The 274,880-nt window shown below is 40.4% G+C and overlaps 2 protein-coding genes across 5 annotated transcripts; one reads left to right on the top strand and one right to left on the bottom strand.

Moving 5' to 3' along the window:
* Nucleotides 1-51,791: 51,791 nt before the first annotated feature.
* LOC126336805 (mediator of RNA polymerase II transcription subunit 13) lies at nucleotides 51,792-253,979 on the bottom strand. 4 transcript variants are annotated; one of them, XM_050000847.1, is made up of 23 exons: nucleotides 253,896-253,979; nucleotides 177,639-178,050; nucleotides 136,533-136,617; nucleotides 134,805-134,888; nucleotides 132,693-132,838; nucleotides 132,029-132,557; nucleotides 131,129-131,332; nucleotides 127,115-127,472; nucleotides 125,231-125,472; nucleotides 120,294-120,489; nucleotides 118,016-118,129; nucleotides 117,660-117,830; nucleotides 111,305-113,219; nucleotides 93,793-94,016; nucleotides 91,416-91,577; nucleotides 90,823-91,021; nucleotides 82,522-82,769; nucleotides 74,177-74,368; nucleotides 73,693-74,065; nucleotides 61,494-61,771; nucleotides 59,160-59,435; nucleotides 55,726-56,006; nucleotides 51,792-55,359 (listed from the first exon to the last, which is right to left on the bottom strand). In XM_050000847.1, the coding sequence occupies exons 1-23, from the start codon at nucleotides 253,962-253,964 to the stop codon at nucleotides 55,227-55,229; spliced, it is 6,891 nt and encodes a 2,296-aa protein (XP_049856804.1). In that variant the 5' UTR covers nucleotides 253,965-253,979; the 3' UTR covers nucleotides 51,792-55,226. The 4 variants fall into 4 exon arrangements, with proteins under 4 accessions (XP_049856804.1, XP_049856813.1, XP_049856823.1 ...); XM_050000856.1 differs by having other exon boundaries at nucleotides 111,305-113,213; XM_050000866.1 differs by lacking the exon at nucleotides 118,016-118,129.
* Nucleotides 253,980-254,092: 113 nt separating this feature from the next.
* LOC126336822 (39S ribosomal protein L50, mitochondrial) lies at nucleotides 254,093-266,190 on the top strand. Its single transcript, XM_050000886.1, has 5 exons — nucleotides 254,093-254,251; nucleotides 254,393-254,493; nucleotides 254,579-254,793; nucleotides 255,032-255,151; nucleotides 265,615-266,190. Exons 1-5 carry the CDS (start codon nucleotides 254,093-254,095, stop codon nucleotides 265,728-265,730), a joined length of 711 nt encoding a protein of 236 aa, XP_049856843.1. The 3' UTR covers nucleotides 265,731-266,190.
* The last annotated feature ends 8,690 nt before the right edge of the window (nucleotides 266,191-274,880 follow it).

The raw sequence follows: 274,880 nt of genomic DNA, 5'->3' as shown, positions 1-274,880 counted from the left end.
GTGCTAGATCACTCAACAAAAGAATATTTTCTGATTGACACCAGATTGGAACTGAGCATTATTCCTAGGAGAACCCACCAATGGAGCTTACTACACTGGTCATCCAGCTATGAGCTACAAACATTTTTCCTGCCATACTTGACTGAATTGTCACACACTTCGTAGATATCTGCACACATGAAAAATATCTTTGACATTTTTTGATCGCTCATGTTCCAGAACCAGACCAAGTACCCGATTTCCTCTGTAGCTTTTATCTCTCCCCAGATTTGATGTGAGGAATCCATATGCAAACCAGTAGTGGAGAATATGTAACCAGTATCACTGATAGTTTGCCATTTCATACACAACCACCTTCACAGGACCTTCCAGTATGACTCATGCAAATGAGCCAGCAAACATCACAGCATCAGCAGTAGACACACATGTACAGCCAAGACAGGGTGCAATGTCTGTTCCACCACAGACACATGTCAGTGAGATAGTTTCTCTAACAATGTGCATGTGTTCTTCATGTGTGACCCCCTGCACTCAGGACTTGTGTATGACATTTCAACTGAGAGGTATTCAGTATAGATCTGTGCATAAAATGAATACCACATCAGGTTACATGGTCAAAAGACAGAACAAGCAATGACAAGTTGACAACAGTTTTATTTTGAGACAGTTCATTCACAACTACAAACTGCCCAGCGCCATCAAACCAAATGTGATTAAGTAAAAACTATCGGCTAAGTGGTTTCTAAGCATTTAATTGCAAGGTCACAAAACTTGCCCCTAAGCATGAAAGGAGAGCCTAGTATCACCACACCCACTTATCTATCACATCCACATCCTTGTATTCCCCCACCGCTACTTGGTGATCTCAACACAGACCAGCAATTGCTGACCCCACCAATCTCGACCCTAGCTGTCAATATCACCTGTATCTAGACAGGTGAAGGATCACAATCTCACATTCTTTTTTCTTCTCTCTCAATGAATATGGCCCAGCCATGCCCTGCATGGCAGCCAGCTGTGGCACAGTTCATCATGTGCACTAGCTCAAAGATGACATCAGCAGCTGTGATCTCCAGTGCCCTTCTCCCCCAGTGCTCTGCACTCCCTGGAGTGAAAGAGGATGGATGGCTCTGTGGGTACCTCACCAACAATAACATAAGTGCAAGAGAATAAGACTCTTTGGCAGTGCTTGAGCCTCTCATGAGAAGCCTATCATTGACGTTGAAAGTCTGCTGTATGCCATTCAATCATATATGCATATCTTCATGTATCTCCTATTGAACACTGAAGTGTGAGTGAACTGGATTCATCTACAGTCTTTATTTCTCTCTGAGCCTTCCGACCAGGAATTTCTACATATCTAACTGATTTCCTAATGATTTTCCATATGATAAGTTTAGTCTAAGATCAAAATGGTTTGCATTCAATAACCTGTTATTTTCAAATTTGCACAATACAGCTTTCTGCAATTTTTTGTATAATTGAGTTTGGTCTGTAGTTACTAGGAGGTGTCTTATCCCCTTCTTAAACACTGCCTGTGTTTTTAAGAGCTCCAGGAAAAATATTATGTGCTGTAATTCTGTTGGCAAGATAAAGCAATGCCATCTTAATTTAATTTCCTATGCTCTTAATGATGAAGTAAATAATCCCATAATAGTCCTCTTTTTTTTCTAATTTCTAAGCTTATTAGCAGCTATACTAAACTGTGGGGAGTAATTCTGGATCAAGAGAATGTACTATGTTTTATGGACTATAAGACACATTTCTTTCTTCAAAAAATTGCCTCCAAAATTTGGGTGCATCCTATGCTCAAAATTAATGTAAAAATGTGCTGTGTTTGATTTAAAATTCCTGCCAGTCTTAAAAATGGCCACATATCTGGTGGTTAAGGAAACCTATCTGTATCTGGCAACATTGGATTCAACTGGCAGCAGCAGTGCACCAATGTGACAAATGTGAGTTGTGGGGATTCACAAGCTTGCTAGCATTGTCTCCCTCTCACCCAATCTTCACAAACCCAGAACATTGTCTAACCTCTGATGTGTCATTGCAGTCTGGGATACCAGTGAACTTGAAATAAAAGCTGTGTATGTCCATCATTTCAGAGAGTCGTGGGTCTCAGCTGTTCGATACAGGATGTCAAATGAAACACCTTTCAGCCATCTAGTATACACACTTATTTCATTTGGCTACCAGTTTTGGCAATTTACTACACCATCTTCAGGCTCCTGAGTGATGTGTAAGAAGATTCCACCTCAACCTTTGGTTGAAGTGAGTGCTATAGCAAGCAGAAGCCCATAACTGAGCTAGAATCTTCCTACACATCAGTCAGGGGCCTGTAGACAATGCAGTAAATCGCCAAAACCAGTAGCCAAATAAAATATGTTTGGAAACTACACGGCTGAAAGGTGTTTCATTTTACATCCTGAAATGAAAGTGATTTGTGTTATTGGTAACAGTACAATATTTTTGTTACAAGCTAGTTCCATAATGCAAGGAAAAAATAAAAGTAATTCATATAATTTCAAAAAACGAGGAAACAGAGCAGCTGAGCAGCAATTTGGCCCTCCACCAACAGAAAAAAAACATTTGTGGCTGGCAGGCTAGTACAGAATAACTGATGCAAAATGGCCAAAAATAGAAGATGCTGTATTGAAATGGATTGAAGGACACCATCAAAATAGCACTGGAATTAAAACAAAAATGATTCAGACACACACTTGTAAGCTAACACTACGGTGGAACTTAATAGACTTCAATGGAGGAGGTGGTTGGTGCTACAGGTTTATGAAGCGTCATGGACTTAGTATGTGAACCAAAACCAAAATATCTCAGAAAATGCCACAAGTATATGAAGAGAAAATCTTTCTATTACTTTACTATTAAGATCAAAGAAAACCAGTGTGGAACTAAGCCAAACAGCGAATGTGGATGAAACTCCACTGACATTTGGTGTGCTGTTTAAAAGAACTGTTGCCATGAAAGGTGCTAAAAATGTAACTATAAAAACAAGTGGACATGAAAAAAATGCACTACACTGTTACTGTAAACTGGGATGAATAGAAACAGCAGGGTGAATAGAAACAAAACTATACAATTACTGTGAATACTATAACGTTGTACTGGACAATAATTTTAACTGTTGTGTCAGACTAACAGGGAAATTATGTTCTGTAGGGTTGGCAGGATTGTAGTTTGATGTTTATCCTTGTGTCTGTGTTGATAGTTTTTAAGCTGTTTTCTTACCAATTTTGAACTTCTCTGGTAAGTAAACATGAGTTCTACATATGACAGTTAATGGCATTGTAAGTACTAGGTATAACAGCTATATAAAACAGTAAGGGCTGGTTTTTGTTTCACTTTCAGTGAAATCAGGTCTGTGAATTTTCATATTTTTTAGGTTATGTTTATAAACTTTGTGGAGTGAATAGAGGCATATGAAGTCTGGTGTTTCTATTCACTCCACAATAACAAAATCTAAAAAAAAATCTATTAGTGTGCCGCATTAATACTACATAATTCTCTAGTTATGTTACATGCTCACCTAACATATCTTCCTTGTTTCAGAGTTGCTGTTCAAATATGCCACGGAAATACAAACCCATCATATGCAATGGTTACAAAAAACACAGATGTAATCGTATAAACAATGCCCTCTCTGACATCAAATCAAGGTTTAGCTTCCGGAAAGAAGCTGAAAAACATGGGATTCATTTTAGTCTACTATACAGACACCTGAAAAGAGGCGCCAACATTGAACCTCAGGGTGGACAAACTGCCCTGTCTTTTAAAGAAGCTATTTGTAGACAGATTGAAAATATGCAGCTAATGGGGCTATACTATTGAGTTTACAACCTTAAGACTTCTAGTAAAGGATTCTCTGGACAAAAGGGGGAAGGAAGTGAGAAGGTTTATGAATAATTTCCCTGGTTGTGATTTTGTGGATCGTTTACGAGGCAACGCAAAGATCAATTGGCAGCGCGAATGTGCCAAAACATAAAACGCTCCAGAGCTGGTGTTACACCAGAAGATATCAACAGTAACTTTGACGAACTGTCAAAGGAACTGGAGAATGTTCCGCCATCTAATATAATAAATTATAATGAGACAAACCTTACAGATGATCCAGCAAAATGAAAGGTAGTCACATGGAGGGGAACTAAATATCCCAAAAGGCATCAATCTCAGTAATGTTTGGAGCTGTTTCAGTTGGCACTATACTACCCCCTTATGACAAAATGTTTGATATGCTCCACTTCGGTTATTGTGACATTACAGTTGCATATACTTGTGGCATTTTCCGAGATTTTTGGTTTTGGTTCACATACTAAGTCCATGACACTTTATAAACCTGTAGCACCAACCACCTCCTCCCTTGAAGTCTATTAAGTTCCATCGTAGCACTAGCTTACAAGTGTGTGTCTGAATCATTTTTGTTTTAATTCCAGTGCTATACCTGAAAAAGCTGGAAGGTAAGAAATTTCTCATTGGAGACAATTTATCTTTGCCTCTGTCCATAGAATAACCAGTTGAGCTGTGTCACGACAATGACATAACATTTATAATCCTACCAGCAAAATTCAACACACGTGACACAACCACTGGATGTGTCCCCCCCCCCCCCCCCCCTCTTAAAACTACTTGGCACCAATGGAAGAAGGGCCCAGGAAGAAATGAGGCACCAGTTCCTAGGGATAAATTTCCTCTACTTTTGAAAAAGTTGTGTGACTCCTTGAAGGAAAAAAATGTTATTGCAGTTTTTAGGAAATGTGTGATTGTGCCTCTAGACTGCAATAAAGCATTGTCAAATGCTCCCAGGTACTGGTACCGATATACTAGTAAACAAAAACCAGGATAAGAACAATCTTGAAGAATCCACTAATGTTGCTGAAAACAGTTTTAAAGAACTCTTCCAGAGTCTTAGACAAGACTAGATTCCTAAACAAAGGAGAAAAACGACAAAAGTTAATGTCCAACCTGGCCGAAGTGTTAGTGTTGATGAGTTTTGACTTTGAGGACACGGACGAGGAGGATGTACCCCCCAGTTATTCACTTTACAATGATCCAAGCCCTTGTACGTCTAAACAAACCAAGAAAAAAAAAGGGTAAAGGGTCTTGATTCATCATCAGAGGATGAAGATGCATACTCAGTGCAGGAGAGTGATGAAGACCAGATTTTGTCCTCTTCAGATCAAGATGAAAATACTGGTATCTCCATAAGCCAAGGTGACTATATGGTGGTCAAAGTGTATAGTAAAACATCATTTTTTTGATGTTATGTTTGCAAAGTTAATTACCTTATTGACAATGGTTTTGTTGGAACATTTTTTTAAAAGAGTTCTTCAAACCAAAAAGTTCACAATGACTGAAGAAGAATCTTTTGTCTCAAGAAACAATGTCATCGTAAAATTGTCATCGCTAGTTCTCAGTTCAAGTGCTTGTTTCAAAGACACGCTATGTTTTGAGGATGATGTGACCCAGTTAACAATTTATTAATAATACAGTACCAGGCACATGGTAAACAGCTATGTTCTGTTTGTTCACGTTAAGTTTGAATAGATTATCCATGTGACAAAAATATATTTGTATATTTTACTTACTTTTAAAATTAATAAATCTTTTAAAATAAAGTTTATCTCTTTATTTTATGATAGAAAAAATATATTTCATAGCTTTTATCATCCTCTATTTCATAGCTTTTATCACCCTCTCATTGCTTTTAAAAGAAACATTGACAGTTTTATAACACTGTTTTTATTCACTCCTTTCTGCGGGGTGATTAGAAACACCATGTTTAAACTTTTTTTTAATCTATTGATAGAAAATAATTTGATAATAACATCATAATCTGATAAGAGCCATACAGAACTGAGTTGCGCGTAGTTTTAGCGGCGAAGGCTTCTTTAGGAGTCTGTTTTGACCACTGGAAAATCGCTGAGGCAATAGCAGCACGGCTGGTGAATGTGCGGCCACGGAGAGTGTCTTTCATTGTTGGAAAAAGCCAAAAGTCACTAGGAGCCAGGTCAGGTGAATAGAGAGCATGAGGAATCACTTCAAAGTTGTTATCACGAAGAAACTGTTGCGTAATGTTAGCTCGATGTGTGCGGGTGCGTTGTCTTGGTGAAACAGCACACACGCAGCCCTTCCCGGACGTTTTTGTTGCAGTGCAGGAAGGAATTTGTTCTTCAAAACATTTTCGTAGGATGCACCTGTACTGTAGTGCCCTTTGGAATGCAATGGGTAAGGATTACACCCTCGCTGTCCAAGAATATGGTCATCATCATTTTTTCAGCACTGGTGGTTACCCGAAATTTTTTTGGTGGTTGTGAATCTGTATGCTTCCATTGAGCTGACTGGTGCTTTGTTTCTGGATTGAAAAATGGCATCCACGTCTCATCCATTGTCACAACCGACAAAAAGAAAGTCCCATTCATGCTGTCGTTGCGCATCAACATTGCTTGGCAACATGCCACATGGGCAGCCATGTGGTCGTCCGTCAGCATTCGTGGCACCCACCTGGATGACACTTTTCGCATTTTCAGGTTGTCATGCAGGATTGTGTGCACAGAACCCACAGAAATGCCAACTCTGGAGGCGATCTGTTCAACAGTCATTCGGCGATCCCCCAAAACAATTCTCTCCACTTTCTCGATCATGTTGTCAGACCGGCTTGTGCGAGCCCGAGGTTGTTTCGGTTTGTTGTCACACGATGTTCTGTCTTCATTAAACTGTCGCACCCACGAACGCACTTTCGACACATCCATAACTCCGTCACCTTCAACTGTCAATGAAATTCAATTGGTTTCACACCACTCAAATTCAGAAAACAAATGATTGCACGCTGTACAAGTAAGGAAAACGTCGCTGGTGGTAAAATTCCATCTGCCGTACGGTGCTGCCATCTCTGGGTCGTATTGACAATGAACGCGGCCTCATTTTAAAACAATGCACATGTTTCTATCTCTTTCCAGTCTGGAGAAAAAAAATTGGAGGCCTTAGAACTTGAATGCACCTCGTACTTCACCGTTGCAACTTCTTGATATCTTAATAAATAAACCATTTTAAGAGTTTATGAGACAGGGAAGGAACAAATGGACAATGGATGAAACCTAACATGAGTTTATGCCAAAGGAAGTTTTAAAATAATTGTGTCAGTGGATAACAAGGTCATGGGCTAGAGTGAGAATTGCACTAATGCTCTCGATGGCAGTGAAGACCATCTTATATATGAAAGATGATGATAATAATGATGATGAAGAACATGAAAAATAAGAAGGAAGTTCAGATGACAATTTTCATGAATTGTAAAGGTCAGTTTGGTTTTATAAACTAAGATTTCTTTTAATGTCCGACTTTGCAGTCTAATAATAAAAATGGCCAAAACATTATTTAAACAAAATGCTTAGACATTAAAGTGCATCTTATAAGCCATAAAATACAGCAGTTATATTTTTTGCCTCAGGTTGCAATTTTCTAATCTGTATCATTCAGGCTATAATCTAGACAAGGTTGATAACAACAGTATAAATATTTCATGTAGAAACAAATAATGGAAAGTCCAGTTTGGAATATCAACAGTATTATAAAAAGGATAGATTGATACTTACCATAAAGATAACACGTTGCAGAAAGGCACAATGAAAAGACTGTTACACACTGAGCCTTTGGCCAAAACCTTATTCAAAAAAGAAAAGAAACCACATTTGCACAAGCAAGCACTCCTCATTCATACATGGCTGCTTTCTCCGGCCAGAATTTGGCCACAGCGGTCAGAGAGAGCAGTAGTATATGCACAAGAAGCATTTGCTTGTGTGAATGTGTGTATGTTTTCTTTTCTTTTCTGAAGGAGGATTTGGCCGAAAGCTCAGTGTGAAACAGTCTTTGTCGTACCTGTTTGCAGCTCATGTAGAAACATTTTCTTTAATGAAATATTTGTTACTGAAGACTCATGAAAATTACATCTACAAAAAATGGTCCCAATTCCACTGATAAGTATTTATTTTAGGATTGCCCTATGCCATTTGACAGGCCTGTTTTTATACCATATAAAGGGCATATGGTCTTTCCCTAAATTTTGTAATACTACTCTTAGCATTGTTGCATAATTATTCAAATTTCCAAACTTTCAATTAGCCAGAATTACTCTCTTGTAGCCCTAATATTTTTGTTTTCTTAAATGTATACTTTTAATACAAAAATATGTTGGTTAATGAATCATTTCAAATATAAAATTTGAGTTACTAGAAAAATCTTGGTGGGCTTTGCTAGAACATTGGGAGAAAACAGCATGCCTAAAATGCACTCACAAAAATGTGATGCAGTGTAAATGTCAATTTAAAATATATAGTCTATAGTTGAATGAAATAACATCATTGCCAGATGTGTAAAAGTGTTGTTTAATAGTCATGTCTCTTACATTTTCATTAAAAATGTAATAACTCACTATTCTAACATTTTATAGAAACCTTCCTATGCTAATTTTTAAATAGGTACCATAAACAATGGCACTATCATCTCAACCTGAGCATTCCTTGAATAAGGTTCCTGTAGTTGGTCTGTGTTGAGTAGTTGATGAATAAATTTCATTAAGTCAGTCACTGCTGAGCTACAGTAAAATCAAATTTATAAATTTTTGGTTGTTTCCTTGCTGAGTATTGCTCACACAATCAGCAGTATATTTGGAAATGGTCACTCATGAACTCCTTGAAGTGTATGTAGAGTGAAACCTGTTGTGTATAAATAATAATGACTGGCACTTCTTACTACAAAGCTAATCATCATTAAAGTGTTCTATAACAATATATGTGCTATAACTGAAATTTCTCCGCCCCCGGTAGCTGAATGGTCAGCATGATGGATTGTCAATCCTCTGGGCCCAGGTTCAATTCCCGGCTGGGTCGGGGAATTTTCTCTGCCCAGGGACTGGATGTTGTGCTGTCATCATCATCATCCTCATCGACTGCAGGTCGCCGAGGTGGCGTCAAATTGAAAGACTGGCCCCCAGCGAACGGTCTGCCTGATGGGGGGCCTAGCCATATGATTAAATAAACAAACTGAAATTTAACTTCAGCGGTGTTGACCTGATTGCTTATGGCTCAGTTCATCTGACTTATGGCTCAGTTCATCTGATGGACGGGCAATAAAAATAATTATTGAGACAAATAAAGTCAGTAATTATAAATGTCTTCAAGAACTTTTAGAACAATCTTTTCATTACATCCCACCAACAGAGAGTACATTAGAAACAAAGTTACAATACGAAACTGTCACACCAATTAACAGAAGTGGTTTAAGAAAATGCTGTAAGGATAAAATGATAATGGGAACAATGATTTGATAGAAATTTTTCACAACTATCAAGTCCATTCTTCAGTTTTGGCATAATAGGTACATAAGTGAAATTAAGAATAGAATAAACAAGGGCAGGTGGTTTGCATTGACAGCAAGGTATCTAATATTGTGACACGCAACATAAAAGGTTGATTCCAAAAGTCTTTAACTGAGTAAAAGATAATTAAATTATTGAACAGTTTGACACAGGTTTCTAAAATTATCCCAATGTATGTTTATGTAACTTTTCAATATTTTGTAATCGCCTGCAACTTATGTTAGACAGCACTCCTAGAGGAATGTAATTCAAAACACTGATGTAGGATGCAGCAGTATCTTCATCCACGAAATAAATTCCCTTGCATCTGTTCTATTGGGATAAAGCCACCAATTTTGATGGTATGTGGTATGGCACACTTCTGATTGATATATATTTTAGGTTTCCGCCAAAAGACCTTCATCTGACACAGAAAACACACACACATTCACACCAACTCAACTCACAGACAGATGACCACTGTCTCTGGCCACTGCAGCCAGTTGTAACTATGTCTGATGGGAGCAGCAACCTGCTGGTGGAGTTAAGGCAGAAGCATGGCCAAGGAGGAGGGGGATACAAAGGTGGGGGTGTGGGAAGCATTCAAAAATTGTTCAAATGGCTCTGAGCACTATGGGACTTAATATCTGAGGTCATCAGTCCCCTAGAACTTAGAACTACTTAAACCTAAGGAGAACACACACATCCATGCCTGAGGCAGGATTCAAACCTGTGACCATAGCAGTCGCACATTTCTAGACTGAAGCACCTAGAACTGCTCAGCCACACTGGCCAGCGTGGGAAATGTAGTATTGCGTGTAGGAGTGTGCTGGGTTGTGGTGAGTATGAAGTAGAGCTGCTAGGAGCAGTCAGGAGGTTGTTGGGGAAGGGGTGGAAAGGGGACAGAACAGGAGAGAAGCAAAGAAGGGGGAAAATACTAGTGAGTGTGTTTGCAGAATAGAAGGCTGCATAGTGCCGGAGTGGAAGTAGGGAAGAGTATAAGTAGGTGGAGGACAGGGACTAATGAAGGTTGAAGCTAGGGGGTTACAGGAATGTAGGATATGTTACATGGAGAGTTTCAACCTGTGAAATATAGAAAAGTTAATGTTGCAAGAAGGATCCATTGCTCCAGTCTGTGAAGTAGTCATTGCATTGGGCCTCATGTTCAGCAACTGGGTGTTTCAGCTGTCTCTTGCCCACAGTTTGTTGATGGCCATTCATGTGGACTGACAGCATGTCACTGACAAGCCCATGTAGAAATCAGCACAGCAGTTGCAATTTAAGTTTGCAGATCACACTGGGATAGGTGATGCTTGTGACTGGACTGGAGTAGGAGTGTGGGAGGATGTATGGGGCAGACCGTGCATCTTGGTCTATTGCAGGGATATGAGTCATGAGACAAGGGGTTGAGGGCAGGTGTGGAGTAGAGATAGACAAGGATACTGTGTAGGTTTGGAGGGCAACAGAATACCACTGCAGGAGGGTTGGGAAGGATAGTGGGTAAAAAATTCATAATTTCAGTGCATAATGAAAGATAGTCTAATCTATGTCAGATAATGTGATTCAGTTTTGTCTTTCAAACCCTCTGCACACAATACATGGCTGTGTGACTGTGCAGATTGTTGGTGCAGCATATCACGCCCCATATTCATCCCACCAATATAATTAATTATATACCTTCAAACTGATCACACTTCCTGCCTCACCTGCCCATCAATCTGCATTCCACTATTAATGTCTTTTTATTTATTTTTGTCTTTGATCTTATTGTGTTTTCACAATGTTTTTAGTTCATTTTCTCCTTGTACTATTGGACCTACTTCCTCAGGTATCACCTTTTCCCCCCATAGTTCATCTTTTCTTTGATGGTTTTTGCCATGTATTTTACACATTTTTACCCTTTTTTTTATTCTCTACAACAGATCCTTACTCCTTCTGTCAGCACAAATAAGTTTCATAATCCCTAGCCATAATGCAGTCCCACATAATGTTTCTGCATTGTAGCCTAGCTCATGGAATCTCCCCAAATGGCCTTATCAAATTATCTATCTTCAGCTGCAACCCCTCTTTCCATAATGAGCGCTACATTTTCCAATTCTTTCAGTCCACAGTTCTCACCAACTCAGTCCTGCAAAACCATGTAAATCAGGCCTGAACCCCATCCATCTGCAAAATTCACCTGTTATGCCATTCCTAATTCTTGCACTCAATCTTTCACACTGAAACTCTTGCCTTCTAGGAACTGGAGCACTATGCACAACACCACCTCAAGAAACTCCCCAACCTGTTGACATCCTACTCCTAACTTGGACTACCACTATACATCACAAGAGCCTCCAAACTTCCCCTGCATCCCCTCATAGCTGAAAAACCTTGCCTTGCATACCTACTACATTTGCCACACCCTCAGAAACTCTCTTCCACCACCAAATAGAACCCAGAGTGCATTCAGACCTGGAACCCATTAGACCCACAGAGGTATCAGTCCTTTACAAAGGTCTTATGCCCCAATCCCAAATTCAATCACACTGAAGCTGTTAAAGATCTTCTATCCTTTGCCCAGTTCCTTCAACGGAAACACTTTTTCACCACCAACCCTACCAACCAGACCCAATCCAAAATCAATATTGAACCCTGCCTGACTCGTTCCATTCCTCCATCCAATTGTGATCCACACTCACTATCCCCTAATGACCCACTGTTAACATTCCAGAATTTCTTAACCTTAAACCTTGTCTCATCATTATCCCCAAAACCCTTCATCATGGAAACCAACCTAACATCCACGGAAAGAATTGTAATCCACCATCTGTGATGAAGCAAGCTGTGATCTTCCTCATGTTTTGCTATCTACCTCCTTAAATTAATTTTGCCTAGTTACCTTTAACATACAAGGGTATGTCTACATTTCCATAAAAGAGAAAGGTTGGCCTTCAGTCTTAAGAAATATAGCACCAGATATATTTTTGTGATCAGTTTTGTGTACGTAATCAACTTCCTAACTTATTTTGACTATTCCTAGTTAATGTCTTTCGTTATAGGGTGAAATCAGCTATTCTTTTGTGACTTAAATTCTATTGTTGACTTATAAACAAATATAAATTCTTTACTAATTATGAAAATTTGGAAGAAGAACTATGAAGATTCTTCATGTATGTATTTGGCTCTATTCAAAAACATATTAGCAAAGCCAGCCCTTAATTAATTCCAAAATAATTACCAGATTTGTCAAAAGCATTGTTTGCATAACTATATCTGTTAATTTCATTATTTAAACAAATAATTTGGCATAACCTTGGTGGTAGAAGAAACTGGTAAAAAGAAGGAATTGTTCAATGTATTCAGTTAATAGAATGAGTTAGGTTTCAATTGCAATTTCTGTAAATTAAAAATTGAACAATGTATAGTTTCAGTTCCTATTATTGTGAGGATGTATAAAGACCTGATTTTTGGTCCCAAGACAGTCAGTTCACAACCGATTTTCACACAGATCAGTTATAGTAATGCATCAACTGAACAGTGGAATTAGTGTAACATAAATAGACCATTTGTTAAAATAGTGACCGTGTCTGTCCAATTTATTTGAGAAATAGTGAACTGTATGGTTCGATATTTACTGCTCATAGATGTTAAACAGTAGACTATTGTAGCAGTATGCTGATGTTTTCCTGCAAACTATTAATGAGGTTTATTAAAAGTTAACCAATAGTGAAATCGCCATATAACTGTGTAATACTGGTGGTTGTGAACTGAAAGTAAAGAACTGTGAAACGCTACTGTGCAACTGTTGACTACATCATTTACAGTAATCAGTGTTAAACTTCCACCCCCCCCCCCCCCCCCCCCCCCCCCATATTTCAGCCAGTATAACAACGCAGTACGACAACACCGAGGACTATCAACAAAGAAATAAATAAAGCAGGTGAACATCACACATCTAATAACTGGTGCTGACCTTATTATCTTACCTGTAATAAAGGCTCCACGCTGTGATTTTGAACTGCAGGGGATTACTGGGCAGAGAAACTCCACCAGCTGTTGGGTTTGTCCATCTACAAAACCTGCCACAGTAATCCATCCAAGAAATCCAACAGGATTTCCAGTCCCCCTCAGATCCTTAGGCCCATCCCAGAAACTCTCCCAGTCTACTGCACTTCTCACCCGTACCACTCCTGGCTCTCCTCACTCCTACATGCTTCCTAAAGTCCATAAACTGAACTACCCAGCACTCCCCATTGCAGCCAGTTACTGTGCTCCCACTGAGAGAATCTTGGCTGTCATGGACTTATAACTTCATACCCACAAACTACAAACCTATATAAGAGACACCAACCATTTCCTCCATCAACTCCTTACAGTTCCCATTCCTTTACCACACAGTGTCCTCCTCATCACTGTTGATGCCATCTCCCTCTATACTGACATCCCCAATGACCATGGCCTTGCCACTATTGAACACTATGTTTCCAAGTGCCCTAATGACTTCAAACATACAACTTCCTTCATGGTCACCATGACCAACCATGTGCTCAGCCACAATTACTTCTCCTTTGAAGGCATTATCTAAACGCAAATGTGTGGTGCAGCAATCGGTACCCACACGGCACTATTCTATTCTAACGTGGTCATAGGCCTTCTAGAGGAGTCCTTCCTAAGCACCCAGAATCCTAAATCCCTCACCTGTTTCAGATCCATTGATGAAATATTCGTGATCTGGACTGTGGGTGATGACAGCGTATCCACATTCCTCTAGAACCACACCACCTTCTCCTCCATTTGCTGCAACTGATCCTCCTCAACCCAACAAGCCTCCCAGCTTCCTTGATTTTAACATCCATGTCAAGAATGGCTACATCAGTATCTTAATCCACATTAAACCTAGCAGTTACCAGCTGTACCTCTACTTTTGACAGCTGCCACCCATTCCATACCAACAAATCTCTCACATACTGCCTATCCACCCACTGTCATTGCATCTGCAGTGACAAGCAGCCTCTCTCCAAGTACTGTATATCATGGATCTCACTCAGGCCCACACAGACCAAAATTACCCACCCAGCCTTGTACAAAAACAGATCTCCCATGCCTTGTCTCCAAGTCGCACATACCCACTTTCCAGCCAGAAAGGGACACTCCCCTCATGAGTTCAATACCACCCAAGAAAGGACCAACTGAGCCACTGTGCTGCTTTCTAAATGGGCACAACAATTAACAAACTGTTTATCCACATGAATGGCCAACAATAAACAGGCCGAAAGATAACAGGACCATCTAGTTGTACAACATGCTGCCCAATACAGTGTGCTTCACTTCAACAGCTGCTTCACAGTCTGTACCATCTGATTCCTTCCTACTACCCACCCATCCCCAACGTTCTTGACTGCACCTAGCAGCCCTATCCTGCCCCACTTTGTCACTGCATGCTCCCCCTCTCTCCCGTGCCTCGTCTTAACCTCCACCACTGGTTTGCAACTCCCATCAGGTGCAGTTACAACTCAGTTTGCTCATAGCACTCAGAGACAGTGGTCATGTGCATGAGTTGTGCTTGTGTGTATGTTTTCTGCATCAGGAGAAGGTCTTTTGGCCAAAAGCTAAAATGTAAACCAGTCTTTTTGTTCTGCCTGTCTCCTCCATATAGTGAGTATCAATCTATCCTTTTCATAATATGGTTGTTATTCCATCATGAATTATCCATTGTATTACATACTTCAAAAGTCTAAAACAGCAATATCTTCGGAAAAGCAGAATGATACTTAGTATTCTCGAGTAACAACATATTTGGTACTGAGAAGAATGGTAGTCAGGTTTTGGTCTTTATGATAAATGAAATGATGATTTTTTTTTTCTTTTTGCTGCCAAAGTTGGGATGAGTGCATTTTACTGTGGAATTTTTTTCTAGTGGGTCTATGCTATTTGATCAATCTTGCTTTCTGTTGATTTGTCAGTGAACCATGAAACCAATTGTCAGGACACTTAGTGTCACCTAAGTATTCATGAAGTGCTGTAATTTCTCAAATATTCAGGATGCTATTGAATTTTGAAAAAGAAAATGCAAGTCTCATGCAATATTTTTTTTTCATATTATAATTTCTGTTGCAAAATATTCGAACAGGAATAATTGCGGATTTCGCTGAAAGGGAAACTCTGCCCAAAGACTATGTCATACTTCTAAATTCAAGTTGACTTCCTCCCCAACCCCCAATCTCACACACACACACACACACACACACACACACACACGCACGCACACACAACTTCAGACACATCACTGTCCGAGGTGCATCTTGAAATTTGGACTTTTTTCTCTCACTTTTTATTATTGACTATGGAACACAGAAAATCTCATTAGCTCAATATTTGTGCTGACAATGAATACTCTTCCATATTCTAATAATCTTTTCATTATTGAGATTTCTGTTGTTGTGTATTTAAAATCCTTTGCCATATTTATGAGGTATTGTTTAAGCAAGGAATAGTTTTTAAAAGGCTCAAGTATGTAGTTGTAAAATCATAGCAGAAAGGAGATGAGGCAGACATCGTTTAGCAGCCTCTAACTATTTCATTATTTTCTGTAAAACTATAATTACTTCAACTATCCTACACATTATGGAAAGAAAGGGAAAAAATAATGGACTGTGTTTTATTTATCCCATCTTCTTTCTTCTATGTACAGTTTTGTTTTCTGAGTATACCTTTTATTATCATAGTGTATGTTAATCTACAGTGACAACTTCAACACCGTAAATGAACAGTTGGAATCTCAAGACAATTTTGTTCTAATATAAGTTCAGTACGCAAGGGAAAGACACTATAAAACAATTACCTCTGGCGTGCGGATTACAGAAGCAATAGTAGTAGTAGTAGTAGTAGTAGTAGTAGAGGGGTTTTGGGCGCATGACAGCAAGGTCTTCAGCACCCGTTCAGTAACGTAGTGAGACGGGTGTCAAGAAAAATCCCAGAACAGGAATATAAAACGAAACAGAAAACATGGGTAACAATCGTTGAAAAACATGTGCTCACCCACACCAAAGCGTGGAATGAAGCAGAGCGTCAGCAGTAAAACATGGACAACACAGGAAAAAATGATAGAGGGAGCTAAAACAATGTAGCAGATGGAAATGGCTGGCTGACCGCAAGGAAAAAAGGGGAGGTGTCAGCCACTCTGCAATACACTAAAACCTCCAGCCTAAAAGTTTAGGCCAGAGTCCAGACACATCACAAAACTTAAAAACCCTAGATACACATGTCTCATCATTAGCTAAAACAGAAGGCAGATCCCCATCAACTTGTGCTTCCGCCCGTGCATCACGGTATAAAATGCAGTCTATTAAAATGTGCCGGACAGAGATGTGCACACCACAAGCATCACAAAACGGAGGATCCTCCCGCCATAATAACAAGCTACGTGTGAGAGGACAGTGCCCAATCCGAAGACTTGTGGGGGCCACCTCCTCCCGCCTGAGCAACCGGCAGGAGGAACGCCACGGCCGAGTGGTTGACTTTATCAATCGCAGTTTATTGGCCGTCACTGCCAGCCATTCGTCCTCCCACAACTCCATGCACATCCTGTGAAGTGCAGCGATGACTGACTGCAAGGGAATAGGACACTGGACCACATCCTGCTCTCTGCGGGCCTCCTTGGCAGCCTGATCGGCCTGTTCATTGCCCCCATATGCCGACATGACCAGGAACCCAGCAAAAGGATACTTCTGTACCCTGCAGTTGGAGCAAGTACAGTTGGTTATGTATCAGCTGGACCATCTCCTCAGTCGTGTACAGCTTCTGCAGTAATTGTAAGGCATTAAGAGAATCGGAGCACAGAAGAAATCGATCGCCCCGAACACGATTAATCTGTTCCAGTGCCTTCAGGATCACGTGGAGCTCCGCTGCGAAAACGGTATATTCAGCAGGGAGGCGAATCCGGGTAACTTGATCAGGGGACACTACAGAACATCCAAGGAAATTCTCCTGTTTGGAGCCATCAGTGTAAACCACAGTGAAACCGTTATGCACATTTAAAATGTTAAAAAACAGAGATTGGAGTGTAAAATCTGGTGTGCGATCTTTCTTAAAATTAGTCAAATCTAAAATAAGTTTGGGTCTCCGGAGGAGCCAAGGTGGAGATCTGCTCCAACCGCGATGCAAAACACGAAGACCAGCCATAGACATCGCAGCGAGGCAATCCTGTGCGCGAATCCCATAGGGCTGCGTCGCATGTTGCTGGTTATGTAATAACTGTGCCAGAGAAGGCTGAGCAATGGTATGGTATGCAGGGGTGTATGGTGTGGACCAAGTTTTATACGCCTGGCGCACTGTAAGTAGCCGTCGCCGCATATGAAGTGGCGGCTCACCAACCTCTGCACAGAGGCTCAGTTTGGGGCTAGTTTGGAATGCCCCAGTGGCCAACTGAAGCCCTTCATGGTGCACAACGTCCAACATCTTTAAGTAAGAAGGCCTCGCAGACCCATACACCGTGCACCCATAATCGAGCCGACAAGTCCTGTCAGCTCCCCATGTACTGTGGCTAAGACATTTTAAAATACTTAAAGCCTTAAGTGACCGCCGTTTCAAGTCTTTAAGATGAGGTAACCACGTGAGCTTCAGGTAAAAAATGAGCCCCAGAAACCTTACCGTGTCTTTGAGAGTAAGAATAGTGTCCCTCATCCGCAACTCAGGAAAGGTTAAAATCGAACAAGAACGGTTAAAAAGAACACATGCAGACTTCTCGGTGGAAAACTTAAAACCACTCTTCCGTGCCCAGTCATCCAAACGCCTAATCGTAAGTTGCAACTGACGAGTTGTCGTTGCAAGGCTTGAAGAAGAGCAAAACAAAGAGAAATCATCCACAAACAAAGAACACTGGACAGGACTTTTCACTATGGACATAATGCTATTAATAGCGATGGCAAAGAGAGTCACACTTAAAACGCTACCCTGAGGGACACCGTTCTCCTGCTCAAAGCGTTCAGACAGAACGTCACCAAGTCGGTATTGAAAATACCGTGGCGAGAGGAAATACTGAATAAAAAGAGGAAGACAACCACGAAAACCCCATTCGTGGAGCTGCTCCAGGATGAGACGCCTCCAAGTAGTATCGTAGACCTTCTCAATGTCGAAAAATACACCTAGAAGGTGATGACAGCGTAGGAAAGCTTGTTGTATAGCCGCCTCCAGGAGGGCAAGGTTATCGAAGGTGGAACGAAACCTCCTGAACCCACACTGAAAGCGACTAAGGAGTTGCCGGGATTCTAACATCCAGACAAGGCGCCGGTTGACCATCCGCTCCAAGGTCTTCCCTATGCAACTAGTGAGGGCAACACTACGGTAGCTACTTGGGCTTGTGCGGTCTTTCCCAGGTTTTAAAAAAGGGATTAAAACTGCCTCACGCCACGCGTCAGGAAAGTGACCCGACGCCCAAATGGCATTAAAAAGTGCAAGGAGGACTTCTTTGTTGGGCATTGTGAGGTGCCAAAGCATACTGTAGTGGATCCTGTCGTGACCAGGGGATGTGTCACGAGCTCCAGACAATGCAGAATCCAGCTCCCACATAGAAAATGTGGCAGTTGTAAACTTCATGACAGGTGGACTGGAAGTCCAGACTACATCTCTCAGCAACGGCTCTATGGCGCTGGAAACCTGGATCCTGACTGGTTGTTGCAGTAACTGTGGCAAAATACGCTGCCATAGTCTGGGCAATGTCTCGCAGATCCGTGTGGAGAGTGCCGTTATTCATTACAGCAGCTAAGGGGCAATAGCATGCATACGTAATAATATATGCCAAGTATACAAATAAATAAATTTCAGTTCAATAATGACTCATGAAGAGAATTAATATATTATTACATACAGTTAAGCTACACAAGAAAAGAAGACAGATGTTCACCATTGAAACAGACAGATTACCAATGTGAACACTCCCTCAGAGGTGAATTGCATGAGCAAATATAAAAATAAAATGTTGACTTTGACCTAAACAGAAAATAACCCACAAGAGTAACAAGTTTTAAGCAGAGAATTTGCTTATTATTATTTCAGTTATCCTTAAATCCATTATACAGGAATTTTATTGTAAATAGATGTTAGCGTTAGGCAAAATCAAACAGTAGAAAATCGGGGATGGAATGTAACAATATTATGAGAAGGAAAGTTGCCACTCACCATATAGCAGAGATGCTGAGTCGCAGATAGGCACAACAAAAGACTCTCATAATTGTGAGAATCTTTTGTTGTGCCTATCTGTGACTCAGCATCTCCACTATATGGTGAGTGACAACTTTCCTTCTCATAATATTGTTAGATGTTAGCATGATCACATTTGACAAAAAAGAAATGGGTAGACACACATACAGATATGAAAGATGACATGCTAACTTCCAGTCTAGATCTTGTGCTGAAAGAGCTAAGATGATTTGCCAGAACAGCCATGTTAGTAAACTGGTACTAAAAATCCAGTACAGAGGAGTACAGTTCGGAAGAGGTCTCTTACAAAGCTTGGTATTCAGGTAGGATTTTAATCATTATACAGGTTAAACCACCTCAAAAATAGGTATTTTGAAGGAGAAGATAGAAAGATGCTTTTTATTGACCAGGATACTGTACTCATAATACAGATTGGTGAAATGATTGGGTGTATGGGTGTACCAAAGAAAAGAATGACGCAAGCCAAAAAATAGGGATGAAGCAGTGGGATACTATTGCAGCAAAAATGAGATATTATTTGGAAGGTATTTGGTGCAAGGTATAAAGGACGGTTCCTTGTTACATCCTCGCACAGCCCCGTTTCACCAATATAGGATTGGTATGGCCTATGTGGCACAATCAGGATATTAACAATACTGTGGATCTGTGATTACCTTAATTGACATCTATAATGGAGATGAGAGCGAGTAGGATCTGCTTGGCTCCTTAAAACTACATAGGTACAACTGACAATAACTTTTGTCAGGCAATGGGAACAAGTGGTGAATTTGGCAGGAATGGTCTCCCAGAGTCGTTAGTGCAGATTCTTCCTTTAAAATAGTTTTATTTATCTATTAATACAAAAGACGAGGGAGGTGTTTGACCTTCTGCCCCTTACTATGCCCACTGTTTCACACGATTGCCTCCAATTCAGCCGGCATCTGATTTTACAACTCCAATCCTCTCTGTTGGAGACAAGTGAATTTCTACCACTTATTCTGTTCACTTCAGACTCACTAATGCACACATCAAAAAAGTTTTGCTACACCCAGTTCCCAGAACTCCTGAAGATACAAGTTGACAGTCCCTTTGACTGTTCAGAGATGTCACTAAACCCCCCCCCCCCCCCCCCCCCCCAAGATATAAACAACTATGCATGAGTCACACCTATTAGATGGAGGGGTTCGGCAGCTGATCAGTTCCAGCCATTCCACCATGAAGGAGGTACATGACTCATGTTGTCTGTAGTTCAACCATGCCTAGACGGTCAATACCGCTGTTCGGTCGCATCCGCATTGTTACTTTGTGCCAGGAAGGGTTCTCAACATGGGGAACTGTCCAGGCATCTCGGAGTGAACCAAAGCGATATTGTTCTTGTTCGGACATGGAGGAGATACAGAGAGACAGGAACTGTCGATGACATACCTCACTCAGGCCGTCCAAGGTCTACTACTGCAGTGGATTACCACTACCTATGGATTATGGCTCGGAGGAACCCTGACAGCAATGCCACCATGTTGAATAATGCTTTTCATGCAGCCACAGGACGTTGTGTTACGACTCAAACTGTGCACAATAGTTTGCATGATGCGCAACTTCACTCCCAATGTCCATGGCGAGGTTGAGCTTTGCAACCACAACACCATGCAGCACGGTACAGATGAGCTCAACAACATGTCGAATGGACCGCTCAGGATTGGCATCACGGTCTCTTCACCTGTGAGTGTCACCTATGCCTTCAACCAGACGATTGCCGGAGACATGTTTGGAGAAAACCCGGTCAGGCTGAACTCCTTAGACACACTGTCCAGCGAGTGCAGCAAGGTGGACATTCCCTGATGTTTTGGGGTGGCATTATGTGAGGCCAATGAACGCCACTGGTGGTCACAGAAGGTGCTGTAACGGCTGTACAATATGTGAATCCCATCCTCCAACCAATAGTGCAACCATATCGACAGCATATTGGCAAGGCATTCATCCTCATGCACGACAATTCGTGTCCCCATCATGCACATCTTGTGAATTACTTCCTTCAGGATAACAATATCACTCAACTAGAGTGTCGAGCAGGTTCTCCAGACATGAACTCTATCGAACATGCCTGGGATAGATTGAAAAGGGCTGTTGATGGACTATGTGACCCAGTAGCCACTCTGAGGGATCTGCACCAAATCACTGTTGAGGAGTGGGACAATCTGGACCAAAAGTGCCTCGATGAGCTTGTAGATAGTATGCCACGATGAATACAGGCATGCATCAATGCAAGAAGATGTGCTACTAGATAATAGTGGTGTGTACAGCAATCTGGATCGCCACTTCTGAAGGTCTCGCTGTATGGTGGTACAACATGCAATGTGTGGTTTTCATGAGTAATAAAAAGGGCGGAAGTGATGTTTATGTTGATCTCTATTCCAATTTTCTGTACAGGTTTCAGAGCTCTTGGAACCGAAGTGATGCAAAACTTTTTTTTGATGTGTGTACATTGGCTTAACTCACAATTTAATCAATGGACCCTTGACCATCTTCCAGGAGACAAGCACCAGTCTGTAACTTGTTTCTACTGCCAACTGAAATTTCACACAATACTTGTTTGAGAAAAGGACAGGCTGTCTCTGTTCAATGCTATTCCAATGAGGAGGTGCAGTTTCCACTCAATCGACAGTTGCAGCTGTTTCCATCAGAGTACCACTATCCTCCCATAATGGACGTCTTTATTATCCCATTACTAGCAGCTACTAGCCTCTCAATGTTGCTGGCTGCTGTGCTTACTTACGCACTTTTCAACTTTTGCACCGACTTTGCCTTTCGCTGTTCGTGGATGCTCTTGTATACTCATTTTGAAGGCCTTCCCAGCTCGGACACAGCACCTTGTATCTGCTTCCCATAGGTTATTTTTCCATCTTCCAGATTATTCCACTACTATGGAACTACATTGGTTTCCTCCTGTGCTAAAGAGATCCGGAGTGGAATATTCCTACTCACTCTCCGAGGTCTGGAAGATCCACTACTTTTGTCCTCCACAGTGTTTACCTACTTGTCACTCTTTCCTTTCCCTGTGCTCACTTAGCTTTTGGTTAAGCATAAGGCATTGCCCAAGATGTATTGGCTGAACCTTGACAATATGCTTTATTGGTCAAAACCATCTCCTTTTGATATCCTACAGCAGAAGGCCACTATTGAATTTTGAGGATTACTCCAAAGTTGTAAGGCAGATAAACTTACTTGAATTTATGGTTCAAATTGCATATAATTTTGATGATTGGATAATAAGGACAAATGTCTGAGAGTTTTAAGTAAATTATGGTGCAAGATATGCTAAGTAAATAATGGTAGTCTCACAGCGGCAAAAGGCTGCAAGTTGTTCTGAGCATTTGACCCCTCTAATTAATGGCTGAACCATACTATATAAAGGATACAGCAAACTTACCTTTATGCATTGTCATGTATCCTGGAAATTACCTGAAAATTTTGGGTTCTACAATGAAAGAGTAACCAGGTCTCTGAGCATAGCTGGAAGATTCCTTTGCAATTTTGGAGTATTTTGCATGCTTTCGATGCATGCTTTCGGAATGTTTATATATTTTATGGATATATACAAAACTGCATGGTTAGGTTTATAAGTGTTTTAGTGGATGGTTGGTTAATTGAATCTGTTGGTTTAGTTTACTGACCATAATGTAGCACAATTGCCTTAATTACCAGAGGAGAGTGACTCAACATGAAAGTTCATGATCAATTTATGAAGCTAGAAAAGCAAATGGTTTGCATATTTTCTTTATAGTTAGTTACAACACATCTCAAAACAGAGGAATGGTATACAGTAGATGCAAGGTGAAATCTTGTGACAACTGCAATTTAAGTATGAAACTGAGACAATGACACAAATTTAAACATGGCTACTGATTGTAACCAAAGTATTTGATGATGATGATCATATTTCATGCCTGAATGAATATGGTATATAAGCTACATAATAAGTCAGCTAACATGAAGTGTTGGCATTCGTAATCAGAAATATAAGGAAAAGAATCAGAATGAACATACCTGAATGAACACTAAGTTTAAGCATTATGCTCATGATTCAAAGTTATTTATTTGAAGTTGAAAGAAAGAAATATCTGATAAAAATCATAGATTAATGTTTAAAGTGTAATTATACAAAGAGTTTGCTGGAAAATAGTATTTTTTTTTTTAAATTCAATTATGTATGTTACTTATTTAGGGCATCATCATTCATCTAACGACAGGGATACGAGATGTAACATACCGCTTCTGTGAAGTAAAAAGTTGCACAATGTTTATAGTACTGACAAATGATGATTACCAAACATTTTTAGGGTTAAATTGACTGATGTGCCTTTTCAGCTAACAATCCAATCCAAACTAACCATCAAAACACAGGCTTAACATCTTTTTGACAGTTAGCATAAGGATGCACCCTCCAAAAATATGCATTAAAACTGCCCCCCCCCCCCCCCACTTTGTTAAATTGGAGACTTAGTAAAAACACTCCATTTTGGATGGAGAATCAGGAGTGGTAGGAAGTATCTAAATCTCAGCAGCTGTAGTGTATGATGTATTCGTAACGCAGTGGTATGGTCAGTGGTCTAGTAGCCAACTGCCTGGTGACAAGGTCTGGTTTGTATCTGACTTGGTGCGGTAGTTGTTTTCTTTGCGTTACTCCATTAATTTGTTTAATTAGTATACATTTTGAAATTAATAGAACAAACTGTTCATTGTTCTTATAAAAATATTTTTAACTCTCAAAAGGGAAGGGCACGTGGCTTCTTTACCACTTAATATCCTGTCCAGTGGCCAGCAGATTCAAAGACTAGCTGCTATCAGTGAGGAAGAGTGTCTATTAGGTGGGTTATAAACTTTTCATTTTCTGCCACCTACTCCCAGGCTGCTAGGCGATGTTCTGAAGGTCATGAGAGGTTCCTGGTGCTGGGCTACGTCAATTTTCTTGCGTGGTCTATTTTGTCTTTGCCCATAAGTTTTTAATAGTGTTTAAGTTTAGTGCGGGATGAGGCCAACTGGGAAGCGAAATCTCATTTTATTCTTCAATTGCTCATGCGCTATCAGTGATATGCATATAGGACACTGATATAACTCATAATATGAGTATACTGGACAGCATCAAGATGGTGTGAAGCATTCCAAGTCCATGATAACACATCTAGTCACAAACTGCCACAGCCACTACGAGATGACTCATGGACATACTTGGGGTTGAAATGGGCACCTTGCACCATATGCACTCACAATGGGCTATCGTTCACTGGAGACAATACTGATTTGTCTGAAAATATCATGTCCCGCCAGTCAAAATTGGCATTACCCTCCGAAAATGCTAATCAGTAGATTTAATGCCATCATGTAGCTTCTTGATGGTCACACATTGGCTAAATACAACTCATCCAGAAAAGGATTTTGCCATGATGTGTTCTTACATTCACTATCTTGGACAGGTGTTATTACATGCCACAGTCCAGTTCCCACACAGGCCTACCTAGTGGATTCTCCAGATTTTGAAAACATTTCATCCATCACTGAGCAGTGGACTCAGCACTGCCATACCGTGTCCTGGTCCTTGATGCCCTCAAATTCCCTCCCTCCACAAGAGCAATTGATGTGGATGATGATGAATGGTTTATGAATAATATGACTCAACTGAAAGTGATGCAGTAGACGTTTTGATCTTACTCCTGTACTGTCATTGGCTTTTATGCGATGACTGGTGCACTTGTAGACCTAACTCATGACAATGGTCTGTCATTTGACTACTATGTAATATCTGTGACACTGTGTGGCTAATTCTCATATATTATGTCAAACAGAAGTAGTTAATTTATTTTTCCATCACCAGGGAGATCATACTTCACAAAGTAACTCTCACTGATTTATGCCCAAAATTCTGTCATGTCTTGTGTGAGAAATTAACCACATAACCACAATGTGTCTTAGATAATATAGACAAATTTTTGAACCAAAATGCTGCCTATAGTGGAAAAAACACATGGACTGAATATAAGACACTTTACATATAAAGTGTTCAAGTTGTTAATTCGGCTACAGGGGCCATTCAAAAACTTATATCTGTTCAGTTAACATGTACTACATCTACATATATACTCCGCAATCCACCATACGGTGCGAGGCAGATGGTGCCACGTACCACAACTAGCATCTTCTCTTCCTGTTCCAATTCCACGAAATATAAGTTGGCGGCAGTAAAATTGTACTGCAGTCAGCCTCAAATGCTGGTTCTCTAAATTTCCTCAGTAGCGATTCACGAAAAGAAGGCCTCCTTTCCTCCAGAGACTCCCACCCAAGTTCCTGAAGCATTTCCGTAGCACTCGCGTGATGATAAAACCTACCAGTAACAAATCTAGCAGCCCGCCTCTGAATTGCTTCGATGTCCTCCCTCAATCCGACCTGATAGGAATACCAAAAGCTCGAGCAGTACTCAAGAATAGGTCATATTAGTGTTTTATAAGCAGTCTCCTTTACAGATGAACCACATCCTCCCAAAATTCTACCAATGAACCAAAAACGACTATCCCCCTTCCCCACAACTGCCATTACATGCTTGTCCCACTTCATATCGTTCTGCAGCAATGTTATGCCCAAATATTTAACCGACGTGACTGTGTCAAGCGCTACACTACTAATGGAATATTCAAACATTACGGGAGTATTCAAACAGCTGCCATTCTTTACACCAACCACAAATCCTGTCCAAGTCATCTTGTATCCTCCTACAGTCACTCAATGACGACACTTTCTCGTACACCACAGCATCATCAGCAAACAGTCACACATTGACCTACCACACTTCCCTGGGGCACTCCAGATGATACCCTCACCTCTGATGAACACTCACCACCGAGGTCAACATACTGGGTTCTATTACTTAAGAAGTCTTCGGGCCACTCACATATTTGGGAACCAATCCTATATGCTCGTACCTTAGTTACGAGTCTGCAGTGGGGCACAGAGTCAAATGCTTTCCGGAAGTCAAGGAATATGGCATCCGTTGTTTCGCAGGAGCAATGCTTTCTAAAGCCGTGCTGATGCATGGACATCAACTTCTCTGTCTCAAGGAAATTCATTATATTCGAACTGAGAATGTGTTCGAGAATTCTGCAACAAACCGATGTTAATGATATTGGTCTGTAATTTTGAGGGTCCGTTGTTCTACCCTTCTTATCTACAGGCATCACCTGCACTTTTTTCCAGTCACTCGGGACTATACGTTGAGCAACAGATTCGCGATAAATGCAAGCTAAGTAAGGAGCCAATGCAGTAGAGTACTCTCTGTAAAACCGAATTGGAATCCCATCAGGACCTGGCGATTTATTTATTTTCAACCCATTCAGCTGCTTCACAACCCTAGGGATGTCTACCACTATGTCCTCCATATGGGAATCTGTACAAGACTCAAACTGCAGTATGTTTGTACACTCCTCCTGCATGAAAGATTTCTCAAATGTTAAATTTAAAATGTCAGCTTTCGTTTTGCTGTCTTCCGTTGCCAGGCCAGACTGATCAGTGAGTGACTGGATGGACTTAGACCCGCTTACCGATTTTACCTAAGACCAGAATTTCCTTGGGTTTTCAGCAAGATCTTTTGCTAAGGTATGACGGTGGCAGTGGTTGTATGCTTCGTGTATCGCTCTTTTTACAGCAGCACGCATCTCTAGTAACTTTTACCTGTCCTCATTCTCCCGATCTTCCTTGTATCGCGAGTGCAACTGTCTTTGCTTCCTGAGCATTCTCTGAATTGCGCTGTTAAACCACAGTGGGTCTTTTCTATCCATAACCCACTTTTTTGGCACATACTTCTCCATTGCATGATTTACAATGTGTTTAAGATTTGCCCATAATCCTTCCACGTCCATCGTACCGGAAGTAAATGAAGTTGATTCATTTACTAAGTGGTATGCTAACAACTGCTTATCTGCTCTTTCTAGTAAGAATAATCTGCTAGGCTTCTTGACCAACTTTTTTACTATCGTAACCATAGTCGTAATGACAACATCATGATCACTAATACCTGTCTCAACACTGACACCATCGATGAGGACTGGTCTGTTCATGACTACCAGATCTAAAATATTTCCATTACACATTAGCTGTCGATTTAGCTGCTCAAGACAGTTTTCGGATAATGTAATTCACACGACGGCTTGTATGCACCACCTGTAATGGATCCATAGACACCCCAGTCTATGCTAGGTAGGTTGAAGTCGCCTCCAACTAATATAGCATGCTCCGGGTACTTCTGTGATACAGAGTATAGACTTCCTTTGAATGATTCTAGAACTGTTATGGTGGAACCTGGTGGCTGGTAATAACACCCAACAATTAACTTTATTTATCCCAGCCCTGTTAAACATGTCCAGATAACTTCACAATCACACTCTACTTCGTCCTCAGTAGACACAATATTTTTGTCAACTACAATGAAGACACCACTTCCTTCGGTGTCTAATCTGTCTTTCCGAAAAACGTTCCATCCCTCACTAAGTATTTCAGAACTTCCTATCTCAGGGTTCAGCCCAGTCTCAGTCCCGAGAACAATTTGTGTTCCACACGCTTCCTGGATGGCACTAAATTAAGGAACTTCATTCTGAACAATCTGAAAATTTACAGCTAATATCTTGATAGCTGAAGTGTCTTTACACTGAGCATGTCCTGATTTCCCTGCCTGCACATCGACTGGTGAGTGTTCACAGGACACCTCGCACTACTGCCTAGCCTAAAAAAAAACCATGTGCATTACATCTACAGATAATATCGACATACTCTGTTTGGAGAAAAGATTTTTTGCCTTCTTGGAATAGATCTGGAATACTGACATAGATCTGAAATACTGACATGCTCAGTTTCCTGTAATTTTTGAATACCTCTCTGTCTGCATGTTATCGAGATAAACAAGAAAATGTGGCATGTTCAGACAATGGAAATTCAGCTTCAGAGATGTGATGTATGTAGTAGGGATTCCACATTAGCAGAATCATGCGAAGGGAGCAGAGGTTCTGGGATGACTGTGCCACGCAGATGTGTTTTTGCAGTACCAGGTTTGCGAGGAACGGGGACGGAATCTGATAAAATCAAGGCCATTGTGAAAGGAGGGGTGGAGTACAGAGAAAGAAATTTTTATGGTTAAACTGATGGAGGTGGGGATGGGTCATGGGGGATGTCACTCCAAGGCTTAGACAGCTTTTAAGGAACATATGTGGGACTATGTCTTAGGCATGGAAAGAGATACTTCCCTGAAATGGTGCAGAGACCTGGACCACCCACCCACCCACACACACACACACACACGAGTAAGAAATGTACAAAAATATGGTAAAAAAGAGATTGGTTAGGTTGAGATCCACAAGTTCACGTGACACAGGCAGGTGTGGAAAATACACTGATGTGACAAAAGTCATGAGGTAATGCATGTATACAGATGGCAATAATATTTCACACACAAGGTATAAAAGGACAATGCATAAGCAGGGCTGTCATTTGCACTCAGGCGATTCATGTGAAAAGTTTCCAATGTGATTACGGCCACATGACGAGAATTAACAGATTTTGAACACGGAATTCTAGTTGAAGCTAGACGGATGGGGCATTCCATTTCAGAATTAGTTAGGAATTCAGTACTCCAAGATCCACAAAGTAAAGAGTGTGCTGAGAATACCAAATTTCAGCCATTACCTCTCACTCTCACCTTGGACAATGCAATGGCTTATGGCCTCCAATTAACGACCATGAGCAGCGGCATCTGCTTACAGCTGTCAGTGCTAACAGGCAAGCAACACTGTGTGAATACTTGCAGAAATCAATTTGGAGTTACAACAAACATATCCGTTACAAGAGTGCATCAAAATTTGGTGTTAATGGGCTATGGCACCAGATGACCGATGTGAGTCCTTCGCTGAGAGCACATCACCTACAGCACATATCCTGCGCTTGTGACCATTTGGTTTGGATACTAAATGACTGGAAGACTGAGGCCTGGTCAGATGAGTTCCAATTTCAGTTAGTGAAAGCTGACAGTAGGGTTCAAGTGTGGCATGTCTCCATGAACAACAATTGTCAACATGGCACTGTGCGAGCTGGTGGTGACTCCATAATGGTGGAGGCTGTGTTTACATGGAATGGACTGGGTCCTCTTTTCCAACTGAAATGATCATTGATTGGAAATGTTTATGTCTGGCTACATAGAGACCATTTGCAGCCATTCATAGACTTCATATTTATGGATGACAATGCCTCATGTCACTGGTATACAGTTTTTCGTGACTCGTTTGACGAAAATTCTGGGCAATTCGAAATAACGATTTGGTCATCCAGAGTGCCCAATACGAATCCCATCAAACATATGTGGGATATAATCGAGACGTCAGTTTGTGCACAAAATCCTGCACCAGCAACACTTCCACAATTATGACTTCCAGTGACTTGTTGACTCCATGCTACATCGAGTTGCTGCACTATGCCAGGCAAAAGGAGATCCGACACAACATTAGGAGGTACCCCATGACTTTTGTCGCCTCAGTGTATATAAATGACATAGGGGATAATGTTAGATGCTTTCTGAGGCTGTTCAACAGTGATTATGTTGTATGGAAGTCGCAATGCTATAAAATTTTAGTGAAGTGTAGAAAGACCTGCAGAGGATCAGTGCTTAGCTCAGAAATTAACAATTGACTCTCAACATTAACAAATGTATCACATTACTCATAAACAGACAAAAAGAGCCATTACTGTATGACCACACAATTGTTGAACAGTCGCCAAAAGCATTCTCGTCTCCAAATATCTGAGAGTATACATATTCTATGATTTAAAGTAGAATGACCACAAACAACTAACTGTAGTAAAGGCAGGTGCCAGGCAGATTCAATGCAAGAATCCTCATGAAGTGTCACCTATACACAAAAGAGTTAGCTTATATAACCCTTGTTGAACCAACATTTCGGTATTGTCTGTCTGTCTGGGACCTTTATCAAACAGGATTGATACATGAAATAAAGAAGGTCCAACTGTGAGTAATGCATTACATCATAGGTTCATTTAGTAAGTGTGAAAGGGTCACCGAGATGTTCACTTGATTCGAATTGTGGTCACAAGAACAGAGGCATTGTGTATTGTGGTGTTTGGGCAATGCTCAGTATCAATGACACGAATAACCTATTATTGGATCTTTCTATCAACTGCCAGACTCATTTCCAGAAGTAACCAAAAATATTAGAGAAAACCCCAGTTCGCTTCTCTAATAAATACTGTCATTATTGATGAAACTTTAATCATGCAGTAATCAATCTGAATAATTGCAGTAATTGGTAGGTACATCCTATGAAACATCACTAAATGCCTTCTCTGAAAACTTCCTAGAACATATAGCTCGAAATCCATTCATGATGGAAATATATTGGATCTAATGGCAACAAACAGACCCGGAAATATATTGGACCTAATGGCAACAAACAGACCCAACATATGTTCACAATGAATCTGGTATAAGTAACCATGAGGCAGTTGTAGCAACAATGACTACCAAAGTACAAAGGGTGATTACAAGAAGCACAAAGAGTAAAACAGTTTATGATATGAAGGACCCTCCATGGCATACAGCAACTATAAAGAAACTACTAAAGAGATTGCTGCACAGTAGGAGTAAAACAAAGTACAGGAATATAGATGGAGAGACGCTGAATGAAATACTTTTGTTTGCTAAGAGGGCAATGCATGAAGCCTTGTATGACTACCATAGCAAATTATTACTCTGACAGATCTCTCTCTCTCTCTCTCTTTTTTTAATGTAAAGGAGATAAATTTTGGTCATATTTGATGGTTCTCTCTCCCCCCCCCCCCACCCCCTCCTCTGCGCACCACTTCACCAACCAGTTTTCTGGCTGGTTTGATGTGGCTCATCAGGAATTTCTATTCTTGCCAACCTCTTGTAAAATATCAGAATGAATGACTATTAGCAAAACCAATGATTCTGACTATAAAGAAATATCTGATACTATCTTGCGATGTTTATTCGAAGTAGTATTTACAAACGAACACGTGCATTTTAGTGCTAGAAATTCAATATGTTGATGTGATTAGAATACCTGGAATGTAATTATAATGAAATATAATAAAATGGAGTGAAATATACCTAGTATCTGAAAATATGTGCAGAAAATGTTAAAACTTTTACATATAAAATTGGTACACAGAAACACAATTGTAATTATTGTTCAGCTAAGTTTAAAGATGCAGGATTCGTGTTCATATCAAAATCATATCTCTGTTTAAAAAGTTATTATTTCTAAATGAAATATTACTGTGGGAAGGTATTTCATGAAACTTAGTGATGATCCCTGTAATAGTTTGGCTTATTAATTATTCTGGAAATATTGTAACAAATTGCAAATCTAAATTATGTATCTTTTTTTAGAAATCCAATCAATACTTAACTGTAAACTTCAAAATTACTGTTTGAAACAATGTATGATTTCAAATTTCGATTGTTAAAACATATACAAGCAATGACAGCAAGAGCCTGTCAGAGTTAGTTTTGAATCAGTATTGTCTAAATTCAGTATGCTGTCAGTGTCACCTATGTGGTGCAAAAAGAGTAAGTTATTAAGTACATGTTTGTTTCAGCCACATCACTTATTAGAATTGATTAACCTGGTGAATCACTTCTGACATACAAAGAGCCCAAACTTTCTTTCAGATGGAAATAAATTGCAGCAAAGAAACACACACCTCAATTTCAAACATGAGCAAACATTAAATTGAATATCCAGTTCTGATAGTATAAAAGAGTGGTTGAGTTTTAATTTGCGGACTGAGCTGAAATATGTTGAAAATTGTTAGGACAGTCTTATTAATCATCTCTAGCTTTCATGTACCATCGCATCACCAACACAAAATTAAAAATTACTCTAAATTACATATATGGATGTCACTGATAACAATAAGGACCAAAAGTGAAACAAAATGTCAGACAAAAGTGCTTTGCATTTCTGTCTGTGCAGTAGCGTAAGACAGTGTTTTTGGTAATGCAACCTGTAAATAAATATATTTTTGATGTGTTACCCAATACACTCCAGTCATTTTCACCTCTGCAAAAGAACAACTCATTGAGTGTGACATCTAGTGGCAGCCCTAAATATTTTGTGTCATGACTTAAGGAGACATGGCCCCAGAAAGCTCAGGATTTAATGCCAGGTAACCAAAAATTTCCTCCATACCAGTCAACACGGATTCCACAAACTGCAATCTTATGAAACTCAGCTCAATCTATTTGCCCATGAGATCTAGAAGACAGTAAATAGCAGCACCAAGACTGATGAAGTTTCCCTTGAATGTGGACAGTGCTCATAGATCTGTGCTGTCAGCTAGTGAACAAAATGAGTTCCCAATAAAAAAGTAATCCACTAAATAAGACTGGCTGCAACCCACCTGTACCACACCCATATTTCCATATGAATATAACATTTTTAACTGAAAATAAATTCATATAAATTAAGTTCACATCATAAAATAATATTGCTATATAAATTTTTAACAATGGAAAATCCAGAATGGAATGTAACAATATTATCAGAAAGAAAGTTGCTACTCACCATAGGGTGGAGATGCTGAGTTGCAGACACACACCACAAAAAAACTAATAATAATAGCTTTCCGGCCTTCTTCGACAATAAACACACACACACACTCACGCAAGTGCGACTCACACACATGACTGCAGTCTCAGGAAACTGTTGTGCCTATCTGCGACTCAGCATCTCTACTATATGATGAGCAGCAATATTCCTTCTCACAATATTGTTATATAAATTCCTTAAACACACTATTCTCTAAGGCAGCAATTTCTTTTTCTGATATGGGCATGTTACAATATCCTATCTATCACAGTACCAATTGATTGTGGGTTGAACCAGCTACATCCATATCAATATTTTAATTCACTTTCAATGCACTTTATTATTAAAGGCCACATTTAAACAATGTAATGGCAATGCTCAGGAAAGTCCCAGAGTCTTTACAATAATGTACCTAAAGTAAATAAATTTTTTATTCATCAGAATCAAGCAGTGGGAATATTGTGTACAATGGAAAAGTGTGCACCTTGCAGGGGCCTTTTTAAAGGTCTCAGAATTTTTACACTCACTTTCCAATACATTTTCCCTTAAGAGTTTTTGTTGCAATAACAAAAATCATTTTAAGGTGAAATGACAGTCAAAAGCAAGACAAAAACAATTTTCATTGTTCAGATTCAGAGTGAAGAAACTTATTCTGGTGCGAAAATATTCAAGCTCCCATCTAACACAAAGCAAAAACCGAGAATCCCTAAGCAACTCGAAAGGAAATTAAAAACATACTTCATCAGCAACTTTTTCTACAAATTATTTGTATATCTAGATTCCGAATGTACAAATCACAGTGTATGTGCGTCTTTATGAAGCTACTGACAGTATATGAACAACGGTTATAATAAAACTGAGGCACCTGCAGCATATTTCAATGTAGGAGCTTCCTTAATAATTCACATGATGAAATTTAGATGGCCTAAGTGTGAATAGCACCAAGAAGTTTAGTGATAATGCAGTATAAAGTTAAGTTTCTGCTTGCATTTTATTTCATCAATGCGTACCTTGACTTGTTCTAAGTCTCTGAAAGTAGTTCTTGATGGGAGTTAGGGAACATGATGAATCCCAAATACTCAACAACTATATTATTACATCCATGATCAAAGACAAGTAAACCACAGACAACAACACAGCCATTATTGGACAAAACTAGTGTATCAGAGAACCATGAATGGATATTTCACCATGCCTGCACCAGAGACTATTTACTTATTCAACATGGTATATTTCGATTCAGGACACACACACACACACACACACACACACACACAAAGTGTGAAAAGTCAATTTAAAATCAAAGCTATAGAAATTATCCAAATGAAAAGAGGCAAGAGAAACCTTGTGAAATAAAAATGTATTATCTATAGTTTCATAAATCTTAAGATTTTGAACTTTGCATTTTATGATAAGTGACCATTTAATATCCTCCTATGAAAATATGTTTTGTCTAGTCATTTGAAGTAATTATGTAGAAAATCAGCACTTTATCATTATTAAATTTTACTTGTTTTATTATTAAGCAATGCTCAATATACTACTGAACTCCACTTCATTTGCAGCTGACCTGCAGTCTAGAGAGAGTCCCAGTTGTGGAACCTTACTCACGTACCAAAATTTTAAAGCCAAATATGTTCATGAACATGCTCTGTGTAATACAAAGCTACACATGTACAGTAATTTTTCCCTTGCTCAGTACATAAATAGAATAAAAGGAAAATTGGTAATATTGGGCATGCATTGTACAATGGCTTACAGATTATATAGGTAGATGTAGCAGCTAAGAGGGTAGAAGTACATCAAAACGAGTACGTTTTCTCTCAGAATGAGCCAATAAAGAGGCCTGCGTGGCTACAAATGGTAGAAACTCTTAACTTCAAAATTCTATTGTTGAAGGGAGCAAGTTCTGAATGTTTCTTCACTTTCAGAAATGTTATTGGAAAGTGAAGCCACAGAAGCAATAAACTTGGTCATGACTCTGGTAGACATACTAAATTAAACGAAAAGGGCCACTGAGGTCAGAAGCACACTGAAATACTGTTTTGAAAATATCCCTTATCTGCTGGTGAAAGTGAGTTCCCTTGAGCTCACGGACATGTGTAAAGACAATGTATCAATAAACAGCAGAACTCTATTTTTCAATCTTTCTGCTATTTAGAAGCCAATGGTTACACACAGAAATGTCGGCTGCATAGGTGAATTGCATTATCATCATTCCCATTGTCTGAAGTTCCAACGTGTGTGAATTTCTTGAGGATCAAACTGCTGATGTCATTAGTCCCTAGACTTACACATCACTTAAACTAACTTACACTGGGAACCAAACAAACACACACTCACACACGAAGGAGGACTTGAACTTCCGGGGGGAGGGGGCCATGCAATCAGTGACGTGGCAGCTCTAACAGTGCAGCCCTATTGTCTGCGACCCCAGTGGAAGTGTAGATCACGGAGCAAAAAGCTTATACTGATATGAACCTTAACTGGAAGTCACTGTATAGATAAATTTAAATGTCTAAGCACTGCAACTTGGCAGCCCTTGGGTATCAAAGATATGAAAGTTTACTTACCTTTCACGTTTTCATTCACTAATCTCTACATCACTTGGCTATAGCTATAAAGTCGCGGAAAGGAGAGATAGCCATGAAACTCTGACTACTTATCCAGTTATGTCAAGAATCTTTATAGATAGTGAAATGAACTTGAAACACAGACTGAAATCATATCTGCTTCACAGTTCTTCCTAACATATAAGCAAAGTTTTGAATATATAATACTACTGTCTGTGTGTGTGATTGAACCAGAAAGCTTAAGATGAATGTAAAAGACAACAGTGGTAAAAGGTCATTAGGTTGCCACATTTTTCACTTAGAATGTGTATTGTAAATGTAAACTTGAATGGTTCCACACCACATTGAAAGATTGCAGTTATGGTCCCTGGAACCTACAGATAACTAATATTTGATGTTGAGTCCACGACGAAAATTGCCTGTCACCATTTATCATTATAATGGTTGAATCATAACGACGACATTTGCTTTACAGTGACTAGAAACCCTAGAACAGTTCATCTGATACTGGTAACTAAATAAATCAACATAGTCAACCACCTCAAATATTTAGGCAGCTTTGTTTCTTTAGGTAATACAATACATTGGGAAATTGCAACAGAAAGCAACTACTTTACAAATTCTGCCACCGTGTTCCTTAGCTACTGTACGACAGATATTTCCCATTACCTCCAGATCACACTTTACAAAAACACACCTGGTTCTATTTCAGATATGTGGTTTGGTAACAGTAACACTGATCATGATAATGACTGCACTAGCTAGTTAGCAGTTTATTCACAAAGAATGATCTAATTCTTCTTTCTCCTTTTTTAAAGACAAAATAAAAAATGAGGACATATGGCAGCAACTCCCATAGGAAAAGAAGCCTGACAGATGTAACATAGATGACAAATCTTAAATTACTGTCCCCAAGACAATATCTAGAAACAAATGGAGTTGTTTGTACTAGTTTGGATTCAACTCAACATTTTTGGCTGTAGCAAAATTGATACAAACACATTTTTGTCAGTGCTATATTGCAACAAAAGTAGAAAAAGGTTAATGTATCAATACAATAATAATATACTGAAAGTAAGAACTATGAAATCACAGTCACAGAATAAGTGCATCTGCTGACCTAGTCTATTCAAAGTACTTAAAACTATCAGACACCTTTACCCAACCTGGAGAACCTGTAGCAAACCTGGCTACATATTTACAAACCTTAAAGTAGGATCGGGGAGGGAGGGAGGGAGCGGCAGAAATTCAGCCATTAATGTACAAGGTTAGAAATAAACACTTTCCATGAGTGTAATTATATGTTTATGGCCTCTTTGAAATGAACACCGAGTGTTTGGGCCAATGTGGTCACATAGTGTAAGATTGCACATTTCAGTAAATCACACAGCCATTAGAGCAGTACTTTCCCTCTTTTACAACTTCTACGCTGTTTCAGATTTGTTTTCAGGTGTCTTTCACTTTATGCTATGTTTGTGCTATAATGATTAATGTGTGTGTGTGTGTGTGTGTTTGTGTATGGAGGGGGAGGGGAGAGGGAGGGAGAGGGGGGGGAGGGAGGGAGGGAGGGAGGGAGAGTCAACCAAATACACCCCAAATTTTTCAGCAACATTTACACATGTAACTAAGTAGTAATAATAATTCTTCATCCCAGAACAAACAAAACTCCCCACATCTTTCAATTACCATCAGTTGCAAAGAATTAACTTTTGGGTTTTGACTTCATGTGTCTCACATTTTTGAAATGGCACAACTTCTGTTTATTGCAAGCTCTTGTTCCTTAAGATTGGTGGACACTAAATGATTTTCAACTGCTCTATACTTGAAACTTAGTGATATTTTGGTGCTTAGAAAAATTACACCCTTGCCATGGTGATGTCATCACATTAGATAGGTGTTGGGGTTATATTATTCAGACTGTACAGCCAGGTAGTTTATTATGATAATCATTTCATAAAGTTATAGAAGGATTGCAGGAAGTCATGGCAGTTGGATACTTAATGTCCTTTGGCATTAACACCACAAATAGCAAAGACTGCTGGGAACAGGTCTGTTGATTTCACTAGTTATAACATTAATTTCAAGGCTAGATGTATGCTTGTGCTAATCGTCATTTATATGAGACTATAGATACATTGCCCTACCCCCATGAACCATGGACCTTGCCGTTGGTGGGGAGGATTGCGTGCCTCAGAGATACAGATGGCCGTACCCTAGGAGCAACCACAATGGAGGGGATCTGTTGAGAGGCCAGACAAACGTGTGGTTCCTGAAGAGGGGCAGCGGCCTTTTCAGTAGTTGCAGGGGCAACAGTCTGGATGATTGACTGATCTGGCCTTGCAACACTAACCAAAACAGCCTTGCTGTGCTGGTACTGGGAACGGCTGAAAGCAAGGGGAAACTACAGCCGTAATTTTTCCCGAGGGCATGCAGCTTTACTGTCTGATTAAATGATGATGGTGTCCTCTTGGGTAAAATATTCCCCCATTCGGATCTCTGGGCGAGGACTACTCACGAGGACGTCGTTATCAGGAGAAAGAAAACTGGCGTTCTACAGATCGGAGCGTGGAATGTCAGATCCCTTAATCGGGCAGGTAGGTTAGAAAATTTAAAGAGGGAAACGGATAGGTTAAAGTTAGATATAGTAGGAATTAGTGAAGTTCAGTGGCAGGAGGAACAAGACTTGTGGTCAGGTGAATACAGAGATTTAGGAACCAGGTTTTAAATTGTAAGACATTTCCAGGGGCAGATGTGGACTCTGACCCCAATCTATTGGTTATGAACTGTAGATTAAAACTGAAGAAACTGCAAAAAGGTGAGAATTTAAGGAGATGGAACCTGGATAAACTGACTAAACCAGAGGTTGTACAGAGTTTCAGAAAGAGCATAAGGGAACAATTGACAGGAATGGAGGAAAGAAATACAGTAGAAGAAGAATGGGTAGCTTTGAGGGATGAAATAGTGAAGGCAGCAGAAGATCAAATAGGTAAAAAGACGAGGGCTAGTAGAAATCCTTGGGTAACGGAAGAGATATTGAATATAATTGATAAAAGGAGAAAATATAAAAATGCAGTAAATGAAGCAGGCAAAAAGGAATACAAATGTCTCAAAAATGAGATTGACAGGAAGAGCAAAATGGCTAAGCAGGGAGGGCTAGAGGACAAATGTAAGGATGTAGAAGCTTATCTCACTTGGGGTAAGATAGGTACTGCCTACAGGAAAATTAAAGAGACCTTTGGAGAAAAGAGAGCTGCTTGTATGCATATCAAGAGCTAAGCAAAGAAGGGAAAGCAGAAAGGTGGAAGGAGTATATAGAGGGTCTATAGAAGGGCGATGTACTTGAGGACAATATTATGGAAATGGAAAAGGAAGTAGAAAAATATGAAATGGGAGATACGTACTGCATGAAGAGTTTGACAGAACACTGAAAGACCTGAGTCGAAACAAGGCCCCAGGAGTAGACAACATTCCATTGGAACTACTGACGGACTTGGGAGAGCTAGTCCTGACAAAACTCTACCATCTGGTGAGCAAGATGTATGAGACAGGCGAAATGCCCTCAGACTTCAAAAAGAATATAATAATTCCAATCCCAAAGAAAGCACGTGTTGACAGATGTGAAAATTACCGAACTATCAGTTTAATAAGTCATAGCTGCAAAATACTAACGCATGTTCTTTACAGACGAATGGAAAAACTGGTAGAAGTCGACCTCAGCGAAGATCAGTTTGGATTCTGCAGAAATGTTGGAACACGTGAGACAATACTGACCCTTCGACTTATCTTAGAAAATAGATTAAGGAAAGGCAAACCTACATTTCTAGCATTTGTAGACTTAGAGAAGGCTTTTGACAATGTTGACTGGAATACTCTCTTTCAAATTCTGATGGTGACAGGGGTAAAATACAGGGAGCGAAAGGCTATTTACAATTTGTACAGAAACCAGATGGCAGTTATAAGAGTCGAGGTACATGAAAGGGAAGCAGCGGTTGGGAAGGGAGTGAGACAGGGTTGTAGCCTGTCCCCGATGTTATTCAATCTGTATATTGAGCAAGCAGTAAAGGAAACAAAAGAAAAATTCGGAGTGGGTATTAAAGCCCATGGAGAAGAAATAAAAACTTTGAGGTTCGCCGATGACATTGTAATTCCGTCAGAGACAGAAAAGGACTTGGAAGAGCAGTTGAACGGAATGGACAGTGTCTTCAAAGGAGGATATAAGCTGAACATCAACAAAAGCAAAACTAGGATAATGGAATGTAGTCAAATTAAGTTGGGTGATGCTGAGGGAATTAGATTCGGAAATGAGACGATTAAAGTAGTAAAGGAGCTTTGCTATTTGGGAAGCAAAATAACTGATGTTGGTCGAAGTCGAGAGGATATAAAATGTAGACTGGCAATGGCAAGGAAAGCGTTTCTGATGAAGAGAAATTTGTTAACATCGAGTATAGATTTAAGTGTCAAGAAGTCATTTCTGAAAGTATTTGTATGGAGTGTAGCCATATATGGAAGTGAAACATGGACAATAAATAGTTTGGACAAGAAGAGAATGGAAGCTTTCGAAATGTGGTACAAGGGATCCTAAATTTAGCATTGGAGGGCAGTGTGGAGGGTAAAAATCGTAGAGGAAGACGAGATGAATACACTAAGCAGATTCAGAAGGATGTAGGTTGCAGTAAGTACTGGGAGATGAGGAAGCTTACACAGGATAGAGTAGCATGGAGAGTTGCATCAAACCAGTCACAGGACTGAAGACAACAACAACAACAACAACAGATACAATGCACACTGGTGCTCACAGTGTAGGCTGTTCCATGGTGTAGAACAGGTTTAAATTGCAAGAACAGGCATTGCACATCTCGTAACATTTTCATTTTTCACAAATTACAATACTAACAATCAAGGTAAGTCTTTGACTAGCAAATTATGCAGCAATAGTTTGAAGGTCAGTGCACGGGCTTTCCCTTATATTGAGTCCCCTCCCAACTCACTAGATCTCAATTGGAGTGAGTGCAATGTTTCAAGATTGATGCTGTTGCACATATTTAGCTATACACATAGCTAAAATAAGAGAAACTTGAGTTGAACATTCACTCAGTTTATTTTTAGCCACCACTTATTTCCTCTCCTAAGGTCAAGCTTTCACTCAACTGACATGGGGTGAATCTACCAAACAACTGTCATAAGTAATATCTACCTTCCTGTTGCTGTGAAAGTGAGGAACTGTTAATACTAATTTCACATAAATTTCTTATACTGAAGCGATCATATGTAGCTGACCAAAAGACGAGACATTTTCCCCTCCAAATTTGTTGATTAGAAAAAAATGAACGGTCATCTTATACTCGCAGATAAAGCTTAGGCGGCTGAGGTCAATGTTTTTACATTGTGCAATAGCTTAATTGGGAGGGAGGGGGGGGGGGGTGTACCTTTCATTCCTAGATGAAGCTTTGCTACCCGAGGTCATATGCAGATTCAACATGATGATAGAGTGGGGGGATGGTGTGCAGTGGCACCACCATTGCCAAATGTGGGGAGGGTAACGGCAAGTAGGCAGTAAATTTCATCATACTGCCACTGCATCCCACATACCTTGCTTTCTATAAACACATACCATGTTTAAACTGCAATTCACCTGTATCTACAAGGTGTACAACTTTGCTTCCACCATTTACCGATAGGTGGCGACAATGGTAAGTAGCGGTTGAAAGAAACAGATTGCAGATGTCAGGCAGTTAGCTTGGTCCTCGATCAACATAACCTCATTTAAACATTAGTCGATTTGGGTCTGCATCATAAAGCTGTTCTTAATTGAAAATGTCAGTTTACGAGCCTAATTCTCGTCATTTGCGGGAGGTGTTACTGTTTTGTTTCAATATGAAGAGAACAGCGGCTAAGTCTCATCGAATGCTCTCAAGTAGGTATGGAAAGAATGCTGTTAGTGGAAGAACATGTCATGAGTGGTTTCAACACTTCAGGAACGATGATTTTAACGTCGTAGACCAGCATAGTGGTGGAAGAGAGAATGTTTTCACAGTGCAGAATTGGAGACACTTCTGAGTCAAGACTCGTGTCAAACTCAAGAAAAATTGGCATGATTAGTGGTAGTGACACAGCAAGCCATTTCAAAATGTCTGAAGGCTATGGGCATGATTCAGAAAGAAGGAACTTGGATCCCCTGTGAGCTGAAACTAAGAGACGTTGATCGGCATTTGTGAACAGTTGCTTCAGAGGCAAAATCGGAAACGATTTCTGCATCGCACTGTGGCCAGGGACAAAAAATGGGTTCATTACAATAGCCCTAAACACACACAATCATGGGGATATCCTGGCCATGGTTCCACGTCAACGGCCAAACCAAATATTCACTGCTCCCAGATCATGCTCTGGATTTGGTGGGACCAGCTTGGCGTCGTGTACTATGAGGTGTTAAAACCAAGTGAAACAATCACGGGTGCTCGTTATCAAACATAATTAATGTGTTTGAGGAGAGCATTAAAAGACACACGGCCATAATACAGCGAGAGGCATGATAGAATGATTTTGCACCACGACAACGCTCGACCACATGTTGCAAAAAGAGGTCAAAAAATACTTGGTAATGTTAAAATGGGAAGTCCTATCCAACCTGCCATATTCTCCAGGCATTGCTCACTCTGACTATCACCTGTTTAGATCAACAAATGCAGTGCCTGGCTGAGCAACACTTCCGATCTCATGAAGAAATCACAAATTGACTTGATTCGTGGATCACTTCGAAAGACGAACAATTTTTTCAATGTAGGATTCGTGCACTGCCCGAAAGGCGGGAGTAAGTAGTAGCCAGCGATGGAAAATACTTTGAATGATACGTGTGCAACCGACGTGTTTCATTAAAGACTCAAATGTTGGGGAAAAATGGCGGAGGCAAAGTGGTACACCTGGTAAATGTAGTGAGAACCAAACTGGATCTCCAAATGGGGAAATTCTAACAATCAAACAATAGGTTCAACAATGGCGCTAAAGCAACTACTGCTCGACAATGGTGTTAGTCTGAAAAGGATTACAGCTGATTTAGCACTAATGAGCAAAGAAGATGACATAGTACTGATTATTGGTATTCAGCTTGCTTAATGCTGTAAAAAAAAGAACAGTACATTGTAAAAACTAATAACATTAGTTATGACGTAAAATGTCAATTATCAAGTATTTGCATCTGCCAAATTCAAAAATGAAGTCAGAAATGTTCCATGACCCACCAATCTTTTGCAACATAAAAATAACTTTTCGTGTTTTATTAGCGTAGGGTGCTAAAGTCAGTGATTAATACAATACAGTTTTATTTAATTGGGTCAACAATTGACATATTTGTTTAAGGGATTGTTTTTCTATGAATTCAGGAATGACAACACTGAAATTTCCCTCTCAATTAGGGTTTTCCTGTCCAGGCTCAGGTTTGCTCCAACAACACTCACAGAAGAATGTCTGTTACAGAGGAACATCTCGCAGACGCATAAATGATAAAAACAATTTTTGTTTTATGTCCACAGCAAACTGACTCTTCAAATTAAGAGAGTTTATCAGTGTTATTTCAACAATCAAATAGTCAGAATAAGTTTTGGGCTCCAGAAACTAGTTCCAAAGTGTAAGATCGTTAACTGGCTGGTTACAAGGGTCCTTGTATGCCTTTTGCAATTCCCATGATATGATGGGAACCTAACAGTTTGTTGCATGTAACAGACTACTACGTCTGCATAACAAATATATGTGGAAGCAGTTTGGAGTCCATACACACTCCTAAATACCTTTCTCTCTGCTCAGCAATTCCACCTGAGCCGCATGTACCAGGCCTTCCCATAACAACCCCAGCAGAAAACAAAAATGTGACTGAAGGGTTTGAAAGTGTTGATGACATTAGTGAATTTGAATAACACAGTGACCCAGATTTTGTGAAAGGAGTTATGTCAAATTAACTTGTTTCTAACAGAGAATGTAATTACTTGGTTCATGATCTCAGGTTACCTAAGAGTAAAGCAGAGTAACTTTCATCAAGATTGAAAGATTGGGTCCAACATCAGTTCTTTCTGTAAATGCCAATAAGAATTTGAGCATTTATTTTCTAAACAGAAGGACTTAAGTTTTCTTTAATAATGCTGAGTGGGTGTTGAACGTAAACCTGAAGATTGGCATTTGTTCACCAACTCCTCGGATATCAGCTTAGAAAGGGTCTTGTTCCATTATGGAAATAAGTTTCCAATCATTCTTGTAGCTCACACAGTTGGTCTGAAAGAAAGTTGCATGAACATACATTTCTTGCCATCCGGTACCCGATATGATGATTGTTTATGGCAGATTTTAAAATGATAGATATTCTACTTGGATTACAAACTGAGTAGACAAAATTTTGCTACTTGTTGTGCATGTGTGGTAACAGATGGAAGCAAGCATTATATTATTATATAATGCACAAGTACCAGGGTGGATCAAATATAAATGGGATTTGATATTTTATTTAAATTCCTTTATTGAGAAACTCAAGGCAATTATAATTTATTTTTTCACATAGTCTTCTACTTTGGAAAAGCATTTTTCCCAGTGTATGGGAGGGTTTTTGATGCCCTCATCACAAAAAGGACTGGGCCGTGTCACCAGCCAGTTGCGCATGTCCAGGCTGTAAGGATGATCAAGTGTAGTTCAGTACATTTCCTGTAGCTTGGAGACAGTTAGAGCTACAGTATGGGGTCACGCATTGTTGTGGAGGATGATGGATGACCTGTCAAATCGATTTGTCTCGTCTTTTGTGGTGATATGCCACTTTCACCTTGTTCAACAGTTTGCAGTAGTAAGCAGCATTGATTGTGTGTCAATCCTGCAAAAAACGCATCAGCAAAATGCCTCACCGGAGAAAAAAAAAAAAAAACTGTTGAAAGAACCTTGCCAGCTGATAGTCGAGTCTTGGCTTTCACTGGTGCTACCTGCCCTTTCCTCCACCACTCCTTACTGGCATGTTTTGATTCTAGAGTGTAGTGGTGAACCCATGTTTCGTTGCAGGTGACGATCAGACTCCAAACTGCTTCACCTTTTTCCGCAAACCTTGCTATAAGCCTCTGACAAGACCTCCAAATGTCTCAACTTCAGATTTTTGGTCAAAAGTTTAGGGACTCATCTGGAACACACTTTATGGAACTGTAGGTCGTTTGTGATGATTGCTTAACAGCTCCCATAACTGAGTCCGACTTTTCGGAAATTTCTGATACTCTAGCCCATCGATAGTATCAATAAAGTCTTTAATCGCACAAATGTTTTTGTCTGTAATGCTTGTCTGAGGACGGTGATCGTGTTACTGATTTTCCACATGTTCCTGTCCTTCCTTGAACTTTTTGTGCCAGGCAAACACACGCATCATTGATAATGTTTTATCACCAAACTGCAGTCATGCTTTGGCAAATTTCCCCTGCTGTAACTCCTTCACAAACAAGAAATTTGATACTTATGTGTTGTGCAATGGAGGGGTGCACCTGTTGCTCAGACATCATCAGTGTTATTGACGAAATGGCGGGAAATATCTAACAGCATGCTCTCCTCACTTCTAATGTTCCTGCCTAAGCATAGCAGAAGTGCAGGGCCAGTCCTACCAATCGTTTATGTTCAGGAACCAAAATCCCATTTATATTTGATGCCCACTCATAGTAAGGTGCACTACACTGGCAATTCCGAGAAAATCACAAGAGACGTTTTACACGTCTATTATGTAAGTGATGTATCTGTGCGAAGATGCTGCAAGTGAGAATTCATTGTGGTCAAGCAGTTAGCATTCGTGCTAAGCAAGTGTGTCGTGGATGAGGTGGCGGTCTGAATTCCACCACCACTTACTTTCTAATATATATATTTTTTTCAACACTAGTCACAGTATTTAATTTATATGACATTTGAGAGGTAACATTTAAAAAAAAAAAGTGCTTTTTTCATGAAGCTGTAATGAATTTCATGTTACCTGACTATTTACTATATGTAATTAAATTTTCAAGGGCACGGGACAGGCTTGGAAAAATAATAACGCGAATGACGTTATTCACAGTCAATAAAACAGTAAGTCACAATGTGCCAGACCGTAAGAGTAATGTACAATTACTCATCGGTTGTGCTCTTGACATCACATTTTGCAGGATGGTATTTTTTATACAGACATGGAAAACAAACTGAAACTTCATGCAACTACACACTTTTTTCCGTTATACACTCCTGGAAATGGAAAAAAGAACACATTGACACCAGTGTGTCAGACCCACCATACTTGCTCCGGACACTGCGAGAGGTCTGTACAATCAATGATCACATGCACGGCACAGCGGACACACCAGGAACCGCGGTGTTGGCCGTCGAATGGCGCTAGCTGCGCAGCATTTGTGCACCGCCGCCGTCAGTGTCAGCCAGTTTGCCGTGGCATACGGAGCTCCATAGCAGTCTTTAACACTGGTAGCATGCCGCGACAGCGTGGACGTGAACCGTATGTGCAGTGGACGTACCGCCGAATTGCTCAACATGTGGGGCGTGAGGTCTCCACAGTACATCGATGTTGTCGCCAGTGATCGGCGGAAGGTGCACGTGCCCGTCGACCTGGGACCGGACCGCAGCGCAGCGACGCACGCCAAGACCATAGGATCCTACGCAGTGCCGTAGGGGACCGCACCGCCACTTCCCAGCAAATTAGGGACACTGTTGCTCCTGGGGTATCGGCGAGGACCATTCGCAACCGTCTCCATGAAGCTGGGCTATGGTCCCGCACACCGTAAGGCCGTCTTCCGCTCATGCCCCAACATCGTGCAGCCCGCCTCCAGTGGTGTCGCGACAGGCGTGAATGGAGGGACGAATGGAGACGTGTTGTCTTCAGCAACGAGAGTCACTTCTGCCTTGGTGCCAATGATGGTCGTATGCGTGTTTGGCGCCGTGCAGGTGAGCGTCACAATCAGGACTGCATACGACCGAGGCACACAGGGCCAACACCCGGCATCATGGTGTGGGGAGCGATCTCCTACACTGGCCGTACACCTCTGGTGATTGTCGAGGGGACACTGAATAGTGCACGGTACATCCAAACCGTCATCGAACCCATTGTTCTACCATTCCTAGACCGGCAAGGGAACTTGCTGTTCCAACAGGACAATGCACGTCCGCATGTATCCCGTGCCACCCAACGTGCTCTAGAAGGTGTAAGTCAACTACCCTGGCCAGCAAGATCTCCGGATCTGTCCCCCATTGAGCATGTTTGGGACTGGATGAAGCATCGTCTCACGCGGTCTGCACGTCCAGCACGAACGCTGGTCCAACTGAGGCACCAGGTGGAAATGGCATGGCAAGCCGTTCCACAGGACTACATCCAGCATCTCTACGATTGTCTCCATGGGAGAATAGCAGCCTGCATTGCTGTGAAAGGTGGATATACACTGTACTAGTGCCGACATTGTGCATGCTCTGTTGCCTGTGTCTATGTGCCTGTGGTTCTGTCAGTGTGATCATGTGATGTATCTGACCCCAGGAATGTGTCAATAAAGTTTCCCCTTCCTGGGACAATGAATTCACGGTGTTCTTATTTCAATTTCCAGAAGTGTATTATCTCTCAAATGTCACAAATTAAATAATATGGAAAAATACACTAATAATTAAGTCTGAGGGGCGAGTTGAGCTGTTGCCTTGTACACATTTGTCTCACGAAGCTCTAACACTAATCACTTGGCCACAGTAAACTCTAACGTACGGCACCTACACACAAACACATAAAGCCACGTAATACGCATATAAAACTTCTCTTCAGGTTACCCTCCATTCAGAGGATGTTGCATGCAGCAACCGATATTTTGATTCATAAATAATAGATTTCAGCTATAAGTCATCCTTTGGAATTTTTATTGGCAGATCTAGATTTCAGCTAGAAACTAACCATTCTTAATTGCACTATCATTTTTGGTCAATGTGCGTAGCGCCTATTGGCTGGGCTTTGTCCACAGTTCATTGAATACTCAGTACTTAATGAACTGTGGACAAAGTCCGACCAACAGGCATTACATGCATTGACCAAAAATGATACTGCATTGAGAATGGCTAGTTTCTAGCTGAAATCTAGATCTGCCGATAAAAATTCCAAAGGAGGGCTGATAGCTGAAATCTATTATTTACAAATAAAACTTCTCTTGCGATTTTCTCGGAACTGCCAGAACAGTGCACCTTATTATATGCACATTATATTGTTTTAGTGGCCTACTAAAGGTGTACAAGGTTCATCTGTGACCCACAAACTTCTTGGCCTCCCCTTAGAGGAATCTGCTGCATGATTCTCTTTCAAAAATGTTGTCATAAACTTTCTAGTAAACTGGAGATCTCATAATTACAAAGAACTAGTCAATGAGCTGATTGAAAACTTAAAGATCACAGGGTACAATATATCACTGATCGTCATCTTAATTCTTCCATGACAACCTCAGCACAGTCAGCCATGAACATGCAGAGCATTTCCACGAGGGCATCACTGAAATGGGAAAAATCCTACCAGGAACAATTGACTCCAAATATCTTGGCAGACTACCGTTGGACATTCAAGATAGATGTTCCTCAAGCAAAGTATAGGTGGAAATCTACTTCACATCCATTTTAGGCAAGTAAAATGTATTCTAACCAAATTTACTCAAAAGTATAATTACCAGAAATGTTGTTAATGTGATAACTCATTAACTCTGGGTGATGGAAAAGTTCTGTTAAGAGATTTGAAATTAGCAGCAGAATGTAATAAGAATCACCCATTAAGAAACTTTAATTTTGTTGATCAGTGTAATCGATGCAAACCACAGCCATGACTTTGTTGATAAATGTGTATCTACGAGTTTGCAGTTCACAACTGGTTCATACAGATAATGTGAAACTAACTGGAAGTCATTATTTTATAATGCACAGGCCACAAACAACTGTGTAGCAAGAAGAAAATTTTATGTCGCAGAAGGGAATCTTCATCAGTGGCATCAGATGAAGAATAAATTAAAAACGACGTAGCTCTACATGCCAAACTTTTGGGCACCAATCAAGTGAGGTGTGAGAAAATTTAAAGCTATCTGATTACTCACGAAATTATCCTAAGAAAGCTGCTAGGAAAAGAGAAACTTTACACTACACTGTTCACAGAATCCAAAGCAACTACAAGCTGGTGTGGGACGAGAATGAAGAGGATGAGGCTTATATTTAAAGCAGAACATTAACTAAGTGACTTCCCATGGCTTTTGATGATAAACTATTTGATTATCAGAATCACATAATCTAAGAAAACATCAAGATTGTTTACAATAGACAGTGCTAACTTTCTTATGGGGGACCTAGTGATAATTTAAATCATTAAAACTGTATCAAATAAAAATTTCTCAAGGGACCTCATAAAAAAGGGAGGTCGTTTTATTGCTGGGTAATACGAATTCCACTAAATTCAGCACGATAGTTTCCTGAAGCACTGAAATTGAGATTGCAATGTGCTTTTGTCAGCCAGTCACAGCACTGGTTATGCTATCTCGCCAGCAAATGACAGCTGATATTCAGAGTGAGGTAGTCAGCCAACAGCAACATCACTGTTAAGTAGCAAAAACACATAAATAGGAAACATTCACAGCTTATATATATATATATATATTACAACATAAATGCTGGTCTTCTGGGCCAAAAATTTTTCTATGTAGGTGGCCCTCAATGGGTTCAATTATGAATGAAAATTCATTGCATGTTCTCACAAGTAACATAATTCATCCTGCATAAAAGGAAATTTACTTTGAAAATAACTTTTCTCAAACCACCATTTGCAATATTTCCCCACAACTTATCAGAAACACGGTAATTTGAGCAGTTGCCAGAGAGCGCCAGAAGACAGGCTTTACTGCACATGCACGGCTACGGTGACTTAGGAAGCCTGTGCCTGACGATATACGTCTTGCGGCATTTCTGTTTGGAGTTTCATGAGTAGTGAGGCATCAAGTGAGCATGTACATAAGTGTGACATGTTGTCCGTATGAGACATACAGAGTTATTGTATTAAGGAAAAACGTTTTATCATACCCTACACAGATAAGGAAACCAAAATTATAAAGAAGTTCTTGGCACAACTTTCATTTCAAAACTATACAATGCAACTCAAAATACAATAATATTTTGCCATATTCTAACTTTTACACATATTTTCATTTTTTAACATACTCTGCCATACTGTTATGTAGCATTTCCAATAATGTTTACATTCAGACAACACTGCAAAAAGCTAATAAGAAAGAATGGAAATTTCTCGGGGAAAAAGTTGTTTGTATACACCAGAACTAAGAATAATGAGCTTTTCATGATCTTTTCAAGCTGTGTAAAAATTAACAAGGTTTCTTATGAAGTCAAGAAACTGTGTAACTGGCAGTTTACATACAACTCCAGGAGTAAATATAAAGTCTTATGGTCGGTTACAATGATAAAACACCCTATGCTGCCAGTCTATATCCTACTTACAAACAAGTTCTGTAAACTTCCAACATAAACAAAACAAATTAAGAAATAACATCAAGCCTAGAAGGAACTTGTGGCCGAAGAACAATGCATTTCACAGAAGGCATATATGTAAAATTCTGCTAAAGCTTTTCAGTGAGGTTTTCAGGAAGCTAAATTTCTTGGAGTACCATTACTGTATTATCTCCTGTTTAGTTTGTTATGGTATACAGCTATAAGTGCCAGAAGATGAAAGTGTGCATTTGAAATTCAGTGACCAGTTGAAACTGGATAATAATGTGGAATGAAACACTTTTCATTTCAAATAAATTGACTGCCTCTGGGGAAAAGATATATAAAAACTAAATTTCTTCAGCAAAATGACCAAATTAACTTCATTGTTGCCACAGTGCGATTAATGTTTGATTGGCAATAAAGTGGAAATAAAATAAAACCAGGAAACTGAAATTAATAACATATTTGTCTTCTATAATGATGTAAATATATTTTAATGTAGTTGATAAATCCCAGCCAAACAATCCCTTTTGTTTTCATTTGGTGCAAGAGCTGAAAACAGAGAGAGAACACCATAATCACAAAATGTAAACACAGGCGATATGGAGACTACTCCCCACTACAACTCTGCACACGAGCGAATCTGGAAGCTTGAACAAATCAGAAAAAATTTTCCAGAGAGCAACTCGCTGCTTGCAGCTATACATCTAATAGCCACGCTTCCGAGCATCGAGAAGTGGGACAAAACACTGCTCATTTGCGACATCAGCTCTGCATATGTGCATGAGCCCACTGGCAACTGTTCAGACAAACCTAGTTTTAAACTCTCATGATGCCACACTAATTGAAAGCAGTCTGATTTTATTAAGAACTGCATAGTCTTCATCCAAAAGCCTCTAACACATTTTGTTGTCGTCCAACATTTGCGTGTACACCATGTTTTTTTTTGTTGTAAATGGTGCATTTTCTTTGCAACTTACATTTCATTTTTTTTTCTCCCTCTCGTTTGTGTTTTATTGCTGCAGTGCCAGGCTAAAGTATAATTCTTTGTTCGTACATCAGTTCTTACCAGTCAAAATTACAAATTTTTAACTCAAAACTAAAATGATGAAAAATTCCTCAGGTTTTTCCGTTTTCCTGAGTGGAATAAAATAATGGAAGGAGTAAAGAGAACCACAGGTGACCACTCACCATATAGTGGAGGGATTTTGTGGTTGACAGGCACATACAAGAGGGTGAAAACTTTCTTAAGCTTTTGAACAATGCCCTCCCCTTCAGTGCCGACTTAACATGGAAAATACACACACTGTGCTAAGCAAAGTTTTTAAGTTACCACTAAAACTCTCGACCATATGGTGAGTCATTACCTTTATTTCTTCCATTATTAGTATTTCAATTAACACATGTGCCATACAGCAAACCTACAATGTATATCTCTGTTGTCATTGTTTTAATACCAACTAGACTGCTGTCCAACGACATGAGAATGAAGCTCCTTAAAATAAGTGGTTGGATACTAAAATTAGTTACTTGAACAACATTTTAGTTTTATTCCAACCACATTACCACACATGAAGTGTGTATCAATAACATTTCTAACATCAAGCAAATAAAAGTAATTATATTTGCAACTGTTTAAGTGTGCATGTGAGGAGATAATAATTTTCAATTCAAGCACAGGCTGGAACATTTTAAAGCAGAGATCTGTAGATCACCTTTCCAGTACCTACCTTTTCCATCAACAATGTATACTTTCCCTTTAACTGAGAGTGTACAGTATCATATATAATGCTAAATATGTAAACGTTCATAAACACAGCTGCAGCTCATCAAGAAAGCCACAAACAATGAACATCTCATACAGGACTATGAGATGCATTTATTCTAAACACAATTATTGTTTTGCCTAATTTTGCATTGTTGTTGACAATTAGGACCGCTGATTAACACCTAAAAAGGAATATATTTGGATTCACAAGACTCGACAGATTTTAGTCGTCAACTTTATGAATAATGGGAAAGAAGAGACTGAAATCATCTGGTACATTTCCTATGCATGAAAGTCTTCTGTGTATATGTGCTCATAATATTGTTACATTCCATCCTGGATTTTCCACTGTCAATAATGTTACTAATATAGCATTCCCACATTTAGCTACCCAGGTAATAAACATCACAACAGCATTTTTAGAAATTCATATGATGAAATGCAAATGCAGAACAATGCAAGACTTTGGTATCAAAGTAGTATCTGTATTCCTGTTGAAAAAAATAAAGACATAACAGGGGAATTGAAGCTTCAATTATTTACTATGTGATCTGAGCATAAAATCCATTTAACTTTGGTAGAGAAATATTATTGAAAATGTTTAACAGCTATCAATATTTTTTAACTGTCACACTAGTGTAACAAAAATATTCAAATATTCATAAAAACCTCCCAGATCACACAAGTAAATAAATGTGACTTCAGAGTTGGTCCAGGGTACATATATCTGTGCTTCCAAAGACTAATGATGCTTGTACCAAAATCTGTCTTTAGTATGAACTGAATCTCAGTTTTTTTCTTTCAATAACATGTATAAAATTTTGATGTTTTGGATTCTGAAATATTTTAGAATGTTTTAGGCATGTATCAATTCAATATGAAAAACTCAACAAGAACCTTAAGCCTTTACAGCAATTTTGTAACAGTTTCTGCACGGTACACATTTGCACGAGACTTCAGAAAATATTCAACAAGACTGAAATTCAGGGCTACACAAAAGTTCCTAATACCTGTTACATCCCTGCAATGACTTCTTTACACAAAAGACATGACAAATACAGCTGAGACGGCTGTCAACTTTTAAAACATGCCAATTGGTAAAAAAAAAGACTATATACATTTTTCACCACAAAGGGTCAACTGTAAAAGAATCCATATATATTCATTTATAACAAAAGGAGTATTATCACCTTAGGTGACATATGCTCCTCATAAAATGTATACATAACAAATCCAATTATTCCCGTTTTTGTATTATAATGATACAATGATTCCTGGTCACTGTTACCTCAAAGTTACACTAAACGGGAATGAAGAGACCAACTATTTGATCTTGCATTTGTATGCCTATATACAAAATAAATAATTTACTGCAAATCACAATAGCTGGCCTTTTCACAAAACTTATTACAATTCATCTGAAATTTATGATGAAATAGTGCAATAAATCTGTAGTTGTACTTGGGAAGAAGAAAAAGACAAAAAGACAGAGAGGAGAGAGAGAGAGAGAGAGAGAGAGAGAGAGAGAGAGAGAGAGAGAGAGAGAGAGAGAGAGAGAGAGGGGGGGGGGGGGGGGGAGGGGGGGGGGGAATAACAGAAAGAGACAGATAACATGACAGTGTCAACAGCAGCACAAGTAAACTTAGCCTGTGCTCAATTACAGTCTTTTTCTTTAAAAACGTTAAAATACACAAATGTGACTTAAAAAATGCCCGATGACTTAAAAATTTAATTGTTCTACAGCCAACCTCATATGATATTAACAATATTACACGGTTTCAGAACTAGAAGACATTACCTGTACAAAATGTACACTCTTTCAAATCAAAACAAATATATATATGTATATATATTCACACAATTACACTGTCCTTTGTACACAGGCACACCCCGAGAGGTCAACTACGTGATGCCCTTTCTAGAGCAATAGTTTGTACTATTTCAATTTTCATATATATATATATAAGTATATATATATATAATCAATTTATATTTATATAAAGATATAGATATATTTATATAGCATTTATGATACATGTCCCTTTACCTTAAATTATAAAAAACTTAAGCCTGCTCTCCCTGTTTATTATGGTCCTACTATCAGTAGGCTTATTTTTTTCTTTTTTAACACAATTTTTTGATAACAGCTACAAATGCTAATGAGTATCACTGATGAGTCTAGTTGATGTTGGAGCCAGAAAGAACACAAGGATCACGAATCATCATCTGTTTTCCGATTTCTTCACACATTTGATTCCACATAAATAGTCTACAAATAAATGTCGTTTCATTTATCTTCAAGTTTCATCACAATATACTTCTTTATAAATCACAACAGTCAATGAAAATGTTTTAAAATAATCTTACAACGCATCTTAAAATTGGCAGCCTGGTAGCACTTTGGAGTAGAATTGTTAAGTCCACAGAAAATTGACTTGGCCCCCTGCTTCAGATATCAAGAGTTATTAATTCTATTAACTGCACATATGTACTTTTATGAATAAATAATAAAAATGAGCAAAGAAACTATTTTATGCTGTGGTTAATTTTCCGAACAATATTTATATAGTACACAATAATTATCACTTTGTAAATATATAAAAAATGAATCTTGACGTATGTATAACGTGACTTTGGTAGCTTTCACAGCATGTGGATTGTTTTAATCATCCTCTTGTTTTTCAATTTTTTCATTACAAATTATAAAAGTGGCATAGAAAGCTATAGCTGAATCTTTGGCTACTTCACCGATATCATTCTTGCGGTAACAATAAACTTTTCACTCGGGTTCACATGCTTAACTGATTGTCATTTTTCCACAAGCAGCATGTAAGTTAAATGACAAAAACGCAAGTCTTTAAACCATGAACCTAAAACTTCTGATCACTGTAGTGAAGTAGGTTATTGCTGATACACTATTCAAATCCAACATTCTGTTACCTACATAATCTCCTTAAGTAATAAAACACAACCACATGAACCACTGTTGCCAACAAATAACAAAATGCTAATAAGGTGCAACCGTTTACCATCGGAACCACAATTGTCGCTGTGGCAACATAATAAGGACTCTAGAGTCCACTGATTTACGAACACACTATACAACACTATTGCATTAAATTCTTGATCCGTAGAACTTTTTTTCAGAGTCGATACTAAATTAATATTGCCTAAGATTATCATTGCCGCCACGTAGGTCAGACAAGGGCCGATGTCGTGTGATACAGTTGCATCAAAGCTTGAATATGCACTGGTAAACAGGAAAGACGGTCACGTGTATTTGAATCCAAGGCAAGCCAGGAGAGAGCATTGTATCCTTCCAAGACGTACCTGAAAGGAAAACCAGGAAGCTATATATTAAATATAGTTGGAAGAAGATACACAGCTTAAGGTGAAAACAGTAAGAATACTATGCAACACCGCATTCAGCTCAGTAACTGATGCACTTATTTAACACAATAACAGACACTGCTTACAATGTGGTATATTTTCCTACACACACACACACACACACACACACACACACACACACACACACACACACACACACGAGAGAGAGAGAGAGAGAGAGAGAGAGAGAGAGAGAGAGAGAGAGAGGAAGGAAGGATTGTTCATTGCTGTACACTACAAAATGAGATGATATACATGAACACTACACAAACAAGAGTGCATGCAAAACAGAAATATTTAAAATACCTAAGCACATCTGTTGTATATTGGGAATCCAGTGGATGCACTGTTACAGCTGATTGCTGCTGCAAGATATCATCAGAATTCTGTTGAATGGCAGGACTGTGCAAATGAAGAGCATTCTTTAGGAATGCAGGACAAACATTTTCTAAATGAGGACAAGATGCCCAAAACCACCGAGGCATCCTACCAGTTGGAGCTGTTGATACAAAGTATCCCAATGCGAGAGGCTGTTGGTGTAATGTACCCACTTCTTCTTGAGTATCTATTCCCATATTCGCTCCACCCTGAAACACAATACATTAATGTAAAGTTGTCCACTGTTATATAGAAAGCAGAAGTTGGAGACTTTTATTTTAACCAAAATAGTGTTAGACAGAGGATTGAGAAATGAGACACGACAGCTAGCAATAATGATATATACAATTAGTTTAATTTATATGAGAGGTAATCATTATGTATGTAAACTTAATTATGCACATTTAATCCTGCTACACAGGACCTATTCAAATTAAAATATCGTAATCTCATACTCTTATTCCTATTAACTAAATTATCAAGTTTTAATAACTTGTAGAATTGGTACTACAACCAAAGCACATTTTCTCATTCTTCTATGCTTGTAAAAGCATTTAAAAGCAACAATACTGACACTGAACAGCAATTACAAAGGCTTTACTTGTCTGAATTCCTTCTCTAATTGCAGAAAAACACTTTCCAATTTACAATGTCTTCAATACCACCTATAACCCTATCAATTCTTAGAGTTCACTTGAAGTAAGTTTGTTGACAATACCAGTTACACTAATGAGAATACTGTCGTGACAGCTGTCCACTGGAGTGTTGACACACACACACACACACACACACACACACACACACACACACACACACAGAGAGAGAGAGAGAGAGAGAGAGAGAGAGAGAGAGAGAGAGAGAGAGTGTTTTGGGAGGTGAGAATTGAGGCAGCAACATTACAAATGTTTTTACCTGTGTGTCATACTAAGCAATTTTAGGAATGAATTGTTCTCTCTCTATGTGAAAATTATTAGAATAATTTATTATTAAATATTTTTTGTTTTTTTTTGTTTAACAAGCAATGAAGAGGTTGGATCCAACAACTGTAGCAGCAACAGTAACGTAAACAACAATAACAAATGAGATACATCATTTCTAAAAATATTAGGTCTATTAGGAATCCAACATGATGAAAAAAGTAAAACTGAAATATTTTTCCTTGAAACTAAGTTTTTAATCCCATTTTGAAAGTTTTATTTGTTATTTCAACCATTTCACTTTATACAAGGGGTGGTCGAAAAGTTTCAAGCCCGAGATAGTTACCATAATGTCTCGCACAAACACCACCACCAACTTTTATGGTGACCCTTTGTCAGTATGCAAATTGAATTTCGCAGCTCAAGCTTCATTGGTTTTGCCACTAGGATAAGTTGTACACCGTGGTGTAAGCAAAATGGCTAATACTGTGTGAATCAAAAGCCGTGTTGTAATAGAATATCTACGTTTGATGGGAATGATACCTAAGGAAATTGCGTACAACATGCGGAATTCACTCAAGGATAGTGCTCCGTCTCGTGCAACAGTGAAAAACTGGGTGTCCGACTTTAAGCATGGAAAACTTTAAAGTGTGGAAAATGCACCAAGGAGTGGAAGGCCTGTCTCCGTTGCCACTAACAAAACTGACTACAATTCACAATAGGATTTGGCAGAATAGTCTAACAACATCGCAGAACACTGAAACCACTTTTGGACTCCCCCATGGCTGAGCTCATGACATTGTTGTGGATATTTTGGGAACGCAGAAAGTTTCATCTTGGTGGGTCGCGAAAGACTTAATTGCAGATCAGAGATGGGAGCGTGTGCATTGTTGTGAAGAAATGGTCTGCCAATTTGAAGTGGATGAAGACAGCTTTCTTGCAAGGTATGTGACAAAGGATGAAACGTGGGTTCACCACTTTGATCCTGAGACAAAACAACAGTCACAACAATGGAAAAATCCTTCATCCCCTACCACAAAAAATTTCCGTGTACAAAAATCATCCAGTAAGGTTATGGCATCAGTCTTCTGGGATGCAGAAAGGGGTAATTATGGTGGATTACTTGCAAAAGGGCATAAATATCAATACAACATACTATTGCACCCTCTTGCGCTGTTTAGAAACAGAGATAAAGGGAATAGGCACAGAAAATTGGTACATGGAGTTCTTTAGAATCATCACAATGCACCAGCACACAAAGCCCTCAACACTGGAAACTGTGTGTGACTGCGGATTCGAATTATTATATCATCCATCATATCCTCCATATTTGGCTCCATCAGACTTTTTTATTTTCCCAAACCTAAAAAAAGACCTCAAAGGATGACGATTTGACAATGATGATGCAGCGATTGATGCTGTGAACACTTGGTTGTACTCAAAATTGAAAACCTTTGATCTGAATGGTCTGCAGAAGTTATAAGAGCGTTCCCACAAGTGTATTAGTGTACACGGGTATTATATTGAAAAATAAATTGGTATTATGGAATTTCTGTCATTCTTTATTTGTCAGACTAGATACTTTTTGACCCCCCTTCATAAAGCTTAAGTTTTCACTTTAGCATTTGTTATTCTCAAGTTAGGTCATGAACTTTTTTTTATTGGGAACTGAGATTTATTAACTTGCCTCATGAATTTAAACTAGTTTAATATTTAAAGAAATGCAGTATAACCCCTAATTAATGAACCTGCTTTTAAGTGAAATTTCTGTTGGTCACGTGAAAATCCTATAAGAACAATCTCATTTCTCCGCACATTAAGAAAAAGCCTGCTCTTAAGGCATAAGTGGAGGAAGTGAGGCTCTGATCATAGAAAGTGTAAACCACTGGAAGAATAAAGACTATTACATCACCACCATTAGATGGGCTCATAACCAGGGTAGCCGGCAGTCAATAATAGTAGTAGTAGTTTTGCTGCTGCTCTGCAAAGAATTGACACTGTCCGGATTTTCTTTTTCTCTTTTAATGTAGATGAATCAATTCTAACTTACATCAACGAGTTGAAACGACAACTTCTGTCACTAGAATAAGCTGGAAGGACAAAACAAACAAGACTTTTGCATTTTTTTTAAAAGACGTGTTTTATGAAGAGTGTAATAATTATATATTTACTGTATTTAAATTAGTAGCATAGAATATTGTTAATTTAGTAATGAAATAGCACTTATGAACCTAAACAACTAGGTCACTTCTTCCATGTACTCTGGCAAAACCCTCAATTTTTAGGAAAACCCCTATTACAGGAAATAAATATTTGGGTTACCAGACATTAATTAAAAAGGGGTTTTACTGTAACAAACACAGAAAAAGTAACTTCAGTCTTTCAATAAACATCCATAAGAAACTTTTATAAACATTATTCTCCTGGTATAACTGATATGCTCACCCTTGATGATGCATTGCACGGGAAGGGACTGTGCTGGTCTGATGTTCCTCCCATACCACAGGATGGGCTGCCAGGCTGTGATGGAGAATCTCTGTGGGGGCTACCTGTGGGAGACTGAACACCACCAGGACCTGTCTCTGGCCATGTGAATATGTCGTTAAAATCTTGCATTTCCTCTATACCCTCTGGCATGTCATCGTTAAGGGCAGAGAAGAGCTCATCGTCTCCTAGATCGGGACCATTGATGTGCTGCTCTTGGAATGCTGTCTGCGATGACTGAAAGGAAATTACAAAATATCTTGATATTATGGAAACACACTAATGAGCTTGACTACTGGAATGGCAACGAATATTGCTGGATGCATATTTTATAGAAATTATAAAATGCACAAAATTACACCTTGTGCCACGGCCTACGACTTACAACACAAATAGCAGCAATACCACACAGAAATTGTTCAGCAAATAAGTATTACATACAATGTTCCATCATTGGAACAAATATCACAAAAATTTTGTTTTATGAATTCTGAATGCTGTATTAGTACTTTACCTGTAAATTTACAATCCCTTCCTGAAACAGCATATATCACACTGATGAAGGAATCAAACATATTGAGCAGTACCCAACAAGAGTGCTAGACCTGGTAAATTGCAAACTTTGCTGCCTTCAGAATAACTGCACACCGCACTTCAGTGATTTTTGTTAAGTGCAGCTTGACAGTGTGTAATAAACTACTCTCTGTGGAATTCTGTATGCTACTTGTTCCTCTCATTTTTTCATATGGGAACATACAGCTAGGAAGGATAAAGATGGTCCCCCCCCCCCCCTCACACACACACACACACACACACACACACACACACACACACATTTTCCTCTAGTTGTATAACTGCCTGAAATAGAAAAATGAAAACTAGTGCAAATGGCTCTAAATTTCAGAACCGTACTGTGTACACTTCACGAACTTAAGACATCTATTAACTGATTAGATTTTAAATATCATTACAACAATATAAGCAGAGTAAATTCTGTCTCTCACTTGGTCACACCATTGTTTCTAGCCAGCCTCGACAGCCAGAGATGGTGATCATGTGTGCGAGTTGTGCTTGTGTGTGTGTGTGTGTGTGTGTGTGTGTGTGTGTGTGTGTGTGTGTGTGAGGGGGGGGGGTGTCTACATCAGAAGCTTATTTGTTTAGGATCTTTCTTTCGCGCCTGTCTACGGCTCAACGTCTTCACTATATGGTGAGTAGAAATCTAAGCTTTTGATAATACTGTTGTTATTCCACTGTTTGAACTATATACACATATTTCCTTAAAATTTTGTGTGTGTACATGTTTTTCAAAATGTTGAACTTTTTGTAATTACTAGTGTATTTCAGCAATTTCATATGAACAAAAATGAGTACACATGTGGATGGATCCAATGCTAGACACACAGTTTTGAGACACAAATTATATATATATATATATATATATATATATATATATATATATATATATATATATATATATATTAAAAACAACGATTCCAAGACTTGCCAAGCGGGAAAGCGCCGGCAGACAGGCACATGAACAAAACACACAAACACACACACAGAATTACGAGCTTTCGCAACTGGCAGTTGCTTCGTCAGGAAAGAGGGAAGGAGAGGGAAAAATGAAAGGATGTGGGTTTTAAGGGAGAGGGTAAGGAGTCATTCCAATCCCGGGAGCGGAAAGATTTCCCTTAGGGGAAAAAAAGGACAGGTGTACACTCGCACACACACACACACACACACACACACACACACACACACACACACACACACATATGTAAGGAGTCATTCCAATCCCGGGAGCGGAAAGACTTCCCTTAGGGGAAAAAAAGGACAGGTGTACACTCGCACACACACACACACACACACACACACACATATGTGTGTGTGTGTGTGTGTGTGTGTGTGTGCGCGCGCGAGTGTACACCTGTCCTTTTTTTCCCCTAAGGGAAGTCTTTCCGCTCCCGGGATTGGAATGACTCCTTACCCTCTCCCTTAAAACCCACATCCTTTCATTTTTCCCTCTCCTTCCCTCTTTCCTGACGAAGCAACTGCCAGTTGCGAAAGCTCGTAATTCTGTGTGTGTGTTTGTGTGTTTTGTTCATGTGCCTGTCTGCCGGCGCTTTCCCGCTTGGTAAGTCTTGGAATCTTTGTTTTTAATATATTTTTCCCATGTGGAAGTTTCTTTCTATATATATATATATATATATATATATAAAAGGAATAACTGTTCTACACTGGCAGAAAAAAGAATATCTACAGATGTAATTTCCATTTTTTTAATGAAACAATTACCTGGGTGGTGGCTGATGTGGGAAAAACGAGAATATGAGTGCACGAAACATCCTGTGGAGTAGAAAGCTGGCAATTGACTGATGCTTGGCTGAAGCGTTCATCAGGAGTGAATTGGTCTGGCATAAGCCTAAGAGCAGAGTCAGGCTCTAAAGAGACCAGACAAGCACTTAACACACAAGGAACATTGTTTGGATACATTAAACTACACTGATTGCATATCTCTTTGAGATGTTTCGATGCTTTCAGCAGCGATTTCCGACTAAGCAACCAGCTCCAACCTGTAATGAGAAAGCTTTATTATAGAACAATGACAGCAATTTTCACAGTCTTAATGATGCAAAGTTTACACAGAAATAAATTAACAAGGAAATTTTCAAAGGTGTCACACAATTGTCTCTCTTTCTGCATTAGAACAAGTACATCAGATATTTATGGCAAATTTCTAGAATGAATGAAGTATCATTATTGTGATTTTAACTTACCAATTATTTACTGGATTCTACAAAAGTAGTTGTGTAATATTTCATAATCACACCCATATACACTTTGCCAATGACAATCTTTGAAATTACATTTAAAGGTAAGAAAGCTATCCAACAGTAATCTCCAGTAAGCTATAAATAACATACAAAGGTAATTAAAGTAAATTTATTACAAAATTATAAAAAACTATACCTTCTCTGTATAATCGCTATTCAGATTTAAGCATTTTACATATTTCTTATCACACATTTATAAAACCTCTGCATAAATTTCTGCCACCTGAGATCTCAGCCGGCCCATGATAGTATCTTGAAAGTTTGTTATAGGACTGCTGGGAACCAAACCATGTCTTTGCGTGTTTGAAAAGTTAAAAATCACTGTGCCAAGTCATGAAATCCTATTTAACACAAAGTTTTTGTCATTTACTATGCCAGTGTTTGACTATAGAAGGATAGGCAGGCACTTCAGTCATGAACATACTTCTTCCATTCTTAAACAAATGACACCACTGATGCACATTATACCTGGTCTGGGTAAAAAACAGATTTTTTCAATGAATGAGATTTCTGACACTAAATCCGAATTAGAGAACGAATTTCACATTCGGTACGATTTTTAACTGCAATGTTCATTCTGAATGGCTACTGTAGGGAAACATGAAGCAATACGGCTTTTTCGCTACAACAGCTCTAAGCGAACTGACCTGCTGTGGCAGTAAGTGAAAAAATTGATCCTTTTCCCACCCACTTTCCCATGCTATGTGGAAACTAAGCTTCCATTTCAGGTAGTAGATAATGTTTTGGATTGTAACAGATGTCTGAACACACTTTCCATGTTACAAAGAAGAGAAAACAAACTTGCATACCAATATTCGTTACATAATTTTCCTGTATGGTTAGGTACCAATACTGAGTGCTTAATGGGTATTATTACTTTTTCTCTGCTTACAAGCTCCATCACCTATTCTACCATCACTTTCCATTCAGTTACTGATGTAGGTTGTTCAGTATCACATTTAGTATGCCCAAATACAATATCAAAATACTGTTAATTTACAGTTAAGTATAATGTAATTGGAGAGAAACACAGTACCCACATTGACAGTTTTGAACCTCTTGGCCTGCAAGGTCTGGGTATTCTAAAAGGGTGAGATTGTTGACGGTTGGAAGCTCCAAAGTTAGGCATGTAATGGGAGGCCCCATGAAGAAGGGGAAGGAATCCAGCATTTGCTCTGTGTGCATACTAGGAGAAGTAATTCCAGATGCCTTGAATGGCACCCGGTGTAGCCAACAGCATGTGGAAGTCCACGTCGATACTAACAATATGTGTCACTTTGGATCGGAAGTTGTTATCTCTGATTTTGGGCAGCTAGTTGAAGTAATGAATACAGCTGGTCTTGCTTGTGAGATGATAGCAGAGCTCACTGTCTGTAGTATCATCATCAACAGATAAAGAGTGAGGTCCTTGGGTACAGAGCCCAGTGGAGGTTCTGAATCTAAGGCTCAGAGGGTTCTGCAATTGTACAGGCTGCAGATTCCTTGACTTGCGCCGTAGGATGATAGGTTTTCAGGTTCCACTATATAGGTCAGGGGGCCCGAACACACAGGAAGTGACTGTACAGGTAGTGGGGGCAGTGTGGAGGGGATTGGGTGGCTTTTTTACATTAGAGGATCTCAGGAAAGTGCAGAATAGTCTTCAGTTTCAAAGGATGCAGGATGAACACAGGAAGGGGGTAGATATGGCAATAATCAAAATTGTAGTTGTAAAGCGTCATAGCTGTGTTGGGAAAGAACTAGAGCTCCAAGCACTAAAAGGAGGCACTGGATCTCAAATTGTTATAAGACAGAAAGCTGGCTAAATCTGGAAATAAGTTCAGCCGAAATTTTTACAGAGGATTTAACCCTATCCACAAAGGATAGATTAAATAAGTTGGTGATGGAGTGCTTCTTGCTGTCAGAAGTAGTTTACCTTATACTGAAATTTAAGCAGATAGGTCCTGTGAGTATGGGTAGAGGCTATACTCAATAACTGGAATAAATTAATAATCGGTTCCTTTTGCTAACCACCCAACTCAGATGATAACAGTTGCTGAATAGTTCAAAGGAAACATGAGTATCATTTCCAATAGGTACACCCCCCCCCCCCCCCCCCTCATACAATTATTGTTGGCAATGATTTCAATCTACCCTCAACATGTTGACAAAAAGGTGTGTATAAAGTTTTACTGAATACTTTCTCAGAAAATTATTTTGAACAATTATTTCAGGAGCCCACTCGAAGTGTTAATGGTTGTGAAAACATACATGACCTCTTAACAATAAATAATCCTGAACAAATAGGGAGTATCATGGCAGATATTTGTATTAGTGACCACAAGGATGTGGTAGCTTGAATGAATATCAATATCCAAACCCAAAAATAAATACAAACTACATTTATTTTGAAAAAGCAAATGAATAAGCACTCTACCTAAAAGACAATCTCCACTCCTTCCAATTTGAATAGTTAAGTATAGATCAGATGTGGTTTAAATTGAAAGAACTAGTGTCTACAGCAATTGGGAAATATATACCGAATAAATTAATAGGACGCTGTACTGAACAAGTAACTGTTGCAGAAGCAATGAAAAAAGCACACCAAATTTAAAAGAACGCAAAATCCCTAAGATTTGTGTAGTTTTATAGAAGCTCGAAATTTAGCACAAACTTCAATGTGATATGCTATTAATACTTTCCACAATGAAACACCCATGAAATGTGGCAGAAAACCTAGAAAGGCTCTCGTTGTATGTAAAGTATACCAGTGGCAAGGTGCAATCAATACCTTCACTGTGCAGTAATGATAGTGGTGATACTGAAGACAGTGTCATTAAAGCACAGCAACTAAACACAGTTTTCTGAAATACTTTCACAAAAGAGAACTAAGTAAATATTCCATAATTAGAATCAAGAACATACACCAATATGAGTAACTTAGAAGTAAATATTCTTGGTGTATTGAAGGAGCTTAAAACACTTAATAAAGCCAACACCTCCGGTCTAGATTGTATACCAATCAGATTACTTTCAGAGTATGCTGATACAATAGCTCAATACTTAGCAAGCATATACAACCACTCGCTCACATACAGATCCATACACAGAGAGTGGAAAGTTGCAAAAATCACAACAGTACTAAAGAAAGGAAATTACAGACCCTTATCACTAATGTTGATTTGCAGTAGGATTTTGGAACATATACTGTGTTCTAAAAATAGAAGTCATATCTGGCATTTGCCAAGGAAGTACTATAGGCCATCTGCTGTCCCTAATTTACATAAATCGTTTAGTGGACACTATGAGCAGCCCCCTGAAACTGTATGCAGATGATGCTGCAATTTATCATCTTGTAAAGTCATCATATGACGAAAATGAATTGCAAAATGATTTACACAAGATATCTGTATGGTGCAAAAAGTGGTAATTGATTTTAAATAACAAAAAGTGTAAGTCCTCGACATGACTATTAAAAATAATCCACTACATTCTGGTTACATGATAAACCACACAAACCTAATGTCTGTCAGTTTAACTAAATGACTTGGAATTACAATTATGAACATCTTAAGCTGGAACAATCACATAGATAATGTTGTGGGGAAGGCAAACAAATGAATGCATTTTACTGGCTCAATGCTATGCTTGTGCGTCCCCGGCTAGAGTATTGCTGTGCGGTATGGGATCCTTGTGGCAATTATTAAAACAAAGGCATTTCTCACTGTGGTTGAACCTTCAAGAAATTTCAATCACCAACTTTCCCTCAGGGTATAAATATATTTTATTGGTGCCCACCTACACATGGATACATGATCAATAAATTAAGAGAAATCAGAGCTTGCACAGAAATATTTAAGAGTTTATTTTTCCCAAGAGGTGTTAGAGCTGTCAGAATGGTGGAGAGGTGGCTTGAAGGTGATTGAGATCCTTCTGGCAGGCACTTAATTGTGAATCATTCAGAAATTTTAGAGATGTAGATCACAAGACGCTTTCTTGTGCAATTTTTGCCAGAGGAGAAATGGATATTCCAATATTGGCTGGTGTGCTCTGCGTAGACAGCAACACCAATCTTACCACCACCAAAAGATTATGTGAGCCCACCAGTTTTTGAGCCATATGCCAGCATGTGTACTTGGTTCCTACATCAGTTAGATTCCTGATTTTTACAGTCTAATTACTTGTACTGAAAGCACATTTCACCAAGGACACTATTTTCAACATTCAAAACAGCCACATGTGGATGATGTTACCTCCCGTGCCACACATTTCTATGGCAATTCTTCTATATCACATAATGAGTCTATACCCGGGCCGCTGAAACATTGCACTTGACGTTTGCGTATGAAGTTGGCAGCGTAACAGAGTAACAAGTGAAGAACGATAGGCGCTAGGCGTTCAGCGTGGGGCGCCAGCCAATCACAGCGCAGTGAGCACTGCTGTTACTCACGTGCTGTGACGTCAAAGTTCCCGCGTTGCCGGCTTTGTTTAGTGCATGTGTATACAACGTGAGTTGTGTGTTGTTTACCGCGTGTTTTCGTTGTACTGTGTGCTATATCGTTGTGACTTTTGTTACGTTGTGAGTTTACGTACTTGGAAAATGCCACCGAAAAGACTTCGTTCACCTAGTGACAATCCTTTGCGTCGAGGGGTGCCACTAAACAGCCAGGCACTGGAGTTGCTACACAGAACTCGTGAGTTTTACGAGCAGGAGAAAAACTACGTAAGCATTCGTGGACAGCCATCAATTTCTGCCGACAAAGTGGTGGAACGTACGTCGAAAACTCTTGGTATTAGTGTAAGAACGGTAGTAAGTAAGGGAGTATTACTACAAAAATTTTGGAAGATACTGAAGTGAGCCGTAATGATTCCAAGCTGTCTGGATCTAACAACACATTTTTATCAACCCCGGGAAAGAAGAAAAAGCGAAGTCTTATCACAGATTTAGATTCTTTCCAGACTGATGCAGTTCGTAGGCACGTTTATGCTTACTACAGCAGAAAAGAGTATCCGACTGTAGCTAAGTTATTAATCTCTTTAAAAGAAAGTGAACTCTTCAGGTGTGGTAAAACATCACTAAAATTGTGCTAAAAAATATGGGTTTCCGTTACAAAACGCTAGACGGACGCAAAGTACTGTTAGAGAGGGCACATATTGTTACCGCTCGTAGCATTTTCTTGCACAAAATTGTGGGCAGAGACATTCATTCCATAATTTGGCTAGACGAAACGTGGGTTAATGCCAGGGAAGCTGTCAGTAAATGTTGGACGGATAACACACCCAGCAGTAGCGGCCATCAGCCGACGGGAAGAGGAGCTAGATTAATTGTGGTCCATGCAGGCTCCTCCAGTGGTTTTGTCCCTGACGCACTTTTAGTTTTTAGATAAAAAAAGACTGGTGATTGCCATGAAGATATGGATCACGCACGATTTGTTGAGTGGTTCAGGAACCTTTTAAAACAATTTCCTGTCCCTACAACAATTGTAATGGACAATGCTCCATATCATTCGGTGATACAGAACAAAGCCCCAACTACAAATGATCGGAAAGAAGTTATGGTGCAGTGGTTACAGGCTCGAAATATTGAGCGGATATGGGTATGACAAAGGTTCTGTTATATTCTCTTGTTAAAGAAAATAAGCCTACGACACCTACATACGTAGTAGACTAAATTGCCAAGGAGCAGGGTCATACTGTAATAAGGCTGCCACCATATCACTGCCATTTCAACCCTATTGAGTTAGTATGGAGTGACGTAAAAATGTATGTAAGGAACAACAACAAGTCCTTTACAATAACAGAGGTGGAAAAGCTGTTGCGTGAAGCTCTTGTGACTGTGGATGCAGCCTCATGGAGAAAGAAAGTAGAGCACGTCGAGAAGCTTATACGAGCAGCACAGACAATAGAAGGCATTATCAGTGGCCATGAACAATTAATGATTTGTCTTGCCGATGACGACGATGAAGACGGTTTTAGCGATGAATTGGACAACAGTGACGATGGCGAGCTGGATGGAATTGCGCCATTATCGCTGTAAATTGGTGAGTGAAAAAATTCTAATATTGGTTATTTATTGCAATTTCGGTTATTATTTATTTTGTAAACTACGTACATTATTGATTTTAAAGTACCAGTCGTCAGATGCTTGTTTTTTGTATTTCTTTGCTCCGTTATCGAAAGGGTGCGCATTGTTATGCTTTTACGTGCATTATTATACGGTTGTTTACTTCCTGTCATTGTAGTACAACTAAAAACGAGTTTTTATATACATTGTAATTGCTCAATTGCTTGCATTTACGAGACGGGACGGAAAACTGTATCGTCTGCTGTGTGTATAGAGGCTGCTGTTGCAACATCGCTATTACAGTATAGCCAACCTAACTAGACAAAAAGCGAACTGTCAAGTGCAATGTTTCGCCGGCGGGGGTATAGTTACACTGAAGCATTGTGCAACTTTTATAGGTTTTGTTATTCGAAGTTGTGCCAATGAAAATTCATGAAGAAAGGTGATGTCAGCACAGTGGCAAATCAACCCATTTAGTCAATTCCATTTGAGATTTCCCCACCAACATTTAACCCTTTCATTACGAGCGCCATACTTAGCTGGCATCCATGTGTTGCTCTGTGTGTGAGCGCTGCAGTTTGCCAGCATCTACACACTGATGTGCATGTACGAGCAACATATACAGAAGGCGTCAACATAAATCATTCTTCAAGCATTACAGGACACTGGAAAACAGTTATTAATTCTTTCAGGGTTCATAACATTAATTTGAAAATTGTATTTGTGGCTAAGTTTAGTTAGTTTTATAAAATATTTTACCTCCCTTTTAGAATGCTACAGAGGAGTTCAAAAACAATTTTATTCACTAACAGACTCACTGATTTAGAAAATAAAAATCAACATATTGTTGCATCACGTACAAAAAATAAGAAGAGAAAAGCTGTATGTAGTACTTCAGAATGAGAAGCAGAGAATATTTAACTCATTAAAAGTGACGGTGAACTAAGGACATCAGAAATATTCGTGTCTAAAGTACACAATTTTGCATCAGAAAATTCAGGGATTAAAGTAAACATAACTAGATCAGCAAAACTCTTAGATCACTTTCAGCTTTTCTTATCTGAAGATCTCATAGAATTAATTTTAAATGAAACAAATCACTATTGGTTTCGGAAATATAATAGTAACATAGACAATTCAGAAAGAACTGGAGTAGCCGAACTATACTGTCTGCTAAATCATTTTTAACAATGCACAGCAAGAAACTATCTTTGGTTCAGTATTGCAGTAAAGGCAAACTTCCGTGTAGCAATATTTTTGGAGAAGACCGTTATTTCAAATGATTACAAATGCTACATTTCAATCATGATGTCGGTTCTACCAATGATCGTTTGTACAAAATACAGAACGTCACTGATTTATTACAAAAAAAATCAGCCCATCATTTCAATCATTATAAAAGCCATGGACAGACAAAAGTTAACTGTTATATAAAGGGCAGCTGTCTTTCAAAACAATACATCCCGTCCAAAAGAAACAGATTTGGAATAAAACCTTTTGTTCTTTGTGACAGAGAGACAGGATTTGTACAAGATTTAATTGTTTATGTCTTACCATATACCCTGGTGGATACCAAAAATATGGATATTGGAAAGTCAGGAGCAATAGTTGAAGCACTTATGAAGCCCTGTTTTCTTAGGGCCATACCATTTACGTAAATAATTGGTATACTAGTCGAGCTTTATTTAGAATGCTACATAATAATTGCACAAATGCATGCGGGACCATAAGAAAGAGAAGGAAAGGAATGCACAACATTGATGAACGATTAAAAAGAGGACAGGTAATGTCTCGATCATACCAAAATTTATTACTCATAAAGTGGCTGGATAAAAAATAAGTCTATATGCTTTCTACCATGTACTCGGGTGACTTTGATATAATAATCAAGAACGGTGGGGGGAAAGTAGTTATCCAAAAACCTGTACGCCTATTCAATAGGTGCCGTATATAAATCTGACATTGTTATAAGCACTGTGGAACCAACAGAGAAATCTTTGAAATGGTATCTCAAATATTTCTTTCATATGTTGGACATTTGTATGTGGAGTGCCTCTTGCCTTTATAAACACAAGACGAAAGAACCAGTATCCATTCCCAAATATCAACTGCAGTTAATTTCGGAAGTACTGGAAAAGTATCATCGAAGTATAAAATGTCAACATCCAACAGGCAATAATCATACACTGAGATTAACAGGAAGACATTTTCCTTAGGTTTACAAATTGGTAGAAGGAAACAGAAATAGAAAGTGTGTTGTTTGCAGCGCAAATGACAGAAGATAAGAATCTAAGTACAGGTGTAAAAACTGTAATGTGGGTTTGTGTGTTGACCCTTGTTTTCAAATAATACAGAATTACATTATTAAGTATAGACTGGCTAGTGAGATAGTTTTTTAACGTTAAACAAAGATGAATAACATGAAAATAGAAAGAGCAGATGGTACTCTAGCAGAAGAACCACAGGAGGTTTTGAACAGTTGGCAGGAATATATTGAACGTCTGTATAAGGGGGATGAAATGCAAAGCGAAATTAAGGTTGAAGCGGAGCAATATGTGCCAGAAGATGGAAAGGGATTCGCCATCTTGGGAGCAGAAGTAGAAAAGGTGCTGAAGGAGATGAAGAATAGGAAGGCATGTGGAATAGATGATTTGCCAGCAGAACTGTTGAAGAGTCTGGGAAACAAGGCAAGAAAAGAAATAGTCTGCCTCTGTAACGAGATATATGACAAAGGGGAATGGCCCGAGGAATTCGCTGCAACAGTTATTATACCAATAGAGAAAGAGAGAAATAATAAAAAATGTGAAGACCACCAGACCATCAGTCTAATTTCTCATACAGCTAAAGTCTTGCTGAGAGTGTTGAATAGAAGGTTATATGGCAAGCTGGATAGAGGTATTGCAGAGGAGCAGTTCGGATTTAGAAGAGGAAAAGGAACAAGAGATGCTATTGGCCTGCTAAGAACTATAGGGGAAAGACATATGGAAAAGGGTAGAGAAATCTTTTCTGTTTTTATAGAGTTAGAAAAGGCGTTTGACAGAGTTCAGTGGAACAAGCTGATGGATATCTTGAAGAGGAAAGGAGTAGATTGGAAAGAGAGACGACTGATACAGAATCTATATTTACACCAGAAAGTAAGGATAAGGATTGGAAATGAAATGTCAGAAGGAAGCAGCATTGGACGAGGTGTTAGACAAGGTTGTTGCCTTTCCCCACTGTTGTTTAACGTATACCTTGAAGAGATTATTGCGAAAAGTTTAGATGGGAAAAGAGGAATATGTATTGGTGGAAAGAGAATAGAATGTATAAGATTTGCTGATGACATGGTATTAGTGGCAGAAAGTGAGCAGAGAGGAATAACATGCTCAAAGATCTGAATGAAGCTTGTGTGGAATATGGGATGCAAATAAACACAGCAAAAACAAAAGAGTATGGTCATCAGCACAAGACACAGACTGTCCAATATGAAAATAGGACAATTTACCATTAGCCAAGTAAGTGAATTTAAATATCTCGGAAGCACAATAACTGAAGACTTGAGATGTCACCAGGAGGTGAAAACTTGAATTGCCATAGCAAAGGAGGCATTCGACAGAAAGAGGAGACTCATGTGGAAAATTAGATAAAGGACTAAGGAAAAGATTTGGCAAATGTTTTGTCTGGAGTGTGGCACTATACGGGGCAGAAACATGGACACTGAGACAAGAGGATGAAAAAAGGTTAGAAGCATTTGAGATGTGAATGTGGAGGAGAATGAAGAGAATAAGCTGGATGGAAAGAGTGAGTAATGAAAGGGTATTAGAAAGGGTTGGTGAGAGAAGATGTCTGCTGAAGGTTATAAGAGAAAGGAAAAAGAACTGGTTGGGACATTCATTGAGAAGGGAGTGCTTGCTAGTAGATGCTTTGGAAGGATTGGTTTGTGGAAGAAGACTGAGAGGAAGAAGGAGATACGAGGTGATAGGCGACATAAAGGGAAGAGGAAATTATGCAGACCTGAAGAGGACAGCAGAAGACTGGACAGGGTGGAGATCTACCATGTGAAAACCTGCCTTTAGGCAGAACACTGATGATGATGATGATGATGATGATAACATTATTAAGAATCTTTTGAATGATCCCAAATTGCATTGTTGTTTATAATACTTGTAAAATCTTGGAATATATTGTTATGTAACGCTTACATAAGGTAACCTGCACATCAGCGTACTGACGTGCAACGTGCACAGTTCGCAGCACACTGCACCGGAGCAGACTGCCGTAACTAAGGCCGGTATTACACTGTCAAATTTCTTTGTCAAAGATTTGACCAAATATTCATCAAAAATATTTGACAAAGATCTTTGATGTGGCGCTAAAAAGGGGTATTACACTGTCGTCATATTTTTTTGTCAATGTTCAAGATGGCTGACAACAACAATTTGTTATTAACCGCAACAGTTGCCTGTACCACAATTGCACTGTGTGCACATGCGGAAGAGAAGCAAGGGGAAAAAAAAGGAAACGTACCTTGGTGAAGTCATGGGGTTTGACGACACGATAAAAGCATTCAACAAAACTTGGTACGTGAGCTTATAGTGGAGGACGTCAAGTCGTACATCAATTACTTAAGAATGGATGAGTATACATTTCAGTATGTGCTCAGTGAAGTGTATCCTCAAATCACAAAGCACAATACTCACTCAATAACTGCTATATCTGCAGGAGACAGGCTCACCTAACACTCCGATTCCTTGCTACAGGAGAGAGTTAGGTTAGGTTAGTTCCGGTCAGGTCTCCAATCTTCTTAATCTATTTTTGTATTCAGGCAGCCTCACACTGTAAATCGCCTCATCAGCTTCGTACATCTCTATTAATTTTGTGGTTGTCAGTACACACAAATTGTATTTACTGACAATGTTTATAAAAATACAATGACAAAACGCTGCAGCAATGCTAGCGCTCCACGTGGTAACATGTCACATTGCAGTGAATAGGACACAACCGACTTCTTTGATCAAATCTACAGCGAGGCCCTAAATCTGATCAAATTTGTTTGACAACAGATGATATTTGACAAAGTTCCCTATTATACCATCAATTTCTTTGACATAGGTGCAACTCCTTCAGACTACTACTAGGTGATGCATTTAATTTATGAAGCTGCTATAGTCAGACGTGTACATGTTATTGAAATGTTACAATTGATTCACTACACATCTGGTATTTTTAACTTAGTGGTCAGAACATATTGGGAAATTTGTGCAACCTATACTGTAGTCATTTCATTGAGCAGCTTGCTATGTACCTATCTAAGAATTATATCATTAGTCTCAATTTTAAAAAAGTTTTGTCCTAATTGTAATACATAAAATGAGCAATTTTTAGACATGTATTTGTGTAGAATTTTTTATATCTATTCCTGTCAACAGCATCTAGAAATGTAATACAAATTGCGAACAGCTCATGTATTTGATGCCAGACTAATCATTAACAATTTGAAACCATTGTTAATTTGAGACACTGTGATTTATGTAACTACAGAACAATGAGAGGAGTAATTTTAGTAACACTGGATCATTGTTCTTTGCTTACAGTATTTCCATTTATTATGAATTAAAAATAAATCTTAAAAAGATGTTACCTTTAAGTTCTCCATGTCCTATTCGGCCAATGCGACCCACCACTAACCGCCACGACTGTACACTTTGTGACATTACACTCAAAATGAAGTCCATAAGTTTCTGAAGCCCTACACGCCTTGCAGATGCCTTTCTTCTTCGACTTCTATTTGGAATATCAATGTTTATTACTGACGTTTCATAAATTTCACCACGCTCATCTGTGGCTGCAGTAAGCAACCAGCGTTGGTCTTCAGACAGACAATAACTCACATACAACACAGAACACTGTTCTCCACTAGACTGGCCAAATGATTCATTTGATTCTGCTTTCTCCTTAACTGGTGCAAGAACATAGGGTGGTGTGTAGAGACGATACGGAGCTCTGTTCTTTTCCTGCAAAACAAATGCTTTCGGTTACTGTTTACTAAACAGTTGTTCAAATTCAACTACAGCTTCTAAGTATACCACAAAGTTCTATGAAAATAAATAAAAACAAAAACTCACATCTTTTTTCTTCAAGAATAGATCAGCCATAGCTGCTGTGCCAAAACCAGTTAATGACTTTATATTTGATGTATGTGTAAGCAGACGTCGGCATTGAGAAAATACTGAGAACGCCTGCGCTCTCATTTGATCATTGTGTTTGATGTGATCACCCATCTTCCCAAGTTCCACTATGCTTTCTAGAGATATTATCTGTAACAAAACCAATGGCAAGTACACACTTAAAACAAGTAATATATGTGATCTTGTCTTAATAAGCATAAAAAAGCAGCTAAAGATTCTAGGCATCAACTGAGCAATGAAGTGATAGTATGGGTACACAAATTCAGAATCAGTCACTTCTTGCACTACTCACAGCCTAATAACAACTGTAAAAAAATAAAAACAGAATGCAATTAAATGAATGTTAATGTTGTTGTTGTTGTTGTTGTTGTGGTCTTCAGTCCTGAGACTGGTTTGATGCATCTCTCCATGCTACTCTATCCTGTGTAAGCTTCTTCATCTCCCAGTACTTAGTGCAACATACATCCTTCTGAATCTGCTTAGTGTATTCATCTCTTGGTCTCCCTCTACAATTTTTACCCTCCACGCTGCCCTCCAATGCTAAATTTGTGATCCCTTGATGCCTCAGAACATGTCCTACCAACCGGTCCCTTCTTCTTGTCAAGTTGTGCCACAAACTCCTCTTCTCCCCAATTCTATTCAATACCTCCTCAATAGTTATGTGATCTACCCATCTAATCTTCAGCATTCTTCTGTAGCACCACATTTCGAAAGCTTCAATTCTCTTCTTGTCCCAACTATTTATCGTCAATGTTTCACTTCCATACATGGCTACACTCCATACAAATACATTCAGAAACGACTTCCTGACACTTAAAGCTATACATCTACATCTACATTTATACTCTGCTAGCCACCCAACGGTGGGTGGCAGAGGGCACTTTAAGTGCCACTGTCATTACCTCCCTTTTCTGTTCCAGTCGCGTATGGTTCGCGGGAAGAACGACTGTCTGAAAGCCACTGTGCGCGCTCGAATCTCTCTAATTTTACATTCGTGATCTCCTTGGGAGGTATAAGTTGGGGTGAAGCAATATATTCGATACCTCATCCAGAAACGCACCCTCTCGAAACCTGGCAAGCAAGCTACACCGTGATGCAGAGCGCCTCTCTTGCAGAATCTGCCACTTAAGTTTGTTAAACATCTCCGTAACGCTATCATGCTTACCAAATAACTCTATGACGAAACGCGCTGCTCTTCTTTGGATCTTCTCTATCTCCTCCATCAACCCGATCTGGTACGGATCCCACACTGATGAGCAATACTCAAGTATAGCTCGAACGAGTGTTTTGTAAGCCACCTCCTTTGATGATGGACTACATTTTCTAAGGACTCTCCCAATGAATCTCAACCTGGTACCCATCTTACCAACAATTAATTTTATATGATCATTCCACTTCAAATCGTTCTGCAAGCATACTCCCAGATATTTTACAGAAGTAACTGCTACCAGTGTTTATTCTGCTATCATATAATCATACAATATAGGATCCTTCTTTCTATGTATTCGCAATACATTACATTTGTCTACGTTAACGGTCAGTTGCCACCCCTGCACTAAGTGCCTATCTGCTGCAGATCTTCCTGCATTTCGCTACAATTTTCTAATGCTGCAACTTCTCTGTATACAACAGCATCATCCGCGGAAAGCCGCATGGAACTTCTGACACAATCTACTAGGTCATTTATATATATTGTGAAAAGCAATGGTCCGATAACACTCCCCTGTGGCACGCCAGAGGTTACTTTAACATCTGTAGACGTCTCTCCATTGATAACAACATGCTGTGTTCTGTTTGCTAAAAACTCTTCAATCCAGCCACACAGCTGGTCTGATATTCCGTAGGCTCTTACTTTATTTATTAGGTGACAGTGCGGAACTGTATTGAACACCTTCCGGAAGTCAAGGAAAATAGCATCTACCTGGGAGCCTGTATCTAATATTTTCTGGGTCTCATGAACAAATAAAGAGAGTTGGGTCTCACACGATCGCTGTTTCCAAAATCCATGTTGATTCCTACAGAGTAGATTCTGGGTTTCCATAAACGACACGATACTCGAGCAATAAACATGTTCTAAAATTCTACAACAGATCGACGTCAGAGATATAGGTCTATAGTTTTGCGCATCTGCTCGACGACTCTTCTTGAAGACTGGGGCCACCTGTGCTCTTTTCCAATCATTTGGAACCTTCTGTTCCTATAGAGACTTGCGGTATACGGCTGTTAGAAGGGGGCAAGTTCTTTCGCGTACTCTATGTAGAATCGAATTGGTATTCCGTCAGGTCCAGTGGACTTTCCTCTGTTGAGTGATTCCAGCTGCTTTTCTATTCCTTGGACACTTATTTTGATGTCAGCCATTTTTTTGTCTGTGCGAGGATTTAGAAAAGGAACTGCAGTGGGGTCTTCCTCTGTGAAACAGCTTTGGAAGAAGGTGTTTAGTATTTCAGCTTTACACGTGTCATCCTCTGTTTCAACGCCTTCGTCATCCCGGAGTGTTTAGATATGCTGTTTCGAGCCGCTTACTGATTTAACGTAAGACCAGAACTTCCTAGGATTTTCTGTCAAGTCGGTACATAGAATTTTACTTTCGAATTCACTGAACGCTTCACGCATAGCTCTCCTTACGCTAACTTTGACATAGTTTATGTTCTGTTTGTCTGAGAGGTTTTGGCTGAGTTTAAACTTGGAGTGAAGCTCTCTCAGCTTTCGCAGTAGTTTCCTAACTTTGTTGTTGAACCACGGTGGGTTTTTCCCATCCCTCACAGTTTTACTCGGCATGTACCTGTCTAAAACGCATTTTACAATTGCCTTAAACTTTTTCCATAAACACTCAAAATTGTCAGTGTTGGAACAGAAATTTTCGTTTTGATCTGTTAGGTAGTCTGAAATCTGCCTTCTATTGCTAAACAGATAAACCTTCCTCTTTTTTTAATATTCCTATTTACTTCCATTTTCAGGGATGTTGCAACAGCCTTACAATCACTGATTCCCTGTTCTGCACTTACAGAGTCGAAAAGTTCGGGTCTGTTTGTTATCAGTAGGTCCAAGATGTTATCTCCACGAGTCGGTTCTCTGTTTAATTGCTCGAGGTAATTTTCGGATAGTACACTCAGTACAATGTCACTCGATGCTCTGTCCCTACCACCCGTCCCAAACATCTGAGTGTCCCAGTCTATATCTGGTAAATTGAAATCTCCACGTAAGACTATAATTTGTGTGAAATGTATTCCAAATTTTTTCTCAGTTGTTCTGCCACTAATGCTGCTGTGTCAGGAGGTCGGTCAAAGGAGACAATTATTAACTTAGCTTGGTTGTTGAGTGTAGCCTCCACCCATAATATTTCACAGGAACTATCCACTTCTACTTCACTCCAGAATAAACTACTACTAACAGCGATAAACACTCCACCACCGGTTGCATGCAATCTATCCTTTCTAAACACCATCTGTGGCTTTGCAAAAATTTTCGCTGAATTTATCTCTGGCTTCAGCTAGCTTTCTGTACCTATAACAATTCCAGCTTCAGTGCTTTCTATCAGCGCTTGAAGTTACAATACCAATTGCTGCTTGGTCCCCGCATGTCCTGACTTTGCCCCGCACCCTTTGAGGCTGTTGCCCTTTCTGTACTTGCCCGAGGCCACCTAACCTAAAAACCGGCCCAGTGCACGCCACACAACCCCTGCTACCCGTGTAGCCGCTTGCTGCGTGTAGTGGACTCCTGACCTATCCAGCGGAACCCGAAACCCCACCACCCTATGGCACAAGTCGAGGAATCTGGAGCCCACACGGTCGCAGAACCGTCTCAGCCTCCGATTCAGACCCTCCACTCGGCTCTGTACCAAAGGTCCGCAGTCAGTCCTGTCGACTATGCTGCAGATGGTGAGCTCTGCTTTCATCCCGCTAGTGAGACTGGCACTCTTCATCAAATCAGATAGCCGCCGGAAGTCAGAGAGGATTTCCTCCGATCCATAGCGACACACATCACTGGTGCCGACATGAGTGACCACCCGCAGATGGGTGCACCCTGTACCCTTCATGGCGTCCGGAAGGACCCTTTCCACATCTGGAATGGACTCCCCCCGGTATGTACACGGAGTGCACATTGGTTTTCTTCCCCACTCTTGCTGCCATATCCCTAAGGGGCCCCATTACGCGCCTGACGTTGGAGCTCCCAACTACCAGTAAACCCACCCTCTGCGAATGCCCAGATCTTGCAGACTGAGGGGCAACCTCTGGAACAGGACAAGCAGCCATCTCCGGCCGAAGATCAGTATCAGCCTGATACAGAGCCTGAAACCGGTTTGTCAGACACACTGGAGAGGCCTTCCGTTCAGCCCTCAGGAATGTCTTTCGCCCCCTGCCACACCTCGAGACGACCTCCCACTCTACCACAGGTGAGGGATCAGCCTCAATGTGGACAGTATCCCAGGCAGCCACAGTCTTAGTCCGATCGGGGGATGCGTGGGACAAGGTGGCCGTCCCCGACGAACCCCCATCCGGACCACCACAGTGATGCCCATTGGCAACAGCCTCAAGCTGTGTGACCAAAGCCAACACTGCCTGAAGCTGGGAGCAAAGGGACGCCAACTCAGCCTGCATCCAAACACAGCAGTTGCAGTTAACAAATTTCTCTTCTTCAGAAATGCTTTCCTTGCCATTGCCAGTCTACATTTTATATCCTCTCTACTTCGACCATCATCAGTTATTTTGCTCCCCAAATAGCAAAACTCCTTTATTACTTTAAGTGTCTCATTTCCTAACCTAATCCCTCAGCATCAACCGACTTAATTCGACTACATTCCATTATCCTCGTTTTGCTTTTGTTGATGTTCATCTTATATCCGCCTTTCAAGACACTGTCCATTCTGTTCAACTGCTCTTCCAAATCCTTTGCTGTCTCTGACAGAATTACAATGTCATCGGTGAACGTTTTTATTTCTTCTCCATGGATTTTAATACCTACTCAGAATTTTTCTTTTGTTTCCTTTACTGCTTGCTCATTATACAGATTTAATAACATGGGGGAGAGGCTACAACCCTGTCTCACTCCCTTCCCAACCACTGCTTCCCTTTCATGTCCCTCGACTCTTTCTGTACAAATTGTAAATAGCCTTTCATGCCCTGTATTTTACCCCTGCCACCTTCAGAATTTGAAAGAGAGTATTCCAGCCAACATTGTCAAAAGCTTTCTCTAAGTCTACAAATGCTGGAAACATAGGTTTGCCCTTCCTTAATTTAGCTTCTAAGATGAGTTGTAAGGTCAGTACTGCCTCACGTGTTCCAACATTTCTACAGAATCCAAACTGATCTTCCCCAAGGTCAGCTTCTACCAGTTTTTCCATTCATCTTGAAAGAATTCGTGTTAGTATTTTGTAGCTATGACTTATTAAACTTTTCACATCTGTCAACATGTGCTTTCTTTGGGATTGGAATTATTATATTATTCTTAAAGTCTGAGGGTATTTCGCCTGTCTCGTACATCTTGCTCACCAGATGGTAGAGTTTTGTCAGGACTACCTCTCCCAAGGCCGTCAGTAGTTCCAATGGAATGTTGTCTACTCCTGGGTCCTTGTTTCGACTCAGGTCTTTCAGTGCTCTGTCAAACTCTTCACGCAATTTCGTATCTCCCATTTCATCTTCAACTACATCCTCTTCCATTTCCATAATATTGTCCTCAAGTACATTGTCCTTGTATGGACCCTCTATATACTCCTTCCACCTTTCTGCTTTCCCTTCTTTGCTTAGAACTGGGTTTCAATCTGAGCTCTTGATATGCATACAAGCGGCTCTCTTTTCTCCAAAGGTCTCTTTAATTTTCCTGTAGGCAGTACCTATCTTACCCCAAGTGAGATAAGCCTCTATATCCTTACATTTGTCTTCTAGCCATCCCTGTTTAGCCATTTTGCACTTCCTGTCTATCTCATTTTTAAGACATTTGTATTCCTTTTTGCCTGCTTCATTTACTGCATTTTTATATTTTCTCCTTTCATCAATTAAATTCAATATTTCTTCTGTTACCCAAGGATTTCTACTAGCCCTCGTCTTTTTACCTACTTGATCCTCTGCTGCCTTCACCACTTCATCCCTCAGAGCTACCCATTCTTCTTCTACTGTATTTCTTTCCTCCATTCCTGTCAATTGTTCCCTTATGCTCTCCCTGAAACTCTGTACAACCTCTGAATAGTCAGTTCATTCAGGTCCCATCTCCTTAAATTCTCACCTTTTTGCAGTTTCTTCAGTTTTAATCCTCAGTTCATAACCAATAGATTGTGGTCAGAGTCCCCATCTGCCCCTGGAAATGTCTTACAATTTAAAGCCTGGTTCCTAAATCTCTGTATTCACCTGACCAAAAGTCTTGTTCCTCCTGCCACTGAACTTCACTAATTCCCACTATATCTAACTTTAACCTATCCGTTTCCCTCTTTAAATTTTCTAACCTACCTGCCTGATTAAGGGATCTGACATTCCACGCTCCGATCCGTAGAACGCCAGTTTTCTTTCTCCTGATAACCACGTCCTCTTGAGTAGTCCCCACATGAAGGTCCGAATGGGGGACTATTTTACCTTCGGAATATTTTACCCAAGAGGACGCCATCATCATTTAACCATACAGTAAAGCTGCATGCCCTCGGGAAAATTATGGCTGTAGTTTCCCCTTGCTTTCAGCCGTTTGCAGTACCAGCACAGAAAGGCTGTTTTGGTTAGTGTTGCAAGGCCAGATCAGTCTATCATCCACACTGTCTCCTGCAACTACTGAAAATGCTGCTGCCCCTCTTCAGATACCAGATACCCCTCCGTTGTGTTGCACCTACAGTACAGCCATCTGTATCACTGAGGCACGCAAGCCTCCCCACCAACAGCAAGGATTTTGCATTTTTGGCCACACTGTTATAAAACTTCATGGAACTCAGCAGTTCACAGGTATTGCAGTCACACTGATTTCATTGAACAACAATATTTTTTTAAGAAAGTGCTATAATTTTTAGAGGAAGATATTTAAGTCTGTGGTCATAACATGTGAGTTCCACATTTCTGTGGATAAAAATACTGCAAAAAAGAACAATGAAATTATACAGTAAGTTAACGATAAGCAAAGTGGTTTCTTAAAAGGTGAAAATGTTGTGTGTGCATGAGAGGGTTGGGGAAAAGAAGAGGGCAGAGAAGATACATACGTAGACATACAGAGTAAGAAGGGGAGGAGGTGGGGTGGGGTGGGGTGGAGGGGAGTATAGGGCAGAAGATAGAGTGAGGGAGGAGAGATATATCCGTGGGAACAACACATTCTCCTCTACAAATTCCATTTGTGTGTGAGAGATATGTGTGGATTGAGGTCCATTTGTAAGGCAAGAGAACAATTTAGTTAGCTACAGGTATCTCAAATAAGTGAAACTCATCTCCAGGCCCATCTGCACCGTCAAAGATGAAAAATGTCGGAACAGTAAAGCTATATCCTCTGTCAGGTCTTAGGAACAAACAGCAATGTTTTATATATTTTATACAATATATTCTCAGAAGTTAATGATGATGTGATCCAGTGCATGTGATAAATTTGTTTTTTAGCAGCATTATTTAGTGGCTGATGATAATTGGTAAGGAAATACATGATCGCCTGCCCACTGATGATCATAATCTGTCACATGGATTGGTCAATGAATGAAGAAATGAACACAACACTAAATGATGAGTAGCAATATATGGCATTTGCGAATAGTATTGATGTAATTCTATGGAGGGGAGTGATCCAAATATAGTGTCTCACCTCTGACGTTGCATATATCTATGCACATAATAGTTATTGTTTACTCATCCAGGAAGTAGAAACTCTAACTAGACCATTTATTATGAAGCTACAAGCAATTTCACCCCCTCAATGATTAAAACAATTTCTATGGATATAAACAAAGAGAATACCTCAACATGTTACGATCTGATTGTGTCATCACATCAATATTTTTATATGGAGATGGCAGCGAGTGGTTAATGGTTGAAACTGCTTACAGCGAATAACCATTTTTCCAGAAATTTTATTAAGAACTGCCAAAAAGGCACATAATAGAAGTACAAGTCAAATCTGCGACCCAAGAGTACACTGACTGTGGAAATAATACTTCAAGAACAAAGGATCTCTAATACACAAAAGAAGTAAGCATCTACATACTACCAAAAAACATTTATTGTTGTACCCTCTCACAGAAAGTGTCACTCTTTGATTGCACCTATAAGCCTTGTAAGATTTTTCTACTCATATTTAATAAAAATAGGTTTTCTTTTTACACAATTTACCTGCACAGTTATATTATTGCGCATATTCTCTGGCACATTGCTTTGCACAGCAATGAAGCATCTCAATAAGCCCAAGCAGGAGAGGCGCTGAAGGTCTGGACTGTCTCTTCCAATGGTGAAAGGATCGACAATGTACACAACTATTGCTGGGGGATCTGAATCATCATCATCATGACTGCAATCACCAGAACCACCCACTGAACCACCAGATAACAATGGATCACGAGCACCAGATCCTGTGTCACTATCTGCCAAAGCAATCAGAAGATAAACAATAATTACAAGACCATTTAATACTAACAAGTGCAAATAGAAAATTATGCCTTTTAAGAATATGTTGAAAGAGTGAGACAAGTAAGTACTAACATGAGGTAAATTTAGAATTTTTGGATCTGTACAATTTGTAATGTATGCTATATAATCAAATTCTGTTATTCAATTATTATCCAAGAAATCAAATTACATGCAGGGGACTACTACAAAAATATTATGTGAAATAGCATTCCATGTATTACACAATAAATTCAGCGAATCTTTTTGCCATTACATATGTAACAATATCACATTAACCAAGTAAATTTGCCTCAAATGCCTGTCGACTTACTATAAAAATTCAAAATGAGCATGTGCAGTTGCCTTTATAGAAAGTTTTGCAAGCAGTATTTTTGCCACTATTTTCTTTTTATGATCTATGTATCATATCATGTGCAGTCATATTTTTCTGTTTCATTCACAGGTAGTGATAAATCTTACATGTTTGCAGTCTCCAACAGTACCTAATTTCAGTTTCATCCTTCAAAAAACTAAGTCCGGAAGCTACACAGCTCTGAAATGGATGTGTTACATGGATAGTGATCATAAATTTAACTGTTTGCAATATTCAAAGTAAGATACTCTGGGTCATAAAACAAATTGTACATATAAGCAAGGATAAAATTAATTATTTATTTGGTTACTGCCTTAAATTCTTCTATCATACTGTAAAACACAAACAACTGAATGGCCACAATGAACTGAAGTTTATTCTTCTTCCATATACAAGCAAACTACAACTACAAACAGACACAAACACAGAAACAATTCAGGCACTGATAATATGCAGCTGCTGAGAATCAGTAACAACAAAATAGAGGGAGAGTGCCTGCTGCACTGCACTTAATAAAGACGAGGGCTCTGGTAGATAGCACGGAGAATGACATCCTGTGTGCAAAAGTCATCTGGCCCATTGCAGGTGGTCTCTGATGGCCGGCCCACATGGATGCTGTTGGCTGAATATTCGAAGCGTAGCACACCAGCTGCTTGGTGCCACGATTTGTATTCAAGTTCTACGCACAGATTTATAGCACGTCCTTCTCCCCTCCCCTACTCCCAGTCCCCCCTCTAAAAATATTTATTAAATTACTATAAAGAATAAGTGTTATGCTGATGGGGCATCAGGGAGACTGTGTAAAAGCAATGGTGGCAGCATCTCGACATCCAGCTTCTCCAAGTGGTGGAACTGTGCCAAGGTGAAGGCACTGGCTACACTGGCAGCGAAATTGCTGGTGGCAGTAAAGCTTTGTGGGAAGGCCCAGCAACAGGTGTTGGAGGGGGCGAGGCGTGAGGAGCTGGACCCCAGAGGAGAGAAGAGAGGCAGGAGGCGGCGACATCAACAAGGAGGGTAGTTCTGTCCGTTCAGAAGGGACATCCTACAAGGCCAGGTGCAGAGGAAGGAGGCAGCAACGGCTTATCTGCATAAGCAGATGCAGGAGAAAGCGTGGCTGGCAATCATAGATCATCTCGAATGGACTCTCCTGTAGCAAATTCATTTAGGGGCGCAAAAATCCTAGAATACCCGAGAGACAAATTGTGGATCATTATCTGCCATAAATATATCACGCAATCCTTCAATAGAAAAAAACAAAATTGGAGTAGGCCTGAATCATAGCTGTGACATATAAGGAGAGCGGATAACATGTGAAGCAGTGACAACCAATGGCGAGGAAGAATTTAGGAAGGGTCTCAGGAAATCAACATGGATATGTTTTCAAAGACACTGCATTGCAGACCATGGAGAGACTGAGCCTGTGGTGCCTCCTTTTGTGTACGAAATTGAGAGCAGGCCGCAACAAGATGTACACAGTCACCATCAATGACAAGCCAATGTGAGTGAGACAGGCCAATAACTTGGTACGCGATACCCTCCAATGTCCCTGATGTAGGAGCTGAAGCACATATCGCCAGAGGGTGGCCAGTATCAGAACCCTAGGCGAGAGCACATCCTTAGATAAGAGGACATCATCATCAAATAGCAACCAGCAATGAATGGCAGCAAAATAGTTGTGCAAAAAGGTGCTTGAACGAGAACAACTTGACACAAAATCGGATCAGCAGCAATACCAGCAATAACAGCTGCAATCCAGAAGCTCATAACCCTTCCATTGTGTATTGTGCCTCAACGCCTAAGTGAAAGCGCAGGAGTTCATCCCGATCAATAGTATGATCCGGCCCCGTCAGAAGCTGGTGCAGCACATCGGCACCGGCACTGTGTGGCAGGCCAAAAATGTATTTCATAGTTGTAGTGAGACAGAAACAAGGCCCAATCCCAGAGGCAATGTGCTGCTTTGTCGGACAACAAAGCAGAAGGATTAAAGAAGAAACCAAGGGCTTGTGATCAGTAATGAGGTCGAACTGGGACCCACACAAGAACACATGAAACTTTTTGAGTACATAGACAAAAGCAAGCGCTTTATTTTCAAATTGGAGTAGCACTACTGAATGGAGTTGAGCATTTTTAATGCATAATGTGTCAGACTTTAAGAACCATCCTCATATCAATGTGCGAGAATGGCACTGAATCCACAATGAGAGGCATCTGTAGCACAACCAGGTTACGGAATAAATTTGTGCTAGTAAGTGATTTTAATCAAAAATTGCTACTGTTCTTTGACATTTGTAGGGTAATGCAGAACTGTAACTGCAACAACATGACAATGTAAAGGCATAACACCATACTGATAAACCTCAAACCCCAAATACACAAGGTATGGCTGAAAAAAGTGTAACATGTCCAAGTCACGCTTCAACCCTGCAGTATATAAGACTATGAACAAGGAGGGTTATGTAAACATTCTTCCATGGATGCACCCATCATGACAATGTCGTCAAAATAGTTTATGCGCTCCCTTGGACATTGTCAGTTGTAAAAAGTACTGAAAGATCAGTGGGATACTAGCCACACCAAACTGGAGTTGCTGATATTGCTGTAACCCATAGGGCATGTTAACCACAAGGAGCTGTTTAGAATCCACATTTAATGAAAGTGATAAATAGGCTTAAGACAAACCAATTTTGTAGAAAAGCTGGCCTCCAGCGAGTTTAGCAAACAACTTGTCTGGGACAGATTGAGTGTTAACTAAAATTGTTGGAGGGGTGAATCTGTATAGTCAGTTTTTTAACAATCATGAGCGGGGTAGACCACTACGATGTAATAGGCTGTACGACACACAATGAAGTCAGCCTTTCCATGTTTTATTTCACTTGATAACACAAAGAGTCTGGAATAGGGCACACATGGAAAAAGGGTGGCTGTGCTGTAGGCTTCAGGATAATGTGATACACAAAATTGGTGACATATCCTAACATATCTGATAAGAGAGACGAGAACTCTGAACACAGAGAATGTAACTACTGGCAGGGAACATGGTCAGAAACCATGTGCATTGTATTCAAAATGGAAAACCCAAAAAAATGGAAGAATCCAGATGAACAAATCTTTGGTACCAGCATCAATCACTACAAAAACAACATTGTTCCAGGAATAAACCACAGATTTATACATAGTGGGTGCTGTAAATTTCCCCAAAATTGGAGTAGCTGCTTCTTGTAATTTACCATAGGTTAAGCAACAAGAGACAACACCAGTCATCCCAAATCCACACTAGTTTGCAAGTCCAGTCAAGTCATGGCTGCACCCAGATCCATTTATAGTCTGAGCAATCTGTCCATCACTCACACTCGATAAACAGTTTGTTGTTGTGACCCGTAAGCACTGGAGACACACAATTAACACCCATGCCCGTGACTGCAGGAAGGGGTTGGGAATGACACACAGATCCTGTATGTCTTTTTTCCTACAGTTGTTGCAAGTCACCCAGTACTTCGGGCACATGGCCCTGTCATTTTGCACGAAATACTATGGACAATATGGGAGCACAAAGCACTGCTGTTGCTGTGGCGGTTGTTTAGCACATGGCTGTCCAGTGCAGCACAGAGATCATGTTTATATGGCTGTCCGCTTGAACTTACCGACACCTGACTACCAGGAACAGGAGCCACTGTGGGGGTGTCACATCAAGCCTCATTCTGATCACCAGCAGATGAGATTACTAAGGAGATTGAGCAATATTTCACACTTCAGCCAAAGACAGATCCTCGAACTGCAGTGCCTGTTGATGCACGTCCTACTCAGGAGCCATCCAAATGATGGCATCACGGACCATAGAATCAGCACAAGAATCGTGTAGAGCGTCAATAACAAACTGAATTGCGGCTAAGTCTGGTAGACTGGTGGAGCTGTTTATGACAAAGATAGAACTCTACATGTACTGCAATGATGTGTGTGCTTATGATAATAATTGGACAACTACTTACACATTTTGTTGAATGGAAGTGGTACACATTCTTGGTGCAGTGGTAACTAGTACAACAGCTGGTAGACCCGAAGATAAATCCAAGAAAGGATCAATGCCTTACACATGTTTGTGTTAGTGACACCAAAAGTGAGGAAGTGTTGTCAAAGTCGCTTCTTGTAAGCCTCCCAGTCTTTGGCTGCATCATTGTAAGGGGAAAAAGGTGGCAGGTATGCTGATGGCATGGAAGTCTGCTTAGTCAATGTGGCTGACTAAGTTCCTGGTAGCAATCCTAAGAGCCTGCTGTTGTGCTGCTGCTTGAGGAGAGATTGAAACACTGCCTCCATGGACAGATGAACCGATAGACGGAACACCACAATCGTTTCCAATTTTATCGTACTGGAGGATACAAACAAAAGCATTGTCATAATTAACCAAAATTTATTCTTCATCCATATACAAGTGAACAGCAGTTCAGAGCACAAGCACAAACTTGGAAACAAAACAGGTACGGACACAAGCAGTTGCTGACTGTAGATCTGACCACAATATAAGGGCGAGTGCCTGCAGCACAGGGCTTACAAAATGGAGAGCTCTGGTAGACAGTGTGGCTGGTGCTGTGCTGTGTGAACAAGCCATGAGGTCAATCAGAGGTGGCCTCTCTAGTGGCCAGCACACGCAGATGAATATTTAAAATGTAACGCACCTGCAGTCTGGTGCCGTGGCGCTTATCTGCATATTATAGGGTTATAGCAGTGTGTGTTTTCTTGGCTCTCTTGGCTCATAAATTCAGATAACTTTCAGGAGGTAAGGACTGAATTTCACACTTTACTGATTTAGTCTTCCAATTTCTTTTGTACGCTGTCCTCCATTCCTTTTAACCACCTGTCTCTTAGCCTTTTTCCCCTGCCCTTTCATCTTGTGTACCTTCCTGGGTAATCTCTTCTCCTTTATGTGCCTGACATATCTAGTATCATCTAAGCCCTGAGTCCTATTTTGTCTCTGTAATACTATTTCTCAAGGTTTCATCCCACTATATTGTATTTTGCATCTCCCCCCCCCCCCCTTTCATTACCCATTTTCCATGGCATGTGTCAGGATTGTAAAATTACAATTATTACAATTTTACCAACCACATCCTGCTTCTACTTTGCCACTTGTCTTTTACTGTACTTCAAAAAAGAACTTACAAAAGAATTTCTTAATTATAATTTACTATCATCAAAAACTAGGTCATCTCTGTAATTTCCAAAGGACTGCTATTTTCTGGCACTGGTCATAGTATTAAATAAACAATTACCTCGTAAGACAGTTAAGCAAATCATCAATAAGCTCCTTTCTACTTCCATATCTCCTCTAGAGTAAATACTCATGTTTTATTTACATCTACACACATACTCTTGAGATCCACTTGCAGCGCATGGCAGAGAGCATATTCTACCAAAATTATCAATTTCCTGTCCTATTCCACTAGCATATTGAGCCAGGGAAAAATGATGGTTAATATTTGACTGCAACCACACTACTCTGTCTTGTCTTTATTCTCATTCCCTTCACATGAGATATATGGTGGTGGCAGCGAAATGGTCAAGTCTTCCTGGAAGACAGGTTCTCAAAACTCTCACTCAACAGAGTTTTGTGAAAATTATATTATCTTTCCATCAAGGATTCACATTTAAGTTTCCCAAGAATTTCTGCTGCACTTAGGTATGGACTACAAGAAGCCATTCTGGTTTTAGTAGTGTGTAAGGGTTCACTCTATGTCTATTGTCATGCATATGTCATCAGTACTCCATACACTGAACAATATTCTAGAACTGATTACAGTAGCATCTTGAATGTGTTTTATTTTACATATGCATTGCATTTCTTTCTTGATCCATTCTAACAAACTTAAGTCCTTCAGTCACCTAACCTAACACTGGTTTATGAGATCTTTCCAATTCACGTCACTTTTTAATTTGTACATAATGTGACATGCTCATGATGTTTACCGTTCCTCTGGTAATCAGAAACAACCAGGTTCTCTCCCTGTTATAAGCATTATCCTCGATTTATCCACATTTGAGGATAGTTGTCTTTCGCTAAATCAAGTAAGCATTTCCTTACAATCATTCAATGACAGTACCTTCTTATAGACAACAGTGTTGTCAGCGAACAATCTTACAGTGCTGCTGATCATTTCTGATAAATCTTTTACATATACTGACAACATCTGATGTCCTATTGTACTTGGGCACATTCACTGTCCAGTGTAACATATGAGTTCTCTTGATCAAGTATTCATTGATCCACTCACATATGTGTAAAAAAAAAAAAAAAACAACCTCTGTATTGGCATATTTACCATAATGCAATACCCTTGCCTACATAATTCACACTTCTTGGTGCACATTCTGTTGCATAAGTAGTCTATCTTTCTTTGGTCTGGCGATCAAGAAACTTAATGTTAGCAGCTAACAGTATAACAAACTGTCTTAGCTCAGGAACTGTTACTTTTTTTCTTCACGGAAGAAAGGGCAAAATATAATTAAGGCTGGGCAGGTCATACAGACCACAGGGTGAGAGGGATGCCACCTGATGTGAGGATGAGGTTTCCTCTCACTCATCCAACATGTGGATCCTTCTCATCCTGTAGTCTGAGTGACATGCCCCTCCTTTATAACCTTCTGAACATACCCTCTTTTCTCCCTGAGAAATGAACTAACAGTTCCTAAAGCTAGGATGATTTCCTGTACTTTTATTTGTGTCTAGTATTTCATTCTCCATATTTTTTTCCAGTGAATTTTCTTTTGGTATAAGTAATGGCAAGATGCCCTGACAAATGTTCAAAGCGCCATTTGCTGTAATCAAATTCTGTACGTCTCTTTCTGAACACCACTTTATACGAGAGTGAGTCAATAAATAAGTCTCACAAGCCAGAGTAGCATATATTGTTTTAAATTATGCACTAGAACGCATCTAGAAAATGAAAGCACATTTCATGTAGAAGGTAGGTGATAATCAGTATTTGTGGCTAACACACAGTGATCTGCAGCCAGATGGCAAGTGTGCCATGTGTACCTGACTAGAACAGCACGATTTTCGTATGCCAAGGGACATCAGCAGTGGATGTTCACAGTTAAATTCATCGCTTATACGTTTAGAACTGCATTGCATCGAAAGTTGTGTTCAGTTGGATAAAGGAATTCAAAGAAGAACAAGGAAAAGAAATCATAAAAAAGAAAAGTCATGGTTATCCGGTGACTCCACGTTGTTTCCACATTTAGAGGTGTTTCATTAACCCTGGACGCATCAATCTTTAAGATTGCATGGAATGAAATAAATTTGTTATAGCTTTAATGGTCATTGTTGGATGCAAATGTTGCCACAACAATTCCATGCACGCTTTAATGCCTTATCGATAAATGGTGTACGGGTTTTAAATTTACAGGAGGAATAAACTAAAGAATAAAATAAATTTCAGACTGGAACATATGGCGCTGATGTCACTACGCCAGTTTGCAAACTTTTTTCTGACTCACCTCTGTAAAAACACAGATGTACTTTGATGTCATCAAACCAAGTTTTCTACAGCCAGTACCAAAGTTTACATTTTGTAAAGTAATAACAGGAAGGATTTAGAATCATTCAGCTAAGTACAATGCATTAATGTGAAACAATAACTAACTGTATGCTGTTTATTTCTTACCATGGTCAGATTTTGGAGTGGATGGTGCTTTATCTGGAATTTGCCCTTGATTGTTCTCTGGAGTTGATGGAGGTGGCATAGGGGAAGGCATAGGCCTCTCCACACAAGAGCGAGACAACTGAGCGTTTTCTGGTGGATCCAGCAATGTCTTATCAAGAGGTACTTGCGTGAAAAGGTTAACTAAATGATGACGGCACACCTGTACAAAGATGCCAAAAATCAGAAAAAGGTTACAGAATTTTCATAAAACATTGGCAAAATTTCTGACTGTAAGAATACACATGACAGTGATTTAAGAAAACATTTATGAAGAGGAGGAAATGAAAAGGAAAATGTTATGTCAATGTTAGAGTGGTGTGGGGGAACACACACACACACACACACACACACACACACACACACACACGCGCACGCACGCACGCACGTGGGGGTGGAGCATTATGGCAAAGGAGGTGGATGAAGGACAGACTGTAGGCAAAGAAGCAACAGTATATGGATGTTTTCTTTATGAAGCGAATAATATGTCTATTGGCTTTTATGAACAATTACCAAATGACAATGCAACAATGACAGCATAGAAATGAAATGCTTACCTGAGCATACAGTTTGAGCATGTTGGTTGTGGAAGTATCACCAAGTAAAGAAAACCACTCATCAACTGGTTCCTTCATAGTATGAGCTGTATTCTTCCCAACACGGAGGATACCATCCTTCCAGTGTTTTGTAATTGGGCAGTGTCTACCAAGTCTGCATACCTGAAAGAACATTGACACATGCCTAAAATCTGGAGAACAGTGTGACAATACGAATCCCAGCCCCTATCAAAATTTAACAAGCAATTAAATGTGTGTTCAGACATTGTTAAAATTGAAGTAGGGTACCGAACAAAAGCTCTGTAATAAGCAGATGTAACATCATGGAGAGGCTGCAGGAAGGGCTAAGCATAGCAATGAGCACATTATTTGGCTGTTGTTGGCAACATGTTTGTATAGTGTAGTGATGTAGAATCAATTTTAATTAATGTGGAACTTCCTTTAATATGTCACAAGATATTAAAGTCCTTATAATATTTATCAGTTGTTAAAGTTTATAGCTGTGAACACTGTACCAGAATATTTGTCCCTAATATATCAGAGAGAGAGAGAGAATTTCCTGCATATTCCATTTAACAGAAGTGCGACAACTCTTCTTTTCTGTGTGAAATTACAATACTTCATAGGTCTGTAACATACCTGTATTACCAAACAGCTAACATGTTGCACGATATGGTCCCAGGCTTCCAGGAGCAACAAAAATTAGATTTTCGTATTTAAAATTTAAAAGGTTGTCGTAATACGCTCATTACGACGTATAATCTTATTTAAAGACTTATCACAGTAAGATAATTAATATTGTTAGGAACAATGAACGTCTTGAAGCAGTGCAACACACAATACGCAAATTATCCAGACAACAGCCATCCAATACATGAGAATGAGAGCACTTAACAGCTTCCACCAAACTTTCACATAATTTCAAACCACCTCTTTCTCACTAACATTAATGTCAAATATTTAACATATTAATTCTTTCATAAAATAATCAGATGTTTTAAGTTCATTTATACATGGGAGTTTGATTCTTTAAAGCATTATTACCACTCTTCTTGGATTTAACATTTTGTTCCAATGACTCAGTTCAATGTTTCATTTAACAAGCCAAAGTTTTTGTCCTTCACATCAAACCTCTTCCCCCCCTCCCCCCTCCCTGTAAATACTTTCTTCAATTGCAACATAATTCAATATAAGGGGTCGACACATTTAAAGCCTTTTTAAATGTTACTCCTGCTATCTCATCAAGTGTGGATTATGGACATGTCCCAACACCCAGCAGTGTGATACCTCTCTACCCTCATTTTGGAAGGAGGCAATGGTATCATCCATGCCCTGAAAAACCTTTCGGGGCAGGTTCTTTTGTTGGACAGTCTAAAGAGCACCTGATGAATCACATGGGGAATTCAGTGCACTGTCACATTTCACCAGTCTGTGATCCACAAGGGCCACATATCACTTCGCATAAGAAAATAAATAAAATTTAACTTGAAATGTGTATATGGAATCGTTTTTCTTCGAAAATAACACAGAAAACTATAAACTGGCCTTGCTCGGAGCTACCAGTGTACGCCATTGAATCGGCATGGGATATATTTAATATACAGTGGAACAAATGCTGGTAAACGAAAAGCTGTTGTACGTGCCTTGAAAATACCTTAAGAACTGTATAGGCCACTAATCAAGCAGAGTAGCTGCTTACACTAATAATGCAGGAGAATCTTTTTGTCTACTACAATACGACCATCGACAAGGTGTTTCATTCACTTCTCTAACGATTTTAATACTTTTGGCTGAATATTTATCAGTCATTCTGTTGGTGGGTGAGTGAAGCTATTGAATGTTGAAGAGCCACTGTTTAATTACTAAAGATGGCTAACCAGATGCAGTACAGGTGCTACAAATGAGGCTTGTCATAGAAACATAAGATGCATGTCTAACAGTCTCAGACTTTACACCTTTGCAATAGTGTACCTTGGGCAAATTAAACATTTATACAACATATTTTCTCGGTGGAAAGTGAAGTCCCATTTTTCACCCCAATCCTTCAGTCTAAAAAGCATCAGCAGTAATGGACAGACTGTTGTAAGGCATTTGAGCTACACTAAATGACAATTAGCAATAACCCATACTCAAAAACTGCTGTACAGGAAAATAAAACAAAGTAACAGCAAATGGGGAGTCCAAAAATTGTTCTATAAGCCACCTTTCCCAAAACTTGCAGAAAAATAACAGTGACTGAGTGCAATCACTGCAATTTTCTGAGCTGTTAATGTTTCTATATATGATGAAAGAGCTGCAGTTTCCTCATTTTTGTTAGTAGTTTCTGTCCTGAACTTTCTATGGACATAATATATGAAATTTAATAAATTATGTTTACCTCATAAGTTGCACTGAGCTCCTTAAAGAATGTTCGGACTTTCTGCAGGACGAAGTCATTGTCTGGTGCAACAACAACAAATGCTATATCTCTAGCATATGAATATGGTTCCAGTAATAATTTCTCCCAGTACTGGATGGCATAAGGTGACAGCGAAAGCCAATCTTTGTCATAACCAACCATGAGCGATGGAATAGGTTGTGGTTCACAACGGTCATTTGTACCTAAAACACATCAATAAATACATTAAATAGAGCATTCATTCACATTTAACACAGAAATTTGCAATGATGGATTGTTAATAATGTTTCTACATAACAACACATATGATCAAAATTTCTGATAATTCATTTCCGAAAATCAGCAAAGAGCAAAATGTCAGTCATGTAAGAAAAGTAAATGTTGTTACAGGAATCATCGATTTGATTCAGTAGTTAACTGACTCAGGTTGCCGGCAAGCAACAGGGTTTTCAAAAAAACACTGCTCCCTCCATCTGCAAAGTGTAAGCGCTATTTGATTTTTGGGTGCAAAAGGATCTATACCAGCTCAGATTCATCACAAGTGCCATCTGGTACAGTGGCCATAAAATGTACATATTGATAAGTAGGTTTTTTAAAAAATGTTACAGTTTCCCCATAACGGAGAAGCTGGAGCTCCTATGCGGGTCATTTCATGTCAATTCAAACAATTTGAGAAAATGTTCCAGCTGATAGTCTCAGATTTGGCTGAAATTTAGCACACCAATACTACCAAGTGTGGAACACTCATGTACAAAATTTTAAGTTCCCCTGCCAATTAGTTCCAGAATTATGGCTTGTGAAAGAAGGTGGTGTGACCCGGAAATTGCAACCCGCACCTGGCAATCTATCTTCAGACCCAACTTCAGGTCTTAATAATTTTGGAACTATTTTTACAACCCAGTAACATCCACTTAGAGAACACACTCTACGAACCAAAACACCAACAACATATTTCTGAGGGAAAATAAAAAATTCCAAAATGTGATTAAAAATGTAATATGTTAAATGGTACATACTGTAGACGCCCTCTATGCCAAATATAATTCATTCAAAAAGGGTATAAATTTTTTTGTGGTAAGCTTAATGTGCCCTAAACACACGCATAACTTATTATGCCCATATCAGTCACACAAACAGAGTTACATGCACATGAAAATACAAAAATCTGAAAAATTACCTGAAAAACATGGATTTTCGAAGTGTGGTAGCACAAAAGGGACAAGTGATATCCAAGCCAAATTTCAAACACTGCATAAGTAGACCATAATATTATATGTAGCAAAATTTCAACTTGATATTGCAAGGCATTTGTGTACAATAAAAGTTGACAGAGATGTATTTGGTTACGTTTCTTTTAACACGATTTAGCAAGTAATAGTAATGATGCGGACAGCTTGTTTCAGATAAAGCTGCAGCAATTGTTGGGAACCACTAGGCAACAGAAAGTTAAACAATGGTAGTTTTCAGGGACAGAATGAGTCACTGTTAGGCAGGAACAACAAAGGAAACAAACAACAATTACAGGTTACTCAAGTTTATACTGGTCAGTACTGTTGTGGGAAGTCAGTATGGAGGCAGAAGAGTATAATAGTGGTGCTTTTGTTCAAACAGGTTGCAGTATTGGTAGAGCACAAGCATCTGAATGTCATAAAACAACCTATGGAACAAAATATGGCATTCACTTTTTACTGTATGATCTGGATGAATTGGACCAAGATTTGTTGCTATGGAGATCCGGGATACTTCCTGTGGGCACAAGAAGTACAGTTCCAGGAAACTTTAGTGTTTGTTATTATCATATGAAAGTGTTTCTGGATAAGTATTCTTTCCTACAAAGAAGTTGTTTTGATCCATTTCGGATTCATAAGAAGACAGTGAAGTGTAGCCTCAGAGAAATTGGTATAAAAAGTGAATCAGTGCATGTGACTTAACATGAAACCAGGACAAAAGTTATGTTCCAGGTGTGTTACACTGCTAAAAAAAATGAAGAATATTCTGATAATTTACATGACAGTGACGAAGCGTATCAGCCACCTACAACCACAGCGGATGAGCAATTAAATACTTCAGTGACTGCTCTTGGTTTATCTCCCACAAAGACACACAAAGTTTGGAAAAAGAGACACGCCCAGCTATAGTAGAATAAAACACAAAATAGCTGACACACTAATGGTGGAAGAGCAAGAACTATCTGATCCAAAGGAACAGAAATCATGCCAAAAATGCTCTGATTTGGACAAAATTGCGCACAATTTGAAAGAAAAAGAAAAATGTGCCATATCCACACACCAGAAAAAAGTAGCTATTCTTACCCTTGCACCTTCCAGCTGGTCTATTGACTACACTGCAAAGGAATTTAATGTTTCTACATAGATGGTAAAGCAAGCCAGGAAAATAAAAACAACCCACGGAGTGCTTCCACAACATCAGCAAGCTCAGGGTAAGCAATTAGGTTCAGAAATAAAGGTGCTAGTGTCGGAGTTTAATGAAAATAATGACTACAGCCAAATAATGCCTGGAAAAAAAAAGGACTATGTAATGGTGAAAATGGGAAATGTACGTGTACAGATGTAAAAAAGACTGTTGCTATGCAACATATCAGAACTATATGTAGAATTCAAGGAAAAGTACCCAGATACCAAAGTAGGTTTATCATCTTTTTTCAATCTTCAGCCAAAATGGGTTGTGGTAAGTGCAAGAGGCACACACAATGTTTGTGTATGTGAGACCCATCAAAATGCTAAGCTGATGTTTGCTGCTATAAAGGATTCTGGTCTGGATTACAAAGATGCAATGAAGCTGCTAATGTGTGACATCAGTTCCTACCACTGCATGATACACAGGTGTGAAAAGTGTCCTGGTAAGGCAAATCTTGCAGAACACATGAATAACAAACTGTATGGTGAACTCCTTATGAATGACAATGAACTTGTTTCTTATAAACAATGGACACACATGGATCGCACAAGTCTTGAAACAAAGAAAGTACAGTGGAAGATTTTGCTGAAATGTGTTGTCAAAAAACGGACAAACTGACCACACACAGCTTCACAGCAACACCACAATCGGCTTATCTCCAGTTTTGTAAGGATAACTTGAAACAAGATGAAATTATAGTAATACTAGATGTTTTTGAAAATTATGAATTTATAGTTCAAGATGCCACCCAATGATATCATTGGGACAACAGTCATTTGAGATTTATTATCAAGGTGAATCAGGTGATGTGTCTGTCATCAACCTGTGTGTTTTTAGTTACTGCTTAATTCATGATACCACTGCAGTTCATGCCCACATTCGCACTGTCACAGCATATGTGAAAAACAAGCTGCCTTACATAGATTTTGCAAAATACTTCAGTGAGGAGGAAGCTAGTCAGTACAAAAACAGTAAATATCTCAAATTTATGCATGCATTACCATGATTTCCAGATTCACACAGAATGGAATTTTTTCACAACAAGTCACGGTAAAAATGTACGTGATGGTATTGGTGCTACCATTAAGCACATGGCATCACAAGCTAGTCTGCAGCACCCTACAGAAGGTCACATTCTAACACCTCTTCAATTATTTACCTGGGTACAGGAAAATATCTCTGGCATAAAATCATTCTACGTTTTGGAAGATGAGATGAAATCAGTCGAAGAGTTGCTAAAAAGCAGACTAGAACACATTAAAACTGTTGCAGGCACAAGGAGCTATCATCACTTCTCTCCAGCGGACTATGAAGCAGAAGGTGATGTATTTGTGAACTTCATGGCACCAGCAGGACCAGCAAGATCATTTCGTTGGCCACGTTTGGCAGACAGGTGTTTGATTCCTTTTGAACATATTCTAATGACAGTTCCAGTTCCTACCACAGTGTCAGGATGACAGTACAATTTGCCACTTAATGTACAGAGTACCGTAGCTAAGGTGTGGGAGAACTTCTGTTCGAAGCACAACAGACTGTTTTTTAGCAGTTAAGGTGTAGTAAATATTAAGGATAGGTTGTGTTAATCTGCCTATATGTTGTTCCTTAGTGATTAAACAGTTGTGGGAGAGGATAAGAAGAGGCAGAACAGTTTACGATATGTTTTTACAAAATTGTGTTGTGGAACAATGGCCACATCACCAAATACATCTGTCAACTTCCAATAGCAAGCTGAAATTTTGAGATATATATCATTATGGTCTACTTATGCAGTGTGTGAAATTTGGTTTGGATACCACTTGTCCCTTTTGTGCTACCACACTTCGAATACCATGGTTTTCAGGTAATTTTTAAAATTTTTGTATTTTCATGTGCATGTAACTCAGTTTTTGTGACTGATATGGACATGATGAGTTCTATGTCTGTTTAGGCCACATTAAGCTTACTACAAAAAATTATACCCTTTTTGAGTGAATTATATTTAGCATAGAGGGCACCTACAATATGTACCTTTTAACGTACTACATTTTTAATCACATTTTGGAATTTTTTATTTTCCCTCAGAAATATGTTGTTCGTGTTTTGATTCATGGAGTGTGATCTCTAAATGGACGTTACTGGGTTGTAAAAAAATTCACTGGACTGTGTGGAATAGTTCCAAAGTTATTAAGACCTGAAATTGGGTCTGAAAATACATTGCCAGATGCAGGTTGCAATTTCCGGGTCACGCCACCTTCTTGCACAAGTCGTAATTCTGGAACTAATTGGAAGGGGAAACTAACACTTTGTACACGAGTGTTCCAGACATGACAGAATTCAAAATTTCAAAATATTTAATGATTGTGACGCTTATTTAAATAAGGAAACTGAAAACAATGAAGATGTCATAGCTTATGACGATGGAGAAGCATACTAGTTCTGTAAGTACAGATGTCTTCTATGGAGAAAATAGCAGCCACTAGCTAACTAAGAACAAAGCAACACTACATCATCTTGAAATAACTTTTTTTTAAGAAAAGAAAAGAAACCATGTGCCTTTTGTGCTCTTCATTTGAAAAGTAAATAAAAGATATCTGTGTCAATAGTAGAAGCCGACCTCGGGGAAGATCAGTTTGGATTCCGTAGAAATACTGAAACACGTGAGGCAATACTGACCTTACGACTTATCTTAGAAGAAAGATTAAGGAAAGGCAAACCTACGTTTCTAGCATTTGTAGACTTAGAGAAAGCTTTTGACAATGTTGACTGGAATACTCTCTTTCAAATTCTGAAGGTGGCAGGGGTAAAATACAGGGGTGAAAGGCTATTTGCAATTTGTACAGAAACCAGATGGCAGTTATAAGAGTCGAGGGACATGAAAGGGAAGCAGTGGTTGTGAAGGGAGTGAGACAGGGGTGTAGCCTCTCACCGATATTATTCAATCTGTATATTGAGCAAGCAGTAAAGGAAACACAAGAAAAATTCGGAGCAGGTATTAAAATCCGTGGAGAAGAAATTAAAACTTTGAGGTTTGCCGATGATATTGTAATTCTGTCAGAGACGGCAAAGGACTCGGAAGAGCAGTTGAATGGAATGGACAGTGTCTTCAGAGGAGTATATAAGATGAACATCAACAAAAGCAAAACGAGGATAATGGAATGTAGTCGAATTAAGTCAGGTGATGCTGTGGGAATTAGATTAGGAAATGAGACACTTATAGTAGTAAAGGAGTTTTACTATTTGGGGAGCAAAATAACTGATGATAGTCGAAGTAGAGAGGATATAAAATGTAGACTGGCAATGGCAAGGAAGGCGTTTCTGAAGAAGAGAAATTTGTTAACATCGAGTATAGATTTAAGTGTCAGGAAGTCTTTTCTGAAAGTATTTGTATGGAGTGTAGCCATGTATGGAAGTGAAACATGGACAATAAATAGTTAGGACAAGAAGAGAATAGAAGCTTTCGAAATGTGGTGCTACAGAAGAATGCCGAAGATTAGATGGGTAGATCACATAACTAATGAGGAAGTATTGAGTAGGATTGGGGAGTAGAGAAGTTTGTGGCACAACTTGACCAGAAGAAGGGATCGGTTGGTAGGACATGTTCTGAGGCATCAAGGGATCACCAATTTAGTATTGGAGGGCAGCGTGGAGGGTAAAAATCGTAGAGGGAGACCAAGAGATGAATACACCAAGCAGATTCAGAAGGATGTAGGTTGCAGTAGGTACTGGGAGATGAAAAAGCTTGCACAGGATAGAGTAGCATGGAGAGCTGCATCAAACCAGTCTCAGGACTGAAGACCACAACAATAACAACAACAACAACAGTGTGGTGTTCCAATTTCCTTGGAATGGTCCATAGTCTCTCTGAAATGCTTGGATGCTGAAAGTGATTAAAACATGACTTAAAATTGATTTAACACACAATTTCTCATAAATGATGTGTGTTTTTCCATACAGCTTTGTTGTGAATCTATATTATTAGCTCCCTGATGATGAACAGTGAGTAATTAGAGAGCTTGCTATCTACGGTTATTTTGGTAATACTTAAAATAAAAATGTTGCAAATTTTGCTAAGTTTTAACTGTCTGTTTTAAATCATGTATTCTTTTCAAAAAAATCAAATTTTCCGTTAAGTCTACTTCCAGGAAGTGTAATGAACAACCTGAAGTCATGAAGATATATACTAACCAATATAGTAGTTTCACATTCAAAACATAAAATAGCAGTTTGAGAGATGTCTCTGTAGTATCTGTGTTTTGTCAAAGTCGGTAGTAGTTAATTAAGTGTTGCAGCCAACAAAATTTATATTTATCAAATACAATGAATGCGTTCCTGACAGATCAAAATTGTGTGCCGTACCAGAACTCAAACCTGGGATCTCTACCTCTCACTGACAAGTGTCCTACTGATTGAGTTATTAAGCAGAACTCATGATCTGCTCTCATGGCTTAACTTTCAGCAACACCTCATCTCCTAACTTCCAAACTTGACAGAAGTTTTCTTGCATACCATGTGGGACTAGCAATACAACAGTAGGTACAGACTGAGAGTCATGCTTGGATAACTCAGCCATTAGAGGACTTGCTCTTCAAAGGCATATGTCCCTGGTTTGAGTACAAGTCTGGTTTTGTTTTGATCTGGCAGCAAGTGTCAAATTAGTGCATATTCCACAGCAGAGTGAAGATTCAGATTGGATGATGGCGAAATCACTACATGAAACCAAAATTCAGTTGAAAATAGGACAAGTTGAGCAAGTGAGAGAACAGGAAATTACCAACAGCAGATGCTCACAGTTAAGTAAATACTGTCCCTCTACATGGAGCATGGCACACAAAATAGGACACCATTTTGTTTTTGAATAAACACTTTACTGTCAAGACAAACTCAAAGGAGCACATACTAAATTGTAAAATACTTTACACACGTTTAGTATGTCCACTATTAGGATTCTGAGCTTCTTTCACATGAGCACTAATGTTAGCAATAAAATACTGGGAACACTACTCTCCTAGCAATGGTATCGAGAATTACACACAATTTCTTAACTCATTCGTTTCTCCAAGTTCTATTTCAACTGCTTTTGAGATGCTGAATAGGATATCAAGTGCAACTCATAAATTATCTATAATATAAATGGTGACACATTTTGTACACCACACATTTCGTTGGAAGTGTCTATGTGCCCAAGGCAATAGCTCATTACTGGCTAAAAAGGCATTTACTTCAATCGTAGAATGCTACATTGGATAACTACTGCAAAGTATTTGAATGAAAGCATTTCCATATGACACTACTAACTAGTCTGTTCTTTTGACTCAGGTTCAGTCTACAGCAGGAACAGTGGTGGTTATGGTCGTGTTTCTCTAATGCTCATAGATTGGTGATCCATCAGTCCCACACAGCCAACAGGGTGATCCTATCATGTAATCAATGAGAAGTGAGAAAAGAGACAATGAATTTCTAGCAGCTAAATAGAAACTATTCTTTCTGCTTTTGTGGCAATTATTTAACCCCCTCTCTCCTCCACTAACTGGGAGTATGTCACGAACTACAAGGTTGAGGGATGTGGTCAGTTTGGAATCAGATTGGTTGCAAGTTGGCAAAGCCAACAATGTAAAGCTAAGAAACCTGTTGTGGTTCCAGACTGATCTGCAGCTTAGCCCAGGGTTTAGGATAGACTGGAAAGTGAAAGTTTTACTCGTAAAAATTAATTTAATGACCTGTGTTGTCACATATATTTCTTTCGTCAAAATATTGCATGAACTATAAGGTTGTGATTGGGTTGGGATCTAACACAGCTTAAATTACAATAATAACCAGTGTTGTCTGAACCTTTGCCTCTTTCTTTTGACTGTGTTACCATTTCGGATGTTGTGATATATTGGCATTAGAATGTGACAATATTGTATCAAAACATTGGCTGTGTAGGTCCATCAGCTGACACACTCTCTTTCCATCCCACCATACATCATGGTGAGCACTAACAATGTCGCTGCACGGAACACATAACAATGTCAATGATTGCTGCTTTGTGCATTCACTTGTGTGCCAGACAGGAATATGTACAGCTATGTAAATGTGAGAGTCAAAACAGTTATATTATTTTGACAGTTAAGATTTATTTTAAATTGTGCTCATCAAGAGAGAAAATGACCAATTTTTCTATTTCCTGATGCAGCAACCAAAGAACGCCAAGGTGAAATGGAACATGAAAGCGCAATTCTAGAGTGTAATTTCTGTGAAAAGAGCAGTGTACAGCACGAATAAAATAGCTTTGTGACTGACACATTGCAGTGGCAGGGGACAGCAATGCTGGCATGCAGCCAGCCACACTTTACACGGTTCTTACTGTGCCTGGAAAACACACAATACCTGAAGCATGTGGCACTAGAGCAAGCTGTTCCAGATAAGTGCACATGGGCAAATTGCTGACGAACAGGTGATTTTGCAGCCAGGCTGCAGTATACACAAGTGTACTCCAATGGTCAAGTGTACGTGGACAGGGGGTGGCCAAGCAACACAGACATGAGCAACAGGGCCAAGTGGCAGCCAGCCTACACTACCTATGTCTATCCATAAGTGTGATGAGGGGTGGGCAGGGCTAGCTAGCCCCATGGGCCAGCACTGAAACAGCCTACACCAGAGAAAGAACTAAAACTGGCTAGCCCCCTACCACTAAGCTTGCTTAAAGATACATCCCGAAGTTAATTTAAGCAAACTATTCCGAGACCAACAAACCTGAGCCAAGAGAGAAAACCATCTTCAAACTGATTGAATGTATTTTGTTCTCACATTATGTTCGTTTTCCGCAAGGTATTTCTCTACAGCCCACATAATGAGCAAATCACCTAAGAACACCTGATTTTACAAAACAAAATTAACTGTTTGAGTGTACCTATTGAGAAACTAGTTGTTTACTGACCAACCACTTTCAGGGAGCTAGTAAAATTATGAATAAAGTGCCTAATTGTTACATTCCATCCAGGATATTCCATTGTTTGAAGTACTTAATAATATTGATGGCAGGCAATGAAAATTTCGTAACTTCATTTTGTTTAAATTTGCAGGTGAATGAAAAACGGTTTCTTAAAAAATAATGAGGTGATACAGAAAGTAGCTATATGTGTAACTGTGTAGTAAAGCCTTGTTATTGGCAGATTAGGGAAATACATGTGCTTTCAAATCTCTCTGATTACAGAGTTTCTTGTTAGCAGTATTATGAGTTTTCACAGACAGAGTTATGAAGTTTTCATTGCCTACCATCGATTTATGTTTAGCTTATTTCTCTCAACTTTATTTCCCATAAAGATGAAGCTTTGGCTATTGGGGTCATGTGCAGATTTATTTTGATGAACATGGAATGACAGGGCTGGGCAAACAATACTGACATTCAAATAGGCTTGAAATATCCTGATAAATTGAAGCACTTGATACAGCATCAATGTTACTCAAATGATCAAGTGACATCTGACTCTTGCAGCACTTTTGCAAGGGCTACATGAGAAACTATGAACTAGCCACAACAACAATCTACTGTTTGGCTTAATGTATGACAAATTTGTGAAACAGTGGACGAAACATAATTAAATTCTATCATTTAACATATTCCTGTTATATTTGAACACGTTTGCAATAATGGTTCTCATATACCTATGGATACCACATACAATCATTGACACTTCTTTTTACCTAAAGACAACATTCAAAAGTCAAAACGTTTTAATTCAGGATACATTACTTGATTCTCAGCCCAGATCAACATTTCATTTGATTATGAGAGGGGGCAATGATTTACTAAGTGCGTTATTAATTAGAAATTCAGTCTATGTTCATATATTACAACACCAGTTGGAAATGTTGCCAACTTTAGATCATCATGGCAACATTCAGATGAAACAAAGAATGAAATGCCTAACAAATGAAATGTATTACTTCAGTGGCAAGACCGTTCATGGATAAAGTACCAACAGACGCCAACGAAAGTTCGAGAACTGGACTCAATCGTGATTGTGATATTTCATTTATGTATTAACTGCTATTGTTACATATAACTTGCACTCTAGAAGACATTGCGGTCTGTGTTTCACAGCTGCACAGCACATCACAATGGAGGGGAACAGTGTTACCAGTTTGTCTGAGAACTAGATGAGTGTGGGGGGAGGGAGAGTACTAGTGACCAGGTAGCAAATTACATCACATTGCCAACCATGGGAATCTATACTGTGTACTTTGGCTAAACTGCAGTTTGCCTGAAACCATTTGTAGTTGGAATTGAACTTACTTTAAAATTGGACAAGTACTCAAAAATAGTGTTCATTTTTGCACGAGATGGTAAATGTCTAGACAGGGGCCAGTGGCGTATTTATGTGTTTCATGCTTCAATATTGTTGGCACTCATCAAAATGTATGACAGGAACATAAGGGATGTTTCAGCTGCTGGTTCTACGCAGCCAATATATTTGGAAGCAAGAGAAATTGTAAAGTCGCCTGTAAGAGAGCGAACAGTCAAATTTGCCCTTGTCTAGCTGCAGATTTATCAAACAGGTCCTTAGGCATTTGTCAATTTAACCTCACATTCAAAGCAGATGCTGTTTGTGTATGTTGTATTTTGACACTAGTTGGAATGGCTACAAATGTAGATAAGGCATTTCTGACACAGACACAGGCACTGAGTTTTAAATAGTGGTAAACAAGATACTGGTCCAGGAAATAAGAGAGAAATTTACACACAAAAACCTGTTAAAAAATGTTACACTCAGAGTCTGATAACAACATCAACTTTCTGCAGATGGACTGTGATGCTTTTGATAATTTGTTTAGAGCTATTTCACACACACACTGAAAAAGAAGACCCAAGTATGCAAAATTTTACTCTTTTCTACTTGCTCCACAACATGGGAAGAAAAGCACCCATTGTCCCTGGAAGAACTCGAGAATTTTGATTTTCTAAATTTCATTCCAATCATACTTTAATGTGCAGGATGTTGATTTTCTTCTTGACCTCTCCCTTTGTAATATTTGGCTGGAGAGATGTGACATTGGTTCTGTTTTGGTAATTGCCAGTGATATTCCATTTTTATCCTGGATCAAAGTTTCCACAGTTGTGGGAAGTCATGATGCAGTGAGACAAATTGTAATACAACATTAAACTTTCCATCAGAGTTTCTTGCAAACACTTCAAATATGGTCCATGCTGACAAACATGTCAAATAGCACTGTATACAGTCAAATGTTTGGCAAACATAGAGAAGTTTGGCCAACTGACAAATCATGTGCGGAGGTCTTTACATTCTCATCAGTAGAGAAGTGAAGTACGACGTATGTTCGGCAGAGTTGGTGTGTGTGTGTGTGTGGGGGAGGGGGGGGGGGGTGAGAGAGAGAGAGAGAGAGAGAGAGAGAGAGAGAGAGAGAGAGAGAGAGAGAGAGAGAGAGAGAGAGAAGGGGGGGGGGGGCATGTTCTCAGGTATCATAATAAAATCACAACCTCGGAAACTGCAACATATTTGGAAGAAACAGTCAAATATTTGTGATAAGCAAACGTATAAATTTCACATCAGTGCTATTAGGGAAGTGATACCAGTAACAACAGGATCCTTAAGCAAAAGAGATAGAAAAGGAAATGGTCTGCGAAATAATGTAAGCTCTCTCTTTTTGTGTATTTTGTTTCTCTTCGTATTATCAAAAGCAGACAACCAGTAAATGGCATAAATTTAGAATAAATATTATGCTAACTTTATAAACAGATATTGTATGTCAATAAAACAGTTGGTAATTTTGATTAGTTAGAATTTAGGCAGATACTTTATGCCAATAAAAAAGTTTGTAATTTTAATTAGTCAGAATATGTTAAAAAAAATTTTTTCAAGGTGGCTCTTTGAACAAAAGAAGGGATGCTGTTGTCTTCTATTCAGTGTCATCCTCTGGTAACTATGGCATTTAAGATCTTTCTGTTCACAGTGTGCTGCTGATTTTGGAGTTATAGGATGCACAAGGAAACATCATCAACTTGACCTCATATTTTAGGAAGAAAAAGGCACACTAGCAATATATCAGCCCTGCAATCGATCCTGAGAGAAAATTTGGACCATAATTCTTTTAGTAAGCAGTCATGACCTTCTGAACATACAGCTTTTAAACTTTAGCATGCACAGGTTGTAGGTCACTTGCTCTGACCCACTGCAACTGTCTTAATGCCCGAGTGTGAAGTATTTATATCGAAGTGACAACCAGCACCCTTCTATTTTTCGCAAATTGATGACAAAATAAGATTAGGAGGGAGGGAAACACGTCTGCTGAACATGTTTTACAATCTTATTCAATAACATGTTCTGCATTAAAAAGATATAAGCAATATGAGTACATAATATGTCAATCTCATGCACATATTTGTTCAACAATGCATGTTTCAAAACAAATATCGAGGTTTTAAGGCTTTGTAACATTTGTTACATTCAACCTACAATTACAAATAATACATGAAATGAAAGAGCAACTCAAACAGTTTTGTTCTACCTATCTGCATGTCTTGTTACCTGTGTCTTCCATTAGAACACATTAGTAGGCAAGATGGAGAATAGTGAACACAAAGTTTTGCGTTTTACAGTTTGCAAGGACTGAATGTGTTATTGTGTGAACTATGTTAAGTGCCACTGTAATCCTATAAGTGATGACAAAATCTGTAGAGGGCACCATCAAATGTTTGAAAATACTAGCTGTATTTGCAAAGGGAAGAGTACGGGATGACAGAGAGTGGGTGGAGAATGTGTGGACTGAATTAGGATGTCTATTTCTCTTTGCTGTGGTGTATTATTTCTAATTGTAAGTTGAATATAACAAATGCCACAAAGCCTTAAAACCCCAACAATAATTTTGAAACACACACACACACACACACACACACAGGGAGTGGCAACTATCAGGTAACAAAACAAAACAACCAAGTGGCGATTGCAGGAAAAAAAAAAAACTAATTGAACTACCACAAATGTGAAGTTTCCATCAATTAATTTGAAAGTTTTAGACATTTACACAGTGTATATATATTTTTGGATCACTATGTATACATACCTCAAAATCAAAATTAAGAAAATCAATTTATCTACATCAATCGTGTTGAAGAATAGTGCAACTCCTGCAAATGTATTTTTTAACAGTGGCAGCTCTCAACTCCGATGAACGTAATGCACAATGCCGATATTAATTATTAAGCATTTAGTGCCAAATATGATCTAATCAGATCGCGCGAAAAGTGCCACGTACGATCTAATCGTACTGCCGTTTTCGCGCACTTTTCTTTCAAACTATAGCACATATCGTAGTATATTGATGTCGTGAAGACAAACCAAGATCGAAAGACAGTCGTAAAGTACTTCGTTTCGACTGTCGATGCCAATAATATATATTTTCGAGTTCCAAACACAAGGTTGTTTTTCGTTCACTTCGAAGGTACTACGGCGCAGCCAAGGAAGAAGTCTCGTTTGAGTGCAGTGTATACTGTGGAAAGTAGTGAAGGTGACAACAATTTTGCAGGTTTTTAGGACAGTGGATCGATCTATGAGTGGTCTAGTGGTGATATCTCATCATGTGAGTCATCAATAACTGAATCTGCACCAAACACCGACAAAGACGATTTTGAAGAATTGACTGCAGCCAGTGACACGTTTGCTGAAATTGGAACTGATGAGTTGGACAATCCTGCTCTTCACCACTTCACGTTTTTGGAATTACCAGGCCCCAAAAATGTACCAATAAATGCTATGACAATTGATTTTAACAACTTGTTTTTTACAGTGCAACTGTTTACAATAATGGCAACAGAAATAAACAGATATGCTCGGCAATTTCTCGAAGCAAACGTAAACTTATCAGTGAACTCTCATGTGAGAAAGTGGTATCCTACCTCAGTGCCAGAAATGAGGGCTTTTGTGGCAGTAATACTAAATATGGGACTCGTAAAGAAATCAACAATTTTTAGTTACTGGTCCACAGATGAAAATATGGCGACACCATGGTTTTCCCACATGTTTTCATGAAATTGATTTCAGTTGCTCCTAAAATTTTTCTGCTTGCCAGAAAATGCAAAATTGCACTCTCCTGGGCATCCAGTGTATGACCCCACTGCAAAGTTTGATATTATGCTGAACATTGCAAATAATGTGCTTTGTCACCATTATATGCCTCATCAACAGCTGAATGTTGACAAAATTCTTGTTAGCTCTAAAACTCATTTAAACTCAACCAGTATCTCCCTAATAAATACCACCACAGATGGGGTGTAAAGTTCTGGATACCATGTGATTCTGTGGTGAACTACTGCCTTGGATTTTATGTGTACTGTCGAGCAAGAACTGAAGCTGACAGAGTGGAGGTAAAAGAGCACGGATTAGGCTGTGTAGTTATTACAAAATTACCTGCTCTTGGAAATTACATGAACAAGGGGTACCACATTTTCTGTGACAATTTTTTCATATCAATTCCAGTAGTGGAGAAACTGTATTCCATGGGAACCTTCCTCACTGGCAGAATAGGGAGGAACAGAAAATTTCTCCCACCTAATCTTTTTTCAAATTTGAAATTGGGCAGGTCAAATTCTTTAGAAAGGCCTTTGTACTTCTCTTGGCTTCAGGGAAGAGAAGTCACAGAAAAATCCAGTTCTGTTGATGAGTTCCTCCTCTACTGCAACAGTGTCAGAGAGAGGCACTCACAACCTTTGAAGAAACCTGATGTCATATTTCAATATAATAAATACATGGGAGTGAGTTATTCCTCAGATTTGATGATGTACTGTTATCTGGATGAGAGGAAGACTGTGAAATTATGGAAGAAACTGGTTTTCAGCATAATTGGCAGAATGTTTCTGAATGCTTACATTCTTTATAAAGAAAATCTATCTTCGTCCGAGAAACCACTCACACATCTGAAATTCAACACCTAAATCATCTGCACGTTGTTCCAGGAGTTGTTCAAGAAACAAAACTTAGCACCCCTTACATCAAGTGCAAATGCAGCACCCCCTACAGTGTATGGTGTAGAAATACTACCAGGAAAGAAGGAGTGAGCCTGTGTTGTGTGCTCTACAAAAGATACGAGGTGACGATCAAGAACAATGTGTGTACTCTGTAAGAAGGTATTATATCCCAAATGTGTTGGTCAACATTTGTGTGTCAATAAACATTTGTGTGTCAATAAATGATCCTACAACTTAATTGGTATTATGTTATTTTCTGTTGAAACTAGTGACAAAATTATAGATGTTTTGCCTATTTTTCGCATCAGTTATTTCAGGGTGCATTATTTTCCAAAATATGTGACAGAAAGACACAAACAAATATTACATCATTCAGAATACTATGTAGGTTGATAATCTGAACATAAATTTTAAGTTCAATTATATCACATGTGGCTAAATATGACTTAAAATCAAAGTTTTAATTTTCTCCGTAAAAAACCTCTAATACAAATATTGTTTTCTTTAGAAGTATGAGGCCTAAAGGTGTACTCTGCTTATATTTCTCTAGCTGAAAGAAAAAAAATTAAGGTCCTATGATAAACAGTTCAGATTTTATGGTAAGTTTAACAAACTTCTGCAATTCACTAGAAAATCGCCTGGCACTTTTCAACCGATACCATGAAAATTGCATGGCACCAAAAGGGTTAAGTAGGGTTACACTACTACTTTAATGACACATTCAATCATGTCATTAATTTACACTGTGTTTGTGAATCATAACATAGAAGAGTTCATAGCAAAAAGATCTCTGGCACCTGTTACAGGTTAAAAACCTTGCACTCTGACAATGAACAAAGATGCACTATCACTTTTTGGTTCACAGACGCTATGAACACAAACCTCTTACTCACTCTGCTGTATATGGGTATTAGGTGACTTCAGGAGAGTAGAGCAAGTGCTAACTGGTGTACAGGAATGTTTACAAGCTGTACATTCAGAAGATCATAACAGCATAGTAGCAGAATAATGTCCTAAATTTTTGCATAGGGCTGTTTCCTTGGGCTGATATCTTGCAAGTGTACACCCCTCCCCTCCTTAAAATATGAGGTCATGTTGGTGGTGATTCCTTGTCAGTTCACAGACATTCATGTGGCTGTCCAAACAAATTTACCATCAAAAACACTCAAAAAGCGTACACACATAGGGTGCACGCCAAATTTAGTAGAGTATGATTTACGAAGACAACAACAATGATTATAGGTACATCAAGAGATATGGGACTGTAACAGAAACTAAACATATTCGATAAAGCAGCAGAGTACTATGATATAAATCTGTATACAGGTGTTTATCAAACACCTTCAGCTTTTGTTAGTTGTACCTGTCTAAATGATTAATTGTTGTTAGTGTCTTCTCCAATCATCTGTGTCAGAAGTTGGTTTGATATTAGATGATCTGTCCACATGCTATTTGAATTGCTCAATGTTTTCTCTAGTTCGTTGATTTGGACTGTCATAGTGGCATTTGAGGATGGTATTACACAACTCCAAAATTGATTACATTATGTACATATAATGACCACAAATAAGTGAAGTTGAACACTATGCGGAAACATGATTACAAAAAACAATGGTGTGTTTATTATAAATGATACGAGAAGTGTAACATGGTAATATAGGTTAATTTTCAGAAGAATAAATTAATTACAGTTACAGTCACAGCCCTAGTGTAATCTCAGCACGTATTTATCTGCAAACTACAGTTCGGCAAATTGGTTAACAATCAAGATAGATTCTTTAAGAACCCCCCCCCCCCTCCCGCCCGGCGCGCGCACGCGCCCACACACACACACACACACACACACACACACACACACAGAGAGAGAGAGAGAGAGAGAGAGAGAGAGAGAGAGAGAGAGAGAGAGAGAGAGAATACAGCATGCTAACTGTATCAAACATAACCCAATTTCAATGAGACACAATGAATCACATAACAGAACTTAGCACAAAAGGTATACAAGCAAGTGAAAGTTTTTAACTAAACATGAAATGGAACATCAAATTGAAAGATAGTTCTACTACAAACACTAGTTTCAATATCAGAATGACAGAACAATATAAAGCCTACAGGTACGAAAATATACTGCACCTCTTCCTGCTAGGCGATGAAATTTTCTCCATGTGAGTGGCCCAGACACTGTGTATGGTGCTTCCCACAATCTTGTTGTGCATTTCTTCTGGATAGCTTCTTGAAGCAGAGGTTGCAGAGTTTTCATCACCCTCACTATGTCCTGATTACACTGTGGTCCCATTGCACGCAAATATGGCCACCGATGTACACAAGGTACATTAGTCCCTTTTCCACTGTTCTGCATCATCTGCTGCCTTTGCTGCATTTCCTCAACCTTACACATTGCTACAGTTGTACTTTCCAATAGCGCTTGCCTCCCTTGTTCTAGTGCCATGCAAGTCACTTCATTGCTGTCCGTAAATTCCAGCACATTCACTGTCGTACCATATGGGACGGCAGGGCCTGAACTTCCACGGAACTGCTTCGACGCACGATAAAGTGAGTTACTGGAACTCTGGACGATAACACACTGTTCCCTTACGAGTTCTATAACATTCTGCGGTACCTGGTCCACTAAATCACTAGCACCACCATTTTCTGTACTTGATTTTTCACTACTAGAAAGCAAGTAGGCCATAATTGACCCCTTCCGACGTTCACTCGGGTCTTCAGCAATTCCTGTAATTTCCTGTTCGTCTTCATAGAACAGACCAGAACGGTGAGAAAGCCTTCTGTTCACAACGGCACTAAAACCACAACTACAGCGAATAGGATCCTCTTCAGCAGCTCCATTCATGACAGACGTTCCACCGTGATGTCCTGGAGATGAACCCATCATTCCATAAGGTGGAGGTGGTCCACCCATTCCTATACTTCCCATTGACAAGAAGGGAGATGTAGGAGGATATGGTAAAGAAGTAGCTGGTGGCTGAGAAGGTGGATCTGGCAGATAGATCCCCGCATCAGCACCACGGATGTTCCCAACTACTTTGAGACCAGCATTACACACACAAAGTGTACAACTGTCAAAGTTGTGATCTCTAAATATATTGAGTGCAGTATCACTGAGTAGTATATTGACAACAAGCGAATTGGCTTCAGGGGCACGGGCCATAATGGGTGTGGGAACTGGCTCAACAGAATTCAAATTTTTATTGAGGTAGGAAGATGCAGTGGAAGTAGCTGGACTGGGAAGTTCATAAGGTGGTGGAGGAGGGCAAGGAGTCCTAACACCACCTCCACGGAACTGTGACTGCATATGAACAGGAAGCCCTCCACTGCTCATGGCAACAAGAGTCATTGGGCTCGGAGGGAAGGGGCCAGCTGGAGATATCGCTCTCGGGTGCGGAAGCTGGGTGTGGTGAGGATGTGGATGATGGGGGTGGGATACCTGAGTTGTATGTGGATTGCTAGAAACTGAGTTAGGTCTAGAATTTGTACCAGCATTTGAGGAAACCGGGATGTTATTTGAATGACTCGATGATGCTGACTTCTCACTGACCTGCTGTACAGGAGGATATTGCCATGACGGTTTGTAGACACAGTTCGTTGGTAAATTCACAGGGGGTAAACTCTGGCTTGGTAAGTTTGTCAGAGGTGCATATTTTGATGAGCCAACAAATCTATAAATTGTTGGAGGCCGAAAAACGTAAGACCAGTCCTCAATATTTTCCTCTTGTGGACTGCCCATATTAGGATAAATTTCTTGTTTGAACCTGGTACTACACGTAACTGAAAGGCTTTCAGTTAATTCACCAAGAGCACCATCTGATAAATGACCACAAGGTGAAGCAATAGGATTGTGCTCCATTGATGGAGGTGTGGGAAACATTTTAGACAGTTCTTCAGGACGAAGAATTCCAGATCCTCCACAGCTGTTCAATGATGTATTGCCTCCGCTTCCTCTTGGGGGTTTAACCAGCAAACTGGTAGATGCTGTATCATCTGACAGACCTGCAGGCTTGTTTGATCCTGGAGGAGTCTGCACCTGCAACTGTCAACAAATTTTCATTGTTTAATTTATGGAGAGCTATGAATATGTTCACTGATAACTCTAAGCAAATATGCAAAACTATTATTAGATTATGCATAAGTTTTAGCATTTTTTTTTTTGTTAATGTTGGTCATCATCTGCTATCATTTGTTATTTGGAGTGCACAATTTGTAAATATATCTCAAATCATAGCAGAAAAATATATTAAAAACAAAGATTCCAAGACTTACCAAGCGGGAAAGCGCCGGTAGATAGGCACAATGAATAAAACACACAAACACACACACAGAATTTCGAGCTTTCGCAACCGGCGGCTGCTTTGTCAGGAAAGAGGGAAGGAAAAGGAAAGATGAAAGGATGTGGGTTTTAAGGGGGGTAAGGAGTCATTCCAATCCCGGGAGCGGAAAGGCTTACCTTCGGGGGAAAAAACGACAGGTATACACACACACACACACACACACACACACACACACACACACACACACACACACACACACACACACACATCCATCCATACATACATACACAGACACAAGCAGACATATATTTACATTATCAAATCATAGCAGTTTAAATAAGGATTATCCTATTTGTGGGCTACAGCTCCAAGCAGAACAAAAGTAATATTATCGACAGGTTTCTGAATGCATTGACACTTATGCAGAGAATATCAAAGAAGAAGGCAGCTGAAGATTTAAAACTTTTCCTCTACAGAACTCCATGCTCTATGCTCCCTAAAAGCTGACGATTCCATCATTATCCTCCCAGCAGATGAAGGATCTACCACTGTGGTACTTGACCAAAAGGAGTGTTAGTGAAAGTCTGACATCTCTACATACATCATCTGCCATCAAGATACCATCCCTGTGATTCGAACTGAGCCGCAATCCCTCCCTAAAACATCAGGCCCCTTGCAAGGACTAACAGCTCAATCCATAGAACCTCTCACCCGACCTAAACCACGCACCCCCATTTCTTCTTAAGGTCCACAACCCCAATCATCCTCGCTGTCCTATAGCTGCTGGCTTCAAAGCACCCACCAAACGTATATCTGCCTTAGTTGGTCAGCACCTGCAACCTATAGTACAAAGACCTCCCTCCTATATCAAAGATACCAACCATTTTGTGGCTCATTTGAAATTCGTGCCTGTCCCACTACCACCACACACCTTGCTTGCCACCTTCCTCTATACTAACATCCCCTATGTAGATGGTCTGTCTGTTGTTGAACATTTCCTCAGTTAGCACCCACCTTATACTCAAACTGTGACATCCTTCCTACTCACGTTAATCAACTTTATACTTACCAACTACTACTTCACCTTTGAGGGACAGACATACAAACATATCAGGGGTACAGCCATGGGAACCAGGATGGCTCATTCCTATGCCAACCTTTTCATGGGATGCTTGGAAGGGGCTTTCCTGCGAACCACAGGTCTTCAGCCCCTGGTTTGGTTTAGATACACTGATAACATTTTTACCATGTCGACTTATGGTGAGGCTCATCTGTTAAAGTTCCTGGAACCTCTGACTATCATCTCCCAGTTAAATTTAATATGATCCTATTCCAAATCCCATGCCACTTTCCTTGATGTTGATCTCATCTTCACTGAAGACCAGCTATACACTTCTGTCCACATTAAACTTACTAACAAACGATATTACTTATATCGTGACAGTTACCATCCTTTTCATGTCAAACATTCCCATCCATACAGCCTTGGCATTTGAGGCAAACATATTTATTCTGATGCAGACTCTTTACAGCAATATACCTTCATTCTCACCTCAGCTTTCACTGGATGTAACTATTCCACTAGTCTAATTCAAAAGTAGATTTCCCGGGTATCATATCCAATTGTGGTAATGCTGACCACTCCAAAAAACAACTTTGCAGCACACCACTACTTACCCTGTGACCATCCGCACTGCAAGACTTGCCCTATGCACCCTCCTACCACCGCCTATACCAGCCCTGTACCTGCCAAAATATATACTATCAAAGGGAGAGCCACCTGTGAAATGACACTTTATATACCAGCTGTTACGTAAACACTGTTCCGCTTTTTACGTTCGCATACATGTAATATCCAGTTGCAGCACATACCCTAGAAGATCACCATTGTGAGCTCGGTGCTTGTTTCACCACACACGCCAGACCCCAGAGCTCCACAGGTGAAAACCAGCGCTACAACATATCCTTCATTCTCACCAACCATCTGGTCTTAATTTATGTCAATTCCTTTCATCTCAGCATTTATTCACAGTAACTAGTCTTTTCTTCTCTCCTTTTTAGTTTTACACATTTTTCATTGCCTTACCCATCTATTTTTCACCCCTCCCCTCGCACATCCGTTACATATAATGCACTTAGCTTTTACTCTTATTAACTCATGCACTCATATTTTCAAATTTGTTTGATGCATTCCCCAACAAACAGTCTTTCCTTCTCATCCCATCTGGTTAAGTCTACTCTTACCTGCAGTTCTGGGTGACATTCCTGAAATCTACATCTTTTCCTAGACCTTTACAGTCCTTTTCCTTCGCCCCTCTTTCTTCCCCTTCGACTTTTCTGCCTGGAGAAGAAGCCACTGGCTCCAAAAGCTTGCCTAATTATAACTTTTTTTAGTGTGTGTGTGTGTTCTGCCACCGCTTGGTGTACAGATTTATTTATCTATCCAATTAAATTATTAAGACAACAACTGTGACATTCTACAGAGTAGTACTTTTGAGACGAGTAATTTGATCACTGACGGACCTGCTGAACTGCCACCAGTTAGTTCACGACCACCACCGACTACTCCTCCCCCCAAAACTGTTAATTATGATAAAACAACCATGTCAACAACAGGAAATAGTAATATGTTGCTTGAGGCTTTCCCCGACAGACTAGTTGTAAGTATGTTTCTCGGGCGAGACGTTAGATGTCATCAGGAAATTTCAACACATTTTGTCGATGCAACTGACAGACATTTTTAGGTGCGGTGAACAACGTGTTTGCCACAACTGAAGACGTCAGTCAGCTTGGCTGTCAAAATATTGTGAAAATTTCACAACGACATCAGACATGTCGCCCATGAACCATATTTACAAAAAGCAGTAGTTTTAAGCTCTGCTTCATAAAAAAAAAATTATTCATCAGCAGGTGACAATGATGTGAACTATTGCATAAAAAGAAGAATCCTTTACTATGAATTACTATGCAAGAATTTAAATGTAGCAATTACAGCCAAAATTCCAATGCTTCGCAACTGATCAGACAGACTGTCTCAAAGGCTGATGCAACACGATAATGCATGCCTGTGTCTTGCTAACATTAAGAAAATAGCTGTACAGGGGTCTTGAGTTGGAGGCTGCTCTACTTCCGCCATGGACACCTAATATTGTGCCCCCTAGCATCCAATTTTCCCATTCAGTCTAGGAAGGAACTGCTTCATTATTGAAGATGCTTTTCAAACACACCTTCTTAATCTCCGAATGATGTTTAAATACAGTCAATTTGTGAGCAAAAGGGCCCTTAGGAGGAAAGTTGTGGGTTAGTTTTGATTTCTTCCATTTCAAGTGGTTTTTTTTTTTTAAAATCTGAATCCAAATCTAAGGTTTGCCAACAAAATTTTGTGATGCACAATATTTTTCGATTGTAACTCAGAAACTATCCTATACCAAGACTTGCCGTCTACTAAGAAAAACAGCCGGGACCCTCTAAATAACGATGCACATATAATTTTTGCTCATAATAACAATGTAACATATAATAATATATAATAATTTTTCAGTATTTTCCATTGGAACTTCAACTTTATTGTAAATGAATTTGTAAAATTTCAAGCTTCATTAAATAACTAACATCATGCAATTTTTTGGAAAAAAAATTGACTCTTACCTTTACACAAAATACCTAAATAAGGGACATGCAGGGAACTGGGAGGTATTACTGAGAGCCTTTAACAATAAATTAGAGTTTTGGAGTTGAAGTTAAGTGTTTCTGAGGTATAAGCAACAAACTGATAGAAAAAATTATGTTTTACTCCTTTTTTTTTGATTTTTCCAACATCACACAATATTGTTTGCAAACCAAAGATTCGCCTAAAAAAAAAAGTATAGAATGGAAGAAATCAAACTACCCCCCAACTTTCCTGATAAAAATACAATTTGACTGGAATATTTATTAATGGATTACTATATGCACACTAATCATCTAAAAAAATGTTGGAATGCTTTGCATCAACTTAAAGTAGCACAGAATGCTTTTCAAATTCATGAATTAGTGCTAAGTTTTGAGATACATTAACTGCTGACAGGGTTTTGATAAAGGATATTTTGAATTTGTCATTTAGAGCTACAACAAATAACATGTAGCATTAGGACACAAAAGGTTAATGACCAATAGTAAAGTCAGTAACTGAATTTTTTAAAATGTGAAAAACAATTTTTTACCGCTTCATCACAGGAGGCTTCATCATCATTGTCAAATATCTGGTCCAGGTCCCTGTATGAGGGTTGAAGACCTTCATTTGTAAACAGGCTATTAGGGACTTTATTTGTAGGCCCATTGGCATTGACAGGATCGAAAGGACCAATGGAGTTGCCACTTTTCCTGTCTTCTTCCTGTGAACAAATGGAAAAATTATTAAATGGCAAAACTGAGAGTTCTAAATGAAATTGCACCATTATGCAGAGGAAAGGCAGAGTCTTTCAATTTCAGTGGTTTGGAATGCTATACTTCAGTAATGCTTTACTCTGAAGGAAGTAAAAAGATGAAAACAGTGTATCACTGTTTCTGTTTCACTTACTTTTAATGAATTAGTTCGTTTAAACCCTTCCATACTGACAGAAGGGGCAGCCATATCATCATCAAATTCGTACGGATCAGACCTTTTACTTAACTGAACACTCTCAACCTCCATCTGTAATAAAAACCATGACTAATACATTTCTCTCTACATAATGATTTAGTTAGAACAGTGAAGTTTTGGACAACTAGTATCTAAGTTTATTAAACCCCCACAGAGAATTTACCCATGTGTTTTATCATACAGTTTCCGCCATAGTTTTACAAAGTTAAAACAAAGAAACAGTGTGAGACTGAAAAAGAAGTACTCTAAGCATGAAGAATTCGAAAAACAGACATTCAGAGGAACTGCGGGGCTAAAATGAAAAACAGTATAACATGCAGGGAAAATGCATTCCTTTCAACATCAAGTTTCAAATGAGAACACAACATGTAAACTTTGAGATAACAGAACTAAAAATCTCGATGAGATACAAATACTACTGAAAAGCGTCAATCATATCTTTCCTCCCCCCCCCCCCCCCCATCTCACAAAAAAAAAAGAAGCACCCATGCAAATTTCCACAGAATGCATCATTCACATTCAAGGTTTCATCCTTTACACAACTTAAATACTCCAATGCTTCTCTAAACTACTGACTTTACCACTTCTAAGGAAAAAAAAAATTGCTCTCATCTCACCATGAATTCATTGCATGAAACTCTTACTGCATTTCGACAATTAATTATTAATATAATTTAGGAACTAACCAGCAAGCTCATAAATGTACAAGTAGTACATACTACTATAACTACATTGGCATAACAGACAATAAGAAGTTTACTGGGAGGACAGAGAGAGAGAGAGAGAGAGAGAGAGAGAGAGAGAGAGAGAGAGAGAGAGAGAGAGAGAGAACTGAATCAGGTCAAAAGTGACTGAACGGAATCTGGATGGTGAGGTACAAAAGAATGCCTACTTGAAAATAGAGGGTCTCGTGATCATAATGCTCTCAAGAAAATAAATGGATAGATAAAACAATAATAATAAAATACAATAGTGCCATGCAATACTGAATAATTTTAACAAATTTTCATGCAATGAATTATAATTACTAACCAAAGATTTTCTTATTTTCATATTTAAAGTTATCTGCTTGTATGTTATATCCATATTTCTTGCCACTTCTCCATTTTAGAGAAGAGACTGAAATGAACAGCGTGATGATCTATCACACTTTAATGTGCAGAGGGAAATGACTTTTCAAGACAAATCCATAAACACATTACAGATGGAAGGCAGTAACTCTTGTTAAGAGTTCTCTTTACCTTACCTGTGTGTGCCTCATGTGAGCACCACAGTAAACCAGCCAAAGATGATGCCCATGTATTTACAATCTGTTTGATAGGTCACTGATATGGGATCATACTTCCATAGCACAGTTTCCAATTATCAAATAATTGGTGGCAAAATATTTGAAAGCACATTTGAGAGTAATCTGTGGGCTCTATTACGCAGATCGAGTTTCAATTTTTCCCCGTTATGTACATCGTACACTCTTCAGGTAACTCCTCCAACTGATGCCAGCAGTAGTCAACTGTTCACGTACTTACACTGCTATCCAAGGAAGATCTAAATATTCAACAACACACTACATACCCACTAGAATTTTGTAATAGGGGGTTTGTGTGTGTTGCTCTGTTATGCATCTACCATAATACCTTATAATGGATCGACAGAAAGCAAAAAATTAATGGTCTGCTGACACATAAGGGAATCCACTATTTAAACCTCGAAATTTCAATCTCAAAATGTTGCAGCAGGACTCTTACAAACTCAACTGGTATTCCATACTTAAAATATGGCAGAACAACCTTGCAGCACTACAATTTTGATGGTGCACAATGACTAATTCTCAGAAAGGTAATGAACGTATCTTCTTCGTTTCCAAAATCTTTGTATAATTAATGTTGTTTCCAAATAATAATTAACAGCTCTTATCGGACTAAATGAAAGAGAATTAGGTTTTAAAATCCCTCTGATGTCAAGCTCATTAGAGATTGAGCACAAGTTTAGAATTGGGAAGGATAAGGTCTCTTATCCATGTCCTTTTTATATTAATCATTTACCTCCAGTGATTAGAACAGGGAGAAGCTAAGTCTGGATGGCCTACAGAGATTTGACCTGCCGTCGTCCTGACAAAAAACCCAGTGCATTATCACTGCGCCATCTCACTTGCTGAATAAATTAAAATTTTACCATAGGAGAAAGAAGAATACAGTGAGCATGATACAGTACAAACCATCATGCCACAGCCAGGTTCCTGCTTAATCTCTTGTCTCATAAATGGCTGGGACATGCCATTAGGTGGTGACGCTGCATGCTGATGCGAGGAGTAGAGGTCACTGGGACTCATCCGGCGAGCATAAGCTGAATGCCTGCTGGGATCACCTGACTTCGATTCACATGGCTTAAATCGCTTCACAGGATGGTTCAACCTGCAAAAAGTAGAAGAAAATAATTTATAAACTCTGAATGCATAGTGATTTAAAGAAACTTAATAATTATGAGAGACATGCTATCTCTTGTAAAGTACGCTGATTGAAGATGAACACCAACAACAGTAAAACAATGGTAAAGGAGTGCAGGCAAGTTAAACTTTGTGATGCTGTGGGGTTTAGCTTACAAAATCAGACACTAAAAGCAGTGAACTAGTTTCACTCTTTGTTTAGCAACATAACCATGACAGAAGAAAATACAAAGAAAATGCAGATTTGCAATAGCAAAATAAAATCTCTCTCTCTCTCTCTCTCTCTCTCTCTCTCTCTCTCTCTCTCTCTTTCTTTCTTTCTTTCTTTGATGGAGTGAGGGGAGGGAGTGGTGCATGAGGGAAGAAAACATGTAATATAAATGTCTTCCAAAAGTAACTGTTTGGGGTGTAGGCTTCCACAGAAATGAAATGTGAATAATAAAGATGACAGTCATGAAGAGAAGAGAAGAGAAGCTTTTGAAATATGGTACCGCAGAAGAATGCTCAAGATTTGTTAGGCAGCTCAGTAGGTCAAATATATAATGAAGAGGTATATAATCAAAATGGAGAGGGAAAACATGTATTGCATTATGTGGCTAGAAGAAAACAGAGGTTAACAGGACATATCTTGCGGCACAAAGGATGGACTAGCATGGCGAGCTACATTAAACGAAACTTCAGATTGGAGAACACATCATTATAAATACTACTGTTATGGAGTAATTCCCTACACACAAATAATATACCCCTTATTCAATCCCATTAAATTGTTAATAGGGTAGGATTCATCAACAAAAAAAGTATGCAGTTTTTATTAGAAAGGTTTACTTTTTTGTTGTTTTAATTTTCATAACGTAAGAGAAATCAATAGCACTCAGGTCATCACTCTGATAGACAGCCTCAAAGCTGCAAAATGCAGAAATTTCACATATATGGAATGATAAATATGTACGTAGTATATTAAGAAAGCAGTTTTTTCAGGTTGGTTGGTTTGTGGGATTAAAGGGACCAGAGTGTTTTCAGTTTCAAAATCTAATGAGAAAAGAACTCAAGGTCTAATCTGCAAGTAAGATAAATGTATTAGTAAATAAGGAAATAACTTTCGAGTCAACACCTGTTTATCATCTTAAGTGTGTAATATTCTTCACATCAATGCTGCTATAATAATTCATGATTAGTAATTATGGTTTAACCCTACCACTGCTGGGGACATGTATACACATCCTGCTATGACATTACCCAGGTGCTGTGGATGTGTGTGCATATGCCGTTTGGGTTTACCTACATCTGTAGCGTCCTGAGCCGCCGAACCCTCACTGCTGTGGACGAGTTACACATTAAAAAGTAAGTTTCAAGTTTTTATCATGCAACATGTGTGCCTCATTGCTTGCTACCATTTGCAAAGAAACTCGTGTCAAAATATTGAATCATTATTCAATATGACGACTGTTACAAGCATGTGATTTGCGTTGCACAAGGAGGTGAATGGGCACATTGCGTGCGACTATCCGTCAGATATAAAACACTCTGACTCGAGAATGAAACATCTTTCTGCCTTCAATTTTAAATAAAATTTCGATACCTGACCTACATTTCATTTCATACATGGCAATGTATAAGGTACAATCAATAATTGCATAGTTTATGCAAGGTGTTTCTCTCTCAGAAAGATCTTTAAAATTTCATGCAATGTTTTACTTAATTTCATGAAGCAAACTAACTAAAGCATATAATGAAAAGAAATTCAGTACCTTATTGAGGAAAGATATCACACTGTAAGACGTAAAAAATTAAATTTTCTTCCACTAATAGTTTTAAAAAAATTGGATAAGTATTTTTTTTCTCAGAACAGGCACCAACATTTGACGAGGAATGCAGCCATAACAAAAGCTGCCCTCAGCCGGGAATGCAGAGAGCACATCTCTAGCAGCAAAAGGCTTAAAGAGAGATCTCCAACAATGTTCCATCATAGCTTGCAGGTAATTTTGGGCACCCGCCTGTGCTCACTTGATGGACACATGATGTTGCAAGGAAAAGATATCAGCCATTATGTAGCTTATAATGGCTGGGCCTTAAAGCCTTGCTGTGCATGCCCGTCGGTTACTTATAAACAAGAATATATTAAAAGCCAATCATCATCTGCTGCTCAATTTATAATCAAATTATGTGAGGCCACTAAAAACGCTGACGAAACTTCAAAATATGTTACAGGCTCAATGTACCTGGCAAATTATAAATACATACAGTTTGGCAACATTGCTCATTAAGTCTCATGTTCACAATATCCTCACATATGCGGAAATGTCTTTTTAGTAGCAACACAGCAGTGGAATGATACATAAAGAGACATGATAATAGCTTAATTGCGTCAAGAGAACAAGTTTCTTTACGAAGAACCAATACGTAGAGAAAGTAAAGCACAATGTCAGATATTTTCTACTGCTTAGCTGCATTATTATTAACAAGAATCTTAAAATAAGAAACACTGATAAATCCTGAGAATGTGATAGCTGTGTTTGGAAGAACTTCTGATATCTTATATGGCCTTGCACTTAAAAGCTTCATTGTATGTAATATACAATGCTTCTTGATACGAAGTCAAAACTGTTACTGTATGAAAATAGCTTCAAAGAAGGAGAATAAAATGGATCAGGAACGTACATGGATCTCAACTGATGCACTGACACTGACTGATGCATGGAAACTGTTGACATTGCAACATTATGGACTGTAGTGTTGTCCCTGGGAAAAAGCACTGTCCCATGTGCCAGCCTTGGTCCTTGTGTAATCAAGTCTTTGTCTCAAATGACTCAATAAAGAAAATAATAAGTCCTTTTTATGGTTTTACCCTGTACCTGATGTCTGTAGCTTACAGAGTAAATCTCATCACATTTTTCATTCTTTCCCCTTGTATTTTTTACCCTTCTTTGGTGCACTTTCGCCACACAGTCTGCGAAAACCGGTTGCTTGAATTTTTCAATCTGATAATGCAACGAAATCATGAAGCTGAACGAAATAGTCTGTGGTTTGTAACTAACCATTCGCATACAATGGCATAAGCTTCCGCGACCAGTGTCGGTTAACATCAAAGTTTTCCAAGTATTGCATTGTACTGGTTTCTCCAGTGGTGGTCTCCCCTCCCTCTCCTTCTCCCACTAAGACGCAGCACAATACACACAAAACTTTTGACTAAATGCTCCCAGTTTGAGCTTGGACATCTTCTTCTTCTTCTTCTTCTTCTTCTTCTTCTTCATCATCTTTCTTTCTTTCCGGCAAAATTCAGAAATCATGACATTAAGTTCTAATGACTTTTCCATAATCAGTTGAGGTCACTGCCATTTCACTGAATTACAATGTTTAAAGAAAGAAAACACAACTACCAGGGCACTTACCACACTGAAGCACAACTGTTGAAAACATAGATATTATTCAAATATTAAAATAGTACAGTGAAATCCCCTTTTACACTATTCACATGGTTTGGGTGTATGTGAAATACCACCAAAATATTTATATAAATAAAATACTTAACTGGTGAACACTTTAATTACTGATCCAGAAATGCTTTCACTATTGAAACCAGAAACATTTGAACAACACAAAGGTGTCAACTTGTGCTAAAAGTCGCCAAACAATGAAATGCGAAATGTGCTTCTGAGCTGCCATGACGAGAGCTGCCATGACGAGAGCAACAATCATGAAGTTTCGTACGCACAGTACAAACGGAAATCTGCTGTGATCGGTCATTATTCAAATGAAACTAGTTACTCCCATCAGCCACCACACCAAGTAGAAGTTGGCAGCAGAAGAGAATAAAGCACAAATTGATCCGATTTTTCCCGATTCAGATCTTTTGAGTAGTGTTTTTTGGTTTCAAGAAACTTGAAATGAATAACCTTTGCACACAGTGCTTAAAGGCCAATGCCATACCTGTGTCACATTACGTCACGTATATCTGTTTTTTTCTCCAAGAACTTTGCTTTTATAAAGCTTAAATTGAGGGAAAATCATAAATACATCAATGTAAAACTGTGTGTGAATTAACATTGTGAACATAGGAAAGTTGAAAGGAACAATAAAAGAATGTTGTAAACGGCAGGAAAACGTTAATTCTGGGAACTTAAAAGTGGGGTTATACTGTATCTAATTTGCTATTCTAAAGAACATATAGTTTTATAGCAGTACTAATCTTCTGATGCAAGAAAACAATATGTGAATAGTAAACATAAAGTGATCTACAGATTTACGAAAAATATATTCTCACTATGGCCAACAGGCTGATTGCAAGAGATTCAGGAACCATTCTGACATTAAAATTTTATAATTTATTTTGTGATCTTAGTGCACATTTGTTTTTCTCATATGATTAGTTTCATTCAAAGTTTCCCATCTCCAGATCTATTTGGCTGCAAAAGCAATTCATAATGCCAAGAAGGAAATACACAGAAGAATACCGCCATAAAGTCATACTGTATTATTATATGCAGTTCCATATGGTCATGCCAAGTTGCTTATACAGCTATAATGATCCGAACATGATCAATTTTTACCAAAACTAGTCAGACCAAAAAAATAAATGTGCAACTGAGACAATAAAATAAATGATAAAATTTTAAATATATTCTCGACATCATCATATAAAAAACTTTAAAAAATTAACACGGAACGTCAGAATAAAACCTAATACTAATTTTTTACTGCACACTCACCAAGCATCAATAGCAGAGTAATCATACAACAACTTCAGAGGCTGTTCTTCTTCCATAAGTATATTTTCATATTCCTTTGAAGTAAGGATGGGTCGCTTGAGAAGTGGAACTTCCTGAATTGTAGTTGTTGGATGTGAGGGTGCTGTGGAGTGGGCACTTGCAGGGCCCTGCGAGCCTCCCACACTATCAACAGCTTTTGTTGCAGGTTCAACACTTGATGTAGTGGGATATGGTGAAAACACCTGTGGACAAAGCATACTACATAAAAAAGAGAAACTTCACTATCAAAAATATTAGAACACATTTAAAACAGTTTTCTTTTTAGAAGCTACAGCGAAAGAATATATCTCTGAAGTCCCCTTAACCATAATGATCTGCTACTGTTGCAGAATAAATAGGAAACACATCAAGATTGTTGATGATTTGCAACAAACTATATGAAGCCAATGCTGACAATAACATGAAATTATGTCTTGATAACAAAATGTGTTAAAGATTGATAGGCAGAAAGACAGATATTGCCTGATAAAACTGATATAAGCAAATGGGACTTTACAAAGTAGAATAAATAGTGTCACAGTCTCAATCCCTTTGCCTCAGAATTATTCTCCAATTTTTCAAGTTTATCGATGTAACATGTTTGGTCATACCGTGGATTAGGAAGCATTTAGTTTTGTCTTGATCTTGTTTTTTGCACAGAAGAAGCCAGTTATTTGACAAGTCATCGGATATGTTTACCCTTGCACTGTTCGTACAATTCTTTTATAAGGCATGTTTTCACAGGCTTGTATTACAGTGTGCTCACTTCCTTCATATTCCACAGAAAGTGAACACTATTTAAAGTTCTGTACAAGGAAATAGGTCATTTTACAGGAAAGTTGGGGAAAGGCACAAGAAAGAAGTTCAAACTTCCTGGATGGGCATCAGAATAAGAACTTGGATGTCCACTAGAGTGTCTAGAATTTATCTTAAATGGTAAAGTTTAGTAACTTTTTCTTTTAATATAACTGCTAATTTTAGCTTACTCTGCACACTTTCATTCATCAGAACCAGAATAATTTTCAGTCTGGGCAGAAAGTATTCATTTCACAAAAATGGCAACAAGAATAATGGTTGCCATATGACCACAAAGATCCTCCAAACTAAGCTTAGGCAACTAGCAGTGCTATCAATTCATTATCTCCCAAATAAACTTATCACTGAACATTTAAAACAAAACACAAGTGAATAAAAATTACCATCATTGATCACACTTTTAATATTAAAAAAGGTAGGGCGGTAGAGCAAAATCTAACTTTTTTAAAAAAGCTGATTACATTTCATTATTTACAAACTGGTTCACAACTTTTTAGCCAATATTGAAATTTGCACACTGACTTGGATGTTCATGCTGTTTTCAGGTAATAAAGAGCAACAGCTGTGAAAAATGTGAAAATACTGACTGACAATTTGGTAACTAATGTGGTTTTCTAATGGCCACAGACTGTCTTTCACTTTAAACAATGTAAACCTGCTTATGTATTTAATGCTGTCTTTTAAGGAATTCAGTGTGTTGAAGTTAGCACACTACTAATTAACATCAACAAACAAAGTTTGGCCTAGCTTTTACAAGTTGTTCTCATTTCCTTTTTGCATGATACTTTTGCAGCTACGGTAGAAGAACATGGTGTGTGGCATACAATTTACGAAGTCTGAGCACTTCTACACAATTTTTCTTTTGGGAACTGCAAGTAACACAGCAACAGTCGCATCTTACAGCTTCAAATATGATGATATTAGTTGACAATGAATATAATTATTATAATTTTAAACTGTACACTAATATTATCAATCATTAAGTTTATCAATTCTTGAAGAAAGATGTGCTTTAGAAATATATATTACCTGATTAGAAACAGAAGAAACAGATTTTGGACCATTGAGGTCCGAAGGTGTGGCTGCCGGTGTTATCTTGTCCTGAGATTCGAGAGGTGTTGCTGGCTGAGGCTGACCGCCAGTTGATGTTGGTGGATGTGGACTCAGTGTAGGCATTGTGGGATCAGCAGGGGGCACAGAAGCTGGCTGAGAATGCGGATTTGGAAGAGGGGACGGAGCAGCTGATGCAGGAGATCCAACTGACGGCACAGGCAGAGAATCGTTAAGACCTCCACCACTGTGCAAGTTGGGCAGCGGGTTTGGAGTCATCGACTGGCCCCGTGGATAGGAAGGTGGGCCACCTGAAGGAGTTCCGGAACCAGCCAGCCTGAAAGAAGTATACAAATTGTGTAACAGGTAAACAAAGAAAAGCAATCGTGTGAGCTAAGAATGAAAAATAATTAATAAATCACTCTTTTGTCTTGTGCTAGTATCCAATACTTCAGTAGTATTTCAAAGTCTATCTGCTGGTATGAGATGTGAATTACAAACAAAAGGCCAAAATCAAGGGATACATTTCAATATGAACTGAGAAACTGGTGTATTATTAACACTGTTTATTTCAAGGTGCAAATTTTTTCTTGCTACTTAAATGGGTGATGAAGTTGACCCTGTCCATTAAATTGAGAGAGAGAGAGAGAGAGAGAGAGAGAGAGAGAGAGAGAGAGAGAGAGAGAGCGCACTCATGCACTTGTAGATCAAAAGTCCATTAATAATATGGTGTTATACCTACTGAATCAATGACAGACTTTTAATCTGTCCACTGCTCAAAATAAATTCCAAAAGAGAAGGATGGGCTGGCAAGTACTTACCTTCAGCACTGCAACACCCAGAATAGGAGATCAACATGCACGACATTAAATAAAGCCAGTGCGCCTAGCTTTCTGGAACCATAGGTTCTTTCTTCTGGACAAAGAAGGAGAAATATACAGTCAGCATTGAAGTGGGAAAGGAATGGGTGAGGCACTCTGAACCCACACTAAAGGAACCATCCCTTTCTAAGGTGGAAAGAAAGCCAGCTCATCTGTCTCTTAGGGAAGTAAATAAAAAGCCAGCTCATCTGTCTCTTATGAAAGTAAATAAAGTTGTTAATGGACTCTGCTTTTTATACAAAATTAAACTTCTCCAGCAACACTTACTTTTCCCTACTGATATCACAAGCAAATGAGACTAGTATAGTTACTGAATATATTCAATGTGTGTCTTTACCAGGCTCCCTTAAAGGCAGCAAGAGTGTTTTATCATGGATTATTACTTGCTTCATAGCAGACATCTACAGTTTGTTTGTATTATGTAGATCTACTTAAAAATGTGAATAATAAAGCAGAAAGACAAGTCCTGACAGGTGTAGTACAATATTATTACTTCTGGAACTCTTCAGGTTTTTTGAAAATACAGTTTAACCCCGCTTTTACATTCCAGGAATTAGCATTTCCTGCTGTTTACGACCCCGTTTTTTCCCGGTCCCATCAAATTTCCTATGCCCACAATGTTAATTTGCACCCAATTTTGCGCCAACATATTCATCATTTTCCCGTGATTTACGCATTACGAAAAAATGTTTGTGAAGAAAAAATGGCACGATTCTGGCCATCCAGTAGTGTTTATAAATATTATGTGTTTTAGTTTCTTGAGACCACAACACTCCACTCTGTGCATCTGAGCCAGTAAACGTGTAAAAGTTTGAACAGTTTGTGCTGTATCTCTCGCCGCTGCCAAGGTCTACTTGGTGTGGTAGCTGATGGGAATAACTAAGTTCTTTCGAATGAAGATGTCATGACCAATCACAATCAATTCCAAACTGTCTCTATTGCACAAATGCAGTTTCATGATAATTGTGATCATTGTAACACCTTTGTCAAACAATATTTAGCATGTTTCGGCCTATGGACACTTGGAGCGCTGTTTGACACCGTCATTCACTTTGCGATGCTCAAATGATGTTTTTAGTTTAAACACAGAGCAGATTACGTATTTTATTCATGCTGAGCAAAATAGGTTTCAAAAATTTATTCTCATTGTCAAGTGCAGTATTTACATTTTTTTTGTGATGTTACACAAACAATGTGAGTGATAGTTTGCACGAGTGTGTGGTTTTCTACATAACTGATGAGGCACAGTACCTGATAACCTCAAAAGGATGACTACAGTGCAAGAGATGCAGAATAACGCACATTCAAACACCGTACAAAATACTTATGTACATATTTGCACTTAACGAGAAAAATTTATAGAAATGTGTTGTGCTAAGCATAAAAAAAAATTGTAACTAGTGCAGCATTTCATTCTTTAAATAATGAGTGAAAGTTGCTGGCTTTCAAAAACATCGATTATGACACATGAAATTGAGTCAAACGTTCCTACTTCCCAGACAGTTATAAGTTCCAGTTATATCAGCGGTTTTCATTAGATGATAAACCTTCATTAGATAATAAACAAATCCCTGACAAGTATTCTGATGCCTGTTATGTACATATATCATACATAATGTGCAAGGGGGTATCCCATACTTTTAAACCATAAAACGTTATTTCCCAAGTTTTGCATTTTCTCACCGTCTACACTTTTTTTTATTTCAAAAAGTGTAAAAGCGAGGTTCCACTGTAACAGTAGTAAAATAGCACCAAAACAAAGGAACTCCACAGTTTACTAAAACTACAGTATTATTAAGCAACATTTGTGTGTAGGCAAATTCTCTCTCATAAATATGAAGCTATGGAAACAAAAGGAGGAAAAAAAAAAAAAAAATGAAATACGATCCCATTCACACTGTCATGTCCTGCATAGCAATGTTTAGTAGCACACATTAATATCTACAATTTTATGACATGTTCAAATGAATAACTATACCAAAACGCCAAGAGTATCAACATATTGCCAAGAACAATATATCAAAGCAACAAAGCATGCACTATTCCAGAATATTACTACTTCTGAGAACCAGTAATAGGATGCATTGTTCCATGCACAAGTACTAATAACGCACATCCAAGTAACAATTTTAAGCCTAGCATAGAGGTAAAAGCACAAAAATGAAACTTCTAATAAAACACAACATACTGGAAACACAAATCAGTATTGTGATCTGAAGTTCTATGCCAAACAAGTAAATAGTTATTTTAACTTAAATACATACCCTGCCAACTGAGGAACTTAAAAAAAAAAAAATTCTGTGATTAGTGTGTGTCTGCCTTCATTAAAAGGCACCCATTGGCAAATAAGTAATAAGAAGGCAGATCAGAGTTTCATTACCCAAAAGGCTACAGACTAAAGCAGATTCTAGAAGTCCTGCTACCAAGCCGCCAGTGTTCTCTCATTCCAGATTTTGCATGTTTGATGCATTGAATAAAAAATTAATTCCAGTTTGAGGCAAGAATCTTTAAAATTCCACCCAAGAATGTTCTCTCTTGCACATAAGTAAACAGCTTAAAGCACTCTTAACATGAATATGCAACAGTGGTCTTTAAAAATTAAAACAAATCCAGTGAAAACATATGCACACACCTGGAAACACAACACGTGAAGCACAAATTAAAGCACTGACTAGATTTCCTGTTACACGCCTTGTTACAGTGAAGGTAATTGATAAAATTACTTTAATTCGTGTTAGGATTACAAACAGAAGCAAATACATACAACTTTCAAATGCAAACAATCGTATTTTAGCCAGTCATCCATTTAATAGTGACTGAACAAATACTTGCATACATTTGACAAGCATCAATCACAGTCATTGATACGCCCTGCACAGAAGTTACATTAAACACCCACTCAGTGCATGAAATAATATTCATCCCATTTAAAAACACGGAATGTGCAATCCATAAGCAATGGCCCAATTTACATGACTGCATTTAAAAGTGATTCTGAAAAACACTCCAAAACGTACCTCCAGAAGAGATCACTCACAACAGTCTTAGAGTAACTTTTGGATGTTACGGTAAATTTAAAGTAAGATAATGCCTGTAGTGTTCGTCTACGAACCTCGAAAGGGGCACAGCTACTTCAAGAGGACAAGGCGCCTCCTCGCCGAGGGGTGGGCGTCGATGGAAAGGTGTCACACCACCCCGCCCGCACCCACGGACACCCTTCTCATTTTTTTCACCCTTCAGAGTTTTCATACCCCCGCTAGAATTAGCTCCACCCTTGATCAGGGCTATTTGTTTAGCACCAGAAGCTTTCTTATACCTGCAAGTTCGGAAGCATTACATTTGTGTGACATGATAGCTTTTACTTACTTACAACATAACATTAACTTTCCTGGTCCTGTGAACTTGGTAAAAAGGAAGCTACAACTTTCACAGCAAGCTCTATTGAAATGCAAATAGAAAACTAAGATTACATGAAAGAGAAATGAAGATAAAATCTACAGTACAACAAATGAGCAATAACAACCCAGTCAAAGTATCTCTGACAACTTAGGATACAAAAGCTAAAAGAAGGAAATCTCGAAGTTTTAAACATGCTACCTGCAATGAATGCAATAATAGATCAAAATAATGTCATGCAATCACCAGATCAACATGTTCTATTTCTACATACACCGAATAAAAGGAAAACTGTATCACGTCGCATATGTTTAGCGTAATGAATAGAGAAACTGTTCACTCTAAACACAAAAATAGTGCGAGCAAGAAACAGCAGTATTCCCATGTCACGAGACACTTATTAACTGAAGTATCACATGTAGGAATCTTTATTGTACACAATAACATCTATGGTAACATTAAGAATGCAGATTAAGTTTAGACATGCTTACAGGGGTGTCTAGACAACCGTTACTTTATGCCTGGTGAGATTTTTACTACCATATAAATCATAAAACAGGCAGAGATTGAAGTAGAAACAATGAATGTAAAATGTTGCTCTGCAACCTTGACTCACTTAGAACAATTGCAGGGAGCTTTCCTGGTAGGGTCTGCAAACTCCCAGAGGCCTGTTGCGGGCGACGCCTGCTCATGTTGTTCATGCTGTGTGGGATTCAAAGCATTGTCCTGCCACACATTCTCAGTCAGGCATGCTGCTGGACCAGGACTCTGATGTGAAGGTGGCGGAGGTGGGGTGGAAGTGTCTGCAGGTGCAGTGGTCGCTGGAAGGCTGACGGAGCGGAGAACTGCATCTGCTGCTGCCGCAGGAGACAATCCCAACGTTGCTCGATTTGGAGCGGCAGATGGATCATCCATGTCCGTGACAAGCACATAGCACCTGGGATAGCGCATTTTTGTGCCACCCACCAGTACCTCTACTGCAGGGGGAAGTGCAGACTCTTCACCACCTCCGTCACGACTTGAGCACTTTGGCCCAAGGGGAAAAAACTGCCGCCAGTCTTCCAAGTGTCGCTGGACTTGCACGTCGGTGCTCTTGTAAATCTGGCCAGTTAGGGTACCAGCCATACCATACGGAGCAAGAATCACTGTAAAATTGATCCTCTTTAGTCAAGTATTGTCATAATTATGTATCTTAAGGACAATAATAATTAAATATGCAATCAATTCTGTGTAGATACTAGTGATATGTAGTGGAACATGGGACAGGTCAATCTCATTACCTGGAATACCTGATGAAGAAGCCTGTGCCTGCTGAAGATGTTGCCAAGTTAAACTGCGAACTAACGGATGAGTGCGAACGTCGATACTTGCACACACGGTGCTCTCACCATGGACAAAAAATGCGAAGGAGAAAGAGAAGTGTGTGCTGAAAATAGAACAATGCAAGTCAGTACACACCACATTTAATGAAACCCAATAAAATTGCAATCTTATGAGAAGGAAAGTTGTTACACATCATATAGCGAAGATGCTGAGTCGCAGATAGTCCTTGCTGTGACTCACCATCTTTGCTATGTGATGAGTAGCAACTTTCCTTCTCATAATATTGTTACATCCCATCCTAGATTTTTCATTGGATGAATTGCAATATCTTTTTTCACTGAATAATACCAGTCTTAAAAACATTTGGTATGTATACAGCAGATTCAATAAGAATATATTGGTGTCTGTTCCTACAATATTTACAATACATGATCCTCTTCTACCTGCTTCAATGTGGACTCACGGAGCAAGGCCAACCAATAACCAAATCCAAAAACAATTGACTCCTAGCTTTCAGAAATGTCTAGAGAGGCATCAATGCACAACAAACACTAAAGACTAGGTGCACATGTCATGAAGCAAGCGATGTGTCATGGACTTGAGATAGAAGCTTATCATACCTTATGAAGAACAAAAAACATGCAACAGGCCTGTGTCAATCAGTTCTTATTTATTTTCCCTTAAGTTACAAGTTTCAGCATTCCACGGGTGCCACACTCAGGCCCCTGACCATTAGAACATCAACAAATAAACAATGTAGTGTGTGTCTGGTGTATAGCACAAGATACAATACAGGTACACGACACACACACACACACACACACACACACACACACACACACACACAAGATATACATAAAACAAGATATAATACAGGTACAGCATTACCTGATGCTCTAATCCTCAGGAGCTTGAGGATGGCACCACAGAAGTGTCAAAACTGTTAGATTTCATCTTGGTGATGAATTTCAGAGAGTTTAGATAAATATGTTCATAAATATTTGTTCTAACAGGCTTGTCTAACTGATTTGTATTTGAGCAAACAGAAATTAAGGTGCTTCTTCTACATAATAATACCTTGGATTTCATTTTTTACTTCCTTTATTCCTTATACCAATTTATTCACACCAATTATGCATCTAAATTCTGACTTCATACCACAAAATTTGTATTTGTGATGAACCTGAAATTCTAAACTTTGAAGCATTTGGGCATTGAAATAAATTTGATGGCATCAAGCGAAAATTTTTGCCGGACCAGGACTCAAGCTGTGAGATTGTCATGGACATAGTGAAGGAGCTGAACTGGAAAGCTCTTGAAGATAGGCGTAAACTATCCCAAGAAAGTCTACAAAGTTTCAAGAACTGGGTTTAAATGATTACTCTAGGAATATACTACAACCCCGTACATATCGTTCACATAGCATCATGAAGATAGGACTAGAATAATTACTGCACACATACAGACATTCAAATAATTATTCTTCTCGTGCTCCATATGTAAATAGAATAGGAAGAAACCCTAGGAACTGGTACAATGGGGCATATCCTCTGCCATGCACCTCACGATGATTTGCAGAGTACAGATGAAGAAATATATGCAGGAACCCAGATTTCTCACTTCATGTAAGAGATCATCTTAACTACTTTAGCTATTTGAGCACACTTCATGTCCAACCCAAATTTCATGTAAGAGATCACCTTAACTACTTTGGCTATTTGAGCACACTTCATGTCCAACCAAAATTCCTAACTTGTTGCACACTATGTACATAGCATTCCCTGTCCATTATCCTTATTGCTCGCAGCCTCATGCTGATTACTCCAGAGGTCAGATGAAGAGCGCATCTGCACTGAAGGATCATTAACTGCTGTCAAGGCACATACATTTGTGTGTCTGGTGCCTGTTCTTTCAGACATGTCTAAAAGAAAACACACACTATAATTCATAGGAATTTTAAGTTTAGTAAATTCAACCGTACATAATACAATCAACAAATGAGCAATTATTTCTGTTCACTCAAATATCGGAGGTACTATTTCTGGAGTAAAGGAAGGTTTATTACGCACCTGGCACCTATCATCTTTTCTGAGCCTTCATAAGGCTGTATAAACCACTTGCCAAGACGAACAAAATCGCGTGATAACAGGCACCTGTAACAGAAAATATTAAGAAACATGTAAACACTCTCGGAATTAAATATTTGTATCCCATCTAACAGCATATCTGTGTGTAATTATTTGTTACATTTCAGAAAAATTATGTTTACTGAGTAATGAATAAAATGGTACAGATATAGCATCTACAGATATTCCTATATCTACACATAACTGAGCTTGAACCAATAACATGTAAGCAGGATACTTCTGCCTACAAATAGACTAAATCCATCATGTGCAACACTCGTCACCTTGACTGAGTAATTGCCAGTTTCTAAAAATAGACATTTTCTTGAAAAGGGTATTTAAAACCATTTCAGCATTGTCCATTCCTCAGTAAATACCTCTTTTCCTGTTGTTAAGGTCACATTGTGCATCTATTCCACCTGCAACTGGACCAGTGTTTCACCATCTACAACTTCAGCGTCTTATTGCTGTGTCTCCTATTGTACTACTGCAGTTCTACATTGTTTGATTGTGTTTTGACTAAAATGTGACAATATTCAAATGCAGATTTACAATTTATCATATTTTATGGCAATAATATTTTAGTAAATAATTAAAATGTATTTTCTGTTGTTTAACCCTTTCAAAATAACGTGTTGCTATTCTCATATTTCAAATACAAAACAGCTAGGCCTCTTCAAATGAGAATACTGGTTTGAACATTAATTTGGCTCCATCAAAGATTACAGCTGAATACATACTCAGGAAACATGGTTACAGACTCATGCCTGGTCCTTCGTTTTACCTTCTTCATAGCTGTGCCAGTTCATATCACTGCTAACCAGGAGAAAGTTTCATGGTTTGTCAAACTTCAGCATCAACCCTCATTTACTCATGTTACTGTCTTCATCCATTAGGTAGATAAAGGCTATTACAGAAATGATGCAGAAGAAACTGAACACAGGATAGTTTTGTATTTTTTTTTAAAAAGGTCTCTTCAGATACATGGAGATATCAAAAATCCTAAAATATAAAGAAAAATATGTTTCGTGTTACTGAAATCATGACTCACATATTCAATTTCACCCAATCGAATTTTACTTGCTTTTGAAATCCACAACTACATTCAATTTTAGTCATTTGCTTTTTGTTGCATGTACAGTTACTAGTTTGGGAAACAGTGCCATTCTGATGATAAAATGAGCTTTCTAAAATGTGTCTTGCAAAATAATTACACTACCTGCACTGAAGTAGGCAAAAACTCTATCATTTTTCAACTACATAGGTTTTATTCATTATGGGAAATAAAGCTTCTCATTTTATGACAAAAACTAGAAATATTTTTGCCTTCCGAGTTATCTCAATTGAAAGGTCAATTATTTTATAAATTTCAACTGCACATTCTAGTACAGCCAAGAAAATTTCTAAAAAACAACAGCAAATTCAGGATCAGTGCTACATATATAAGTTTTAAGCTACTGGTGTGACTTTTTCTCACGCTGTACAACTGACAGATTCAAATGACTAATACAAAAATAATTAACTTTGATGCATTTTTAACGCATCCATGAAAATAAACTTCTGAGAATCACTCTAAAGAGCCTCTGTAGTTTATTTACACAATCATTGGGCACAGTCTTGAGAACACTAGAGTAGTTGGGATCAAAACTTAGTTTTCATATCACTACTTACCTCTCTATTAGATTATGTAGTGCCTTGAAGAGTAGTGAGCGACACTCATAGGACAGACCACTCTCCCACGAGCCCTGCTCCCCTTCTGCAGCACAGAAGAAAGAGTGAATGTTTAACACAGAATGCAAATAACAGTCATACCATTAAATGTACAAACAGAAGCCAAGTGTTATATACGTGGGCAAATGAGAAATTTCTAGGTACACGAGTTTTTTTTATGTCAATTACATAAAAAATTTAATAGTTACACATTACATCTACATATTAACTCCATAAGCCACTTACAGTGCCCAGTGAATGGCGAATTTTACCAATATTATAGACTTTCTCTTTCATTCCATTTAAGTGTTGAGTAAGGAAGGAATCACTGTCTACAAAGCACTGTACACTCCCTAATTTCTCTTTATCATATTCTCACGGCCTCAACACAACATATACTACGCCGAGAGCATAATGATTGCACACGTTCTCTGAACTGACACAATGGGGTCCTGCGAGAATGAAGATGGTTTTTGTCCAAGGATTCTCATTCGGGGAAGTTCCACGAGTATTTCTGCTACAGTTTCATAGGCGCTATTTGTCCTGTTATGACACTAGCTGCAATTACCCGAATTCATTTAATATCTTTCCAATTTGCTGTATTAGTATATCGTTCACAGTTTCTTCCACAGACGCACGGCATTTTCACAATGCACGCCTTCCGACGAACCTAAGTCCTCCATTTGCCATTAGTACTACCGATTTCACGTGAACGTCCCAATTCTTAGTATTTCACCTAAATAACTGTGCGACGAGACCTGCTCAGTACGCTCGGCAAATCGGCCGCTATTTGGTTCTTTTTTCCTCTTTATAGGCAGTATCGTACATTCATCCAAATTTAAAGAGAGCAGCCATTACATCGAGTGGAAATTTAGTCCAAGTCGGAGAACAGTCCAAAGACGGTAATTTCCTGAGTTCCTACTGCATTTCTTTGGGCCATACCTGTTCTTACTTTTGTTTCTGTTGAACATTCTCCGTCCAATACAAGGCAGTGTGTTCTACTAGTCAAACATTCCTCGAGACTTTCACGTACCTGTGAAGATAGTCCGTACGATCGATTTCGGTTAGTAGTTGACGATGCGGTACTGCATTGCGGAAATCTAGGAAGACTGAATCTACCCATTCACCTGTCCTATTGCTTTATGGGCATAACACTAGACGTTTTCTAGTCATCGACTCCAAAATGAACAAAAGTACAATTTGTTGGGGATATGTGGGAAGCTCGCAGAAGACGGGTCCACGAGCGGCGCTGAATGGGCGGCGCGGCGGCGGGCTGGACAATGACCCGCTGCTGGAAGGTCAGCGCGCCTTGCCGCGCCGCGGCCGGGCTAGCGGATTCCAGAGCAGCGCAGCGGCGCTCATCGCTCCCGCGCCCCGACGTTGCCACGCTACGCCGCGCCACGCCGCGTCGCGAACGCCCGCCCGGCACACTTTCGCGAGCTCTGGCACCGTGCCTCTTCCCTGAGCAGGCACCTGCTTACCGGCTACCGTGACGCCCCAGCCTCCTGCGGCTGCTACAGGACGTTCTCTAAGGCGCTACAGAGCGCCCGAGTCCATAAACACCGAACCCAGGAAGCTCAAATGGTCCGTTGACGTTGCTGTCATCTACCCTCCACCTACATTCTGAAAGACACCTTCCGGTGTGTGGCTAGCGTACTTCTCCGTACCAATATAATTTGAAGGGGTCGGCGGAAGAAAGTACTAAACAATAAAAATGTGTTACTGCAAATTATATGATTGATTAAATTCATATACAATAACATAAATTCAATAATAGAAACTATTTACATACTACACACCGCTTTCTACCGGTACATATGAAACCAAATGCTAACATCACACTATTCGAAAAAACAACTGATAAAACATGACCAGACTTACACCTGTCTAATTGAAGTATTTTTAACACTTTCTTCCTTTCCTCTTACACTTGCGCACTGCTGTAGCCTCGGAATGAAGTCTAACTTCTCTATTTTCTCGTCGTGGCCATGTAACGAGATCTACGAGTATGGAAGAAGAAATTTGTTTCTCGACTCATTTAGGAATTTCTCTGTAATGCACAGCGCCAGCAACGTTATTTGGTGAACTGCTCCACAATGCTCTCGCGCTTACTAAACGAACCTGTAACGAAATGCAGCCATCTTCTTCGAATCTCTCTCTTCCCCCGTCATGCTACATGGTGAAGTACTGAAGAATTTGTCGAACGTGTGTTTCTTAAGCCACTTTTCTTCGTGAATTAACGTCTACCTTAAGATTCTGCAATTACATGTCAGCTTGAGGATTTGTTTTCCTGCAACTAGTTTTAAGTTTGGGAATCTGTGGTAAGGTGGTCTGGGACCAAACTGCGGAGGTCATCGGTCCCTAAACTTAAACTAACTTGCGCGAAGGGTAACACACACACCCATGCCCGAGGGAGGAATCGAACCTCCGTCGGGGAGAGCCGCGCGGAACGTGACAAGACGCCTTAGACCACGCGGCCAGTTCTGAAGTGTCCACGCAACTTTAGGCTGCTCTGGACGTTTACCCCGAGGTATTTTAAAGCGGTTATTGTTTCCAGTGATACATCGCTGTCAGTGTAAATTGAATGGTAATGGCGCTCTCTGCCTATTTGTGTGTGATTCGTTACATTTAGAACCAAACCTCGGTCTTCATTCGCTATAGTCTTCCGGTGTTGTAATCTTCCCACAGACATCCTCCTCTTCCGCAAACAGCATCATAGAGCTTCCATCGTTATATCCCCCCCCCCCCCCCCCGATTCACTAGGTTTCTTTAGGGCATTTTTCCTCGTAATGGTCTGTTACAAGAGTGCAAAGCTGAGACGTGGACTAATTTACTGGCTGAAAAATGTTTAGACTGCGTTTTACTCACTTCCATCGTCGGATATAATTACACTGTCTGTGACAACGAATTACTTATGAGATTTTTTGCACGGACGATTTAAAACTTTAAGGTGGAATTATTGCATTATTCTTTCTATGCAATTGAGTACACGCCACAATGGCACGCATTGCAGGAACTTTAAGCATACTTTTGAACGTTCTGTTCAAGTTGACCGCAGTTAGGGTGCCTGACGCATAAGGCACCCCCCCCCCCCCCCTCCCCCAGAAATGGTCTTTTCACAGGCCGTGGACACCTACTTGTCAACAGGGGTCGTCAATGACTGTAGTCCGTTCATCATAAGAATAAACCTGATGTGAACAAACATAAACGCGCTGTTTGGTCAGATGCCAGTAGGTCCTACTTATGTATTAGATATCTTATTACTAAGTAACGTTAACCTTATGATATTCAAACGTATTAACAGTCATCAACGTTTTTCTTAATCACGCTTTAGCTACGTAGTTTTTATTTCAAAAATCGTGTACAGTTACAGCCTCTGCAGCGTTGTGCTCTGATTGTCGCGCAATGCGCAGTATAAAAATGGCTGAGGCTCCTTTCTGTTCTGTAGTGGAACACGGTTAAAAAGTGGCGAGAAATAGGCTATTCTTAATGTTTTTCATAAATTTACGGAGCTAATCGGCTTTGAAGTTTTCCTAGCACTGTATATGCTGCAGATGTCAAATTTACATGGAACTTGTAGCGCAGTTTTTTTCCTCGTTCAACTTTAAATACCTACATCTCGTAATTATAAAAATCATCATTTTTCATGTATAATGCACGTCTTCTTGTTTCTAATTACATATTCGACGCGAAATTCCTATTTCCATTTCAAATACAAATTCTTAATCATCGATGTTTCATGAAAAACTGTTCATAAAAGTTGTTTACCTAATTTAAACATAATTTAATTTTTAGGGCAAAAATGAAAAACCAAATTCTCTTTATTTGGACTATGTCCATCGTTTTATGCCACAGAGATAGGTAAGTATCTCAGAAACATGAAAAACAATCATTTTCACAACATCGAGCACAAAATACAAATGTCGCATATTTACATTTGCTACTGTACCATTACACTATGAACCCAACGGAACTGCTCTGGAGCCAAGCTGCGGGATTTGGCCCGAGAAGTAGCAAGACTGTTAAGCCTCAGACGTACTGGAACTAACGCATGCAGCTATTTCACACGTCACTGCCGAACGCTGGCGGGATTTAGAACGACTCGTCATAACAGAAGAGAAAACGCTGCGGCTGGTTGGCTTCGTGAATTCTGTTGTAGATGGGCCCGTTATCAACGTAGCGGGTGACACCTCCAGAACTTAAATGCATTTCTCGGTACCGGATACGGAAGGAGCTAAGATATAAGCAGACGAGTGACTAAGTAATATCTTCAGTGGCTTCAATATTTAACTATACGGTGAAATCCTTCAATATTCTCTTACTTTACACACAGCTTATGCAGAAAAATTATCCTGTGGTTAACTCAGGAATTTTCATCATTCTTATTTTTAATTACAATAGTACGTTAGCCAATAACGATAACGTGTTACGGTTTTCGTGTAAGGAGCGTATTGTGAGAGATTTGCAGTGTATTATTTCATTCTACTTAAAAATTAAATTACATTCGAAGCTGTATTGATCCTCTGCTCTCTTTTTACGTGTGAAACTGCAGCTGGTCACGTCACTGCAGGCTCGCTGTACCAGCTGACCGGCCAGTGCTGTGCTAGTTAAATGCGCTGATAAAGCTGTTGTCCCGTATTATCGCTTAGTCGATGTGCACATAAGGCACAGCACAAAATGTATCCTTATTATCGTACTTGACAGTCTCGGGACAGCTTGGCTGCAGTCCCACGTCAAACGGAAATTCAATGAGGTTCCAGCAAACACGGAAGAATACATAGTGCAATGTATACATCGGGGTTGTTCTTATGATGAACGGATTATAGCACAGATTGCGCAGGCTAACATACGCCACAGCGCAGCAAATGACTCAGTAGTCAGTATGCGCTTATGCCGGGTACAATATTGAACTATTTCATATAGTACGATGTCTTGATTCTTAAAGTTTTTGATCTGATGAACGCACGTTGCCGAAACACATTATCCATTTGAGGAAATGTGCAGTCCACACAGACAATTTTGACTTACCGCATCACAGTCACAGACCTCTATGAAGACTTCCGGTCTTCTGTTAATAGAATGTGTTACCAAGTCGTCTGCTGTAAATTCACCAAGACCGTACAGCTGCTTTTCTCAATTTTTTTTAATAAAAAGCAGGCAGTATATATACCTCTTATTCTCTTAGAATGATACAAGCAATTGTGTTTAAATGCTTTCCAACCATGAACCGACATTACAGATACATTAACTACTGAACGTGACCAACAAACGCTCTCAACACGTTATTTACGAACAGTTATCAAGATTTTCGTGAATTATGTATCCTTTGCACAAAGTGTAAACGAATGCCTTTCAATTTTTATCTCGTTTACCTATGCTGGACAACTGCTTCAAATATGAAATCAGCAAAAACTGCTTTAACTGGGACAGTGGCAATACCCTTAGGGAACGTGGACACGAACGCTCGATGCTGTAAGGATACAGAGAAATAAGCTATCTACCACCTAATGGCATCAGCTTAGCTACTGTTTTCCGCCCAGAATTGACATCGGCGTAATTTCTGGTAGTATATCAAAGTTCCATGACTTCAAGACGTCTCTCCGACATAAACTCAGTCAACTACTTGCGAAAATACACACATCAAAAGTAGTTTTGCATCACCCCGGTTCCCAGAACTCGGGAAGTAGACGTTGACTGTGGATATTGTATCACAGACACAGTCCTTTTGACTGCTCTCAGAGATGTCAGTACACCCGCCCAAAGATGTAAACAACCATGCACGAACAGCGCCTATTAGACGGAGAGGGTCCGACAGCCGATTAGATCAAGTCACCCCACCAGGAAGGAGGTACGTGGCTCGTGTTGTCTGTAGAAAACCATGCCTAGAAGATCAATACCGCGGTTCGATCGCGTCCGCATTGTTACTTTGTACCAGGAAGAGCTCTCAACAAGGGAATCGTCCAAGCCTCTCGGTGTGAACCAAAGCGATGTTGTTCGGACATGGAGAAGATACAGAGAGACAAAACTGTTGATGACACACCTCGCTCAGGGCGCCCAAGGGCTAATACTGCAGTGGACGACCGCTAACCTACGGATTATATCTAGGGGCAACCCTGACAGCAACGCCACCATGTTGAATAATGCTTTTCGTGAAGCCAGAGGGCGTCATGTTACGACTCAAACTGTGCGCAATAGGCTGCATGACGCACAACTTCACTATCGTCCATGGCGAAATCCATCTTTGCAACCACGACACCATGCACCGCGGTACAGATTGGCCCATTAACATGCCGAATGGACCGCTCAGAAGTGGCATCACGTTCTCTTCAACGGTGAGTGTCGCATATGCCTTCAACCAGACAGTCGTCGGATACGTGTTTGGAGGCAACCCGGCCAGGCTGAACGCATTAGACACACTGTCCAGAGAGTGCAGCAATGTGGACGTTCCCTGTTGTTTTGGGATGGCATTATGTGGGGCCGATGTACGCCGCTGGTGGTCATGTAAGGCCGCCGTAAAGGCTGTACGAAACGTGAATCGCATCCTCCGACCGATAGTGCAACCATATCGGCAGCATATTTGCGAGGCATTCGCCTTCATGGACGACAATTTGCTCCCCCTTCGTGCACAAATTGCGAATGACTTCCTTCTGGTTAACGACAACGATCCACTACAGTCGCTAGCATGTCCTCCAGACATGAACCCTATCGAACATGCCTGGGATAGATTGAAAAGGGCTGTTTACGGACGACTTGACACACCAACCACTCAGAGATCTACGCCGAATAGCCGTTGAAGAATGGGGCAATTTGAACAAACAGTGCCCTGGTGAACTTTTGGATAGTATGCCACAACGAATACCTGTACAGGCATGCACAATGCAAGAGGATGTGCTATTGGGTAATAGAGGTACCGGTGTGTTCAGCAATCTGGAGCACCACCTCTGAAGGTCTGGCTGTATGAGGGTACAACATGCAATGTACTGTTTTCATGAGCAATAAAAAGGGCGGAAATTATGTTTACGTTGATCTCTATTCCAATCTTCTGTACAGGTTCCGGAACTCTCGGAACCAAGGTGATACAAAACTTTTTTTTAATAGTGTTTCCGTGTTTCGAGTCTTTGCGACTATCTGAGACAACAGACATCGAACGAATTTAGAGGCGCGCTAGCAGATCGTAACAGTTTTTATCAGTACTTACTGAAGTGTAATAGAAATATCAGGGAAACTTAAACAGGAAATCTTGGAGGGAATACCACAAAGTACTGTTCAAACCCGCATTCGAAGAAGAAGAAGAACAGCATGGCCGGCCGGAGTGGCCGTTCGGTTCTGGGCACTACAGTCTGGAGCCGAGCGACCGCTACGGTCGCAGGTTCGAATCTTGCCTCGGGCGTGGATGTGAGTGATGTCCTTAGGTTAGTTAGGTTTAATTAGTTCTAAGTTCTAGGCGACTGATGACCTCAGAAGTTAAGTCGCATAGTGCTCAGAGCCAGAACAGCATGCGATCACTGTGCTCTCACCATCATGTATCATCTCGCGTAGTGATATTGGGAACAACAAATTAGGTTGCATACAGAAAATTGCTAAAGTCGGAGGTGTACCTCTCGCCACACAGTGTATAGTGGGTTATGGGGCATATACACGAGTGCCTTTCAAGAGCTTTCCAGAAACTAATGTAAAATTAAATTAGGATGGTCGAACGGGAATTTGAGCACGCGTCCATCCCAATATCAAGACAGCACCTTGGCCATCCGGCTATATCGATAATCGAACAGTGACAATGGGATCACTTACAAGGAGGGGGGAAAATAAAATTGTGTGCCGCACGCCAATGGACAGAGATCGCCGTAGATTAGAGATGGGCAAGTCAAGGCCAAACTAACGACACACGGGAGTAGTTTCCTGGAAGAAATAACATGCGCGGTGAGCCAGTTGCATTCCAGCGACTAGGTCCCGCACGCGCCAGCCGGACCGGTTCTGCCGCGCTCGAGCCACCCAGGCCTACCCTCTCCCCCTGCTAACAGTGTGAACTCACCGTCTAGTGGTAATCTGTTATCAAGGTTCGCCAGCGTTATTTATTCTGTCAAAATGGTCTTTCTTCGTCAATGCCTTTATCCGGCGAGTAAGGTACCCCAACACGAGACAAGACAGTTATACTTGCGGAGTCCATCGGGTCAGCGAATGACAAAGTATTAGATAAAGAAGAAAGAAAGGCTCAGGATTAACATACCGTCGACAACGCAGTCACTGGAGACAGAGCACAAGCTCTGATTATTTCAAGGATTGGGAAGGAAATCGGCTATGTCATTTCAAAGAAACCATCCTAGCATTCGTCTGGAGCGATTTAGGGGGATCGAGGAAAACCTAAATCGGGATGGAAGTCCATCCGAATGAGACTCCAGTGTGCTAACAACTGCGCCATCTCACTCAGAGACAAAATATCAGCAGAAACTTTTGGTTTAAGCCAAGTTTAATAGCAGATATTTAAAAAAATGCTGTATCTTTTTATCAACTCTCTCACGGAAAATTCTCATGGCAAGTATTTTATTTACCGCATTATGGGCGCGGACTCCGACTGTTTATGCGAACTACAAACACTATCTTAACTTACAATTCTCTATTTAGTTACAGGAAGGATATAGTTTCAAGCAATGTTCAAGTTGCTTGTCGGACACTAAAAACGCCAACACCGTATTCGTGCGTCGTGTAAGCCTTTTGGAGTGAAGCGTTGCAAGACAACTCCGTTGGAGAAGCGGGGCACACTAGAAATCTGCGTGCGTACCGAGATAAGATAACAACTTGGCCGACCTTGCCGCAGCGAGAGAAAACGACAGTCTCCGTTCACTAATTACGGAAAACTCCCAGCATGCCAGTCTCAATAAACCAAGGACACTTAGTGACGGAAGGTCGGTGGTTAGCATGTGCATGAAAATAAAAACAGCACTCACTCAAAGTTAAAAGTGCAACATTCGCTACTCTGAATTCAGCACACACAAAAATTAGACGTGATAGTGCTTGGTTGAGAGGAAGCGGCGGGGACTGATTTACGTCATGTTAGCATTCAGTAAAAATCGTTGCTTTTAATGTTACATGAAGCTGGAGTATTTCGAACTCAAGTAGACAACCATAAATAATATTATCTCTCATAGCACCGTTATACTTTCCAACCTTCTACCACGTACGTAGTTACCAGCGTCCATCGAAGACACACTAAAAAAAACTCAGCACTTGCTACGCTATCTTGGTCTTTATACACGCTTACATTACGTCAAATCGCATAAGAAATAGGGAGAATGTTAAATAAATACACTGCTCAATTTCGGACAACGGTGCAGAAAGAATAAATGAAACCTCAGTTCTTGTATGTTTACAGCTTAACGAATAAACGCTACCACACAAAGTTACAGTGATTCCCAAGAAAAGAGTGCACACTGCGCAGCACGCAAGTTTCATTCAGGAGTAACGTATATAACAACAAATAGTAGGGACCAACAAACCTAATAATGTTCATTGGGTCTGTACACTAGAATGAACCTATCAGCGGAGATTGCCCAAAAGAGGAAAGGCCGCTGGTCCTGATGGGATACCAGTTCGATTTTACACAGAGTACGCGAAGGAACTTGCCCCCCTTCTTGCAGCGGTGTATCGTAGGTCTCTAGAAGAGTGAAGCGTTCCAAAGGATTGGAAAAGGGCACAGGTCATCCCCGTTTTCAAGAAGGGACGTCGAACAGATGTGCAGAACTATAGACCTATATCTCTAACGTCGATCAGTTGTAGAATTTTGGAACACGTATTATGTTCGAGTATAATGTCTTTTCTGGAGACTAGAAATCTACTCTGTAGGAATCAGCATGGGTTTCGAAAAAGACGGTCGTGTGAAACCCAGCTCGCGCTATTCGTCCACGAGACTCGGAGGGCCATAGACACGGGTTCACAGGTAGATGCCGTGTTTCTTGACTTCTGCAAGGCGTTTGACACAGTTCCCCACAGTCGTTTAATGAACAAAGTAAGAGCATACGGACTATCAGATCAATTGTGTGATTGGATTGAGGAGTTCCTAGATAACAGAACGCAGCATGTCATTCTCAATGGAGAGAAGTCTTCTGAAGTAAGAGTGATTTCAGGTGTGCCGCAGGGGAGTGTCATAGGACCGTTCCTATTCACAATATACATAAATGACCTGGTGGATGACATCGGAAGTTCACTGAGGCTTTTTGCAGATGATGCTGTGGTGTATCGAGAGGTTGCAACAATGGAAAATTGTACTGAAATGCAGAAGGATCTGCAGCGAATTGACGCATGGTGCACGGAATGGCAATTGAATCTCAATGTAGACAAGTGTAATGTGATGCGAATACATAGAAAGATAGGTCCCTTATCATTTAGCTACAAAATAGCAGGTCAGCAACTGGAAGCAGTTAATTCCATAAATTATCTGGGAGTACGCATTCGGAGTGATTTAAAATGGAATGATCATATAAAGTTGATCGTCGGAAAAGCAGATGCCAGACTGAGATTCATTGGAAGAATCCTAAGGAAATGCAATCCGACAACAAAGGAAGTAGGTTACAGTACGCTTGTTCGCCCACTGCTTGAATACTGCTCAGCAGTGTGGGATCCGCACCAGACAAGGTTGATAGAAGAGAGAGAGAAGATCCAACGGAGAGCAGCACGCTTCGTTACAGGATCATTTAGTAATCGCAAAAGCGTTACGGAGATGATAGATAAACTCCAGTAGAAGACTCTGCAGGAGAGACGCTCAGTAGCGCTGTACGGGCTTTTGTTAAAGTTTCGAGAACATACCTTCACTGAAGAGTCAATCAGTATATTGCTCCCTCCTAAGTATATCTCGCGAAGAGACCATGAGGATAAAATCAGAGAGATTAGAGCCCACACAGAAGCATACCGACAACCCTTCTTTCCACGTACAATACGAGACTGGAATAGAAGGGTGAACCGATAAAAGAGGTACTCAGGGTACCCTCCGCCACACACCGTCGGGTGGCTTGCGGAGTATGGATGTAGATGTAGTTGCCTAAAGTATCTAAGAAAGCACCGCGCCGGCCGGTGTGGCCGTGCGGTTCTAGGCGCTCCAGTCTGGAACCGCGTGACCGCTACGGTCGCAGGTTCGAATCCTGCCTCGGGCATGGATGTGTGTGATGTCCTTAGGTTAGTTAGGTTTAAGTAGTTTTAAGTTCTAGGGGACTGATGACCTCAGAAGTTAAGTCCCATAGTGCTCAGAGCCATATGAACCATTTTTGAAAGCATCGCGTATTTACTACTTACAACAACCAATATAGTTGGGTACCACAGATGGGAGGTTGGGTAACTGTCATTTCCCACTCTTAAGAGAGAAACTTTTGCTAAAAGACCAATAATTTAAAAAATATAAATAAAAATAAAAGCTGGTTGTCAACAGTAACGAAGCGAAACTGCTACAGTTTGATTTGAGCCTGACATCCTGAGAACCATTGCATCCAAATAACTCTAAACCCGCAGCGCAGCGTGCGCTGTTTTGAAACTTGCTGGCAGATCAAGCCCGTGTCACACCGGGACTCGGACCAGTCATTGCCCGCAGCAGACGGTAGTCTTATCGACTGAGCTATCAAAGCGCAACTCACGACCTGCCCTTACAGTTTCACTTCAGCTAGTGCTTCTCTTCCACCGCTCAAACTTTACAGGGGCTCTCCCGCATACCATGCAGGCCTAGCAGCCTAGAAACAAACATCGCGGAAGAATAGCTCACGCACAGCCTAGAAGTTGTTACCCGAATGAATCTTTTACTCTGAAGCAAACTGTACGCAGTTTCGAAACCTCCTAGGCTGTGAGTACATTGAGCCCAAACTCTGAGAATCTTGAACTTAACATGTCTTGAGCTGTGTGGAAAGAAGCGAATCATTCCCGGTCTATAGGAGGTTTTAATCTGTCAGGAAGGTCTACAGCTGGTGAATGGGGGTTAGAGACGGGTTACTGTGTAAAGATGGGATTTCTAACCAGAGAGATGGGCCATAGTGGGCACCCACATGCAGCCGCAGATGAGGAGTACGAATCTTTAGGGAAGCGGTGGAGGGGGAAGATCATAGCTTGTTCCCCTAATATAAATGTCACTCCCACTATTAACGAGCTACAGCTTCCGAGAATTCAACTTTTTGTTCCTATTATTATATGTTTAATACAATATGAACCTGTTTACATCATTACATATTACATCGCTTGGATATAACTTCCAAGAAATTTCAGGTCAGAGAAGTACATCATATGAAAAGCATTTTTGAGAAGAGCGCGCGTCTTGCAACTGATTTAAGAACAATAGCAACACGTAATCTCCAGCAACGCCATAATGGATACGACTTAAAATCGAAGTGTACATTAATCATCACTAGCACGACACTAAGCACTGAAATTGTGAAAACAGGTCTGCACACTATTGCTGGGAAAGCGTGTAAATGAGGTGATTACTGTTACTTTCAATCGCTTCTAGCTACGTTAGGTAAATGCAGTCTATGCTTATTCAAAGGTGGATCTAAAAAGTTCCGTGAACGGTCTTAGACAATAAAGAAAACCAAGAAAGACCTTTACTGGCGTTCAAAGTAATCGCACTTCAGACATCGGTTGAAAGCTGTTGAGCACGGTCAGCAGACGCTTCTCGAGGAAAAGCTTCAAGCACGGTGGTCACGTGGTGTTGGATACCCGTATCGTTACAGGAGATGAGGCCTGGTACTGCCAATACTATGCGGAGAACAAGCGACAGTCAATGGCGTGGTGTTCATCATCCATTTCCCTCGGGTACAAATTCACGATGAATAAAGCGCGTGTTGTCGATAAAGACGATCTACTTCGTCTTAACCCTTTCTGACCCTCTGGCTACAATTATCTACATTAATGTTTTCTGTGTATTATCTGCGACAGAAACTCCTGGGCATATTTGTGAATGTCAATCTTTTCACAATACACAACTGCTGTCATTTGTTGGACATAACAATGAAAATATCAACAAGCGAATGTAGCAATATGCAGCAGCTTGTGGCCGCCAGAATAAACTGAAGTGGTATTATTATATGATCAGTTTATTTATTACAACAGTGAATACTGCAAAATTAATTATTTTAGTCCATAAAGTGAAGCCAAGTGTACAAATTATATTCTGAAAACGGGTACATACATGCGTATAAATATTACATCTAAAACCATTTTTTAAAAAATCACGTAAGTGCATTAAGGGCATAAAGAAAAATTTCCCTGCCTCCAAAAAAAAAATTAAGGTCTGAAAGGGTCAGTCTTGCATTTGGTAAGCGGGGAAGACGATGAACAGCATGATACTGACTGTCGCCTGGTCTCCGGGTCGTATTACCAGAACTAGGTCACATCTCCTATAATGACGCGGATATCCAAAAGCGCGGAACCACCGCGCTTCAAGTTATTCCACAAGAAGCGTCTGCTGAACGTTCTAACAACTTTCCAACTGATGCTAGAAGCGCGTTGTTGCGGACTGAACACCTTTGACGGCTAGTAAAGGTATTTTGTTTGTAACTCTTCTTTCAAAAGGTAGCTGAAAACTTTCAAAACTGAAACGCTTTAAGAAAAACGCCGTTTGCGTGTTGCGCGCCGTGACTGCCACGTCAGCCCCCATCCACGCGCATCACATTTCTCTCGCTCGCTCTAGGGACTCGTAAGCGGTACACGTGTTGTTTTAATCAGCGCCGGGGCCAGACGGTACCTGTGTCAGTCCAGATGCAGAGCGGCTATCGACCCGCGGGCACGCGCCGCCGCTGCCGCCGCCTGTAATCGGGCAATTAGCCGCGGGCCGGGCAGGCAGCGGCGTGGCGTGGCCCGGCCCGGCTGGTCCGCTTTAAGGCAGCCGTATCGAACGGCCGCGGCCGGCTGCGCGTGCCGCACTCTCACGCTACTGCCTGCGATTATCCGTGGACAGGCTGCGCGCCGCCACTGCCGTATGCAAACACTTCTTAGCGTCGCTGCGTACAACCAGTCTGCTACCCACCCGCGCGCCTCTTCTCCGTAGCGCCAACGCTTCCGAGAACGCAACACCACCACAACGAAGACAGATCGCTTGGCGGTGGCATTCGACAGATCGTCACACTTCTGTTGTAACACATGATTTCATGTGTATCATCGCGTCGACTTTAGTATCTGTGTAGTTACCATTCAAACATGCTTTGTTTACCCTGGAATAAAAGTACGCCAGTGACACGTAGTCTAATACGGAATAATAATTAATGAACGTTATTACATATCTCAAACGTATTTGAACAACTGTATGAAGCCTCCCGGTTGTATTTGATTCCAGTTTCATGCAGAGTACACAAAACAAGGCTGAAATTGCTCAAAGCTAAGTTTTACACTGTCACACCTTCCTATCACCACCTTCTACCCAACGCCTTACACTGGCAGTGGTGTGATCTGAAACTGTGGTTTGTAGCACACCCCACCTTTTTTTAAAAATATATATCTTGAGTATCTTAACACTGAAATTAGTGGTTTAATCAAGTGTAAGTTATTACTATATATTACTGTATGTTATTAATATATAGTGACAATAATAAAACCGAATAATATTTATTAATTATTAGTCACATATCAATTACAAATATTGAGTCATACACTCCAATTTCTCATAGAATGTAACATTCACTGACAGAGAGAAGTTTCTTCCACTTAATCACAAACTGGTCAAGAGCGTCTCTAATTGATGTCAATGTTTCTACTTCTTTCCTGGCTCCTCGAGTATCCGTCATTAAAACGAAGGAAGTTTCATATCAGCGCACACTTCGCTGCAGAGTGAAAATCTAATTCTGGAAACACCTCCCTAGGCTGTGGCTAAGCCATGTCTCCGCAATATCCTTTCTTCCAGGAGTGCTAGTTCTGCAAAGTTCGCAGAAGAGATTCTGTGAAGTTTGGAAGGTAGGAGACGAGGTACTGGCAGAACTGAAGCTGTGAGGACGGGTCGTTGAGTCGTTCTTGGGTAGCTCTGGTGATAGGGCATTTGCCCGGAAAAGGCAAAGGTCCCGAGTTCAAGTCTCGGTCGAGCACACGGTTTTAATCTGCCAGGAAGTTTCATATCAGCGCACACTCCGCTGTAGAGTGAAAATCTCATTCTATACAATACATGTTGTTATATATAGATTGTTATGGAGCCAGAAGGGGACAAAGTGCGAGGATTGATTGATCACGTACTTGATGATGTCTAAATTCCGTGAGGTCTAAAACCGTGAGGCTGTGAGGACGGGTCGTCAGTCGTGCTTGGGTAGCTCATGAACGCCCATGAAAGGCAAAGGTCCTGAGTTCGAGTTTAGGTCGGGCACACAGTTTTAATCTGCCTGTAAGTAACATATCTTATGTAAATTATGCAAAAAAATTCGATAAACGGCTATCTGACTTTTTCTTCTGAAGGGACGCGAGTGGTTTCTTAAGGCTTCACAAACTCTAGCATGCCCGGGCATGGCTGCAAATGAAAGAATTGATCATTTGATCACCTAATTTATCGCCAAACGACTGTTTCTCGTGATCTCAAGATGCTGCCGCATCCTTCCAAAATCATATTTTATTTTCAGCGATTGTGGAACCCTCATATTGTACTGAATGGCAACTCCGACCGCCTTACAAATTTAAGAAATACCTAAGTGGTAGGATCTCTTCGCATAGTAACCATATATTCCATTTTCTCCCTCATCAATGTGCACGAATCATCATGTCTGCACTGTGGCCATTTCGTTGTGCTAAAACTGCGCTCTCAAATGTCGCGTAAACGGAGCAGAGCTGCTGTACACTAAAGGCACAAGGCCCGGTCAGTTCGCCACGGAGGTTCCGTCCATTACAACTGTCCGCAACGCTCATCCGAAATGTTAGCATTTGTATGGATCGGCGTCAGTGGCTTAAGCGAGTCTTTAAACTCGTGACCATTGGGACTAGTGGCAACTAAGCCCGAAATGATTCTAAAGGAGTTTTGTAATTACAATTTTGCCTGTCTTCAGATCTGTTGTTGGCGGATACTAATGCAAAGTGGTATGCCAGAGTGTACACGTGCCATGCAGCTGTAAAAACTATCGCTCAGGTGCAGTTTCTTCTAATTGTAGATTTGGCATACAGTAAGGGCTATCTCCATATGTGTTTCTTTTTCCCCATTTGCTCCAATATGACTCTTGGGTTCACGCATTTATCATATATAACTAATCGGAACATGGAGACGAAGGAGCTTGCACAGGATAGAGTAGCATGGAGAGCTGCATCAAACCAGTCTCTGGACTGAAGACCACAACAACTATATAGCCACTTCGTGAAGGTGCAAGATATCGGCAGGAATTAAAGTTAGAATGTTCATCATCATGTCAACTCCAGAACCATTAAAGATGGATTATTAAAAAACTGACTACCATTGAATCGTACCCTACCTAATTTTTATGCAATCAAATTACTGTGCCTAGAAGTACAGCGCTTTATTGCGTCTGAGCCTAATATAAAGGTGTCATAACCGTACAGGTTATACTAAACTAAGCCCAGTAATGCATGACTACACGAACAGAATAGATTAATATAACCACTGCTATTTAATATGGCCATACATGATAAATTAGTCAGTCATAAAGTTTAGTGCGATCGACTTCTAGGTAAATTTGTCACCACTGGGCCAATGTAGTCCAAGGTGTTGCAAGTAATATTTAATACTTTTTAAAAATCTTCTGTTCTCAATTGCAACGTAAGAAGAACCAAACATTCCAATTACCTAAGACATGGGGAAGAGCAAGGTTTTCACTCTGTACAGAAGCGAAGTGTAATTTCCAGTGTTAGTTTATAAATATATCTAAAAAAAGAATATCAACATTAGACGGGGGAAGAGTTTTAATTTATCACGTTCTGTTATCTTTTATCTATATATACAGCCATTGTTCACGTCAGAACCGTATGCTATTTGTCAAACAATATCTGGCAAACACCTGTTGAATACACATCAAACAGAGCAAAATAACACCTGTCGCGTCTCTCTCACTTGCGCCTCCATGCACGCACAGCCACGAATGCAGTTACAGATGCACTGTATCTGTAACTGGACAGTTTGAGTCGCCTACGGTGAACGTCTTCCGTTGATGATACTTTGTTAGCTGCACACCTGCCATACCACTACACTACACGACTAAGAGAGATTCGAAGGGAAACTCTTAACACGCTTGTGTGTTCTTAAAACTTCACGAGGTGAGTGGGCTGAAAATATCGACAAGTTGCCTTCAATATAACAAGACCCGAAACAATGTTTTTCGGTTAAGCCCACTACTTTCTTCTCGGGCGTGAATTTTTCTACAAACATCCAAAGACACCAACCAGTGAGTGGCTGCACTTGTCGCACGGTATGACAATGACAGCTTTGCTTCATTACTTTTCTTCTCTGCTTTCCGAGAAATCTTTGCATGTCATTGCTCACTAGATACACTTGTTTACTTTCGTTTCAAGTCATAATATTATGTCTTCTCTCAGAAACGTAACCTGCGCTAAAGCAGCAGTTCATCCTAAGCGCGAGGTTTAGGGAGTCTGATGAAAATCATACAACCCCTTACTAATGATGCAATCCTTCCCTGTCTACGGTAGTTGTGGAAAAAGCTTAACAGCAGGTTAAGTTCAAAAGTATGAATCAGAGAGCAAGAAAACTGCGCTGGCTTTTTTCAAGGGCATCCATCTAACGAGTAGGGGGGAAAATCACTGAAATCCTACTCAGTAGCTGTAGTTTTATGCTGACTTGTGTAGGTACATAACGCTATGTCTGCCCCAGAAATAATTGTGGAATTAATGCACACGAATTGTGAAATTTAAAAGATAATGGTTGTTAGCACCATCAATTTTACATACGCAATACCCATTGTTTATTTCCTCTTGTGCGACAATAAGCAGGGACAACAATTTGCAATCTTGAATTTATATCTCTGACTGAAACTGCATGCGTCATTACAGTCGATCCAACACAGAAGCAACATTTTATATACACTATCGGAAGTAAGAAACGGAATGCATTTCGCTTTTAACAACCGTTCACGCAAAATGTTATGGATTGAAACAGAAAATCGGTGAGAAAATTAAAGGAAATATTACGAGGCATATTCTCTCATGTAAATATTCACGACGCTGACATCAAATGGCTGTCTTGTAAGTAGGGCATGGTTGTGACCGTGCGTAGTACGCGCAGCTACCGCAGAGTGGCGCGACCTGCTTCGTCGCGGACAGACGCTTACGTCACGACGCGGACCGTTGCGTCAAAACATCGGGTTACAGCGGGAGCATCGCACGGCAACCCGTTGAGGGCCTGTCCGTGTAGGGGCGCCTGTGTTGCCTTCGCCTGCACGTCAAACAGCTGCGCATTCTGTAAACTGTGATTAGCTGGAGACACAGATATGTACCTTACGCGATGTCTTCTCCATTGTTAATAATACCCCATTCTCAAAAGCAATGACTCACGAATTACGACTTTCCAAAACGGCGGAAGGAGGGCATTGCGCAGCACTACAGACCTGTCTTCTTGCATTTATCATTAAGAAATTTGCGCTCTGAGCCTTCCTTCCCAACGAAATACATAGTATAATCTGTTACTGTACGTTGCCGTCGTGAGCCGACTGCAGTCTAACTAAAATGAATAAAACTGTTTCTCTTGAGAAACAGTTTAAGAAAGTGAATTGTACATAGTGCAGCGCAGGAAATACTGCAGAATACCAAAAACTGCCAAGCGCAGATGTGAAATAAAGCTGCTAGCAAGGAGGGAAGAAGCAGAATATATGAAGAAACACCAATAATCATGGAAGGTGCTTCATAAATAAAAACCGAAACGCGTCTGGTATAAATGTTCAAATGTGTGTGAAATCTTATGGGACTTAACTGCTAAGGTTGTCAGTCCCTACGCTTACACACTACTTAACTAAATTATCCTAAGGACAGACACACACCCATGCCCGAGGGAGGACTCGAACCTCCGCCGGGACCAGCCGCACAGTCTATGACTGGAGCGCTTCAGACCGCTCGGCTAATCCCGCGTTCGTGTAATTCTTTTTAATTTGAATAAAGTCAACTCAAGACAGATAACCTACAGTAACACGTGTTAACAGCTGCTGCGGAAGATGGCCAAGCAAACAAATACGTGTATAAATATACTACTTGGAATGAGTATTAAAAAGGGAAAACATTTCTTTTCCTGTCTTCAACAAGAAACAAACACTATCACACAAAAGAGAAATATGTTCCTCCCATTGTACGTGAGACGGTTCCACGAAACTACAGTAAAAAGAAAATTAACTTAGCTTCTCACCAGCTACGAAGATATAATTTTAGTTACTACGTCAGACATATTTTCCCCAACACTTCAAGAAACACCAACAGTGTAAGGCAAGTTGGAAATGTCACAAAATTGGTGGTATGCTTGTCAAGCTTTAGCTTTTGTTGCATCAATCAAGTTGAATGTAAACTGATTCTTTTAACAATAACAATTTGTCCATTTTATTTGGACTGTTGAGCTCCGTAGCCGTGGATAATGATATTTCACTGAAAAAATACGGCAACCAGCCACTTTTTAATGCGTTTTTTATTTACGCCAATATGCATTTCGGGTTTGCACCCAAGATCCATGTAATTTGCCAGCTGAAGATGGGTGCAAACCCGAAATGCATATTGGCGTAAATAAAAAACGCATTAAAAAGTGGCTGGTTGCCGTATTTTTTCAGTGAAATATTATTTTTAACAATAAATCTTAACATCGTTTGTGCGTCTCATGTCTTGGTGGATTGTGTTGTATTCGCCAATAAAGCCAAATCATTGTAGTATAAGAACATTATTCTCCTTTAAGAGTTTCTGAAGGTCAATGTATTCTTTCTAACATTTTCACCAGAAACACAGGAGGGAAACTGGCCTGTTAGTTTGGGATAAAAGGTGGTCCTTGTTGGGCTTTGCCGAAGTGATTATTCTTGTTGTTTCCATGTCTGGCGGAATTAGTGCTGGGCTAAGCAAGCATTAATTACTGCTGTAATGAATCCCAGTGCGTTTGGGGACAGGTGCTTTAAATACAAAGGGTACATCCCACCAGGCGTCTTTTCGTTTCCGATGCACTAGATTAAGGTATAAATTGTTTCTAACTCAACTTGTTCGAATGATGTTTCACATGAAGCTCTGAGAATTCTGCTGATTTGTCGTAGGAAGTGTTACTCATGACCTTCACTTTCTTGATCTTCAGTCGCTGGTGCTGCGATCTTAAGTTCAAGAGTGTGGCTACTGCTCTGCCTTGTGTGTCACAAGCAACTTCGTTACGGCCATGCAGTAGTTTGATGATTAGCTAATTTTATGGTTTTTGATTAGTCTCCAAAACTTGTAAGAGTTTGATACCCTTCTACTAGAAAGATCCCCAGCTGTTGCTTCGGTGGTCCACAGTTCTTTTCTGACTTTCCTAGAAAGCTTGTCTGTTACAGCTCTGTCTGCCAGGCCATTGTAGTTTTGCCATCGGCGCCTATAGTACTTCTTTTCTAGGAGCAACTCCTGTTATGTGTTGCCTTGAAGTTGCGTGGGTGATGATTGAGGTGGCCTTCCTCCACTCCCCTCCCCGCCCCCTTTCAACTATCACCTTACTGACATTTTCCACATATTTGTTTATGTTTTGTCTTGTGGTTAGTGGTGTGATGGACGGAAAACGTAACCCTTCCCCATATGTGGTTGGTTGGTTGACTGATTGATTTATTTGGGGGAGGGTACAAAACAGCGATGTCATCGGTCCCATCAGTTTCGGGTTGGACGGGGAAGGAAATCGGAAGATCCCTTTCAAAGGAACTATGCCGGCATTTGCCTGAAGAGATTACGGGAAATCACGGAAAACCAAAGTCAGGATGGCCGGACGCGGTTTCGAACCGTCGTCCTCACGAATGCGAGCCACGTGCTAACCACTGCGTCATCTCGCTCGGTTTCCTCGTAGTCGGCTTGTTTGAGTCACCTCCAAGGAGAGCTATTTATGGCACTAGGGCAGCTCAGGACACGTTATAAAAATGTTTAAATTGCCCGCTATTAAAAATTATAACAGCTATTGGAGTTTCGTGATTCCACATATTTGAAAAAAAAAACCGAATAGACTATACAATGTCACAGAATTATACTGCAGGAATGCAGGAGCTGGAATCTGACGTCTGTGACAGTTAACTGGTTGGCGGCACAGGGAAAGTGTAGTGGTCACACTGCATTAGCTTTGGCAACGCCGTGGGCGAGCGCGCGCGCAGTAGCTCCCACCGCGCTCTATCCCCACCACTTGCTTCGACAGCCCCCTCCCAACGCTTGCCCGCAGACGCTACCACGGAGATGACACGACCGTACGTCACCACTGACGTATAGGCCGTGACGTCACACTACGTAACGGCGGCTCGCTCGAGGCGGGCGCGATGCCGCTACGCACTTTAAGGGGACATTAACTGAGGATCCTTACGCTGACCTTCAGAAAAGGCAGTTCACACGCGCTTCTGGTATCAACAGGTAGATATCGAACACATGTACAGATGTACTGTGATCTTACGATTCCGCACAAAACTCAAGACACGCCGAGTTATCACTTTCATTTCAATGTAGATTGTGAGTCCTATGCACTCAAACTTAACAGATACTAACACAACACTGGCTCTCTCATTTAGTTATTGGGAAACCTACAGTTTAACGTGGACTAAGAATCACGGTGCATCTTGGGATTTCTCACATAACATTTCATTGTAAAAACTGGAAAGTTCTACAAACCACGAACCTATCAATTTGCAAGCTCTAACACTGACCCACTAAGTAACAATGCCGTACTTATACGTTCTAAAAGTAAATGTAAATAAATAGGACACTGCCCCTCAGGTAGGCTACTTCTCAAATGTCACAGCATGCGGCGTACACAAGTTCTCTCTCTCTCTCTCTCTCTCTCTCTCTCTCACGGGAAACAACAGGGGCTTACCATTCTCAACAGTAAGAAAAATGTATAATATTCTGAAAAACAGGATCTTCTTTCTGTAAGCTCATCACAGACTCAAGTACAGCAAGGAAAAATGGCAAAATTATCAGGAACCTCTGACTAAGTAAATGTAACGTGATGACGGGATCAAACTGGAATCCTTTATACAGTTTAACTGACCTTCAAACGATGAGCGACACGAGGGTTTTTTATATATTATTAAATCTTTCTCCATTTTTGCCAACGATGACGAAGACGACGAGGGTACCGTGATATTATGTTCACGATTTACAAATGCATTTCAGCGTATTACGTGAGAAGCAGACAACGCAGCAATATTAGATGTTGCTTTTCTGTAAACTCCTTTGTGGCTGTTCTTTGTTACTCTATAGTTAACAATATTCAAAACAGTTGACAATGACCGAGGTCCCTGTATATAACCTAAAATTTACGTACAGGTTTCATTGTAAAGTTACCGTCACTAACAGCCAATATCGGGCCAGAGTTGCAACATAAAGGAACTACGAATTTAGGTTAGGCTTTTCAACGACTACACTGCCACGAACAAAGTGGGGATCGAATTAGATACACAGTAAAATGTCAAATTATTTTTCATTATAATTTCCGTCCGCGTCGATGAAGGCTGAATCCTTTCTCGTGTGAAAACTGAAAATCACTTCAGAATAAAATAACGTAAACTCGTCCTCAAGTCTTATGTTGGCTCAACATTCTTTCGTCCGACTTCTGAACTTACACACAACCAGTTGCAGGGGAACCCATAGTTCAACGCTGACTCCGGAGCATCTTGCTCTTGACATTAGGAGTGCTGTGGTATGGACATCGGATCTCCGGAATATTAGTCTGACACCCACTTAGGATACGATGTCCACTAAACATGCTGCGGATATTATGGCCATTGGATGGGCTATTTCGCCAACTGACCTCTGATAGGTAATGAATAATTCCTCACCAATGTTTGCTAAATTGTTTCTGTTATTATCATTATATTTCCTTGGGAAGAACAGTTTTTCCTTCTTGTCAGTAAAGTACAGGATTACTCTCCCATAACACACGAAGATCTAAGTAACGAACAAAGTTTTCAATCCCGCAACAGCTTTCAAAATCTTCTAGCGATATGCGATACATCTCGTGAAACACACAAACAGCAAGGTGGCGTAAATTTTTGAATGAACAAAGTGAGAAACGTTATGTTTTTAGAGTAATAAAAACAGACCAACTAACGTGAGTACACGACATAATTACGTTACAACCTGGCCCGCACCAATACTTTACTCTCAGCACTACCGAAAATAACACGAAACGATCGTAAGCGCAGATTCTCATATTTGTTAATAACAGCCGCGTATGCCCTGCTGATGGTCTTTTACATGCCAAGAAGTCGCGAAAATACTCAAAGCTACAAAGGTATTCTAAAACTGTTCTTACAATACAGGTCTGGAACCAAACAGTACACATGCAATAACATTTTTCGTAATGTTGTGTAACGAAGTTAACTTTTGCGCGTTTACAGATACAGAAACCTACTGATGAAGGTGGTATTTCACTGGAACCACTTTGGGGAAGTAAATAAACAAAAGTGTTTTACTTCAAGACAGGTAGACTTCAGTCGCATACTGAAGCTATGGAGGCAAATGGTAATGATATAAAGCGCATGTTACAAATATTTCCCAACCATTCTTAGACAATTATCCCTGTATGAGAGCAGATGTGAGCCAACACTCTAATAAAGTTTGTTAGCTAATATTTAGATTGGTATTTTTTAAAAGAAATATTATTTAGTCAACGATTAAAAAATATTCACTTTTTTTGGAACCATGATAATGAATCAATAGGGCAGTTGCTACTGGCTGTAAGTCACAATTCTTTTAATATTCGGTAGCGTCTAAGCCAACGTCCTAGTTATTCTCAAGTTCTTTGGTTCCTCGCTTCTATTTTCTTTGCAACCATAGACGACAACAAACTTACACATTTGTAAATTGCGGCAATGGGATTATTATTCGTGAGACTTTTACTGATGTTAAATATACAGCCAAAATATTGCCAGTTATATGAAAGCCTATTTTCAAAACGTTCTCTTCGCGGCGAACATGTAAATTTACTTTGTCTAAAAGTTTGAATATATTCCTTCATTTACTGAAAAGCGTCTTACAAGCCAAATGTTTACATGTCTGTTTTCCAAAATCAGGAAGACAGTTGCTAATAGAATTTATAACCTACGACAACTGCGGATTTATTTTGCCATTGAATACTTGTTTTTCACTCTTGCTTCGATGATCATTGTCAGTTCTGGAAACATCCAAATGTTCGTAACTCCAATCTTGCATTGGTAAAGCTCCAGTTTGCAACGAAACTTACAACCTTATTTTGTGTTGCCAAAATATTAACCAATTTCCTTTCAAGCCGATTTAATTCCCATTTAATTCTCCAACTGCACCCGTAGGGCATGTCAGGTTGGAAATAAGCTAACTGTTATAATGAGTCAGTTGGCGAGCGAACAACCAATGAGCGAACCAATGAGCAACAAGCGCAGCGAAGACTAGGTCGAACGATCGGAGACGCCGCACCAAGCAATTGGCCGTCTGGTTGCAATGAATTTCTTGTGAGCACCACTAACTGCGCGCGAAGCACAAATAGTGTTGCGCGCAAGTTGTCTTTCGCTACACTGCGTCACGAGCAAATGTTCGAATTTGAAAATGTTAAACAATTACTGGATACTTAGAGGGTGAAGTTGTCATTAATTCGGATGTTGGTTTGAAAAATGGTGTTTTATCACGCATGCCCCAATTGGAATTGTATGCCTTTGCCTTCATCCAATCCTTTAACTGCCTTGTGCTGTTATGAAGGGGCGGGGGGGGGGGGGGGGGGGGGGACGAGAGTGCAGCTTAACGTCGTCTCCGAAGCGCTTTTCATATTAACAAACATTGCTAGAGAAGCAAAGGGTGAAGAAAGAAGTAATACGTGATAGATGAAATTCCTAGGGTTGATCAACGCTCAATATCTTTTGGATCTGAATTCTGGCCATCGCGTTACACTATTAATCACTCAGCTAATAAAAAACTATACTCTAATGAAACGGCGGTAATGTATGTGAAACTTTTGGAATTAATTAGCTCCACGACAAAACAAAATTCGGATCTATTTCGTTTTTACTTTAACAATTTAATTTTAACCTCCCGGAGAGGGGGCGGGGTGAAAATTATCCTCGTGTTGGGAACTACTGCTTTACATGTTTTCATTTGTTGAAAGTGGCAGACCTGTGGCAATTCTATTCGCAGTCTCTTTTACCTGCCAAATCTTCAGCTCTCAGAAATGAAATGCCAGCAAAGACGATGCAAACTTTACAATTACACAGGGCAAACTGCTAGGATTTCACGAGTAGGAGAAATTATTTGTTACACGTACTTCACAGAAAACGGATGAGTGCCAGTGATGAAAAGCTGCCGGTGTTTATTGCGTGGTGACCGCATGGGGCGCAGAGGGAAGCCACGGCCGGTGTGAATCAATATGCGTCGGCGTGGAGGAGTGCGGACAGTGGAGCAGCCAGCCGATCGTTATCATGTCTGCAGCACGTGTCTACACACGCCAAGCCACGCCGCTCAGCGCACCGTCCGTTTAAAAACCGGCTAATAGACCGCACAGCGGCCAAAACGCTGCTTCCGCTATAAAAGGCTCCGCCACTACGAGAGACGAATGGCAAAACGCTGCAGCCTAGCGAGTCTCCACAAAACTCACCCCGTAACTGCTAGAGGGGAAAACTACTGGCGTTTAATGACCAACGATTATCCTGACACATCGGATCTCTGGGCAGTACTGGACGGAAACAGCACATGTTGCCGGCTGGTACGTGTACTAAGATTAGTTGGTTTGGGGTATAAAGGGATCAAACTACAGGGTGATCAGTCCCTTTTTCCTGGCGCAAGCAAGGCTCAATGTACAAAAACAACCAAAGTAAGTTTGAGAAAGTAAAAGGGGGAAAGAAATGGGGAACCACACCTAAAAACCCGCGGAAAATATACACCACAAGGAAAAGTAGAAGGTATTAAAGCCATAGAGCAGATGGTCTGAGCTGGCTGATCACAATAATAACAGAGAATGAGGCAGCCACGCTGCAACACATTAAAATGTCCACTCCAAAAAGACAATGTGAGATAACACATGTAGGGAAAAGACGACCATCAAGACAAACAAATGCAAAGAAGGTACAACAGAGTTAAAGTGGAGGGAGGGTGGCGGCATCAGCAGTGCAATCCCTGTGTTGTCAGGGGGCTACTACCAAATGGGTACATGACGGTCCCATCACAACGGACTGGATACCATGATGGATATTGGGCGCAAAAAAAATCCAATATTGTCATGGGGACGAAAGAGACCAGGAGACAACGGAAGAAGAAGATGACATACCCCGGAAAGTGTCGTCACCCAAATAGGTGAACTGCAGGTGAAGATGCAAAATTCTCTGCTTCCTCGGCAACTTCCCAATATGTCTGTTGTACCAAGGTCAATTCTTTCCCTCCCCGATATTTTTGCTACGTACATACTACTCTAGCGCGTGGTGGACAATACCTTTAAATTGCAACCATAGTTGCTCTGGCATACAAGCCACAACGACATTATGGTCGCTAATCCCTTTTTCTACAGTAACTTCCTCAAAAAGATCAGGTCTGCTTGTCGCTAAGATATCTAATATGTTCCCATATCGAATTGGTTTTCTAACCAATTGCTCAAGGTTGTATGTTGAGAGTGCTCCTAGAACAACTTCACAGGAGTCTTTGCTTCTACCCCTTGTGATAAACGTATAATTTTCCCAGTCAATGGATGCCAGATTAAAATCTCCACCTATAACTAATGGATAATTTGAATATTGATTTCCTATGTACTTAAGACTCCCTGAAACGTTTTGCGACGTTTGTTGCGGATGCTGCTGGTCTATAAAAACACCCTACATGCAGACCACTCAAATCTAGTACGGTATGTACACTTTGTATTAATCACCCGTTAACAGGAACATACACGTTGAGAAGGTATTACATGCCTGTCAGTGCCTCAGGTCATTGTTGTGATACACATACCACGGGCAAAAATACATTAAAAATGTGAAAAATCATTGCAATATCACCGGCGCCAACGGAGGCAGCCGCCTTCCCACCTAGTTTCGCGGTTAATATGATTTTTAGGGTTCCGTACTGTTATCCGTCCCTCCATCTGCCTGCCTGCCTGCCTGCCTGCCTGTCTCTCAGACTGTTAAAAGTTCTTCCTATCGGTAAAGCGTGGACGTATCAATTTGAAATTTACGTCTCATACTAAGACCTACGTTCCTCTGGTGGTGTAAAAAAATTGAAATTTCTAAGTCAAAGCAATCAAAAGATACGGCCATTTATCTCTCATATTTTGATACACGCAAAATCACTCACCAAACCTTGTAGAAATATTCCCGTTGGCCTAGAATCACGAAATTTGGCAGGAAACAAGGATTCATAGTACGAGTAAAGGAAAAATCCAAAATTGTTAATTTGTCATTACATTTCTTTTGTCATTTGTTATCCAATTTCAAACTTACAATTAAATCATTCTCAATGTTTTGGAACTCCCAGTACCAACGTCTTCAATAGGCAAAGAGAGTCGAAATTCTTGATTCCCGGGATGGACATAATTAAATTCGTATGGAAGCCTCAGAGCACGAGTCCCGTTCGTACCTGACCAATTTTTAAATCATGTACCTATCTTACGCGATACCCGACGAAAGACGAGTCGTCAAAATACAACCCAGAATAGTGCACCACCTGGACATGCCGAAATATATTTTCTGCAATAACGAGTTTGGTATGGGACTAGGCAAAAATTTTGCCGTTAGAACTATATTCTAAGAGCGGTACTAACGACAGGTCGTTATGAGAAACTACTACTGTCGATTAACCCTTCGCTATTTACATACCACTTCTGTTTTATGTCGAAGATATATATGAATGCAGGAATTCGAAGAACTTTAGGCAGGGAATACTACCTGGAAAAAGAGAGTAAAGTTTGGATTAGAGTTCAAAGAGAAGTGCAGCCAGCTGACTGCACTGCAATCGAAGGAAAAAAACTGAATATTTGGTAAGCTCGATGTGGACAAGAGGTTATCTAGCACACCTCAACATCATACTCCATGCCTGATGAAGACTCTGTAATCTAGTTTTGTGAAACATCTTATGTAGAACAGAAAGATACCACTGAAGTGGAAATGAGGCACTCATCGTACCTCTCATATCACAACTATGACCTAGAAGTCCGAAACAGTAATCTTTTTGAGGAGAGAAACTAAGCAGCTGAGGAACTTTGCTAGAAGCACTAGTGATGGGAGGGACACTGTTCCAGTCACCGACATAATTCAACATCACCCCATAGAATAATACGGCTTTGATTCATGAACAGCAAAAATTCGACCAAATTTCCTTAAAATCTACAATATCAGTTATATTTTCTGGCCATTTTCAACGGATTTTTAAATAATGAATATAATCTTAGCGGAGATTCATTTACTCATTTCTGAAAAACAAAAATCTTTGGACGCGCTCCCGCGGAAACAAATGCCGAGGTATTGATTACACAGTAGTCTAACACATGCCGAACATGACCTACAAAAGCTCGATAGACAAATGTAAATGACTTGGGTACTTACATTATATTCTGAAGGGTTAAAATTACACTTCATAAGAAAGGGAGAGTCAATAGAGCTGAAAATTACCGTACAATCTAGTCTCTAGGGTCACCACCACAAAGAAAGCTGACGAAAGTACTTTACTGAAATATGCAAGTGAAAATTGAAAGTAAGTTATGCCCTTTTTGGTTTCAAAAGAAGTAAGAAAGAGAATTCGTGAAGCAGTTCCAGCACTTCAGTTACTAATGGAAGGCAGATTTACGACACTCAAGGAAGAATAGCTTTCGTAAATTCTGAGAAGGCATTTGATAATGTGGAATGGAATAAAATCTTTTCCATTCTTAGCCAGTGTGGTGTCAGTTAAGGTATCAATTAAAAGGTACAACGGTAATCCATTCCATTCTCTTTATGCGAGCGGACTGCAGTGGCCAGAACTGATGTAATGATAGAAGTGGTCGATTTTAGAAAGATCGAAAGCACGGTTGATTCGTTTGCACCACTGTATACTGAAGACGCAGTGAATGAAATAAAGAAATATATTAGTATGGGAATTAATGTCTCAGAAAATTAGTCTGATACGGTTCACAGATGACACAGCGATTGTAGCCGAAAGTAAACAGAAATTGCGTTTGGTGTTCAATGAAATGGAGCGTGTGCTAGTTGATGGATAAAATATACAAATAAACAGAAAGAAGAGTAGCAGGCGACTGTGCTGGATGGCTAAATATTAAACTTTGACTATCTCGGAAACAGAATAAAGAAGTAAATGCAAGGAAGAAATCGTACCAAGGATTGCACATGGCAGAAAGAATTTTTATTTTTAAGAATCGGCTACTAACAGCCAAACCTGTGAAAAACGAGAAAAAAATTGCCTTGAAGCGCTATGTATTGAACATAAATAGGTTCTAGTCCGAAACACCGACAATAGAGAAGACAGAAATTTAACGATTAGAAACCTTGTAAATGTGATGTTACAAGACACTAAGATCAAACTGATTACCCAAGTAAAAATGATGTTCTGCAACACGACAACTAGAAAAAATATGAAGTGCATAACGAATGGAAAAGAGAGAATCACTGGGAACATAATGACACTGTCTCTACTTCAATACTCTGCGCGCCACCTGACAGAGTGCGGCGGATGGTACTTCTGGTACCACCAACTGATTCTTCCCCCTCCCCAAAAATATCGGTTCCACTAATGAAAGGCGTGTGGGAAGAATGACTGTTGGTAAGCCTCTGCATTAGCTCTAATTTTCATGCGGGAGGAAGTAATATGTTGCTCAAATCTTCCCGGGAAGCGCTCTCTCGAAATTTCAAAAGCAAACGTCTCCGTCATGCACAACGCCTCTCTTGCAGTGTCTGCCACAGGAATTTGCTGAGCATCTTCGTAACGCCCTCGGGCAGACTAAAGAATCCCGTGATGAAACGCGCAGCTCTTCGTTGTTGCGCTCTCTCTCTCTCTCTCTCTCTCTCTCTCTCTCTCTCTCTCTCTCTCTCCCTATCAGTCCTACATCGGAAAGGTCCCAGACTGATGAACAATATTCAAGAATCGGTCGACCAACCACTTCCTTAGTGGATGGTTTGTATTTTCTTACGATTTTTCATATGAATCAAAATCCTCTTGTATGTCATTACGCAAATAGAATGTGTCTTCTGGCGTTGCTACTTTCTTATAGACAGCCGCATCATTTGCGAACAGTCTTAAAGAACTTTCGGCGCTTTCCACTGGGTGATTTACAGGACGTTTCAAAAATGACCGGTATATTTGAAACGGCAATACAAACTAAACGAGCAGCGATAGAAATACACAGTTTGTTGCAATATGCTTGGGACAACAGTACATTTTCAGGCAGACAAACTTTCGAAATTACAGTATTTACAAATGTCAACAACAGACGGCGCTGCGGTCTGGGAAACTCTATAGTACGATATTTTCCACATGTCCACCATGCGTAGCAATAATATGGCGTAGTCTCTGAATGAAATTACACGAAACCTTTGACAACGTGTCTGGTGGAATGGCTTCACATGCAGATGAGATGTACTGCTTCAGCTGTTCAATTGTATCTGGATTCTGGCGGTACACCTGGTCTTTCACGTGTCCCCACAGAAAGAAGTCACAGGGGTTCATGTCTGGCGAATAGGGAGGCCAATCCACGCCGCCTCCTGTATGTTTCGGATAGCCCAAAGCAATCACACGATCATCGAAATATTCATTCAGGAAATTAAAGACGTCGGCCGTGCGATGTGGCCGGGCACCATCTTGCATAAACCACGAGGTGTTCGCAGTGTCGTCTAAGGCAGTTTGTACCGCCACAAACTCACGAAGAATGTCCAGATAGCGTGATGCAGTAATCGTTTCGGATCTGAAAAATGGGCCCATGATTCCTTTGGAAGAAATGGCGGCACAGACCAGTACTTTTTGAGGATGCAGGGACGATGGGACTGCAACATGGGGCTTTTCGGTTCCCCATATGCGCCAGTTCTGTTTATTGACGAAGCCGTCCAGGTAAAAATAAGCTTCGTCAGTAAACCAAATGCTGCCCACATGCATATCGCCGTCATCAATCCTGTGCACTACATCGTTAGCGAATGTCTCTCGTGCAGCAATGGTAGCGGTGCTGAGGGGTTGCCGCGTTTGAATTTTGTATGGATAGATGTGTAAACTCTGGCGCATGAGACGATACATGGACGTTGGCGTCATTTGGACCGCAGCTGCAACACGGCGAACGGAAATCCGAGGCCGCTGTTGGATCACCTGCTGCACTAGCTGCGCGTTGCCCTCTGTGGTTGCCATACGCGGTCGCCCTACCTTTCCAGCGCGTTCATCCGTCACGTTCCCAGTCTGTTGAAATTTTTCAAACAGATCCTTTATTGTATCGCTTTTCGGTCCTTTGGTTACATTAAACCTCCGTTGAAAACTTCGTCTTGTTGCAACAACACTGTGTTCTAGGCGGTGGAATTCCAACACCAGAAAAATCCTCTGTTCTAAGGAATAAACCATGTTGTCCACAGCACACTTGCACGTTGTGAACAGCACACGCTTACAGCAGAAAGACGACGTACAGAATGGCGCACCCACCGACTGCGTTGTCTTCTGTATCTTTCACATCACTTGCAGCGCCATCTGTTGTTGAAAATTGTAACTACTGTAATTTCGAAAGTTTGTCCGCCTGAAAATGTACTGTTGTCCCAAGCATATTGCAACAAACGGTGTATTTCTATCGCTGCTCGTTTAGTTTTTATTGCCGTTTCAAATATACCGGTCATTTTTGAAACACCCTGTATATACACTGTAAACATTAACGGTCCTATCACATCCTCTTGAAGTAATCTAGAGATTATATTTGTAACTGTGGATTTTGTTCCGTTATGAGCGAACTCCCAAATACAGTCGCAAATCTGGTCAGAGACTTGATAAGCTCGTATTTTTTCGCTTAGGCGGTAGTGATGGACGCTGCCAAATGCTTTCCTGAAGTCAAGGAACACAGCATCAACCTGAGGACCTACAACTGTATGGAGCTCGTAGAGGAATAGAGCGAGCTGAGTTTCGCAAGATGTTAGTGGAGTTCACGCTGATTTTTAGGTACAAGATTTTCGTTCTCCAAAAACGGCACAATTCTTTAGCATAAAACATGTTCCATAATTCTACAACGGACTGACGTCAACTATATTAGTTGTAACAGAGAACTCTAGCTAAAGGCATGGCGGAAGAAGAGAACAGAAGCGGCAAGACAGAGAGGAACACATCAAACAGATGGTCGATGATGTAGGATGCAGAAATTACGCAATGTTGTAATGATGCGACATGTTAGTATCACCACTAACAGAGCTAGGAGAAGGAGCAAAATGTCGTATAGCTGGGGAGCAGGTGGCGGAGGGCGCGCAGGTCGCTTGCTGTAAATATGCGGGAGACAAGGTGCCGTTGGAGGGGCGAGGGTCCCGCTCCGCGCTCTTGATGCCTGCCGCTGTTGCTGCTGCTGCTGCTTGTATCGGTCGATAGCGCGACCGGCATCGTCCCCACCACCGCATTCACAGGGCTGCCACACGCCTTACACTGTTGTTCTCGTGTGGCTACAGCCATTCTATCCACCTTCTCACCTCCCTTGAGGTAATCTGGAGACTATATTCCGCGGCCTCACGCAATGCGCTCTGCAAATAAGGAGCAATGTGATGCATACAAGGTCTAGTGAACACAAGGTTGTTATAACGAGACTGAATACCGTAACATCCAAACACACCAAAAAATAAATGCAAAATATATCTATTTAAAAAATCAGATAAAAATCTACTTGACGCATTCCTAGGAATTATTCCTTCACAATTAGCTATGAAAGTGCAGACCAGATGTCTTACATTTAAGAAAATAGCATCGACAGTAGTAGAGAGAGTTACACCAAAAAAATGAACAATAGATGGAACTGACGCCCCTCCCTCGTGGTACACAAAACAAGTAAGAACATTGTCGCACAAGTAACGAAAAAACACACACAAAATTTAAAATAATGCAAAATCTGCAAGAGTGGAAGAAATTCGAAACTGAGCGCGAACTTCAATGCGAGATGCTTGCACCAGTGCCAAGAAACAATCAGTACCTTCACTGCACGATAGCAATGGTAATGTTACCGAGTTAGAATCAAGAACTGCTACCAATATGAGTAACTTTAGAAGTATATACCCTCTGAACTTGGAAGTATATACCCTCTGAACTTGGAAGTAGATATCCTCGCGTAGCGAAGCAGCTTAAAACAATAAAGGCAACTCCGGCACAGAGTGTTTACCAGTTAAGTTACTTTCAGAGTATGCTGATACAATAGCTCCATACTTCGTAATTATAGACAACCGTTCGCTCGTAGAAAAATCCATACCCAAAGACCGCAAAGTCACACCAATACTCAAGAAAGGAAGGAGTGATGAATCCGATGAATTACAGAGCAGTATCACTAACATCTATTTGCAGTAGGTTTTTGTAACATATACTGTGTTCGAAAATCATGAATTACCTCGAGGAAAATTATATATCGACATATGTTAAGCACTGATTCAGGAAATATTCTTGTGAAGCACGACTGGCGCTTTCTTCTCTCACTAAGTAGTGACAGCTATCGGGAAGCGGTCTCAAATTGGTCCCAATTTCTGAATTTCCGAAGGCTTGCTTATCACAATGCGGGCCTATGGAGTATCATATCAAATGTGAAACTAAATTCGTTATGGATTTGTTTAATGAATCTTCTGCAACCAGCCATGATTCCCATTTTCAAGTGCGTTTTTTTGTGTGTATTATGCCATTTCTATTGGTGTTGTCGATATGTGAGAGTCAGCTTCATTTCCTGGACTTTACTGCTACATATAAGAAACGTGATTTTTTAGTTGGTTACCGATTCTTTTGTGAACTTACAGTTTTCTAATGCTCCATTTGTGCAGAGTCTCACACACACTAAAAATCATACACAATTTGTTGTATACTTTAAACATCGAAAATATCTTACATTATATAGATGTTATTTATATTAACAATTTGGATCATAGTTTACTTATATCGACTTTACAATTGTGATTATTTCTGCGCGTTACTATTTTTATGTAAGTATATTATCGAAACATCTGAAGAAATTCACTGATCCACTTTCAAGTTTTTCACTTAATATTTTATCTTCATGTTTTTTGTAATGTGAGTATATCTCCAGTTCTGCTAGGAAGTCCATTTGATGTCCTTTATTTAGTCAGTGGAGTAATTTGACATTTTACACTATTTTTCCAAATGGCTGTCCTGTATTATGTATGTGTATTGGTATGGCTGATGTGTGTTTGTGGTGTGTGTAGGCTTTACGTGCGGTTCTAGGCGCTACAGTCTGGAACCGCGAGACCACTACGGACGCAGGTCAGAATCCTGCCTCGGTCATGGATGTGTTTGATGTCCTTAGGTTAGTTAGGTTTAAGTAGTTCTAAGCTCAGAGCCATTTGAACCATTTTGTAGGCTTTAATGCGTTCTGCGTACCTGGTGTTGAAATTTCGGTCTGTTTGTCCTAGGTAGTATATGGATCATTTCGGTCATGCGACCTTGTGTATTCCAGAGACTGAACATGGATCAACAAAAAATAATGCGTAATATAAAGTGTGATGATGATCCATGTTGTTGTCCGTCTCCTTCTGAAAAGTGGTGTCCCGAAATTTCAATAGTAAATCTCTCCGTGATGCACACGCCTTTCTTGTAACCTCTGCCAGTGGAGGTTGTTTCGCATTACCGTAACGCTATCTCGCCAGCTAAACGATCCCGAGACGAAACGCGCTGCTCTTCGTTGGTTTTTCTCTGTCTCCTCTATCAGTCCTGCCTGACAGGGATCTCCGATAGATGAGCAATATTCTATTTAGTTGACGCCGCTTCGGCGACTTGCGCGTCGATGAGGATGAGATGATGAAGACAACACAACATCCAGTCACTGAACGGAGAAAATTTCCGACCCAGCCGGGAATCGGACACGGACCCCTTAGCATGGCGACCACTCAGCTCGCGAGGGGAACACCAGAAGACTATGAAAGCCCCATACAGAAGTGGGTCGGATGCCAGCGGTGTCCAACCACTCTCACCCATGCCTGGCGTTCAAAGTGCCGCGTGTGCAATTTTACGGAGAGCACACTTGCTGTGTCCTTCCAGGTCGTTCATAAGATGAATGATTCTTGTACGTTGGGCAATATAATTGTATCATAATTGTCGAGGTCATGCTACCTCAAAATGCGTCAGTTGCAATCGTCCGTTCGTAATAATTAAAGCCTATTACACACTAGATTATTTTCTTTCCAGCTACATTTATTTACATTCGGAATGTTGACTTAATGTGCACAGCAGAGCGTCTACGGTAAAAGTATGATTTGTCTTCCCATTCAACTGACAGATTTTGCGTTCCCATGGCGTAATGTTATCTGATTACTGATAACTCCTGAAAACAAGCTACGTGGAAAAATAAGATTTTAGAGTCCTTTGCCTCGGTCAAACATTTTCGTAATTTTGAAACCAGCATTTATATTTCTTTTAGTCTGCTATTACATCTCTTGCGAATCTGCGGAAAGCACTCGCAGAAACAAAACACATCATCTCTTTGGGATCTTTTGATTCCTTCCATTTTTCGCTTTTCTATGGGTCCCACTCGGGTGCTTTTTAACACACGAGTCGTTCTGGAAAGTTTGACTGAAGACAAGCTGGTAGCACAGTATCGTTAGAACACGAGTATTTAACACAGATCGTCGATGGTGTGAGACATTATTTCTGCTGAAATGAAGAGGTTAGAGGATACCTGTCAACCATTAAATAAACGTCAGTTTTGACGACAAATAACTACAATACGCTCGAACACTCTCATAATATTCCATTTTCCTTTCTCATTCACTTGCCTTTCTCATTCACTTCATATCGCTTTGAAACGCTATGATAATTTACTTGGCCGATATCACTGGATCTAATGGTTTGTTACTGATGTCGCTTTCACTAGTTTTCACTAAGGACTATCAACAGAATAGCGACGAAATAATACACAGCAAACTAACAACAGCTCTCAATGACCACGAAAAAGACGTATCTTAAAACGCACCTTACTGCTGATTTACGTTTCGATTGACATATTAAGTCACGGTTAGGTTCGAAGTAAAATGTTTGCTCTTAAATTCAAAGATCTGTGTGAAGGACTTAAATAGTATTTACGTTTCTATCGTAGATGGCATACCCATTTAGCAATTTATATGCCCGTTAAATCAATTATTTCTTCCACAAAGCAGTCTGCAGATGATATTTTCACGCACATTGGTGGCCGCTGTAGCTGCCCGTCAAATTCTTCAAGCACCGGTGCTGGGCTAACTCAATGCAAGCGTACACAACTAATACCGCTTCGGTCTCATAACTGTAATCCATGATTGTCAGTTAAGGTTTATGCGAAAACTCTTAAAGGCATGAAAACATTATTTGTATGTCTTTGCTGTAACCGCCCAAAGTACGTTGAATTACATGAAAAAATTGTGAACTGCAGATTGAAACTTAGCTATCTGGATCGCTATCCTGGCAATGAACCAAACGAGCAAACAAGCCGCACGTTTTATGTTTACAACCGGTCAAATGGAAACTGCTCGAAAATTATTGGTGAAACTATATTTTTTTATTTGTTTAGCTTTTGCGTATGGCCCAAATATCGCCACTTGTTTCCTGCGTGAAAAGACGGCATTTTTTCCTAAAACGACCAACCTGTGACACCAGATTTAACTACGCGCGCCTTCTATTTTATGCATTTTGAGTTATCTTGACACGTGAAATACAAAAGTAAGGAGTTTCAGCAAGTTCAAGGACAAGAAATGAAAACTGTGGTTTGCCGAGGATATTCTGACGATGAGGGCAGAAAACAGATAAGAGTCTTGAAATAAGTTACAAAATGAACAACAACAAAAATAAAAGATGGTTAATGAAATGGGGTCGAATTAATTTATGCAATGCCGGGGGAATTACATTAGGAAATGAAGCAGTCAAAGTGTAAATGAGTTTCGCTATTTGAGCTGCAAAACAGCTGATGATGGTCGAAGTAGCAGTACATAAAACTGAGATGGCCAATAGCAATAATGAATGCTTATCTGAAAAAATAAATTAATTTCTGAAGGTATTTGGCTGGAAAGGACACTTTTACCGAAGACACTAAGAGAATAGAAGCTTTTGAATTATGGAGCTACAGAAGAATGTTTAAGATTAGATGGCTCATCTAACTAATGTGGAGGCATTGAAAAATCGAATCGGAGAGAAAATAAATTTCTGTCAAAAGAAGGGATGGATTGATGGAATACATCATGGGGCATCAAGATTTCGTCGGATACGGAAATAAATGTAAGGGATAAAAACATTAGAGGGAGACCAAGGTTTGAATACTTTTAGCAGGTTCAAATGGATGTAGATTGCAGCAGATATGCTCGGAAGATGGGGCGTGCACAGGACTTATTAGTCTGAAGAGCTACACTGGTTTGTCTTCTGACTGAATACCACCACCACCACCACCACCACCACCAACAACAACAACAACCACCTCCAGCAAAGAACAAAACGCTGTTGCTTTCTCCGCAGTGGGAGTATTAACCTGAACACAAAAACAGAAATTAGGAGGCGCGAAGCCGCGAACAAAGGAGGGCGGCAGCACTAGCCTTGCGATTTCGCGGCCGCGATAATCGATAGCGCGAAGGCCGCGAGACAGCCACAGCGCGTCCAAGACGGCTAGCGCTCAGCTCCGCCGCCGGCCGCCGCCTGCTCCGCTCCGGGCAATCGATTCGTCTGCTCGCCTGACGTATGCTCCTGTCCGTGCCCCACACGGAGCAGCCACCGACACGTCGACAGTCATTTCATAACCAGTTCTGTCTCCTCCCCTAGCTAACGATGACTTTCTTAGTGCTCGATATAGTCGCGGGCAGAAGCAAGACTTTCAAAGTATCGAGAATTAAACGGAAGTCCGAGGCGGAGAATGTTTACGAATACAGCCTAACTGCTAGGGGCTCCGTCCGTCTGACCACGCAGCAAGCTCCGGTCTCTGATGTATGTATAACTGCTATTTTGTCGAAAACTGACATGGTGAGACCACGGCCGTACATAAGAACTAACCTGTATATCTAGCTAGCGTGCCTGCGTCGATGTGTGAGTTTAATGTCTTTTTATGTTGCGTCTGTAAAGAAATTAGTTTATGTATACAAACCATAGGTAATTCGCTTCTGAAGTAAGTTTTTTTTTTAAATTCTTAGTATAATTCTCTGGGGGTTTTGTTAATACAAATATAGTATAAACAATACAGTATTTTAATAAATTTTTCAAAGCAAATTTATTTTTCATAACAGAAGTTAACAATCTGTTTTCATGTTGCATTCTGATTTGGGAACTGCGACAGTTTATGCCAATTGAAGCCGTTTGTCTGTCAGTGGCTTCCTTCTTATCCGCGACGCATTTCGAGAGCTTACACCCCCATTTTGGGTGGTTTAAATTTAGCCAATTATTTTGTCTTCATTTCGATGATGTTTCAGCAAAAGAATATTTAGGGACGTTATAAACACACATTTATACCACTGAATATCACGCAAACATCTTACTGCTAATATAAATAGTGAGAGATTCGATAACGGATTGTACCGCGTAATTAATTATACACTAACCATTGCGTTCAATGCAGGCAAGCGTTGTCAGAATTTTATGGCAATTGAGTAAGCCAGACGTAATCATCTGGGGAGATGATGGGGAAATAGAGAACAGATTATACCAATTGGCTCTCTTCTGGCACGCAGAGAACTCTCAGTAAACATACTTGGACACATCGGCATAATAGTAAATGCTATAATCGACTGTGGACGTGTGGTGTAGGACGAGGCGGTGATCGAAGATCAAGAACAGTGATACATTCCGACCAGAAGGGACCTCAATAATAAGGAGCAGATTAGTGTAGTCAGCTCTGATGAAATGTTACAACAGACCAAAATCAACAATAATCACCACAACTACCACCACTGATATTTAATTTGAAGAGGCTCTGAGTTCTGATGGACTATCTCCATGTGGACGTTGTTTGTCATGAGCAGAAAATCAGCCTGATACGGTTCACAGATGACACTGCAGTAGTCCTAAGTAAACAGAAATTATGGCTGTTAATGAAATGGAATGTCTTGTTAACTGATCATTATAATACGCATATGAAAGGACATTAAGGTAATAGGCTACGTAGATGATTAGATATTAAAACTAGGTCAAGGGCCACAAATTTCCTTTGGAGAAGCTGCAGCACCTAGACCTGTTAACGTGGCGACGACAATACAGCCTAAACTGCAGTGGGCAGTGATTGCCCAGTTCCTGCATTGACATTAATGCACCGCATTTTTCCTTCAACTATTCTTTATGGAACGTAATGAGAATTACACGATAGAATGGTGCTTTATCTGCACACCCTATTTTCTACCCGTTCTATGGCCTTCCTCCAGCACGAAACAACGGCGTTTATGCCTTGTCGGCACCAATCCTTGTCCTAGTGGCGGAACCAGTGCTTCACTGGGTGAACTTCCTTTGCTGATTGACAGATGCAACGCAAATTGCCGAGTCATAATGCGCCTGTCCTTGCGAATGACATCAGCTCGCTGCAACACGTCAGGTGGGTGACAGCCGTGGATGCTCTCCCCGACCGCTGCAAATCGTGGAGCTCCGCCGAACCGCCTTCTCATGACCTCACCCTCCGTGCCCAGCGACTAACTCTACTTTTGTCGACAGCAGATGTGCCATAGACTTTGCTGAAACGTTTGTAAATATTCCCCACAGTTTCTTTCTGTGCAGTGAGAAATTCAATGATGGCAGGTTCTTGTAACGTACATTTTTGAAACAGTCCCACAGCTACGCTATTTGTCGGAAGTGACAGAAACTTGGCGCATTCACTCAGAAGACTTAAAATAATACGTACGTAACGTTTCGCATTCGTAACATTGTTTTCCGCAGTTTGTTTTCGGCCATCAGTACTTACTTTGGTGCCCAAATGACAATGTCTTCACTGTCTCAAGTCCTAAGCTATTTCCTTAAGCATCACCTGATTCAGTTCTAATCTACTCCTTTACCCTATTTTTACTTTTGTTGATACTTATAAATTTCTTTCCAGACACTGTTCCGTTCAACCGACCTTCCATGTCTTCAAAATGAATGTTTCATTCTGCAACACAGGATGCGATGATATGAAATTCCTGGCAGATTAAAACTGTGTACCGGTCCGACACTCGAACTCGGGATCTTTGCCTTTCGCGAGCAAGTGCTCCACCAAATGGGCTACCGACTCACGACCCGTTCTCACGGCTTTACTTCCGACAGTACTTCGCCTCATATCTTCCAAACATCACAGAAGCTCTTCTGCGAAACTTGCAAGACCAGCACCCCTGCATGAAAGGACACTTGGTAGATATGGCTTAGGCACAGACTGTGGGTTTCCAGAATGAAATTTTCACTCTGCAGATGAGAACGCACCGATATGAAACTTCCTGGCGGATCACAACTGTATGCAGGATAGAAGTTTGGAAAGTAGGAGACGAGGTACTGGCGGAAGCAAATCTGTGAGAACGGGTCGTGAGCTCAGCTGGTACAGCACTTGCCCGGGAAAGGTAAAGGTCCGAGTTCGACTTTCGGTCCGGCACATATTTTTAATCCGACAGGAAGTTTCAGATCTTCCAATTATTTTGTCATGTGACAGAAATAATGTCATCGGCACATCTCTTAATTCCATCTCTCTTTGGTTTCCCTCAGTGCTTGTTTATTCTACAGAACGGACAACACGTGGCATAGGCTACAATCCAGTCGCATTCCCTTCTGAACTACTGCTTCTCTTGCATGTCCTCCGCCTCTCACAACAGCAGCCTTGTTTCTGTACAATTTGCAAAAAACCTGCTGCATTCCGACGATTGCCTGTACGATGGGTGTGAGAAAGGTACTCACCGGCGGCGATGAGCTCGGGCGCTACCAGATTGGAGAGGTCGGGCTCCTCGCCGTACCAGAAGATCCAGAGCTCCTTGGCGGCGTGCAGCGAAAGCGGCGGGTGCGTGGAGGGCGGGGCATGGGCATGCGGCGGCAGTCCCAGACCGTCGAAGTGCTGGTGGTGCGGCCCGCCCTGGGCCGCGTGGTGGCCGTGGTGCTGATGGGTCGCGCCGCCCCCGCCTCCGCCGCCGCCTCCGCCTCCGCCGCCGCCCTGGCCGCCGGCCGGCGCCACCACGCGCCGCCACACGCACAGGATGTCGTGAGACAGGCAGCGCGCGTAGCTCGCCAGCACCGGGTCCTCCAGCGGCTCCGCGCTGCTGAAGCCGCACTCGCCCCATGTCAGCTTACGCCATTTTATGCCGCATAGCTCCGTCTGCGGACGAACAGGTGCATCCGTCATGATAACGCTCATAGCTCAACTGTCTGCTGCTCGGTAAACAAGGACATATATCTGGATTAAAATATCAAAGGGATTGATATGACGTCGGTTCGCCGACACGTCCAAGCGCTGTAAGGTTCATGTAGCAGTAGCTGTGCGGTTTCGTGCCTAGTATTTTCATAGGTTCCCAGCTAGAGTGCAGTGTTTAGTTCCCTTTGCAGAATGTTAATCTTTATGAAATTCCTTAGCTGCTTAACAATCAGTGCCACACATTCCGCGAAAGAAACGTGCCGCACAGCGAAACAAAGCGTATAAGAATAAATCACAATTATGTAACAGACTGCAATTGTCTGTAGGTGCCTAGTAACCGGCAGCTTATGGACGTGATAATTCTGCTCAGGACTGAAGGTGTAACCGAATTCTAGACATGCTTCTTTGCTGCTAAGATAACTGTCCTTTAAACAACTGGCTATCACTAACTTTGTTATTTTGACCCAGGTATATAAACAGTATAATTATTTGAAGCCAACCAGGTGGTTATTCGGCGTTGCCCGGTTATATATTTTTATGTCATCCCATTTCCACCAGTGGCTTGAAACTACTACATGCGTTAAATAACTTACAGAACACGTCACCATATCACCACCCTGAACTACACAAGTGTTTTACCACCATCTATCTTTTGCTAAAGAGTAGGCCTGACATTTCTTCCAGCGTTACGGAGTTGTTCGCATGACAACCACTTCTTACCATCACCTCGTTAAATATCCCCGTGTAAAAGTATCGCGCCTCCCTCGGATGCATCATAACTTTTACTCTTTAGTTGCTTGGTTTTACATAACGTTTCCAACTTTAGTTTTCTCGATGGGTATCTATTACTATAGACTAGGCGCTCACTTGAGCGTAATATCTAAGCTGCCGTCTTGTTTTCAGTTGTCTTAAAATATATGAACAATGCAAATGCAGGTGTAATTTGTCTTCTAGTGGTTGGGGAACTAAATTACGCAAAGGGAGATGCGCCCATGTTTTTGTACAAATTTGCTTGAATAAAATGTCATTCTCAAATACTCTGATTTACACTATGTTAATTAACAACCCATTCAATGATGTTATGTTTATATTACTTGAAGGACACAGAGAGTTAGCCAATTGAGTACAGAAAGGCCAGCTTCTGAAGTTTATATGGGAACAGCGACCCGAAAACTGCAGATTCTGTATATTGAGGGAAATGGAAAGTGTTACATCATGAACACCTTGAGCGAACACTATCAAACGGTACTAAATTTCATTCTTATGCGAGCTTATCTTCGGTACAGATATAAGAGACTCCTAGAGATAGAACATTGGTGTGAGTGGCTGGAACTTTATAGGTGGAGATCGCAACATAAAATGCCCGGAGGACGTGCACGTGCAACATACCGACATCTTTCTAGCTTTGAGAAGGGACGTGGGAGCATCATACAGACTGATCGCACAGGCAGTTTGGCTGTAGTGCAATGAATGCAGAATGAGTGTTGACGAGGTGAACTCAGAGCAACAGGTGACAAAGAATGGAAGGCACGAGTAATTCCTGGACTTCAACACGATGAAGTCATAACGTTGTTCGATTGGTCTGCCGGGCAGACGGATGACAATAGCTGAAATCCGGACAGTGGTTATAGGCAGAGTATTAAGTGAGGCGTCTGTAACAGATTAATGGAAGCTGGACAGAGATATCGAGCTGCCATGAATTTTTCCGCTGACACCACACACCACTCCATAGACCACAGGCACTTTGTAGAACAAGACAACGACGAGTTTCACTTCAGTTTGAGACGCTCAGATCGACGTCAACACGCCAGTAGACAGCGTGGTACAATTCACGCGAAACATCATTCTCTAACTTGAAAATCATGTTGCGGGGGGCTACTGAATACGAAACAGGACTTATCTGGCAAGTGTGCAATGGACATTGAAGGGGCCAGTTTGTGGCAAGAGTGGTTAAGCCCTGTTGTCATACCCATCGGTACCAAACACCTTGAGGATTCGTGACCCGAAGAACATGTCTGGGATGCGATAGGAAGCCAACTTCTTCAACAGACACACCAACTGTTAAAGGTATGGCGAGAAATCCGAGTTGATGTTCGAAGGTTGTTTGCTCCAATGCCAGAATAAATACAACACTGTATCCGCACCAGTGTGGGTCACAGCTCGCACTGACGTTGGTGGTGGACGCCAGTTCCGAAAGTAATGAAGTCCAGTAATTTAATATGCGTTATCTGCTGAACATAGCAACCAAGTTTGACAAATATCGAGTGGTGCATTATGGTATAAGACTTTCCATTACCATTATGATCACTACAGTTCGTTTTCAAATATTTTTACATGTTCACACACACACACACACACACACACATTTACCCACACGCTACACGAACAGACGTGATGTTTCTCTTTTCTCTGTTTCTGCAAATGGCGAATATTCTTTGAATGTGTTTTACCGGTGTCGTTTGACATTGACACAACAACACAGGTCCCAAATAACACCCTCGGCAAAAAGTTTCGAACAGGTGTGTAACTACCCACAGAGGTCCCGCGTGGGCTTAAACTATCGTATGGCAGCGAAACATGGTAGTTATGCTGATGCAGGGAATCGATTTATGCTGGAACAAAATTAGTTCCAACTTTGGCCACAAGGTGCAAATCTGGCGCCGTGCAGCCAAGAAAGACTTGTAGAAATGTGTCCACGTGTAATGGATTAGAAACAGGACGTGGGCAGGAAAGGTCAAATAAACGAGAAAGGCACAATGCTGGTTTTATTATTAACTGCCACATCCATAATTTGTCCAATATGAGCACCGGAGACGTCGAAAAGATTCTGCATCCGTAAAACGACGTGATCAACTGTTTTCACAGCAGTTTCGGTGGAATCTAAGCAAATGTTCCTGTGTATTGGCTTTCACAGCAGGTACAGATTCAATGTGTCCATGGTAAACATGTTCTTTCAGATTTCCCCAGAGGCAAAAGTTACATGCATTCAGATCACGTTACCTTGCAAATCATGCCTCTGGAAAACCTCTGAAGATAATTCGTTTATGGGAGGCTGCATTAAGCAGATCTCTCACGAGAAGAGCGACATGAGCTATTGGCTCTTCTTGCATGAAAACAGTTGTTTCCACACAGTTCCGCTCTTCCAAAGCAGGAACCAAATGTTGTCTCGATAAAGTGCAGACGTCACGGTACACGTGACATGTCCTTAGGATTTGTTCTCTTCACAAAACGGGCCGAGAATAAAGGAGCTTGTGAACACACACTACACATTCTCATACGGCGAGCGCAATGGCTCATCGTGCACAACACACGGTTTAATAGTACCCCAACATCTGCAGTTCTGTGTATTCACTGCACCCAGTAGTGAAATATGTGCATCAGTCCCTAGAATATTGCCCAGCCACATGTCATCAACTTTGTCGCTGCGGATCATGATAGGTTTCAGTTGCTGCACCGCCTGGATCTTATTCGGGTACCAGTGTCTAATACAACACAAAACTTCCTATACTGTTGGCCACGCGATGGACTAACCCTACACGGGGGCACGTGGTGCATAGCCAGTTAAAGCAACTAACTTCCACCGTGATAGGACACCTTCCTCTTTCAGATGGCACACCAAGCTCATCCCTGTTTTCGAATTTCATTATCATCTTCTAAAATCATTTAATGTATCGGGGCTCTTCTCAGGCCTTTCAGTCGGCGATACAATCTAAATGCCGCATTGTAATTGCTGCCGTTCACATAAAAGAAACAACGCACGTTCTCTCTTCTAGATAGCGATACCGTTTACCCAAGTTGTGGCTTGTCAAATCACAGCGTCAAATAGTGTACAGTGTTAGATTTGCACCTGGTGGCCACAGCTGGAACTAATAGCTGTTCCAGCGTAAATCGGTTCCACATTAACGTATTAGCATATCTACTAAGTTTCGCTGTCATACGATAATTACAGCCCAGAATGCACCTTCGTGAGTTGCTGCACTTTAATTTTAACCGCCCGGTACCATCTTGCTGCTGTGTTTACGGGCGTGTGGACACCTCAGCCGTTACGCTTATCAGCCGTTGTGAGTAGTTAGTCACGGTGTGTGTGTGTGTGTGTGTGTGTGTGTGTGTGTGTGTGTGTGTGTGTGTGTGTGTGACGTTTTCAATAACCGCACGACCTGACTGGTGGGCAATATTGTGAATTAAAGAAAGTACAGCAGGTGGGTAGGCGGACTTTTTTAACCATGCATTTGACGAACTTTAGTGGAGACAGTTACTGAGTTTCCTTGTTCCGCAAAATAATATTCATGTTCGTGGTGAAAGTATGCTCGAGTGCTGTTTTATCTAGGTATACTCCAAACTAACGTTTGCGTAAAAGCGATGTCTCGACCGTACCGTCGTACAAGGCTAGTCTAGCAAAGTAGTTTCGTTACGTTGGAGTTACACGGAGGAGTGGAAACCATTGAGCTACTAACGTCGAGAAAAAAAAAAAGACCCACTACCACTTGGAGACGAAAAACTAATTTTAAGTAAATATTTCACTGTCTTACTTCAACAATGCGAGTAAATATAGCATCAGCAACACAAGACTGCTGTTATAGTGATTATTTCCGTAACCGAGATAGAAGATAAAGTCGAGTACTCTACACTATCACGAGAATGACAAGCGTTTTCCGTTCCTGCCTTTCGTTCTGTTCAAGGACAAAAGAAGTTTGAATTCTTGTATAAGGTTTGGTCCTTTAAAAGTCACAGCCCGATTCCCTACTCCTCGTATTATAAATGATCTACGTGTCGACGATGCAGCTAATTCTCGATAACACGTACTAATTTCATATAGTATGGAAATTCATTTAGCTCTTGTATCTCACCTTTCGCATTATCTTTAAAAATGACTAGTTTTCGTACCCTTCTCTCGCATCGAGGACCTGGTACTCGTTTCAGGTTGTTAAAGTGCCTCTTGCTAACGCGAATTTTGCAAGTTTTGTCTGTCTAAAACTTTTTAAGTTAAAGCCTTGCCATTGTTCTGCAGACTGGTCACATAGAGTTATCTACATCAATAAATAGTATATGTGAAGGAATCATCGAGAACAATTACGTTGTTACAAGGAAATGGGGCAGACAAGACTATCATTTCTGGATCATCTCATTACGACGGGTCAGCAATGCCTTAAGAACTTATTTATAGTTGGTCGTGTTAATGCGAATCAGATTTTCATGTTTAACTATCTTATTCACCGTAAGAGTATTATCAAAAGCTTCTTGGGACATGGAAAATAGCACTAGTCGTGCATAATGTCTCAAAATAACCGATTTAATCCCGGTAAAAAGTTACTTTATCGAAGCTAGCAAACGGTAAGCAATTAGAAAATGAGATAAACATGGGATAGCTCATACCTACATTTGACGCCTGCCAGAAATTGCTACAGATAGCGGTCTGCCAACGACCAATGAAACACCGTAATATCTGCGGTGCAGCGCCCCGCGACATCTGGCGAGCCATCTACGAAGCTTACAAGGTCGAGACCAGCTGGTACGGCGGGGAAACGCCTGCGTCGGCGAGCCGCTTCCGCTACTCGCCCGTCTGCCTACCGCCAACTTCCAGCGCCCAACTGCTGCCGAATCAAAGTTAACACGTAACATTCCGCAGAGAGAACTACATAACTGACAGTTATTGCAGTCGCCGTTGAAACGCTAGTCAGTTTTATTTCGTATGACTTCTTTACATTTGGGAATATTCATTTATGTCGCCCACGAATTTTCCTTACGTTTTGGTGATTATGGTATTTAGTCTCAATTGTACGCTGTATCCACCCGTGCTGTTATCACATCTGCCACTTAATTACTGCGGAATCAAAAACTAGATGATAAATTAATTCCTCGACTTTTTATTTTTTCGTTGTCAACCTGTTCTGCATTTCAAAAAATAATATTATAATTAAAAAGCCTTTACCGTTTTTGGGATTCGTAGATGACATGCCACAACGCTCGTAACATTCTTAGATATGGTTAGACAATATAAAACAGCTGTTACGAAAATCCATATTTTTAGATGATACAAATACGTCGACATATCCAATATGAGAGCGTTTTCTAACAGGTTACCTTCAAGTTTGGAATAACTAGCTCCTACGTATTAAACAATAGAGTAAGAGCTGAGTTCTCTCTACAATTACTGGAAAATATGTTAGGTTGATGCATACGTTCGTAGCGTTTTTGTTTGAATGCTAATATTCCGGTTACTATACGTTTATTTGTCGAGTATCATTTTTATTTGTAGTTCACTGTTGCCATTTCAGTTTACATATTGCCATTTTGTCATTTGGACTTGGTGGGTGGAGCTGTGGACGCTAGAAAATGGAGTGCCAAGGGAGCAATCTGAGCATTTCCGGCATATTTTTTTGTTTTAGTTCAACAGAAGGGTGACACCAGCGGAAGCAGCCAGAAACATTTGCGCCGTGTATGAGGACACACCGTTGGACAGAGTATAGCAAGAAAATGGTTTTCTCGTCTTGAAGAGGGTCTTTTTGACGTAAATCACTCTCCACGCTCAGAAAGACCCACGGGGTTTGATGAAGATCGTTTAAAGGCAATAATCCACAAGGATCCACGCTAGTGTACTCGAGAACTGGCAAATTTGATTAACTGTGATCATTCCAACATTGTGCGAAATTACATGCAATGTGAAAGGTTGAAAAATCGGGTGTATGGGTACCACATGCTCCAAGCCAAAATCACAAAAAGCGGGTTGCGATACGTGCATCTCACCTTGCTCGTCATCAACTGGCTGGTGAACAACACCGACCTTTCCTATCCTATCCTGTACCGTTATCGGTCACGAGAAATGTCTTTATGCTAACGCAAGGAGAAGAATGGAATGGTTCAGTCTACACAAAGCAGCAACTCCCCGTATGAAGACCTGTGGGCATATACAAAAACTATTGTTATGCATCTGGTTGGTTGGTTGGTTAGGAGTATAAAGGGATCAAATTAGAGGGTCATCAGTCCCTTTTCCCTGACGCAAGCAAGGCTCAAGGTACAAAAACACTCAACACCACACCTAAAAAGAAAACGAATGGCACGAACAAAAAACGGGGAAAACATATACCACAAGAAAAAGCAGAAGAAGGTATTAAAATCATAGAGCATATGGTCTGGGCTGGCTGATCACAATAAAAAAAAAAAGAGGATGAGCAAGACACTCTGCAACACAATAAAATGTCTACCCCAAAAAGACAAGGCGAGATGATGAAATGTAGGGAAAAGACGACCACCAAGACAAACAAATGCAAAGAAAGTGCGACCAAAGTTAAAATGGAAAGAGGGTGGCGATCTCAGAGAGAAGGCTAAATGCCCACGCTTAGATGATGCGATAAAAACCCCTCTCACGAATAAAGCGGAAACTTAAAACTGCTGTTGAGAAATTGTCGCCCAACACCGAAGGTAAGGTGCTGGGAAGGTTAAAAGTCCGGCACAGAGGGGCTAAAAGTGGGCAGTCCAGGAAGATGTGGACGACAGTCGTATGTGAGCCACAGTGACACCACAGCCTGTGGTGATACCGAGGTGGGTCCTCGCGACGGAGGAGATAGCTATGTGTTAGCCACGTATGGCCAAAGCGGAGCCGGTTGAGAACAAGTGTCCCAGCGAGAGGCCCGCATGGAGGTCTTCCACACATTCGTAGTCTCCTTAATAGCACGCAGTTTGTTGTGCGTACTGAGATTATGCCATTCCGTCTCCCAAAAGCTGAAAAACCTTGCGGCGTAATAATGATCGTAGGTCAGTTACGGGGATGCCGATCTGCAGAAGCGGTTCCCGTGTAGCCTGTTTGGCCAGCCGTTATCGATCTGGCGGAATGGCCGACGGTGTGTGTGTACTACGAATTGCCGCCGCCCCCGACCCCCCACCCCACGATGTAGCCTTCACTGCTGACATTTATTGCCAACAAGAACAACGACCAGGACGACCGCGTGTAGTGATTATACTCCACCATTGCGCACACATTCATTCCGCTAGATTGGCAAAAACCTCTATACAGGAGTTGGGTTTGGAAGCCATTCGCCACCCACCTCATTCACCTGATCTTGTGCCCTCAGATTTTTACCTTTTCCGCTCTCTTTCGACCAGTCTTCAATGAACTTCCTTTCCAGATGAGAATGCGCTCCGAACATGGCTCGACCAATTCTTTGCCCCAAAACAACATGAGTTCTACAGTCGCAGAATCGGAAAGTTACCCCAGGGTTTGTAGACAATTGCAAACAGTGATGCATATTACTGTTGACTGAAGTCTCTTATGTGTATCTTTTGTGTTTATTAAACTTATGGAAAAATGCTACGAATTTATGTACCAACCCAACAGATCCATTTAGAACATTCTAGTTACGATATATATTTCACAAACAGGAAGACGCAACGAAAAATGTGCATTTTAAACATGTTGTGGAACAGACTATTGGAAACTGGACACTGTTCACTGCACTCCTTTTGAAAATTAAAGACGACATTGCAGCAGTGATCACAAGGACAATATTTTGATTATTAGTTCTATAATACCTTCACGGTGTGGGCGACAGTAGGAAATGACAGCTGCTTTGTGAAGAAAGTAAAATAAGTCTTTCGTAACAGCTATTTCGTCACGGGATGCAGACGGCCTTGCCGCAGTGGTAACACTGGTTCCCGTCACATCACCGAAGTTAAGCGTTGTCGGGCTGAGTTAACACTTGGATGGGTGGTCAGCCGGTCTTCCGAGTGCTGTTGGCAAGCGGGGTGCAATCAGCCCTTTAGAGGCAAACTGAGGAGCTACTTGATCGAGGTAAACTGGCATACGGCCGGGAGGGCGGTGTGCTGACATGTCCCTCCGTACCCGCATCGAGTGACATCTGTGTTGAGGATGACACGGCGGCCGGTCGGTATCGTCGTGCCTTCAAGGCCCGTCCATGCGGAGTTTAGTACTTTAGTTCGTCATGGGCTGTCCATGACTAGTTTATAGGGTAGAAATTTTCAACGTAACATGCCGTTTTCACAGGCAATATTTTATTATTATTATTTTTTAGTCCAATGCGTTTCAGACCTACATAATGATTTTCAAACACTATACAGCCGTTTATGAGAGTTACATCTGCTTCTTGTTATCATCTAAACAGTAAACGAACAATAGAATTGTTGTTTCGCGACTACTGCGTCTCAGACGAGATTGACGGATCAAGCGTCTCAGACGAGATTGACGGATCAATCAAGTATCATTAATTATCACATTCATTTTGCCACAAAATGTGATATCCACTCTTACACTTTAAATTAGTTAACATTTGTATGACTACACTGTGGTCTACCGGTAAAGTGCATTCATATCAGCGTCAACCGTGGGGCTGCGGGATCGAATCTCAGTCTGACCAAGAAAATTTTCAGTCTGCGTTTAATAAATCTAACCTTGACTTCTCAACGATGTGAGTTGTTTCCAGAAAGACATGTCACTCGGGTTCCTCATCAAATTTTACGTCTTCTTTACCCAGTTGGATAACTGGGGTGGCGCCAAACTAACAGACTTACATTCGGAAATTGGCCACACGCAACTATTATTATTATTATTATTATTATTGTTTTATTATTTGGCTCAAATTTCAACTTAATTTGGTATTCATGTGTAAATCAATGTAGTAAATGTATTTATTTTCGCTTATATACGTGATGAAATTACTAAGACGCGGTATTACCCTCATGCGAATGACGAACATTCTGTGGTTCAATGAAGGTAACCACTAACAATACTTTACTAGTTCGTTAATCTTGTAAAATTAACACCTGCATCATGTATTTCAGCGCCGCCATACTAGAGTGTAGTTCTTTAAACTCCAAACACATTGTATTAGAGCAGATATTAAAAAAAAACTGTGATTGAAGACAGAATATTGTTATTAAAAAAAGTCTGTTAATATAGTACGCTACGGTAGATTTAAGGCGGCTTTCCTGCTGAATTCAGTGCAGCACCAAGGAATTGCTACAGTTAATTTTTCAAAACTTTATTTCTCGAGCCCGTGACCCACGAGTCGGCGTTGGGGCTAGAGCGGTGCTCCCACGGCCAGTGTAGATCTGGCAGTGGCGCGCGCGCACCCGCCCAAGGTCAAGCGACACTGGTTCTGGCCGCCATGCCGCGGCGGCGAGAAAGGCGACCAACACGCAAACAATATGCCGAGCCGAGCGGCTAGCTCCCGCACCTGCACGCCGGCGCACGCTCCGCGGGCACAACGGCGCGCAGCTTGAGCCACGCAGTTTCGCTCAATCAAGATTAGCCCACCAATACAATATATGACGAATCTGAGCGCGACAGTGATTTCAGAGGCGTGTACAACGCTCAACTGTATTATGTTACGAACAGAACAGTAACCTACTACAGGGCAATATCCTGTCTCTTACCAGCCGTCAGTTATATCGTAATCACATGCCCTGTCTCCCCCTCCCCCTCCCTCGTACCTGCGGCAGAAAACCTAAGTGTATTAGTAGTTCCCGATATGCAAATGAGCAGACCATATTCTAAGGCTAAGGCAATCGTCCCTTAAAACGTCAAACTGGAAATTCTCCTGTCCCCGAGTGTCACGATCCCTGCTAGATAGCCGAAAATCTACTCGTAGATCCTCAACGTAAGATACGATGGTTGGAACTAATTGTGGCAACTATTTATTTACAGCTCGTACAAAATAGATACGTAATGAGATTCTCACTCTGCAGCGGAGTGTGCGCTGGTATGAAACTTCCTGGCAGATTAAAACTGTGTGCCCGACCGAGACTCGAACACGGGACCTTGCCCTTCGCGGGCAAGTGCTCTACCATCTGAGCTACCGAAGCACGACTCACGCCCGGTACTCACAGCTTTACTTCGGCCAGTATGTGAGTACCGGGCGTGAGTTGTGCTTCGGTAGCTCAGATGGTAGAGCACTTGTCCGCGAAAGGCAAAGGTCCCGAGTTCGAGTCTCGGTCGGGCACACAGTTTTAATCTGCCAGGAAGTTTCAAAATAGATACGTGTTTCAAAGTTTTACTGGCCGTCAAAGTAGTCACCAACATGGTGTATAACCCATGCCAGCGACGTGGAAGTCGTAGGATACTCTTAGCAGTTCGAGAGGCAGTTGACAGTTCGCCGTCTATTGCCCGACGAATTTGTAGCAGTTTTGAAGCGGATGCCGTGAAGCGTCTCCTTCAGTTTAGAAATCGAGTTGAACTTACGACGGCTTCAGTCATGGCAGTGCAGTAGGTGTTATAGCACTTTGCAGCCCCATTAGTCAGACAAATCAGTAACAGCTTGCACTGTACATGCTTGAGCAATGTCCTGCAAAATGATGGTCAGGTCCTGCAGAAAGTGTCATCACTTCTGTCTCTAAGCTCGTCGTAGGTTGTGTTCCAAAAATGAACAGCATAGAGACAGAAGTGACGACACTTTCTGCAGGACCTGACCATCATTTTGCAGGACAATGCTCAAGGTTTTATTGATTTGTTTGACTGATGGGGCTGCTAAGTGCTATACCACCTACTGCACTCACCTGACTTACGCTCTCTTGAGTTCAACTCAATTTCTAAACTGAAGGAAACATTCACGGCATTCGCTTCAGAACTGCTACGAATTCGTCGGGCAATAGACCGCGCCGCTCGAACTGTCAACAAAACTGGTACTGCTACGAGTATCTTACGACTTCCACATCGCTGGCAACGGGTTATACACAATGCTGGTGACTACTTTGAAACACGTATCTATTTTGTATGAGCTGTAAATAAATAGTTACTACTATTAAAGTTCCAACCCTCGTATTTTCAAGTAACGGACATATCGGAGTACAGAGCGACAGCAACAGTTTAATTCGATTGACTTGGAAGAAGCAATCTGCTGTAATTTACTCATTAGGCGATTTTTTATGTTTACAATGTTAATTCTTGTGTCTGTTAATGAAGGATCCCATGAAACTTACTACCAGTGCAACGCAATGTTAATTATTAACATCTTCAGCATAATGTAGTACGTACATTAGTTGAAAGAAAAGTAATGACGTTTATATATGTTGCTGTTTATGGAGAGACGATAGGTAATTCAGGACGATGAGAGCGATGTATCGGAAACTCACCTTAAGTACATCAAATATTTATGTAATTTGTGAACATGCTAAATAACAAAGTAGTTGGTGACATCTCTAAAATCGTTTTACACACTGACAACAGTACTTGTCCCATAATAATTTCCTGTGAGGCACCTGAAGTTACTTTCGATTTAGTTGACCATTTGATGACAAAATAATCGAAATATTAAGAAATGTGAAGGTATTCGATAGGGGCAGAACCTTGGTTATCGGTTTAGACTGTCGTTAAGCGTCCAATGCTTTTAAGAAATTTAGGAAGACAGACTTTATCTGTTAATTTGCCTCTATTTTCTGAAAGTTATTGGGAGGTATAGATTTCTGGAAAAGACCTGAGTTACATACAAGACTTTTTTCTTTAATATGAGCAGATACATCGAAAGAGCTCAATGGAAGCAATAATGTTTCGAGATTACAATATGACAAGATCCTGCAAGAGACTGACGTTAGGGGCATGCCTGGTACGTAATTCCGAACGCAAGTTCATTTCCATATATAAAACTGCTGTGGTTTGCGGTTTTTTCAATTACGCAGGATTATTGTGAGAGATATGAAAATAGTTAATTCCGCAGAGTATTCAATACAAACCATGAAGATTTCCCCAAACCCTTACGCCCTGTCCCCTTCAAGCAATTTATATATTTTTTTGCAATGCCTAGGAGTGATTTTTAATATCACTTATTTAGGGATTTGCGCAGAGATCAGAACGTTGCTACGGTAATGGGATCCTCAGCCGGGAACGCAGTCTGAAGATGACATTTGATATTTACTTTATGCTTCAAGTTACACCGTCGACATGCTAGACGGCAAGCTGTTGTAGATTTCAGGGATTGGCTCTTCACAGCACTTGTCTGCTTTGGCACAGGACTTCAATATGGCTGACATAAACCACGCACCAAATCAAAAATACATAAATACCTGTCATAACAAAAATTGTCGTTTTTATGGTATCACATCCATCGTCTTTCATAGCTCATAACCAGACTTTTCTTATAGAGAAAGATCCACGGTAAGCTCAATGTCATCAGAAGCTGCATTCCAAAAAAATAATACAGAAGCAAAGTAAATATTAGCAGTGTTTTGTTCATCTATGTTTGCACACGTATATGACATATGCCACGTGCCATGGCACGCGTCATGTATAGATAGTTTCAAGTGAACCCTAAGAAGTGCGTGGGAATTTGTGGGGCGCTTTCGGACGCATCAAAATAGTTTGAGTAGCATGAAGTTTGGTATCTAGCCTCATAATGTAGCTTTTATCATGCCCTCAGCAAGTTATATTGTAATATGGGCGAATTTAAGAACCAGAGGTGCAGTATAATACTTAATATTTCCGTCCTGTGTATTGATTACGTTGTCCTGTGCAAAATTCCGTGCCATAATTTACGTCAAAACGTGTGCAAAGCGATCTCTCCCCGTTTGACTCCTTTTTCACATATGAAGGTTAATAAACTGTCGAATGAAAGGGCAATTCCGGACATAGTCTTCTGCGCGCGCTTTGGAAGGAGGCCGGCTGGGTCTGTGGCGCTCGCTGTACCGTTGCGCGCAACCAGGTGCAACATCCAGGCATCCTATGTTCCCGCTCTACAACTCTGCCTGCCCACCTGGTCTAACTCACAATGCACGTGTGTGCTTTGTGATTGCAGAGTAGCTAGAGCAGCAAATTTCATAAGTCGACGTCTTACATGAAAAGAGTCTTTAATTTAGGATATAACGATACGTTTTACAGTGTAACTATCGCTAAGATGATATCGCACACTCCATTTTCCCACTCAGGCATTATCCGTGTTGGAAGGCAATAACCATCACTTAATTGAGTATAAAGAAAGAGAGTGACACACACTGCGGTGAAAATTACTGATAATTAGCGTGAATGGTACAGGAAGGAAAGGACAGGATATGGAAGGGGATAAGGAGAATATTGTTGCTGCCTTACGGCCTGTAGTGATCGATTTGTCTCGGATCTCAAGCTCGACAGCGGTACAACTGGGGTGAATCGGCGTTCAAGCAGGTTCATGTCAAGACTACAAATCTAGAGACTTGGGAGTTCAACTCTCCGCGTGCTCTATGACATTTTTGGGAACTTTTTGTTTTCCCCTCAGAAAATAATTTGTTACTGTGAAGAATGCGCCTTGGTTCGTCAAAATGAAGATCACGCTGTTAACTGGCTGAATCAATTCAAAGGCACAGGAAGGTGAGGATGTACCACCAACACTGCAGTTTTGTTCTGGCTGAGGCCGGTTTTAGCTTAAAACCGAAAAACAATCTGGATATGCTGAACATCAGACGAGAATCAAAGACCTACAACCTGAAGGAATCGTGTGATTTTTCAAATGGAGTTCACAGGCTCGAACGAAGAAACTCGTGGTCGGATCACGTGAGACCATACACATTAATCCATACACCATTCTTTAAAAAGGAATCCCCGACGTGTCCTCAAACAAGCATTATGTTCACACTTGTAACGGCTCGGGCGGTTAATATGCTAAAGCCTCTACCAACAATACGCCCACACATGATACTTCTGTCGTTACATATTGTAGCTGTCCGACTTGGTACGTCCATATGAATTAACAAAAATAATTCATTAACTCTCCGCTGGCATCTGCTAATAACTTGCCAACTGACGTTAGCTAGGTAACTGCAAAAATGAATGTTAAGAATAAGCAAGGACGCAAGTTAATCGTTGAACGCCCGGTCAATGGCTAGGTATTGGAGATGGAGCAAAAGCTCGGTTTGAACAAGGATGGATAACGAGATTGGATGTGTCTGAACCACTCCATTAATCGCTTCATGCTATATACTGATACCGTGCAAAACTTACAGCAGGATTACGGAATCGCCGCTCCTCCACTATAGTAATCCCGGGCATTCTACATTACTTACAGCAACCCAGCCCGTCGTCCTAGACGGATCGTATTCGTCACAAACGTAACGTCGAAAGTGCTCTCTATGCTTCTTACGTACATTAACGCTCTTTCGGTTATGGCAGGCAGTAATCTGAGACTGCTAGTGACACACTACGAGAAAGTGTCGTGATTGAGTGGTTACGTGGGATTCATGATGACTGACAATTTTTATTTGTGGTAATGAATGGCAGCTTGTTCTTAATGAACAAAAATGTAAGTTAATACAGAAGAGTAGGAAACATTAAGTTCGAATACAGATTACTGGTGTGCTGATTGACACAGTCACGTCGATTAGATATCTAGGTGTAATGCTTGCATAGCGATATGAAATGGAATTAATACTTAAGGACGATAGTAGAGAAGGCGTGTGGTCGACTTCAGTTTGTCGAGAAAATTTTAGATATACCTAGCTTATCTTTAAAAGAGACTGCGTATAGAACACTTGTGCGGTCCAGTCTTGAGTACTTCTCCGGTGCTTGGGATCCCCAGCAGGTAGTATAAAAAGAAGATTTCGAAACAACTCAGAGGCGTTCTGCGGCGTTTGTTACCGTAATGGTCAATCAGCACGCGATTATTACAGAGATGCTTCGTGAACTCAAATGCGAATCCCTGGAGAAAACAATGTTGTTTCTGCGAAACACTACTGAGAAAATTTAGAGAATCGGCTTCTGCAGCCGACTTTAGAAACATTATACTCCTGCCAACGTACATTTCGCGCAAGGACCACGAAGACGAGAAAAATTCGAACTCTTACGGAGGCATAAAAACTAACACGCGAGAATTACGGAAATGCTCTGAGAACTCAAATGGGAATACCTAGAGGGAATATGGAGCTCTCTTTGCAAAAATATAACTGAGAAGGTTTAGAGAGCGGCACTTGCGACTAACCGCAGTAAGATTCTACTGTCACCTATGTACATCTCGTCTAAAGACTGATGACAATATAAGAAAAATTAGGGCTCGTGTATTTCACAAAGTGAAACTTATATATTTGTGGATAACGGCCTACCAACAAACTTGTAATGTAGAAAGTCTTTTTCCTAGTTTCATTTGCGAGTGGAACAGGAAAGGAAATGACTAGTAGTGGCACAAGTGATACACAACATTGGGGCATAAGGAGTACGTATGTAGATGTGTCTGTAGATTCAGTCCTTTTGATTAGTTGCTAAACGACTGGAACTGGAACGAGCAGAAAACCTCTAGAGTGACGGTGAATGGCCGACTAATGCTTATTGGGAGCGTTCTGGAGAAGTGTAGTAACCATATAAAGGATACCACGTGCAGAACATTTGTGCAACAGATTATTGAGTACCGTTCGAGCGTTTGGTATCCCCACTATGCCGGGTTAAAGGAAGACACCGAAGTATTCAGAGGAGAGCTGTTGGGGCCGCTGTAAGGAGAAAATAATGGAGTTAGAGCTTGTCAGAGGCATACAGAGAATCAGCACCCTCGAACTAGCAACGTGTGTATGTAGATGCAGAAGGTTGCAGCAATAGCATACCGCCTCCAGTCCGCGCCCCGTGTATAGCAGTCCAGCAGCCGGCTCCGCCCGGCAGGCCACAGGTAGTACGACGGAAAGTGCTGTTTTCTCTTTGTCGGCGTTGCCAAGCCTCGTCCGCCGTGGGAACAACGTCCGCTTCGCTTATCTGGGTCAACAATTGGACTCGCGGCTCCGTAGGGAAAGAACTGTCAACCAACGGCGGGTGGTGGCTCCGCTCACAAGCACAACAGATTATTTGCTCCCGAAGCAAGACTTCGTGGGAATGAATGCCTTCGAGAAAGCCAGCCGATGTAAAAACAGGTCATCCGCATTATTTAATGCCTTTCTCCAGCAACAGTGCGCATCATTAAAAGAGAATTTTTGTACCTGAGCAGTTCTATTATTTTGCAGAGTTCATTACATTATGATTATTCACAAGAATAATTGCATTTATATAAAAGTCTTTCAAAATGATTACCCTCGGTATAATGTTTCAAATGTTCAAATGTGTGTAAATCCCTATGGGACAAAATTATTGAGGTCAACGGACCCTAGACTTACACACTACTTAAACTAACTTATGCTAAGAACGAAACACACACACACACACACACACACACACACACACACACACAAACGCGCGCGCGCCCCATGGAGGACTCGAGCCTCCGGCGGGAGCGACCGAGCAATCCGTGATATGGAGCCTCAAACCACGCGGCCACTCCGCACGGATTGTAATCTTTGAATGTACACGAACCACGAAAATCTAAATCCCGCATTCTGGTCCTACATGGGTCAATCGCGCTCGACCGACCACCGTGTCATCCTCCTGCCACTGGTATGACTGGATGCGATATTGGGGGGGAAGGGGGGGGGGGCATGCTGTCAGCTCAATGGCTCTCCCGGTCGTTGTCGGGATTCTTGATCCTGAAATCGCTACTAATTGCTGAAATAGCTTATCAATTGCCCTCGCAAGGCTGGGTGCACCCCGTACCAATCCCTTCACCAACGAAAAGTCCCTGTCAGTATGAAGAAGCGAACCCGGGTCTCACTATATGGCCCCTTTCGCATGGCTAGTAACAAGAAAGGCATGTAACGTCGTGAGCATTCAAGCTTCCCTTTTCAGAGCCGCCTGAATCTGTCATAGCTCGACACATTCAATGTACAAAGCATTAAATTATTCTGCCTCCCAAAAAACGGAGTGGTGTATCATACGTGTCAGCGACGATCTGAATATAAGGGAAGGTGGGGTACTGTTCGTACGCTAGTAAAATTATCCGTAAAAAAACAGTCCAGCGTATTTCAACTGAAGCGCCATTAACCGGGCCATTGGGGCGCACACACACATTTAATATTTTTAATTTATAATTTGTCTTTAGTTACGATGAGATATATCCAAAGAAGAACATTCTCTTGAATGTTAAAATGGTTTGGAAGATTCGTAACTCCCATTCTTCAAGAATCAAAATTACATAACTACTAATCATACGCGTCCTATGTAGGACGGGGACTACCAGAATCAAGAAAGTACTGTGCAAAGACGTGTTATCAGACTGCTACTTAACTGTCATCTGCTGCAGGAGAAGTAAATTTGCTTAAGCATTCCATAATGCGCTTCAAATTAACTACGTTTCCCAAATTTAGAAGCGTAGACCAAGCAAACGAAGCATATTGCGAAAGTAAAGCTTAAAATGGTGCTTCAGTGGAAGAGAGGGTTCGAGAATTCAATACAATTCTCCGGGAATTAGTTGAGATTTCCTAAATGTGTTTATTATTACTTCAGACAAATATGGACAAGGTGTAATCCCTTATGGCAACATAGTGACCGTATTGTAAACGACTTTTTTTATTTATTTTTCAGTCTCGGTTCACACAAGTTCTATCATAGCAATTTCGACTTACTAGCCAGTCATCATCAGTTGACTTTAATACGTAAAAGTAACCACCATACGCGTTAAGAGAAGGGACGATCAATTCCTGTTTCGTAGAACGTTGACGGGTCCACACCGCATTTCTTCCTGCGACTGAAGCCGACGTCCACGCACGTCTTTCTTCAGATCGCCAAAGATGTAAAGTAAATCGCATACGCTGTACAGAGGATGTTGCAGTGTGTCCCAACCAAATCGCTGAAACGTAGCCTTCGTCCGATTAACAGTGTTGGGGCGGGCGTTATGATGCAAACAGGATTCTTGCGTCCGACAGCATTCCTGGGCGTTTTGACTTTACGGCTCGTCGCAATTTCTGCAAAGTGTCTTCATAGCGCTGTGCAATGACTGTTTCCACGCTCAAGCAACCACAAGTAGAGGGCCCCTGAAGTATAAGAAGAAATTCATCATGACCTTACCGAAACTTGAGTGAACAACTTTCAATTTCTTTGGCGAGGGAGATGTGGGATCTTTCCAACGTTGGCTTTGCCGTTTGCTATCTGACGGAATCACCCTGTTGCACAATAACGCCCGCCACCACACTGCCAATCGGACGAAGGCTACGCTTCAGCCATTTGGTTGGGAAAAAGTCACCGTACAGCCCGGATCTTTCACATCGTTGGCGAATTGTAGAAAGACATGCGTGGACGTCTGTTTCAATCAGACGAGTGAGTGCGGTTGTGCCGATCGCATTCTACAAAACCCTTCCATGGTACCATTGTGGCCCATGTTCGGTTTGCATTTGATTAACCCTCATATAAACTGAACAGGCCAGTATAAGCGCTTAAATTTTCTCACCCAAGGCTGAAGAGAAATTTGTTGTTAGAATAGTCTGCAAGTAAAATGACGGCGACTAAATAAAATATCAATTCAAAAACTTATTCCCTAGAGAAAAGGCACACTTCCATTGTTAAGTTAAACTGTGGGTAATCAACCTTGCGCAACGTATTTCTTTGCGTGTGTTACGCCATTGGTTTATTCTTCCCGCGGAACGTAAGCTAAGCCCAGTCGAGTATAGTAGCTTATCTCAGAGCCTCGTATCCTAACAGTCGAACAATTACACGTCAAATTCCACGTATGAAGGTAAACAGCAAACAACAATAAAACTTGAAATTTAATTTCGTTCCGTTTGTAAAGAGAATGAACATTTCTCGACACTTTTTTAACGTTTCCGCGGAACACGGTACAATTTCACAATGTATATGAACGACAAGATTATACGGCCACGACTGGTGCGACTGTTGAATGGGAACTGAAGCACGAATCACATGGGTTATCATGGCAACTGGCAAAACCTATGGAAACTTACAATGCTTTGGAGTGCCCCATTGTATCACTCACGATTCAATAACAAAATATTTCAAATATAAGCAGGTCGTACCTCTAACCGATTTTCCCCACAGCGGCCCTATAGCTGAGTTTTCAGTAAGGCTGAATTTAACGATTAATAAACGTATAACATAGGGACGACAGACTTAGTACCTAAACCAAAAATTTGGAGCAGGGAGAAATGTAAGAGGACGTCGGAAGCCAATCGCAACAAATTTTGCGCCGCAACTGGTAAAGCGTGATGCCCCGCTCAGATAGTTGCCGTATCGAACCGTACGCCCACGGCGTGCTCCAGAGGCAGCATCGGACTGTGCTGCCTCGTTTGATGCGCAACGACGGGATCGGCTCCGGAAACCAAGCGGCGGACCGACCTTCGGAAGCAGAGCACGACGCCCGCAAGAGACACCACGGCGTGACGCAGCCGTTAAAAATACAGCTACGGCAAGCCTGCACCTCCCGCCCTCTTCTCAGTTGTCACAACAGTTGCCTCCTAGTATCCTGCCACTACGTACATCCTATGCTGCGCAAAACAAAGTTGACTCACCCACTACGAGAGGCAGAAAATGTCACGTGTCAGGGTTGCTGAATATCAGATCTCTCGAATCGTACTACTGTACTATCATATATAAAAAGCTATTTTGAACAAATTGTTGATAACTTATTGTCCATTCCATACGCTAACCCAACAAAGCCCTACAGTAAACACATTAACATTTCATAGTAGCTACGTTTGGCAAAAAGATGAGAGCAACAACAGCGCCAAAATTAAAAAGAAATCGTTCTCTCTTTTTATTTCTCGGGAACTTCAGCTATTGAAGTCTAAGCAGTTCACGTCTCCGAAAGGCTAATATAAGCATTGGTAGGATTACAAGAACAACATCTACAGCAGAACACAAAGTTCTAATGTCTCAACGCTGATCATATTGAACCAACAACATACGAAACTGGCCGAGAAAGCGGACAGCAGATAATTCGAAATAAAATGCAGCCTACCAAACAGTTGCTGTCTTTGGCTGCAACGATTGCCAATTGTTGCCGCCAGATTTTCTGGAAGGAAACGCGTGTGTGTGTGTGGATCCACAGCCACTAGATACTTAATAAATGTAAACATGGTCCGTAGCAGGCTGTAATACGATGATTATTTAATCGAGCGATTAACTAATTTCGAAAAAGCGTCACAGCCAAGCATATTTTTAACATCTGTACTGCATATCATTTTCAAATTACTCTTAATTACAAGTGAAAAGTAGCCGTATTCCGTCATTTTACGAAAGGACCTACACTACAGTGACACCTTTTGCACTATGTCAGTTACCATGCTGTACATGGAGCAAAGTTCAGAATACGATCTTAAAAGGTGTCACTGTAGTGTGGATTCTTTCGTAAAATGACGGAATACGGCTACTTTTTTTGTAATTAAGAGTGATTTGAAAATGACATGAAATACGTATTTACAAATGTGCTTGTCAATGACGCTTAGTCGAAATTAGCAAGTAGCACGATTGAATAAACATCGCATACAGCGTACTACGGACCACCCTTACGTTTATTAAAAAACTGTGTTTCATTTGTCGACTAAATGATCTGCTGTCTGTGTTCAAAAAGGGGTTTAAATTAGCATGCTTCCGTGGAATGCATTATTGAATTCAATTTTTATTTCACCTTCTTTGAAAAGATACCGGTATACAAAGTAATTGCGAGTCTTCTTAAGGCTGCCTCTATTAAGGAAGAGATTGACACCGTGACAAGCAAATGTGTAATATCTGAGGAGGAGGAGGAGGAGGAGGAGGAGGAGGAGGAGGAGAAGAAGAAGAAGAAGAAGAGAGATGAACAAAGAAAGAAGGCTAGGAATCAAGTTACATATAGGTTCAAGCGATTTACGAAGACCACAGAAAACAAAACACCGTCGAGTGGCGGAATCTCAACCACTGTGTCATCTAACTGAAGCACTAAGTTACCCTGCTACTAAAGTAAGACGGTTTTGTTCTCACAGATAAGTTTCCAGGAACTGTGCTCCTGGAATTCTATAATGTTTAAAGCCGATTTGGCAAAAGATGCATTAAATTAAATGCCTACGTACAAACGCCTCAATAAAATAAACGCCAGCGTATTTTAAAGCGAAAGTTTCATCAGTACCTTGTGGAATATTTTCATATTTAGAAAACACATCGCCTATTAATTTAACAGTAGGAAGAAGCGAAAGACATTTCTACAACAGCAACACGTACAATATTCTCATGAGTGCATACCACAGCGATTCAAATTAAGCTGTATGGTACATCTGCTTTACGCATGGCATAAATAGGAAAGTTATTAACAAATGTGCAGTAGGAGTAACAATATTATGTAGATCCAACTACAACCCCCCCCCCCTCAAAATAAACTAAAATTAGCAGGAAGAGGAATTGACCCTATTACAGCATCATTGCTTCTTCAGTAGTTTACTGGAGACGCCTTAGCGGGAGAAGGATAATAAATGTGCCAACAACGATAAACCGAAGTTTCATTTTTTTCTCCTCGCCTTAACGTTAGGCTACCTGAGAACGCCTCTAGGCTTGACTCAAACTTTCACAGTCATCACTGTTTTCATCTACTACTTCCGATGATATCCCACGGGGCATGTGGAAATAACACCACTGGGCAAATGGAGTAGTGAAAGCTGTGGTTACGCTGTCAGAAGGAAGATATGTGAAAGGAATCAATTAATGAGGATGGAATGACATGAAATGTATGGTACGCTGAACTTCAAATTTAACGAATATATCGTGAAAATCGAAATTCAGTGCGAAGCTGCGATTTAAATCAGTGTTTCCTGAACTATAATGTAGACGGACGTGGAGGCGGAGCGGGCGGCCAGATGTTGCCCCGGTGGCGGAATGCGGGCTGACATACTTCCGCAGTTAGCGGTGCCTGCTGGTGCCATACCGCGGTTCATCGTGTAAGAGTTGCTTCTATACTGTACTACGATGTTATTGTACCACTTACAACCACGATTGCCACTAGCGTAGTTATTTCTCAACAAGCACGACGATAAAATTTAATTCCGGATATAGTAAACAAAGAGTTTAAGGCAATGCTCAAATGTGTGTATACATAAGAAAAGAAGTGTTTGTTGTAAGGGTTAGTAACGGGTCGCTGCACACTATCTACCCTGTTTACACACCAATTTGCGTAGAGCGCTAACAATTATGAAGATGTGTAATGAAGTTCGGATTAACATACTTACAGTTTTTCGAAAATAATAAACTGTATTTGTCCCATATATTAATCTTCTCGGGATACTTGCTGAAGCAGTACCACTCCTTCGTGACGTGCGGGGTCATCGGGCTAAAGAAGGAAACAATATTCAAGCTGGAAGAACAGCGATGGAAGAAACATTGGTGCACATCCTTGATTTACTTACACAGTTCATCTTTGCGTTATCACGTGATTTATCCAGATAAATTATGAAAGTGGTTGCTGTCAATTTAGGTTTATCAACAGTGGAGAGATAACAGCTGAACTGCACTATCACGCGAAATCTCTAAATAATATTGTGATATCAAAGCTTTTGTATCCCACAATCCATACAAATATGTTGATAATCAGCATAAGACTCATGTCATTTAACAAATTTAACTAAACGGCGAACAGAGAAGCAGGTTCCCAAAAGTAAAGAATAGTGTAAACATTTAAAGGTATAAAAAGCATAGTCGGTTCATTTCGTTTCAAAAAGTGAATGTAGTGTTAGTGAAGAGCTTTCAGAGTAAGGACACTAACTAAAATTCCTTGCTAATTGTGGTTAGAGCTTTGGAATCCGTTGTCGAGAGTTAGGAGTTTATACGCCAGTTAAAAGGCTGAATTCATTCACATTTTGTAGATACAACCTGCCTTTAATAAACGAAGTGGGCATCGAATTAAAAATAACATTCAATTATATTAATAGCAAAACTGCACAAAGGTGTAGTAAGAAGAGAGAACACTATGAAATTTTACGCATCTATGGCGATATCTGCTCTACTATATGGGAACGAAGTATAGGTTTTATAAACCCAGAAACAAAACACAGAAAAATCTGAAAATAAGAGCTGGGTACACCGGAACAAAAAGAAAATGAAACCAAAGATTTCTGTGGCAGTATACTGAACTCATTTCTCAACCGCTTACAGCTTCAGCAATGAATAACAGAGGTCTTTTTTCTTCTCGTCTTGTAGCTGTGAACATAACTACTTTAAAAAAAATCATAATGATTTATTTTAAACGAATTTAATTGGCGAATACATATGTATAAAAGGAAACTTAAAATCCCAACCTCCTTGAAAAGCTGTCTGCCAGATGACTGTGGGTGGACACAACACATTATTCTCACTAATCGCTTATGGGCAATAAACATTTTCTTTTAAATGATGAGTTACCCACGGAAATTATGCCGTAGGATGTAAAAGAGTATATACACGAAATGTAAGACGCTGATCAGTTTGTTCCCGAAAACTAGTAATCATATACGGGAGAAAGTGACCAAACTTTCATCAGTACGATGTTGGGCTGCTGTAGGGACTTTGATACTGTTTTCAACAGTTAGATACATTGATTCACAGGTAAACCTTGTGAATATAAGCTAAGTCGCCCGGCTGTAGACATTTAGTGCTATTCGCTAGTCTGCATAATTACTAGAACCTACTTTCACTGGAACCTGCTTGCTGCACTAAAGTCTTGACCTTGCTCTTAACCATTTAAAGTTAATTACAACTTGACGAATTTCTGTTCTTTGGACACGCTTTTCTTGCAGTTGCCAGTGTACATTTTATTCCTCTCTCTTTCTGCCTTCATCAGTATTTTGCTGCCCAAATAGCAAAAATCATTACTACATTTTGAGTCTTTTCCTAACTCTGCAACGCGCGGCTTAATTGTATCACATTCAATTATTCTTGTTGTTCATTTCTGATATTGATACACGACCCATTCGGTTGAACTCATCTTCCAAGCCCTTCGCAGTCTCTGGCAGAATTACGTCGTCATCGGCAACCTAAAAGTTTTTATTTCTTTTACCTGCACTTTAATTCCCCATTCCAAATTTTTCCTGAATTTCCTCCACAGCTTGTTCAGTGCTCACACACAATATCACGCAGTGACTGCAACCTTATCTCGTTTCCTTCTCGACTACTGCTTCCCTTTCATGTCCTTCGACTTATAACTGCAATCTGGTTTCTTGACAAGTAATTTTCGCGCCCTATATTTTATCCTTCAATATTTTTACCCAAAAATCAAAAACATGGGGACCGAGGTCATACGAACGTCGAAGGAAAGGATAAAAAACCAATAATGACAGTATAGAGTTTTAAGTCTGAAGAGACTACCGAAGAAAGAATAACTTTCCCTTGAGCATGTGGAAGCAGTTGTTGATTGCTGTTTATGTCATCGTAAATGAGTCTCTGTTGCCACCTAACGAGGAGGCGTCTTCGCCGAAACTTGTGCGCTGGGTAGCTTTCTTTTTCCACAGGCGACTGCCCGCTAGCGGCCTCTCGCCGTGAGTCACCGCATTCCCGCGAGACGTTCGCAGCGCCGAGCCACCTCGTCGTGTGAACACAAGCGCTGCGCTACTGGCCCGCGAATCGGTCGCTGCAGCTTCACGCCGCAAGCCCGTGACGCAATGCGTGACACGTGCACTTTCTGTGTGCTTGGCGGCGTTCCGTTGACACACTCGATCTGCGTCAGCTGTCGCCCCGTTCTGTAAATGTTCACCCTATGCTTAGCTTACATTTCCCTCCCGCTTCGGAGTTCCGCAAAGCGTCGCGGCTAGCTAACGTCGTTCGGCCTTCTTTCCTGTTGCCTAGTACCGGAAGCTTCTCTCACGGCGAAAAGTGACATTGGCAAGTTTGATGCCTGACATAAGCTTCACAACTAACGGTACTTCGCAAATCAAGCAACGTGTTCTGAAATATCGTCCAGCCACAAGCATATCACACCGAACAACGAAGACAACTGTTTAAGTGTTAGTACTCCCAAGACTAAAGCGTTCCTCATCAAGGCGTAATTTGACATAAGGTAACCAAGCATAACTTAACAGCGAATGGCTTACCTACGATGAGTATTATGAAAGGCAGTTATCAAGGCACTACTCTACATTCAACAAAGAAATGTGCTCATGAGAAATGGCCCAATACTGACTGGTTCATTATATTGACAGAGGCAAGATCTGATGTTCACGATCAACGTAGAATTCCATGAAAGCTAATAGGTTTATTAATTAAATCTCAGCAAACGTCATACTACGTATGATTGCAGCTATGGCATGTAATGCAAGTCATCGTGTTAGTCTCCGTTAAGGACAATCAGTATTTCTCCGAGGAAATTTCAAATAGATCTCAGTTCTCATTCTGGCTTGTGAAGTGTAGAGAAAAGACCACGTCGCATTACACAATGACGCGGTGAAACAATTTATCGCATTCCGCAGTTTGAACCCTGTTTAACTTTTACTAAAACAGTAACATCAATTACAAAACTTTAGCATCCCATTAATCTTGGCCAAACATTTTATATATTAAAAAATGACCCAACATTACTAACAGTGGCGTAGCTGGCAACCGGTGCAGAGTTTTACCGTGTGCCCCCCCCCCCCCCAAAAAAAAACACAAAAAATATATAAATTATTTTAGCGGATGCAGTTTGATACATGTGGTTAAGTATGTAGAAAAAAGTTCAGTGCATTTGTACAAGCAACAATGAACTGTTTATTAATGAAGCAGTACAAAATAACCAAACATCTTGTTACTGATAGGGGACTGAAGTGTAACTTCCAGCCTCTTTCTTCCAAGTTTTTCCTAAGAAAATTTTGAAGATGTGTCATCGGCACAATATCATTAGCTTCATTATTTTCTATCAATAAAACTGCCAAACCAGAGAGTCGTGCCTGATAAATAATGGACCTAAGATACTCCTTTATCACTTTGAATTTGTACAAACACACGAAGTTAAGAAAAATCTTTATGTCAAAATAGGTAACAAATTTCACAGCTATCACCGAGCTGTAAGAACATCAAAGACGTGCAACCAAGAGACTCTTCTTTTAGAACTTTGGCAGCCTACACAAATCTTCCTAGGCATGCAAGGATACGATCTTCAGAAATCTCATAATTGTCAACCAGACTTTTTACGATCGTGGAAAGTTCCGTTTCTGTGGTTTTAATAAGACTGTTGGCTCTACAGCAGACGAACGATCTAATATACGTTCCATGATTTTACAACTTGTCGCGATTTCTTGCAGAAACATGTCGATGCTCTCTAACATTGACTTCCTTACTTCCGGATGCAAAGTCAGCAGGGGGTGGGGGATGGGAGGGGGGGGGGGGGGGAGAGTGCGGTTTTATAGGCGCTCAACATCTAGATTATCAGAGCCCGCGGGACATTGTTCTTAATAAGGGATGCGATCACCACGGACGGCAATGAATGCTCTGCAAGGTGCTCAAATGCTGACCTCAACAATGGTGTGGAGTCCTTGTGGCACGGCGTTCCATTCCTCCATCAGCGCTATTGACATCTGCTGGATGGTCGTCGATGCACGCGGGACTTGCTGGAATACGTCTCTCCAACGCATCCCATATGTGCTCCATGTGATTTAAGTCGGTGAAACGTGCAGGCCAATCCATTCGCCGAACATCTTCTCGTTCCTATAGCCCCTAACCCGCGCTGTACGATGCGCCCTCGCACTTTCATCCATAAAAATGAAATCAAGGCAGTATGTACCCCTGAAAACAAGCACATGGGGAATGAACTCATTGCCACAATAACGTTGACCGGTGGATTTGAACCATACTCATTTAAGAAGAGAGTTCAGTGCCTTAAACGCCCCGCGCTCTAAACTCGGTAACAACACACCTTTCCACTGCTCATTTTCCAACGTAGATCATGAGAAAACATCACACGTCGTATTCGTTACAATTCGTGCTGCGTCACGAATACAATGAAACGCTTTCGGCAATATCCGCACAAGCTTCTTAGTATTTCGTCTAACGTAAGAAGCCGTCAGAAACAATCTAAAGTAACTGCTCTAAATTGACATATTTATTCCGTGTGCCACGTCCACCATTTCCTGCTCCAGTGCCGAGCGGTGCGAGGAAAGAACAACAGTTGGAAGCCTCCATGTGAATTACAATATCCATAATTTTAACTTCACGGTGCTTTCACGAGAGAAAGCAATATGTTGTTCGACTCTTCTGGGAACGTACGCTCTCCAGATTTTAACGGAACAAGTCTCTTCTTAACGTCTGCCACTGGATTGGAACTACGTAGCGCTTTTGCCCTTACTATACGAACCCGTGACGAAACGTGTTCCTCCTGTCCATCTCCTGTCAGTTTTACTTGCTGAGCGTGCCGCGCTGAGTAGCAATTCTTAAGTATCAGTGTAAGCTACCTGCGCTGTAGGTTTCCACTGATATCACAGAGCGCATAACATCGATATTCGAAGTATTGTGTGTATATTTTCTGTGCAACTGAGATACAACGGTAAATGGATATTAGAAATCAAACGAAATGCTTATCTGCAATGATCCACCGCTGACCGTCTACACATCTACATTTACATGATTACTCTGCAACTCACAATTAAGTACCTGGCCGAGGGTTCGTCGCACCACTTCAAGCTATTTCTTTAACATTCCACTCTTGAACAACGTACGGGAAACACGAACACTTAAATCACACCATGCGAGCTCTGATTTCCCTTATTTTATTAAGCTAATCCTTTATGTAGGTGGGTGCTAATAAAATATTTTCGCATTCAAAGGAGAAAGTTGGTGATCGCAATTTTCATGAGATCCTCCCGAAATGAAAAATGCCTTTGTTTCAGTAGCTGCCATCCAATTCCGCATCATATCCGAGGCACTCTCCCTCCAGTTTCGCGATAATGCTAAACGAACTGCCTTTCTTTGAAATTTTTCGATGTCCTCCGTCAATCCTATCATGATAAGGATCCTACGCCACGCAGCAATACTCCACAAGAGGACAGATAAACGTAATGTAGGCACTCTCTTCAGTAAACCTGTTTTATTTTCTACGTGTTCAGCCAATAAATCGCAGTCTTTGGTTCGCTTTCCCCTAAAACATTTATGTGAGAGTTCCATTCGTTATTGTAATTACGTACCATGGGTCCCTTGTATCCAACTACCCGGAAATTAACCCACAGACTCCGAAATTTTATCAGCGGATTTCAGGTTCCCCTGTTGACTGAACAGTTGAGAAAATTTGGCCATATTTACTAAGTAGCGTGGGGATTGTGGCTTGCCTATTGTGGACGTCAGATATGGCTAGTGTCACGTTAGGGAAGTGGCACTGAGTAAATATGCAGGCAAGCTGTGAAGTTGCAGGGGGCCGAGAAGGCAGCGGCGTGGCGTGCGTTGCTTCGCGGGCAGCAGCCACGGGACATCGACCCTGGCTGTGCCGCTGCCGTTGCCGCCTTCCGCCACTTTCACAGGCGGCCAACAAGGCAGGCAGCAGGCAGGCAACTTGGCAGCGCGCGAACGTCGCTTTCCTGTCCAAACGCTGAGCCGACAATGCTACCAACTCTACACCACAACCATTTCCGTTCCTCTGACAATGTTGAGATGTAAAATGTTTGGAGCACTGGTAAAGTCTTCCCTTTTCTCATGTTTACTTGAAAGCTGGGCAACTTATATGTGTATCTGAGAACACTTTGTAGGTATCACAGGAATAGGAGGATACAGTGAGTTGTTTCGATTCTTCTATTAAAGCGTTAAATAATGATATGAGTACTGCCACAACATATGCCGAGTTTAACGCTGTGAAATTACATATAAATTAGCAAGTATCAACTGTTGTGCTCTTCAGATTAATCGATTCTGTGCAGTGCTTTGCTTATCTGCCTAACTACCGCAACACACGTCCGCTTGTACCGAGTACTGTAGTAAATTTTTGTTCTCCCTCTACAACTTTCACACCCCCACATTTCCCGTCTTTACTGATTTAACTATTCCTTGTTGCACTTGGCTATGTCCTAACAATGTATAGCTTCATTTAGTCAAGTTTATCCCGAATGTGACTGAGTACCACTACATTAGTTATCCCATCTACTCATCTAATCAGCGTTCTAATACGGCATCACATTTTAAAATAATTCTAAGGTCTTTTTCCTACACTGCTTCTCATCCAAGTTTCACTTCCGAACAAGAGTACCTTCGATACAAACACTTTTTGAATGGAATTCATAACAATTACATTCATATTAAATCTTTTTCAAGTACGCTTTTCTTGCTATTGTCAGTCTTCATTTGACAACCTCACTTCTTTCGTTGTAAGCTATTTTTTGGCCCGTATAGCAAAACTCGTCCATAACTTTCAGCGTTTCATTTTCTAATCAATTTCTTCAGCGTAATGCAAGTTAAAGCGACTACACGCTGTTACCACTGTCTTGTTGATGTTATCTCATATCCTCTTTTACTCATGGTAACCATACATTTCGTTCACTCATCCACCAAGACCTTTGCCGTTGACAGAATTACAACCTCATCAGCATCCATGTTACGACAAACTTTTCAAACTTTTGGGTACTATAAGTGATAACTTGGGAGCATAGGTACTCCATCACTGGAATAATTATATTAACGTTGGGAGTTTTGACAGAAAGTAAGTGACTCTTTGGCAAACAAATTGAAAAACCGGGCAACATGACCCAGTGGTCAAGACTCTGAAGTCGTACTTGGGAGCAGTATCATTCAGATCCCTGATTTAGATTTCCGGTACCTCCAAATCTCTTCCGGCGGACACAGTGCTTAATCATTCTAGAATCTAAATCCGTTTACTTCTCCCACCCGACTTACAAGTGAATCAATGCACGCTCCTATCGAGTCAGGTGTTACGAAGTGACGTGTATAACTGAATAATGGATTATTTAAGTATACTACTATATTTTGGTTACATAGCCCTCTAATAATTATTTTGCCAATTTGTGTTTACAACAAGTCGGTGTCTACCATTAGCAACTTTTCATACAATTACTTAAAAGCTTCAAAAAATATCATTGCCAATTACTGACTTTCGTACTACTAGTTAGATTTAATGACTTTCGTACTAATAGTTAGATTTAAAAGTCTGTAATCTGCCACAAGCTCATAGTTGATGCACCCGCACAAACTTGCAGAAGTTTACTGCAGAATCGGTTATCACAGAAGTGTAGCTAAGAATGAGTGATGGCAAATATTACTATGCCTGTTTATATCTTCAATAGATGTCACATATAATGGGAGCGTAATAACTGCAATCAAGGAAGTAGTCACTGTAATATAAGAAATAAGATTTTAAAAAAAAAAGTGCTGTCAAATGACAGCTACACAGATGGGGAAAAGTATGCAAACTGTTTATCATTTAAAAAGTAATCGCCTTAACTATTCATACATTTATCCCATTGCGGAACAATACAGTCAGTGCCTTCATAGTAAAATGTTTGCGGTTGCCTACGGGACCATGGCTGTACCCAAGCGTGCACTTGAATGGATGATATGTAGGGGCACCCCAACGAAAGATCTGCAGCGAAGTCGAAACAAGAATATCAGTTCGAGAAAAGTAATTACCACCTCTTTCAGCAAGTGCCTGCTGTTCACTGAATTCCTGGAACATGGCTCCACTGGCAACTGTATGTGAACACTTTACAAAAATTGAAGCGCACCATCAAATCCAAACGTCCAGGAATATTGACCACAGCATCACTATGTTGAAGGATAAAACCTGCGCAGGAGTTTCGCTGGGAAGACCTTAACGGTCCCGATCACTCCCTACGCAATTTTCATGTGTCTGGAGCCCTGAAGAAATACATTTATGGCCATAGATTTGTTTCCGACGAAGAGGTGCATGCCTGGGTACAATCATTTTTCAGTACATGCGATAAACTGCTGTAGCTTCTGCGTGAATATATCGGGAGCTATAGGAGGTCCGAAAAAATAATCACACCAGGACGTCCCGGTAGGATACAGATCAATATCGCGGCGCGCAATGGGCAGAACAGAAATCAATTCCTACTGTATTCGGTAATGATCTTAGAGACAATATAACTCAAAATACACAAAATTATGGAAGATTGGCCGAAATTCGGGCGACAACACGAACACGCTTCTATAATGACATCCAAATATTTTAAACAAATACGCACTGGACTTATTGAAAAACAAACTGAAAGGACGTAGTTGAGAATTCACTAATATCATTCACTACCTATTCGAATCCTTCTAGTCCGAGACAATATATCTTTCAGGAGTCTACTGTCGGCCAACACACGTTATTTTATCATATGACAATGTGGTCCTTCACCAGAACGCTAGTTCGAACATCACAGTACTTTACCAGGCACGGTCGTATTGGTGTTTTATCCTTTGTATTCTTTCAATCTCTCAACTGACTTACCCAGTCACTTAGAGGGTCTTCCTGCATTTCAGCGTGGACTTCTAACCGCGGTGCAGCTTTTGAGTTTTTACATAAACAAATCTTTACCAGATAAAACAGAAGCGATAAATGTCGCGAAATATCCTATAACTGACTGGAGTTTGAACCCCGAACCACCTTTTTATATACAGTATGACACACATCCACTCACCCACAAGTATTTGACGTGCCTTGTGTTTCTCACTTCTTCCTTGGAGTTTTTTGGGGTAATTACCTCACAAACGTCTTCATACCGGGCTTTAGATATGCGTCCTTTTAGCCTTCTATCTGTAAACTCTCCTCGACCACCTACTGTCTGTCATTCATTCATTCATTCTCTTTGGTGTCCGCACAAAAAGCAGATGCTTCTCTTTCAATAAATCACAACTATCCCCACGACTTCAATTAAATATTGCCAATTTGCCTTGACCTTTGTCGCTATTACGTATTGCACATTTACCTTGTCATCTGCTGTTATTTACATCACCCGTACTTCACTGTTCGATAACAGGGTAGCAAATGCAGTCTAATTGCCTCTAATCATTGTTGCATTACCCTGCAAAGCGAACTGGTACCTGGCCAAGGTGGCAGCACCGTTGTGTTTACGTTCTAGAGACACGGAGGGAAGGAAGCAAAGGCTTGCACTCCAGTAGTGGAAGCACTGCCACGCATTACACTTCTGTACCTGCTCACGATGCTTCGTTAGCAGTATCCGTAGAGCTACCTCCCTGAATGACATCGCTATCTTCCTGAGCTATGTCTGTTTATTCGTCGTCTGCTGTGTCGGTAGCATTTGTTAAGGGCGATTCTTTGAATCTATGCCGAGTGTTTTCATTATATTTTCAGTTTCTCCAGTAGCCATGACACACCTTTTTGGTGTGATACACGGCCTTTCAAGCCTTGATAGGTCACAACAGTAAGAGCTAATGTCTCAACTACCGCGCGGTCTAGGGAACGTTTCTGGCTAGAGATGCCGTACTCCGTTCACGGTGACCCACCCATATTTTTCTCTGGTGGAAAACGTCTAGAAGGAGGTGCACTCAACCTTGTGACACCAACTGAAAAACCGCCTGAACATAAAGGCAGCGGAATTATACGCAATTTGTATAAGTAGCGTCACATCGAAAGGCTTGGGCCACGGTAGATGACACAACATTTCTTTATCCGCAGCGAAAGCATCAGCCGTCGTTTTTCTGGTTAGAGAGCGAGATGCTTCACGTATTACGTCTAAGGATTTTATTCTTTGCAAGATTCTAGACCACTTGTATCGGCTTTGGCTTTAAGCATAGGCTGTGCTTTCGCAGTAGGTGATCATTTTCTTGAACCATTTTGGCAGTGGAATAAAAAGGGACAGGTTGGATTTCCTTAACAAATTGACGCCAGGAGTTCGGGTTTCCTTCCCTCTATGTGTTTCTAATTTTTTCGAGTCATTTCTACGTGACAGTGCGAAATTTTCCTGTTACAGTAATAGAGGAGAAGTGAATACAAAACGAAACTCTGCGTTCACACAAATGAAACGTTACCTAGCACTGTTGTTTAGCAACATTCTTCGCAAACTGTCAATTTGCAACATTTACTCACAGTGCAGTGTACGATTCGTCAGATGTTTTCGTCAACGTCTTGTCCGTCCCCAGTTCAAAGCTGATATGATGCAAATTCCCGTGCTACTCTATCCTGTACAAGCCGCCTCATCTCCGAACAACTGCTGCATCCTCCATCCTTCTGAACCTTTTACTTAAACCAACGTCCGCTTTAATTCTGATCCTTTTTGTAAGTATGTTCTCTCGTCCGTATACGACTCGTTTGTTCTGACAGCTTTTGAAATCGAATCCCATTGATGGAACAGTTTTTCTCAGAGTTTTTTTGCCAGCGTAGAAGTCCTGTTCTGTGCGACAGAAGCTGTATAGTTTTGCGAAGATAGGATTTTCTCGTATTGTTCGTAAAATTGCAGAAATTGCAGTACATTTATCTATATCATCAATGAAATATTTCTGGTGTGCATTTTACGTATTCTACTTTACGGTAGATACCGTAATACTTTAAGCGTATGTGACTGTCGTTAAAAGAACGGACCCACAGTATAACATACCAACTGTAGAATTCTTGAGCGTTTTCAAAGTTCGAATATAAAAAAAATTCCTCCGGAAAGAAAAAAGTTCTTGTCCACAATCAGTACGAATTCAGAAAGTATCGCTCGTGTGAAGCTCAGCTAGGCTATTTTTCACGTATGATATCTTGAGACCCATGGATGAAGGAAAACAAGCAGACTCCATATTCCTAGATTTACGGAAAGTGTTTGACACGGTGCCCCACAGAAGACTGTTAGCTATGGTCAGGGCATAGGGAATAGTCTTTCAGAGATATGGCTCGAAAACTTTTTAAGTCTTACGGGAAACGGTTTTCTTTGAGTAACTGCAGGACCATAAAGGACGACACAGACGGAATTTCTCTTTATGTAATGAATGTAAGCTTGCTCTGGAAGTAAGCTACAGAGAAGCAAGCAAAAAATCCTGTAACGTTCGAACAGAGGATCAGTGGTTTGCAGCCTGACACATTCAATTAATTATATATTTAGGTGTAACACCACAAAACAACGAAACATTGAACATATGAGACCGGTTGTGAAGAAATTCAATGATGGAATTCTGTTTATTGGGAGAATTCCAGGTAAGTATAACTTATCCATATAAAAGAGTGCGTATACAACCCATTCTTGGGAACTACTCGAGTGTCTGGGATTGCCACCCAGGAAAACATTACAGGAAGATGTCGAAGCAATTGAGAGGCGTGCTGCTTGATGTTTCATCGGCATGTTTGACCAAAACACGAGAATTGCCGAAGTGCTCCGTGCAATAAAACATGTGTCCCTGGAGGGAATAGGGAGTTCTTTTAGCAAAACATTACTGCTAAAGTTTAGATATCGACTTGTTATATACAGTAGCTTTTTCCCCACGATCCATTTGCGAGTGCAACACGTAAGAGAATGATCAGTAATAGTACACCGTCACCCCGTCATGACCCGTATGGAGCTTGCGGAATAGGCATAAATATAATAGTCCGCTCCACCTAATATAGTTTTCTCCTTTAATTTGCACATCACTGAGTTGACTTTTCATTGTCAAAATTTGCTTGCACATTCCGTCGCCTTCTAGTCGTGAGCACTACCACCATCTTTCACGTCCTCACTGTCAACAAAATTAATGACGTTAACAGCAAATTGTCAGGGCTTCCCGTGAACATGTATTTTTCCGCGATCATTTTTCGCGAGCGCACTGGAAGGTGAAAAGGCGAGCAAGCTCCTTTGAATTGGAAGGTCACTGGACCTAGTCGTGTAGCTAAGTTTCCTCTACAGTTGGGTAGCCAGTTAACACTGTCGAATATCAGCTCACTGTGTCCTACTTGTAAGTACACTGATGCGCCAAAGAAACTGGTATAGGCATGCATATTCAAATACAGAGATATGGAACAGGCAGCATTGGGCGCTGCGGTCGGCTACGCCTATATAAGACAAAGTGTGTCTGATGCAGTTGTTAGATCGGTTACTGCTGCTACAATGGCAGGTTATCAAGATTTAAATGACTTTGAACATGATGTTCAATTCGGTGCACGAGCGATGGGACACAGCATCTTCGACATCGCTGCGGCCGGAAAAAGATCCTGCAAGAACGGGACCAGCGAAGACTGAGGAGAATCCGCAAATTGCTGATTTCAATGCTGGGCCATCAACAAGTGTCGGCGTGCGAACCATTCAAGGAAACATAATCGATATGGGGTTTCGGAGCCGAAGGCTCACTCGTGTACCCTTGATGACTCCACGACACAAAGCTTTACGCCTCGCCTGGGCCCGTCAACACCGACACTGGACTGTTGATGACTGGAAACATGTTGCCTAGTCTCGTTTCAAATTGTACGAGCAGATGGACGTGTACGGGTATGGAGACAACGTCATGAAACCACGAACCTGCATGTCAGCAGGGGACTGTTCATGCTGGTGGAGGCGATGTAATGGTGCGGGGCGTGTGCAGTTGGAGTCTAGGTATGACTGACAGCTGACACGTACGTAAGCATCATGTCTGGTCATCTGCATCCATTCATGTCCATTGTGCATTGCGACGGACTTGGGCAATTCCAGCAGGACAATGCGACACCCCACACTTCCAGAATTGGTACAGAGTGGCTCCAGAAACACTCTACTGAGTTTTAAGACTTCCGATGGCCACTATACTCCCGAGACACGAACATAATTGAGCATATCTGGGATGCCTTCCAACGTGCTGTTCAGAAGAGATCTCTACCCCTTCGTACTCTTAACGATTTATGGACAGCCCTGCAGGAGTCATGGTGTCAATTCCTTCCAGCACTACTTCAGACATTTGTTGAGTTCATGCCACGTCGTGTTGCGCACTTTTACGTGCTCGCGGGGGCCCTAGACGATATTAGGCAGGTTTTCAAGTTTCTTTGGCTTTTCAGTGTACAAAGGGTATTCAAATGAAATGATACAGACGGAAAAACTACGTAAACTGTTCATTTCAAAAATAATCGCCATAACTGTTAATATTTTTATTTCACTGTGAGACAAAATCTCAATGCGTTCATGAAAAAATATTTGCGGTTGCCTACGGAACCATGATTGTACCCAGGGGCGCACCCTTTTGTCCGATGGCCACGAGTCTTTCATGGCCTTATGAAAGTCGCATGGGGAGATGGCTCTGAGCACTATGCGACTTAACAAAAAAATGGTTCAAATGGCTCTGAGCACTACGGGACTCAACTGCTGTGGTCATTAGTCCCCTAGAACTTAGAACTACTTAAACCTAACTAACCTAAAGACATCACACACATCCATGTCCGAGGCAGGATTCGAACCTGCGACCGTAGCAGTCGCACGGTTCCGGACTGCGCGCCTAGAACCGCGAGACCACCGCGGCCGGCTCGCATGGGGAGAGATTGGGACTGTACGGAGGGCGTATTACGGTCTCCTAGCGGAACTTCTGCAGCGTAATCGAAGCAACTTTTCAACATGTTGGTGAGCATTATTCTCTGACAGAATAATGCCGTCCGTCAACATTCCTGGCCATTTGGATCTGATGATGCCCTTCAATTTTTGCAAACTGTTCGTCGACCGTAGTGCGTTAATTGTGACGCCGTGTTCTTGAAAGTCAATGACTAGCGGACACTTTCAGTCAAAGATAAAGGTCAACATGACTTCCCCGGAGTTGGTGCGCAAGGCTTTCGACTTTTTCGGAGGTGATGAATCCATATGCTTCCACTGTTGTCGCTGACGCTTGCTCTCTGGCTGAAAACGATGACACCATTTTTCATCTCCCGTGGCAATACGGAAAAGAAAACTATGTTCTCCATCGTGATATCATTCCAACTGCTGCTGTGATGTCATATACTGTTCAACTTTTGCTCCTCCGTCATGTTGTGGGGAACTCACTGCGTACATGTATTTCGGAACTTCAGATGCTCTGCCATGATGGTTGTAGCTGTAATGTGACTGACGATGGACATGAGCCGAATGTCTTTCACCGAGCGCCAACGGTCATTTATGACGGCAGCACCCAACGCATCTATGATAGAAGGCGTAATGACAACATGAGTCTGTCTTCGCTCACTGCTGTCTTTCAGTGGCTTCCGGTCTTCTCCAATAGTTTATTGGACGCAACGTGACATACAGTGTTCGCCATACACAGCAGACATTAGGGCATGAATTTCCCCCAGACACTCCTTTCCCAGTTAAAAAACAACATTGCATTTCGCTGTTCCTCTTTCCCGGCCTCCATAATGAAGTCGAAGGCACACACGACTACCTGATCTCCCACAGAGTTGACTTAAGAAACAAATTAGCGGTGAACGTTCGCGATGTTGTTTCCTGATTCCCAATGGAGAGTACTTCTATACACACTCCTACCTGCGTTAGCAACGTCGGAGCCATGCAGGTTACTTGTAGTCTGTCTAGTTTTCGTTTGACTATCCCATATATTTTGTTTTCTACATACTGACTACCAGGCACCTCTTGTCTTATTCTTCTTGTATCTTTGGTAGCATATAAAATGGCATCTTCCATATCCGAAACTACAATTACCCGACTATCGGCAACAACAAGACTCCTACTGCTATACCAGTGTACCAATGTGGTTATGTGTTCTTTGTCAGTACCTAAAAACTTCCTTTCAAATGTCTCTCGAGGGAATTGGTGCCACATTACGGTCTCATAGCTACAAATTTTGAAGAGGTAGCGCTCCATGCCATTAGTAAGCTAGAACAGGAATGTACTATGAGAGGCCAAAAGATTGCCCGGCCCGAATAATTTAGAGCCCAAGAACATAGCATTGTGCATGTTCCAAGTTAAGGACAAGTTAAGAAGTGCTAGTGTTCACAGCTGTGGCGGTCTTGGTGTTTATATCGTCAAAATGGAAGCAAAATAATGGTTAGAATACATTATATGTCGAGATTCGTTGCAATTTAACTCATTTTTAATATTTCTTTTAAAAAACATTATTCAAACACGCAAAACAGTTGAAATATATGAAATATAAGAACTCCACACCGGTAGAATTAAAATGTCGAGCGTTTCACCTCTGTTTCAATGGCTAAGTGAATAGGCTGACCGTTTACGAACATATAGGACTAGGGTTCGGATCTAATAGGAGTCAACTGCTTTGTTTTATTTACACCTGGGCAAGTAACATTTTACCATAACGACGGCCTGACTCAGATGCACTAACAGTTTTCAGAAAGAACAGTTACTCGCTCGTTAACATTCAGAGGAGCCCTTTTGAAGCAGACCTGTGATATATATCCGTCAGCTGACAACTATAAACATCAAGTGGGGTTTGAAGTAATTACAAGTAAATAAATCCATTTTCAATAATTTTTACTATGAGCAATTGTCTGTTTGCTTAAATACTGCTATAAACTGGATTTGCTTGAATGAATGTGGAACCCAGAAAAGCCTACAACTGCACAATTTGCAGCAAATTAAGGTTTAATGTATTAACTGCAAAGGTCTGAGTAAATAAATAAAAAAAGACCAGTGACTACAGTTCGATTCGAACTCTCGTGCTTTACGTTCGTAAATCGTCAGCCTATCCACCCAGCCATTGAAATGGAATTAAAACGCTCGTCGTTATAGTAATTCTACCGATGCGGAGTTCTTGTATTTCGACCGTTTCTACGCCCATTAGCAATGACTCAAAAGACATGGTACGATGAGTCAAATTGCTTGCTTATATTTCACGAAGTGAACACCGAGCCGTAGCTCGAGTAGTGAACACTGGCACTTCTGAACTTGGCCATGCGCAATGCTCTGTTCCCCGATTCTAAATTACTCGGACCGAGCAATCTTTTTGCTTATCATTGTGCAATAGTCGGACAACAGCATTTGTAGATTTACAAAATATTGGAGAATGCTGACAAATACACTGTTTGGAATTCTAAAGTTACCACGGATAAAAATAGACCAAATGGCTGTCTTACAACTTTTACAGAAACCGGACTACGAGTCTTAGAACATTAAAAAGAGGTAACAATAGAGAATGTTGTTCTATCTCTACATTGACAACGTTGTTATACCATAATTTGACTTAAAAAAAAAAGAACCGCACACTCTTAAGACCATCTGGAGGCATCAAAGAATAAGGAATTTGGCATTGGAAGGAGTAACAATACTAGAGGACAGCAAGGCTTGAATAAATTAGCAATTTCAAATGATTGTAGGATGCAGCAGTTATGCAGAGGTGAGAGGTTTGAACAAAGTAAGAACAGCGTTGTGAGTTTCTGCATCAGACCAGTCTTCGGACTGAAAACCACAATACAAAGCAACATTTTGTTTTTTGTTCTTACAGCTTTAGCCCAACATCGATGCTGCAATGTTCTCTCGAAGTTTTGAAGTACATATTTCGTCCATACATAAATGCCTTTCTTCATTCAATTCCTGTAAGACCTTCGTTTCCTTCCCTTTAGATCCCAGTTAAACAGAACTGAGACAGTAGCAGTTCCGTTCCGGTGCGCTGCAATCCGAGTTGCCTAACAAGGAGGCGGCAGACAAGCCGACGGCGACCGTCGGCTGGGAACGGTGCGCGCCAGCGGAATCGATCGCCAGGGAGACGCGACGCGCCGAGCTGTGCGGCGCGGTCTGGTAGAGCGCGGCGCAGTTTGACAACAACGGCAAAGGGCTCCCCTCGCTTTTGCCTAGGCATCTTCCCGCCGTCTGTGAACTCCGTGGAGAAAGTGGAGCGCCGAGCGCCGCACCTCTTCCTTCAACAACAGCACAGTGCCAGTAGCCGCTACTTCCTACTATTCCGTTGCTCACAGCCTTGTCGCGGATGTACACTCTCGCTCATGAGACAGAACACAGCACGTTGTCCACGACGACGTGTCCTCAAACGACACAAATATTCCCTGGGCGGGTCCAGGAGAAAGTGACTGGATCACTTCTACAAAATGGGTTGTGCCCCTAACCCTGGCATTTGAAAGGACTACGTCACTTTTGATGTGCCAAGCAAAGGTTTGTACAGTGGTTGTTTGCTGTCAAATGCTCCGTCTGCTTATGCTACCGACAGTTACTTGTATGACACATTCTACAGCAATACAACTGTGACTACACGTTTCGATAATGGGGTGGGTTGATTACGGGAAGAGGCCAAACAACGAGGTCATCGCTCTCATCGGATGAGGGAAGGATGGGGAAGGAAGTCGGCCGTGTCCTTTCAAATGAAGCATCCCTGCATTTGCCTGGAGCGATTTAGGGAAATCACGAGAAACCTTAATTAGGATGACCGGACGCGGGATTAAACCGTCGCCCTCCCGAATGCGAGTCCAGTGAGGTAACCACTGCGCCACCTTGCTCGGTCGAAAATGGGTGTACATTATGGTGTGTGTTAGAATAGCAGATCACTATGACACAAATACAATAACGTAACCAATTTGTAGGACTGACGAATTGCGGAGTAAAATATACGAAGGCGTGTGGAAAAGAAATACGCGCGAATTATTTATATGAAAACTAAAAAGACTTTTAAAATAAGACAAACATTATTAACACTACATATTTATTCTTCATGTCTACTTATTTATTTCTCAACATAGTCACCCTGGCGACGAACACATTTCTCCCAACGAGAGATCAATTTGTTAATACTGCAGAATATTAGACTTTGTTGACGGAGATCACAACCTCACCTCTGCTTGCACTGTTTCCTCATTATCAAATGAAGTTCTCCAGGGCGTTTTTTATGTTTCGGTAAGAGATGAAAATCGGATGGGATCCAATCGGGCCTGTACGGAGGACTATAGATGAGAGTGAACACAAGGCGTCGGGTTGTTGCAGATGTCCCAGCGTTCTGTGGGAACTGGCATTGTCTTGTCGAAGAAGAGGATGCTTCCTGTGTGGACGAATTCTTCGAATACGAAACACTATTACAGCATGCTGTTTCTCACCCACCGACGTACACAGATGGAAAAGATTGCAAAACCAAAAAATAATTGATGTTGAGTAATGACATTTCGGGAATACATTTGTCTAGGTGTCATATTTAAATGATTGACGCTGCAAAATCACAGGTTAACGTAAGCGCGAGGTAAGCCGTCAGAAACGTGAAACGCTACATTAATAACCGGTGTAGCCGGCAGAATGTTAAGTGCAAGCATGTAGACGTGCATGCATTGTTTTAAAGGTAGATAAATTGGTTGGTTGGTTCGTTTGGGGGATGGGACCAAACAGCGAGGTCATCAGAACTATCAGATTAGGGAAGGATGGGAAAGGAAATCGGCCGTGCCCTTTCAAAGGAACCTCCCGGCATTTGACTGAAGCGATTAGGGAAATCGGGATGGTCGGAGGCGGGTTTGAATTGTCGTTCTCTCGAATGCGAGTCCAGTGTGCTAACCACTGCACCACCTCGTTCGGTACTGTAAAGGTGCTGCATATCAGCTAATCGGATGGAGTTCTATGCCTGTTGCATTTGGTCGGTCAATACAGCGGCGGTTAATGCTGGTTGTGGATGAAGCTGGAGATGATGTCCGATGATCGATGATGTCCGATATGAGGACGACTGGAGACAGATTTGGTTATCGAGTAGGCCACGAAAACAAGTCTACACTTGGTAAAGTATGTTGGGTTTGAACAGCGGTATGTAATTGTGCAATTTCTCGTATTCTGCTAATAAAAAATGAGTGCCGTCCAGTTTAAACATACCACTTCAAAATTTAATTATTTATACCATACCAGTTCCTCGCTAACAGTTTGTTACACCATCAGGATAACGGACTCACGATGTACGTGCTGTTTTCTGCGCAGGGAACAACTACAGAAGACTGCAGGTAGTTGAACATTATTCCGACCTTGTGCTTTCCACTCAGGGCGGTGGAGGCACTAGGTAGCTCGTGCATACTGCGATCTTAGTACAAATGAGATCAGTGACACATCATTTTATGCCGTACAACTTCTCCTTGGTGGTGTGATTTTTTTTCAGTCTATATAAAAATAGAGTAAGATAACTTAGCAAGAAGCAAAGATGGCCATCGATATGTCTTCCCATTAGTTAGAAGGTTCTGATGCATGTTATTCCTAGTTAATGCAACAGAGAGAGAGAGAGAGAGAGAGAGAGAGAGAGAGAAATGTACACTGATATCTCCGAAAATACATATAAAGCATGCGAATGTAATATCCAGAGCCTCTTACTATTTTACAGCTAATTAGTCACGTGGCTATCAGTGTACTTAAGGCGAAAGTAAGATTCTCAATATCGTTAAAAACGTCCATTAAATACCAACACTACTGAACCACAGATACTCGCGAGACCCCCCTAACTTGTTAAGTACGCTTTTGTGTCCTTGGCGTAAACGGAGGCGTGAGAGGAATATACACAAAATACCAATAACAGTCCGTAGCAGATAACGATACGAAGGGGAGAAAATTTAGGAAACACACGAAGTGAACATGATCGTCGCCACAACCTGGAACAAGCTAAGAGACATTACGTCACACAGAACGCAATATTACAATGTTATAGTATAGTATGTTCTTCCAATTAGCCGTGGATAAGATATCCGAGATCCCTGACTGGATTGAGTTTCGGAGCGATGTCACTGCGCGCCATTCTTTCCGTCGACGGAAGGACCCCGGCAGACAGTTTCACACTACTGTATTTCCCCTTATGTAAACAGCCAGCTCATTTCAGATGATCTCGCACAATGTGCCGTGTTTCCAATTTTCTGTATATGAGCTCTTAGTTCCGTATTGCAATTTTACAAAACTAAATGAGTCGCCAGTAGAAAGTGCTAACCCACGAGAGTGTATTTTGAGATATTACACTATGTGATTAAACGCATCCGGACATCCACAAAAACTTACGTTTTTCATATTAGGTGCATTGTCCTGCCACCTATTGCCAGGCACTCCGTATCAGCGACCTCAGAAGTCATTAGACATCGTAAGAGAGCAGAATGGGGCGCTCCGCGGAACTCACGGACTTCGTATGTGGTCAGGTGATTGGGTGTCACTTGATATTCGTCTGCATGCAAGATTTCCACACTCCTAAACATACCTAGGTCCACTGTTTCCGATGAGATAGAGAAGTGGAAACGTGAAGGGACATGTACAGTACGAAAGCTTACGGGCCGACCTCGTCTGTTGACTGACAAAAACCGACGACAGTTGATCAGAAGATCGTAATGCGTAATAGGGAGATCTATCCAGATCCTCACACGGGAATTCCAAACCGCATCAGGATCCACTGCAAGTACGAGGGCTGTTCGATAAAGAACGAACATTATGCGGCTTTGAAATTCTGCTTTCGTCTCAACAAATCTTCACTGGAGGCCTATGAAGACTCTGTTCTTCCTCACAGCACAGCTCGAAGGTGGTTTAAAATGTTTAAAGAGGGGAGACAATCAATTTCAAAGGAAGGTGGGCCCGTTGCTTCATTTACTGCTTTTACGAAATAAAACATTGACACTGCTGCTGTCGTCGTGAGAAAGGATCGACGAATTATCTTAAGATCACTTTCTGAAATACTGAACATTTCACTGAGTACCACCCACACGTTGGTGACTGAAAAATTACACATGACAAGTGTTTGTGCGCGATGGGTTCCAAAACTGTTGATTCCCGAACAAATGGACATTCGTGTGCAGGTCTGCATGCAGTTAAAGTTGGTGTTAGAGGAAGATCCGGAGTGTCTTTCAAATCTAATCACTGCTAATGGAACTTTGCTACATCATTTTTATCCTGAGAGCGAACAGCAAAGCTCAGTGTGGAAATCTCCATCGGCAACCTCCAAAAAGGCAAAAGCGGTTGCTTCTGCTGGGAAAGTTATAGTCATCTCATTGTTTGATATTCGTGGAACGGTTTATCTGCACGTCGTAGCTGCACACACATCACATCAGTAACAGGACAATACTACAGGAATGGCCTGAAAAGTCCATATCAGGCGCAAAACACCACTTTTCCGTGAAGTAGGCTGGATGCTGCACCACGATAATGCGCGGCCGCATATAGCCAATGTTGTTGCTGAATATCTTGCAAAAATCAACGTGCTGTGCATTCCTCATGCTCCCTATTGTCCGGATTTAGCCCCATGTGACTGTTTATATTCCCTAGCATGTAGAAACGGCTTAGTGGAAAGCATTATCAATCATCAGAAGCAGTGGTGAAGGCTGCGGAGGCGATTTTGAAGGTCCTCTCAAAAAATGGTTTCCACCATCTATTTGAAGACTGGCGGAAACGATGCGACAGGTGCATCGCATACATGCCAGACTTCTTTGAGAAGGACCGTTAGAGTTATGAGGATGAGCAAAGATACCTTGACAAAAAAAAAAAAAAAATGATCATTCGTTATTGAACGCCCCCCGTAATATAACAGTTAGGAGGGAAGTGAGAAAACTTTCCTGAGCTGAGTCCTATAGAACACCTTTGGGGTGTCTTGGAACGAGACTTCGTTCAAGGCCTCGCCGACCGACATCGATACCTCTTCTCAGTGCAGCACTCCGTGAAGAATGGGCTGTCATTCCCTAGGAAACCTTCAAGCACCTGATTGAACGTATGCCTGCTAGAATGGAAGCTGTCATCAAGGCTAAGTGTGCGCCAACAGCATATTGAATTCCAGCATTACCAATGGTGGCGCCACGAACTTTAAAGTCATTTTCAGCCAGGTGTCTGGATACTTTTGATCACAAGTGTATTGTTAAAGACAATAATTTAAATATAATAAGACAAAACAATTTGTGCAGTAAACAGGCGCCCTCAAATCTTAGATATGGAACTACGCATTTGTAACTAGCATGATGTTTCGTGTAACCTTTCATCTACTACTATCTCAATGTAAGCCATTGCGTGGGTAATAGAGTCGGGCAATAGAAAATATATGAAGTGGAAAACGGAATAGCTCTAAATATAGGAATAAGCTATCGGCTCTCTGAACGTTGACACCACATGGGCAAGAACTAAACGCAGCGAGGAAAAACGATGATGAAAAAGACGAGTTCGTACGCAAGTTACCCAATTGATCATTACTACAAATGCGACGGAGTTGGTTTTACCGGAACCGGAGGCTGCATAACTTATTTCGCTGCAGTCGACATTTGCGTTTCTGAATAGCAGCACTGTAAAACAATTTATTTATTCATATAACAAAATAAGTTTTTTCGTAAATTACTTATATAACTGACGATTACAAGACACATCGTAATGGAAATAGGTGTTATTTAAATAAAAAGAAACACTAATAAAGAAAAAACTGCCGAATGAGTCGAAACAAACCCGAGGGAGTTGAACCCGGCTCATGTAAGAACCCTGATCTGTGTTTATTCCCGTCCTGAACCTGAAAACGAAATTGTAATTAGTACCTAACCGCGCGTTAACAGTAGCGCTCCGCGCCCAAAGCTGCTTCACTGAGTTGTTCTGTTTTTTCTGTATTTCAGTCTGTATTCTTCAGAAATGATTCGAATGCTTTCAGATATGCATCTTCATGTTTTCGCGGCCCAAAGACTGTTCCATAAAATTTCGGGCGTGCAGCCGCATAAATTCAGGCTGCTGCTTCTAATATTTCGGATGAAGTCGACTGCGCAGCCATAGATAATATTTCCATGCATATGTTACACCTCTTTGCCGCCTATCAACGTCTCTGGCGCCTTATATATCTCTGGCCGCATACGCAGTGGTTCGGTTCTCGGGTTTAAAAGGAGGGAAAAAGTGCTGGAGCGTTAGTCACCTCAGCTCACTCTGAAGATGGCTGGACGGTATTCTGCCGAAATATTAGAAGAAGAAGCTGAATTGCTGCGGCTGCACGCCCGAAATTTTAAGGCACAGCTTTCAGATTTGTTTACATTTATTATTTATTTTCGAATCTCTTCCACAAAGTAACCTCAGCCGATCGCAGTCCTCGTATAATGCTCCATTCGCAATCAGAAACAAAACAATTGCTGATTCACAGTGTGTCGCATTAATCTAACATCTCTTTATGTATCCAGTGTGACGTATACACATGGTAACATTGCTGTGGTTATTTGATATTTTATGTTTGATGATCAAAATTTTGAACCTACACCTTCGGTGAAACCTTCGATTAAACACTAAATGAGTCTGAACCCTATGTACAATTTCAATCGGAACTCGAGTTTTCGGAGCAATAGGTGAAGCTCCGTTACATCTAATCATGACACACACATCGTTGCGTTCTTGAAAATTCGTGGGAGAAGACTACGAACCGAGCTCTGACGTTAGCCATGAAATAAAGTGGCACGCTTGCGACGTAACTTAAGCTCTTGGGTGGTTCGATACGCTGCCAGCCGCCAAGGCGCAGCTGTCGGCGCAGGTGCCCGCAGCGCTCCCTTTGCTGGGGCCGGTTTCGAGCAACAGCGCAGATGGTCAACCACCCCCGCGACAGGCGGCATATTAGTTGGTGCGCATGCGCTGTCTTGGCTGCCCGCCAGATTTGACAACGGCGGCTCGATGGCAATATCTGTTAACTTCGCTGTCTCCAACGCTTTTTATACGCATGTACCGTTTCTAGTCTCTCTCTCTCTCTCTCTCTCTCTCTCTCTCTCTCTCTCTCTCTCTCTGGTATTATTTACTGCAGTATATACAATTACGTATTTTTTTCCCTTCTCATTTTTTGTTCTACCTCGTATTATGTTCATCTTCTATCCAATTTTGATACTATAAACAATCATTCCCGCTCCGTCTTCTAACTTCTTCCCTGAATAAATTATTTTCATTATCTGACTAAATCTTACGTCTCGTCTCCATATAGCAGGGCTGAGAACAGGTAATTTCTAATAGTACTAGGTTTTGGGTATCCAAATGACAAAAGTTAACATGAGACCTGCGTCAAAAGTTCTGCTTCCCCTAAATGAGGTCGAAGCTACAATAAGTTACGGGACCGTGGCCTTGCGATAGGAGAAGATATATTAAACGCAAGGAAATATGCAGTCTAAATTTATCAGCAAATCTGACCTGGGGAAGCTGTATACACATCTTGCAACGATATCACCTCTACTTTAAAAGTGTAAATTACGTGCGTTGTAAAGTTGCCAAAGCACAATTTCAACCGCTAATAAGGGGACATGTGACATGCTCATAACTCTTTAGTTTGTGAATACGTTTTATCCAAACACGATGGTCGACATTCTGAAATTGTGGCTATTGTTGTACTAAGCCGCTGTAGAGGAATCACGTACTTGCTCTCCCAATGAAACAGTGTTGCTACTTGTAGAGCTTTGGTTCTAAATATTAGGCAATTGTTTTGTACTGTGACGAAAACGTTAAATAAATACTCAACTAGTTCAACGCAGTTTTGCATCAATGTACAGTCGTTTCAAGCATTTGTCGACTGGATGCATACTTATAAACAAGAAGGTGACATTCACGGAGGTATTAGAAATATGTTGCTCATCCGCCGAATGATATACTCCTGTATGTGAAACAGTTACGGGAACGGAAAGCTCTTTCCACAATCACCTGTTACTCGCCCACAATATTATTGCACCTGGGAGTGGAGGCCTGTAAGTCAGCGCGTAATTAAGGTTGATGGTACATGCCCAACTGATCTGATGGTAGCAGAAAAGTGCAATAATATCGTGGATGGGTAGTAAAATTCCACACCATGTTAGTAAATTCAGTAACTAAAAACAAAAACAGCCGACTGTCACAACTTTCGGGTATTTTCTCTCTGTAATACTTTCTATGCAGGCGAAAAAACCAGCAGTAGCAAACTGAACCGTACTTTCAACACAAGGCTGCCAAAATAGATACTGCGAGTAATTTCTGAAGAGATATCGCAAGATAATACGCATCTCTCTTGATAAGAGAACGAGAGATGAGCAAATCTACTTCAATTACATCGGCTTTCACAACTTAATAACAAAGATTAGCTCAAGAAGGATAAATTAAAGATACTTTTGTGGTCTGATTTCCTTTCAAACTTACGGATACGTTTCTAGATACTAATTAATACTACCATCCAAAAATATTTCATTCATAACAACGCTTGTTCTCTACACGAGTCCCAGTAAAGTACACCGCCCCTTTGCATGAAGAACATCACCTGCAGTTAAGACAATGAAAGGCGCAGATTACCGAAGATACTGAAAATTATGTATAAGTTAATGTTGTGATTATCTATATCTTTAAGCATTCTCTTCAAAACGTAAATCCAATTACTTCTTTCGAATATTTTATTTCCAGTTTCGCACATATACGTTAGAAATAAGATAGTTTGCATTCATGTTTAGAAACACATGCTGGTGAATTTTACTTTGTGGAAAGCTTTTTCTGTGGAATAAGATTTTATTAATGTATTGGTCCACTTTTATCGTAGGGAGTGAGTTACAGATATTATTAATTTATGAACGCAAGTTCCAATGGAAAACGGCTTAGTGCTAGACGTGTCGTACGTGGATCGTAATCGCAATCGCTGAGAGCGAGCCCTTTGTTAATTCAAGATTGAATTTGGTATCAATTTTGGAAACGTTTTAATCTGTGGGTATGAGATGCTACTTATTTACGTATGTTTTGCGGGGAAGTAAATTACTTTCGCATAGCGACTTACGATAAGTTACTATGCAAGTTACATCGACTCAATGAAAACTTCAACTGCATTTTTTTAAAATTTGTTCCCTTTTCATGCGCATAAGAGTGTTTAGCCAAACAAAGCGAGAAAACTGCATCACAGCTTTTATTTTTTTTCAAATAGGTCCCCGCAAGCTGGGCATAAAGTGTGGGGTAGTACACGATGGATGTATGTTGGAGGGGATTAGCAGCTGCAGCAACGATCTAAATGTCCCCACAGCCTTGATAAGGAATGGTATATTTGAAAGCATAATCTTAGCCACAAATATCTACGCCTTATTGTATGTATGTATGTGAATTCTTAGGTATAAAGAGGTGTTAAGCCTTATTTATTCGACATGTAGTGACGTAGCGGGAACGGATGTGTGATACTGTATGTTGCTGTAAGACACCTATGGAGCAGTTATGAAGAATTCTCCACGGTAGTGGCTTCAGTTACATATTAGGAATAGTTGGCCGCCTTTCACTGTAGGAATCAAACTATGCAAGCAGTATCTCGAAATATTGTACTGGCGATGTTCCCAAGCAACAGCTCGTTACTGAAACAGATTGAGAACGATGCCATACTTTACAGAATTCGATTGGCCACACAGTAAAAACACGCTGACAGATTTGGAAGAACTCGTTTCAAACCTTGAAGTCTGTAGCAAGTATCAATCGTGGTTCAACACACTTGCAATCAACAATTAATGACAAGGTGTACAACTTTGCTTCCGCCGTTTGCCGATAGGTGGCGACAACGGTAAGTAGAGGTCGAAAGAAACAGATCGCAGACGTTAGGCAGTTAGCTTGGTCCTCGGTCAACATAACCTCATTCACACATTAGTCGATTTGGGTCTGCATCATCATAAAGTTGTTCTTAATCGGAAATGTCAGTTTACGAGCCTAATTCTCGTCATTTGCGGGTGGTGTTACTGTTTTGTTTCAATACGAAGAAAACAGCGGCTGAGTCTCGTCGAATGCTCTCAAGTACGTATGATAAGAAGGCTATTAGTGAAAGAACGTGTCGTGAGTGGTTTCAACGCTTCAAGAACGATTTTAACGCCGTAGACCAGCACAGTGGTGGAAGACAGAATGTTTTCGAAGATGCAGAATTGGAGACATTGCTTAGTGAAGACTCGTATCAAACTCAAGAAGAATTGGCACGATTAGTGGGAGTGACACAGTAAGCCATTCCAAAACGTCTCAAGACTATGGGCATGATTCAAGAAGATGGAACTTGGGTCCCGTATGAGCCGAAACCAAGAGACGTTGAACGGCGTTGGTGTGTTTGTGAACAGTTGCTTCAGAGGCAAATACAGAAGGGATTTCAGCATAGCATTGTGGCCAAGGATGAAAAATGGGTTCATTGTGATAAATCTAAACGCAAAAAATCATGGGGATATCCCGGCCGTGCTGCCACGTCGACGGCCAAACCGAATATTCACAGCTCCAAAATCATGCTCTGCATTTGGTGGGACCAGCTCGGCGTCTCGTGTACTATGACGTATTAAAAGACAAACTGTCGTAATACAACGAGAAGCACTATAAAGTGATTTTGCAGCACGACAACGCTCGACCCCACGTGCAAAAGAGGTCAAACGTACTTGGAAACGTTAAAATGGCAAGTCCTATCCCACCCGCAGTTTACTCCAGGCACTGCTCCCTCTGACTATCACCTATTTAGATCAATGGCGCATGGCCTGACTGACCAACACTTCCGATCTCATGAAGAAGTCACAAATTGGATCGATTCGTGGATCGCTTCAAAAGACGGACAATTTTTTCGGCGTGGGATTCGTAGACTGCTCGAAAGATGGGAGAAAGTTGTGGCCAGCGATGGAAAATACTTCGAATGATACATGTGTAACCAGTCCGTTTCATTAAAGCCTCAAATGTGGGGGATAAAACGGCGGAAGTGAAGTTGTACACCTTGTATAATCACGGTAACAATTTCTAACATGACTGTGACTTCGAAACAAGCAACAGAAGTGTTTTCTGTATCTTTTGCAGTGCATTAAAACATCCCATTTTGACAAAGGCGAGACGTTTATTGGACATTTTTAATTGCTGTTACAATATGAGTTGTACCGAATTGAACAGTTTCGAGACCTACGACAGTCAAAGGCTCTTTCCTCGACTTTTAATTTTACAAAAAATTATTCTCATATATAAGTTACGATGCAAAAACGTCCAATCATTGTACCTACCTACCTATTACGATACTACATTGTTAGTAATTAAACATATAAATTTGTTTAGTGTAAAATACGGATTTACGTCACATAACAATTTTGTAAGATAATTTTCCACCTTTTCACTTACAGTATCCTGAAAGTCTGCCGTTGAAGACCTGATAAAGGCAGTGCTCTAGACACCTACGTGTCCTGAATTATTATTCTATCACAGTAAACAAGTGGTTCTTTTTTTAATAATGGACGGAAGACGATGTGTTACGACAGAAGCTGAGACATCATATGCGCATTAAAGTAGGACATTTTTTATTTGTACATACGGTAGCGTGTAGCTATCACTTCTTTGAGGCAATTTATTTAGACGATGTAAGAAATCAGTGTATAAGGACAATCCGCAAAGTTACTTCCGTTTTCATATACCATAGAAAATAATGCCACGTGCGGGAAGGTGGAGGACAAACCTTGCGATAGCGAAGATGCCACATTCCTACTTGTTTCTTTGCACTGGACGTTCAAAACGAGCGTTGCAATTCAAAGTCCCGTCAGATGTGTAATCCGTCGTGATACAAGAGTTTATATAGCAAAAAAATTTCAAAGCTTGTTGATAAACGCAGTGAAGCTTCTGCTGAATAGGTGGTTGCAGATGTGCATCAGTTACATAGTTTAAGAGGAAACGACGAATGTTCACATCAAAAGTGTCAACAAACTGGTACAGAAAATTGACAAGACAGACACTTTACAGATATCTACTCCAGACAACTTAGTGGATATTCATCTAAGTGTTTTGTCTGAGATCGTGACTAAACAGTCAGGATTTCGAAACTTCAGTGCTCGGTGCTTTCTCAATCAACACAGGGAATTGGTCAGCTCGTTAAAAACGCCGTTAAATGCCAAATGTGAACTGTGTTTATACTGAGAAGTAATACGAAAGTTTTGTTTTAAAATTTTTCTAATAAATTTGCTTTACCTACTCTAGTATTTTTCGCATATGCACCGTATTTTAAGTCAACTACGCGGTCAAATGCACCTTTACGAAGCGCAGTCTAAGGGAAACGGCTTCTTTACCTCCCACCGGGGCCTCCGTCAATCTGCGCGCTGTAGAGTGAATCAGCGGCCGGAGACGTGAAAGGACGCGATGCAGTTGTGGTGTGGCACGCGTGCTCTTGATTCCTGCTTTCCTCTGGACTGGGCGCGCGGTCGAAACGGGGCCAAGGTCGGGTCCATAGCTGCCTCCGGCAATTACTCGCTCAGCGCGCGTCGCCGGCCTAACCCGTATCTTTCTCCGCGCTAAGCACACTGCGACGGCAGAGGAATTGTCTACCCATTAAAAGTATGCTACAGCGCGAAAGATCGAGCCCCTACGGCGGGTTCATCACCATCAGAGACGCAAGCAACGATAGGCATCACTGATATTTTAGATTTTCACATCACCGTATATACTGAATATGCAGACCGAAACATATATTGTTAATGAAGTTCTTACAATGCCCTACCTGAAAATCTGAAATTACTACCGACAAAATATATGGGCAAAAGAGCGTGTACAACTTGCACAGAAGACGCAGAGAACTTTCGAATGAGAATCAAAAGTTCTGATAGGGATAAGAACTAGGCTTACTGATCTCACTGTAATTTTGTGAAGAGACGGCAAGGAACATGGGAGTTGAGCTGAACGGAATGGACTGTTTTGAAAAGAGTTTATACTGCATTACAAAAGTAAAACAGCATTAATGTCATACAGTCGACTAAATCAAACGATACTTAAAAAAAGTAGATTAAGAAACAAGACGCGGAAAGTAATGGATGACGTTAGCTAGTTACGCAATAAAATGACAAGCAATGAGGATATAAAATTGCAAAGTAGTAAAAGAAAGATAAGAGGGTACGAAAAAGAGTATTTTAAAATCGAATATAAATTTGAGTATTAGAAAGTGTCTTCTGAAAGTATTACTTTGGAGTACAGTATTTTATGGGAGTGAATGTGAATGCCAAACAGCACAAATGACGAGAAAAAAATAGCATTTTGAAATTTAGCTCAACAGAAGAAAGTTGATGAGTAGATGGAGTAAATGAAAAAGAGGTATTGAACCAAACTGGGTAGAAAATAGCTTAAAGGTAAAACTTGACTAAAAGAAGGGATAAAATAATATGACATGACACAAGAAATAAAAGAATTGTGATTTTGGTAATACGAAGAAGTGCGAGAAGTAAAAATAATAGGCTAGAGTGAGACTGATGTTTAAACACAGCAACAAGGTTCACATGGATATAGGATGCAGCAGTTAAGCAGACGAAAAAACTTGCACAGGGGGACAACATGCACAAAATCACTCTTTGGGCTCACCACCGCCACCACCTCCTCATAAAATACAGAGAAATGACCCGAGTCCCTTCCCTTGTTTTCGAAACAGAAACTTTTAAATCTGTAATAAGATAGTGATGATTAGTAGCAAACACTGAGCTATGACTGAAATTGTCGTGCTGAGAACAGGAGATAGAGCTTTACACAATAAGACATTCGGCTTTAAACACAGCTGAGCTCTTAAGACAACCCCCTTCTGGTGCAGGGATCTGATCTTTGAGAACACAATTTAACAGACCCACAATTAATACTTGAACCAGCATCGACCGACCGACTTTCGTAACTCACCCGATGAAAGTCATTTCGAAACCGACCGCCACCAGCAGAATAGGTCAAGCAGTATAGCCGTTTGCGGCCCACTGTATAACTTTCTTCTGGTGGCCTCTTTCGTCTTACTTCTACTGGCGCAGTCTACCTAACTCTGGTAAATGATTGGCTTCCTTTCATAATGTGTGTCGATAATCATTGTCTATAATCTTGATTCCGATCTTATCAATCACGGCAAAGATATCAAGTTCCTCACAAAATTTGTCATTTCTGATCAGTCTAATGTAAGTTATTTTCAGTCGCTTTTATTAATTTCTGTCAAGGGTTTTTCCTTTCCACGTATCTGTAACAAATGAGTATGTATGATCATATTACGCTGAATTACATTCATGGGGCCATTTCTCGAGATCACCTCAGAGCTACTCTAATTCTTCCAGTCACCATGATCTGTGCAAAAATGTTACAGATATTCAGTAGCCGAGTAGATGGTTTACCATTATTTGTGATCTTACAGCATAATAAAATTCCCCCCGATCATTTCATGTAGCTTTAAAAATAAGTGATAAATTCAACAATAGAGTGCCACACTAGAGATCTTGGACCAGAGATACACGAAGCGGCAGGCTGGTATAGCAGTCTTAGCATGACGTTGTACGTTATATAAGCGATAAGAAGATCGGGCAGGCTTCGGCTGGCCGCGACGCGCGTCAACGTAGCGGACCGCGGGCGTGTAAGCTGCACACGTGGGCCGCCACTTACGCGCGGGGGAGGATGGAGGGGGTCGGTGTCGGCAGCGGGGGCGTAGCGTGCTGTAGCGTAGCGCTGTATACCGTGGAATCAATAGGCGGGGGCCAGAGCGCGCGCTGAGCAGTAGGTCAGCGGGACAAGGCCCATGGCGCGGACTTTTACTGCCACGTCTGCAACGGAAAACTTCCACCGACAAGTCACAGCTGCAGCCATCGCTGGCTCATCTCGCAGCTGCCGTGCTCCGATGTGTCAACGAACATATTATACGGTAAATCGTCTCTGACGCGACCTGGAGGTTCGTAAGTTCCATAATCCCCCTATACACCTGTCTTTAGCCGCGTGTATCCTAACGAATGAATGAAAAATCCACTAGATCGCATTTGGGTATTCTATGTGGCGTACGAACTGACGAATGTGAGCGCAGGTCTATGAACACTCGTGACGTCCTGTCACGACAGCTTAGGTAAGGATAAAGGTGACGTCAATACGAAGGATGGTCTGAAGATCGCAGTGCTTTACTCGGCATAGTCCAACTGGTGGTGATAAGCCTCTGCCTTCATGCGTAATTTGAATTCACTTATACGGCCGTATATAGGGAAACTTAACAGTTTAAATTGGATTCCAACCATGGTGCAACTTGGCTTTTTTCACATGTGCAAATCACTACGATAGGTGAAATATGCGGTAAGTGGCAGGGAAAATCCAAAAAACTAACCGAAGACTAAACCCCAAGCCTTCGGATTTGTATTCCGTCACCCATACAGTTAGCTTTTCTTTTTGTTAGGGTCGTCCCATGAGCTCAATACATAGGAGAGGTGTCGATGTCGGTCGGTGAGGCCTGGCACGAATTCGGCATTCCAAGACCTCCCAAAGCTGTTTAATAGAATTCAGGTCAGGAGTCTGTACAGGCCAGTCCATTACAGGAATGTTATTGCCGTGTAACCACTCCTCCACAAGCTCTGCATTATGAACAGGTGCTCGGTCGTGTTGAAAGATGCAAACGCTATCCCCGAATTGCTCTTCAACAGTGGGAAACAAGAAGGTGCTGCCGTGTGCAATCGTGAGGAAATGCTTCCCACGTTACTGTACAGTGCTGCAACATCTGCGGCTAAAATATGTGTACAGATACACATACTCGGCCTGACACACTCGTTTGCACGCAGTTATTCCTTTTATGTTAGGCCCATAATGTGAACTTCTTGTCTCCGTGTGCGGCAAACAGATATGGTACTGTTCATACGTACAGCCTGTACCGAAAGTGTTTCCTGTACAGTAGTTAATGGTTAACACCACAATTAATTAAAATGAATGTTGAATGATACAGACGATAAAACAAATTAGAGAGACAATCACCCCCAGAGAGAGAGAGAGAGAGAGAAATCACGAAACTAGTTTCAGGTTAATAAAAAATGTCTCTGAGCACTATGGGACTCAACTTCTCAGGTCGCCAGTCCCCTAGAACTTAGAACTACTTAAACCTAACTAAGGACATCACACACATCCATGCCGGAGGCAGGATTAGAACCAGCGACCGTAGAGGTTAATAGCTTGATTACGTACGTTCAGGACAGTCCTGAGCATCGATATGACTAGGTCAAATAGGAATATCAGATTTTTTTCTGATTCAGTCTAGGATGTGAAATTTAAACAAGTCAGCATTATGTTCTCAAGAAAATCACTTATCCTTACTCTGGAACTAGTGAGGAGAAATATATGAAGGCTGACTCCTCCGTTTGCTCAGGGGCGACTCACGTCGCACTGCAGTTATAACGCAGATATAGACTATTTTGGCGCTGACATGACTCGCAGTTAGCTGTAAGATTTCTGATGTATACCTACGTTGTTGGTTTTGTATAGTGACCTGAAGACAGCGAAGTAGCTAGCCTAGCCGGCCGCGGTGGTCTCGCGGTTCTAGGCGCGCAGTCCGAAGCCGTGCGACTGCTACGGTCGCAGGTTCGAATCCTGCCTCGGGCATGGATGTGTGTGATGTCCTTAGGTTAGTTAGGTTTAAGTAGTTTTAAGTTCTAGGGGACTGATGACCACAGCAGTTGAGTCACATAGTGCTCAGAGCCATTTGAAGCTAGCCTAGCTAGCTACTTCCCCGATTAGTTATTATACTAATGCTCCTGCAACACTAGAAATCATACTGTAAGGAGGCCCAATATCAAGACAAAGATTGCATGTCGAATTGACTGGGCGAACGGTATGTTTTATGCTGTGAAGGTATGAACTGTAAAGAGCCAAAGGGGTAACTTTAGCAGATACGAAGTCGATTAACATTCCAGCGTCTTAAATATATTCACTTAAATATATTTTTCCTAATGATTAAACGCGTGATATTACAGCTTTTGGAACCCTCATTATAAAACACATTTTAATTAAGCAAATATATCTGACATGTACTTGTCGAATTGACGCAGAATTGTAGTAAATTAATGAAAATTACTTTCCTAATCATTGTCGAAAGAACTTCATTAAGTGGCTAAGAAAAACTTACTTAATCCCGAACTCGGCTAGGTACTTTCTGAAAAAGTTCCTAACCCCACTACACCGAATGCTTTTAACAGACTGTTGTACGCCGTTAATATCCAAGATAACATGTAACTGAATTCGTGATACCAATTAGGGTAGCGAGGAAAAAATGTAAGCTGTCAATATAAGGATCTCAGTAGCCGCCGATACGAAGAAATAGTGGCTTTGCGTAGACAGCGCGACTTTTTACGTGTGCAAACACTACTCGTTTTGCGAACGTGCATGCACACGCAGGAATGTCATTCGAACATCAACGGCGCACCAGCCAGAGAGGGGCGGGAGAACTGTGCGCCTGCGCAGAGTGCCGCCATGTGACGTCACGCAGAAGCCAAGGCCGCGTCCACGCGCCGCGTGCTTCTGCCGTCGGTGGTTACTTGCCTCGTTACTGCCGATTTCATTACGTCTTGTGCTACACAAATCACCTACGCTGTGGCTGGGCACGTGGCGAACACAATGCTTTTGGAAAACAATCATCTCACCACAACTCCGCCATATCGCATTTAACGGAGAGGTGTAAACAATAATAGTCGTTTATGGGTATAATTAACGGGATTGTTCTCTCCAAATCTCCCATTGTTTGACATTGTCATTCATAGTAAAACACCAACGGTGAAGAAAATGTACTTCTCGTCCGTACATCAACTTCCCCAAAGGACTGTTATTTCCAAACAATTCCTTTGCATGATGGGCCGAGCGGTTCTAGGTGCTACAGTCTGGAAACGCGCGACCGCTAAGGTCGCAGGTTCGAATCCTGCCTCGGGCATGGATGTGTGTCATGTCCTTAGGTTAGTTAGATTTAAGTAGTTCTAAGTTCTAGGGGACTGATGACCACAGCAGTTAAGTACCATGGTGCTCAGGGCCACTTGAACTTTTTTTTTTTTTTTTTTTTTGCATGATGGCAAGCCATAACAATCTTCATTGCATTATTATCGCACGGTTGTTTACTTCATGCAGTTCTGTATGCTCACACCACGATATTACCTCAGCTAATCTAATAATGGATTATTTCCAATACTGTACCTCTCAACTGTGTAGGTAACATTTTGCTTACCAGCACCTCCAGCGAATACAATACTACTGTCAGCACAAATTAAAGGAACAACGAAACGAACTACCAATGTGAAGTTTTGGCTAAGAGCTTTTGCCACAACCCGTACAACAATCCATGTGTCTAGTGTTTTCGTGGGGTAATATAGTAAAACAATATTTATGTTAACTCTATCGGGAAAAACTGTCGTCCTGTAACAATCAAACTTCTATTTAGTGTCTCGATACATAGGACAAGAGCAGTCAATTGATCTTTACGTCTATGGTCACGAAACTTTTTGTCAACAGATTTGACGACCGCAGACGTACAAGAAAAGGAAATTTATTCTATACATGGGTCACTGTTTTATTCGCGAAAATGTCGCAGCTTGTGAAAGTGAATTGATCTGTGTGCCTGTCTAGAAGACAACAGGAACTGACAGATGTGTACGTCAGTATTTGCTTAAAACACAATAATCTGGATAAAACATGTGTACATACCATAGGCGACTTTTCATGTTAATGATAAAATAATCTGAACAATTCAAGATACAAAATGCAGAGTGCATCAAAAAGAAGCATCCGGCTACCAAAAAAATCGTAATTATGATATCTGAGATATGAGCGTGAACAGCGTGCTTCTGTAAAGAGCAAACTCTCGAGTTTTACGTTCACGCTAGGTATCAGCAATGTGCTCCCACATCAGTTCTAGTAAAAATGGTGTCGGGACAACATGAAACGTTTTGTGTTCTACGTCTCGCGCAGTACGGGTCAGTAATAACTGTTCAGCATGACTTTCGTGTTGTGTGGATCCTCCTATTGCACAGAGCATTAGACGTTAGCATGAACAATTCCGAGAAAAAGGATGCTTGTGTAAGGGCAAATCGCCGGGCCGTCCCCAGTGTCTGGCACAGACGCCGAACGCATCCGCCTAGTTCCACGAATCCGCAGAAATCCGTTCGCCGAGCAGCCCGACATCCTCAGATGTCCGTCTTGCGTGTGTTGTGTCGACGTTTGCACACGGCTACTGCAAGCTCTTCATCAAGTGACAAACAACAATGTGTGGAGTTCCCGTAATTTCGTTCTTGGCAACACGGAGGATGACAGTTTTAGGTGAACCGTCATAATGTGAGAATATGGGGTACGGAACAACCACATGAATTTGTACAACATGAGAGGGGCTCTCCAAAATGTGTTTTGTCCAGTTTCCGGGGAAGGACGTAGAGTCCATTTTTCTTTGTCGAGAACACCGTTACAGGAAGCACATACCTCGATAAGCTTCAGAACTTGCTTTTTCCACAGTTGGAGACTGTTTCGAAAGAATCCATTTACCAACAGGATAGGGCATCGCCACACTAGCATCTGGGAGAGCGGGAGTTTTTAAATCAAAGGATTACTGAACGTTGGATCGGTCGGACTGTATCGAATGATTCAGCTTTACATTACGAGTCTCCAAGGTCACCGGACCTGACTATGTTATTATTTCTTGTGTTTATATGATAAAAAAACTTGTTTGTGTGCTTCCGTTATCAACAATGAATGAACAGAGATATCGCATAACAGCAGCTGTGGAAGCTACAACTCAAGACATCCTCGCTGCAATGTGGGAACAATGTGAATACAGCATTGATGTATGCTGTGTATGTCAAAAACGAGTATATTGAACACCTAACAAACTGAGTTTACCGGTCACAAAAAACAAAAAAATCATTGTTTATGCTTAGATTCAGAAATATAGCCCTGTAAAATAGGATGATTCTTTTTGGTACACATTGTATAGCAATTATTTACCATTATTATGAAATACCTCTTTTAAGTATTACTTGGTATGTGAGTTTTTTACAGAAGAAACTGCCTCCTGAAATGTCTTCCTTCAGGCGCAGTTCCTCTACAACATTAAAGTGAGCATAAATATAGAGGGTGAGCCAGGAGGAAAGGTACTTGCTTTGAGGGGTGATGGCATTAGTGATTCTGAACAATAAACTACATATGGACGTATGCCCTACTCCGAATGGTTTTCAAGATATAACACATTTAATATTACTTTCGTACGTTTTTCTTGAGTAACCCGAAAACCACATCCTCCAGCGAAAACGTGTCGCAGCACAAAAATTAAACTACATTAAATTTCCTACAAAAAAGGTCCTATTCATTTTTTTTTCTCTAGAACTAATGGTCTGTGCGAAGAATAACGAAAAACTCGCTCCACGCGCATGCGCTATAGCTTATGTAGTTTTTGTAGACTAATTTCGGGTACTTTCTTGACTTGACAGACCCCAAGTGACCCTATCAAACTGTGCGTCTCAAAGTGCTATCTCAATATGCTACCTCAAACTGGCCTACAAGAACTACATAAGCTACAGCGTATACGCGTCGAGCGAGTTTTTCATTTCGCACTCTCTTCGCACAAACCATTAGTTCTAGAGAAAAAATGAACATGACCTGTTTTGTAGGAAATTTAATATAGTTTAATTTTGAGAAACGGTAAGTTTTCGGTGGATGGTGCGGTTCTCGAGTTATTCAAGAAAAACATACAAAAGTGATATTAAATGTGTTCTATCTCAGAAACCATTCGGTATAGGGCATATGTCCACATGAAGTTTTTTGTTCAGAATCACTAATACTACCACCCCTCAAAGCATGTGCCTTTCCACCTGACTAACCCTGTATTTCTTTACGTGCTCATTACACATCGGTAGAAACCTGACGTAATATGGACAAATGTTTTGGTTAGTACCGCGAGTGAATATCAGGGCCCTGAAGGAGCAGACATTGATCCATATTATAACATCATGCAGTCACATAACGTTCGGATTTTTATAAAATAGTTAAGCAGGAACTTTACAAGAAATGCTAGTTTCACAAAGCGACAATATCAACGAAAATGTAAATACGTAAGACTTTTTTTAAAAAACAGTTCTGGACCTATGAGACTCGTTCCCAATAGGAATCGTGACCATAACATCTTGTTATTTACCCTTCAAAGTTCGCTGCCCATCAGAACTACCAAAGAGCTAATTTTCCTATAATTTTAATGAGATACAATACTGTCCTAGTCTGACAACCATTTGGGGCAAAAAAAACCTTATTGCTATGTAACAAAATAAATTAAAATATGAAAATAAAAATTATGATGTAATGTCACGTCCACGGAGTCATTAGAACGGAGAATTGGTTCCCACTAGGAGACGAAAATCAGCCTTGTGGTTTTCAAAAGGATCACAGGGAAACTACGTAAAATCTAAACCTGGAAGCGGGATTTGAACCGCGGTCTCCCAAAATGTGAATTAAATGTGCTAACTAGTGCCTAGCTAGCACGGTCTGTAGAGAATAAACACGCAAACAGTTACAATACGTTGCGCAAAAGTGAATCCAGAGCAGTCGGGGATCCCAAAATATGCGTGCTGCGTTTCCGCTCGTATGCGAATAAAAGCTAAATAGATGAAGGGACATTCGACAATGCCGACATTCAAGATAACGCAGAACCCCAATCAAATGTCTCATGCAGAGGAACTCGTACTACTCGGAATGCAAACCGCTGCAGCCATACGTTTAAATACACCAGCGGTGACGGAACTTTCTACGGCGTACCTCGCCAGCTACGCCGACTGCGGCCGCTATGTTTACCTTCGGCACGACACAGTCAAGGCTACGCGATACAGCGTTCTGCCAAAACAACTGCCGCGGCCGACTCGTTGGAGGTCGGTTCAGACTACCTTCCAACGCTGGCCGCGAGCGATAGCTCCCTTAGTACCTACATACTGCGAAGAGTCGCCAAAACGCGGGCACTCGGTACAGATGGGCGTCCTAAGTAATGTCTGACGCATATTAATTGACAGAAGTGCCAAGCGGCGACGCGTTCTTTAGTGGCTAGAGTGCGGCAGCAACAGGTGGTAGATGTTTTCACTAGCGCGCTTTCCGGCGACTAGCGCTGCAACTAGAGGCAAAGGCCGCCTCGCATAACGTGACGGTCGGGCGTTTCCTCGCACCAGCTTGCATCCTTGGAGGAGGAGGCCATGCCGGCAAGGAGAAACATATCTTCACACGCTGTGTTTTGCTCTGCGTCAAAGTGTACGCAAATCGGAGAAAACTTATAAACACCATCTTTGCTTAAGTATTCTTGGATTCCACTGTACACTATTTCGAAAGTTCCTCATCATCATTATCATCTACTACAATGCAGTTATAAACTTTAGAATTTCATCATAATAAACGATCCTGTTGACTAAACGCAATTCTTATGCCTGCACTATACGACGAATTGATGGATCAATAATGGACTCCGATAGATCATAGTTGGTCGGATACTTTGCGTTTACATCGGCCATTAGGCAAGCAGTTATTTAGAAAGTGTCAAATAACAGTGAGTAACTGAACAGTTGCTAAACTGATACACGCAACAGATCAGTGTGCCAAGAGCTTCAATTCACCTACCTTCAGCAGTAAATATTGAAAATAAATGTTGCGATTGATACGCACTTGTTCAAAAGTTCACATTACTACAAAATCCAGCAAAAACATTTAATTTAGTCTGTGTGAAGTTCGCGCCTCCTGCAGTACCATGTCTATACGTAAAATACTGACCAATCTACGAATATCGCCGTTTTCACATTTCTAGATGAACCTGAAAATACTGTGATGTCCTCTGGTATTCCGTGATCCAAGTAACTTCGCGATCATTGCTTTTTAAACACTGCTTTAAACATTAGGTATTTGTCGCAAGTATGGCAATTCAAAATGTCGCATCAGAGCTATTGCGGCAATGTAATTACAATAGTTTGTTCATCTGAAACAAGGGCAAGTCCTCAGCCAAATTCATATCTGTTGTCATTAGCAAACTGGGACCTGACGCAGTCTTCCAAAACGCAACGTCCACATAAACTGCATATTGGCGAGTTCTATCGCCGCAGAAAGAACCCATACTTCACAGGAGAGTGCCCGGTCGGGTGAACTTTGCCTCACGTCAGTGGCCAGGAGGAGTTACAGTAGGGAAGTTAACTTCACACACCACAGGTTATTGTCCTTTAGCCCAGACCCTCTTCTCAATAACGCTTGACCTTGACCTCAACAACTAGGCCGTTACTTGTAGAAAATCCGTAATCGTAATATTCGCCAAGTTAGTTTCGAAATAATAGTGAAAGAGCACGCTACTGCTCTGTCAGACCGAGACGCAGTTCTGTGGTAATTTGATGAATCGAAGAAATGTCGAGTTATCCTACTTCCTCCTCCCCTCCCCCCCTTTCCCCTGAAATCAGGATGATACCCCGACTACACAGCATACAAACATTTTACCAGTACGTCCACATGAAAAGACTATGTTATCATACAGTTTTAAAATATCTGAAGTGTTAACATTAAGAGACAAAATAGCTGTGTATGCATTAGTATTACGTCTCCTTAGATACTGCTATCGATAGATCTCAGCTCTGTCCAAGTGCTTATCTTAAAGCTTAATCCATATAAACGCATGTGCTTTGTGAAAAGACAGTTGCAAACAAAATAACCTCTTCCCATTAACTGCTTCCTTACATCTCTGCTTTCCACTGCTCCCCTCCATACCTGGATCACCTCTCTGGCATGATCCATCAAAACAGTGGTCCATCGATCTAGAATTGTAATCATCAAACATGCTTTCTGATGATGAAAATGCTCCTATCACTATTTTCTTTGACATGTCTATCATTTGCCATCATACCCGAATGTCCTAGCAACACATTCTCTGCATGTAAATAGAATTGTCTACAAACTGAAATTTGGTCTGAACACCAGAGTGCTTTTACTAGGTTTGATCCTGTGGATGGGGATTTGCCATTGGCTGTTGAAGAGATTCGAGCACTGAGTTACAGACTTCCAGTTCAATGTAAGCTCTTTCTCTGTACTTAGATAAACATGAAGCTACATTATCCTGTGTAGAATTCATGATTACGAGACATACCCATAACGTACCTTCAGCTTCTATGTAGCCTGGGATCAGTAACTGAATAGTTGGTCAATTGACACATGCAACAGGTCAGTGTGCCAAGAGCTTCAATTCACCTACCTTCAGCAGCAAATATTAAAAATAAATGCTGCGGTTGAAAAGGCGCCAAGATGTGAAATGCGTTCGATAAAACTGTTTTTAGTAGCAACAACTCTCAGAGCCACTGACTTTCACATTGCATTTAACTGAAGGGATCTGACGAGTGAAGGTGGTGTGCGTGAATGATTTCATCTGTTTAAGAGTGGAAGACCAAATGTTCAGCATGACAGAAATGGCCGACCAACTATTGCCAACAACAAACAGACAACTGACGAAATACCTCCTACAGAACAACACTTAGCAGATTTATCAAACTTTTGCATGATATCGTTACTAAACAATTATGGCAACACATAAAAATGTAAAAAAACTGGCTGCAATGACACTCGGCAGAATTTGTGCAAAGGGAATCTGTCAAATTGTTAAGATAGATTTGGTGTACACATAAACACGAAATGTGATTATGTACAGTAATATTACAAACGGGTGTTAAGACTTTTCTAAGTATTTTATTTACACACTAACACAGCGTGCCTTCCGAACTTCTCTAGTATATTCTCCATCCACATCACGCGCTAGCATATTTTTCACTGAATGTTCTAATATTGTTCACCCATTTCTAACACGCACTAAACAGCCATCTGTTGTATAGACTCAAAACAGTCTGGACTCAAACGTAATGATCTCCAACAATGGATTCTGAAAACATCACACTTTTCTTAAACTACACCAGGAAAGCCATGAATAAGGTAGCCAGATGTTGTGTTTATTTACTTCAGAAATCACCTGACTCAGTATTGCACCAATGATTATTAACGAAGATGCAATCATGTCGGGTATCTAATGGAATTAGTGTTCTTGGCAGGGGTAATGTAGCATGTTATCTTGGCTGGAGAGTCATTAAAAAATGCAGAAGTAATTTTAGATGGCTCCAGGGACTTGTGATGGGATACTTGTTGTTTATGCTGTCTATTACTGCTCTGGCACAAAATATTAACAGAAACTTCGATTTTTTTGCAGATGCTGCTGTAATCTATAGTGATATCTTAAAAAAGGTGCACGAATATGCAGTCAGGTCCTGGTGATATTGAAAACTGGCGAGAAGACTGGCGATTTGCTCTGAATGTATGTAAATTTAAAATTTTGCACTTCACAAAAGCGAGGAAGTAATATCCTATGAGAATATCAATGAATCGCAATTGGAATCAGTCAACTACTAAAAATACCTGGTTGTAACAATCTGCATAAATTTGAAGTGGAATGATCACATACACTCATTTGTAGGTAACAGACATTGGTTAATTTCTTCTACATCTGTACCCTACAAATGACCGAGAGGTGCACAGCAGATACTGGTAAAAAATTCAATGTACGAAAGAGACTGCTTATGAAATATCCGTACATCAAACCTTAGAATATTGGGATCAGTACTACCCAGGACTAACAGGAGCCACTGAACAAAGAGGGTACCACGAATTGTCACAAGTGGGTTTGGTCCAAGACATGTTTTATTAGGCCCATGGAAGAGTATCACAGAGATGCTGAAAAAACTTTACTGGCAGACGCCTGAAGATATAGACGAATCATCCTGCGTCAGCCTATTTACAAAGTTCCAAGAGCCAGTATTAAGTGAGGGATCTAGGAATAGGCAACATTCCGCTGACCACCTCGTCAGACTAATTACAGTGCGGACAGAGGCATTTAAGCAGTCAGTCTTCCATCGCTCCATACGAGAACGCGACGGGAAGAAGCTAGGATAAGTGGTGCAATGTGGAAGTCCCTCTGTCACGCATTTCACGCCGCACGGCATGATGCGGCGGCTGCGCACGCTGCTGGCGTGTTGTGTGGCGCTGCCGCTGCGCTTTTTCGCCGGCGCGCTGGAAGACGCGCGGGCGGCGGTTCGCGCCGGGCCGAACAATCAATACGTGGCGTCCGTGCCAGCGTCGGCGTCGCCGACCATCGTGGGATGCTGCGCTGCGTGAAGCGCCACGGGGCCGGGAATGCGCCTTGCCCTCGCTTGCCTCGCAGCGTCGCGCACCGCGGCCGCTTTCGTATCTACGGATGCGCTTTGCCTCACTGTCCGTCCGGAATAGCACTGAGCCACTACACAAATGAAGAATAACCTTCACACTTGTCCTCCTCCTTACTACATTACAGTACTAGACAGTTTTCATGTAAGAAATAGCTTTTATTAGGCTGTCGCCGAGGTCCTCTTACACACAGTTTTCTAGACACAGCGCGTCGCAGTTAACAAGAATATCTTTGTAAGGCGGCACGTTCATCACCTTTATATGTCAATGGAATCTTTTCAGAGCATAAGTTATCAACGGTCATCGACAGTAAAAAGCATTATATTTTCAGACGTCTACAACTTGTACAGCGTGTTGCCATGTATTCACTAATAACATATTTGTGCAGTATTTGTTGCACACACCCCAACGTATCAACAGCAATAAAATACGTGTCAGCCACGTAATTCTTAAACAACGCTACATTCTCGGTGTTCAATTCTATGCGTGTGACTCCTTTGTTTTTATTGCCGTTGATATGTTGCCATATGAGTAACAAATGTACTCCACAAACAGGTTTAATTAATACATTGCAGCATACTATACCTGTTGGAACATACGCAGATGCCCATGTGTGTCTGCAAAAAAGGTTTCATGCTGGAAGATAATTCGTACAAGTATTGAACACACTGTCTTACTCAAGTAACTACAGAAAGTTATTGTGTTGACCCCTTAGTACATGCTTTTATTTTCGCCTGCAGAGCTCTGAAGAGCCTTAAAATAGAGATACACAATGGAGGCGGGAGAACTGTTGTGTAATCCATCTCTAATACCACTTTCCTAAACTAATTCTGTGATAAAATGTATCTTCGCTCCACTAACTTCCTTGAGCGTCTCTGCGGAACTTTCCTTAGAGAAACATTGATATAGATGTACTACGATCCTAATAGTGCGTCTCTGAATTCCTTCGATGTCTGCTATCATGTCCACTAGATATAAAAACGACGCACCAAAGTAGTACTAGGTGTAAGTCGCATCTCAGACTTTAATAGTGGTTTCCATAACAGATGCCTTGCACTTTTCAAGATTTTCCCAACAGGTCTCGTGTTAACCTCCTTCTATTACGGATTTTGGGTATTAATTCTATCTCATTGCACTTCGTGTAACTACATTTGGTATCCAAATAACATCACCGGCTTTGAAAGTTTACCAGACATTCTATAATCCTAAGTTACCGGGTTCTTTTTCTTATTTAGAGACCTAGACAACATTTCTTTCGAAGAATCATCTCTCGAGTGTATGAGTCATTGGCGAAGCGCACAGCACCCAGTTTGAAATATTTATCCTTGGAACAAGGAAAGAACGGCAGTATCACACCACCGAGACGGAGCCCTACGTCGGACTCGATACGGGCTACCACGGTTTTGATTCGGAACTATCGCACATTCACCTCCTTTATTGGTTTCGGGAACCTCTGAAAATATAAGTCATGTTGGCTGGATGGGAATATGAACACTTTACAGAGGAAGAGATCAATGTTTAACACCCCATTGACAACGAGGTCATTAGAGACGGAGCGCAAGCTCGGATCAGGGAAGGAAATACGAGCGTTCCCTTTCAAGGAACCATCCCGGCATTTGTCTCAAGCGACTTAGGGAAAACACCAAAAACCAGGATGGTAGGACGCGGTTTTGAAGCGTCCTCCACTAGAATGCGAGTCCAGTGTGCTAACCACTGCGTCGTCTCGCTCGTTTCACTTTGTTTCTTTGTTTTAACAACTGAGTTATATTGCTTGCCTCTCTCCACCACTATATATAATCAGCTCAGCAGTTTTTAATTTGGCGTTACTTTTTTTGGCAGATATATTCCATTTAGAAATGCTGCTGATCCTACAGTATATGCCTTTTTTTTTAATCATGTTACATTCATGTGGTCGATCAGTCGAGGGGCATGAAAGGGAAGCAGTGGTTGGGAAAGGAGTGAGAGAGGGTTGTAGCCTATCCCCGATGTTATTCAATCTATATATTGGGCAAGCAGTGAAGGAAACAAAAGAAAAGTTAGGAGTAGGTATTAAAATCCAGGGAGAAGAAATAAAAACTTTGAGGTTTGCTGATGACATTGTAATTCTGGCAGAGACAGCAAAGGACTTGGAAGAGCAGTTGAATGGAATGGACAGTGTCTTGAAAGGAGGATATAAGATGAACATCAACAAAATCAAAACGAGGATAATTGAATGTAGTCGAATTAAGTCGGGTGATGCTGAGGGAATTAGATTAAGAAATGAGACACATAAAGTAGTACCAGTAAAGGAGTTTTGCTATTTGGGGAGCAAAATAACTTATGATGGTCGAAGTAGAGAGGATATAAAATGTAGACTGGCAGTGGCAAGGGAAGCGTTTCTGAAGAAGAGAAATTTGTTAACATCGAGTATTGATTTAAGTGTCAGGAAGTAGTTTCTGAAAGTATTTGTATGGAGCGTAGCCATGTATGGAAGAGAAACATGGACGATAACTAGTTTGGACAAGAAGAGAATAGAAGCTTTCGAAATGTGATGCTACGGAAGAATTCTGAAGATTAGCTGGGTAGATCACATAACTAATGAGGAGGTACTGAATAGAATTGGGGAGGAGAGAAATTTGCGGCACAGCTTGACTAGAAGAAGAGATCGGTTGGTAGGACATGTTCTGAAGCATCAAGGGATCATAAATTTAGTATTGGAGGGCAGTGTGGAGGGTAAAAATCGTAGAGGGAGACCAAGAGGTGAATACACTAAACAGATTCATAAGGATGTAGGTTGCAGTAGGTACTGGGAGATGACGAAGTTTGCACACGATAGAGTAGCATGGAGAGCTGCATCAAACCAGTCTCAGGACTGAAGACCACAACAACAACAACAAGTTATCTGAAGGAGACTTTCTAGTACTTAAAAAAAAAAAAAGAATATTTAATGAAAGAACGTATTCTAGTTCTGAGCAACAACATTTTCTTGTTTAATGCTGTGACAGGATTCCTAAATCAGACCATATGCTGAAAGTGACGAGTTATAGAAGCACATAAACTCTACAAATTCATATATATTTAGCTCAAATTCGAATCATCATTCACGAAACTTCAGGTGGCTAAATCTAACATGTGCAAACAGATAAGCACAGATATTTTTCCATCCATCCTTGCATCTCGTGATCTGCACGATCCTTTCGCGTATTATTACATTCAGCGCCACATCTGTAAGTTTTAAGCCCTACATACACCCGGAGATAGCAACTCCGAAGATCGGAGTGACTAGTTCTTATAGCAGCTCTTTGTCGCGCCGTCCGCCTAGTTTGATCATATGCTTGCTCTACACTTTTCGAGTATGCCCAGTCAGTAGCTGTCATCATCCTTACATGTATTCGTCATTCTTATTTAACTTCTAATTCTTTATTACATGCTGGGCACAGTTCCGAACTGTGTGTGGTTTTTTCCTTCAAAATATTAGAAAGATTTTATTTCTACTGGATGCATTCTGGAATTCTCTGCCAATAGTATTAGCACTATGTTGACTGGATGACTAGTTGTAATATTTTTTCTAAGTAATTCCTCTGACAAACTTAGACTTGCTTTTTTTTTTAGTACGGGTGCCACCCAGAATTTGCTTCTTGGTCGAACAGCACGTCCATTGCCTCTGTGCTCTTTCCTCACTAAAGATTCGCCCCAGGAGCTGTGGGATCAGGTTTCTGCCTACTGTCTCACTGAATTGAGTAACCCTTTGGCTTTGTCACCAAAAGCTTGCTGAACCTTGCAAACTGCTTCTGCTTCCGTGTCACCAGGAAGAACACACACAATTTTGCTGCCACCCTGTTCCACAGGAGCTTGCCAGGGTAAGGCATATATTCAAACAATTAATGCAATTTGGAAGGCACAGCCATCCAGTATATTCCTGAAAAATTGTCTGTCGTTATTCTATGCTGCACATAGAAATTTGATGGCCGCAAATGAGCTCTAAGTTCAATTCGTAAATTCCACATTACTATCAAATGACTGTCAATCTCACTGTACCTACAGTTCTCATTCAATAGCTCTACAAATACCAAGTTCAAAATATCAGCACTGCACATAAACCAGAACTAAGATAAGGTCGGCTGACATAAAAAAATAAAACCAGACAGGTACCATTGGTAATCGTTGACATCGGTCTAAAGACTGGACTTCTCATGCTTGGCTGAAGAAATTTAAGATTTTTTTGCCGGGTTCAAAACACACCAGCCGAATTACAGTGCTAGCGAGGGTACAACTTTTAAGTGGAAATTTTTCTTTTTTTTCTCACAAACGACTAACTGCTGACGAAAATCATGGGCAACTGATGTAGCCCCCACTATATGAGCCCATCCCACGAAATAAGAACTATTATACCAGAATTTCCCATGACTCTTACCCCGTAGAAGCAGCACCAGCAAAAGCTTGTTAGTTGTTTAGCAATATTCTATATCAGTCCCTTAAATTGTATGACAGGACGGAAGGTACAGTGGCGGAGCGTTTTTCTGATAAAGATTGTTGTGTGTTGCAGATTTTGATACAGCGTTACACTGTCGTTTCATAATCACAGTTTAAAGAAGCGTTACAGGGTTCTTGGCAATTTCTGAGAGACTAAAATTTTTTTCCTTCTCCGTCATGCCGCTGTTCGCATTATCGTTATCAAAATAATTAATGGACCGCACTGACAGCCAAGATCGGCTCTAGCTACGACAACCGGCCAACAAATCTAAGATGTTTATACAGTCGTTCAGCCGGACTGGAGACAGTGAGAGTGTTATCAAGGTCATTTCTGTGATGTAAGGAAATGTGCCTGAAACATCTGTAGCTTACCAATTAGTGACAAGCCGCAAACGTTTTTCATATTGATCAAACTGACTGTACGGCTACGTACTTCATAAATTCAAGAGAAACATTAAGCAAACAAAATCGCTTGTGGGGAGAAAATGACAAGGCGTACAGATTCTACGAAATGTCATAACACGAAGAGGAACCACGCAATAAACGATATCACTTGAGGAGTTAGCGATAAGAGAGAACAATGAAACACTCGATATCAAACAAGATGTTTGTAAAACAATCGGTAACAAGCGGAAAGAAAAACCTATGCTCTGCGTGGTCCGGATCACGATAATTGCTGAAATAAATACTGAAATCTTTGAGACGTTCACGAAAATAAACAGCCTAACTTATGTATGCTTGACTTTATTTTCGGCAGAGTCGACCCACGTGAAAAAAAAGGGAAAAATGTGCACAATTGAGAAGGTCCAAAGAAGAGCGGCAAGATTCGTGACTGGTACATTTAGCCATCGCGAGAGCGTTAGAAATATCATAGAAAGTTTGAAGTGGGACAACTTTTCAGATAGACGACGCGCTGAACAGAAGGGGCTGATCACTACATTCCGAAATCCAATCTTCACCGAGGATGTAGAGCATATATTATTACCACCAACTTTCAAATTGCGCAATGATCATCATTCAAAGATAAGGGAAATAAGAGCTCGTACTGAGGCGTTCAGACATCGTTTTTCCCTCGCGCGATCCGTGAGTGGAACAGAGGGGGGGAGGGAGGGGGGGGGGGAATATGACTTCGGCTCCAATTGTGCCCTCCGCCACGCACCGCTTGGTGGCTAGCGGAGTATATACATGTACATGTAGAACAATTAAAGCAAAGAGTCCCTATGAGTCCCTATGCCGCCGCCGCCCCCCCCCCCCCCCCCCCAATCGTGGCTAGCTCTCCGGCAGCACACTCCTTATCTGCGAACTGTACAGTGTTCACTGTGATAACGCCGCCTTGTCCGCAGACATAGCAATCACTAATCGTCCCATTCCCTGTATTCACACATCAGCACCGGCGTTAGCGAGATGTTTGTATCACAAACAATCCTGTCTTCTGTCATAACTAAGACAAATTTAACATAGTTTTGCGAGGGGGATCTCTTATAACCTTTCTTTGGCAGGCGTTGCCTCTGGGCGCGCTTCTAAACTCAAAAATACTTAAAGATTATGTGTTAAGAAATTTGTTTTGCAAAAACACCATGCTCATGGTACGTACTTCCAAGAAATAAAAAAAGAGTGACAGTGATTAGAATAATCATTACAAAAGAAAAAGGGAGTGAGTCAAGACACAAATGTCTGCCTGACCCTAGTAGGTTTAAATGTGTTGTGATGGATACCACATAGACACACTGCTGATAAATGTTCCAGAGGACAAATTAACACTTTCTTTGTTGAATAACACTCATAGTCACTTAGATTTCGGATAAAAAAGTAAATGCTGGAATATAAGAATAGTATACAGATAGAGCCCAATTCTCAAAGTCAAGTCATCGAGTTAACATAGCAAATTGCATACCTCTTAATTCAAGAGGTAAGAAACTTATCCTAACGCCTAGCCGGAATCCTGGGGCAAATTGTGATAACAGCATCTCTAATGACAATGGAGTCTAAACTCATCGGATACATCTTGGGTCTGCTGTTTAAGCAACGAAACGTCGAACATACTTCAATTACTGCTACGATCTTTAGCACAGCACGACATTATGGTGTTATGAACTTCAAATCTTACCAACCATGAGAGCAGTAAAGGTTATATCTGCGAAGAAATGTGTCCCGTTTATGAGTAAATACTTCGACTTACATAAAAAAAAGGCGCGCAATCAGTAGCCACTTTCAACTATGGAGGAGAAGTGGCAACCGTTTCAGTTGTACTCAAGAACTCTTATGGCTACAGGGTGTGCAGTCTTGGGAAGTCCTATTGCGTTACTGGAGAACCGCGTTCCTGCCCCGCGTGCAGTTAATGTGAGTGATCTGTTAGAAAGTTAACAGACAAACCACAAGTAACTTGTGTCCGATTTACAGCAAAATTAAGATATCACGATTTGTAAACTCCCTTAAAGCTAAGTATGTAATGAGCGGAGTCCCTGTGAACACTGCTCTAAAAATAAGGTGATGCTATACTCATTCGTTAAAGACTATTTTCTTTTGTTCGAATTTTAACGCATCGTTTCAAACCGAGTTTAGCTAGTTACAAATTTTATTAGACGATACGCATACGAATTGTTTTGAAATCTGATACAGGATCCCTCAGTAGTTCCCAGGGCTGATTTCAACTGACAATGCTAGTCTAGGTTAGCCAAATAGCGATAAACTTTTCAAGACTCTCGCTCCCATCCTTTATATGCTCACTCGAAAGTATAGCACACATTTTATGGAACTAGCATTTCTTGATGGCAAGAGGCTCGAGTCATAGCCCGAACTGAGACAAGCTGTCTAGGAAAAGGCCCTAAACAATTCCCGCTTCCGAAACAAACACTTGCTGGGTAGTATATTCTTATGTAAATTTTAAAAAAAAGATATCATAATCTGAAATAATTGAGCTTGTTCATAGTCTTCAAACTCGTAATGTAAAAGCGTTGAAATTTTTCAGTGTTAAGGTAGATGCAAGTATTTTTCGTTTAAGGTCAGTGTTAACAAAAACTATGCAAGCTTATCCTTTGATGCGTGAAAATGTCTCCATTACAAACATCAAATGTAAGCAACTCACTGTCCACTAGGTGGGCATTCGTATTTATTGACGCACGGTCCAAGACTCGTTAATTGATGTTATTAGAAATTTCTAACTAGAAATTACCGCAAGTATAAAAAAGGATTGCGGCTATTTTGAGTCGATCATGCTTCATAAACATAAGCTACAGGTAAAATTTGATTTATTTCTACCGCAACCGTCTTTGTGTGGTACGTTTGCCTATGCACTTGGATCCAGCAACCTACAAAATACTACTAAGTGAGATTGTTCCAACTGCGTATAAGTTTTACGTCCAATGTTTACAACTGGAATTTCTGTTCGAAAGATCCCTCTTTCAGAATTAGATACCATAGTTGCTCCTAAAACAATTTGCGTTAGCTCTAAAGCAGTGAGGCCTTGCCAGCCCGTATGCACGTCTTTACGAGTTTCTAACCACTGAAAAATTACATATTCTATCGGTTCTTGAATTCAATGTGGACATCAATTTACAAATCTTGTCTCTCCCGCCACTATTCTGCTGCGGCACTGCTGTCAGTCGGAAGCAGTGTTGCCAAGCGTACTAATTTTACTAGACTTGAGTGACGTGTCATTCATGAACACCTCTGACGTTTCCTACAAATAACGTTCGTCCCACTGTGTGCACGAGGCGAAGTGGTTGCCAGTTTATTTAGAAGCCTTACATATGCGACGCATGGGACGAGGTCATCTTGCAACATTGCGCCGCTGTCCACCGCTTGTGCTGTTTCTCGTAAGGGCCGACGGGAGGCAGCACTTCCTTGCAGTACTACCAAACAAGCAGAAAACTAATGGTTGGTACCACCTCCATTCGCGGCTTCGTAATGCATTAAATATCACTTTACTCACTGCGACGCAACTGACAAATCTGGCGCCGTTAAAAGGCGTAATACGAGAGGGAATCAAAATACTCTCACACAAGCTTTTTTATATAAATACGGTTGCTTTGCTCAAAGAAAACTTTAAACTCATCAAGGAAATAAAAGTACACCTTTTCAGAATTAAAATGAATATTGTATTCAGTTTTTGTTTTATTTTGTACAACTTAGGTATAAATATGTGCTCTTCTGTATGAAACAAAAATTGTATTTTTATTTATCAGGTCCTCGAAAATGGAGCGTTAAGTATACTCCATAAAATTTGCCGCTTGTGTAAGATTTTTTTAATACGCTATATGTTCCTACGTATTCGAACTGGACAGCTCTATCAATAATAGTCGTATAATTTACATAATCTTGCAATTAAACTTTACTATTATTTGTCACAGCTTTGAGTTTCTACTTTTCACATAATTAAGGAAGAAACGATGATCGAACTTCCTACAATTTAACTATCCACAGTACCAGTCCGAAAGTATAAAACCGTGACATACTGTTCTGTCATAAGTGATAGCAAACAGTATACCTGTCATACTTTATATTGAAAGCTGGTCTTAAGTGCCCCAGTTAACAGAGGAGTTTCCCAAATTATGTTCTCAGTGAGTGACATTTGCTGAATATCTTTACTGATACTAATAAACATATTTCTGTACTTTGCAGAAAAAAATTAATTTAACTATTTCGTGATACGAAGGTCATAATATAAGCATTAAGTGTCTCGCTCGTATCGGAGGCTCATACTTTATCAGTAACAAATGAGTCGCAAATGTAAATGACAAATTGGGACAATGTACCAAAAAGGTACGAATTGCGTACTCAAGTACCGGGCTACACGAAGCGTGACACTATAGACAGATGAAACTTCACTGTCCTCATTTCCTACTACGTTTTTAAAATGTTTCAAATTTTGATAAGAAAATTATGCATATTACTAAAATAACGTTTCCATGTGAAACAATAACTCAAATTACACAGTAATAATTTGACTTCAACTTCTTAATGAAACAGGAACACTTATGAAATCAACTTACCAGTGCAAAGAAATTCGTGTGGCAGTCCTCCAAACTTGCGCCGTTTGTTTGATGATTCAAATGCGTCATGATTTCTCCATCGTTTTATATTTCGTTTAAATCACCAACCACACGGATAGCCTACTCAGAACCACATAAAATCTGATAATATACACGTACCGTCTGAAGGGTTTTTACGTTCCAATGGCGACTGTAAAATGGCGGATGGGAAACAACAAGCGCAGAGACTCTGTGATTTCTATTGGCTTGTTATGGTCACATGGTATACATGTAACTGTATCATGGCAGCGCTCGCGAGGCATGGGCTGAGGAAAGGGGACGAAATTAAATATAGCTTTGGAAATGTCATGTGTATGGTAAGTAGTAATATTTACGTATGGTTATTGAGAGATATGTAATACATTTATCGAGTGAAAACTGTGTGGTAGCCCCTTTGTAATCGATGTCCGAGACATGTTGAAAGAATTGTGTATGTAAACAAACTGTTTTGCTTTTAGTTTACAGCTAGCAAAAAGCTTCTGGCCACCAAAAATAAGAAGAAAGAGGGGCCTAGAGCTAGAACAATTGAATCGACAGGGGAATCTCTTGCTTCACGAGGGTACTCATTGACACACGATGAATATTTACCATCTCGTTACAGATAGAGCAGTTTGATGATGTCTATCGAATGACTTTATCTTTAGGTTCGTGCGGCCACAGAAACAGTACATCCCAGAAGGTGACATTAAGAAAAAAATTGACGATATCTGTATGTCAGTATGGCAAGATAAGAAACAAATCTTGAAAGACAGCAATCCAATAGCAGATTCAGAATTTAAGTTCAGCTTGTTGGCAAAATGCTACCAAGAATTCCAACACGCAGTGCCAAATTCACTCTTGCATACAATAGAGTCACTTGGTAAGTAATTAATTATGTAAAAAAAACTGTAATAGAATTTTGTGAGGCCTGCTTTTGCAAAGTTTTATGTTCCTTAACATCAAGTTGCTAAACTAAGATTGCACATTTTTGTGACTGAAAGGGGGTCTTTCTAAAACATTGAGAAATGAAACAGTCATGTTTTCCAGTAATGTTAGTTTTAGAGCTTCTATAAGCCTATTATACACTGTCAGTAAAAGATTTTGTATGTTGTTTACAGATGATGTAATAAATTTCTATGAAACACCCGTAGATGTGACTATTCCATTTGATACATTGAAAAAGGTGGAGCTGCCAGAGAATCTTCATATTCAGTATGAATATCACAGATTTCACCCAGGTGATCAACATTCATACAACTATTCTGACTTTGTTACTGAATGCAGGTTATGTATGGACTAAGAACTAAATTTCAATTTTTGGAAGATATTCTTTACTGAAATACTTCTATTATAATGAGATAAGTACTTAACAAAGAGGTTTGTATGGAGCACAGAAAATGTTCTGAAGTGAATAGATGTACAGCTTTATTCAGTTTTGTAAATACAAAATCCCCAGGCAGTTTCTTTGCTATAAGCACTCCATAACTGCATATGAGTTAAAGTGGTGCATAGACAGCTTGTGTGGGGAAAATTGTGGTGAGATAATGTCAGCCTGAATGGGGCGTATGAAGCATCGTCAAATTTATTACTATGTGCTGTCAGGTCCTGGATTTAGTTTTAAAATATTGTGTTCTCATCACCAATCAAAAAGTTTTTTGTGTGCAATTTAGTTTTCTCAGTTATTCTTGCTCATTTATATGATATTTCAATACACACTATGTGCAAAAAAAAGTGTAGCAGTGAGGAGAGGGGAGGAAACAGAGTGGAATTTCATCACTTGAAAGAGTATGTAATGAAATTTCAGTTACTATCAGAGATGAGTCATGTATACAAAGGACTTTGCAGTATGAGCACTTCTTTGGCCTCAGTATATGGACTGATTTAGTTGGGAAGGTTATCATAAAGATGTTACATACGCTTCTGAGGGCAAGTTGGCCTACAACTGTTTAAATGGGCCTTGATATTTAGGATAATGGCACTGGGATGAAGTTGTACTGGAGATAGAGCTGAGGATCTTGCTGGCCATAAGATTACCTCAACATTATGCAGATATTATGGTATATTGATAATTTGTACTTATGGAGCAACTAACAGCAACTGAATAAAATACAATTTTAGTGCCACACTAAAATTGTGTTTCTTTTTTTTTTCAATTGCTGTCAGATGGTCTATAAGTGAAAATTATCAATATACCGTAATATTACATGCAACTGAGGAAGACAGGACCACAAAAGTTGAAGATATCATGCAGATACTTCACAGAAACCTGTGGTGTTGGTGGACGAGCATTGTTGTGTTGAGAAACAGTGGCACATTACAGTCATGTGAGATGCAGTTCAGGGGAACACAGGATGTCATTGACCTACTGATGTGCTGCCAAGATTTCCTTCACTCCCTACCAGCCATTATCTAAAGTCTATCAGTGGCTCTTCACACTTATGATGCTGGTAGTAACCCTACTGTGCCTCTCCAAAATATTATAAGAATGAGACCTCTCACCAGGTCACCTCCATATTTTGCCGGTGACATTCAACCAGGGTAGTGCAGAAACACAATTTATCACTGAACATAAGATGGTACAGTTCATCAGCAGTTTTTGCTTCCTGGTCTTTACACGACTCCAAACACAGCCCTTTGTTTTGAGCTGTTATGTTAACAGCATCTTATGCGTCGGTGGTAATTCCCTAGTCCAGCTGCTGATACTCTGCAGCTAATGGTGGGCCATGACATAGAATGTTGCAGGGCGCCAGTCACTTGTTCTCATACACTGAGCGAGGTGACTCGGTGGTTAGCACTTGGTTCGGGAGGACAGTGTTTCAAATCTGTGTCTGGCAAACCAGATTTAGGCTTTCCATTATTTCCCTAAATTGCTTTATGCAAATGCTTAGATAGTTCCATTGAAAACGTCCAGTTTCCTCACCATCCATGAAACATTCTGAGTGTGTGCTTTGTCTTTAATAATGGGATTTTAAAATCTAATCTCCCTCCCTCCTTGGGATGACAGATGCACAAGTGAAGGCATTAACACTTGTTTTTTGCACAATATTGCGATCCTCTCTTGAGGTGGGTTAGATGCAGTTGATAGGAACCTAGTTGTCAAATGTGCTTTTTTTCATGTTCCCATGCATTCTAACATGAGCTCACTGTCATGTCCTAATTACCGACAGATATGGATATTGCACACCCATCTGGCCAAATGTAGATTTCCACAATGGGGCTATTCAAACTGTGTGAAATACTAGTACGCGGCCTCTTATAAATCTTATCAGGCCAGATAACAGCACTAAACATGAACAACACTCATGCACTCTGGTGTCCGTTCTATGTACCACATACAACTGCCGATCTAATTGTTTAAATTCATTTAACTACCTGCTGGTGGTGGTAGAGTGTGTGTGTGTGTGTGTGTGTGTGTGTGTGTGTGTGTGTGTGTGTGTGTAGATGCACACACATGTACGTACATACAAAGTTACATTGATGTCTGACCATGGCCATGTCTTCCGGGTGCTTCACTTTTTTTGTCAGGCAGTGTGGTTAGATTTACTAGCTTTGCAAGTGACTATCACAGGTTGATTCCTGGGTGCTCACTGAACAAGGGTTATACACTTGTACTGCTTGGAATTTGACTTTCACTCCTCTACCCCCCCCCCCCCCCCCCCCACCCAGACACACACACACACACACACACACACACACACACACACACACACATTCTCTGTCTGAATAGTTTGTTACCATTGATCTCATTTACAAGAACTTCGTTCGTGCAAATGATCTTCTGTGTCACAGTTTCGTCAGAATGTGTGTTCAGAATTGTTTAGCACTTTAAGCAATAGAGCATATTCACATTGTGCCTTTATACTCCACAACCTGTATGTGAGATTGTGTAATATTGTAATGTAACTTGGTTTCTTGCCGATTCAAAGATTCTCCAGGATGACAATTGTTTGTAGAGATAGGTATGATTCTGTGTTTACCACCTCTTTCAATTATCTGATCCTCTTCAGTACCATAAAATTATTTACAGTAGCCTACATGATGATAATCACATGATCAAAACCAGTAGTAAATAAATACTTTTTTGTCAGTAGCTCTTGACAGTACTGGAATATCTCTCACTTCAAATATTTATGAGGTATGAGATACCACCTGCACAAAATGTGCTATTCTGGTCACTGTGTGATGGACTTGTGGTAGATAATTACATATTTTTCTTCTTTTAATGCTCTTGGCAAGACAAAAATATTTGCAGTAGTTGCTGACTTTCTTTGAGTCATAGTAGAGTATAGTGGTTTGTAAAAATGTATGGTAGTATGAGATATAATGGAAAGATTGGCCAAGTTGAGAGTAAAGCAAATGGGATGCTTGGGTTTATTGACAGGTTAATTGCAAATGGAATTTATTTGAAAAAGAAATTGCTTATGAGACATTTGTTGTCTATAATGGAATACTACTCAAGTGAGTGGAATTCATATCAGGTTGAAGTTTCATGGAACTTTGCAAAGCACTGAAAATTCTCATATGGCCAGTCTTCAGGAAAAACAGCTATCCCATTGCAGAAATCTACTTGGAAAATTCCAAAATCTAATTTTCAGGACAAAATTTTTAAATATTTGTTGATTGTCTGCATATGACTTGCATAAAGATTTTAGAACTGCTACGAACCTACGAATTCTATTTGGAGTGAATTCAAGATGGAGAACAATAATAAGTCTTTATAGGTGATATTTTTGAGAAGTGTGCGAATTAATTTGAACCAGGTATGTGCCTGAGCATCGCCTACAAATCTTTCATTTTACTTACCTGTGTGCTGCTCATTGAATCGTCTGTTTGTTGAGTTATTGTATCTTTTTTGTAGATATTTTAATTATATTTACTTAAATTGAGAATCAGCTGTCAGTCTTTCCAGAAAGCGCAAATAAAATATTTCGTGCTATTGTCACAACTCTGTGTAGATTAGTGACTTAGTAGAACAGTCTCATGTAATTCATTCATATAGTGATCATTAATATTCAGAAATACTGTCCAAATTCAAATCTCAAACTACTGCAAATATGAGTAATATTGATATTAGGGCCAGTGATGTTGAAAAACAGCTAACATTATTAAAATTTAACAAATCTCTAGGGCCCACTAGAATCCAGGTTAGATTCTGTATAGAATTTGTGGTTGAGTTAGGTCCCTTTTTGGATTAAAAGTTATCAACAGTGCTATGTAAACTGTAAAACCAACCTGCAGATCAGTACTTATGTTATGACAAGGGCCAAGATTTGTAGATTTTTATGAAATGCACTTCAGCTCTTTATTTTCTTGAAATTGCCTTTTTTTAAAATTCAGGTAAACTGTTTTAGCCTTTTTGGAATAAATGTAGAAAATTTTATTACAACTTTGATATGGTTATTCTCGTTCTTTGTGAAAAATAAAACAATTACATATTCCTTATATCAGTACTTGAAAAAAGCATAAAAATTTGAGATATTTACCCTTCCTATAATTATTTTCTCTGTTTTATAATATTTAAAGATGACTTTTACTGAATACTTATTTTGTGTGTCGCTTTCATAAAACACACACTTGAGACCACAGTAACTAACAAGAAATTTTGTCTTTCATTCTGATATTGTTATACGCAATTAACCTCATTTCTAAGTTTTGTAAAGTGAAACATTGTCTCTCAGTACATTTTTATAGACTGAAAAAGATCTCTCCACAGCACTAAATGTCAGTGGTGCATATTTCATAATCATAATGGTTCATAGTCACCAACACACTCCACCTTTAAACTCTCCACCTCGTCCCCCCATAATGGCGGACACTTTCTGCATGTCCAGGATTCCTCAGAATAATAGTCCTTAGTTTAGTGGAACATGCTGTACCCATTGAATGAGATATTTCCTCCAGATACTTTTGCACCTTAGAGATCACATTATAGCCTCTTTCAGTGACAGAGATGTGGAATCCAGGCATTGAATTTCAACAGACATATGTTGAATGTGAGCTTTTAAAAATGGCAAGGATGCAACATTTTTGCTGTTCTTAATGGCTCTCTTGGCTTTTTCAGTAGAAGCTGATTCACTACTGTAGTAAGTCTTTGACTGGTAGTCTTCATCATTGTGTAACACTGCCAAGACCCAGGTGTGCCAGTGTGTAAGTAGGGATTCAGATGGGTGGTAGACTGTGTGGAGCTATTAGCTTAAATAACTGAATGCAGTTAGGAGCTTTGAGAAATAGTTTGTTAACAGAGGGAATGGTACTACAAACATCAGGAAAATTATATCTCATTTCCTGTGCTAGGTGGCGCTTGTTGTGGGCAAGGCAGGAGTAATGGGATAGAATTATTTCTATGACAGTATTTTTTCATTGTTGTTCCCACTTTATTATAAGCAGCTCAGCCTGTCACCAACAACAAAAAATTCTCATTCCTATTATCTCCTGGCCGTAGGATGTCTACGGCATCCCTGACAATGCACACTACAATACTGTGATTCATGTTCTCCATTTCTTTACATCAGAGTATAGGGGCTTTACTCGTGTTGTGGAATCTTATTTCCCCGCCATGACACTAAGCTATAAATCTGCCACATCTATCAGTGGTCTGGTTGATTGAAAACCTAATATAGTGGTCACCAATGCCTATTTTAATACTGGTCATACACTTGTTCGAAATAATAATTGCAAAATTTTCATTCATCTGGTGTACTGTGGCCAGTGATACTAACCATTAAGCCTTTAAAAGTAGGATTCTTTAGCACATTCTTTGGCATGTCAGCGTATACTAAAGCCTGACATAAGTCTGGATTAATACTTCTGTACACTCCACTACTTGTCATAGAGGAAATTATTGGTTGAATCTTTGTCTGTTCTTCCTTGTGACACTCATAACATGAGCTGCACAACCTTCGTATTGAAATAATTGTGACATTTTTTGTGGCTTACCAAAAATTAAAACAAACAACACTAAGAATATGGCAGTAACTAAAAAATAAGAATGTGAACATGTAAAATGTCAACTTGAATAGTATACGCACATCAGTAACCTAAATTTCAATTTTAAAAAATTCAAGTAAAGAAGACCAGGAAGAATATTGATAGGTAAAATGAATGATAAAAATCACCTTAAAATGGTTAAAACCTACACTTACTATCTTTGCTTCTGAAAGTCCTGTGTCCTATATTGATATTCATGACATGCTCTACACATTATTAAGTAATGACAAATGTAATGTGGTGGGTTAAATCATTTTAACCCTTATCCGTGAAGATGGTCCATGACTGAAACCAGTTATCATTGGGTATATAATAAAAGCAGATGATGGTCAACCAGGTATTTTATACAAAAATAGATTCAGATACCATGGATTTGTTCCTTTGATATACGTCTTCATTGTCAGACAGCATTGAAGAAGGAGCTGGTTTGTCCTAATGCATTGCTATGAGGACATCTTCTCAAAACCACAATTTGGAAACAGTGCATCACATACCATATATATTTACTACAAAAATAGTAGATTTAAGTGTCACTGGTGCAGCAGTGTTCTGACACTTTATTGAGTTGTAAAGATAAGCAACATTGTGCCATGCACATTCTTGATTTCAGTGTAGTGTATAAATATATGTATTGCATAGTTTCTTAAAGTGTGGAAATTCACATTCATCATTATCATTTTGAACAGTTTCTGCTAGTTGGTGTATCTTTCTTTGGTTGTAATGAGGATCTCACATTTATTTACATTAAATTTCGTTCCATATTCTCTCTGTTTCTTCCAAGCATCCAGCTGTCCTTGAATCTTCTCCTCTCTGTTCTTCCAAATCATTAAGTCATCCATGAACACTATTGCTTTCATCTAGCCCTTTCCATCTATGTTAGTCTTTATCTCTGCAAGGCCACAATGAAAGGGAGAGGTGACAATGCACTTCCCTGTTTCACATGCTGTATTTGCTGGTCCTTTCATTTCCCACTTTCACACAACTCAGGCTTACACTGTGCATCTTCTCTAGTCTTCTTGTTTCTTTTTCCATTCTCTTCTGTTGTAGTGCTTCCCAGGCCTTTCTTCTACAGACACTGTCAAATGCCTTTTCCATATCGAGAAAGGCTATCACAAGGTATTCCCAAAATTCATAGTGGTGCTGCTAGAGGAGTCTCACCTCAAACATGAAGTCAACAGTTGACCTCCCGGGTCTGAAGCCATTTGTTCCTCTTTTAACTTGTTGTTGATACTTTTTCAGATTCTGCTTTCCAGTATGTTCTCGTGTACATTGGCACAGTGTGGTATCAGTGTGACTCCCCTGTAGTTTTCACAATCCTTCCTATTCCCTTTCTTGAATATAGGGATAAGAGTGCCATCTTCCAATCTTCTGAAGTCTTTCTCTCAATCCACACCACTCTCATCATACCGATTACCGATACAGCCAATACAAGCTGTTTACCACTCCCCCCCCCCCCTCCCCCAGGTTCAATATTTCGACACCTACTTCATCATCTCTGGTGCATTTCATGCTATCCAGTGCCATTTCCATTTATTCCACTGTCAATGCAAAAGCCAGTAACCAACCTTATAGCCAGATCAGTAATCATCAGCCTGGTGCGCCATGTTGAAAACAAAAGTAATCAGGTTGTATCTTCCATCAAAACAGTCATTAGATCAATGACTCTCATTAGGTACCACATATTATCACCCGATTGGCCACAAAAATTATAATGAATTGCTAACACCAGCGTGACTGGAAAAGATTCAGTACACTACAAGTACACTTCAGCCCACATTTTCCAATTTGGCCAGTTCACAACCATATTTGTCAGCTTTCGACCTAACCTATAGTATAGGCTATGTTACAGATCAGTCTGTCACCACAGCCTGTATTCCGAAAAATAATATAGACACAAAAAAATTGTCATTGATATTGATCTGGTCTCTTTCTGTTTGCACACGTCTGATATCACATGCAGCAACATCATTATATCACAGGGTAAAGCAGACATCCTTTGTGGTAGGTTTAGTTGATGTCACTCTCCTCAGTGGACATCTTTCCGTGGTCATAAGAAGTAAGGTAAAACAGATCCGACCATCCAACCTCCCAGGAGTGAACTAAACAAGAAAAATCTGGAGCTTTCTCAATTCTGTCAGAACTACTGCACCATCTCCAACAATATGAAACAAGTTGGGACTTGCAGATAGTGACCAGTGCAACTGGAGAACATCAGAACAAACACTAGAGCACATTTTGCATGACTGCCCAAAAAGTAAATTCATCATTATCTGCAAAGGCTTCGTAAATGCAGCACCTGCAACAATTAATTGGTTGGAGTCTTCGGATATCCAAGTATAATAAAAAATGGATATCTGAACTTCTTTTAGCTACTGCCTGTTCTCCAGCTTTCATTATTACCTAGACATGCATACTTACATACAAAGGGTGACTACAGTTAAAGTTCCAGTTACAAAATGGTGTTAAAAAATGAAGAAAAAAAACAGACAAAAATGCTGACCAGAATGAAGTCAAATTTGAATTGAATATATTCAGAGAAGGGGGAAATGTTATGGAAACAAAAAAATTAATGAAAATTTTCTCACCAAATGATGCTGTATGCATTGTAACGTAAATGGGTTCAGCTATAAATAACAGATGAATCGTAATACAACGTTTATGAGCAAGTTGCACATTAAACTAACAATCCTGTGCAGTGTGCATGACCAGACAAGTTTGACATTCGACAGTTGTGGCAATGTTATTTAAGTAAGCCCAACCACCACTACAAGGTCATATCAAATCGGATGGGAAAAATCAGTTTTCAACTGTCCTGAGGCCAAAACTGCATAAAAACAATAATGACATCAGTTTTTAACTGTTCTGAGGGCAAAAACCGAATAAGAAGCAGCAATGAAAAAGTTATGTGGATGGCCACGCTGTAGGGAAATGGTGACTTATAGTTCTAGCAATTCCAAAATGCCTCTGCAGCAGTTATTGCACTATCTTGCATAAAAATAATCTTACCCACACATCCACACTGTTGAGTTGGAATGACATTGTTGCACATAAGACTCTTAATACCATTTATCAATGACGATACAGGTAACAAGGACCCACCTCCTCAAAAAAATGTGGTGCCACAATAAACAGTGGTATCATCACACACCACACAGTTATCTTTGTGGAATGAAGCACCAGCTTATATCCAAGCGGATTTTCAGCTGCCCATATTTTGCAATTCTGTGTATTATGACATGTCCTTGGAGATGGAAATTGATTTCGTCTGTCAAGAGAAAGTTCCATGGCCGTTCTGTTATTGTCCACTTCCCTGCAAGCAAGAAATTCTAGAGCAGATGTGTGTCTTACTGGTAGCAACTCCTGAATATGTATAATTTTGTATGGATAGCAATGCCGGATGTTTCATAGAATTTTATGCACCATTGTTAGAGGCATGTCCAAAGTTCGGGCAATTCCCTGTGCACGGCACCTTTGCACACCACCGCTTGACCTCTCTTGCAATGCTGTGACCACATTTTCTACTGATGCCAGATAAATTGTTTTCATCCCTATGTCACTTGTTGTACTTGTCTTTTTGAATTTTGTAATTATTTTCTCCAGACTCTTGGCAGACATTGAACCAATGCCTTTTTCGTACCCTTCAGTGTTGGGAACTTCTGCAGAGCCACTGGCACACAGTCACTGTAGCTACTGGCACACAATCACTGTTTTTTTTTTTTTTTTTTTAAAGAGTTTTACTAGTAGTATGCAATCTGGCATTGATACAGTTGTGCTGAGTGTCTCAGGCTCAAATTAAGGAACAGTCATGTATCCCACATCTTTTATTTTCCATATTGTACCACTTAAAATTTTTATCAAAGTAATTTTTGCGCATAACATTTGCCCCTTCTTTGATGATATTTTGTTTAAATTCAACATCATTCTCATCATTACTTTAGTTACAATCACCCTGCATACGGCTGTATCTGCTTGTCCTATTAACATCGTTTTATCTTACCTTTTATCGTCTTAATACTCTGTAGTTGCAAAATGTGACTCTGTAAGCTAAATAGATAAGTAAACTTGTTTCGTTGTGCCATTTGATACAAGTATTATGAGTATAAACCATTTGGCAATATTACATGCTTTTCTGTGTACTATCATTTTTCGAAAACAATGTTCTGATGTTTTGAACGTTTCAAAATGGAAAGGATTTTACTTCTTCGGCAACTCATCCCTTGTTGGTGTTGGTATGGACTTACAATTGTAATGAATAAAGTAAATAACCTGCTGCGATGTATATTTCATTCAGTTACACACTCTAAAATGGCAAAGACCTTTTCTTAAATTCTTTTGAGTACTTTTCTAGTATAATATATATTCCACTCTGCTTAGTGAGTGTGATGAATATTTCAGGAGAAAGTGACTCTTCTGTTGTCATGTATTTCTGACTGACTGTTTAAGACTTATCATTGTTTTCTGTAGAAATGCTAGTAGAAGTATTTCATATCCGATTATTACAAAACTGTTACAATTTGGGAGGGAGATTTTAAGCAGTAGCTAACGCAGTAAAAATGAAGCAAGAGGAGGTAATGTGGAGAACAGATGTAGAATCATTGGATAAAATTGAAACAGTGACCTAGAAAAAAATGAATGTTATGGGTGTCATTGAGTAATATTTTTATGCTGTATAGATTGCTGTTAATATTAATGTTTCATGAACTTTCTGTTACAGAAACAGACACCATGTTTGGCGGTGTAAGCGCATTTCCATTAAGTTCAACTATAGTTACTGGGCTCAGATATAAGAAGAAATACAAAGGTCACATTGCTAAACCAAAGTGGATGTGATTATTGGATGAAATATGACTTTTTTTTTAGTAATGAGCATTAAATAGTAAAACTGCATTATTGGTCAAACTGCCAAGGGATGCAATAAATTATTGTTTGTAAATATTTTATACTGTTTTGTGATGTGTATTAACATTTGGAGATATTGGGGTAAGGGGGCATCTGTAATTACGTGAGGCAATTTCGGCATTTTTTCAATTCCACATCCCCACCTTGTGAGATTTGGATCGGACCCTCCCATCCTCCTCCCCCCACCCCTACAGCCTCATGTGAGATTTTTCAGAATACATATTTTTAGTGTAAATATGTTAATCTGTGCTTAATTGCATTGGATTTATTTAAAGAACATAATTTGCATAATTATTTTTATCTCAGACTAGTTAAGGCTAGTATTTAAGACACAATGTAGACTAGAATCAAAGTGAGGAAATAGAACAATAAAATGCTTATGTAAAAGGAACTACAAAAAATTCATTAAACAATGTTCATTTCACTTCAGTCCACGGCGATACATGTGGTCTTGAGAATGACTACTGGAACCAACATGTCCATGTAATTTTCAATAAAATCATCTGCTCCTTCAACCTTGCACTGATTTAGTCACTTTAAACCATTGTCACTTGTACACAGAAGCTCACTAGAATTTCAGAGTAGCATGGGCCTTTTGCTCTGGTGCTTCTCTTAGGAACCGTTCAAGCTCATGCTGAACGTACAGCATCAAATCTTCCTTTTTCAGGAACTTCTGCTTCACTGCTTTCCATAACTTTGTAACTTCTTCGTTTCAGCACTTCTTCATTTTGTGGACATGTCGTTTCACATATGTAACATAATAATCATGCTAACTCATACTGCATGAGTGACAGTGTTGAGTGAGCCGTCGAGTAATGAAACGTTTATGGGTGGGACCTGTCCATGCATCACTACCATCCATCTCCTACAGTGCAGCTTTCATTGAGGCTCACGTTTGGATGGTCGGTAGCGGCTAAACAATCAAAGAGCTACTGTGCTACTTTGTGACAGTCACAAACTGTGATGAATATTATTGTGCATGATATAGCCATATTTTAGTGCAGAAACATGTTTTACATAATTTAAGCCAGTTTTTTCAGCAATTTTACACTATTTCTTGTGGAAAGAAAAACGTGTGGTATTTTCCAATACCTCACCTCTCCCCCAAATGAGACTGGGTGAGATTTGGCTCAACCCAACCCCTCAAAACGGCTCACATAATCTGTGGATGCCCCTTAAACTGTAAGTTATTTACTCCTATGACAATCCTTATTTAGGCTTTCTGCGATTTCCCTAAACTACTTCAGGAAATTTCCAAGATGGATCCGTTGAAAGGCCACAGCCTATTTCCTTCCACATCCTTTAACCATTCTGATCTGGTGCTCCATCTCAAATGACCTCGGTGTCGATGGGACATTACACTCTAATCTATCTTTCTTTCTTTCTTTCAATTAATAATTAGGAGCTAGTTTCAGAATTAAGGTTAATGCTTGCCTACACATAATCAAAAAGTTTGGGAAGTGATATCTTAATTTCACACCCTTGCACTCGCTTTTTAGTGTTGAGATTTATGTTGTCTGCATGCCCTGGAAGAGACTAATACTGCCCATCTTAATGAAACATTTTATAATGGTGGTGAAGAATGTCATTCTTTTATCATCCAAATTGCATTGCAATCTTGCTATAACAGTTATGAGTTGGTTTATTTTTCTGAATACCAGTCAAATGGATTTGTTATGTCATACAGTATTTTAGGATGAATTGCAGTTACTTTATTTTAGCATTTTTCTGGAATTCTGGAGACATTTGTTAACATACTCTTAAACAAGTGAACCCTGGGGGCAAGTGGGGAGCTGCTCCCCACCTTATCCCCTAGCTATCAGGGAAAGGAAAAATAAAGTGGAGTCAGGAGCTTTTCTTTTAATAAAATGATTTTAAAGTCATTATTACACTGGTTTTTAACTCCATGATGGTTACTTGCAGAATTTGTCTTGCAGAATATTGAAAATAATCCATACCCCCGTATCTAGCCCTCCTCCTACAAACTATAATAAAGTTGCCCTTGGTTCCTTGTGTATACGACAGTGGTGTTGATATGCTAATTCTTCATTGTAATATATCTGGTAGTAAAATTTCCAAAACATTTATTATTTAGTTAGTTTATTCATAATCAAGATAAATTTGTTTTCGGTGCTTAAGTTGTGATGACATAATTTTAATTTTTCTTCTTGATTTAATATAAGTCAATGTTTTAGTGTAAGGGTTTCATTTTTGTGAGGAACTGCACATTACAGACTGAATTTGCACACTGGTGTAATGGACTGGTAATCAGGAGCAGTGTATTTCGAGAACCAATACCACCATACTTGATTAACAGCAGTTAACTGATTCAAAGCACTTATATAAACAAGTCTGTTTCACCTGAAATCTGATGCTACTGAAAAATAATGAAGAGAAGATGGGCAGATCTAATGAAGAGGTATTTTTCTAATTGGGGAGAAAAGACCTTTATGGTGCCACTTGACCAAATTAAATGACAGTGTTATGGAACACATACTAAGATGACAAGGAATAGTGAATTTGGTAATGGAGGACAGTTGTGAGGGGGTGGGGGTAAAATTTGCATGGAAAGCAAGCTCAGGTGGATGTAAGCTACAATAGTTATAATAGAAATGAACAGTTTTGCACAGGATAGACCAGCATGAAGAGGTACATCAGACTGGTAACCGCAGCAGCATTACCAAAGGAGGTGATACTGTGGAAAAATTGATATTTTAGAAATGCCAGGGTAAATCACCAGTTCATTAGATGTGATTGAATGAATTAGAGCAAAAACCAGAATTTCTCCCTTAATGGTAAGGGAATGGCGAGTTTCTGTGATCATCCTTGGAAAGTTGAGAGCTTGTTCTTTTGTTTCAGTAGACATTCCTGTCAACATAATGTTATAATTAATAATAATATTATAATAATAACAATAGAGGCAGCTTCTTGTTAATTTCATGTTGCAAGGATTCATCCTCATTGTATCCAGTTCTCAAAGTACTCTTCCATTTTTGAGATCCTATTATCAACACTGTGCACCTATCTCTTATTCAGGAATTTGATTCCTCATACTGTTTGAAGTATGGAACCTCACTTCCTCTTACAGACTATGCTAAAAGTTTATTCTATGGACAGTAACTTGCACCACAATTGACAAGAACAGTTTATCGATTGAACAATTGCCAGAAGTATACAAATTGAACTCTTTTGCTCCTGTTCAAGAGCTCCTATGTAATTAAATGGGTATTATGATGCCACTGCATGGACTCATAAACAGGACATATCCTTCCTTGATAATGATTTGAGACCTCCATCAGGTTGTCTGGCAGTGGCTGGTAACTGCACCTTGTCACCTGCTGTACTGTTTCCCTAGGTGCACATCGCTGGACTCGTGCGTCACTCTTTACCTCGGAGGATATTCTGGAACTTGAAGAATAACAAAAGTTGTTAACATTATACAGATGACCATGGGCCATGAACAGCATCTATGTCTACTCATTCATATAGGAAAAATAACACAAATGTTTTCTATCCTTGCAATGTAAGTTTGTGACAAGCAAGGCATTGTAAATGTACTGTGTAATTAAAAACATGGCATAAAATTAATGAACCTATGCAAGATTTTGAAAAACTCTTACTTTCTATGGCATTTGCAACACCAGTGTTAATACTCTGATGAACCAAAACATTATGACCACCTGCTTAATAGCATCTTCTTCCAGTTTTCAAACACAGTACAACAGAGTTTATGCTTGACATGTAATCTACAAGTCCTTGACATGATTCCAGAAGTACATGTCACGAGATGTCTACCCAAGGGTCAAGAATCCTGGAAAATTATGAGATGGTGATTTACAGGCATGCAGCTGGCACCAGTGGGTACAGACCAGGCACATTTGCTGGCCAATATGAGTTCACTATAATGCTCCTCAAACCACTGTAGCACAATTCTGACCTTGGAACAGTGTCGGTTATCATGCTGGAAGGTTTCATTGCTGTAGGGGAAGACTTCAAGCATGAAGTGATGCATGTGATTTGCAAAATTGTTCCTGTAGTTCACTAGTGTCATAATGCCTTCTATTTCCATCGCAGATCCCATGGAAGCCCAATCAAATGTACCACAGAGCATAATTCTGGCCTCACTGGCCTGCATCTGTGGCGCAGTGCATATTTATAGCATGTAAGGACCCAACCATTGGCATAGTGGTGGAAACTCAGTGGTACTGTGCCCACCGCAATCATAACTGACCATGTCATTGGATCAACACGAGGTCACATTGGGGTCGTGTGATGTGGGCCTCTATGTTGAACAATGGCCTTTGAACAGTGTGCTCTGAAACACTTGTGCCTGCACCAGCATTGTACTCCGTTATCAGATAAGCCACAGATTACTTCCTATCCAAGATTACACAGTGGGGGATCCTGTGACCTCTACTTTTTGTTATGAGAAGTGGTCATCCAATACAATACAGCCTAATCGCTATTTCACCATCCTTCAATCACTTCCCATCACTTTCTATAGGTGCTCATGACTGTAGTACGCCAGCAGGCAACCAGCTTCGCCATTTCAGAGATTCTCATTTCCAGCTGCAGTGCCCCAACAATGTGCCCTTTGTCAAAACCCCTTATATCAGTGGATTTCTGCATTTGTGGCTCATATTTTCACTATAGTGACTGCTCATTCATCGCTCTTTCACCTTCACTCTTTCCTTACTGTATCGTGCCCACAACACCATCAGGAGGCACTCAACATCACAGTGGGCAGTGATCATAATGCTTTGGCTCATCAGTGTATGTATGATAAATGTAAGTGTGTTTGTCCATATGCACCAGTATTACTCTGCAACACACACCTACAGCTCCTTGGGGATTATATAGCCCTCCATCTCCCATCCATGAATAAGGTTTTAGTTTGGAGCTACAGTGTGGTTGGGTTCAAAGATATGGTTATTAAAAGAGAGCATAACACCAATGGACTTCTTATGGGGAGTCAGTGAAGCAGCTAGCTATCAAATGCCAGAGTTACTGAGGCTGGCCACATTGTTTCTTTAGAATGCCTGAGAATCTTCCAGAAGGTTGAAAAATGTTACAGATTGTTCCAGAAAATTTTAAAATTGTTCCAGGATGTTTGAGAATGTTTCATTATACTCTTGTGGTCAGGATATGTTCCAGCTCAAGCAATATTAACATTTAACAGGATGACAAAACATAAAAGAGGAGCAAATCTGGCCAGTGGCAAATTGGAAAGAAGAAAACAGAAAGAACAATAAAGAAATTAACGGGGAGCAAGGAGAGTTTTAGCTTCACAACAGAAGAGAATGAACAGAGTGAGGGAAAAGTTAATAGATGAAAGGGATGAAATTTGAGAATAGGATCAAATGTGACAACATTTTCTACAAAGTGTGAGCACATACAGTGCTTACTTTCAGAGGTTGTATTTGGTGCTACTTCCATGTTTAGTGAAGAACATAAATTCAGTTTTTCTTTTTTTTTTTCCAGTAGAAACACAAATCTCCGATAGAGTGTATAAGTGTTTGAAGATGTATTTCATTCGCAACAAACAAGTGGAAATCAATCAATGTTGCACAATAATAAGTGGATTGAGATGAAAGTGTAGAAAACTGCAGATGATGTTACGTAAGTACAATCAGTTGGGCCACATATTCAATACATGCAGGATAAAAGGATATCCAGTAAGATTAAAGTTGTGAATCGAACCAACAAGAGATTAGTTGGAGAACACGAACAATTCTGTGGATCTACTAAGTTTCATAAGAGCAGTAGATGGTTGCCATTTCAATTTGAAAGAGGTGAACCCACATACTGGTGCAGTAACAAATAGAAAAATAACTTTGAAGGAATTTTATTCATATCGCGTAATCAGATGAGATATAATCATGTTACCAATTCCTGTCATTTATTTTAACAGTTTTTAGTTGTACATGGAAGTAGAGGCAGAACAATGCTATTCAACAACAGAATCATGAGAAATTGCTACAGAAGTGCACATTCATTTGAGACACACAATCATGAATGATCACAATGTTATCATTGTAAGACGTGGTTTTACAATCAACTTACGTAGAAACTGCAGAGAGAGTATTCAGTTAACTACCTGTGAATACAACATTAACTGCATCTTTCCAACTTTGTTGAAGTGATTCATTTGTAAGAATGTTGTTATATGTCAATGCACCATCATATAAGGGATGATCAAAAAGTTTTCGTTCAAAGGCCACATAGTTCAGAATCGGTAAATCAATTGGGCACAATTGCTGTGAGAATTGTAGCAATCATCCTATCAATGTACCAGGCTGAAGATACATGTTTCATAAAACACCTGTGTCCTGCTGCATGAAGAAGTCCTTAACTGCCTGCTGCACATCCTCATCTGAATGAAATTGTCGATCCTTCAAGGTCTTTATACCCAACCAAAGGCGAGACAATCCCATGGGGAGAGAAAATGACTATAGCGAGGTTACCACTAGAATGTCTCCTACTTGAGCTTAATGTAACTTCTGCATTACAACATTTGTGATGTAGGGACGTGCATTAGTATGAGCTTGTGCACCATTGCACAACTGTCGTTTTTGGCAGACATGCTGCCCCGTACACATTCTTTCTTCTCTGATGAATGTCTACTGGTATTTGCCCTTTGGTAGTGAAGAAAAGAATAATAGCATTTTAGTCCTGTGTGAATACATTTAAAAATAACATTGTCAAAGGTCCTATTTATGCATTTACCACATGCACATTGGAAAGACATGAATGCCTCACTACTCCCATGCCTGCATGTTGGTGCTTGTATGTCAACATTGTCATTGCAATATGTAGCATATACACTGCAGCAACTCCTTCAAACAGAAACTTCTTGATTACTCCCTTATATTATGCACAAAATGCAACAAGACAAATCTTTCAATGAAGAAAGCAAGAAACTCCTGTCAAGCATCACAAAGGACTCTTCAAAAGTGACACATTGGGACAAATGTACACAGTGCATCCAAATAGTACCGAGTGCTTCTATTTCTGAATTACTACATGAAATTTGTGGAAAAACATGTTTCTGAGTATAAACTAACATCGAATTTACGTGGCTAGGATATACAGATTTACTGCTTTTGATCTGTGTATCACAAACTTAATGACAATGCTGTGCTTCTTTTAATAAATTATAAGTTGTTTATATTCTTTACTAGGAAGAAGTTCTAAGTTTGCTTTGTATTGGTGTGCCTGCTCATTACATTTTCATTTCGTTTTGTCTCTAAAAAAAGCCTGTAAAACTATTGAGTCTTGTAAATACATCAGAATGGGGTTGCCTTCTAAAGAATCAAGTGAAGAGCATAAGGTGAAACTTGCTGCAATTTGAGAACATCAGGCTTTAACTGACGATTTGGAAACTGCTTCCAAAAGCAAGGTGCAACGTAACTCTCATTAAGAGCATTATTCATTATCTCACTCCTCAGAACCCTTCACTCACAGAAGCTCCAACACAATATAAAAAAGGTGGAAATTATGATGGAAAGTGGTGTAGGCAAGTGGGTTTTATACAGCAAATGCTCCTTACTCCTAACAATTTACCATTTCATTTCAAAAATGTTCAACTCCCGTTGAGCTCATATTATGCCATGACCATAAACAAAGCACAAAGCCCAGATGTGTGTTGAAGGAGTGGACTTTAGTGTCCATTGGTTTTTGCATGGCCATTTGTTTGGATGGAACTGCTTTACAGATGCGTCAGGAAACATAATGGCAAGACAATAATCACAATCAGCAATACTGAAAGAGAGAACACCTGCAATTCTAACAGTGTTCAGATGGCCATGCAGTATAAACTCCATCGATATCAACTCATTCGTACAGAAAAAAATATCAAGAAGGGTTTATACTCTTACAGTGTAAATTTGTGACAAGCAAGGCATTGTAAATCTCAACAGAAGGAAACAACTTAGGACAGTTAGGAACATGAAATAAAAATTAATGAACCTATGCAAGATTTTTAAAAGAAGCTTTGACTTCTGTAGTATTCACATCATCAGTGTTATTATGTATAATAAATGTAAGTGTAGTTTCTCCATACACATCGTTATAAATCCATAACACAACCCCATGGGAGTCATATAGACCTCCAACGCCCATCCATGAATAAGGTTTCTACTTGAAGTACTAGCTCCTAATGGTTATCATTTCCCAGTAGTTCTAAACCCCAATATGCTTCTTTGTACTTTCGCTTACATACATATCTATCAACTTTTCTTCAATCTGTGAAAGATGTGTTTTCATGATTTTTATGTAGTAGCATAGAGAGATAGAATCACTCAGCATTTTTTGGATGATCTATGCGAATTTGTCCCAATGTGTCACCTTTGGAGATTCCTTTGTGACAGTAGACTGGAGTTGCTTGCTTTTTTCATTGAAAGATTTGTCTTGTTGTATTTTATGCATAATATGAGGGGGCAATCAAAAAGCTTCTGTTGCTACAGTGTAAATGCAACATAGTGTGACTCCGATGTGGGTCTACACTGATCAGCCAGAACATTACGACCACCGACCTACTATCAATATAAACCTGTCCAAGTGATAAGCAGCATCAGCGGGTGAGGAATTACTGGTAGTCAGATAAAGGTACAGTGAATGTAGTATCAGTGAGTGTGCCATCCTTGTGTAGAATTTGGAAGAACTTTATACACCTTTATTAGGCCGTTAAAACAACATAATGTGCGCCTGGTAAAGTGCACTACTTTGGCAGTTCTATGAAAATCACACGAGAAGTTTTAGGAGTCTATTATGTAAGTGATGTATCTGTGCAAAGATGCTGGCCGTAAGAACTTAGTGTGGTAAACTGGTTAGTGTTAGCGCTTTACAAGAAGGTCATGAACAAGGTGAAGGTTCAAATTGTCATGACAGTCATTAACTGCAATAGTCAAAGAATAGGGAGTCACCTTCTTTTTTGTAGTACAAGTGTAACTTCTGTGATAGTAAAAAAATTTGCATCTACACTATTCGTTCATGCTACATTAGCAATGTATCACCGCAACAATGTTGGTTAACGGTCAAATGGGGCCTGCCTTGTGTTTGTAGCTCAAAGTGTCAAGGTGA

This window comes from Schistocerca gregaria, chromosome 1, assembly GCF_023897955.1.
Source record: "Schistocerca gregaria isolate iqSchGreg1 chromosome 1, iqSchGreg1.2, whole genome shotgun sequence".
Taxonomy (NCBI): Eukaryota; Metazoa; Arthropoda; class Insecta; order Orthoptera; family Acrididae; genus Schistocerca; species Schistocerca gregaria.
Note: the sequence above shows the minus strand (reverse complement) of the source record. Positions and strands in the feature narration are given on the sequence as shown.

What these genes read in the sequence shown, in the direction of transcription:
- LOC126336805 (XM_050000847.1), bottom strand. Translation starts at nt 253,964, where the DNA reads ATGACGCATTTGAATCATCAAACAAACGGCGCAAGTTTGGAGGACTGC. An exon ending in GTAGCTGTGCCCCTTTCGAG is followed by an intron (nt 127,473 to 131,128) that starts GTTCGTAGACGA and finishes TACTTCTTTCAG; the next exon opens with GCTGGCTGGTTCCGGAACTC. An exon ending in AGGACATGGAGAACTTAAAG is followed by an intron (nt 61,772 to 73,692) that starts GTAACATCTTTT and finishes TTCTCATTACAG; the next exon opens with GTTGGAGCTGGTTGCTTAGT.
- LOC126336822 (XM_050000886.1), top strand. Translation starts at nt 254,093, where the DNA reads ATGGCGGATGGGAAACAACAAGCGCAGAGACTCTGTGATTTCTATTGG. An exon ending in TTGGAAATGTCATGTGTATG is followed by an intron (nt 254,252 to 254,392) that starts GTAAGTAGTAAT and finishes TTTTGCTTTTAG; the next exon opens with TTTACAGCTAGCAAAAAGCT. An exon ending in ATATCACAGATTTCACCCAG is followed by an intron (nt 255,152 to 265,614) that starts GTGATCAACATT and finishes TTTCTGTTACAG; the next exon opens with AAACAGACACCATGTTTGGC.